The sequence below is a fragment of the Panthera pardus genome, unplaced genomic scaffold, assembly GCF_024362965.1.
Source record: "Panthera pardus isolate Hobbes unplaced genomic scaffold, ASM2436296v1 HiC_scaffold_24, whole genome shotgun sequence".
NCBI lineage: Eukaryota > Metazoa > Chordata > Mammalia > Carnivora > Felidae > Panthera > Panthera pardus.
The window spans coordinates 88,794,154-89,082,511 of NW_026526810.1; the positions used below are offsets into that span (position 1 = coordinate 88,794,154).

The 288,358-nt window shown below is 36.0% G+C and overlaps 2 long non-coding RNA genes across 2 annotated transcripts; one reads left to right on the top strand and one right to left on the bottom strand.

The window, feature by feature from the left end:
• The first annotated feature begins 90,958 nt into the window (after nt 1–90,958).
• LOC109268524 (uncharacterized) lies at nt 90,959–217,593 on the top strand. Its single transcript, XR_002080691.2, has 3 exons — nt 90,959–91,160; nt 162,646–162,696; nt 216,151–217,593. It is a non-coding gene; the product is annotated as an uncharacterized LOC109268524 (long non-coding RNA).
• On the bottom strand, nt 174,597–190,137 carry LOC109268522 (uncharacterized). Its single transcript, XR_002080690.2, has 3 exons — nt 190,063–190,137; nt 178,740–178,788; nt 174,597–174,652 (listed from the first exon to the last, which is right to left on the bottom strand). It is a non-coding gene; the product is annotated as an uncharacterized LOC109268522 (long non-coding RNA).
• Nucleotides 217,594–288,358: the final 70,765 nt, after the last annotated feature.

Here is a 288,358-nt window from a genome sequence, read left to right on the forward strand (position 1 = left end):
CCTCTCTGCCTCTCCTGGAATTCTAGCTTTTATGACATTTTTGCCAAGCTACCCCTCTATCCTTTAGTCATTCATCCTAATAGTCCACAGCAGCACAGAGTCCACATCACAAGGTACAGCCTTTCTGCTTCTGTAAATGAGTTCAACCACTTCAAAAGCCACTCCCTTTGTTCCTTGATTTCTCTTTGAGCTCCTAGCAACCACCATTGTGCCAGAGTCTAAATTTAGATGCATTTCATGCATCTCTCTGAATCTCCAAATTATACTCCATCAGTGCACAACTGAGATTAAACCTTGGGCTCTTCGGTCCGTATAAAGCTAACTACTGCACACATATTTCTTTTTGCATGGAAGCCTTACCAAAAGTAGGTGCACAGGAACAAAAAGGCAAGGCTGAGATCTGTTACAAATGGTGGAGCTACCAGGTCAGTCATTTGTTACTTTCTGAACGTCCCTCTTTCTTCTCTCTGTCATTATGAATTCCTCACAGTAAATTCCACACTTCATTTCTCAGTGCCTCTCGTGCAAATAATAATTTCTAATTAGGTTGGCTCATGCAACCTGGTAATTTAAGTCAGGTAAACTCTCTTTAGGAAGTTAAGAAGGAGGCAATGGGTCTACACAGGGTGGTTGAAGAAGCACTCCTCAGCATTTAAATCTATAAAAGGATTATGCCAGCATATGATAGGCTTTACCTCCCTTATCGGAATTTTCAGTCCCATTAGAAGAGAGAGACAGGGATGCAATGTGACGCGGAGTTAAAACCTGAGGGAATTGGTATGTTATAAACCAATCAAGGCATAAAATGCAGATGATGTAAAGAATGTGTTTCCAAACACTGGCTGGAATTCTGAGGAAGACTACACCAGTGGTGCTCATTGTTATTCTAACTCCCCTTTTAAGAGTTATATACTAAAAAGGATTCTGCAAAGCCATTACCTTCATGTTTTTACATCCCGATCAACTTTTAGAATCTAAAATCTCTGTCAGGAATTTCTCCTGTTTTTAAAGATATTCAAGGAACAAACTGTTAGGCCTTTAGTAGGAATTAGTCCCAGCCTTTCCACATTTAGAGAAATAGAAAACTCAGAGGTCATTTCTTCGATCATCTAATTTGACAAAGACATGAAGCAAAGGTTAAGAATAAATTTTCTGGAAACCTGACAGGAGAGCCCTTAAAAATCAGCAACTACAACAGTAAAACACCTCCTTACCCAGTAGCAAGTACACATTTTGTTCTTGTTAGTTGCTCTGCAAATTCAAAATGTGTAGCACATAGTAAACCCCCAGTAAACGTGCTCATAAAATAAATAAATAAATAAATAAATAAATAAGAATTAAATGCATATTGGTCACTAAGGCAGCCAGAGGTACATTACAAATGCACACAACCCGTGCTTCACTACCCATCTCTTAGCTGACTCAACTGATTTTTTTCTTTCAGGTTGGCATCTGACCCAGTGATTGCTCCTACCTTCAATGTCATCACTTTCATAAGATGTACGTTCACAATGTAATGGCCAAAATGATTGTTTTCATAATTTTCATATTCAAAAACTAGTAACCCTGGACTCTGAGCATTCTTGGGTTTAACATTTATAGTTTTGGCTACTGGAAAGTGTTTCCTAAGCTCATGACTTGGAAATGGTCATTATTTCTGGAGCATTGGTTTAACCCTGAGCTTTACGATCCTGGCAGGCAGAAACTGGTGAGGTACTAAGTGTAGCTGGTGCCGTCTGACATCTTCATCTCAACAGATCTTTGCTTATCATGGTGGGATCCTAAGTCTTTATATTTGCAAGAACTCTCTGAAATTGTGATCTTTGAAACTGAGGGTTGGGTGAGGGCTTTTGTCCAAGGGATCTCCGATGAACAAATGAAGGAGAAAAATCAATTCTGTAAGGGAAGCCTAGGGAAAGCTTTATAGTGGGGAAGATTGTTCATTTGTGTGTCCAAAGATCAGTAGATCGTATCCAGGGGTACTTGATGAGGGAGAGATACTTAAGGGTCTGTGAAACTAGTATATGCAGACATGGAGGCACAAAACATCCCCATGGATGACATAGAAGTAGCTCAATATGGCTGAAGCATAGGGCATATGTAGGACATGTTCCTGGAGGATGTGCTTCATTTGGTAGGTCGTGAGGGGCTCATTTGTTGAGCTTCAGATTCAGAAATAACAGGATTGGATGAGGTTTTAATGTGTGTCATGTGATCAAAAACTGCATACATATAAGAATGCTTTTTATATTCTGTTTTTAAAGGAATTTTTCCATTTTGGGTCTCTCTGGAAGTTGACCCTAAAGAAAGCTTTGAGTAAAACAATTTTTTCTTAAAAAAATGTTTACACATTTATCTTTTTTAGGTAACCCCTATAGTATTGTGACAGTAATACAGATGAATTTATCAGGCTAGTTGTCTTTTTGCATGCCTGTAGGCTAATCCCACTGGGATCCCTGAGAGCCAGTGTCAAGTATACATTTAGGAGTTTCCCATCCTCCCCAAACCCATCTGCTCTGGCTTCCTGAGCAGTTGACAAAGCAGGTATTCTTGGTAAAAAAAAAAAAAACAACAACAACAACAACAACAAAAAAACCTCCAATGCAACTCAATGTGGGTTTAGGTAGATGTCCCTCAGGTGACAAGGGCAAAAGTGTGTATGCCAGGGCACCAATGTCATCTACTATCAGAAGTATTCCAGGGATACATTGACAGTGAGAAAATACTGCTTATATTTGTACAAATCCATCACCACAACTAGAAAACTATTTTAAGATATATAGGAGAGGGGCATCAGGTTCAAATATCATGTTTCTCTACATACTCCTCTGCATTGTTGAACTCATAGAGTTTTTTTTTAACTTATTTCAATTTTATTTGATTCTCCTATAACCTCTGGACATAGGTAAAGATGATGAAATTATTCTCGTGTTAGAGATGAAGAGATGGAGTTCAGAGGAATTAAAGATTTTGTGATTTAGCTATAGTAGAAGCCAAGTATTCTTCCTGCTGTTTTTTATTCTCCATTTAACTACCATAAAAGGAACATTTAGTTTGTCCATATCTATCTCAATGATGATTCATTTAAAAATTAAAATCATTTTTACTGTAATGTTGAAACAATTTGTTAGAAGGCAGTGGAGGGTTAGTAAAGTATCCTTCAGAGAAGGCACTCTAAGAGGGAAAATGAAGCAAGCTAGTGCATACTGCTTACAGAGTTTAATTCAGGCTAACTTACTGACGGAGAGATCAGGTGGACAAGTGATCTGGGGGCTATGCAGCTATTCTCCACCCCTATTCTCTGCCAAGTCCAGACCTTAATCCTCAATTCTTACAGAGCAACGGCATGGCGAGGTCACAGGGTGGGTTATCTAAAGTGGCACCATCTGTATACCAGAAGATCTCTACTAGTCTTCTACAGTGGGGCCTGTGTGTGCCACTTTAGGGAACAGTGGAAGAAGCCTTACCTCATTGCGGTCAGGGCTTACATTAAACCTCCATGGGGCCTGGAATACGTAGCCTCAAAGGAGTTCGTTGAGCAGGCATGAACAAGATGAAGGGTCAAAGATAGGATCAACCTTGTCAGCACTCTTACACAATTCATATATTTGCCACTTATTTTTCTATTACATAAGAAGATACAGTGTCTCCTTTTCTGACCAGGGCTGTAAAAAGTTATGGGCCATACATAAGGAACAGAGAGAATATGTGAAGGTGGGAGTTGGGAAGGTTGAATGGTAATTGGCAGGTCACCAACTTGAGAGAGGAGTCATGTTGCAGGACAGAAAGGTATTACAAAACCAAAGTTGAGTTTCAATTTTTACTCTGTGTGCTGAAGGGTTACTAAGTAGATCAGGGTAGATTATAACCAGACACTCAGAAATATTAAAAAGATCAGTTTAAATAATCAATGGGTCAGAAACTCGGCAGGCAAACTGAAACAAGAAGATGAATTACAAAGATTAGATGAGGTGATCAAAGATTTGGAGCATGAAAAATGAGTCTAAATATACCAAAAATGTATGACAACCTCGGAGGTCAGCCATTTAGATAATTGGTCTGGGAAGCAGGAAATGGGAAGATGTGGTAGGAAGGACAGAACTTGGACAGTTCATTGGCTGTAAAACAATAGAATTTAAGTTCCTAATGTTTCATGACCTTTGGGAAACTCTTAAAAAATGTTCCTGCTTCAGAGGAACCAATTCCATGAATTAGCATTTGGGAAGAAACTGTTCCATTAATGGTCTAAAACATTCTGTATATTTTTTCACTGAAAGTAGGTCATACACAGGCGTGCTTTATTTTACTGTGCTTCCTTCTATTGTAATTTACAGAGACTGTATTTTTTTTTAAATATTTCTTTTAATGTTTATTTATTTTTGAGAGAGACAGAGACAGAATGTGAGTGGGTTAGGGGCAGAGAGAAAAGGAGACACAGAATCAGAAGCAGGGTCCAGGCTCCGAGATGTTGGCACAGAGCCTGATGCAGGGCTTGAACTCACGAGGCATGAGATCATGACTTGAGCCAAAGTCAGATGTTCGACAGACTGAGACACCCAGGTGCCCCGAGACTATACTTTTTACACATGGGAAGTTTGTGGCAACCGTGCACTCAGCAAATCTATTGGTGCCATTTTCCCAAAATTTGCTGATCTGTGTCTCTGTGTCATATTTTGGTAATTCTTGTGATATTTCCAGATTTTTCATTATTACTATATTTGTTGTGGTGATCTGTAATCAGTGATCTTTGATGTTAGCTTTGAAATTGTTTTGGCGTGCCACAAACTATGCCCATATGGCAAACTTAATCAATAAATGTTTATAACAAATGTTGTTCCACCAACTGACAATTCCCTCATCACTCTCCTTGTTCTCGGGCCTCCCTATGCCTGAGAAACAACAATATTGAAATTAGGTCAATTAATAACCCTACAATGACCTCAAGAGTCACATGTTTCTCACTTTCAATCAAAAGATAAAAATGATTAAACTTAATGAGTAAGGCATGTTAGAAGCAGAGCCGGACTGGGACGCCTGGGTGGTTAAGCGTCGGTTAAGCGTCCGACTTCGGCTCAGGTCATGATCTCACAGTTCGTGGGTTCGAGCCCTGCGTCGGGCTCTGTGCTGACAGCTGAGAGCCTGGAGCCTGTTTCAGATTCTGTCTCCCTCTTTCTCTCTGCCCCTCCCCTGTTCACGGTCTGTCTCTGTCTCAAGAATAAATAAACATTAAAAAAAAAAAAAGAAGAAGAAGCAGAGCCAGACTAAAAGCTAAGACTCTTGTGCCAAACAATGAATCAAGATGTGGATGCAAAGGAAATTAAAAGTTCTATTCTGTGAACACACAAATGATAAGAAGGCAAGGCAGCCTTATTGCTAATATGAGAAAGTTTTAGTGGTCTGGATAGAAGATCCCACCAGCTACAACATTCCCTTGAGCTGAAGCCTAATCTGCAGTAAGGCCTTACCTCTCTTCAATTCTATGAAGGTTGAGAGAGGTGGGGAAACTGCAGAAGAAAAGTTTGCAGTTAGCAGAGGTTGGTTCATGAGATTTAAAGAAAGAAGCCATCTTTGTAACATAAAAATGCAAGTGCTGCTGTCAAAGGTGTGTAAGTTATCCAGAAGATGTAGCTCAGGTAATTAATGAAGATGGCTACACTCAACAATAGATTTTCAATGTAGTTGGAACAGCCTTCTATTGGAATAAGGTGCTATTAAGCACTTCATAGATAGAGAAAAGAAATCAATGCATGGCTTCAAATCTTCAAAGGACAGGCGGACTCTCTTGTTATGGGCTAATGCAGCTGATGACTTTCATTTGAACCCAATACTCATTACCTATTCCAAAAATCTGAGGGCCCTTAAGAATTATGCTAAATCTATTTTGTTTGTACTCTATAAATGGAACAAGAAAGCCTGGATGACAGCACATCTATTTATAACACAGTTTGCTGAGTGTTTTAAGCCCACTTTTGAGATCTACTACTCAGAAAAAAGATTCCTTTCAAAATATAACTGCTCATTGACAATGCCCCTGGTCACTCAAGAGCTCTGATGGAGACTTACAATGAGATTGTTTTCATGCCTGCTAAGAAAATCCATTCTGCAGCCCAAGGATCAAGGAGTCCTTTAGACTTTCAACTCTTATTATTTAAGAGATGCATTTCATAAGGCTATAGCTACCATAAATAGTGATTGCTCTGATGGTTCTGGGCAAAGCAAATTAAAAGCTTTCCAGAAAGGCTTACCATTTTACATACCATTAACAACATCTGTGATTCGTGGGAAGAGGTCAAAATATCAACACTAACAGGAGTTTAGGAGAAGTCGACACGTGAGTCAACACTCACGGATGACTATGAGGGGTTCAAGACTTCACAGGAGGAGATCACTTCAGAGGTGGTGGAAACAGTGGGAGAACTAGAGTTAAAAGTGGAATCTGAGATAGGACTGAACTGCTGTGATCGCAGGATAAAACTTGAGTGGAAGAAGAGTTGCTTGTTATAGATAAGCAAAGAAAGTGGTTTCTTGTGATGGAATCTACTCCTGGTGAGATGCCGTGAAGACTGTAGAAATGCCAGTGAAGGATTTAGAATATGACATAAATTCAGTTGATAAAGCAGTGGCAGCATTTGAGAAGATTCACTCTAATTTTGAAAGTTCTACTGTGGGTAAAATGTTATCACACAGCATCCCATGTTACAGAGAAATCCTTGGTGAAAGAAGGAAATTAATTAATGCAGCAAACTCATTGCCATTTCATTTTGAGAAATTGCCACAGTCTCCCCAACCTTCAGCAACCACCACCCTGATCAGTCAGCAGCCATCAGCATCAAGGCAAGACCCTCTACCAGCAAAGAGATTATAACTCAGTGAAAGTTCAGATGATGGTTAGCCTGTTTGAGCAATAAAGTAATTTTTAATTAAGGTATGCCCATTGTTTTCTTAGACACAATGCTATTGCAGACTTAATCGATGACAGTATAGTGTAGATGTAACTTTTATATGCACTGGGAAACCAATAAGTTTTTTTGACTTGCTTTATTGCAAAATCCACTTCCTTATAGTAGTCTGGAACCAAGCCTGCAATATCTCTAAGGTGTGCCTATATAGAGAAATAGGCTTAAAGTAATCATTGGTAGCTGTAAACACGCAATGCACTTTTAATGAGGAGAGAAGATACTGGCAGTGTTTTTCAGAGCTATTATGAGCAAAACCACTCCGGGAAGACCTGAGCTCCAAGTGGCTTTTATCAATAGCATCCCCAGACAGTTGCAAGTCTTGCGAGGCAGGTGTTACTAACTCGTTCTGTCCATTCTGAATACTGTAGGACTATTGTCTGCAACATGCTTCTGAGTCACTTCAGCTCAGATAGACCTACAGTTTTCACGGTGGAAGAGAGGGATCTTTAACTCAGAACTTAAAATGAGAACAAAAGATTTACTCAAAACCTGTTTAACCTACCTGAAAAATGAATTACTCATAATTCCTGTAACAGTTAGGTTACACATGCATAAACAATAATAAATTATAAAGGACACACAGTTTGATTCTGATGATAGTCTGCAAACCTGCCTACATCTGAGAATTGGTGAAAGCCTTAGGCAGCTTGTGGTAAATGTTCCCGTCTCTTTCTTGGTCTAGTTTGACTGTCAACACTAGCTTTCTTTGGACTGGCTCTTGGTTATTCACTCATTCTTTTTGTTTGTTTGTTTGTTTGTTTGTTTGTTTTTGAGAGAGAGAGAGAGAAGGAGCATGAGCTGGGGAGAGGTAGAGAATCTGAAGCAAGCTCCAGGCTTGGAGCTATCAGCTGAGGGCCCTGATGCAGAACTCGAACTCACCAACTGTGAGATCATGACCTGAGCCAAAGTCGGACGCTTAACCGACTGAGCCACTCAGGCCGCCCCCCCCATCACTAATCCTTTCTCTGTATCCCATAAACTCTGTGCCATCTGTGTTAGAATACTCATGTCATTTTGAATTTTGAGTTTTCAAACAAATTGCAGAGAGCTCTTGGTGACTATACGTAAATTGCTCAAAGATCAATATTAGGTATCTTTTCAGCCTCTATGTCTGGCCTGCCTTTTCTCTCTTGCTTCAGTTAGCTTGGTTTCACTGTTCCCTTCCCTTCTTCCTTTGTTCCTTCCTGCTGACCCTGGGGGTGGGGGTGGGGGCTGAGAGACCAGAAGGTGCACAGAAGGAAAGTTACTACCTGCTGTATTTTTAAGTTACTGGATTCTTTGTTTCTAATAAACTTTCAGGATGATTTACCTCCTACAAAAATGCATTCAGTATATACGTATAAAACACGTGTTCTTCAATGTATGTTGCAAAAAGTGTGTGTCTCAGAGTTGCATAGGAGTTGGAAAAGGAGAAAAAGGCCTTAAGTTTTAGCACACAACTAGCACTTTCTGATTAGATACGATCTGATAACTTCCTCCCTTGCTCATAAAGCATTGTAATCTAAGGGATCATATAGAAATTTCCATCCAATTAGCTCATGACTATGTTTGGCCCAATTTGTGTAGGTCTCTGACCATAAGTTGGAAGACACGGAACTACACACTCGGTTGATTGCCAGATTCCTCCTGGTTAAAAAGATGTCTCACATAGAAAGAAAACAAACAAACAAAAAACAACAACCAAAAAACCCCCCTCCTTACTAGGCAAAAGTCGAAACTGAGTTTAGTTCCAAATCAGCAAAGCAGTTCTTCTTTAGTTAGACAAGCTATTGTTTGAAAAGACAAACCTAAATGTACAGCTAAATGAAAGATTTTGTATTCATCAGGTGGCAAATTTCAGGTTTAGGGCTTAATGGTGTTAAACTACTGAAACTGAATAGGGTCACTGGACAGGAAAAATGCTTTTAGAAGCTGTAGTCCTTGATTAAGAGGTGACAATGTAGTACTTCCATCACACTGGAAATTTTTATGCTGTTTTTCAGCATAAAGTATTTAACATATTTGTTAACTCTAAAATAAACATGAATTGTTATACTGACTTTAAATTCGATTTCAAGTTACATGCTAAAGAGTAGGTGGCTCCGGATTTCTCTCCAGAGCCCTGGGAATATACCTCAGGAAGCTGAGTTCACTTTCTTAGTGATCTCTCTTTCGAAGATTATTTAGCCCCAGTCCACATCTCCTCTTTCCTTTCCCCAGGCCAAACTCGGTATAATGTCTTCTCCTAGGTTCCCCTGTCATGGACATGACACAAAAATAAATGACCTGTTCTTCCCTCCTTCACTTCTATTTCCTTGCCTAGATTTGTTGATCTTTGCTCCATTAGCTCACTCTCCTGTGGAGAGCGGTGGCAGAGTTAAAAGTAGTGAAAGGCGGGAATTTGGCTACAGAAGCCTCTCTTTCTTGTGTCTGGAAGTGCATTGGAGACTGACGGTCTAAGTCAAAGCTCTGTAATGATTTGATGTTGAATAACAAATTGGAAAGTGGTCAAAGGACAAAAAAAAATCTAGAGTAAATAGATATGAGTTTATTTTGAAGGTATCAAACCATGAATGCATACTAGAACCAAAGTTAAAAGGTTAAGCTATGATATGAATAAGAAGGTCATTCGAGGAAACTTGATCTTCCTTTCAAATGCAGCTAAAGGAACAACTGACAATAAAAGAAAATGTGGTAAAGAGGCAGCTGAGAGACACAGCTGAACCGGTCTCTCAAAAAGCCTTCAAGTAGCTCCGATGCCTTCCCGATGTCTCGAAAATACATCTGAAAGGAAAAATTTTGCATCCTAGTATCTTGACATAAATATCTTTAAATAATTCTAAGATTCATATTAAATGGTTCATCATTTAATACCTAAAGATAACAGAATGGTAATGAGATTGAAAGGGTTATAAACACATACTGTATTTTATTAAATGGTGTATGGACCATTTAATGTGCTATTGAATTCCCTTTGCTAGTATTGACTTTTGCTGGTATTTTGGTGCGGTGCTTGCCTGGGGCAGGGGCAAGGCATTTGAAGTGAAACTGATCCTCTCATTCTTCCAATGTGTCCTCTTTTGTTCCTCCAGATCCTTTTTTTCTGCCCTTCTCTACCCTGCTATCCACAGAGGTGGACCTATTTGGACTCATCAGATGTCTTCAATAGCCTCTGTCTTGTGGCCAGATTCTTGAATGTAGAGCACAGGGAGGAGTCTCCTGGGAGAGAGAAAACAGAAGCCAGGGCCCTTAATTCCCTACCCCATTCTTTCCCTCTGAGGAGTCACCACTGGCCAGCTGTTTCCTATAACAAAAGATCTCCACTCCTGCCAGCCTGCCTCTATAGGTCCCTTTTTACATACTGTTCTGATCATACTCTTCCTCCCTTTACTCATTAAGAGTAGTAACAGAAAGAACCTTTATACCAGTTCCCAGGTAAGGCATTATCCCTTAGAATTTCCCTATACCTGCCCACATGTTTTTAAATGTAGTTTTATTGAGATATAATCGATATACAAAGAAGTGCACATATTTAATGTATACAATTTGATGAGTTTGGACATGTGCATACAGCCATGATACCATCACCACAATCAAGGTAATAGGCATAACCACCTTTCAGAATTTCCCTTTTATTTTGTAAGTACACTTAACATGAAATCTACCTTAGCAAATTTTGAAGTGCACAAAACCATATTGTTAACTCCAAGTACTCTGTTGTGCAGCAGACCTCTAGAACTTATTAATCAGTATAACTGAGACTTTATGTACATTGAATAATTACTCATTTTCCCCATCTCCCAGCCCCTGGAAACCACTATTGTACTCTTTGCCTCTATGAGTTCCATTGTTTTAGATACCTCCTATTTATCTTTCTGTGACTGGTTTATTCATTTAGCAAAACCTGTGTTTTTATACACTAACAATAAAACATCAGAAAGGAATTATTTATAATAGCCAAGGTACGGAAACAACCCGTGCCCAGTGACAGATGAATGGATTAAAAAAATGTGATAAATGAACCTGGCTAAATGAAAACAGCCACACTTTAAAAGTATTTTGTTATACTCTTCTTAAAATATCCAACTTAAACCTGCCATCTCTTTCCTGCCAGAACCCTGAGAGATACAGCAGATATCAGGCAGGCAAAGTGAGTAGAAGCACTCCCAATATTTTAACTTATTAGCTATGTAAATTAGGCAAATGGCATAGCTTCTTTGAGGCTCACTTTTTAAATGTGTTAATGAAGATAAGCATTCGTATTTTTACTAGGCAGAATAAATGACCCTTAAAGATATTTACTTCCTGGAGCGCCTGGATGGCTCAGTTGGTTAAACCTCTGAAATCAGCTCAGGTCATGATGTCACAGCTCCTGAGTTCCAGCCCCACATCAGGCTCTGTGCTGACAGCTCAGAGCCTGGAGCCTGCTTCAGATTCTGTGTCTCCTCTCTCTGCCCCTCCCCTGCTTGTGTTCTCTACCTCTCTCTCTCTCTCTCTCTCTCTCTCTCTCTCTCTCTCTCTCTCTCTCTCTCTCTCTCTCCCCCCCCCCAAAAAAAATAAACATTTTAAAAACAGAAATTTACCTCCTAATCCCCCCAAACCTTTGAATTGTTATGTTCTATGGTAAGAGTGAATTAAAGTTTCAGTTGGGATTAAAGATGCAATCAACTGTACTTAAGGAGATTAACCTGGATGATCCAGGTGAATCCAATGTAAGTACAAGCATACTTAAATGTGGGTTAGTATCGATGTGACCAGGTGTGAGAAGGACTTGAGTTTCCGTTTTTAGCTTTGAGGTCGGAGGAAGGAGCCACAAGCCAAAAAATGCGAACAGCAAGGGAACAGATTTTCCTCAGATCTTCCAAAAGGAGCACAGCCCTGCCAATACGTGATTTTTAGCCCCATGAGACCCATTCTGGACTTGCGACCTCCAGAAATGTAAGCTAATGAATTTTTGTTGTTTTAATCTGTAATGTTGTTTTAAGTTTTTGTAATTTGTGGTAGTTTGTTGTGGTGGCAATAGAAAAGTACTATTGTGTGGGTTTGTCTTGAGAATTGGATAAAATAATGTAAAACCTAATGTTTCAAAGCTGAATGCTGGAGTTAGATATCTCTGTTTTGAGCTTCTCCCAAAATAGGAGCACCCAACATCAGCGACCCATTGCTCAAAAGGCTCAAGACAAGAGTTTTGATTGGAAAGAAATCCGAGCTTTATGCAAGAAGCCACCACCTGGGGATAAGGCAGATTCTTGTCCAAAAGCCCCCTCTGAGGCTTCTGCCTGGTTCAGAGGGTTTTAAGAGAGTTTAGGGTAGTTAATCAGTGAGGAGTGTGCAGTGGTCTGTAACATTTCTTCATCACATGTAGACTGTACGGTGCCAGCTAAGGACATTATCTCCACGCTTGGGGTTGCATGAGGGGGTCCATGTTTTGTTTCGTGATGTGCAGGAACACTCTGTTCTATCTGCAAAGGAGGGCAAGGTCCTCAGATACACAGAGGAGGTTAGTAAAATCACTTGTGTGACCTAAAAGAAAAGAAGAAATCTTTTGCTCAAGAAATTGCGAGGCTAATCAAAAAACTGAGGCAGCCACAAACAGACTTGTTGGCCTCTGTGGCCTGGGAGAGGTTTGGTTCCTCAATCCTCGAGGTGAGTGTTCTCTCTGCTACGGACCAAGGCACTTAGGTCAGCAAGATAGGAGGGTGTTAACTTGAAGCAAGTTAACCTTTCAGGCCAGTTGGACTCCTGTTACAGTAACTGTTACTTTGGTTCAATTATTTAACATATCTCAGTGTCTTCATCTACATGTAGGGAGATAATGACTGGAAATACAAAATTTTTGCCAGTTTATTCTTCACACTTCTTTATACTTGGTAACCTCCCTAGATGGCCAGAATTATGTACATTTTCTCTAGAACTTATGATGTAATTCATAAGGAAAGAATCTTGATAATCAGAAGGGGAGAATTAAGGGAAGCCCGGAAGAGAATTTATGCCAGAGGGGTAATGTTGAAAAGTGAATAACGTTAGAGTCAGACAATATTGCCTCCACTCCTGAAGAGTTTAGAAATGGTCCACTGTCATATGTTGGGGTTTTGGGTGGGTGGGAAGGGGTAAGCAGAGATGCAGGAGTAGCAAAGGCTCCTGTTAACCCATACTGGCCAGCTACATAGAGCTGGGGGAACACTACCAGCTGTAGCAGGCCTTCCTTCAGCATTCTGTGTAGACCGTGATTCAACAATGCAGAAGAAATGAGCTGTCTGCTGCTTTGGATTCTGTGGGATAAAAACCTCCCATTACAAATGACTGCACATGATGATCTAGGAGAATGACCAACTTATTGACTATAGTCTGTACAGAAACTTACATAGATGGTGTGGACAATGCTTCCTCACTGCCAATCTCACTGACTCAAGATAAGCCCCTCGTTACCCAAACAGAGTAAGGTGTCTCTGACCTCTGAAGAAATGGGTTTTGAAGCTAATAGAAAACCCCCAGCTCCTGCCTTACTATTGAACAATTAAATAGCACGAGCCTATACTCGATAACCCCCTCACCATGTGAATGGAGAGTTAATTCAAATTTCAGAGGATTGAAGGAAGTAATGCTAAGACCCTGATAACAACAAACAATATAATTTTCCATTAACACTATAGTTTCATGGCATTAATAAGACTTAAATGTATTCTTACTTTTTTTTTCTTATAATAAAAACACAAAATACAGAATACAATAGGTTCCAAAGAATGTACTCGTTCCCAGCCACGTGGTTTCCCCTCCAGGAGGCAACCACTTTCATAGATTCTTGGATTCTATCAAACTATTACATATACTTATAAATATTTACTATCATTTCCTCAAAAATGACCACATGTCAAGCAGTTTTTGCCCTTGGCTTTTCCACGTAACTATATATGCCAGAGTATTTTCCACATCAGTAAAATTTGGTACTACTGAACCAAAATTATGAAAGTGATTTGTAGACTATAAAGTGTTTACAGTGTGTATTAGTTTTCATTAAGTCAGTATTTACTTGGAAACTAAACCAGTTCTGAAAAGGATTTTTATTTCTAGCAGAACTGATTGCTACCCCAGATTAACACTTTGTTTCAACTTTAGGCTGATGAAGATATGCTCCAAAGCATAGTTTGTGTAGTTTGACAGAAAAAAGGTTGTGTGGTTTTGAACAGTTCTCTCTATACTGGTGCTTTTTAATTCAGAAATATCCCCTTCATTGTAGAGTTGGCAACAGGTGAAAGTAGACAAAACCTGTTGTGTGTGTATCCTTGTGGTAACCGGCCCTCTTTAAAGTATGTACAGAAGACCATGTCCCTTCAAACACATTCTTTTTTTAACATTTGTTTGTTTATTGTGAGAGAGAGAGAGTGAGAGAGCACTCACACAAGCAGGGAAGGGGCGGGGCGGGGCGGGGGGGCACCGGTGGTTGTGGGCAGAGGATCTGAAGCAGGCTCTGAGCTGTCAGCACAGAACCTGATGCGGGGCTCAAACTCACAAACCATACGATCATGACTTGAGCCAAAGTCAGACACTTAACTGCCTGAGCCACCCAGGCACTCCTCAAATGGACTCTTTAATTGCCAAGCAATGAATATAGACTAGAGGACCTATTTTCATCTGTGGCCAGAGATGGATGTGCAGTCAGCGTTTGGGTTTATAAATGCAGCCTTCCACAGTAAGCAGGGTGAGCAGACATGTGGGAGGTCTAACCAGCTGCTGCAAACGTGGGCCCTTAGGGCCTGATTACAGAGGCTGGATGGACTGGCCTACTGCATGCGGGTCCAACTCCTGCTTGGCTCCCTGTGCTGAAGTCACTATCTTTTAGGCTGGAATCCAAGTTTGACATCATTTATCTACATGAACAGGTGCTCCCATAAAATGAACCACATAAAAAGCAAATGCTATGGCAGAGCTCAATGATTTCCCACTTGATGTTTTTCTAGAGGGTATGTTTGGAGGCAGACAGGGTTTCTCTACAGTCTCAAGAAGCTGAACCGAGAAAATATAGAGATCAACATTTTCCAGTGAAAAATAACTGAAAGTTCTAGAAGGCTCTATTTTAAATAAGTTCTTTAAAAACCTACCAATTCCTCAAATTCCTTTAATATGATTTCTCCTAGATTTCATGGTGTCAGAATTTGTATTAGCATATGGCTTATATTTGGTACAATGTTAGAACAAAAGAACAATTGGTGGAATGTATTTTAAAAAGCAAATGGGAAGCAACCTATTTAATTCCACTCAAATGTTTTTGGAGCTCTCGTCATTGCCAAAGTACTGAGGTCACTACTGAAGATAAAATATCTCTGGAAAAAGTTCAGGAAACTGAACTGTGTCTTTGAAAAGAGATAAAATTATAGAATTTACCTAATAGTATAAAATGATAGTAATTTATAGGTCTGACCATCAGGACATCAGGTCTTCAACTTACACTTGTTTTAAAATGTCCTTCGGGGAGCGCCTGGATGGCTTAGTCGGTTAAGCGTCCGATTTCGGCTCAGGTCATGATCTCACCATTCGTAAGTTTGAGCCTTGCATCAGGCCCTGTGCTGACAGTTCAGAGCCTGGAGCCTGCTTCAGATTCTTTGTCTCTCTTTGTGTGTGTGCCTCCCCTGTTCACGTGCTCTGTCTCTCTCTCTCTCAAAAATAAACATTAAAAATAAATAAATAAAATGTCTCTCTGGATTGAAATTTTAGAAGGGAGAGATCACTTTAAAGTGAGATTGCTTTAAACCTCTGTTAGAAATACCTGCTGAATTTCTGAGGACTGAATAATATGAGGACCTATCCAATCTGAATAAACATCAATTTTCTAAGGCATATTCTGTTCATCTTATTACATCAACTCAAAAGGCTAAATCCCCTCAAACTCTAAGAGGACAATGCAAGATTTGAGGGGTAGGGGACTCTTAGAATATCAGTATGATATTTTTATATCCTTTCTTCATTATATGTTATCACAAAATTAAAATATTACTGCTTAGCAGGGGAAAAACAAAAAAGAATTGACCAATCTCTTAGAAAGATATCCCAGAATTTTCTTATTTTGAAAAGTGTAGTTTTTAGATTAAAGAAAAAATATAAGATGAAACGTAAAAAAATATCTCCACAACATTCACACAAATTGTCACTGTGCAAGTGAACTGTAGGCTATAAATGTTGGCTTTATTTTGAATTTTGTATTTGAGTTTTGATGTTTTGAGAAGTCTATTCTTAGCTATATGAAACATCATGTGGTTGGATTCTACTTTTTATCTGCTAATTAGAGTAAAAGAATCTGATTTTTTTAAAAAGAGATTTTATATAAATTGAACATCTAGAGTCAACCACCTCCCTCTCAGAATTGTTCAATAGATATTAGGATCACAAGTTTAAAAATTGCAAATCTTATCTTGCTCCAATATTTTTATCTTAAGATAGAGATACACATCCCCTTACAATTCATCTTTTCTCTTGAAGGAGTGTTAGCTAAATCTCTATGACCATTTATCCCTACTTAAGAAAAAGACAAATTAAAGTTGTCCTATACTGCACAGTTAAAGTTAGTTTACAGTAGAAATAGTTCTGATGAAACACAAAACAATTATTTGCACAATGTTAAATATCTTCTGCTAGTAAATATGCTTACAATGAGGGTAAATGAAACTCAGAAATGCACAGTCTTAATGGAACTACTGTTTTAGTGATCTGTTAATATTAGCATTTTCATCTTATGAATTCCCGACGGTCTTCTTTAATCAGCCTTAACTGGGACATTCTATTTTATATGTCATGTTATTCCATTCATAAAATGTGGTTATGGGAGGATAGAACTTCTGGAAAAGGTAAGGTGTAGTTTAATGTCTGCTTTCTGGAAGCTGAAAATAGATTCTGCTTTAAAGATTTACCCAAGAGAGCAGACTGTTTCCATTCTCTTTGTGAATTCTTCCCGATAGTCTATATTTTTTTTTTTTATTTGGGGAAAAACTGGCAAGTCTTGTGTTTATTTTTATGTCCAAGCAAGAAGCTCAGTTAGTGGTCTCATATGGGTACAGGTAAAGGCGACTTAATATGCTTGGGTGCCAAGTGATAGGGTTGATCGGGAGGCATTGTCACCAGGAAGGGAAAAGTCATATATTCAGTAAATATATTTTCATCATAGCCACCCTTTGATGGACTAAAAGAGCAATGACATTGATTTACATGGGAGACCTCTCTCTGGTATACTATGATCTCCATGTGGTCACAGAACTGAAACTTTATAGTTTATATATCGAACTACATTTGTTTCTTTTTCCAAGTCTGCAGTGCTTCCATGGGAACATGAAATTTATTAAAATTGTGATTATTAATATGAACAAAACAAAACAAAGAACATCTTCAAAATTAAAATTCAAGAGAAATTGAATCCCATAACAAAGTATTCATTTATATTCAAAGAATGCTAATAATCTTCAGTCTTTGTACATGAGATCTAAAATTCAATCAGTAAATCACCTTAACAACAGAATCCAAAAATGAAAAAAAGCAAAGTACATTTTTTCCAAGATAACCACTTGCTGCTATTGATCAAAGCTTGATCTGGGTTTATAAGCTATTGACAAGCTACAGATGGGATTTTATAGATTTGTCAATGTAAATGCATCATCACCAAATGTTTCAGTAATGTTTTCTGTTAGCTATCACTCTTGGGTGTAACATGAGCAAACACAATGACTGTTCTTTTTTCTGTTGTGCTAATCATGCTCCAAAGAATGAACAGCTTTAGGCAAGGAGGTGATTCATGTCTTTATTTGCCATTCAAATGCAATTCATTTGCTAGTATGAATTGCATAGGTACTTCCTACCCTGCTGCTTACTTAAATCCAGCTTTGTTACTACCCATGTTCAGTGTGATTTCAGATTTGTGGATTTTAAGGCATTATTTCAGATACAAAGGTGTCAAAAATCAAATGATGCCAGAAAATATTACTTCTAATTGTTATTGTTGCAATGGACTTAATAAACCGTGTGGAAGAATCTTATTTATAGTTCATTACCCCTTCTGAATTTAGGGACTCAATGTTAAGGACATCTGTGAGCCTCAGAGCTGCAGAAAAATCTGGGGTGTTTGAGGTCAGAGAGATCTTCCATGCATGCAGGTGTCAACACAGAGAAAAGGCAGGAGCATCTTTCTCTTCCTGTGTAATTAAATTTTGCTATTGTTTTCCTGGAGTAAGCCATACAAATATTTCCAGGTGAATTAGAATACAGCACATTGTAAATGGAGACTCTAAGGGGCACCTGGTGGCTCAGTCAGTTAAGCATCCAACTCTTGATTTCACCTCAGGCCATGATTTCAGGGTTGTGAGATCCAGCCCTGCATCGGACTCTATGCTGACTGTGGAGCCTGCTTGGGATTCATTCTCTCTCCCTCTACCACTTGTGTGTACCCCCTCCTCCTCTCTCTCTCAAACAAACAAACAAACAAACAAACAAAAAAACAGGTTTAATTAATTACAAAATGGAAACCCACCATTTGCGAATCTGTCATTGTATTTGATGTTCCTCCTTTTCAAGGCTCTTATATTCTATCTTTCTTGAAAGGCCCACACTCAGTCCTCTCCCTTAGACTGCAGTGCTGGTTACTCTGGAAGATAACTATGGATGTCTTTAGCTCTAATGACTCCCCAAAGTGAATTCCAAATATACACATAATCCACACTTTAAGACCTATCACCCCAGACATAATTCCCACATCTGGTTAAAATTCATCCTGTTTTCATATGCTAGGGGTTATAACAGATTTATATACATGATTATCTGTAACCATATTAAAATCTGAGCCTCCTTTAAAAAGTTAGACACTTAATTAGGCTGTTAAGTATCCTTATATGGTAGGAACATTATCCCAGAATTGGGAGGATAAAGTCCTAAATGTAACCTTCCCACTAGAGTCCTTCAGCACAGCTGGACCTGTTTCCTTTCCATCAGATTTACTCTCTGTCAGATGGAGACATTGTCTAAGACGTTCTTTTAAGCCCCACCTGCCAACCCCAGAACAATTTTTGCTGCGGATTTATTTGGCCAAGGAAAATACACTAACTACGTATGGCCCAATTTTGAAATAATGCTTAGAAGGTGAAGTGCATATGCATGTGAGTTTTAATTCTTAAGATCATTATAGCCATGGGAAATAGAGCCTAATTGAGAGAACTTCTTTTTCTGCCACATCACAAAAGGAAAAGAAAGTTTTAGAAAAATTTCATGAGGTTTCCATTGCATTAATCAACTAATTTGTTCATGTGTTCATTTAAATATCAGACCTCACTATTGGCGTACTGCTCTAGCATTCCAAGAAGGTTTTGGGCTCCAGGGCAGGAGCTACCTTTTGGACTGCTAAATATCTAAGTGACTAAAATACTGTTTGTATATTACCATCCTTTGAGACTCTTAAACTGTGGAATTTCTACAATGTTTTCAGAATTGTTGTAAAATACCAGGGGCAGGTTTCAGATTGAGAAAGCACGTCAACTGTGGGTAACTTAATCAAATCCCATGGTGTGGTAGAGTTTTCTTCCTTATAACATTCCTTGACTAATTGATACTAAATGTAGATTTTATTTATTGTTTAATGTAATGTAGTTTAAAACATTTAAAGAAGATACAATATTTATCAATTTTTTTCACTTAAAAAACAACAGAAATTAAAAAGGTCAACACATTCTCCTTGACAACTGGTCATTTTGCAATATTAAATGTCAGTTCAACCGTGGGGATTCTAACTTCCCAGAACTTACATGAAGAGATTACGGAGAATAAAAATCACTTTGATTTCTCTTGTCCAATATGTGTAACACTATTTTCCAGGTCAATTATTATTAATTTTTGAGGGGCATTTAAAAATAGACCTGGATATAGCAACTAAATTTCTATAGTTGACTATACAACTCATTGAAATGAAAGAAACCAAGAAAGTTGTTAAAATAGGCCTCAAGCATCTTCTTCATGAGCATAAGTAAAATTATTGTTAATGTCATTTGAATATAGTTTATAAAAGCAGGCTGACGTTCAAAACCTGTGGTTTTGAGTGGCTTTTGTGATGTTGCCTTTAAAGCTCAATACTCTCTATATATTTTTCTTGACTCTCTATTATCATCTGAGAAAGCCATTTTCTCAGAGGGTGGAGGGGAGAGGGCCTCACCAGCATTCCCTTTCTGTAACTTTTCTGTCTGCAGTGTTCACCTCCTCATTTCCAGGATATATCTACATTCCTGGCTGTGCAGTCTACATGAATACTGGTTTGTCACTTCCCTGCAAGCAGAATACAGAAGTGTCATGTACCCATGCTTGGTAATCGCTACCATCAGGATGCACAGATTAAGCCTTTAAATAGTAGAAGAAGAAGAGAAAGAAGAAGGAGGGGAAGAAGGGGGAGGAGGAGAAGGAGGAGAATGTATGCAGTTGCAGTGGTCTCTCTTGCTTTGGCACTCTGCGTAAATATTATTTATCATTTGAGAGGTGACCTGTTGTGGTAACACCATGAACAGTCAGGACAGGCCTTTTATACTGTTCTGACAGTTCCTGGGCTTAGGGCATGGGCTAAAGTAAAGTCTAATCAGAGTCTCGTCATTCATCTTGCAGTTGCACAGCCAAGGGCACTTAGCGGGAAAACCATGGGGGCCATCCCATCTCCTTTCCTCAAGGATGGGATTGTGAGAAGCAGAAGGGATCTTGCCAACCACTATAGGGTTGTGAGCTTCATCAAGTTAAGAGGATTACTCAGAACTGAACTGAATCAGAGTCCAAACATCTACCTATAATCCATGAGCTAAGTGTTCAAGTTTCCAAAGCAAAGATAAAACACAGGCTGGGTCCAAGATTTAAGCAGTTAAGGATTTAGGTTTAGAAAATCCAGAAGGTAGTCCCAAATAAGTGAAGTTCAAACAGGAATAGAAAACCTATCCTGGGGGGTTCCAGCAAGCAGGATATAACATGGCCTGATAAACTAGAATCATTTTTAGGCTAAAAATGTCTAGTTCCCTCGTATTTAAATTCTCTTCATGAAGTCATGAACAGGGCTGCACAAAATGAAGGCCTGAATATGCTGGTAGGGAATAAAAGTGACAGACTTAATGTTAGACTTGGCCCAGTTATTTACCATAGCATACTTTTTTTTTTTTTTTACTGACAGGTAGAGGGTGCTCAGCAACCATTAGCAGGTTTGAAACAGTTTTGTCTCTGAAACCAATTCTGACTTTAAACAGGATATAAAAAGAAACACAACTTAAGGCTTAAAATTCAGTCCTTCAACCCACAAGCCAAACTATTGCTATATTTAATGCTATATATTGAACTTCTGATTGATTTAGCAGACCTGATCCTATTCCATGTTGTGTCTAGCTTCTGGATCACTATGCTCTTCCCAGTGACCAATCTCGTCTTCGTTTTTGACCAGTATCTCAGCCTCTTTGCAACCAAGGCCTTGTCTAAATTAGAGACCAAGGCTATCTCTAAATGTCAGTGCAGTGGCCAGGGAATTATTGAAAAACACTTAAAGAGGCAGGCATTGTGTTGAAGTAGATATATGTAATAGCATTTGACATCCTATTTCCCACATGAGGAATGTCAATGCCAGTGCGTTACTTTGGTTTATGTTTGGATGTTGTGTATGGTCTATCAGTCTGGAGTTTTTCCCAGCATCTGTACCAACTTCAATGACGATGTTTAGTTCCACTTCACGGCTTTTCCAACTGGCCACATACCATGATGGTGGATGAGGACGTTTCATTCATGTAAAATATAACATTATGCTGCCATTCTATTTATTTCCCCTTTAAATGAATTTAAGGATGGCCTCCTTTCAAATAACTGCAAAAGACCAATATCTGTATTGCCTAATGAATAATAGAATGTATTACAGTGCTATTCATAAATTTTCCAATGTTCATTCAAATGTTTATTGGGAAACCAGTTGTATAATAACAGGGATAAATGGATGCCTGGGTAGCCCATTTGGTTAAGCACCCTACCCTTGATTTCAGCTCAGGCCATGACTTCATGGTTCATGGGTTGGAACCCTGAGTCAGGCTCTGCACTGACAGCTGTTAAAAAACAAAATCACGGGGATGAAAAGGTGAACATTCCCTGTTCTTAAGCAATTGACATTATTGTGAAAGAGGCTTAAATAATTATGTTGCAATATGACAAGTGCTTATAAAGGTGGTATAAAAAGCTAAAGAGGGTGGTACTAAGAGACGTTAATAATTTTGCTGTTTTTGCTCAGTTGCATTTTTTTTTTATTTGGGTTATCCAATGAATTAAAGAATCCTGGTATGATGTTATACAAATTTCTTTATAAATCTAAAACTGTTTCCTTGCCATGTATTTAAAGGTCATTCAGATTTTCCAAAATTACATGCCAGCTTGTTGCTATGCTTATGATATCCCAGTAATCTTCTCAGTTTTAAATATACTTTTGTCAAATATGATTTCCATGCTTTCTGATATTTTTGAAACTATAGTCAACTCCAACATCCTCAGCTTTGTTATGAGTGAATGAAATATTTATAGAAAACAATATGATGAACTTGTGCATATTTTAGTCACTCTGCTCCATTTTAAGCAATATTTTTCTGACATACTGAAAGAGATTTATCAGCATAGTGCATTCTGAATCAAGTTGATACAGCAGTTTTACCCTAACCTTTTCAAAATTGCCTTCTTAAAAAAGTTTTCTTGTACTTCAGGAGATAGGCAGCTGTGTGAAGTCATCCTGGGAGCAGACTGAAAGCCCCATCCTAAGCAAAGCGCCTGGTGACCTGAGTTAATTGGATACTCATCCTGAGATCTCTGTATAGTGAAATGTGTTAATTGCATTGCCTTATCACAACATAATGATGCAATTAACTTGGATCACCAGGATGGACTGTTTGTTAGCATACATCTTATTTCAAAGATATCAATACCCACAAAGAACGGCACGTGTTCTGTCTAGGAAGCTTTGACGTATAATTGTTGAAATGTGCTTTTTAGTGGATATGCAACCTCTAGTGACCACAATCTTTGGGGGGGAGGGGGGTTTCTCAGCATGGAGGGAAAAGAAAGGAAAATGAAAAATTTAACCAATTTACATACTTCTTTCTTGCTCAGCAAAATTACATCTAGTGATCCTAGTTCAGCAAGCATTTTCTTCTTCCTTTTGGCTTGCTTGGCTTCAGGTTCCTGTACAACTTACCTTTTTTGCAGGTTATCAGTATCTCAGTAATTAGCTAGAGGGATATATATGTGTATTGTCCATTGCCATTTGGGACAACATGGATGGACCTAAAGGGTTTCAATTTTTTTTTAGTAGAAACAATAGAGAAAATTAACAGCAATATCCAGTATTTGTATAGGTAGTAAATTTGCCATAATTCCAGAATCCTGTGTATCACCTCTCTGTGGGATAATAAAACACAGGTAGAAAAGCCCATCTTGGACTTGTTTTTTCATGTAGACAAAAGCACCTGCATATACCTTGCAAATATTGAAAAACTTGGGGCGCCTGGGTGGCTCAGTCGGTTAAGCGACCGACTTCGGCTCAGGTCATGATCTCACGGCTCATGAGTTCGAGCCCCGCGTCGGGCTCTGTGCTGACAGCTCAGAGCCTGGAGCCTGTTTCAGATTCTGTGTCTCCCTCTCTCTCTCTGATCCTCCCCCGTTCATGCTCTGTCTCTCTCTGTCTCAAAAGTAAATAAACATTAAAAAAAAATTAAAAAAGAAAAACTTAGCGCTAGAAGTAATGCTAAGGATAGTAATGACATATTTGAAGTTGGCATCTCTTTGCTCCAGATGTGGAGAATGATTCGGTATTCGTATGTTCTCTCTCCCCACTCCTCTCCGCCCCCACTCTGCTTCCCAGGCTAGACAGTTCAAGCAAGTGCATTATGCATTTTCTCTTCTTGCTGTGATTTATTTTAATATAAGGTTGATAACTGAAAGTGGGAACCTCTTCAATCTATTTTGCACAGTGTACATCAGTGCATAGTCTTGGATGACTAAAGTGTCTCAGGAACTGCTCCATAGCTAAGCCTTGCCAGATACATGCAAATATCCAGGTGTAACATAGGCACTTGCTATCTCTTTTTATCAGTTATAAATTCCTATATCCTTCACTTTCAGATAGCTGAAATTCAGTTTTTAGGAACAGTTTTTGCAATTTATCTTGTCAACTTTTCGTTTTTGATTTAAAAAAAAAATTAATTGTTCTTGTTCCTTATAATTTCTTGTTGCTTTTCCCAGTCTGATTCTTGTGTTATGTCATTCTGGGAAGGCATATGTTAGATTAGTGCTTCCATTTCATCCTTGTCTGTACTCTTAACATGGACCTGCATTGGTTTATGCCTGGTGGTAGAATAAAAGACCCCCTTTGAAAGTAGAGAAGCTCATTTTCTAAGATTCTGAAAGCCATTATTAAATTTTATTCTGAAAATAATTAAAAGTCAATAAGGAAGGGAAATAGTTTTCCTCACTATCATACTTAGTCACAAGGTGTATATAATTTTATGCTGAGTTGTATTTGTCTCTGGCCATGAGTATTTAACATAATAAAATACTGTTTTTTTCAGTAGTGATTGAAGGACTATTTCATTAGCAATCAGAACTGTAATGGTGGGTGTAATTAATAAACAACTTGAGTCAAGATATCATTAGGTGATTTTTGGAATAAAGTTAATCAATTATGGTGAATGTTTAATATTTTTCTCAATACAACAGAGGTATTGTTTCATACAAAGAAATGCACGGAAGAGCCTATTTCTGTGTTAAAAACTCCAAGGAGAGGGGTGCCTGGGTGGCTCAGTCGGTTAAGCGTCCGACCTCAGCTCAGGTCATGACCTCACAGTTTGTGAGCTTGAGCTCTGCATCTGGCTCTGTGCTGACAGCTTAGAGCCTGGAGCCTGCTTCAAATTCTGTGTCTCCTTCTCTCTCTGCTCCTCCCCGCTCATGCTCTGTCTCTCTCTCCTTCAAAAATAAATAAAAACATTAAAACAAAATTTAAAAACTCCAGGGAGAAAAGGTGGATGCTACACGGGGTTCTGCCAATTCTTTGTCTGGTTTTATAGCAGGTGGAGACCCAAGCCAATGAGAGGTAAATTATTAATGCTTTTGACCTATAAAACATGGGTACTGTCCATATTACTATCACATGATAAATCTTTTGTCTTTTTCAGTTATGGTTAATTAACAATGTGAGGATTTTGATTTCTTGGGATCTCAGACTAACACTAAGATCAAGAGGTTTTTAAACAATCAGACTTAGAGAATCTTTACTATGTACTTTATAGACACATATAGCTTCCGATGTATTTTGTATAGATGTATATACATATATGTATGTGTGTGTATATATACATATAATATATAGATCATTTGTATGATCTTAGGACTGAGGAGTAAGCTGAATGACTAAAAGTGAATGGCATTATGATCTATAGGACATGTTGGACTGAAAAAAAAATGAGTGTGTGTGTGTGTGTGTGTACTCACAAGGTCTCATAGTGGATAAGTAGGCTGAATGACTGAATATATATGCCCCCTTGCCAATATACAAGCTTTTCAGAGTTATTTCCCTGCAACTTTGGCACCAATTAACCACTTATACTTAAGGAACAGCTTCCTCATACGTATGCTCAGTTATCATAAAACACAAGGAATAGACATGTTACACGGAAAGCATATTTGGCTGTGCATATTAATGTCACAGCTTCAATCAATACAAGTTAATAGGTGTTCTACTAAGTAAGCATTATGTTTAATTTGTGAAGAGTTTATTTTGGGGCAGTTATATTAGCTCCTACTTTGACTTTTTTTCTTTTCAATCTATGTTCTTTTATAAGTAAATATCTTCTTTTAGGTTCATAATCCCCTTTTCTTCATTTTGTCTAGTACAAAATATTAACCTAAGTTAATAATGTATTATGATACAAGAATTATATATTAATATCATAATCAGATTTTTAAAAATTATTTTGTTGGGTGCTAAACAAAAATATAAGAAATAGCATAAAAAACGTATTATATGCTAAAATTCATAGCCTGGCTCATGAGATCATTGATCATACATGTTCTTGGTACAGAAGCCTGTGTTTATCATTGGTGGATATTTATCAGAATAGTCTCCTTATCCACATGAATATTTTTCAACATATCTGGTGTGTAACTAAATAAAAAGCTGATAATCAAGTTGCCATCTTTTGGCCTTCTCTTGGCCTGGGGTGGATTTCTTGTTTCTTATTGTAGTTCTGGTTCCTTTAAATTTATTTTGATATATTAACCTTCTTATATCTTTTATTTCAAAATATTTATTTTAAAATGTGTTTTGTTTTTTTTTTTTGCCTCCTTGGGAAGACAATATCATCTTTAGTATATCCTTTTTTGTTTGAAAGCTATTGGTAAAAGAATTCTTCAAATTTTTCTTTGCTCCCTAGGAACTCTGAATATCTACTATTCTTCAAGGCATGGCATATTTTTTTTTTTACTTCAAATGAGTTCCTGAAGAAGGTGGAGTGCTTGCTGAAAGATGATGGATACATGTTGTATTAATTCCACTTTTATAATACCTCTCATCCATCCCCTCCATTCCATTTCCAGTGCTTATTTTCCAAAGTATCACACAAACTATGATAGGTCTTCCAAATTCTTCTCTCATTCCTTTCTTACATTCTTATATAATATCTGAAAGCACATGTTTAAGATTTCACCAAATTAAAAAAAAATGCTTGCAGGTTAAAATCAAAACTCATAAATGTCAAATTGAATATCCTTTATTATTGGGACCTGGCTTGTTTTTGCAAAATTAATTGCAATTACTTATTTTATTCTAACCATTTTAACTGCACTAGAAAGTGTGGATTCTTTGAGCTTTTCTGCATTGGTTTAAACAGAATCATTTCTGTGGAATGGCCTCTTTAACACTCTCATTCATAAATTTTCCTGTCCATCAAGCTTCAATCCAAGTGTATCCTTAGCACATAGAGAGCCTTTTAACCATAACTCTTAACCAGGTACAGCTTTCCCACTTGTATTATAATTATGTACATGTACATTCTTCTTAAGCAATGAGCCCTGTAGAGGCAGAATATGCACGTGAATCATCTTTGTATATTCTTAGTATGGTGCTTTGCACTTAAAGAGCCGTTAATTACTTGATGGATAAAAATGAATTGGTGATTTAGGTGATGCTATAATGTTCCATCGTGGTCCATACCTGGAGTGGCCCTCATAGGTTAGAAACAAAATCCACAGGAAGATCAGGCTTTAGTAGTCCAGGAAAGTTTACCATAGGAAAGGATGTTAATAAGTTCCTCAGTTAGGTCTTCAAGGAGGTCACAGTCTAGTTGGAAAGACTAGGTAAAGTATGGTACAGGAACAAATAATACAGTATAGTAGGGCCCAGTAAGAGGTATAGAACACAAATGCTACACAAATACGGAGTGGGGGAAGAGGCAACATTCCTGGGGATGGATGATCAGTTAAGAATTCTCAAAAAGTTGACTGTTGAGTCCTGTACAATTGCTGGAATTTTAATAGACACAGAAGAAGTGGGAATTACCTTCAGAATTGAGTTCTTGGTTAATAATGCCTTCAATGAAGGAAAAATTAAAAAAAAAAACCATAATACGTAGCAGATAGGTGTCCTCTTCCATGGATTTCTAGACTTTGTTCCAGAAATAGGCATCATTCGAGATCATCGATGGATTTGAATAAGAATCAAACCAATTTTGTTTGCATCCCTCTGCTTAAATGCCTTTCAAGGATCTAGAAGTTTCATGTAAGGAGAAATGTTCACTTCTTTTGAGCAAAAAATCAAATTTCTAGAATTGGAATTTATGTGACACCTCTATTCTTTCTACAAACAATTCAAAATAGGTATCTTTGTAGGAAAGCCAGTACCAACAACTGCTCTTAGCAGCAATAGGCTATTGCCCCTTTACCCAATGGACCCTGGAAGTTATGTTGGCAATTCATTGCCTTTATCACTGGCCCATACCTACATCAGTTCAGACTTGTCCTATTTTTAAAACATTGGCAGTATATAAATTCTATTTTTTTAATTAATTAATTTATTTATTTTTGAGAGAGAGCGCACACGAGCTTAAGTGGGGGATGAACAGAGAGAGGAGAGCAGAGGATCTGAAGCAGACTCTGTGCTGACGGCACAGACCCCAATGTGGGACTTGAACTCACAAACCATGAGATCATGACCTGAGCTGAAGTCAGATGCTCAGCCGTCAGACACTCAACTGACTGAGCCACCCAGGTGCCCCAAATTCTAAATGATATTAATAACACAGCACAGGAAAAATCGATTGCTTTTATAACACTTAACATTTTCAGCAAGTTTCTGGTCCTCAAGACCAGTATTAAATGTGTGCTAAGTGTTAAATAGTGAAGTTTCTGTGATTTGATTAATTGACACCCTAAAGACATGACCTATTCACCTGCTAAGAAGCTAACTATGCAAAGGTTAGAAGGTGTGAGCAGAATTATAATTATCTGGCATTAGGCCAAAAAAGAGTTCGCTATCTAACTTAATGGTATATTTGGTACTTTAACAAGGGATCAAGGTTTGCAGACTTTCTTTTATTAATTTTGGTATGTTTCATACACTCTATAGTTCCTCTAATAATAGTAAAATTATTACATTGAAAAGTCATGATCTTGATCTTGCTGTCTTGTCTCTTTCCAAATTTCCATAGGGTGCAGATTTTCACAATTTCATTTACACTTAAATTTTTACCTCCTATATCATTCCTCCTTTTTGTATTTTTTCTTTTTTTAAAAACTTAAAGGGTCTTCCTACACGTCCAAATACTAACAACCTTACAGGTCCCAGTACAAATTCCACTCATCCATAAACACTTTAGTGTTCCAGTTGGTTGGAAGTAGTCTTTCCCCTTCCAGAAATTACTACACTTGATCTTTCCTCTTAGGTTCCTGTGCTTGTGTATGCTTATCACTTAGCAGCATTCCTGAGTTATATAATTGCATTCTAAAACATGATAGTCAAATATAAAACTTTAGTTTTGATGAATGTTCTATGACTATGTAACATGTTAACATGGGGGAAGTTGGGTGAAGGGTGGTATATGGGAACTTTCTGTACCATATTTGCAACTCTGAGTTAAATTTTTAAAATCTTCACAGACCACAGGATTAGTCATTTTACTTGAACAGAATATTTGAGGTCAGCCAAATGATGGTGTTACATAATTACAGATTTGCAAAAATGTACAAACAGGAAGATAAATTATAGATCTCAGACTACAGACTTTGTCAGTTTTCCCTGAAGCACTAAAATATAAGTGGGGTTGACAAAAGATGCAAAACATTCCGGAAGAGAGAGATTCCTCATTTCAACATTTTTGTCAATTCACTGCTTTCTTGAGATCATTTGCTGACCAATAGTCCTTTCACAAGTACTTTTTTTTTTTTCAGATCAAATTTAGGCCAATGAAATCATTCTTGAAAGAAATATTTATGAATACATTGTCAAGGAGGGCAAAACGGGAAATTTTGTTTAAATGAAACTGCATAGCCTTGTCTTAACTTCTCCTTGAAATAAGTGCCTGTTTAAAAGCAAATGAGAATTTTTTAAAGGAATAATTAATTCAAAGAACCTGAAAAAAAAATTTACAAATCCACATATAGTGACAAAAAAAAATCTGACATCTGCAGTCAATCCATTCATTAAAATAAGACAATCTGTGCAGCCCATTTCCGTAACTCTTTTGCAGACTGCCTTAACTTTTCATTCTCATAAAATTGGAGATGGGCTGTTTGTTTTATTGGTAATTGCAGCAGCAGCAGAATGGTCCTATACTTGCCAGTCCACAAACTCCATAGATGTTTATCCACTCACGGCAGTGCCAGCCTGCTGCATTATTTCAGCAAGTGACGTTCTTCAATGAAAAAACAGCAGCTGCTCACTCAAAATAAACTTGTTTTGTTTATGCTGTCAGCAGAAAGCTGTTTTAAAAAATCATTAGATGCATCATGCTGTTGCAGTATGTTAAATTGTGAAGCATAAAGAAACGTTTCTGAAAGATAAGCACCATGTTACTTCCATGCCTTCAACACAGAGTGTTTCTTTTTCTGAAATACTCAAATACAGGGAAGATTGGCAATCTTACATGTTTAGACACAGTGTTGATGATGCCAAGATGATAGGTTGAAATCCCTTGCAGATTAGTGAACTTTACACAAAGGAAAACATGTGGAAGACACTACAAGAAGGGTGGGGACCTGGCACTGAGGATGGCTCTGCCAACCACAATCTGTATGACCTTGGAAATGTCTCTTGATTAGTCCGAGCTGTACCATTTTCATCAGTCTGATGGTCTCTTAAGAACATTATACTTTATCATGCCATGTTTTCATTGTTACCGTTTTTCATCCCTTGTAAGAGTATGCATGACTGATAAAAATTTATTATAACCACAAGTCAATTATGCAAGACAGTGTTCTACTAAAGCAATCAATGAAGATATTTTTGTATTAAAATAACACCTCTATTTCATTTCTCAACTTAAAATATTTGGAAGTAGATGTTTGAATTTCTTTTTCCACCTGTGGACTTTGGTAAAATAAATTACAGGGCAACTATAAGATAAATTGCTATGCCATTAGTGTGATTTTCACTTAGAAAATCGATTGCATTTGTTAGAGCATCAAAGAACATTATTACTTTCAAAGAAAACAAGTAGAAAAGTAGGTTATATGTAGCTTGCTCCATTTCCGTAAAACAAAAGTATGTACATGTGTAGACACACATACACAAAGCCGTAGAGTTAGCTATTATCAAACTATTTTAAAGTGGTTTCCTCTGGAAGAGGCATTAATATAGGAGATCTCCATTTTCATGTTTCATATTTTTATAATTGAAGGTTTATAGTTAACATAAATGACTAAAATACATTAAAATATTTAATGAAAATATGATACTTATTTTTGAGATACAATTTTAAGTGTAAGTCTTTTATGAATTTTGAAAAATGTATTTGTGCCACTATCCTCTTAATGTGTCTTACAGCCTTTTGTAGTCAATTTTCCCACACCAACCCTTGACCCCAGACCATCACTGATCTTATTTTTATTTTATTAGTTTTAAAGTTTATTTATTTATTTATTTATGTATTTATTGACAGAGAGAGAGAGAGAGAGAAATTGAAATTGAAATTGAATCAGGGACGGGCAGAGAGAGGGAGAAAGAATCCCAAGCTAGCTCAGCACTGTCAGCACAGAGCCCGACATGGTTCTCAAACTCCCAAACCATGAGATAATGACCTGAGCTGAAAGGGTTGGTCACTTAACCGACTAAGCCCCTCAGGCACTCCCGTTTTTCCATTCCTCTCTTGATGGAAATTTATGTTATTTCCATTTTTTCCTATTATGAATAATGCTACGTTAAACATTCATGTACAAGTTGTTTTACAGGCAAACCCTTTCTTTCTCTTGGGTATATACCTTACGCTAGAATTACTGAGTCATAGGGTAAAAATACGTTTAATTTTATAAGAAACTGCCAACTAGTTTTCCAAAGTGGCTGTACCATTTTGCACCATCACCAGAAATGGCTGAGAGCTTTAATTGGTCCTCATACCTGTCAGCACTTGGTATTGTCAGCTTTTTAAATGTTAGCTATTTTTATGGGTACCTACTAGCATTTCTTTAGAGTTTTAATTTTATTTCCCTGGTGATGAAAGGTACTTGCCACCTTTTCACATGTTAGTCACATCTTCTTTCGCGAATTGTCTTTTCAAATTTTTTGTCCATTTAAAAAATAATGGGTTTTCTGTCTTCTCATTATTGAGTTGTAAACCCTCTTACAAATACATTTTCAGTCATTTGTGCTGCAAACATTTTCTCTATGCCTGTGACTTGCGTTTTTATTTTCCCAATGGTATGGTGAAAAGCTAAATGTTTTACTTCTCATGAACTCCAAATTGTCGTTTTTTTTTAAGGTTGGTGCTTTTCGTGCTCTAGATAGCTTTGCCAACCTAAAGGTTATAAAGATTATCTCCTATATTCCTGTATTTTCTTCTAGAATTTTTTTAATTTTAGCTTTTCTGTTTAGGTCTTCTTATTTTCATAATCGGAAAATACAGGACAATCTTTGTAGTGAAATCATGGTACTTTTAACATAAAAAGGTAAACTTTTACAAACTACTTTCAAATTGATCTCTCCATAGTGTTTACAAAAGGTCTGACTTATAAAAAGATACGGGTCTAAAGGAGGAAAGCTGCATTTTCTATTATATCCTTAGCCTACCTGCAGAGCAGAGATTTTTTTTTTGCCTCATCTTTTCTTACTAAAACATCCTTCAGTGTAATCAGTTGTCTTCAGTTGGCAGTTCTCAACACAATCACTTAGAAATAGAAATATTTCTAATTTTCTACTATGTGTCCCACAATTTGCTATGCTAGAAATGATACATTATTTCTGTAGGACTTAATCCGCACCATGGAAAAGTGGGGTCAAACAAACCTAAACAAAGAAATCATTACAATACATGATACGATGGAAGCACTAGGAAAAAAAAAAAAGGTCGTTGCTGACACTGATTGGGCTTATAAACCATAGTTTGGGGTGATGGGGGCCTCCAGGGATGAGTTTCAGCATCCAAGTCGTGATTGGTACCAGATGTGCTATGTATTCCTGGGCAAGTTAAGCGATGGAGAAAAATGGTTTGAGAAGAGAAAATAATTGTACTTAGGATGTTTGCAGTTTGTTTTTTTCCTCCAGCTTTGGTTGGTAGATAGGTTGTTATGGGTACTAAATCAGTCTACCTATACCCCAGTGGTTCTGATATTTTTTTATGTTTCTGAGTCTCACACAGACAAATGGATCCATTATAGACTGTCTACTAGCAATAAGGAACCCGTAAATGAATGCACAGCTCCTGTTTGAGTTTCCTTTTCCCTTAGGGTTATATTTACCTACCTCCACTTTCATTTTAACTCAAGTCTCATGGTCCAGGTAAAGAATGGTGTTCATTGCCAGTGATTTTTGTGTTTGCCTGCTGCCATTCCTTATGTAGCTGGTCGTCTTAATAGGGTCAGCATATGGTTGGTAACTCTGCTTTTCCCAGGATGTAGATTCTACAATTAAAGAAGACACATGCAAAAATAAAACTTTGGAAATCTTTTATTAACCAATGATTTGAGTTTTATTCATTTAAAAAAGTATTTAGCACTTCCTGTATCCCAAGAAATATGCTCAGTGCTGTAGTTAAATTGAATAAGACAGACACAGCTGCTGTCTTATACAGCTGACAATGAAGTGAGAATGGATGACATTGAACATTAATTAGAGGTATGATAAGTAGTGTAAGGACAAGTGCCATGCTCTAGCATATATGACACCGGGCTGAAGAAGTGACGTTTTGGTTGACACTTGAGTGGGCAATAGAGCAGGAACAGAATTCCACGAAGATGAAAGCCTCGCAAAACAGCTCTGAGGTAGAGATGTGCACAGAGTATTTCAAGAGCTGAAAAAGAGCAATATGGTTGCAATACAGAGAGGAAGGAGGATACCAGCAGCCAAAGAGGCTGAAAAGAAAATTAGTGCCAGATCTCCATAGGTCTTGAAGCAGACTACCCAGTTAAGATGACATGGGACTTAGAGGAGACATTATAAAACCTTACCTCCACTGCCTTCAATAAAAAAGGAATATTTTTGTGTTACATAACATGAAGTCATAAAGTAAAGCAGCTTTGAGGTTGGTTAATTCAATAACTCATTATCTAATTATTTCTATTTTTTACGGTGCAACTTACTAAGTTTATTTATGTAGCACGGGGACAGGACCCGTGGGCAGAAAGAGCTGCACTTTTGTTGTGTGAAGCTGGTGGTTACATGCTTAGTGCTCAAGGAAGAGGGGTTGTGCAGGGAGTTTTAGATCATAAATGTTGAGTGACCTACTCAGAATTGCAGTAGCTCCCCCTCATGTTTGTAAGATGCACATCCTCGCATACCAATATCCAGAGCTGTAAACATAATATATTTTTTTGTATCTTAAAAAAAAAAAACATTTTCATAAACACTCAGGAAATTTCTCTTTTGTTGACCAGAATGGGTCACAGGATCTTTGGTTTTCTACACCATTCACTGGTAAGGGGAATATGACCACCATAGCTAGTCACGTGAGAATTACATGGGGGTGGAGGGAGGTGGATAAATGGAGGCACTGAATGTATACAATTCTTTACACTTGTTTGTCAGTGAGGAGAGAGATCAAATGGTCAATAGTATGGAATTGAGCTCCTTCTGGTCATTAAGACCAATCATAGTGTTCCCAAATTTTTGGCAGCGGTTTAAAATGTGGGTGCTACTAGTCTGCTAGGAGGGGACAATGATTATTGGGTGGGCCACCAGCAGTACCCAGGTTAATGACTTTGAACCTTATCAAAAGAGAGTTGGGAAGCAATTGGAAGGTCCTAAGTGGGGGGGGGGGGGGAATGTAATACAGTTTTTGTTAAAACTATAATTTTCTTCAATATGGAAAATGAGAATTTTTCATAAATTTTAATAATTAAAGGTATAATTATCCAACACGAAAAAAGGAACAAGAAATGATGAAGGGAAAACACTTTTGAGGATATTATAGTAATGTACCTGGGATGACTTGGAGTAGTTAGGATAGAGAAATAATGGCTACAGTCTAAACATCCTTAATAACGAACATCTTAAACTGATAACCACAACTGGCACATGAAAGAAAGGGAAAGGTCAAGCTGGACACTGAGAATTCTGATTTGAACAACTGACGAGAGAGAAGTGCTATTCATGGAGATGGAAACACTGTCGGGTAGCAGAGTGGTGGGGTTTGGGTATACTGAATTTGAGATGTCAATAAGATGTTTAAAAGGAGATACTTGGTCAATATAGGTATGGAGCTGAAGGGAGCGGCTGAAGTCTGGATATAATTTTGTTGGTATTTAGTGTAAAATTGATATCAGACATGGGTGAATGAGGTTGGCTAAGAAAATATAGAATGAGAAGAACAGAGTGCTTAATCTAATCCTGAAAGACATCAAGCACAGAAAGAGTTTCTGACAAAGGTGATGTGAGAATGGCTCTGAGAAGTTGGAGAAAAACCAGTGGAATGTTACATCATAAAAGGAAGCCATTTCTCCACAAAGAAGGAGTAGACACCTGTATCAAATGCCTCTGATAATTCTGGTAAGGTGAGGACAGAAGTGCAACCATTACATTTAGTCCTATAGAGCGGTGCAATTTGGGGCGCCTGGTGGCTTAGTTGATTAAGCATCCAACTCTTGCTATCAGCTCAGGCTCCATGCTGAGTGTGAAGCCTGCTTGGGATTCTTCTCTCCCTCCCTCTCTGTGCTCCTCCCTGCCCCCACACATGCATATGTCATCTCTCTCTCTCTCTCTCTCTCTCTCTCTCTCTCAAAATAAAGAAACATTAAAAAAAATAAAAAATAAAATGGTGGAATTTGTATAGTTTTGGTAGAATGGTGTTACAGTTCCAACCAGAGTAAATAGAGTAGTTGATGGCAAGTAGGAAAAGGGATTCCGAGAAAGAAGAGTATTGGGCAGAACAAAAGTTGTCTTTGCCTTTAAATTTTCATGCTTGTCACAGTACATATTTTATACCAAGGAAAAGGGTTTTCTTAGTCTTTAAATTTTTATGCTCGAAATGGTGGGGTGTTAATCCCCAAAAGAGAGAAGAACATGCAAAAATGAGATGAAAATGGGGCATCTGTTGTGAATCATAGACAATATGTTAAATATAACTTTTTCTTTCATAAATTATTTAGGCCAGAAAGGCAGTTGTTTGGCAAAACTTACTGTAACCTGCTGCACAATTTTGGGGCAAATAATATCACGTAACAGAGAAAATTTCACCATTGTAGTACTTCTTTAGAAGCTCTAGCCTGCTCTGATTTCTAAATTAATATTCTTCCAAGATGATTAAGGAGACTGTTTCAACCATCAGAAAGTACATCTGATAACACCGCACAATAGACTATGGCATTGGACTAGATTACCGAAGTGTGGACTATGAATGGAAGAGAACAGAGGTGAAAGCATCATCGTTAATCAAGGTGCTTTGTAGATGACTGGTTATTGGACACACAATTTATATGCTTCTTCATTCAGTTCCATATGAGAAAATATATCCATTGCTTGATAGGTTGAATTAGCACACCAGGAATAAGACAGACTGTGCCCTATATTGAGAACTAATTCTAGTAAAACTATTTGTGAATTTAAGGGTGATTGAAAATGTGTTTCTAAAGTGCATATGTTGCCTGGGAAAGTATTAGGTGTTCCTCTTCTTTACTAAAGGTAATCTAAATGGAAAAACCTGTTCTATAAGGGATTGTTAAATGAAAATCCCTTTAAATGGAATATATTAGGTGGATTGACCTTGCTTATGGAACTAATAATTTTAAATATTCCAGCGATCTGAGTTGAATGAAATCCATCATTTATTTACCTTTGTTCTCCCCTTATCCCCTCACTGACCAAGTCGATGAATGGTATACTTTGAGACCTACCAAATAACCCTAATGACCCAGGCCTATACAAATTCTCATGATTCTCATATTTTTAAATATCATCTGGAAAGATTACCCTAAAATGTTTATCCTGAATGGGTTCCATCCTTGCTCTTTCTTTGTAGAGTAACAATTTAAAACTTCCTTTTTCACTAATGTGTAGTAATTTCTGTGCTTTGAACATTTGGATGTGTGTTAAGAATGTATTCTATGTTGTCTATCAAGTGAAAATGGTAATGCATTTATTGAGTGCTCCAGTCAAAATTAGCCCAATATTAAATGCAGGATCTAGTCAGCAGTTTCATCTTTTGATGGATCATGTTGTCAAGGCTTTCAGTGAGTTGACAATTTCTACTTGTAAGCAGTTTTTGAGGAAAGAAGACTGTATAAGACCTTAAATAAGTAATCATCAAATTACCTTGTATATACTGTTGAGAATGAATTATAATAAAGCCACACAATTTAAAGTACAGGTCTCCAGTTGAGTCTATCTCAACATAAATGAAAAACGTCATTTAAATGATTTCATGTTTAGATGTATTTTCCACAGAATATTCTTAAATGTTCTTAAAAAATGGTTAATGATCCTTAAACTCTCTTGAAGGAAAAAAAAATAAGAAACCTTGTTTCATGATTATATTAATATATTTATCTAGTCAGCCATTGAATATCTATTAAGTGGCTATACACAAACTCCTGTTTTTCATCCAACCTCTTTGTTTTATCCTATTTCACTTGGCCTTTTAGGCAGCCCTTTCTATCATCTTTCTTACTGTTGATTTTCCTTAGAATATGTCTAGGGCCTCTGTTTTCATGCACCTCTCCAGAGGTGATAGTACCTACTTTCCTTTTCTTGTAGAGAAGAAGTAACATAACGCAGCAGGTAAGTCTTGAGTTTGGAGTGATCTGTAACTGGGAAATGGGGCTATGACTAGGAATTTGAACTTGATTTTATGAGTAACAGAAGGATCTTTAGCACAGAAGTGAGCCGAGGAAAATACTATAACAAATGTAGGAGTGATGGTGACAATGCCTGTGCCCAACCACAAATGTCCTGACAAATGCTTATCCTGTTCTACTCAAGGTGTGAGATCCAGCCTTTATAAGGGAACTAGTCAAGGGAAGATCGGCAAGGAATCTCAAATTTTAACTTAGCTAAATTATGAAAGAGCTTTTCATCCTGGCCTCACATTAAATCAATTTCAGTGATAGAAACTTTGGGTTAATCAGCTCCAGCCTTAATTATCTAGGAAAGGAATGATCTTCTTCTAAATGCAGAAGGTAGGACGATAGGAAGGTAGGATTCAGGGGAGGATGAATAAGCTTATTGATGCATAGTGATTGTCCTTGTAGCTATCTTGTGAATGAATTACACTTTGCCCTCCTCCCACCTTCCTGTTCAAGGGCAGTTTTTGACCAAGAAGCAGACTCATAAGATCTCAAAATAGTAGAGATTTATTGGAGAGCTGTTGCTATCGCTGGCTTTCCTTTTCCTTTTTTGTAACTGTACCTTGATTTCTTGGAGAACTATTTCCCTGCATTTCAAATGGTTATAGTGGAATTAACTTCCAAGATGCCAGTTCTCTCTTGGCCAAGAGGTGGGCAGGGTACCTAAGTTCAGCCAATCAGACTCTGCGTAAAACTTGGATGTTTTTTGAAGTGATACGAGGTGAAGAAATGGTTGCATATAGTTCATTTCAATAATGGGGACCTGAAAAGACTCTCTATGTCCCTTCTCCCTATAATGTCCCCACTGCCTTGGCTCCTGAATTTCCCAAGTTTTGGTTTTTCAGGTTTTCTTTTAGTTCTATAAGTTACCTCATTCATATACTGCCATAAAATTATCTAGGTTACAAATTCTAAGATTTGTTTTTCATTGTTGGCAATCAAATATCACTAATTTTTGTTAGATATTTTTCAAAACCTTAAATCAATACATCTCAAATCTTTTAATAAGGCATCAATTTGTTTTCAAAAGAACACTTCTTTCTTAGTAAATGCATATGGATTTTCACATGAAGACACTGTGGATCATGGAGTAACAAAACTCAGATGTTTGGACCTTGAAGGGCACTTTGATATGGTACTTATGAGTACAACTCCCTAGGTATATTGTTGATATTAAAATCCTGACTCCATCATTAGCAGCAATGTATATAAATAAATACCGTGGATAATTTTCTCATCATCTAAGTGCTTCCATTTGTTCAACTATGAAATGGGAGAAGATAATTTATGTGATGTGCTTACAACAATGCAGAACACATGGTAAAAAAAAAAATACACATTCACTCCCTACTCAAGCTACCTTGCTACTTTATGCCAAAACTCAACTTTGAGCTTCTTGTAAGCAGAGACCTTATTTTAGTCATCTTTATATTCCTACTTCTAAGCCTAGTTGGTGCTTTTTTCCCCCAGTGGCTACACTGTAATGACACATTTGGGGATTGTTTTTATATGTGTTGTAGTTGTATTAATAGTCACACAGAAACCTGACATCAGCTATAACTTTACTGAGAACTTAATTATAAGAGTTCAAGCTTATTATCCTTTTCCTACAAGGTACTCTGGCTTTACATGGTTATAAACATATGTAATTTTTCATTGTTTGTTTCCTTCCTGGCTAATTGTTTAGAATACCTCTAAATAATTAAGATTCTATAAATGCTTCTCAACCTTGGCTGCATATTAGAATCACCTGGAGGGCTTTCACAAGCACTTATTCCAGTTTACCCCAGATTAATAAAATTAGACTCTTTGGGGCTAGTACCTGGATATCAGCATTTCCCCCAAGGCCCCAGGTAGTTCTAATGTGCATCCAGAACTGAATCCCTGCCTCTCGAACTCATTTAGACCTTCCGAGTAAGATACTGGTAGGTCTGAAAAGTTTTGGAGGCCTTTTTTTTCAAGTGTAAATAATTTTAGAATTAAGGAATTTTGTATATTGGCTGAGTTGTCTGACAGACTATGGTTTGCTAACATTAAAGAACAGGGTAACAGAGCTCAAGAAAAAGGCTGTTTATTCTTTGTCCTCCTTCTTCCCTTCATCACCAGAGTATAAGCAGCTATATTGTTTCATTGAGAGAAGATGGAATTATGGGGAAGCTGCTTGAGAATTTACCCTATTTTTTGAGTTTATTCTGTATATGTGAATACCTCAGTCTGTTAAGAGTCCAAGATCTGTACATTATCAGATTATATTTTATAGACTACATAGCATGTAAAAGTACAGATTAGAAAGAAATCATTTGGATAATAAAATTTTTAATTTATATTAAGACCCTTGGGGGCATGACTTTTGGTTGGGAACAGAGAGGTAATTTGTGTGTGTGTGTGTGTGTGTGTGTGTACATATATATAATTTGTCATCATTTTTTCTTGTAATACATTAAGTTTAAAGCCTTAACCACTTCTCAGACATTTATCAACAGTTATAATTTCACCTCCAATTTTCTCTTTCCTCTGGTAAACACAGGCCGTTCCATATATGCCATGGTTTCATGAACATTCAGTATGCTCACTGTCCCACTTAATCATAGATGACCTCAAACAAAAGTCAATTATGTGTCAATACTGTTCTAAGTGCTTACTATGTGCTAAATCATTTCATTATCACAGCAACTCTATAAGGGAGTAGCTATTTTTATTTTACAGGTGAGAAAACTGAGGCACAGATATGTTAAGACATATTCAGAAATCTGCTGGAGGTCTCCATTACAATTCTGGCAATTCCGGGTCTGCTTTTCCAGTCACTACACTGTGATGATTTATATACTATGTGAATAAGTAAAAATTCAATTCTATTGAATCTGTAAAAATGCAGCCGAGCTACTACTCCATTGGAAAGTGTGGGCAAGGAAAGGGAAGTGTTTCTGAAATTAATTTAAAAATAACTTTTCAGTTTTCGGTCTGCTATATGAGGTAAGAATTTGTATAGGTCTTTGTGCTGTGAGGTCTTACACAAATTTTAATCCTCTAGCAAATGGTTAAAACTACTGACAAGTTCCATTTTGATCTTGCTTGTGTGTGCCATCATTGAAAGGCAATGCTTTGAGAAGTGACATCTAAAGTAAAAGTCCCGAGTGTTCATCACACCTATAGGTTAATCTTTTCTTTAATGCTTTGGGTACTCCCAGGCAATGAGGCAGGATGAATATATCAATCCCAGCACATCTGAAGTAACAGGCAGGGGAAGTCTGTGCTCAGTGATGCCATGTGGCAGGAGAGAAGCTAAACCTACTAGAATGTGCACTACTGAATTTTGGCAGCTGGCCAATGTTTAACATCGCCAAGAGAAGTGCAATTTTATTTCAATCATCTATTCTTATGTCAAGGCCAAGAGCAGCATTTCTAACAGCTTGTACTTCCCCATCAGTTACAACAATATGCACTCTACAACTCTTAGGGCAGGGAGCTTGAATTTGCATATTGGTAAAGCAGCAAAATATACTCTTTTAATTTTTGGAAGGTGGGATAGAGGGATAATCATGGAAGCAAGGACCAGACATTTCCAACCCTTTCAGTTCGAAAACATACTAGTCGAGGCAAATAACATTTGAATTGTGTTGTCAAAACACTGGAAAACAATGGAGTATTTTGGAATCTACAGCTTAGAGAAAGAGAAAAGTCACAGAATTTCTTTTTTTGCTTTCCTTTCTTTGCTTTCCTTTGCTTTCCTTTCTTTTCTTTCCTTTCTTTCTTTCCTTTCTTTCACAATGACATTTGGGTCCATCCTACACTCCTGAAGATTGGAATACAGATTTGCCATGCATTCAACTGAAATATTTAAGGTATAATTTTAAGTAAAAATAGAGTCTGAAACTACCAAATCTACAACTTTGATGGGACTAATTTAAGTATGTGTACAATCATCTGAGAGTTCTCTCAATGAATTGTCTAGACTAAAATAGCTATTTGTACTTGGGTAACATGCAGCCATAATTAAGGGTGACAAAGAGCAGCTCCATCACAACTTGAGGATTGTAAAATCCTCAAGGGAATGAAGTAAAATAAAAATATATTGACCTTTTATTTTGATTTCATCGTATCTTTTGCACAATCTCCCCTTTTTATTCCACTCCAATATTCTGTATGTCCCACACACCGTTCAATATTTCATCCAAAGTCAGCTTGATCTTCCTGTTCCACATTCTCCCCTCTCTACTGGAAACTTCTTCACAAACTGTAGCAAAGCAATGTCCTCTCTCATTTTATCTCTTTTGAATTTAGTGAATTTTACTATAATTCAGGGGTATACATACTTTTAAAAACTTTAATAACAATACTTCAGCTTACCAAAGGTTTTTCTGGGCGACTCCAATTTGAATGATATCTAATTTATTTACATTTCTGTCTTAAAATCTATCTTGACCTGTGGCTACAGAAAACCATGGACTGTTAGTCCTGACACAAGCCATGAATGTCAGCAGTTAAGTATTCTCTTTGCTGTTGGAATCTTCTCTGTAGTATTCCAGACAAATGGTTTTCCAGGTTTGCCTGGATGCCTGCAAGGCGAGAAGTGTACCACCTCACAAAGACAGTTACATTACTTAATATTGCTCATTATATTGTACATATACATGCTTTAAATTAATTATTGTCAGTTGGTCCCCATTTGCTTCTATGATTAAAGTTTAAAACCTCATCCACCTTACAAGTTCTCAGATATATACAAACACACTTTAATTTTTTCCCTTTTCTGGAATAGGCATGGCATTTTCCATATATGCCATGGTTTCATTAAAATTCAACATAATCACTCTCCTCATTAGTCTCTCCTGAATATGCTCCAGTTTTTCCACCTATGTCATAGACATGGAAATGTCCGACTCGGACCCTTCTTCAAACTGCTGCCCAGGTGGGGTAAGTGAGGGCGGAAAGCAGCCTTCAGCTGTTAGTCCTCAGGGATCAGAGTCAGCTGAAAAGCCAAACTGTCACAAGGCCACTACTTCCCAGGGCAGCCTGCATTCTTTCTGAGGGAGACAGTTGTTTAAAAGCCCAGCCATGTCTGTCCAAAGGTTGATGACTGATGGGCAATATTAGGTCCATAGTTATTCAGTTGGCCTGAACTTTGTTTCACTTCTTCCTCTGTCCAGTACTGCTTCTTCTGGTCCCCCTCTCTTCCTGCCTTTCAACATATATAATAAACATCATATACTTAAATTTGGTTTAATTGTCTGCTTCCAGAGCACCTAATCTAAGACCCTATTTCTTTCTGTTTATAATGTTCTTTGCCCAGACTAGTTCAGAATCTATTTTAAACCAAGTGCAGACCTTCCATTTACTTACATTGAATGTGATTTTAAAAATATTGTACCACCAAACATTGAATCCCAGCTTGTAGGATTATTTTGAATATATTTTTACTCTCCTATGTGTTTGTTTCACCCAGGTTTGTGTCCTCATAGCATATGATGACTACCATTTCCAAGTGGTTTTGTTAAATGTCAACTAAGGCATTTGTGAAGATAGAGTCCTATCTCCAAGACTAAATCAACACAGACCAATTAGTGTTCATGGGTTATAGTTCATTACCCAGTTAAGAACTGGTTTCATTTGGTTTTCATAGTACTAGGGTAACATAAAGAACTTACCATACTTACGTAGTTTTTAACTATGATACAAAATGTATGTAGAAAGGTGCATGCAGAAAACTGAAGTCTAAGATTAATGTATAGTCACACTCCTCTGTCACCATGCTGATGATGAACTAGAATACCAGCAGCTCAGAAGCTCTTCAGGCTACTAGCTTCACCTCCTTCCCTAAAAGTAACTGTTTTCTTAGCTTTAACATCATAGATAAATTTTCATGTTATTTTAGTACTTTTACATAAGTTAGATGTCATAGTTGATGGTCTTGTGTGTGTCTGGCATCATTCACTAAATAGGTTTGTGAGATTTATAAATACTGTGTATAGCAGTACTATATTGATTTTTGTTGCTATATATTATCCCATTTTATGATAATAGCTCAATTGTTGCTTTTATTGTAGGTGGACAAATTTGATTATTTCAAAAATGTTACCTTGAGTATTTTTATACTTTTACACACTTACTATGTTGTCTGTATACCTAAAAATGCAACTGATGGCTCATGGGATATACCCGTGTTTGGACACATACTGCCGGTTTTTCAAGCTGTATCAGTTTGCACTTCTACCCACCGTGTATGAAAGTTCCAGTTGTTCCATGTCCTTACCAGCACTGGTATTGTTACTGTTTTCATTTTAGCCATTCTGGTGGTGAGAAAGTAGTTGCATATTTAACTATCTCATTTACTCTGACTGAGAAGTAGTGAAATAGAGCACTAGGGTATTGACCATTTGGATGTCCTCTTCTATGAAGTGCTTATAAATATCTTTTATCATGTTTTTGGTCTGTTTTTCCCTATTGATTATCAGTAAACTGTATATAGCTTGGATACAAGTAGTGTGTTGACCATATGTCTTTAAAAAAATCTTCCCCATTGTGTGGCCTACTTTGTAACTTTGGTACTGTCTAAAAATAGACTTTTTAAAAAGTTTATTTATTTTGAGAGAGAGAGAGAGAGAGAGATATCAGGGTGGGGGGCGGGGGAGGGGAGAGAACCACAACTAGCCTCCGCCCTGTCAGCATGGAGCCCAACACTGGGCTCCATCTAGCAAACCATGAGATCAAGTCCTGAGCCGAAATCAAGAGTCAGATGCTTAACCAACTGAGCCACCCAGGTGCCCCTAAAAATAGACTTTTTAAAATATGTAGTCCAAATACCAACATTTTTTATAGTACTATTTCTTATATCCTGATCAGAAATCTTAGCTTGTCCCCAAGATCTTCAAGATATTCACATATATTATTTCCTAGAAACCTTACTGTTTTGTTGTTTAGATTGTTCATTGTTTAGACATGCAATCACCTTGAAACTGACTTTGCTGTAAGGTTTAAGGTAAGGGAGGAATGTTCTTTTTATTACATAGATACCAAATTTATTTAAGATAGTTTTAATGTCAATATCAACTTCTAGTTGCTAAGGATTTTCTTTTTCTTAATGAGAAATAGTTATTGAATTTTATCAACTGCTTTTTCTGTTTTTAATGAGATCATAGTTTTTCTCCTCTATTTTGTTAATGTGAATTCCATTGCTTTTTGTCTGTTTTGTTTTTTAATGCTAAGCTTCCTGCCCAAGACTGGAATTAACTTAATTTTTTAATGTTGTATTCACATTCCTGAGAGATTTTCATCTGTATTCTTTTTTTCTTGCAATATTCCTTCCAGATTTTGGTATAAGAGTTGTGCTGGTTTCACAGTTATGACTATTACTATCTGCCTGTTCACCTGAAAGAGTTCATATACCATTGTTTTGTTTCTACTATAAAATGTGAGTGAACACTCAATATTAAAGCTCTCTGGGGCCTAGAGTTTTCTTGGTGGTAAATATTTTATTTACAAGCTCAATTAGTCTAATAACGAGAGGGCCACTGACATTTTTCTATTTTTGTGAGTTTGCGAAGTTGTGTTTTCAAGGAATTTTTTCCATTTTATCTAATTTTTCCAGTATATTGGCATATAATTTTTATAATATCCATTTTTAAATTGATTACAACTAGGGGCTCCTGGGTGGTTCAGTCAGTTAAGCATCCGACTTCAGCTCAGGTCACGATCTCACAGTCTGTGAGTTCGAGCCCCACATCAGGTTTCTGTGCTGACAGCTCGGAGCCTGGAGCCTGCTTCAGATTCTGTGTCTCCCTCTCTCTGCCTCTCCCCTGCTCATGCTCTGTCTCTTGCTGTCTCAAAAATAAATAAAAACATTAAAAAAATTTTAAATGATACCACCTTACCCGTCAGAATGGCTAGCCTTAACAACTCAGGCAACAACAGATGTTGGCGAGTATGCGGAGAAGGAGGATCTCTTTTGCATTGTTGGTGGGGATGCAAGCTGGTGCAGCCACTCTGGAAAACAGTATGGAGGTTCCTCAAAGAACTAAATATAGAACTACCCTACGACCTAGCAATTGTACTGCTAGGCATTTATTCAAGGGATACAGGTGTGCTGTTTTGAAGGGACACATGAACCCCCATGTTTATAGCAGCACTAATGAACAATAGCCAAAGTATGGAAAGAGCCCAGATGTCCATTGATGGATGAATGGATAGAGGAGATGTGGTGTATACACACAATGGAGTATTACTTGGCAATCAAAATGAATGAAATCTTGCCATTTGCAACTATGTGGATGGAACTGGAGGGTATTATGCTAAATGAAATTAGAGAAAGACAAAAATCATATGACTTCACTCATATGAGGACTTGAAGAGACAAAACAGATGAACATAAGGGAAGGGAAACAAAAATAATATAAAAACAGGAAGGGGACAAAACAGAAGAGACCCATAAATATGGAGAACAAACTGAGGGTTACTGGAGGGGTTGTGGCAGGAGGGGATGGGCTAATTGGGGAAGGGGCACTAAGGAATCTATTCCTGAAATCATTGTTGCATATAGGCTAACTAATTTGGATGTAAATTTTTAAAAAATAAAATTAAAAAAATTAAAATTATTACATCTATAGCAACTGTAGTGACCCTCCTTTTTTTCTTTCTTGATGTTACTGCTTTAGCTTTTTCTTTTTTTCTTAGCCTGTGTTGCTAAGATTGATCAATTTATTTAGTGTTTTCAAAGAGCTAACTCTTGGTTTCCTTAGTTTTTCATTTCATATTTTTCTTAATTGACTGATGTCCTTATCTTTAGGATATTCATTTTTATACTTTCTTGGGTTTCAATTTACTATTTTTCCAGAACCTAGAAAAACTAGTAGCTAGAATTTTGCTTCTTGATATGGAAATTTATCCCATTGCTTTTTAAAATTATTCTTTTTAATATACACATTTTTTAAGTACTCAGGAGAGAATTTATTTTGGCAACCCTTGCCCACAAAACTCTAGAATCTTACAGGCAGTTCTTGTTTGCCAGAAACTACCTTCCTTTTTTTTCCTTAAGTTTTTATTTAAAATCCAGTTAGTTTACAGTGTAATATTAGTTTCAGGCACACAATACAGTGATTCAACACTTGCATACACCATCAGGAGCTCATCACAGCAAGTGCACTCCCTAATCCCTTTCACCTATTTAACCCATCCCCTGACTCTACTTGCTTTAAGCCTATATTTCACTTTAAGATCTGGTATAGTTATATTTCACAATTATGGCATGTTTTAATTTTAATTTCATGCAGTTCAAAAGCTTTAATTTCCATTTTGATTTCTTCTCTAATACGAGCTTTTTAGAACCATGTTTAAATTCCATATATTTTGAGATTTTCTATCTTTATTGTTTTCTTTTTTAGTTTAACTCCTCTGTGGTCAGAGAACATTCTCTAAATGTTTGAAATTTTTGAGATTTATTGAGGACTATCTTGTATCCAAGCTTATGGTCCATGTTCATAATTAAGTCATGTTTTCTTGAAAAATATGTATTCTGCAGTTACTGGATATAAAGCTTAAATACTATGTCAATTTGATGAATAGTGTTTTTTTTTAAGTTTATTTTGAGAAAGAGTGAGAGAGCACATGAGCACTAACGAGCACAAAGGAGGAGCAGAGAGAGAGAGAGACAGAGAGAGAGAGAGAGAGAGAGAGAGAGAGAGAGAGAGAGAGAATCCCAAGCAGGCTCCTTGCTGTTAGTGCAGAGCCCAGTGTCTTGAGCTCCATCTCACAAATTGAGAGATCATGACCTGAGCTGAAATCAAGAGTCAAGCAGTTAACTGACTGAGCCACCTAGGTGCATCAGTTAATAGTGTTGATCAAATATTCTATATTATTTTTTTATTTTATGTCTTCATACTGCTGTTACATCCACTGGTTTTACATCAACTACTGAACAAGGAGTAGTGAAATCTCTAACCAGAATTGTGAATTTCTCTATTTCTTTTTTGATTCTGTTACATTTTGCTTCATATATTTTGAAGCTGTGTTATTTGATACATGCAGACTTGGAATTATTGTCTTCTTGATGAAGTGACCCTTCAGATATAGTTCTCATTAGGTAAGCCTGAGTGGACTCTGGACTCTGTATTCTGTTCCATTGATCTATGTGTGTATTTTTGTGCCTGTACCACACTGTTTTCATTACGACAGCTCTGCAGTATATACCGAAATCTGGGGTTGTGATACCTCCAGCTTTCTTATTTCTCAAGATTAATTTAACTACTGATATATTTGGGTTAAATCTATTGTCGGTGTATTTGTTTTCCTTTGTCCCATCTGTTAACCCTCCAAAATTCCTGCTTTGTTTCTTATTGTTCCTGGGAATAGAATTCTGTGTTGGCAAAAATTTGCATCTTTTCATAAAGAGATCTACCATAGGTGTTCTTTTTCCTTTGTATGTAATGGATCTTTTATCTTTGGCTGTATGTATAATTTTCTCCTTGCCGTTGATTTTTACGGTTTTGTTCTGATGCATTTTCTTTGATTTTATCTTCCTGTATTTGCTGAGTTACTTGAATATATTGTTTGTCTTTTAAAGTGAAATTTTGAAAATTATTGACAACTATTACTTAAAATATTTCGACTCCATATTTTCCATTCCTTTCTTTTTAACCCTTCCAATTATATATATATGTAAGATCATTTCACTACCTTCAAATTCTCTTACATAGGTTCTGTTCTTTTAGTTTTTACCTTAGTGTTTGCTAGTGTTGCTTTTTGTTTGATCTGCTGTTCATTCATCTAATGGATTGTTTCATGCTATTTTTTAGTTTTGTAAAATATATTTTATAATGTTTATATATTCTCATTATCTGACATTGTCTATTTTTAAATTTTATTTCCCGTATAGTTAACATGCAGTTATATATTAGTTTCAAGTGTACAATATAGTGATTCAACAATTCTATGCATTACCCAGTGTCCATCATGATAAGCGCGTTCTTTTAATCCCCTTCACCTTTTTACCTCTCTCCTGCCCACCTGCCCTCTGGTAACCATCAATTCTTCATAGGGAAGGGTTTGTTTTGGGGAGACACCTAAGTGATTCAGTCAGTTAAGTGTCCAACTCTTGATTTGTCTCAGGTCATGATCTCATGGTTCATGAGATGGAGCCCCGCGTTGGGCTCCAGGCTGACAGCATGGAACCTGCTTGGGATTCTTTGTCCTATCTCTCTGTCCCTCCCCCTGCTAGTGTTCTCTCTTTCTCTCTTTCAAAATTAAATTAGACATTTAAAAGAGTCTATTTTTGGGTATGTCTCTTTTATTTTTGTCCATTCATTTTGTTTCTTACATTGCACATAAGAGTGACATCATACGGTATTTGTCATTCTCTGACATATTTTGCTTAGCATTACACTCTTTAGCTCCATCCATGTTGTTGAAATGACAAGATTTCATTCTTCTTTATGGCTGAGCAATATTCCATTAAATGTATATATACCACATCTTCTTTATCCATTTATCTATCAGTGGACACTTGGGCTGCTTCCATAATTTGGCTATTATAAATAATGCTGCAATAAACCTAGGGGCATATATATCTTTTTGAATTCTTTTGTATCCTTTGGGTAAATACCCAGTAGTTTCTGGATCATATAGGTCTATTTTAAATTTTTTGAGAAAACTCCATACTGTTTTCACAGCGGCTGCACCAGTTTGCATTCCCACCAACAGTGCATAGGATTTCTTTTTCTCCACATCCTCACCAATACTTGTTCCTTGTATTTTTTTTTTATTTTAGCTATAGTGACAGATATGAGGTAATATCTCATTGTGGTTTTGATTTGCATTTCCCTGATGATGACTGATGTCAAGGTTCTTTTAACGTGTCTGTTGGCCATCTGTAGGTCTTTGGAGAAATCTCCATGTGTTCTGCACATTTTAATTTGGATTATTTGTTTTTTGGTGTTGAATTCAATGAATTCTTTACATATTTTGGATACTAACCCTTTATCATATATGTCATTAGAAAATGTCTTCTACCATTCTAAAGGTTGTCTTTTAGTTTTGTTGATAGTTTCCTTCATTGTGCAGAAGTTTTTATTTTGGTGTAGTCCTAATTGTTTTTGCTTTTCTTTCCCTTGCCTCAGGAGACATATCTAGAAATAAAATGCTATGGCCAATGTCACAGAAATTAGTACCTATGATCTCTTCTAGGAATTTTATGGATTCAAGTCTCACGTTTAGGTCTTTAATGATTTTGAGGCTTTTTGGCTATGGTGTAAGAAAATGGTCCCATTTCATTCTTTTGCACGTAACTATACAGTTTCCCCAAACCATTTGTTGAAGAGATTGTCTTTTTTCCATTGTATATTCACTCTTCCTTTGTCAAAGATTAATTGACCATAGAAACATGGTTGTTTCAAAGTTGGATTCTGTTCCATTGATCTATGTGTTTATTTTTGTGCTAGTACCATGTTGTTTTGATTACCACAGCTTTATAGTATAGCTTGAAATCTAGGATTGTGATACCTCCAGTTTTGTTCTTTTTCAGTATTTCTTTGCTATTTGGGGTCTTTTGTGGATCTATACAAATTTTAACATAATTTTTTTTTAGTTTTGTGAAAAAGATTATTGTTTTAATAGAGATTGCATTAAATCTGTAGATTGCTTTGGGTAGTATGGACATTTTAACAGTATTTGTTTTCCCAATCCATGAACATAGAATATCTTTCCATTTCTTTGTCTCATCTTCAATTTCTTTCATCAGTGTTTTATAGTTTTTGGAGTACAGGTCTTTCAGCTCCCTGGTTAAATGTATTACTTGGTATTTTATTTTTGTTGCAATTGTAAATGGGATTGTTTTCTTATTTTCTCTTCCTGTTGCTTCTTTATTAGTGTATAGAAATGCAACAATTTCTGTGTATTGATTTTGTAATCTGCTACCTTACTGAATTATCAGCTCTAATAGCTTTTTTGATGGGGTCATTAGGATTTTCTATATATAGTGTCATCTCATCTGCAAATAGTAAAAGTTTTACTTCTTCCTTACCAATTTGGATGCCTTTTATTTCTTTTTATTATCTGATTGCTGTGGCTAGGACTTCCAGTACTATGTTGAATAAAAGTACTGAATAGGGGTGCCTGGATGGCTCAGTCTTCGGCTCAGGTCATGATCTCACAGTTTGTGAGTTTAAACCCTGCTTCGGGCTCTGTGCTGACAGCTCAGAACCTGGAGCCTGCTTCAGATTCTGTGTCACCCTCTCTCTCTGCCCCTCCCTCACTAGTACTCTGTTTCTCTCTCAAAAATAAATAAAAACATTAAAAAAAATAAAAATAATAAAAAATAAAAAGTACCGAGTGTATATACTTGTTTTGTTCCTGACTTTAGGGGAAGAGCTCTCAGTTTTCCCCATTAAGGATGATGTAGCTATGGGTTTTTCATATATGATACTTAATAAGTTGGAGTAAGTTCCCATTAAACCCACTTTATTGAGAGTTTTTATATGAATGAATGTTGTACTTTGTCAAATGCCTTGTCTACATCTATTAAAATGATCATATGGTCTTTATCCTCTCTCTTATTGATGTGGTGCATTACATTTATTTATTTGTGATTATGGAACCACCCTTACATCCTAGGAAATAATGACACTTGGTTGTAGTAAATTATTTTTTTTTGCAGTATTGTTGAATTTGTTTTGTTAGTATTTTGTTGAGGATTTTTGAATTTAGTTCATCAGAAAGATTGACCTGTAGTTCGTTCGCTCTCTCTCTCTCTCTCTTTTGTAATACCTTTCTCTGGTTTTGGTATATGGGTAATGCTGGCCTTATAGAATGAATTTGGAAGCTTTTCTTCCTCTTGTAGTTTTTGGAATAGTTCAAGAAGAATAGTTATTAACTCTTCTTTAAATGTTCATTAGAATTCACCTCTGAAGCCATCTGGTCTTAGATTTTTGTTTATTGGGAGGTTTGTTTGTTTGTTTGTTTTTAATGAATTCAATTTCATTGCTGGTAATTCCTCTGTTCAAATTTTCTATTTCTTCCTGATTGACTTGTGGAAAGTGAATATGTTTCCAGGAATTTATCCATTTCTTCTAGGCTGTCTTATTTGTTGTCCTATGATTTTTTTATGATCTCTTACAGAGATTGTACATCTTTTTAATTTCTTTTCCCATTTCCTTTATTATCTTTAATATATTGTTAATGGTGTTCTTTCAAGTCCTTGTTCTGTAGTCCTAAGATATGAATAACCATTGGGTTTGATTATATGGTATACTTTTTTTCCTTTGGATTATCTATCACAGTTCATGAATCTTCTCATGTCTCCTAATGGATAGTATGATATTATACCAAATACCCATAGAGATAGAAGTTGATACCAATTATTCCTAGAACATTTTTTCTTTTATACAGATACTGTGAAAGGCTAATACTTCAGTCTAATCAGATGTTCAGCTAGGTTGTGACTGAGTTGCAACTTCAGTTAGTTTCAGCCCACCTTTAAAATCTTGTAACTGAGAATTATTATGTGCCTTTGGAGACTCTCCTTCTCATGGCAACTAGATTTCTTAAGCATTGTATGGCTGCAGAAGAATATTCTATTTTTATGCCCTGTACTGCAACCTTTCCTGTTTTTGGTTGAATCTGATCATTCTCTTTGTCTACCTTTTTGAAATTTCAGCCCTACTGGGTGTTTTGAAGTTGACACTTTATCCTCACATTTCAAATAATTAAAAATGCAAAGTGTGTTGAGAAACAGAGACCTGTTATACATTTGTTGTAACCTCTTTTCCTAACATCATTTTGTTCCTTTATGGGAAATCTCATTCTACATCTCTGAACCAGCTCTCTAGTCTCTCATGCCTCTTTGGCACTCAACAAATATCCTGTGGGGGAAAACTGATGCTATTACTTACCAGTGATTCTCTAGATTCTAATCCATTATGGCAGCCTACTTAGTCATAAATTCTGTTGTGTTCTATTTCTCCTTTTGCCTAAGTCAAGCCTGATAATCAATGGTTGCCCAGGGTTGGCAAAAAAGGAAGGAACTGACTACTGGTCTCATCTTCCCTCTCTGGGATTTACACTTATTCAGTTATCTTAATTTATATATAATATACTTGTGTCTTTAATTTTATTTTTAAGTTTATCTTACCGACAGTTGTTGCAGTGAAAGCAGTGGCTTGTTGCTTCTTGTAAACATAACTGCCATCAATTACAGTGGTTCTGAAAAGTGCTAGCCCTTCATTCTAGGCACTTGCCACAGTACAACTTTTGACTTGGGGAACAAGATGTAACGTCTTATTTTGCAGGTAGAACACAAAGGAGTTATCCTATGTTTTTGAAGGCTATTTCTCTGGATATACATTTCTGAATTAATAGTTTGGATTTTTTTAGCATTTTGAATATTTTATTCCAATTTTTTCTGAATACCATTGTGTGTGCTAAAGCCAACTGTGGATGTGATATTTCTCCTCTGAAAGTAATGTCTTTTCCCTGTCATTTCCTTTAAAATGTTTTCTTTGCCTTTGTTTTTCTACGTTTTTATTATGATGTACCTGGATAGAATCTTCTTTCTGCGTATCCTGTTTGATATTGAGGACTTTCTTGCATTGTAAGTAGTTGTTTAGAGAATCTCAAGCCCACTCTTCTATTTGGTGCTTTGCCAGGGAGACTCATAAGATTCAACCTATATAGGTGTAGTCATGAAAAAGATTTATTACACTGGCACAGTAAGAATGAATAGAAATCAGGAAGAGGAAAATGCACATAAGGCAGAGTTTGGAGAAACTCAGACACGTGTTTTCTATGTTCTGCTCTCTCTCACCTCCAGCCCAGGAAGTGTCACACTGCATACTCCTTTCTTTAGCAGTGAAAATGCAGCAGTATGCATGCAATATTTCTGTCCAGGGAAGCCTGGCTGAAATTCAGATTTCGAACTTTCTGTTAGGGACTGGGGACATAGGCACTCTCTGACCACCAAAATCTGAGATTTCCAGAAGGAAAGCAGGTGTTCACCATCAATCACATTGTTTGTATATTCTAAGCAGGCAGACATAGCAGGAACATTAGAGAGCGTTTCAAAAGCCAAATTCCCAGACACCAGCCATGTAACAGGCCTGCAAGCAGGCTCTTCAAAAGATCAGGTCTGCCGTATTAACACTCTCCTATATGGCATCCTCTGTCACTTGTAGAAGATTCCCAGCCATTATAACTTCAAATATTGCTTCCTCTATTCTCTCTCTGTTCTCTCTCTCATACTCAAATTCCATTTAGTTAGAACACTTTGCCATATTCCATATGTCTCATGTTCTTTTCTCTATTTTTCATCATTTTTGTTCTCCATGCTCTAATCCAGTTTTATTCCTGATTCCTCTTTTATTCTTATTTCAACTATGTCTAATTCTGCTTTTGCTAAGATGAGCATCTATTGAGTTTTTAATTTTAGCTATCTTTATTTTAAATTTTACAATTCCTATTTCTTATTTTGTAGTTAATTTTGTGCTGAATTTTTCCTTTTGCCATATAGTTTTTCAATATATTAATCACAGATATTTTAAATCCATGTCTGATAACTCTTATATTTGAATTTTTTGTTAGACTGTTTATTGTTTTCTTGGCTTGTTGTAATGTGATCTTCACTCCTTTTATAACTGACAAGTTTTGACTGAATGTTAGATAGTGCATATAAAAATTTAGGGATGGTTTGAGAATTTACTTCTATTTCTTTTTTTTTAATTTTTTAATGTTTATTTTTGAAAGAGAAAGAGACAAAGCATGAATGGGGGAGAGGCAGAGAGAAAAGAGACACAGAATCTGAAGCAGACTCCAGGCTCTGAGCTGTCTGCACAGAGCCTGACTCTCAGGGCTTGAACCCACGAACTTTGAGATCATTACCTGAGCTGAAGTCATACGCTTAACCCACTGAGCCACCCAAACATGCCAAGGATTTACTTCTATTTCTGACAGGCCTATGAGCAGGGCAAGATTACTGTAATCCCCAAATATACTTATTTGAATCTGGGCTTCATACTTGGTACAGGTGGATCTATTTCTGGATTACTTTTATTCTTCAGGGGTGGTCCTTCAAATGTTCAACATGAAACCTGTGGTGTTTACAAGGGTCTCTCTTCCTTTGGGAGTCCAGATAGCATTCTTTTCCTCCAAGACTCATCATGCTGCCACAAGCTATGCTCAGCCTCTCAATCACTCAGCTATTATTTTGTGTTCATTTTCTTAGTCCCTTAGCTTCTGCTTTAAAATTGGCAAATGACTTAAAGGGAGAAGTTACACTGCCTATGTTGACTTTTGTCTATGGCTTAATTTTTTTTTCTGGAATTTGGCCACGGGGTCCTCGCTACCTTACATCTCTCCCTCCCCCTCCCCCCCCATACATAGAGACACACACACTAATAATGACCTATCTTAAGAAAATGATTAATGGTGTTCACTCAAAATAATATAGAAGAAACTTGATTAATGCTAGACAGTGTTCTCTTGCATGATTAATTGAAGTCCAAATGTATTTCTCTCTCCTACATCCACATTTTTCTCATGTTCCCTCACCTAGGAATACCTTTTTCACTCTTCTGAAAATGAAAACCCACAAGATTCAACTAATACATCAGTGTTTCCAGAACATTTTACACACATTGTTTCCCTTCTAATTTCTGTTAGAATTCACTTCCTGAACCATGTACTTATTTTCTCATCACACAACTCCTTTTGTGTACTTTCAAATGATGTGTATATAACTTATTTACAATCATATTATTATATTATTTTGTAGACAAAGATCAATATGCCTTCCTATTTCAACCCCATTTATTTACTTTAACCTTGCCCATAACTTTTCTCATGGTGGTTTTCTTCTCTCTCCTTTACTTTATGGCTGTACCTGAGACGCCAAGTCCTATAAATTGGGCCTCTGAAGGAGAGCTAACCCTGAGTGCTGATACCACTGTAGAAGTGCCTCAACAGGAAGGAGTGGGTTGACTGGAATTGAGAGAACAAGTCTAGTTTTACACAGATTTTCATGGTTTTCATTGAAGAATGGCCACAAACCAAAAAGTTCTCCAGTTTTATCTGGGTAAGCACTGGACTATAGTGGCTTTGTGGACTAGTTTACTTCTTTGTAACACTTATTAAAGGAACTTATGCCTATAGGGAATGTTCAATATACATTTGTTGTTGAATTAGTGAGCTGCTTTTCAGTTGTCTAATTGAATACGTACATTCATTTCTCATTAAGTTTATGAAATCAGATGGTCAGAGATATTTACTATTTGAATGTCAGCCTTAATAGAATACCCAATATACCAAGCCCCCTGCACCATCCCTTGTTATGCTGAGGAGAATTATGTGTTAGCAGAAAAAGTAAAGTACACAGTCAAAAAGTTTTTGAAACACTACACATCCATTTGAATATTTCCAATACATGTAAACATAATATAGTCTTGGGTTTATTAAGACATACAAAAATTTTTTTTCAGAATATTTGCTATTGGATAACTTTTCTTTTTCCTGGAAGCCTATCAATATCTCACAGAACACTAATACTCGAAGGAGCACATTTTGAGATAGTTGGCATAGGGTAATATCTGTCTCTTGGTCTACTGTCAATTCTCTTTTGTACACTATTTTTTTCCCCTTTCCAATTACTTGGCTTTAACACTCTAGAAGCTTTATGCTTAAAGTGCATAAAATGCCTGAATCCCTCTGGCTTACTGAATATTTCCAAGGAGGTTCTTACTATGGTTGGATACAAATTCTGGTGTCTAAATCTCTTTCCTTCATCACAACTATATCATTTTCTTATGGCTGCTGAAATAAATTACCACACACTTCATGGCTTAAACAATACACATTTATTTCCTTGCAGTTCTAAGTGTTGGAAGTCTGAATTGACCAAACTACTGGTCTAAAATCAAGGTGCCTGCAGGGCTGCATTTCTTTCTGGAGGCTCTAGAGAAGTGTGGTAGGCAGAGTAATGGTCCTTCAAATGTCTACATACCCATCCCTGGAACTTGTGAATATGCCATGTTACTGGGCAAAGGTAACTGAAATTGAAGATTATTTGGTTGGCCTAATGGCCCATAAGAGTGAAGCAGGAAGCAGAAGAGTCAGTGTCTAATTGATGCACATGAGAAAGACAATGAGCGTTGTTGGTTTTGAAGATGGAAGAAGGCCGCAAGCCATGAAATGCTGGCAGCCTATAGAAGCCGGAAAGGGCAAGAAAACAGATTCTTCCTTAGAACCATCAGGAGGAATGAAGCCCTTCGGCACCTTGTGAGATCTATTTCTGCCTCCTACCACAACCATTATATCAAAATATAAAACTACTAACTTTGGTATTTGAAAACAAACCAATCACATGTTGATTTCCATAAATGTGCTTGGTCCATAGAATTCTTGTCCTTCAGTGATTCTTGATTTTCAGACATTGAGTATTTCCTGGATGCTGTAGCCTCAGTAGTTTGAAATTCTGATTTAAAATAAAAAGGAGAAGGACTCTGTGATCATAATCAGCTAAATAGGTTAAGTTCATTTTTAAACTATACACATACCTCTATATAAAATTTTGTACAACTCTCCTTTGCATTAAATCTTAGACTTCATTGTATGTTGAGTATAAAAGTTAATTCACACATCACATAGGAATAACATTTTAGTAACCAATTTATTGTGGGAGCAGTTGTTAAGAAAGAAAATTAAGTCGTTTTGCTTTTAATCGACTGACCTTATCGTCTTAGTTTATCATTTGTCACTAGCGCAAGAAACACAATATTTTAATATACAGGATATTCAGTATGTACTTTGGCTTTTGAATACACAAAAAGGATTTAATTCGGCTTTTTATTTCATTTGCATAGCTTTTAAAAAATCACAAAGACAGTAGAGCATATTTTTCCTCTCTGAGGCCAAAATTGTAGTGAAGTGTTGACAGCGCCTCTGTAGCTTTAGGCTTTGACAAGAGTTTTGGCTATAGCAAAACCAAAGGGGTTTAAGCTTCAGAGAAGAAGAGAGGTGAAGCCAGCTGCTTGCTGACGGAGATGTTCCTGAGCATACATGAGTCACTTCTCAGCCTTCTAAGAACAACTGCGTCAATGGGTCCCACTTGCCACCAGCCTTATAAATCCCAGGAAAGCAAGTATTACGTGTGATTTAGTATATAATATTTAACCAGGGCTGTTACTAAGATTACCTAAGATAACTCAGCAGGAACTATTTAGATTGCCATTCTAATATACAAGAATAGATTATTTTGGTTAACAAGAACGTAAGCTATAATAGAGCCCTCAGGTAGGAATTAAGATAGTAGATGTAGAAATAATGAACTCAGCTGGTCTGTGTCATTGGGCAAGTCACCTCACCTCTGTGCATACTTTCTAACCCATGCAAAATGGAGGACCTTGACTAGATTATTCCTAAAGTCTCTGCTAGTTCTTCTATCCCATTGTTCTTATGATTAAAAAAAAAAAAATCAGGAGTGCATGGGTAGCTCAGTTGGTTAATTGTCTGATTCTTGATTTCAGCCTAGGACATGATCTCACCAATTTGCTGACAGCACAGGGCCTGCTTGGGATTCTGTCTCTTCCTCTCTCTCTCTCTGCCCTCCCAGTGCTCTCTCTCAAAATAAAGAAGCTTTAAAAAAAAAAGAAATTTCCCAAACTCCTAAGAATTACATATATCTCTCTCTTTACTAGATTAAGTGTTATGAAATGGACTGCTTTGTATTTTAATTTAATCATTCATAAATGTTGGTTGTATATCCCTGGCTAGAATATAAACTTTTTCAGTAGAGGTATTATATCTTACATATCCTTGTATTCACTATAGCAATAAGGAAGATATTTAGAAAAAAATTTAATACCCATTAAAATGAAATAAACTAATTCCATTATCTCTTCTCTATGACTCTTTTTTATATTTAAGAGTTATTTTAAGGTAGGTTTTAGGGGCGCCTGGATGACTCAGTTGGTTAAGTGTCCTGTGGTAGGGTCCCCTTCCTAAAGAGTGGGAAAAAAAACAAACAAAAAACAAAAAACAAACAAACAAACAAACAAAAAAACCTCAAGGCAACTTGGCTATACACGTATCTGACAATCCCTCATGACCTTGTAACATGAGACCACTTAATTAGACTGCATGTTTGTCTTTTACCATATATGAGAGACAAAGAAATACAAAGTGTATAAAAAATTATGCCATGTGATATCCGGGGCTCAGTTCTTTGGGTACGAACCCAACTGAGCCCTGCCGGTAGGAATAAAGTTGCTCCCTGGAAAGAAAAGCCTCCGTGTGACGACTCTCTGTGTGAGAATCCTGCTGAGGTCTCACTCCAGATTTCGGCTCAGGTCATGATCTCACAGTTTGTGAGTTTGAACCCTGCATTGGGCTCCTCACTGCCAATGTGGAACCTGCTTGGGATTCTTTCTCCGGGCATCTGGGTGGTTCAGTTGGTTGAGCTTCCAACTTCTCTCTTCCTCTTTTTCTCCCCTCGCCCCCTTCAAAGTAAATAAATAAACTTAAATGGTAGGTTTTAAAAGTTATAATGTTAAATGTTGTCTATGTAGCTTGCTTTTCAGAAATCTAGAAACATCCATCTTCTTCATTGCCTACAGTTAGCTAATAAGCTTAACAAAAACTTAGTCATGATATTTCATAATGCTCCTGACAATTAATAGGAACCATAAACTACCAGTTTCCCCTTACTTGTCTTTTACTGTAAGTGCTGTTGGACCTGGGAACATTGGAGATGTGAGGACAATCTCAAGGGATTAGAGAGTAAGTCAGTCGAATGTGGATGCCAGAGATGTGTGCTACTCCATCTGGAACATCAGTGAATGCTGTAGCCCTGAGGAGAAGAGGTCAGAGAAGATAGAAAAGAATTGTCAAGCTGTGGCAAAGGAGTTGCAGGTAACCAGCCATATTAAGGATTTGGGTCAGGATGAATGAGCAGATGCTGAAGTGCCCAAGAACGTGGCACTTTTTTAGAAAATAAATTGGTCATGGAAGACTGTTTGTAACTGCTGTATCCTACAAAGCCAATTCCACTCAAAAGGCAGCTCTAGTATTTGCTGCCTAATTTAATTAATAGAAAAATGGGGTTGGGGGGAACCGAAAATATTCAGCCTACCAGACTATAAATACCTTGAGAAAACAGGAATCTAAAAATGAATAAAACTTAATGACATAAGAGAAAAAAAAACATCTATGATAACTTTTTCTTTAGTGGGGAAGGATGAGACTCGAATATATCCCCATCACCCTTCCAATAAACCTGAACACAGAGTCTGGATAATAAGGATAGCTGTGATAAGATTTCTTACTTGCTTAAGTAACACTAAGAGGAAATAGACCATATATGTAGACATATTTTCTATCAGAAGGTGCTATAGAACAATTTAAGAAAGATTAAAAACCCTACGTCACAGCTAAAATCAAGGAAGTCATCCCCACGTTCTATTTGAGGTTGTTCAAAGCTAATAATAGAAGAAAATCTTCAGATGAAATGAGAATTGCTCCTGAAATATTTCAAAGGAAACAAACCATCAAGACAACACCCGAATTCATTATGCAAATTTTTGAAAGGTCAAGTATTTTCAGGAAGGAAAATTAGAGCATAAAATGCCCTGTGTTTTAAAAAATCACCCCTCTCACCTCCTTGCCAACAAATCCACAGAATGCTGCATATATTTCCCCCCTATTTTCTGAACTTGGGTAAAGAGAATTCCCTGTTAGCAATGAAAAATGAAACTCCTAAATATGTACAGTTTTTTTTTTTTATACTTACTAAATCAGCTGTTACTGTATTTTCTAGTTGTTTTTTTAAACCCGATCTTGGACTGCCCACTTTGGTATCAAATCAAACACATACTTATCAAGTAACAATTAGTTAAAAGACTATATTGAGATAAAATAAATGTAAAATATTGAAAGGTCAAGGTTGCAGTTAACGCTATCCATATTTTTAAATGTTTGCTTATTTTTGAGAGAGACAGACAGAATGCAAGCAGGGGAGGAGCAGAGAGAGAGCAAGACACAGAATCCAAAGTAGGCTCAGAGCTGTCTGCACAGAGCCAGACTTGAGCCTTGGACTCACAAACCAGGAGATCCTGACCTGAGCCGAAGTCAGATGCTTAACTGAATGAGCCACCCAGGCACCCAAATGCTATATTTTTTATGCCTATTTAAACTTACTGTTTTGGGGGCAACTGGGTGGCTTAGTTAAGTGTCTGGCTCTTGATCTTAGCTCAGGTCATGATCTCACTGTCCGTGAGATTGAGCCCCCCATAGGGCTCTGTGCTGACAGCAAAGAGCCTGCTTGGGATTCTCTACATGCCCCCCCCCACCCCACCCCCACCCCCGTCTCTGTACCTACCCCACTTGCACATTGTTCTCTCTCTCTCCTCCTCTCAACATAATAAGTAATTTTTAAAAATAAATACATAAATTTATCGTTTTAGATACATATTTTAATGGCACTAGTATAAAAAATACTACCATATATATGACTCAATATTTTTTACAGTACATTTTTTACAATTCAGATTCAATATATTCTTTTATGTTTACATTAATATTTTTATATTGTCATTTTCTGTCATATTAGAAAAGTAAACAAGTTTATCCCTTTTCAGCATTTATTTAAATATATACGTAAGTTAAATATAGACATTTGAGCAGTCTCATAATTTAAGCAGCCTGAAATATCTAATACATTAGAATTAACGTTGGGGCGCCTGGGTGGCTCAGTTGGTTAAGCGTCCAACTTCAGCTCAGGTCACGATCTCGCGGTCCGTGAGTTCGAGCCCCGCGTTGGGCTCTGGGCTGATGGCTCAGAGCCTGGAGCCTGCTTCTGATTCTGTGTCTCCCTCTCTCTCTGCCCCTCCCCCGTTCATGCTCTGTCTCTCTCTGTCTCAAAAATAAATAAACGTTAAAAAAAAATTAAAAAAAAAAAGAATTAACGTTTATTATTCTAACACTGGAGATAAAAATGATTCTAAATCTATCACTATGGATGCAGTCAGTAAAGTGTTTGTAAATCTAAAATAACATTTTCTTGGGAATCCTTTGTAATGATTATACAGTGACCTATTATGTAAATTAGTCTTTTCTCTAAATATTTAAATATTTGTAGAATAAATTAACACATTAATGAATGGATCTATTTTCAAAGCCTCACACACGCACACACGTACATGTGCACTCATTCTTTTACCGCCTAAGACTGGACACTCAGTTGTAGTTAAATAATGAAGGAAATTCATGAAGCCTTGCTAATCTTTCACAATCACTTATGCAAATGTCTGCATATGTAAAATTATTTTAGTATTTATCATACTTACATTCTGAAATATAGGTGATAAATTAGAAAATGACTTTTTTAGTAGAAAAATGTTACCATACTAATGCACTAATATTTAAGTCATAAATATCTAACTCCTAAATCAGCCATGCCGAAGGACATTTCAGAAAAAAAATTAATCTGGAGAGTAACGTGATTTTTCTGTCCTCTTTCCCATTCCTTCTTCCACCTTTCTGCTATTCTTCCTTTCATACTATTGCAATTTATTTTCAAGAATAAAAGCCTCCACATAACCAGAAAGAGTAAGACCTAAACAAATTGTTGCAGCCTATTATTTGGGGTTAATTGACATGTGAACACCATGGAATTACTGGTCCGGTGAGCAGCTTTAATAAAGAAATGGACTCTGAACTCTACATAAATGCAATGGTCTCGTCACAGTCCTAGAAGGGTGGCCTAGATTCTCTATTAGATTGTCGGTTACAATTACGAGGAACATTTTGTCTGATTCCTTTGTCATCTTCAATTCTTCTTAGGCTCAACTGACTTTAAAGTAGGACAAAATTGAGAGAATGAGGAAGCAGGAACACTATGAGATTCTAAGCATAAGAAAAAATGAATAGTCTGAGGCAGATAATGATGATGTTTGCGATTAGTACTTGTTATGAATTTTATTTGGATAAAAATGCTATTTTATTAGTTGTCCCAGCACTGCCCAGTGGGGAGTGAGGGTCACATTTTCAGCTATCTGCAGTCACAATCAGTGTGTTGTGAAGCAGGGTCACATCACTAGAAATCGTCATTACAAAAATTATGTATCTTCTTTATACAGCGCCTGTGTTCTTTAATGGATGTGTTACATTTGATGGTTGTTTTTAAATGAACTGCTTTACCACTGGCACAGATGAGAATGTAACGAATACCTAATTTTCATTTATTATTCGGTAAATGCTGATTGAATTAATTTTCTTTAATCATTTGTTCTGAAAATTCTATTTCTCTAGACTTTCTGACAAGTGCCCAGTGACTTTCAGGTAAACACTTTATTTCAGAGCTTTCCATATAAAAGAATATTTTGTAAACTACCAAGTGCATATTAACTTCCTAAATGTTATCTTGTTATTTTGGAATTATGTATATTAGATTCTTTTTTGGCAAGGCTACACGCTTGTAACTGAGCACAGGAGCTTAATGAAAAGTCTTCCTTATGACTAGTTATGTATTTCCTGACAAACATGAAGAAGCTTTAGTGCAGTAAATGCAAAAGACTGGCAACTGTTATGAAGTTATAAAACAATTTATTGGGGTATATAAAAGCCATACTAGCAACCACAATGTACTCCTGATACTAACTTAAATACTGAAGGGTATGATTAGCTACAATTGTACCTTCTGGTATTATTTTCTGAGCATAAGCTATGTAAATTCAGCATGCTACCATTGGTTAAACTAGTAAAATATAGAAATGCACTCAGGAGTTTGCATACTATTAACTGTATTGTGTAATTAAAAATGTTACTTTAACAGCAAATTTTAATATTTAAGCTACTTTACATTATTGGAAGTCACAAAAATAGACATTCATTTACTCTTTTACTAAGAATCTGTGTTAGTTTCTTTAAAAAAAAGTGGGGAGGAGCGTCTGGGTGACTCAGTTAAGCAGTAGACTTCGGCTCAGGTCATGATCTCACAGTTTGTGGGTTCGAGCCCCTGATCGGGCTCTCTGCTGGCAGCTCAGAGCCTGGAGCCTGCTTCCAATTCTGTGTCTCCCTCCCTCTTTATCCCTCCCCCGCGTGTATTCTATCTCTCTCAAAAATAAACAAACATTAAAAAAAAGATATTAAAAGGAATCTGTGTTAGTTTCTTATTGCTATGGTAACAAATTATCACGACCTTAGTGGCTTAGAACAACACATACTTGTTATTTTAGGGAGTTGCAGGTCAGAAGTCTGAACTGGGTCTTAAGCACTGAGATCAAGTTATGGACAGAACTGCGTTCCTTCTGGAGGCAGAGGAGAATCGGTTTCCTTGCTTTTCCTAGATTCTAGAGGCCATCTACATTCCTTCTCTCTTGGCGTTCTTCCTTTTTCAAAGCATCACTACAGCCACTGCTTCTGTCATCACATCTCTTCTCTAACTCTGAACCTCCTGCCTTCCTCTTGTGTTATTGAATACCTACTGTAAGCCAGACCCTATGCTATGTGCTGGGCGTATAATGATGAAGAAGACTTCTGTCATGTCAATGCAGCTTACATTTTGGTTGCAGAGACAGAATATAAAGTGTAAGAGTGAACACATTATCCACTGCACTTCGATGTCATTTTCTATGACTTACCTGAGCTTCTTGAATTGTGATGAAGATATTTTAAACTGGCAAATTTATCTCTGCAATTTTTGTTTCAACGGTTTGTTTGGAGTATCTTCGTTCCTTTTCAGCAAATGTGCAATCTTTCTCATTTCTTCCCCTCTCTTTCTTTCTTAGAAGGTGACTGGGGTAGAAGATGGGGATTCCTGACCTTTCAGAGGTAGAAAAGGATCCAGCTGTTACCACTACCTCCTCACAAGTCTTTGTTGTGATGAGCTGATCTGGTCTAGTTCTTGGGTCTACTTAAGTGACTTTAAGATGAGGCTACGGAATTTCTCTTTGGCTCTCTGGAGGAATTTCAGAGCTCAGTGGTTCTCCCTGACTGATTCAACCAATCATCTTTGTCTCTTAGGATGCTACGTACTTTGCAGCCTATTGTGGCTGCCCAGACATCCTACGTGTGGACCCTGACGAGGCTGTCTACCTTGAAGCTACTTTCACTGGGGTTACTCACTTGTGTGTATTATGGTTCCAAAAAGCATGTTGCCATTCTGTATTATCTCTGGGACATGGGGTAACTTCTGGGTCCCTTTTGGAAGGTGAGGGAGTTTCTCCAAGTCTCTCCTTCTCCCTTACCTTTTTCTTTTCTCCTTGCTCTCTAATCATGCTTTTTTTGGCCACCATTGATCTTCTCAGGTTGCTATAAGACCATCTAGCTTGACAGTCTTGTCTCAAAGTCCTATTATGAAGGTGAGACAAAAATGCCCTCTGTTTTTGGCTTTTTTTTCCCAACCTATCTGAAATTTTCTTGCTCTTTATGCCAATATGCTTTGGGAAAAGGAATACTAATACACTCCTCATGCCTTTCCTGCCCTCTCCTTACCTCCTCTTCCCTACATGGGTTAGATAGAATCTTTTTTAGCTTCTAATATTATCATGTCCACAGTGGCTAGCTTTTGAAACATTGACAGAAAAAAACAATTTAGAATATTTTCCTTTCATTAATTTAATGGCTAGTTTTTCATTATGAATTTAAAAAGAAATAATCTTTATGGTTGCATATTAAAATATGAGCCCTATGTTCTTAGTAGTATCAGTTTCCTCCCTGACTCCATCCATTGATTTGATTAGTGGCAAAATACAGGGCAAAAAAGATTTTTAGGATTTGAAAATACTTTGTAATTACCACAGATTTTCCTGATTATTATATTGTATGTAATATTTACAGGCTATGAGTTAATAAGGGAATGATATAAGGAATTATAAAAGGTTACTTATTTTATATTAGGCAGCCAAAGAATACTTTTCTGAAAAGTGACATCGAGCTGAGACTAAAAAGAAGGAAATGAGCTGCCACTTGAGCATGAGGGGAAGTGTGTTTTAATAAGAAAAGTATGCAGACAATGAATATGCTGTGCGTCCAAAAAAAAAAAAAAATAGAATGAAGACTAGCGTGACAAGAATTGTAATGAGTGGGAAGATATATGGTTCAAGGTAGAGTTGGACAGATAGGTGAGATCAAGATCTTAAAAGTCATGGAAGTTTGAATTAGATTTCAAGTATAAAAGTCATTTGAAAGTTTTAGGCTGAGTCGTGACATCCTTTCTGTGTTTTAAGTTTGTTACTATATGGAGAAGCACTGCCTAACAGAATTGGATTATGAGCCACAAATGTAAACCACATGTGTAATTTAAAATTTTCAAGTAGCTCCATTAAAAAAGTAAATAAGGAGGGGCACTTGGGTGGCTCAGTCAGTTAAGCATCTGACTTCACCTCAGGTCATGGTCTTGTGTTGGGGTTTGTGGGTTTTAGGCCTGCGTCAGGCTCTATGAGCTCAGAGCCTGAAGCCTGCTTCAGATTCTGTGTCTCCCTCCCTCTCTCTCTGCCCCTCCCCTGCTCGCACTCTGTCTCTGCCTCTCTCTCTAAAAAATAAACATTCATATTTTTTTTAATTTTTAAAAATAAATTAAAATTTTAAAAATAAATTATTTAATGCACACTCTATCTAAAACATCACTTTACCACATAACCATATAAGGTTATTCATTAAAATATTTTATATTCTTATACTAAGTATTCAAAAATCGTATGTGATTTTACACAGGTAAGCCATGTTTCAAGTGTTCCATAGCCACCTGTGGCTATTGTCTATCATAGTGGGAAGAACAGATATAGAGCTGGAGCAGGGAAACTTGTTATGGTTAGCATAATCTAAGTAAGAGGTGACTGGGCGGGGCAAGATGGTGGCAGCAGAGATGCAGGTGAAATGAGAAGACTCGTGGGGAGTCAGGCAAAGATGTGCATCAAGGAGGATTCATTGGAGAACTGCTGGTATTTTAGTTTAAATAACTGAATAGCTGGTTTTATCATTTACTAAAATAGGGTCTGGGTGGTTTTGAAGGAAGACTAAAAGCATAAAAGAGAATTAATTTCTCTAGTTTTGGAAGATAAATGAATGGAAGAAATTAAGACTAGTACGAAAATCTCTGGGTTTCTAAACTGTATTTCAGTTATAATTTTTCCATTTTTCTTTTACAACTCACCCAAAAGAAACATGAAAAGTGGAAAATTAAATTGTAAAAAATCCATCTTTGACAAACCAGAAGATACTTGATATCTTCAACCAAAGCCAGTAAATGTCAAACAAAGATATGAAAACAAGAGAGAGGAGACCTGGGTTTTCAATCATGCTTGTGATTGCTCAGGAAATCAATACTTACAGTGCCATCTAGAATTGTGCAGTTCAAAATTTGTGTAATCATTTTAATAGCCCTGCTTACAGACTTTAAGAACTCTCAGAATACACTTCTCTGAAGTTATAGTATACACTGGGGTACAAAACCAATGATGATTTATTTGCTGTATTTGGAAAGGGGGTGTGTAGACTTGTGGTAACTTCCTTGGACCCAGTGTGGTTTCAAAATGAAGCAGGAGACACAAGAATGAACAATATATTACAAAAGACCAGCCACCTGGTGGTAATTTACAGTAGGCCACCTGTTTATTAGGGAAACATTAGCATTCTGAATACTCCTATGTTGTTGATTCTGGCTGGGTAGAATTCATGCTATCCTGTCTCTGAAAGAAATTTCTGTCTACCTGGAACATGTCCTTGGCTGACTCTGCCACCAGAACACAGAAACTAAGAAAGCAAACAAAAATCTTTGATCCATCCTTCAAGAATGAGTAGTCAGAACAAAGATAGTACAGGAGAAATGAGAAAATGAAAAAGCAAAGACCTATTAATAACACTCATCAATAAAATATTTCAAAAAGGATTGAGAGATAGGATCTTTATGATACATTTTTATTAAATCAAAAAATTTAAAAGTCCAAAGTTGAGAGCAGAAATAAGAGCTCAGGAAAATTACAACCGGACAACAGAAAATGAAGCAACGTATGAACAGAAGTCAGAAGAGAAATGGGAAAGAAAACTTAAACTATAATAGCCAAGGCAGCCAGTTTGGAATTAGCCCCACTGAACAGGATAATATTGTAAAAAACACATTAAGTGACAAGGATATCAGAATTGAGAAAAGCAAGAAAAGTTTCTCCTTGGCTAAAATAAAGTTGCTAGCTAAGGAGAAAATTGTGGACATTTAAGACAAAGTAGATTGGATACATGCAATTGGTATCTTTGAAGATATGAAAAATAGAATAGTAAAAATATTAAAATTAATTTGTTTAGACATTGTAGAAATAAAAGCCAGTTCTCCATGTGGAAAGGGTATAACGTGCCAGGCAAAATTGATATATAATATTTAACAATGAGACCTATCTTAAAATTACGAGATTTCAAACATAAAGCACAAATTGTTGGGGAAAAAAAAAAGATACTTAAATATAAGTATAAAGACATCAGTTTTCCTCATAGTCTTCTATCACAATGTTTGGTACTAGAGGAATTTGTATATTGTATATACAAATTGTATATTCAGCTGAAAAGTTGTTAAAGGGTAAAGGAATATGAACATGTAAGAACTCATGGATTTAAGTTTCTCTGATCCTTTCTTGGGAAAAAAATACATATGTATGTATATGAGTATATATACATACATATACATACATATACATACATATACATATATACATATATATATAGTTACAAATGTCATTCTAGAAAGCATTATTGGAGAACCTATGTCTAAAGAAATAACAATGAGCATGATTTCCGTTTAAATGTATACTAATATAATTATATGTGAAGATGAACATTCTAAAGACAAATGTACATGTTTCAAATCCTGATAATATAAGAATGATAAAAACAACAAAAGTTGGAGGAAAAAGTGCTAGAATGGATTAAAAGTGGTGAAGTATGCTTATCTCCTCATCTTTTATTGCTAGTCATTAGAAGAATTAATTAAAATCCAAGAGAAAACAATAGACATATAAAAAGTTAAAAGGAAACACTAAGAAATTATATAATCAGCTAAAATTGATTATAAATTAGTAGGAAAATGAATGCAAAAATGTTTTTTATGTATAGTGTATTATATATAGCTATATATATAATATATTATATATATAATATAATATATATCTATATCTATATATAGATATATATATCTATATATATACATACATATATATACATACATATATATACATATATATACACATAGATATATATATATCTATATTATGTATAGATAGTGAATTTATGGTCTTAAATGTAATCACTAGACAAAAATATAATCTTTACAAATTTTCAGACATCAAACTAATATAAACCATGTAGTGAAATACTTACAAAATGAAAATTCTGGAGAAACAAGAAAAAATATAAAATATCAGAACTGAGAATATATATATCTGCCATGCCCATAAATGTAAATAGGATACAAATCACCTATTTTAAGACTTTCAGATTTGATCACAAAGTTTATACCCAGCTAAAAATGGTAAACAAGGGAAATAAGTATAGCAAACTAGAAAGGAAGAAATTCAAAATACCAGTAAAGGGAGAAAACAAGGTTATTTTACTTAGGATTATGTTTATTTAAGATTGTGTAAATGAGGTAAAGGAAGGGCTTTCATAATCAATACTGGTATGTCAACATGAAGATCTAATTTATGGAATTTATGGATCAGCATTCACAAAATTAAAATGGCAGGAAATAGAATGTGAAATGAACTAACATATCTTTGTTAAAATGCACAGAGTCATTTGAACTTGTGTAACTGTTGAATTCTGTGCCTGAATACAGACATTGGTCCTATTCAAGTGTTCGTGGAAGATCCCCAAAATGACTCATATTAGGATATAATGTTAGGACAGAGCCATATACGATATATAGCCCATGTACCAAATCTGGTGTGCTGCCTGATTTTGTAAATTAAGTTTTACTGGAATACAGGCATGCTCATTCTTTCATGTATTGCGTATGCCTGGCTTTCTGTTCCAATGGTAAAGCTGAACAGTTGAGATGGAGACTGAGTATGGACCACGAACTTGAAAATATTTGCTATCTTGCCTGCTATACAAAAAATTTGCTGATCCCTAAATTAGTTTATCAACATAAATGGTTACAAAGTACAAAGAGTATAAATAGATATATATCAATATCTATATATCTGTATCACTGATCACCATATACTAACCATAGAAATGAAAAAGATATTAGAAAATAGCCACCACAGGATGCCTGCATGGCTCCATATGTTTAGAGACAGACTTCTGATTTCAGCTCAGGACATAATCTCATGGTTCGTGGGTTCAGAACCCACGTAGGGGCTCTGCACTGACAGCATGGAACCTGCTTGGGATTCTCTATCTCCCTCTCTCTCTCTGCTCCTCACTTGCTGATGGGCTCTCTCTCTGTTTCTCTCTCTCTCTCTCTCTCTCTCTCTCAAAAATAAATAAACCTTAAAAAAAAAAATTATATTTCTCTTCTCATTCTCTCTCATGGCAATCCTTTAAGTGTAGGCAGTGGACAACTGAGATCACTGACACTTTCAAGGAACTGCAAGATCAAATTATTTTAATAATAATATTAAAATAACCTTTGCCTTTCACTGTTGATATTTGCAGTGATGATGAAAAAGCAATGGTGGGTGAAACTGATGGTACCTAGTAGAAATCAAGACAGTGACACAAAACTTGTCATTGTATTCTTCACTATCCTGAACTTGTAGCAAACAAAATGCTGTTTAATTTAAGATTATCCTTGATAGAGCAGTAAAAAATTTTATCTTAGTAACTCTTCAACTTTTGATTATGTTTGTAAAGTATCTTAAATGATAATGATAAATGTGCATAGAATACTTCTGCTTACAAAGTATAGTATTTTTCTTGGGGAAAAGAACATGTGTGAATATTTGGGTTGTGAGTTGAACTAGCCACTTTTTAAGTGAAACACTATTTTCACTTGAATGAATAACTGATAAATTAAGATTATTCAGACTTGGGTATTTGGCAGACATTTTTACAAAAATAAACAAAGTGTGTCTTAAACTTCAGAGAAAAAATTGACATTTGTTGACAATGAAAAAATGTGGGTTTCAAGTGAAAATTAGGAGTTGAGACAACCTGTATCCTCCACTATGGAATCTTCAGCTTCCCAGTACTTAAATATCTTTTGATAAATTTGTAATAATAGTATTGAACATAGATTTTTTTATACAGTATGATGAATCAATTTCTCAAATGACCATAACATAATGTTAAATAATCATAATTAGGTGAATGTATCCACTTAAAGTACAAACTGAGTGGATTTAATATGAAAAGAAGAAAAGTTTATTGATATAGTTTCAGATTCTACACTACAGCTAATCTTTAGAAAACTACCACTAGATGAGTTTTGATGTAATATTAAAGAAGACCAGTCACAAGGATCTTAAAAGACTATTAAAATAGTCTTCTGTGTGAGACATGCTCTCCTCATACATTTCAATCACAACATTATATCACACCACACAGACTACTGTATGCTAGATACAGTCTTAGTTACAGTCTTAGAACACAACATTCAACCAGACTGATGAGACACTTGCTCTCATTGAACATACATAATTATTTCTTGCTGTTTCTCTGGACCCTGGGACAAATAAGTATTCAATGATTACTGATTTAACTTTGCAAATAGTTCTGTTCTGATTTTACATTATCAGCTAATTTTGCTGATTTCTCTTTCACTATTTTCTACCCTTCTCTTTCGAAGTATGTATTTTTAGGGTACTGTTTTTATTCCCTCTGTACTTTCTTTCTTAGTATTTGTTCAACTTAAATATATTTACCTGTCACCAAATGCTCTTGACTCTTAAATATATGTTGGCCACGACCTTCAATTTCTAATTTTCTACTCCACTCCTTTGCATGAAAATAGCAATAACCATCCAAAACCAACATGTCACAAAACAATTCAATTCTCTATCTCCACTTCTTCATGGCAAAGACTTCTATAAAGACCATCTTGGTCAGTTAGCCAATTATATCACATCAGCAAAACGTGATCATATTTTTTTTCCACATTGAAACTGAATAACACAGTCTGGTGTGTGTGTGTATGTGTATAATTTCACTACTGTTCTCATATGTATTATTTCATTATTATGCTTTAATGTCTAGCATGCTTTTATTTTGAGAACATTTTATTGAGATGAAATTCATATATACTAAATAAAACAAAAATATCTTAATGTAAAAAATTCAGTAACATTTACTACATTTACAGTGTTTTACAACTATTACTTGTATTTAGTTTCAAAATATTTCTGTCGTCCTCCAGCCCATGACAACCACTACCACTAATCTTTCTATTGGTATAGATCTACCTAATCTGGATATTTCACATAAACATGAAATGGATTCATTGACTTACCATAATGTTTTTGAGATTTATGAATGTTGTAGCATATATTCATATTTCATATTTATTTTAAAGTAACCCCTCTGATAAAAATCCAAGACACATGATGAAATTTTAGAAACCTCAGTCACGATGTAGAAATCATTAAGCTAGCTCAGAATTTAGAGATAAAGTTATACACTTAGAATAAAAATAGTAAAGCAGCACCAGGGTGTCTCAGTCAGGTAAGTGTCCGACTTCAGCTTAGGTCATTATCTCACAGTTCACGAGTTTGAGCCCCACAGATCCTCCATCTCCCTTTCTTTCTGCCCTTCGTTCATGCTCTCTCTCTCAAAAATAAACATTTTATTTTTTTTTAAGTTTATTTATTTTGAGAGAGCATGAACAATGGACGGGCAGAGAGAGAGAGAGAGGGAGAGGGAGAATCCCATGCAGACTCTGCACTGACAGCACAGAGCCCAATGTGAGGCTTGAACTAAAAAACCATGAGATCATAACCTGAGCTGAAACCAAGAGTGGGTCATTTAGCTGAATGAGCCACCAAGGCACCCCAGAAATAAACGTTTAAAATTTTTTTACGGGTGCCTGGGTGGCTCAGTTGGCTAAGCATTCAACTTCAGCACAGGTCTTTCAGTTTGTGGGTTCAAGCCCTGGGTCAGGCTCTGTGCTGACAGCTCAGAGCCTGGAGCCTGCTTCCGATTCTGTGTCTCCCTCCCTCTCTCTCTCTCTCTCTCTCTCTCTCTCTCTCTCTGCGCCCCTCCCCTGATCGTGTTCTGTCTCTCTCTGTCTCTCTCTCTCTCTCAAAAATAAACATTACAAAAATTAAAAATTTTTTAAAGAATAAAACTAGTAAAAAGTGAGTACAAAATGGATAACTTAGCTATCATCAGAAACACCTTAAGAGAAAATATCTTGGTGAGTGCTGTCATTAGAAACTTGAGTGATATTATATACAATCAAAAGAATCAAAATGCATACCTGGCCTAAGGAAAGATGGAATTCATTCACTTGTGTTGTAATCTTATTTTCAGAAATAACGATGTGGTAATCACTAGTAGATATAATGAATTTGTAAGCATTTAGTTAACACAGTCGAAATGAAAAAGAAAATGTATCTGGAAGACACAGATATTTAATTCACAAGGGAAATCTATTTTGTTGTGAGGCAGAGATAGTTCATCAGGCTTCTCTTTAGATGGGATGAAATATCTCTCAAGACAATCTAATTCTCTTTGTTTTTATTCTGTGCTTATCAGGAGCCTTTGAGGTTATTTACTTAGAAGTTTTAGACAGATAAGTACTCCCATGGATAATGGACATGAGTACCTCCTTTTGGAAATAAACACACTGGTGTTTTGGTATACAAGGAATCTGTTTAGCATTAATTAGTCTATAACACCTAGCACAGTACCTGACACAAAACATACTCAATAAATGTAATTTGAATGAACTAGTAAGGGAACACTCATCTTTAATACTTTGTGCTTTGGGATGTTTAATCATTTCATTACTGGGTAGAAAAAGAATAAGTTAGTTAATTAATCTGCCTAAGATAATAAAATAAAGAGACAATTTGCTTGTGAAGTTAGAATTATTAATAGAGATTTTAATATAGTAAATATCCAGTAGAAATCAGGATAATTTTGTCAAATGCTATTATCTAGAAATAGGATATACAGGAATATTGTTCACCAGACACACTAGTTTCTTAAGAATGACTCAGACTCTCAAGGTACACAAGAACTCTCAAGATTCCACTCTGGAAAATACTTTCCATTTGGAGAAATTGCTGATATAATTAACTCTGAAAAGCATGAGATCCCCATGGGCTTCCTTTTTGGTAAGAAATTTCAAGGACAATTGCAAGAGCCAGTTTTTAATAAGATGGAGTTATATTGTTGATTAGTTTGTTTTTTTCAAAGTTACATTTTTGTAATTCTTTATTTGAAGATATTTCTGCTATATTACAGCAATGTTGCACCTTGCTCAAAATTCAGCAGATTTTGCTCTCCAAAGATCCCAAGCTGTCTTAGTATATTATTCCTACTATTGAATCTTCCTATTGTGGTGAATCTATTCTAAATGAGTATACATTTAAAGTCTTTTTTCCTTTTATCTTTGTAGTAATTTTCAAAAGAGAATACTATTATATTAAGAGTTTATGAAAATACTTTTCTGACTGTATTGCCTGGTGAGAGTTATGACAGCTTTCAAAATCATTTTATATGGGCATCTTAGTCAATCACCATGAATGCTGCTTGTAGTGAATCCAAAGAGATTGTGTGTGGGGGGGGGGAGAACAGGGGGGATGGTTAGACAGCATTTTCTATTGTGCAAAGTACCTGACTGCATCCTCCAAATTCCAACAAATGTTCCAAAGTGCAACTACAAACAAGGTTGACAACTATATCTTGATTCATTCTCATGCTTTATTTTCTAAAAGAATCTTTGTATATTTTGTGGACATCTGCGGCATTAAGGAGTACCTTCCACAAAGGAGGCTAACAAATATCCCATCATTATCTCAGAAAGAGTTAAGTTAAAGCTGGCCAAAAGTAAGAAGTCTTTTTATTATTTTTGTTAATGTAAAAGGATTTTTTTTCAAAAATGTGAAAATTTTAGGGCCACCATGTACTTTCTTATAAGAAAGAAATTTTCTAAGAAATTTCTCCTAAATTACATATGCAATCTCTCATTGAATTTAGTTGGTTACTTCTTCTGGGTATAATTAGATGCATAATTTCCATGTTCACCTAGTGCAATTAAGTGGGAAGATTTCCCCTTGTCCCTGCTTAGAGAGGATGGCACAGATTGATGTATTACAGAGGGCTGGATTGGTTTCTAAAACAGAAATGTTCACATTGAAATTTGAATCACCTTGAAGTGATTGATGAATCGAGAAACTCTTTAAGACTGGGGACCGCCGTATATCTTCATATCTCTTCACTCTCCATGTTTAGATAAATTTCTCTTTATGTTTACATGAGAGTTATCGATACTTATAATCAAAATATGCCTATAATCAAACCAAAACTACTGAGCACAATTCCATTTATCTAGTCAAAAAACTTTTATATATTATCTATTATAATCCAAATCCTGCTGGAGGCGCGCGCGCGCACACACACAAACACAAGTACCCTGCCTCCTGCTCCTAATCTTGCAATGCAGATACATAAGAGTTGATATCATAGAGGGACAAACCTGGGGAGTCCTCAGAGAAGAGGAACTGTTTGAGACGGCACTTGAGAGAAAGTAAACACTTCCAGGAAGACCAAAGAATTAGAACTAGTTCAGTAGTTCAGGGCTGCGTGTGTGTTGTGTGTTTGGGGGGAAAGCAGAAGAAGCTTAAAAAAACAATAGCATTAAAAATCTGAAAGCCTTTGAAAGGATCAGTAGTGCAGTGTTCACATTTTAGGGTGAGAAAAGAGTCCAAGTAAAAGAGGGGACAGGAGTACATGATAGCTTTATAGGCTGTGTCAAGGACTTGGGACTTTTACCTTTTAGAAGATGAGTAAGCACTGCAGAGTTTTAAGTAGGGAATTTCTGTGTTTAAGAAATGTCATTTCCGGGGCGCCTGGGTGGCTCAGTCGGTTAAGTGGCCGACTTCGGCTCAGGTCATGATCCCGCGGTCCGTGAGTTCGAGCCCCGCGTCGGGCTCTGTGCTGACAGCTCAGAGCCTGGAGCCTGTTTCAGATTCTGTGGCTCCCTCTCTCTGACCCTCCCCCGTTCATGCTCTGTCTCTCTCTGTCTCAAAAATAAATAAACGTTAAAAAAAAATTAAAAAAAAAAAAAAAGAAATGTCATTCCCTAGGCATGTGAAGGATGAATTATGTAGAAACCCAAGAAGCAGAGAGATTAGTTAGGAAGCTGCTGATATTATCCAGGCAAGAGATGATAAATTAAGTATGGGAGTAGCATGGATGGAAGGGGAAGATACAATCAGGATGATGGGTCTAGCTCAAAGCTAAGAACATAATAAATGCAAAATGCTTTTTTGCCCTAAGGAGCTTATAAGTTACTTATGTATTTAATTGTCGGGATACAGGGGTGAAAACTGATAAAAATAATTACAAAATGACTAAATGTGTTATAAACACACAGTGTGATAAAAAATGTACACTGTTTAGTAATTTGAATACTTCAAAAACTAGTAAATCTATACGCTGAAGCTATGGCCGCACAGCTACAAAGATATTTCTATAATTCTCTAGCCTCCCCATTAGTCTGAACTTTCTCCAATGTCATTCTACTATAGAAATAGAAAATATCTTCTTCTTGATAAAATAATAACTTAGGATAATACCAAGGAGGAAGTGGCCATTAAAGGGTGGATATGTTTTATAGGGAAAGTAGGAGATTTGTAGTGGAGGGCTAGCATAAGCACAGGTACCGAGGTAGGAACTGATACGGTGTATGCAAGAGGCAAGAGGAGAAGGATTTAATTGAAGCAGAAGAAAATCACAAGGACGAGAAAATACACTTACATTACTGTCCTGTAAAACATCCGTGTATGAGTGAACCTGCACAGTTTAAACCCATGTCGTTCAAGGGTCAACCGTACGTGTTGTTTTCAAATCTTTTTCCATATATATGTGTTCTAAATATTCTCTCTTGGTCGAGGGCTTGCCTACTTTTTCTCTTAATTACTTGTTTTATTAAAAAAAAGTTTTAAATTTTGAAGATGTCTGATTAAAAAAAAAATATGTCTAATGCTGTCTAAGCCTGTCTAAAAAAATCTTTTGCCTAGATCACACGGATATCCTTCAACTTTATTCCGTATACTTTATATTTTTGACTTTACGTTGAGGTATGTGATCATGTTCAAATAATTTTTCTGTGTGTTGTGAGGTTTCAGTCCATTTACGTTTAATGCAATCATTAGAATGTTTAGATTTATGACTATCATTTGATAAGCTGTTTGTATTTTCTTTATTGCCTTTTGGCTTAGTCATATATATGTTATTATGTTTTAATTTCTCTATTGGATTTTTAGCTGTAGCTCTGAATTATTTTAATGGTTTTTATGATTATCACTGTATGCATACTTAATTTGTCATCTACATTGTTGAATATAACCTATAAGAAGACCTTGAATGGTATAGTTCCATTTATCTTCATCTTTTGTCCTATTGTCCTATGTATCACATTTACATGAATTATAAAACCTACAATAAACTTTAATTTTTATTGAAATTTGTTATTTTAACAAAATGAAGAGAAGAAAAAACATTTTTTGTTTAGCTGCATGTAGCACATACCAGGTTTTTTCATTCCTTCCTATAAACCCAGTTTTATCCTACTTTTCATTTTGAAGGGTTTTTTGTTTGTTTTGTTTTGATTTTAGGATATAGAATTCTGAGTATATTTTTTTCTTTCAGCACTTGTTTTATTGTCTATAGTCTCTATTATTATTGTGTTCATTTATACCATTATCTGCTTTCTCTAGTTATGGTAGTGATTTTCTCTTTATCTTTAGTTTTTAGCAGTTTAATTATGGTTTGCTTAGCTGTTCTTTCATTCAGTTTGTTTTACTTGAGGCTCATGACATTTTTGGATCTGCAAGTATATATTTAAAAAATGTTTTCAGGAAATTTTCTGCTAGTAATATGTTAAAATATTTTTCTGCCCCAATCTCTCACTTCATCTTATGACTATAATTCCTTGTATGCTCATTTTCTTGAAGTTGTCCTTCAAGTAATTGAGGCTCTCTTCTTTCTATCCCATGACTTTTCTTTCTGTTCTTCAGACTAGATAATTTCTACCAGTCTCTTAAGTTTATTGCCCCATCCAGCTGATGTCCAGTACATCCAGAAAACTTTAATTTTATTTTTTCTACTTCTCATTTCACAGTTCTCATTTGATTCATTTTCATAGTTTACCTTTTCTGAGATTCTCAATCTCTTTTTGCATTATGTCCATATTTTCCTTTAATTATGGAATGTATTTTAAATAGCTGTTTTAATAGGCTTGTCTGATAATTCTAACAGAAGTCATTTCAGGGTTGGTCTTTATGAACTGCTTTTTCTCCTGATTATGTGTGACATTGCCTGGTGGCTTTTTGTTTGCTTTGTTTCTGTTTTTGTTTTTGTTTTTTATGCTTAAATTTTAAAAACTTCAGGGGTGCCTGGGTGGCTCATTTGGTTGAGCATCTATCTGACTGATGGATTCAGCTCAGGTCATGATTTCACGGTTCATGGGTTCAAGCCCCCCTGCTTAGAATTCTCTCTCTCTTTCTCTCTCTCTCAGCCCCTCCTCTGCTTGTGATGTCTCTGTTTCTCTCAATAAATAAACAAAACTTAAAAAGCTAAAAATAAATTCATTTAAGTGAATAAAAATTAAAAATAAAAAAATATAAAATTGCATTGTGGACGTTATAGATGATATACTATAATGATGATTGGATTTTGTTCTACCAGGCAGATAGCTTGGCCAGACTCAAACACTTTCTCTCAGTAGAGAGCAATCAGAGTATCTACTTCTGTCCCTAAGGCTACCATCTGCCTCCTTTCTTGGATACTCTCCTATATATGTAGTTAAGAGGTAAATCCAGGATCTGGTACATTTATACAGATTACCATGCATCTCCCTCTGTCTTTCTCAGCTCTGGAGTTTCCGGGGCACTTTTTACCTATTCTGGCACATTGAAATTCTAACTTCTAATTCTTTATTTCTCAAGATAGTATGACAGGGGATTTCTGCCTGAGTCCTAGCATACATAATCTCCTTTTGGTGCATATTGGGGCATGCTTCCAGACAAAAGGACACATAAATGCGAATATCACCAAGTGTAGTTTGCCTCTTTAAAAATTGCCTCCTCTCTAATCCCTACCTATCTCTGATCATTATACAGTACTTTAAATGCAGTCATCTCTGCTCTAACAAAACATGTGTTCCTAAAAAATAATTATGACATGCAAAATACTGTAACAAAAACCATATGATTTATAGAGAAAAAATGGTGTTAGAGATAGAACACTCAAAAACTTCATCTTGCCATTTAAAAAAAAAAAGGAGGGGCGCCTGGGTGGCTTGGTCGGTTAAGCGTCCGACTTCGGCTCAGGTCATGATCTCACGGTCCGTGAGTTCGAGCTCCGCATCCGGCTCTGTGCTGACAGTTCAGAGCCTGGAGCCTGTTTCAGATTCTGTGTCTCCCTCTCTCTCTGACCCTTCCCCGTTCATGCTCTGTCTCTCTCTGTCTCAAAAATAAATAAGCGTTAAAAAAATTAAAAAAAAAAAAAAAAGGAACATTGGTAAAAATGGTATCCCAGTTCTACATATGCTAAATGGTTAAGAAACACATAAATACTAAAATACATGTAGCATCTTACCATGTAAAAGACTTGAAATTTATAGAAGTGGGTGTTGGAAAGACTGCTTCTTAAGAATTCTGAGGTTATCTGAAATGTGACTGAGGTTATCTGAAAGTCGTTAACACCTGACATACATGAGTGTAGTTCATAATACACATGATGAAGTAAGGTAGCTAGTAATTGTGACGGGTATATGTGTGTGTGTCTGCATTTTAGGTGTTCTTACGTATCCATGCAGTTTGCTGCCTTTCTGTAATATGTAAAATTTCAGAGATGAAATTAAACACAAGCAAACATGAAATTTTAATTGTTTTCAAATTATGTCTTCATATATCAGTGGCTTTGGAACAAATTTAGTTTCCAGATAAGCATTCTATCGGAAGTGACTGCCGTTATTTTTTTAGATTTAGACAAAATTTACAATTGTTATTTATAGGAGAATTAGTCTAAAGCTATTTGTTATTACTGAAAGCAGAACCTTCTTTTTTTTCTTTTTCATTTTCAACATTATGTGTACTTTTTTTGGTGTCTGATATCTTTCACTTAGCATCATTTTTAAGATTTGTTGATGCTGTTAACATGTAGAAGTATTTTATTTCTTATTGCTGTATAGTATTTCATTTTATAAATATATCACAATTTAGTTTCCATTATACTGTTGATGGACATTTTCTTTATAGTTTTTTGTTATTTTGACTTAGGCTGCTGTGAAGAGTTGTTTGGTTATATTTTGGTCTGTGTTAAGAGTTTTGGGGTACTAGTGTGTATGTACATATACCTGTTTTAGATACTGAAAAATAGTTTGCCAAATGAATTGTAACAATTTACATTCTTAGGAGCCTTGAATAAGAGGTCTAGTTGCTCTACATTATTACTAGTACTTATTATTTTTACTCCTTTAAATTTGAGCTATTTTAGTTGAGGTATAAACTCAACTATCTCATTATGGTTTTAATTTGCATTGTTCTAATGACTAGTGAAGTTGAGAACGTTTCATAGGCTTGTTGACCATTTGACCTGACTTGTAAAATGCCTGTATATTTTTTTGTCCGTGTTCTAAATTCAGGTGGCCATTTTCTTACTGGTTTATAGGAGTTCTGTATATGTCCTACATCAAAGCCATTTGTCAGATTCTGTAAATTTCATGTGCATTCAGTATTTGGCTTGCTGTTTTGCTTTCTTAAAGCTGTCTTTCAGTGTTTTATGTTATTTATATCATGTATTTTAATTCTCCCTGTAATCTAAAACACGCAAGACTATAATTATAATTGATCAATATTTACTCATATATTTATGCTTTGTTCTAATCTTATTCTTTCTTGTATTTTAATGCTTCCATGAGGAATCATTTCTTCAACAACTGCTTAAATAACTCTCTTGAAAATGTCTTTTATATTATGTCTCCTGGCAACCAGGTTTTATACTGTCTCTGTTTTTCTGTTTTTCTAGAAATGTATTGTTTGTCTATACATTGAAGAATAGTATTGTAAGTACATAATTTTAGTTTATCCCATGATCATAGCATTCATTCCAGTGTTGTTTAGCATTTATAAATACGTCTGTCTAGAAACGTAAATGATAGGGACTATACTATTCTAAGGTGGAGGATAAGGAGAGATCATTGTGCCCTAATCCTTATTTTTAAGCATTGAATTTAAGGTATAGGATATGAAATAACTCAAGTAAGCAAAATCTAAGTAAAAATAATAGTTGGTTTCATATCCAGTCTTCCTGATATTTAGCAATGTTTCTTACGCTTTATATATGTCCATAAATATTTATTCACGGAGTTCATTTTTTTTCCTGTGGGCCTAACCCATGCTAGTACTATGCTAACCAATGGACAAATTATAGTTAGTGAGGTCATTAGTCTCTTGGAGCTTGCATTCCATGAATGGAAAAGACAAAGAAAAGTAAACAATAGAATAAATGGGTATGTGAGATAATTTTCAGATAGTAGCAAGTACTTCAGAACAAACAAAACAGGCTAATAGAAAGTAACTTTAGGAAGAGGTGGCAATTTAAAATATTATAATTAGGGCAGCCTCTGAGCTGAGACTTGAATGAATCTTGCAAAAATACAGGGGGAGCAAACTGGAGGGAGAGGGAATAAGAAAATGAAACAAGAAATGCACAACCCTGAGGCTGACACCAGCTTGACTCACTTATTGAACCTTGTGTGGAGCAAAGTAAATGATTTGTAGAAGGGTGAAAGATAAAGTTGGAAGACCATGCAAAGCATAGAACAATTAAGTTATTTTAGGCTCTTAAGTAGTTACTACAGGGTTTAAGTAGTAACGTTACAAGATCTGATTTGGACTTTAAACAAAAATCAAAAATACCTTTTCTTTTGAACTTCTTGATGTTTTTCTTGGTACATCCTATTGTGAATTCTAGGCATTCTTTAATATGCCTTATGCCTCTACCAATTTCCTTAAATTTCTTATTTCCCTATTCCTATTTAATAGTCTTATGTATTCTGGAGACAAGTCTTTCCCTCTTGAAAGCTGAGGAAAATTACCAAATTTTATTAAATATAATTTAATTGATTTTTGTCTTTCCTGATATTTATATATTTAATACATTTTCTTATTTGTATTTTAGAAACATGCATTCATGATGTATTTCAGATTTAAGATGGTTAAAATACACACATAGCCTCCCAATGTGACAAGTTTGAAGGGGAAGCATTTGTGCTCACGTGTAAATAAATTCTAGTATGTATGTTTAAAATTACCGTTTCCTATAATAACTTTTATTTCTTTGTTACTGTTTGTTGTTTTTTACTAACTTAAGTTTATGAACAACCTATAAGACAGGTTCATTCACAGTAGATACACATATGTAGTACACATTAATAATATGGACATAGAGTTCATATTTGTGCCTCTGTTTGTGTCAAACTAAATGTGTCTTCCTCTGTAGTTGGGGGAAGCAGGAAGTGTCAAAACCTGGCTCAGTAAGAAATTGAATGGCTGAGGGCAATTCTCCGTAAATTAAAGACTTGAAGTAGTCCAGAATGGTTACAATGATGCTTTACACAGAAGCACTTTATAGAATTTTCCCCTAATCTAGAAACCAAAGCACATATGTTCCTACCTTTGTGTGTATGAGGGAGGGGAGAGTCGTTTTAAAACATCATTGTAATGACTTTTTAGGAAGAATTATTTTTACTAAGGGTAAATGAAATAATGGTAGTTAAAAATTCATTGAATAACTGCTACTGACTCAGAGAATCCCTAAATTTCAGTGTAGTAAGTTTTGGTAACTTCATATTTCAGGTCAAATATCCAGTCTTTAAATTAATTCATTGTATCCTTTAAAGTCATTCAGTTGTTTTTTTTTTTAATGGAAGAGCAAAATGTCAGTAACTTTAGACAATAGTTATCAAATGATTATAACTTATCAAATCAAAAAGGCTTCCAGCAATTCTTGTAGGTATAAAGAAAAAGCAGTCTCTAAATGAAATTGCAGCTTGAAATCCATGCTAGTTTTTACCTCAAATCTACATATGCCCTGAATTAAGATTCCTTAAAATAATTATTATATCAAACTTAATACTAGGAAATGTGCCTGGTGAGTAGAAATTTTGGAGGAAGCAATGCACTATGCAAGTACCCATTTAGATTTTCTTTCTGACCTATGTGAAAAAAAAAAATCTATAGAAGTTAAAGACCTAAAATTATATAGCATTACTAATGCTAAAGAAAGGAAAAAATGTGAAAGAGGTGCAAGTTTTTCAAGGAAGCCCATGGAGGAATTTACTTAGTTCCCAAGGTCACTGTAGTAAATAGGAAAAAGGTACAGTCCACTTCTAATTACAAGGAGTCTCTGGGGAAATAGATAAATGCAATCCAAATCTTCAATTCAGGCATTAGTTTCACCTGTTGGCCACAAATGCCTTTGCCAACAGGAATTTGATGTGACAGTTGTTTTTCAATCCATTTAATGTCCTCACCTTATCTCTTGTGGAAATGGTAGCAAAAGAACTAGAAGAAACCTAAATAATCACAACAAATTAGATAACCGAGCCTGCATTCTTCCTTTAGCTGCTCAGTGATGTAGAAACAAGTACAAGACAAGCAAATAGTTGCGAAAAGTCACACTGCTGATGGGAGTTTCAGGACTGCCATCCAGTGTCTTTAGAATTTCTAAGATAATATTTTCTTTCCTCTAGTGTATATTGCTATTGGGATTAACTAGTAAAACTCGGATAGCATATAGGTTTCTCTGTGAGAACATGGAGTATATTCTAATGGAAAAGACTAACAAAAACAAATGCACGTGTATGTGTGTGTATCTTTATATTTGACCTCAAGAAAGAAGAGTTTCACTGCACTTGGGGAAGAGAAATAAGTAGCGACAACTCAAGGAAGAGCCTGATGGATTGTGTTACAGAAGACTCGACAGAAGAGGAAAAGGCAATTGCAGGATGAAATCACTACTCTGGTAGGCAGAAAGAAATTAAGCTATTAAATTCAGTCTCATCAGGACAGATTACTGCTCACTGCTTGAGAAGAGAGAGAAAGAATAACACAAACAGAAGAGACGATAGAATTTTTAAAACCTCATTTGAAAAGACTGAAAACAGCTACTTTAAGCATCTATTTATTTTTAAGAAAATGCTGAAATGATAGTCCCAAACTGGGAAAACCAGATTTCTTTTTAACAGAAGTATTTGAGCCTGACACAGTTGCAGGATAATCAGGTCCAGTTATTCTAGGTTTTGAGAATACCACAATTTAAGGTTGTTTGTTTGTTTGTTTGTTTTTTACCTTTTTAAGTTTACAAAATGTAGACTATGTTGATATGGTGATAATGCATACAGGTATTTAGCCTGCAACTTCAAACTTTTTCTCTATGTCACTATTCAGTTAATTGTATTGATATAAGCTTCTGTAATGTCACCTGAGAGGTCAACGTGTCTAGGACTCTGATTTTTTAAATACAACTTGCAAATTTTGTTCTGAATACTGAAAATATATTTTATTCAGGGTCATTTACTAAATGGTTAGTTGGAATTTTTGGTTAAGAAATACCTAGGTCAACATTTTTAGTAATATTACTGTTTTGCAACTCATTTTTATGAGTCTTGGAAATAAGTTTTACCTTCATTATTTGGTTATGTTAAAACTAACTTGTATATTTCTACTTTATTTATCGTCCTTTTTATATTATTTGAAATGTATGCAGAAAGAGCATCCTAACTTAAATTAGAAGCATATACAAAATCAGCAAACTACAGTTGCTTCTGAAAAACTATTAGCATAATGCAACTAATTAGATGTAACAATAAAATATGACAAGAAATAATTTGAGAAAGTAATTTTGTTATTTTAAAGGGAGAAATTTTGAATGTTAGAAATGTATAGAGTTTAGTTATTACTTATCTTAAGCATTGAGAAAATAAAAAGCAATGAATATTTTATAGTTAGAAAAGTGAAGTAAATTCTTACATATATATAAAATCCATGGGTATATTTACACTTTCCAAAAAGTCAGACGGCTTGTATTTTCCAGGGTCATTGTAATTAGCAAGAAAAAAAAACCTTATTTTTATATAAAGAACTTTTTAGCCTGTCCATTATGATTATTTAAAATATTTTTAATTCAGCTCATAATGAGCCTTTTACCATTGTTTATTGTTATTAATAATAATATTGTAAAGATATATCTGCCCAATATACATATGATTTTAAAAATAAAAAAAAATGTGGAGCGCCTGAGTGGCTCAGTTAGTTAAGTGTCCAACTTCTCCTCAGGTCATGATCTCACAGATCATGAGTTTGAACTCTGTGTCAGGCTCTGTGCTGACAGCCCAGAGCCTGCTTCAGATTCTGTGTCTCCCTCTCTCTCTGCCCTTTCCCTGCTCATGCTATGTCTCTCAAAAATAAATAAACATTAAAAAAATTTTTTAAGAAAAAATAAATTAAATTAAATTAAATTAAATTAAAAAATGTAAAGAAAATACATCTTATTCTCTCTTTGTATAGAGACTCAATCCTGCTTGATATTTTAGTTAACAATTTAGTTTTGCCACTTAGTGCAGGAGTTAGAAGGAGTTGCATTTATAATCGAGATGTACAAATGCATTTTCAAGCTAAATTAATATCAACTAAAATGATTATTGAAATGATTTATTTTTTTATTAAAATGATTTTTTCTGAAACTACTTCATAGAAAATCTTATATGTGAATATGAGTTTGATATGAGATATTTTTCATCTATAGCAAAATTTCTCTGCCAAGACAAGAAAATATAACTATTAGTATGATATTTGGAAGAAATAAGCATGAAATGTTTAAATCATGTAAGAACTAATGTAAGCAAGCAGTAATTATCAAATTATTACTGTTGTTCAAAATAATTTTAAGGCAACCAAGAGTGAATTTGATGTGTCACAATAGTAAAATGTTAAAAATTTTTTCTTGTATTACTCAGTCACTCAACGCTCTTAAAGATGCACAGTTTGCTAGGCACTGCACTGGATGTTTAAAAAGAATAAATGCCGGGGCGCCTGGGTGGCTCGGTCGGTTAAGCGTCCGACTTCGGCTCAGGTCATGATCTCACGGTCTGTGGGTTCGAGCCCCGCGTCGGGCTCTGTGCTGACAGCTCAGAGCCTGGAGCCTGTTTCAGATTCTGTGTCTCCCTCTCTCTGTGACCCTCCCCCGTTCATGCTCTGTCTCTCTCTGTCTCAAAAATAAATAAACGTTAAAAAAAAAAAAAAAAAAAAAAAAAAAAAAGAATAAATGCCTAAGGTGCAGACATTGTTGAGAATTTACTCATAATCCAGTGGGAACGATTATTGAGTGTAAACATGCTTATAATTTAATAAAAGATTTAAAAGAAACACTAGATACAAATGTATGGCTTGGATTTCAATGTACATGTCAGGTTTCACATTTAGGTCTTTAATTTATTTTGTGTTTATTTTTGTGTATGGTATAAGAGAGTGGTCCAGTATCATTCTGTTGCATGTTGCTGTCCAACTTTCCCAACACTATTTGTTGAAGAGACATTATTTTTCCCATTGGATATTCTTTCTTGTCTTGTGGGTTCATTTCTGGGTTTTCTATTCATTCTATTGTTTTACGTGTCTATTTTTGTGCCAGTACCATATTGTTTTGATTACTACAGCTTTGTAATATAAGTTGAAGTCTGGAATTGTGATGCCTCCTTCTTTGCTTTTCTTTTTCAAGGTTGCTTTGGCTATTCGAGGTCTTTTGTAGTTCCACACAAATTTTAGAATTTTTTGTTCTACCTTGTGAAAAATGCTGGTGGTATTTCGATAGAGACTGCATTAAATATGTAGATTGCTTTGGGTAGTATGGACATTTGAATAATATCTGTTCTGTTAATCCATGAGCATTGAATGTCTTTTCATTTCTTTGTGTCATCTCCAATTTCTTTCATCAGTATTCTACAGTTTTCAGAGTACTGGTAGTTCATCTCATTGGTTAGGTTTACTTCTGGGTATCTTATGGTTTTTGCTGCAATTGTAAATGGGATTGATTCCTTAAATTCTCTTTCTGCTGCTTGATTATCGATGTATAGAAATGCAACATACTTCAGTACGTTGATTTTGTATCCTGCATCTTTACTGAATTCATTTATCAGTTCTAGTAGTAGTAGTTTTGAGTGGAATCTTTCAGATTTTCTATATAGAGCATGATGTTATCTGCAAAATAGTTAAAGTTTTTATTCTTCCTTGCTGATTTTGTATGCATTTCATTTCTTTTTGTTGTCTGCATTTTATTTCTTTTTGTTGTGTGACTAGACCTTCCAGTACTATGTTCAATAAAAATGGTGAGAGTTCACATGCCTGTCTTCTTCCTGACCATAGAGGAAAACTTCTCAGTTGTCTTCCCCATTGAGCATATTAGCTGTGCATTTTCATACATGGCTTTTATTATGTTGAGCTATGTTCCCTCTAAATCTACTTTGTTGAGGGTTTTTATCATGAATGGATGTTATACTTTGTCAAATGCTTTTTCTGCATCTATTGAAATGATCATATGGTTCTTACCCTTCATTTTATTAATGTGATGCATCATGTTGATTTACAAATATTGAGCCACCCTGGCAATCCAGGAGTAAATCCCACTTAATCATGGTGAATGATTTTTAATGTATTGTTAGATTTGGTTTGCTATTATTTTATTGAGAAGTTTTGCATCCATGATCTTCAGGGGTATTGTGAATTTGGAAGTTTTCCTTCCTTTTCTATTTTATGGAGTAAAATTCTTCAAATGTTTGGTAGAATTCATCTGGGAAGCCATCTGGCCCAGGACTCTTGTTTGTTGGGAATTCTTTGATTATTGATTCAATTTCTTTGCTGGCAATCAGTCTGTTCAAGTTTTCTATTTCTTCCTGTTTCAGTTTTTGTAATTTATGTTTCTAGGAATTTATCCATTTCTTCTAGGTTGTCCAATTTGTTGGCATATAGTTTTTCAAAATATTCTAATTGTTTGTATTCTGTGTTGTTGGTTGTCATTTCTCCTCTTTCATTTGTGATTTTATTTATTTGGGTCCATTCTCTTTTCTTTTTATAGTCTGGCTAGAGGTTTATCCATTTTACTCATTTTTTTTTTTTTCAAAGAACCAGCTCCTGGTTTCATTTATTTGTTCTATTGGTTTTTAGTTTCTATATCATTTGTTTCTGTTCTATTATTTATTATTTCCTTCCTCTGTTGGCTTTAGGCTTAGTTTATTATTCTTTTTCTAGCTCCTTTAGGTGTAAGATTAGGTTGCTTATTTGAGATTTTTCTTACCTCTTGATATAGGCCTGTACTTCTGTATACTTCCCTCTTAGAACTACTTTTGCTGAATCCCCAAAGTTGTGGACCATTGTGTTTTCATTTTCATTGGTTTCTATGTATTCTTTTAATTTTTTCTTTGATTTCCTGGTCAACCCATTCATTGTTTAATAGTATGTTGCTTGATCGCCATGTATTTGTGGTCTTTGCAATTTTTTTCTTGTGGTTGATTTCTAGTTTCATAGAATTGTGATCAGAAAAGATGTATGGTATGATTTTAATCTTTTTGTATTTGTTGAGGCCTGTTTTGTAGTCTTATATCTGATTTATTCTGGAGGATCTTCCCTGTGCATCTGAAAAGAATGTGTATTCTGCTGTTTTAGGGTAGAATGTTCTGATTATATCTGTTAAGTCCATCTGGTCCAGTGTGCCATTCAAAGCCATTGTTTTCTTATTGATTTTCTGCTTAGATTATCTGTATCTGTATCTGTAATTGTGTTAAAGTCCACTACTATTGTCCATTGCTATAATTGTGTTAAAGTCCCCTATACTATTACTGTATTATTATCAGAGTCCCTTTATTTTTGTTGTTAATATTTTTGTATATTTTGATTCTTTCAAGTTGGGTAATAAATATTTACAACTGTTATATCTTCTTGTTCAATTATCCTCTTCGTTATTACATAGTGTCTTTCTTTGTCTCTTGTTACATTCTTTCTTTTGAGGTCTAGTTTGTCCAAAATAAGTACTGCTATTCTGGCTTTCTTTTTCTATCCATTTGCATGATGTTCCTTCATCTCTTCGTTTTCAATCTGCAGGTGTCTTTAGGTCTAAAATGAGTCTCTTCCAGTCAGCATATAGATGGATCTTGTCTTTTTATCAATTCTGACACCCTGTGTGTTTTGCTTGGAGCATGTAGTCCATTTACATTCAAAGTAATTACTGATATATATGAATTTATTGTCATTTTATTACTTGTTTGTGGTTGTTTCTGGAAATTTTCTCCAATAATTTCTTTCTCTTTTATGTTTTGCTGATTTTTCTTTAGTAATCTATTTGGATTTTTTTCTCTTTTGCATGTTTATTAGTGGTTTTTGATATATGGTTACCATATACTTGATATATGGTTTGTATGTAACCTCTTTTTCAAATAGCAGTCTATTAAGTTGATGATCATTCAAGTTTGAACCCATTTTTCACTCTTCTCCACATTTTAGGTATATGTTATCATATTTCATGTCCTTTTTTGTGTGTGAGTTCCTTGACTTGTTTTTACAGAAATATTCATTTTTACTGCTTTTGTGTTTCTTGCCTTTAAACTCTCACTTTTTGTCTCTCCACTTAAACATAACCCTTTAATATTAATTGCAGGGCTGGTTTAGTGGTCACAAAGTCCTTTTGTTTTTGTCTAGGAAACACTTTATCTCTCCTATTCTGAATGATAGCCTTGCTGGAAAGAGTATTCTTGACTGCAGATTTTTCCTATTCTGCATTTTGAATGTTTCATGCCACTCCTTTCTGGCTTGCCACATTTCTGTTGAGAAATCTCTAGCTAGCCTGTGGGTTTTCCCTTGTAAATTAAAGACTGACTTTGTCTTGCTGCTTTTAAGAATTTCTCTTTATCTTTTTTTTTGCCAATTTTATTATAATTTATCTTGGTGTTAGCCTGCTTTCATTGATTTTAATGGAAGTTCTTTGTGCCTTCTGGATCTGGATATCTGTTTCTTTCTCCAGATTAGGGAATTCAGCTAGTACTTCTTCAAAAACTTTTCTGCCCCTTTTTCTCTCTCTTCTTCTGGGACTCCTATAATATGAATATTATTATGCTTGATGGAGTCACTCAGTTCCCTAAGTGTATTCTCATTTTGCATAATTATTCTTTCATTCTTTTGTTCAGCTTCATTGCTTTCCATTACTTTGTCTTCTAGGTCATTAATTGCTCTGCTTCTTCCAGCCTGCTATTCTTTGCATCCGGCCTGTTTCTAACTTCATATATTGTACTCTTCATCTCTGATTTTTTTTTTAACTTTATCTCTATGGTAAGAGTTTCACTGATGTCTTCTATTCTTTCCTCACGCCAAGTGAGTATCCTTATGGTTGTTGCTTTAAGTTCTCAATCAGGCATGTTACTTACATTTGTTTTGCTTAGATCTCTGGTTGTGGCCCTATCTCGTTCTTTTATTTGGGATAAATTCCTCTGTCTGAGCATTTTATCTCAGTCTCTGCCTTCTTCTGTGTTAGAAAAGCCAGTTATGTCTCCTGCTCCTGAAAGTAATGGCCTTATGAAAAAGTGATTCTATAGTGTCCAGGGCCTGGAGCTTCAGGGAGTGTCTCTGATGTGTGTTCCATGCACTCTGCTGTTGTGTTCTGGCTGTCTATCCTTCAGGTCAGTTATCTGCAGAGGTTCTCCTTGTCTGCTGTGGGCATATTTGGTCCCTAGCATGAATGTGGTGAGTTTTAGAGTGTGCTCTGGTCTGTTTGTGAAATGAGACCTGTCACCACCTCCATCAGAACTGAGGCCCTGCAAATCTCTCTGGTTGGGAGACATTGTGTGGATAGGGATTTTTGTTTGTCTTCTGGGGCATGGGCCCACTACACTGGCACTAAGGCAAGAATGGCTGAGAAAGTCCAATTTCACCAGAGCAGAGATGGTGGGGCTTGTTGTAAGCAAGTCAGGCAGCCAGTGTTAGCACTATACTGCTTCCTGTAGGTGACTCTGTTTATGCTGAGGGGGCAGGGAGGGAAATGGCACCCCAGCTCCTTTGTTCCTGAGAGATGTGTCTCTGTGAATGTTGCCTCTCAGGACAGGCTCTCAAAAAAGAAATACTTTCCCCACCGTGTGCCCAAGGCACCCTTCAGATGTCTGTTTCCATGTTGTCTTCCCCCAGGTTGTTTCATTGTTTTCCTGCCTTTATGCTAAGAGCAACACAATCCCCTCTGGGCTCTATCCCAGCCAAGGCTGCTGATCTTTAAGCAGCAGCTTAAAGCTTAAAAAACTCCAGGAGTTAAGCCTTGCTAGTTGTGAGAACTCCAAAAAAATCAGCCCCTCTCATTTTCCAAGGCAGTGTCTTTGGGGAAACATTCTCCATGTGTGTTCCCCTGTGTGTTCCTTTCTCTCTCTCTCTTTCTCTCTCTCTCTTTCTCTCTCTCTCTCTCTTTCTTTCTCTCATTCCCTCTCCCTCTCTGCCCCCACCCTACTTCTCTGAAACCATGGCTCCCTCTCTTCCACAACAGCTATGGACAAGACCCAGAAAGAGCTGCACTGAGATTGTGGAGGTAAATTGATTATATACTTGGGGGTTGGGGAGGCAAAGACCAGGGGAAATTTCCAAAAGGATTTTCACATGCTAAAGAGAATTCACAGGGTCCTGGAGTCCTAGCTATTATTAAGCTAATGTTGTTTTTACCTCTGGCCACACATTAACATTAAGATAGTTGGGAGTTCCTGGAGGAGTGTCATCCTCTGCTTGTCTCAAGTATTTGTCAGTGGGCTGCACGTTGTAAGAAAATTTAATTTTATCTACATTTCTTACTGCCTTTGTTTCCCACATTACCATTATTTGGTTTGATGAAAGGAAAAGAGAGAGAATTAAAATGGCTTTAGTGGAAAATAGTCTTATTTTCAAAAAGGGGAGACACATATAGTAATTATTGGTGATTAAATAGATCTAGGGAACAAAAAATAGTCATCTGTGTGAAGTGACTAGTACTTCTAACTGATTTTTATAAAGCATCAGTTTATAAAGCATATAAAGCATCAGTTTATATTTCCAAGCCAAGAACTCACTTTAGTCCCTTTGTTTCAAAAAGTCCTAGTATCTTCATTATTGATGTATGTCTTTACTTTCCCTCATTTCCTTAGGTAACTTACTTTCGATAGCTGAATATGGAAGTGAAACCAAAGAGATTATTAATAACTATATTCAGTCCAAAGTGATTAATGGGGTAAGAAATAGAGAACTAGAAAGTAAGAGAAATGCAAATCTGAAAAAGAATACTGGAAAGGAGCTTTACATTCAGTATATTTATAAAGATGTCATAGCGAGGATCAAAATTGTTTGGGAGAAAAGTTAAGGTCAGTGGGAGGGGCATTCCTCTTCGGGCAGCACAGTAGAGTGAAAAGCACAAAACCAGGGTAGCTTGCTGACTGATTGAATCCTCACAACTCTACTACATAGTTGTTGCATGATTATTTAGCTTTTTGTTGGTTTATTTGTTTGTTTTGAGACAGAGAAAAAGAAGGAGAGGGGCAGAGAGGGAAAGAGAGAGAAAATCCCAAGCAGGCTCTAGACTGTCAGCATAGAGGCAGACATGGGGCTCAAACTCCCAAACCATAAGACCTTCACCTGAGCTGAAGTTGCACACTCAACTGACTGAGTCACCAGGCACCCCTGATTATTTAACTTTTAAAATGCCACGATTTTTATTTTAAATTAGGTTGCTATTGTCTAATCCACAAGGTTGTTTTGAGTAATAATGAAAGAATATTTGTATAACATTTATTAAATAGTTTTCACTCTAACAAATATTAACCTTCTTTCACTAAAATGTCAGGGTGATATAATTAAAAATGCCTTACTTTCCATTAACATCAAGACATGTACTCTTAAAAGGAACTTTTGTGATATTTATATTCCATGAAATTTTCCCTCTATTATAACGAAACACATTTCTGTCTGTATTGAATTAAGTGCCTTTATTGAAGTAAATAAAGTTATTTGAAGTCAGGACTGTATCAGAATCTGAGGGGTTTGGTGTGATAAACATGAATGAAAACATGATCTTTACAATCAGAAGAGTGTATTCAAATCCTGCTCTATCATTTTCCACCTGAGCAGGAGCTTGTCGTAATGGCCTAGTAGTATTATTGATGTGTAACCTGGAGGAATGTTAGATTTCTACTATAAAAGAAAAATTGCTTTAAGTTCTGTAGTTATGGCACAAGAGGTATGGCACGTGAGTGCAGGGTAGTACCTCATCAACAGTGATTTGCTTTATGAAGTTTACTTATTATTGCAATACAGGCTAGAAAATTTATTGACGTAACTTCTAGCCTAAAAGTCCATCTCATAAATAGTCTGACCGTGAAAAGTTGTCTTCTTGGAATATTTTATAGTTTTTGCTAATATGGACAAAGTGACTTAGAAACATTGTTGCTGAAATAGCAACAGAGATTTGAATAGGTATAACCTGACAGAGAAGGTTTGTGTTCTTTCCTCTCTCCTAACCAGAAAATAGAGTTTTGCTGTTACTTGATGCCTTTTTCTTCATAGGAAGAGCTAAACTTATTTGGTATGTTAGATCCAGAATGAGAGGAAGGGAACTTTCCAATAGACCTCTGCTTGCAAGTAGCACTTAAGCTAATTTATCCTTCCATGGCAATTCCTCTGATATCTCTGACTCTTCATGCCTTGCCAAGTTGCCGGTAGACACCTGCTGGCCGAAACAGGGATACTTTGCAATATCAGCCTGTGGAGAAGAGCGTATCAATTCTGCCTACCACAGGTTTAATTTGCTTTTATTTCATCCTGGTTCCTACAACCTTGACCCTATTTCTTATGTTGCATTTCCCATGTACTAAAAAAACAAAGTCAACACGAGAAGAAAACATTCAGGAACTGCTGAAAAGCACACTATAACATACCATCCTAAACTTAAGGACTGTTCTAGTGGTGATGAAACTTGAAAAATGGAAACAGCATGACTTTCTTCTCAGAAGATGTATGGCTCAGCACAAAATAAAGCTCCACTCTCAGGCTCTGTGGTGAGATGGAAATAGTAAACATGCCTCAGAGAAGCTCTAGGTATTGGCCACTTAGCAAGGTTGTTAACTAATGATTTAAAAACATTGCTACCATTTTGAAATAGAAGTGGTTCATACAAAATTTTTATAAGTGTGATTTGTAAATATAACTTGATCAGTGACTTACACTATAAACTTTATCCTCTTGAAATGTACTGTTTCTTCAGTTTTATAGGTGTAAGTTAAAAAAATCGGAATATAAGTGTTTTTAAGTGGAATGGCGCTATGACTTCACTTTATTGGCACCTGAACTCTGTTCAATATGAGGGGATCTGAGTTAACTATAGTGATCGGCAAGAGGAAGTGATGAAAGTCCACTTGCTTCCATTCAAAATCTCTCTTTGGCCAACGTTCATTACTTACTTAACTAGATTATTTGTCAGCACATTATATTACCAAAAAGAGGAATATTGCAATGAAAATTTTCTACACCTCAAAAAAAAAAGGTTGTTAAACTAAATAATGCTTTCTTTCTCTAAACCATATCTGTAAAAACAAAACAGGAAGGAAAAAACTTTATCCTTTGTTTGAAACAAAAAAACAAAATCCCCCAAAAATCTCATCCTACCTTTTGACGGGTTAATATTTCATAGGACTTTCAAAGAGGAATATGGAGCATGTAGTTTGATGAAATAGAACCGACAAGAATTAGTCACGTCTAACCTCTGAGGCGTGAAGCACAGTGATAGTCTGAGAGACTAAAGAAAACTGCTCTTTTCTATTCTGCTCAAATAGTATGGTGCTAAAATCCAAGACCTAGAGTTAGGGTGTTTGGATGGAAATTTCAACTACGCCACTTACTAGTGCCGTCCTCTTGGACAACTTTCTTAAATTCTTTGTGCCTTGTCTTTTTCATCCATAAAATGGGGGTGTTGAAAGGAATAAATCAGTTAAAAAACGAAAAGGACTACGGACAGTGCTTGTCACACACTTCTCCATTCTCACTACTACTGCTATTACTTTCTTGAACAAACTAATTCCAAGGGACAGTCAGGGTCATCCTGGGGACTGTGTCAAAGAAACAGTATGTAGAAACAGAATACATCAAGTTCAGTATAGTGTGGTAAGGGAGCTATCAAGATCTTGGGCTTCTGGTTTGCTTGTTAGATTAGCAGACTGTTTACGTGAAATGTTGGCTTTTGCACCTCACTTTCAATGTTAAATGAAAACATTCTTGCCAAATAAGTACACGATAAAGAATGTTATTTTTGTTAGCAGCTAGGTCAGGGGATGATGTTTCTTTTAACTGTTCGTCCTTAGACAGACTGATACAAGCTTTTCCAACTCAAAATATTTGGTCCTTAAAAAAATCTCATTTAGCATAATGAACTTGATATTCTGTTGAAATAACAAGGCCCAAAACATATACAATTTTTTTGAAATGGGAAACAGAAACTTAACTGTATTTGCTGCCATTATGTGTTCCTTCAAATTATTTAAACGTTCATATTTTACATTTGATATATCACAGAAGCACATAGCACTTGTCTCTAGAAGTCAAAACTCCAAATAGCCTAGGCTTACATGGTGAGAAACAACCAATGTGAAGAAGATTAAAAGATACAATTTCCTTTAGCATAAACAAGGACTTATTTTTACCTTACGGATAGTATTTTCTTTGACTTGAAGGAGCATAGTGATTCAGTGTTAAATAGGACAACATCTAAAAAATTTTAGTCATTTATACTGCAAAAAGATGTTGTGTAATGTGTTGAGCTTAGAGTTATTTAGAGTTAATTAGATGTAAAGATAAGGCATAATGAAAATTAAAGTAAGATGATAACATCCTCCATCTTTACCTAGAATGGAATACCAAAAAGGAGGAGCATGTTAGGTAACATAGTAGATCACTGGACGCTTTAAAATAATTCATGTGGCGGGGTGGGGGAGGCGCTTGGGTGGCTCAGTCAGTTAAGTGTTGGACTTCGGCTCAGGTCATGATCTCACAGTTCACAGTTTGAGCCCCCATTGGGCTCTGTGCTGACAGCTCAGAGCTGGAGACTACTTCAGATTCTGTCTCCCTCTCTCTCTGCACCTCTCCTCCCTCCCTCTCTCTCTCTCAAAAATGAATAAGCATTAAAAAAATTTAAATAAAAAATAAAATAATCCATGTTGGTTGGATTGTGGGTTAAAACATCACAGAAGAAAATAATTCGTGGAGATAAAAGAGATACTTAAATTTGTGATCTAAAGACCAGGGAGCTTCCGTAAAATAATTCTGTATCTTTTATAGCGATAGTTGCAGGATCTGATCCTGTGGGTGGACAAATTACTTTGTAGGTTGAATTAAACTGACTGTGTCTTTCATGTGGAAGTTAGGATGTTGTTTGAGAAATGGGATTTCAAGTAATGGAACCTGGAAAATGTCAGTGCATTTCAATGATTCAAACAGTCAAAGCACATTAAGACTATCTTGCCACAGAAGTTGCTGCTTCTTTCTTATGAAGCTGGTCTTGCTTTTCTTTAAGGCCCTATCGTTATCTTACCTTGTGGTGCACCTTGCCAAGTGATATGATGGTGTATCACTTACTTTATTACCATATTACCTTTAACTATACAAATACCACCCTAGAAAAATAAGAATAAATCATCATCATCTAGATTTGGAAGACTTTTTATTGCAAATGAAATCTAGGAATGGATTTCTAGAGGAAGGGATATATGTTTAAATTGAATGAAATTTCATGGATGAGGGTAGACTTGGAGGAAAGCCTTGATTCCAACTATAGCTCAAGAAGATGGGAATAAGCCCAATTTTTTTTTTTTTTTTTTTTTTTAGTTTTTCTTGTTTGGTTGGTTTTTGGCTAGTTCCTGGAAACATGAACTCAATTTACTTGTGCTAAGTGAAATTGAAATGGCAGAAATTCCAAGGTAACCTATAAAGGGAGGAACCAAAATACTTAAAAGATAGGAAAGTTGTGAAGAATTTGTTATATGAAATCCTTTGACCACTTTCTACCTATATCCCAAGAAGGCTGGGAAGATCCACTTTCTTCAACAAAATATTTAAAAGCACCATATTCTGTGAATCATGCATTCATTTGAAAATTGGGATGTGAAAATGTGTCCTTGACCCTATATTAAAACACACACACACACACACACACACACACACACACACACACTAAAATGAGGTTTGTTAAAAAGAGAAATAAGTTTATACCTTTGACCAATAGACATGCCTTAAAAAAATTACTGGAAAAATTGTATTCATTCTCCTGTCACTGGGAGATAAGAAATCCTTTTAAAATATGAATATGGACTCACAACTGAACATGATTAAATTTTGCATTTTCTTGTTTTTATCTTTCATTATTGAAGCTGTTTCAGAGGAAAAAGAACCTGTATCTGTAGGGCATTTTGGTGCTTATGCATATTTTATCAGTAAGACAAAAGTTTGTGTTGGCATATTTGCTTGGTACAAATAAACTGCAGCACAGAAAAGATAAGACAATTTTAGAATCAGCTAATAAATGAAAATCTTAATTCTGTTTCTATATAACACTTTTTAAATGCTTTACACTAAATATAAACCAAAGTCACTAAGTATTAAAGAATATAATGATAAACTTAAAAACTTTCAGTTGGTTAATTTTGAGGCATAACTTGTACACAATACAATTAACCAATTTTAAGCATATAATTTGATGTATTTTGACAGATTTACATGGTCACATAGCTATCACCAAAATCATGAAATCAAAAAGTTTCTATCACCCCCAAAAATTGCTTCAAACCATGATGCATTCAATCTCCTTCATTATGATGCTTTGGACACTGGCAACTACTTATCTGTTTTCTATCACTATGATTTTTCTAGACTTTCATATCAAAGTATTATATAATGTTTGTGCTTACATTTTTTCACTTATGGTAATTTTTTAACTCATAATATCTGTTCTACTAGTTTTCTGCTCAAGCAAATATACATGTCTAGTCTTCTGAGGATTTTTTGTGTATATCAGTAATTTTGCTAAACTAATCCCTAAAGTTTCATGTTTCTTGATGCTAATATAAATTTCATGTTTTAAATTTCAGTTTTATATTGTCTATTGCTAATATACAGAAATGGAATCGGTATATATTGTCCTTTATCCTGTGATTTTTACTAAATCAACCTCCTAGTTATTGTAGCTTTCTGTATATTTGTTAGGTTTTTTTTTATATAGACAATCACATTATCTGATAATAAATATAGTTTTATTTTTTCCTTTCAATCCATATTTCTTTTCCTGTATTTCTTGCTTTCCTTTCTTTGAATTTTATATTTATGCCTTAGTCACTGACCTACAACTCTAGTAATATGTGGTGAAGCAGACACCTGGTCCAGTTCTCCACCTTAGTAGAAAAAATACTCAGTTTTATGATTTCAACTACAGGAGATTTATAGATGTTATCTGTCAATGTGAGAACGGTTCCTTATATTCCTAGCTTGTTGAGAGTCTTTCTTTCTTTTTTTTTTTTTTTTTTTTTTGACACAGGTGATTGTGGGAATTTATTGAAAACTTTTTCTAAATTTATTAGATGATCACTGGCTTTTCTTTTTAATCTGTTGATAAGAGAAATTACATTGTTTGGTTTTTAAATGTTAAACCAAACTTGCACCTTGTATCTCTGATATAAACCATATTTGATCATGAAATATTAAACATTTTATTTATTATTTGATTTAATTTGCCAAAATTTTTTAAAGGCTCTTGCCTTCATGAATTTAATATTTTTAGTGTCTGTGATTTTGGTGCCCAGGTAAAGCTAGCCTCGTAAAATATATAAAGAAGTATGACCTCTTTTTCTGTTATCTGGAAGAGTTTGTAGAAAGTGAGCCAGTGAAGCCATCTGGGCCCAGAATTTTCTCAGTGAGTATGTTTTTAACTATGGCTTGTATTTATTTAACCCATATAGACCATTTATGATATCTATTTCTTCTTAAATGAGGTTTAGTGTCATATAACATTCAGAAATGTTGTTTTCATTTCATCTAAAGTTGTCAAATTTGGTACAAAATTGTTCACAATAGTCACCTAGTAGAGTTTTAATGTCTATTGAATCTGTAGTGATGTCCTTTTCTCTCATTTCTTGTATTGATAATTTGTGTCTTCCTCTCTTTTTCCACAGTCTGGCTAAAGGTTCATTAATTTCATCATCTTTATAAAGAGCCAAATTTGGTGTTTATCCATTTTTTTTCTATTGTTTTGTACTATACTGTTCATTATTTATTATATCCTTCCTTATGCTTATTTGGAATTAATTTGATATTCTTTCTCCAGTTTATTAAGCTTAAGTTTTAGAAGCTTAGCAACTTTTCACAATTTTTCTTCTTCCCTAATTAGAAGTTTTTAGTGTTACAAAATTTTCTTTAAATACTGCCTTGGATGTATCCCATAATTTTTAAAGTTTTATTTTCATTTTAGTCAAAAATACTTACCATTTCCATTTTGATTATTTCAGTACCCATGGATTACTTAGAAGTATGTGATTTAATTTAAATGTATTTGGACATTTTTTACGTATTCTGTTAATAATTCCTAATTCTTACTAGAGAAAATATTATTTCAATCCTTTTTTACTTTATTTTTATGGCCTAAAATATGGTCTATTTTGATCAGTGTGCACTTGAAAAAATGTGTATTCAGTGTTTTTATAACTCTCTAAGTTTTTATTTTAATTCCAGTTAGTTAGCATATGCTGTTATATTAGTTTCCGGTGTACATTATAGTGATTCAACACTTCCATATAGCCCCTGTGATCATCGTGACAAGTGCACCCCCTTCATCCCCATTACCTGTTTATCCCATCCCCCCAGGTCCCTCTCCTCTGAGGGTCCCTATCAGTTCTCCATAATTAGGAATCTGTTTCTTGGTTTGCCTCTCTCTCTCTCTTTTTCCCTTTGCTTGTTCGTTTCTTAAATTCTACATATGAGTGATATCATATGGAATTTGTCTTTCTCTGACTGACTTATCTCATTTAACATTCTATTCTATAGCTCCATCCATGTCTTTGCAAATGGCAAGATTTCATTCTTTTTTTGTGGCTGAATAATATTCTATTGTACATATACACCACATCTTCTTTATCCAATCATTTATTGATGGACACGTGGGCTGTCTCCATATCTTGGCTATTGTAAATAATGCTGTCATAAAGATAGTGATGCATGTATTCCTTCGAATTAGTGTTTTGTATTTCTTGGGTATATACCCAATAGTATGATGGGTAAATCATAGGGCAGTTCTGTTTTTAACTTTTTGAGGAACCTCCATAAAATTTTCCACAGTGGCTACCAGTTTGTATTCCCATCAAATGTGTACCAAGGTTTCTTTTTTTCAACCTCACCAACACCTCTTCTTTCTTGTGTTGTTGATGTTAGCCTTTCTGGCAGGAATGAGGTAACATCTCATAGTTTTGATTTGCATTTCCCTGATTAGTGATGCTGAACATCTTTTCATGTGTTTGTTGGCCATCTCTATGTCTTCTTCAGAGAAATGTCTGCTGATGTTTTCTGATCATTTATACATTGGGTTACTTTCTTTTTGGGTGTTGATTTATAAATTCTTTGTATTTTTGGATACTAACCCTTTATCATATATGTCATTTGCAAATATCTTCTCCCATTTAGTAGGTTGCTTTTTGGTTTTGTTGACTATTTCCTTAGCTGTGCAGAAGGTTTTTACTTTGGTGTAGGGCCAATAGTTTATTTTTGCTTTTGTTTTTCTTGCCTTAGGAGATGTACCTAGAAAAATGTTGCTATAGCTGATATCAGAGACACACTACCTGTGCTGTCTAGTATTTTTTATGTTTTCAGGTCTCACGTTTAGGTCTTTAATCCATTTTTAGTTTATCTGTGTATGGTGTAAGAAAGTGGTCCACTTTCATTCTTTTGCATGTTGCTGTCCAGTTTTCTCAACACCATTTGTTGAAGAGACTGTCTTTTTCCCATCGTGTTTTCATTCCTCCTTTGTTGAAGATTAATTGACCATGTAATGGTCATTTATGGATTTTCTAGTCTATTCTATTGATCTATATGTCTATTTTTGAGCCTATACCATATTGTTTTGATCACTATGTCTTTGTAATATAACTTGGAGTTTAGAATTGAGATACTTCCAGCTTTGTTTTTCTTTTTCAAGGCTGCTTTGACTATTCAGGGTCTAATGTGGTTTCACACAAATTTTAGGATTGTTTGTTCTAACTCTATGAAAAATGATGGTGTTTGATAGGGATTGAATTAAATGTGTAGATTGCTTTGGGTAGTATAGACATTTTAACAATATTTGTTCTTCCAATCCATGAGCATGGAATATCTTTCCATTTCTTTGTGTCCTTTTCAATTCCTTTCATCAGTGTTCTACAGTTTTCAGAATACAGGTATTTCACCTCATTGGTTAGGTTTATTCCTAGGCATCTTATTCCTTTTGGTGCAATTATAAATGTAATTGTTTTCTTAATTTCACGTTCTTCTGCTTCATTATTGGCGTGAGAAACGCAACAGATTTCTGTACATTGATTTTGTATCCTGTGACTTGACTGAATTAGTTTATCAGTTCTAGCAGCTTTTTGATAGTCTTTTGGGTTTTCTATATAGAGTATCATGTCATCTGGAAATAAAGAAAGTTGTACTTATTCCTTTCTGATTTGGATGCATTTTATTTCTTTTTGTTGTCTGATTGCTGTGGCTAGAACTTCTAGTACTATACTGAATAAAAGTGATAAGAGTGGACGTCTTCTTGTTCCTCACCTTAGGGGTAAAGGTCTCAATTGTTCTCCATTAAGGATGATTCTAGCTATGGGTTTTTCAAACATGGCCTTTGGTGCATGAGATATGTTCCTTCTAAACCTACTTTGTTTTTATCATGAATGGATGTTGTGCTTTGTCAAATGCTTTGTCTGCAACAATTGAAATGATCATATGTTTGTTATCCTTTATCTTATTAATGTGATGTATCATATTGATCAACTTGTGAATACTGAATCACCACAATCCAGGAATAAATCCCACTTGATCATGGTGAATGATTTTTTAACATATTGTTGGATTTGGTTTGCTATTATTTTATTGAGAATTTTTGCATCCATGTTCTTCAGGGATATTGGCCTGTAGTTCTCCTTTTTAGTGGTGTCTTTATCTGGTTTTGGTACCATGGTAATACTGGCCTCATAGAATGAATTTGGAAGTTTTCCTTTCTTTTCTACTTTTGGAATAGTTTGAACAAAATAGGTACTAAAAGAATAGGTATTAACTCTTTTTAAATGTTTGATAGAATTCTCCTATGAAACCATCTGGTCCTGGACTTTTGATTGTTGGAAAGTTTTTGATTACTGACTCAATTTCTTTGCCAGTAATTGGTCTGTTCAAATTTTCTATGTCTGTCTGATTCAGTTTGGGGAGATTAAATGTTTCTAGGAATTTATCTATTTCCTCCAGGTTGTCCAATTTGTTGACATATATTTTTTCAGAATATTCTCTTATAATTGTATGTAGTTCTGTGGTGTTGATTATTACTTCTCTCTCATTTGGATTTTATTCGAGTCCTTTCTCTTTTTTCTTGGTAAGTCTGCTAAAGGTTTACCAATTTTATTGATTTTTTTTTTCAAAGAAAACTCCTGGATTCTTTGACCTATGTTTGTTTGTTTGTTTGTTTGTTTGTTTGTTTTTTAGTTTTTATATCATTTATTTCTGCTCTAATCTTTATTATTTCCTTTCTTCTTCTGGTTTCAGGGTTTATTTGCTCTTTTTCTAGCTCCTTGAAGTGTAAGGTTAAGTTGAGATATTTTTTCCCTCCTTGAGGTAGACTTGTATTGCTGTAAACTTACCTCTAAGAGATGCTTTTGCTGTATTTTGGACCATTGTGTTTTCATTTCATTTGTTTCCATGTATGTTTTTAATTTCTTCTTTGGTTTCCTGGTTGACCCATTCATTGTTATAGCATGTTGCTTAACTTCTGTGGTCTTTCTAAAATTTTTCTTCTGGTTGACTTCTAGTTTCAGAGCATTGTGGTGAGAAAAGATGCATGATTTTATTGAGGTCGATTTGTGACCTAGTCTGTGTACTATTCTGTAGAATATCCCGTATGCTTTTGAAAAGAATGTGTATTCTGCTGTTTTAGGATGAAATGTTCTGAATATATCTGTGAAGTCCATCTGGTGCAGTGTGACATTCATTGTTATTCTTTCCTTGTTGATTTTCTTTTTTTTTTTTCTTAAAGTTTATTTATTTTGAGAGAGAGAGAGAGCATGCAAGTGAGTGGGAGAAGGGCAGAGAAAAAGGGAAAGAGAAAATCTCAAGCAGGCTCCATGCTATCAGTGCAGAGTCCACCACGGGGCTTGAACTATGAACTGCAAGATCATGACCTGAGCTGAAACCAAGAGTTGGACGCTCAACCGACTGATCCAACAGGTGCCCCTCTTCATTGATTTTCTGTTTAGATTATATGTCCATTGACTTAAGTACAGTGATAAATTGCCTTACCATGAATGTATTACTGTCCACTAGTTCCTTTATGTTTGTTATTAATTGTTTTATTTTTTGAGTGCTCCTATGTTGGTTGCATAATATTTTTAACTGTTGTATCTTCTTGTGGATTGTCCCTTTCATTATTATATAGTGTTCTTCTTTGTCTCTTGTTACAATCTTTATTTGGAAGTCTAGTTTGTCTGAAAAAGTATTGCCACTCTTTCTTTTGACCCATTTGCATGGTAAATGTTTCTCTATCCCCTCACTTTCAATCTGTAGGTGTCTTTAGGTCCAAAATGAGTTTCTTCTAGGCAGTATATAGATGGGTCTTATTTTTTTATCCATTTTGTCACCTTATGTCTTTTGATTGGAGTGTTCAGTTCATTTACATTCAAATTAATTATTGGTAGATCTGTATTTGTTGTCATTTTGTTATTTTGTGGTTGTTTCTTAAGATTTTGTCTGATCCATCCTTTTTCTCTTTCAAGCTTTGTTGATTTTTTTAGTAATATATTTGGACTTATTTATCTTTCTTCTTTGCATATTTTTTAGTGGTTTTTGATACATGGTTTACATTAGGTTTGTATATAACCTCTTCTACATATAGCAGTCTATATTAAGTTGATGGTCATTTAAGTGCGCACCCATTCTTTCCTCTTCTCCTCCCCACATTTTAGGTACATGTTGTTATATTTTACATTCTTCTATTTTGTGAGTTCCTTGACTGTTTTTTTACAGAAAGATTCATTTTTTTGCTTTTGTGTGTCCTGCCTTTATACTGTCATTTTTGGTGTGTCATTTCCACTCAGAGTCCTCTTTAATATTTCTTTCAGGGCTAGATTAGTGGTCATGAACTCCTTTTTGTTTATCTGGGAAACTCTTTATCTCTCTTTCTATTCTGAATGGTAGCCTTGCTGTTAAGAGTATTCTTGGCTGCATATTTTTCCCATTCAGTGCTTTAAATATATCATGCCATATCTTCTGACTTGGAAAGCTTCTGCTGAAAAATCTCCTGCTAGCCTTATGGTTTCTCCTTGGAAGTTAATGTCTTCTTCTACCTTGTAGCTTTTAAATTTTTTTATTTATCACTATATTTTGCCCATTTACTAAAAATATGTCTTGATGTGGATCTGCTTTTGCCGATTTTGATGAGAATTCTCTGTGCTTGCTGGATCTGGATATCTGTTTCCTTCCTCAGATTAGGGAAGTTTTCAACTATTTCTTCAAATAAATGTTCTCCCCCTCTTTCTCTCTCTTCTTCTTAGAAACTCTTATAATATGATTGTTACTATATTTGATGGAGTCACCCAGTTCCCTAGGTCTATTGTTGTTTTGCATAATTCTTCTTTCTTAGTTTTTTTCAGTTTCATCACTTTCCATTACTTTGTCATTTAGGTCACTATTTGTTCCTCTACTTCTTCCATCCTGTTGTTCCTTCTGTCAAGTGCGTTACCCATTTCATTTATTGAGCCTTTATCTCTGTTATGTGATTCCTTTTCTCTGTGTTAAAGGTTTCACTCAAGTCTTCCACTCCATTCTTAAGTCCAGTAAGTATCCTTATGATCATTACTTTAAATTCTCTATCAGTCATGTTACTTATATCTGCATCACTTAAATCTCTGGCCATGGCCTTGTCCTGTTCTTTAATTTGGGGTAAATTTCTCTGTCTTCTCATTTTTTCTAAGTCTTTCTGTCTGTTTTTCTGTGTTAGGAAAGTCAACTCTGTCTCCTCTTCTTAAGAGTAATGACCTTATGAAGAAGAGGTCCTGTAGAATGTGGTGTCCCCTGATCCCGTGTCTGGCACTTCCAAGAGTGTCCCCAATGCATGCTGCATGTGCTTTGCTATTGGGTACTGGCTGGTTTATCCTTAAGGCCAGTCATCTGCAGAGGCTCTCCCTTCCTGTTGTGGGCAATGTTTGGTTCCTGGCCTGAATGTGGTGCATTTTAACTAGGCATGCTCTGGTCTGCTTGTAAAATGAGACCTGTTGTCACCACTGCCAGACCAAGGCTCCACAAAACTCCCTCATGAGGGCCATGGTGTAAGCAAGGGTTTGGACTCATCTTCTAGGGGGAGGGGTGCGCCTCATGGGAACTGAGGCAAGTGTGACTGGGAAGGGTGGTTCTAGCAGAGCCTGTGGGACAGGCCTTAGGGTAAGCAGTTTAAGTAGTGAATATAAGTGCTGTGCTGGTTCTCACAGGTGGATCTGTGCTTATGCTGAGGGGTGGGGAAGGGAAATAGTGCTGGCCAGTTCCTTTGATTCTGGAGGGGGCTCTCTGTGAATGCTCTCTCTGAGATGTGCTCTGAGATGAGTGAATAACCTCCCCACTGTGTGTCCTGGGCACTCATCAGGTTGCTGTTTCCACACTGTATGTCCATGAGTTGTTTGCCTGCTTCCTCTCCAAGAAGTTCACAGTGCCCTCAGGGCTCTATCCCAGCCAAGCCTGTTGACCTTTAAAACTCCAGGCTTTAAGCCCTGCTGGTTGAAATTCAGCCCCTCTTGCTTCATTAGCCAATTGCTATGGGGACTTGTTTTCCCTGTGTGCTCCCTGTGTGCTAGTCTGTCTCTCATCCTTTTCCACATCTCTGGCTCCCTCCCCACTGCAGTGACTATAATCTGTTTCTCTCCCAAAGTCTGCACAGTTTTTAGATGGAGTGTTCTGTGAGGTTCAGTTTGGTCAGTTTGATGTTTTCCTTCTCTAGTCTTACTGCTTTCTGCTTACTTGTTCTGTCAATCATTGAGAGAGACAGATGTATAATCACTAAAACTGATCACAGTTGTGCATTTTTGCCTTCATATATTTTAAGAAAATGTTAATATTAATAATTTACAGATAATAGAAATTTAATACCAAATTTATTAATTTTAAATTATTGTTATAATATTGATAATTCACAAACTTTCCATCAAAACTTTGTGATTTCCCCTTATAATGATTAAATTCAGAGACATTCAAATAGAATATTGTACAAAATCTTGAAATTTGCTAGAGCTATGTTCTAGAGTATTCATATTTTTCTCATTTCAAATAGCCCAGTATTGAATAATTTTTATATTTTATTTACAATACCATATGCATGATAAATTTAAGTTATCCTTTCATTATTTTATGAGTAATTCTTCCAAATGGAAATATGGGAGGAGACCAGATAATGTTAGGCCATATAGGCTACAGTGAAGATATGGAGTTTTACTCTAAATATAATAGGAAGCCATTATTCTGTTGGGAGTGAAGAAGTGATAGGCTTTAGAAAAAACCCTTGAAGCTGCTATGTGGAGAACAAGCTAAGGGTGAAAACAAAGTCCTTTGTACTAGTATAGTAGTGTAGAAGCAGTGAAAGGAGTGTAAAGTGGTTGTAGGTACCACATAATTTCAAAGGCATTTCTAAGAGATTCTGCAGATGCATTGAAGAGAGTACAAGATTAAAAAAAAAAAAAGTTAAGGCATGTGGGTGGCTCAGTCAGCTAAGCATCTGACTCTAGGTTTTGGCTCAGGTCATGAGCTCACTGTTCATGGGTTCCAGCTCCACACTGTGCTCTGCGCTGTCAGTGCTTGGGATTCTTTCTCCCTCTCTCTGCCCCTTGCCTGCTCCCCTACTCTCTCTCTCTCTCAAAATAAATAAATAAACTTAAAAAAAGAAAAAAAGTTAATGATGACTTTTTAGTAAACATCAAAGACATAAAAATAGGCATTGAACTTGTGAGATTCTTCTTTGTGGATTAGAGATAGATTTTTGAAATCATCTACATAAAGATTTTGTGTGTTGGGGGGGAGAATTCCTGGGACAATGAGATACTCTAGATATTCAATAAATTGATCTGAGGAGATAGTGGAAAGCTTAAAATTTAAATATTAGTAAAGAGGTAGATTTATTAAAAGAGACTAAGAAGGAAAGGCCAGTGAGATGAGGCAGAAAAGAAGATAATGTCACAGAAAAATATGTGAAAAATATTTTTATAAAAAAAGAGAACTATCTTTTGTGTTAAATGATGCTAACATGTCAAGTATGATAGGTACTGAGAATTAGCCCTGTTTTTGTGGACAAGGACATCTTTGGTACTATATTAAGAGTCGGCTCAGCAGTAGATGTATTCAAAATCTGATTACGTTGGAAAGTGTGGAGACAGGATTATAAAGAGCTCTTCAAAAAAATTTCTCTAAAGATCTCTGGTTGGATTTCAATTGAACAACTGGGTTAAGAACCTTCATCTTGGTGAATACTATCGCTAGGAGAGAGCAACAAAGCCAGGTTGAGATAGAAGTATTGTAATTCTACTAGTCTCACCTAGTTGATCATTCCCATGCTTCTTGATAGCAGGATTTTGTGTAGAGGATTGAAATATTTGCCTCAGCGAAAGTGCAAGTTGTTAACATGCCATTGACATTTGAACTTGTGAGTGGTTAGAAACCTCATTTTTTTAATTTAAAGTTTATTTATTTTGAGAGAGAGAGACAGAGGAAGAGAGAGAGAGAACAAGCAGGGGAGGGGCAGAGAGAGAAGGGCACAGAGGATCTGCAGCCAGCTCTGTGCAGACAGCACAGAGCCTGATGCAGGGCTCAAACTCCTGAACTGTGACATCACAATCTGAGCCAAAATCAGAAGTTTAACCGACTGAGTCACCCAGGTGCCCCAGAAACCTCATTTTTTAAAACCACAAGACCACTGGGGATCACTTTTAATCAGTAGTGCCAACGAAACTCTGGAAATTGCAAACAAGTTCTGCATAACATGGTGTCTATGTGCAATGACCCATTAAGGCTACTTAACTTTGTTTCACACACAGTAAGGAAAAGACATAAAGTAAGTCTGGCAGTGTTACTTCCTCTTCTATTTTTTGGAAGAATTTGAGGAAATCTGGTATTAATTCTTCTTTAAGTGTTTGATAGAATTTACCAGTGAAGTCATCAAGTTCTGGACTTCTTTCTTGGAAATTTTTGACTATTGATTCAATCTTATTACTAGTAATTGGTCTGTTCAGATTTTCTCTTTCTTCATGATTTAGTCTGGGTAGGTGCATATTTCTAGGAATTTATCTATAATTAATTCTTAATTCCTGATGACAATGTGAATTGTTAAAGCCACTTTGAAAAGCAATCTGTCACTGTTGATTAAATTGAAGAATGCATGTGCTCTTCGAGAAGCGATTCCTCAGGGAATCTCACCATAGAAATACAACCACCATCAGTTTACCATTTTTGTCCAAGGATGATTTTTGTAGTACTGTTTTAAGAAAATACCCATCAGCAGAAGAAATTATGATTAAATTAGAGAACACCCACATCATAAAACATTATGCAGCCATTAAAGAAATAATTCAGAGTGTGCTCACTTTGCACCTATCCTAAAAGGAATAATTCAGAGCTATATTAGTTGACTTGGAAGAATTTCTACAAGATATTTAATATTATCCCATTATTATAAAATAAAATATGTGTTAGGCATATGTGTGTAAAACTATATAAAATACATGAACATGGAGATATATGAAAGGGTATAATTAAGTTTAATGTTGGTTGACTTGAGGCGTGCCTGGGTGGCTCAGTCAGCTGAGCGTCTGACTTTGGCTCAGGTCATGATCTCGCGGTCTGTGAGTTTGAGCCCAGTGTTGGGCTCCGTGCTGACAGCTGCTGTTTCAGAGTCTGTGTCTCCCTCTCTCTGCCCCTCCCCTGCTCATGCTCTGTCTCTCTCTCTCTCTCTGTCAAAAATAAATAAATGTAAAAAAAATTAATGTTGGTTGACTGGATAAAAAATAGGCTGGATTGTTGTGAAATGGGAGATACATCTTAAGAATACATAGAAGGCCCTATATAATTAGTGAATAATTGATTAATGATAATATCCTAAGAATATTAATATGATCCATGTCATGTCTGTAAGAGTGATTTCTAATAGTTATCCTCTTTTAAAAGCTACCCTCTAAAAATATATATGTTTATTGAATGCCTACATACTCTAGATACTCTTCTAGGTGCTGGAGAACAGTAGAGAATAAGACAGCTCAGGGGTTTTTTTTAGTACGGCATACCGCAAGGTTCTGTTCTTTATCTTCAGTTGATCAACATGTTTAATAAGGTAAGGTTGAGAATGATCGCCAAACATACAGGATGGTGATTTTAATTGATAGAATCACGATTCATAAATGTCTCAATGGGTTTTATAAACTTTCTACTAAAAGATTAAACTTGGGGTGCCTGGCTGTCTCAGAGGAGCATGTGACCCTTGATCTCAGGGTTGTGAGTTCAAGCCCCAAGCTGGGTATATAAATTACTAAAAAAGTAAATAAATAAATAAACCTTAATTAAAAAATTATAAGTAGATTAACTTAATATTAACAATAAGGGGGGGCGCCTGGGTGGCTCAGTCGGTTAAGCGGCCGACTTCAGCCGGGGTCACGATCTTGCAGTCCCTGAGTTCGAGCCCTGCGTCGGGCTCTGGGCTGATGGCTCAGAGCCTGGAGCCTGCTTCCGGTTCTGTGTCTCCCTCTCTCTCTGCCCCTCCCCCATTCATGCTCTGTCTCTCTCTGTCTCAAAAAAAAAAAAAAAAAAAAAAGTTAATAAAAAAAAATATATTAACAATAAGGCCATTTTTTTTCCTCTTTGGTCAGAAACATCTACTACTCAAAGGATGGAAGAGTGGTGGTTTACTCATAGTACAAACAAGCTATTTAAAAGTTTTAGAATACTAGAATCTCAATGTTCCATGGGATGATAATATGGGATGACTTTCAGGAGAATGAAAAAAAATAAAATAAAATAAAATAAAATAAAATTGTCTTAACAGAATTTCAGTGTGTAGTAAAATATAGTATATACCAGAGATTTGCATTTATATCATATACTGTATTGTAAGTAGACTAAACTCCAGTTGTGATAATTAAGTCTCTATGCAAAACTATATTAGTAATGGAAAGGGAACAGAGTATCCTGCAAGAGAAACTCTAAGTGGTGAACAGAATCAAAAGGAACTTTATTGAGGAGTAGTTGGGATGTTTAATCTGAAGAAAACCTTCACATATTTGAAGTTTTCTCAGATGGGTGAGATATACATTAATTCTTTTTAATCCCCAATTGATAACATTATAAGGAATCATATTTGATGTTAAAAGATGAACAAATTGTTCACAATACCCAAAAAGAGATTAAATGCCTTAGTAGATAGTATTTTATCATGAGGGGTGTTCAAGTAGAATCAGAATGCCACACAGGTGGCATAGATGGAATCATCAATGTGTTATAGAGTGGAGAGCATCAGTTGATTCGTGAATCAGAATCCAATTCTGAGAATCTCTTAATAAATGAACTTCTTCTGATGAGTCTTACAGTGGATCAAGGCTATTTTTCTGAAAATTCTTCTGCTGTGAAATGATTTGTGGATCTGGCTTAAGTTTGAGAGTAGTAGTGAAAAAAAGCCTTAATTAGAAGACCAATACTCTGCAAAACAAATATATATTTTTTAATTCCATATTCAACTCAATTTTTCTTCTCTATCCTTTAATTACTTTTCAGGTTTAAATTTTATTCTGATGGGTCTATAGGAATACAAATTTCCTAAGTATATTCTATACAGAGATCTAATAAAAATAGAAATTAGCTCTCAATTTCAAGTTTTACTCATTTTTTAAAATAAAAATATATAGCCCCAGTAAAAAGTACGTGTGCCTCAACAGATGCATGCATATAAATGGTATGTATGTAGTATTTCCATTACTAGACTAGTTATTTACCTGCCTCCTGATTTCAACTCATACTAAATTATAACTCTTTTTATTATATAGCACTTAACGGCTTTGTTAAATTTAAAAAAGGACTGATTCTCTTGTGAATTTGTGGTTTATCACTTGACAGAATTTTAATTTTCTATTCAAATCTCCTTCATAACACAAAATGTGAAGCTTCAATTTCTTTTTTATTTAAATTTTTTTTTTAATGTTGTTATTTATATTTGAAGGAGAGAGAGAGAGACAGCATGAGTGGGGGAGGAGCAGAGAGAGAGGGAGACACAGAATTCGAAGCAGGCTCCAGGCTCTGAGCTGTTAGCACAGAGCCCGATGTGGGGCTTGAACCCACGAACTGTGAGATCATGACCTGAGCCAAAATTGGAGGCTCAACTGACTGAGTCACCCAGGTGCCCCTTAAACTTCAATTTCTGAAATCATGTGATTTATTTGTTGATCAAATATTGCAGTGAATTTTTTTCTAATAGTTGATAAATAGAATGATAAATAGAACAGTAGATAAATAGAATGTGATAAAAAGAATGTTTTTCTAATAATTGATAAATAGAATAGAATAAATAGAATGATAAAGACTTATGGATATTAGTTGATATATGTACAAGTTCTTTACAAAATGCAAATAGTGTGGGAGATTGAAATATACAAGACATAAAATCTTTTTAAAGTTTTATCCATCAGAAATAGAAATGAAATATTACGTGTAAACAAATTCCTAGTATTTCCCTCAAAGTCATGACATGTAGGAATATCTAGCACCACACTGTTATTCATCATTGTACAAAAAGTGTGAAAGCATTTCAACATATGAGATAAAAGAAATGGGGCATACATAACAAAATGGAAGAGACAATATTATAATTATCTCTGGGTGACAGAAATGTCTTTCTGAAAAGCAAGTCCAAGAAAATAAACATGAGCACTATTAAAATATTGGAATTAAAAGATAAGTTCAATCAAGTTGCTGGATACTGTTGAGCAATCAGGTGTGGAGATTGTGAATTAGGCAAATGAGTCTAATTTAAAGCAACAATCAAGTCTTTGCTCAGTGCAACAGTGCAAACAATAGGCAAAATGAGGTGCTAGCTCCCCAGAGTTCCATTTTCCGCCACAAAATGACACTGTGTGAAGATCAGATGGATGCAGCTCAGGGGAATTATCTTGCTACAAAGGAGTCTGAACAAGGGACCCCTGCCTCTTATACACTCATGGGTCAAGGGGGAAGAGAGACAGGAAAGGGCTGAGTGTGAAATGGTGCTGAGTCAAAATGGAAAACAGTACCTCAGCTGAGGCTCCCAGGAAAGAGGACTTGGCAGGACACCCAGGAAGTGCCTCAGCCAAGGTCCCAAAAAGGATGACACTGAATGAGGTGCCTGGGCTAGGAATGTAGCTGTGTATGTGAAGATGGTTGGACTAGAGAGTAAGGGGCCGAGTCCTTGATTGGACTCTGTGCAGAAAACTGTAATGTACTGGCTTTACCCCAGGTCTGTTGTGGGGAGGGCAGCTACCCTTTATGAAACGTGCCAGACTTGTAACTGCCTCCCACCGGGTCTGAATGGTCACATACAGGATTTGGGTCCTGAAAGAAGGACCTTCAGATAAAAGTTAAACAAACGTATATAGATAGATGTAGATATATCTATCTCCTCATATTAGCAGAAATTAGCTTAACAAGTACTATAAAAGTTTATTTCATTTTAATGCTCAATTACTGAAAATAAACTTAACCAGAAATGTGCAGTATCCAACTAAAGAACACTAATTTTTTGGAGAACGTAGGGTAAGACCTAAATGATTAGGAAACGTGTAAAACTCCCAGATGGGAAGATACCTAACACTATAAAACTATTATTTTCCCTAAATTTAATCCATAATATATAGGAAATTACATTCAAAATCCCAATGGATGCTCTTGGAACCTGATGAATTAATTACGAATTCTTCTGAACGAGTACAGTGCATTGGAAAAGCCCTGAGCTTGTTTCCTCAGTAAAAGAAAATGTTTTAGCACCTTAATACAGACCTGATATTTTTGATGTTTGGGATTTCGTTTTTTATGAGGAAGTCATGGGAAAGCATTCAAGAGCCAAGCCACCTGGAAAGAAAAATTAAAGGAGTGTATGATCATAACAAGAAGAGAAAGAGATGAGAAACTAGTCCTCAGGAAATGTGTAGGAGAGTATGACATCATTGGGGTGGTGGTAGCTTTTGTTAAACTTCAGACTTTCAGAAAGACTTATCTTTACAGAAGAAACTTTTATCATTTGGTTATGTTCAATTTTCTGTCAAGCTACTATGCAATATAAAAGTAAGTTATTTTAGAATTTATTTTATGTTCTGAAGTGTTTCAAATGTGCTAAAAAGTAGATAAATGTTAACAACAACATCAGGAAGATTGGATAGCTTTTTCCCTTTCTTGATTCACATTTTAACCTAAAAATAAACTTTTCTTACCTAAGCACATGTGCATGTGTTTTCCTTTCTAAGAAGATAGCACTTGAATGGACATTTCAATTATATTAAGGCCATGTATTTTTAACTGTGAGATTTTATACTTACAGGTTACTGATGTTTTGATTTTTTTTTCCAACCCTGTGTCTTAGGGGATATAAAATGAGGATATTTAATCTGATCTCTTAAAGGAACCAATAACTAATGTCATGAGACCATATTTCTAAAAGCAAATCTTAACACATATAAGAGAAAGGATAAATATTAGCCTTCCAGGACTAACCTATAGTAGCAGTGGTCAGAGAGGAAATACATATAAAAAAGGAAAAAAACATCATGCTAATATTATTCAAAGATGATTACCAGTCTGAATACCTTATTGTAGGTATTTCCTTCTCTTTTACTCTGTACACACATAGATTTTTATTTTTATTTTTTTCAACAAAATGAGATCATATCATATATGCTGTTTCGTAACCTTCTTGCTTTCTAAGTCATGGTTTCTATTTCTTCTTGAAAATTTTTGACTTAATATTTTAATAGTTTGTTGAAACCAATAACTTATTAAGCACATTTACATCTTATTGCCATGCCACTCAAGCCCCTTCTATCGAGCAGTCTGACACAGTCTCTTTTTTATTGTTTACATAGAAAGAATTTAAAAAGTAAAATTAATTAAAAGTATTACATACATATAAATGTACCAATGAAGACATAAGCATAGTGAAGAGAAAGCACAATCATGGAAGGAGTTAATGAGCTGCTACTTAAGATACAGTGCTCACAGCGTCCTTTCTAAGAAGATAGCACTTGAATGGACATTTCAATTATATTAAGGCCATGTATTTTTAACCGTGAGATTTTATACTTACAGGTTACTGATGTTTTGATTTTTTTTTTCCAACCCTGTGTCTTAGGGGATATAAAATGAGGACATTTAATCTGATCTCTTAAAGGAACCAATAACTAATGTCATGAGACCATATTTCTAAAAACAAATCTTAACACAAAGGGTAAATATTAGCCTTCCAGGACTAACCTATAGTAGCAGTGGTCAGATTATCATTGATTTACTTTATGAGAGCTCATTTCATTACTTTAAACAAGCTGCTTGTATCATTTTATGATTTAAGAATTAAAAGATACCATGTAAGTGTTTTTCTATTGTAAGAACTTTAAAATGTGGATTTTGAAGAGTATTTTAAAAATATAAAAAGTGCAGTTTTAAATCACAGCTTTTCTATGTATAATGCCTTAATATTTTTGGAAGCCAAAAACCAAGTGTTCTTTTGCTTTATACAACTTACTCATAGAACTGGCTTGACACCTTGGAGTTAAAATGAGCCGGTAGTTTCATTCTCAATATCTGGTTGCCTTTAGCATCTTGTCCTAAAGAAATTGGATCAACTGCAATAAGATAAATTTTTTCTAAGAAGCATTTCAAGACCTTTCCTTGGTCCTAACTGTTTTGACATCTATTTTCACTGGGAAAAGAAATGGAAGTCAGCTCCCAGCCACTAGCATTAGAGGCTGGGTTAACATTTCCTGCAGGCTATAAAGTCCTGTTTCCATAGAAATAAAGTTTGGATTGTTGAAAATGGAAGACAGATTTTTAAGCCAGTGTGTGCTTCTACTAGTGAAAAATTGTGCAGACATATTTTCATGCTTGTAAGACAGGAGTGGTTGAATAATTTGATATGATGAGCTTTCCAATGTGATCTGAAAGTCTATGGGGGAGAAATAAAACTTCCATAAATTTTGAGTAGAGAAGTATGGGAATATTTAGTCTACTAACAATGACATAAGAGGACCATAATGCTTCCTAAGAGGCTAGAAACATCAAAGCTTTCTGTTTATTGCATTTTGAAAGCTTTAACATACTTAGTCTGCAATTCATGACTTAGTCATTCCAGAGATCACAGAAAACTGGTATTCTTAAACCTTGGATTTACTAATTAGAACTAAGAGTAGAAACATTTTCATCCCTTCTAAGATTGAAGTCAAACATTGAATATCTACAATGCTTATTTAATTGCATAATTTGACAGGTTGAAATCAGAGAACGCAAGTGGAAATAATATCTATAAAGTTTAGTTTGGGAGACTTAATGTTGTCTTTTCTTTCATATGTCCCAGTGTTTTAAAATAGAATCTCACTGGGGAGCCTGGATGGCTCAGTCAGTCAACTCAGGTCATGATCCCTTCATCTGTGAGTTCAAGCCCCATGTCAGGCTCTGTGCTGACAGCTCAGAGCCCGGAGCCTTGAGCCTGCTTCAGATTCTGTGTCTCCCTCTCTCTCTGCCCCACCCCTGTTTGCTCTCCTTCTCTCTGTCTCTCAAAAATGAATAAACATTAAATTTTTTTTAAAAAATAGAATCTCATTGAAGTTTGTCATTAGAGGATAAGATTAGACATTTTAATAGCCATTGTAGTATTGAAGAATGGGAGAGGAAAGTTATAAATATCAAATGTTCAGATGACTAGTATGAACATCAGAGAAATAGTGACTATAATCTTAAGACTTAGTTTTGACTATATACCCTGCATTAAATTATTTCTCTGAGATACAAAATTATATATTTATCCATGGTTCTTCTTTGCTTCATTTAATAAGAGTGGGGGAATTACTGGTTAGTTTCTTCCCAGAAGTTTTAACAAAGAAAACATATTGGGTTTATCTTTGCATTAATATATACTTCTTCTCTTAAACAGTGGCCCAACTACTGTACTATATTTACTGACAGCCCACATTTATTGTACTCTGAAAACATATCTGTCATTCAGTCATGAATATAAGTGACATTTTCATTAACATTTGAGACTATGGAACACAGGTCAGAAATCACTCTGTCAAAATAATGCAAAATTACAACATAAAAGTTACCTGGTTAAATTTTCTAGCCTTACATTCTAAACTTGATTTAAGTATTTACAACTCCTATTGTATGTTTGTTTAAAATAAACAAAATACAACTTACCTGAAGTTCCAAATGTTAGGTCTCAAGACTTCTCAGTAATTATAATTTCCTAAGAGGATATTTTAAGCAGTTGAGGTGAGCTAATATTAATAGAGGGAAAATCCATAACCATAACGTATCAACAAGACATGATGTGTAGGATTCCTTTGGTTATCCTACTACTAAGGTGTTGATGACAATATGATTTCCTATTTTGCTTCACAGTGCTACATCAATCCAAAATTATTAGACTTTCAGGAAGGTTGAGGGACATTGTAAGTCTGTAACTCTAGGATCTAGAAGTACTTAGTTATAGAGAAACATAGGTGAGTGGTTTACAGTTGGAACACACACACACACACACACACACACACACACACACACGTGTCTCTTGTAATCGCTGTGGGAAATACTGAAAGGTATTTCTCTACCCTCTTTTCTTCACTAAAGTGCTTCTGGGTCTTTTTCAAATAATTGGTGCATATCAAGCTCACACACTCTGCTAAAGTGGTAGATGATAAACAATGCCAAACAATATCTTGGAGAGAGATATCTAAGATCCAGGAGGAGAAATGGAAATATGTTCTTAAGTGACATTTCTCCTCATCATACCTTATTAGATGAGTCTTAATGACACAAAGCTCTAAATGAATTAATCTCTGCTTAGGTCATTCAAATTGTCTCCTGCTATTATTCTGTGGGCATCCTAAGGATTCCCATTTTTATTCCCATTTTTATTCATTCAACAAATACATATGCGCATATTGAAAACCATATATTCAGGATACAGTATTGAACAACGTAAAGTCCCTGTTCTAATGACATTTCTTTCCTAGTGTTGGGGGTGAGGTGGGGGGTCAAGATGCCAATTAACATATAAATAACGAAATAAGATAATTTCAAGTAGTGATAAATACTAATAAGAAAATAAGTATAGAATGATTAAATAATGAATTACGGATTTATGGCATTAGTTATGAACAGTGAGGAACAGACACTGGATATGGGCCTTCAGGAGATGACCTATGAATAAAAACTGAATGACGAAAAATAGCCTTGGGGTGTACAGAGGAGAATCAATGGAAAGAGGATGAAAACAGAGAAAAAGTCCTGAGATTGAAATGTTGCTACATACAAGAGGGAAAAAAAAAGGTTCAGATGGCCCAAATATAGGTGGGTCTGGAAGTTTAGAAGGGGACATGTCATGTATATAGGTATATGGTCCATGGATGTCAGTGTCAGCATTCTCTGAGAGCTCATTCTTGGTCCCCACCCCAGACCTACCAAATTAGAATCTATAAGACTGATCCCAGGGACCTGTTTTACCAAGTATTCCAGGTGATTTTTACGCATCCTAAAGTTTGAATTAGCACCTGTATATGTACAACTCTAGAAGTGATTATTTAGGTGCTGATATTGACTTTGAAATCTAATCTAATTGAAATGAGAAGTATTTGAGGAAGAGTTACAGCAAGAGAATTGCGTGGCTTAAAAAAATGCTCTGGTTTCTGTAAAGAAGGAAGACTGAAAGGAGAGAGATAATTTTGCAAGCAATGATAGTATGGTAATTGAGAAATGATTTTGGCTTAGACTAGGTTGGATTTAGTGATGTTAAAACAATATTACCTTTTCCTGAAAATATTAGAGGATGAGTTGGATGTTGGGTATGGAAAAGGAATATTTAAGCAGTTTTACTTGAATTATTTACTGAGATGGAAATAATTGGAAGATGAACAGGGTTGGTAAGGAAAAAAGCAGATAATCAAGACTTCGGTGATGGATCTGTTAAGTTTAAAGTGACTAATATAATATCTAGGATGTATGAAGAATTCTTATAGCTGAATAACAAGAACCCAGCAACCAAACTGATTTTTAAAAGGGAAAAAGATCTGGGGGCCTGGGTGTCTCAGTTGGTTAAGTGTCTGACTTCGGCTCAGGTCATGATCTCAGGCTTTGTGAGTTCAAGCCCCACATCAGATTCTGTGCAGACAGCTCAGAGCTCTCTGCCCCTCCCCTGCTTGTATATTCATTCATTCTCTCTCTCTCTCTCTCTCTCTCAAACATAAACAAACATTAAACTTTTTTTAAAGGGCAAAAGATCTGAGTAGACATTTCAGATGCATGGCAGAGACACACAGGAAAAGATGCTCCAAATCATTAGTCATTAACTAAATATAAATATAAGCCAAAATGATATGTCACTACTTACCCATTAAAAAAAGACTAGAAATTCTTCTCAGAGTGGCAATGCTAAGTTTTGGTGAGAATATGAAGCACATGCAACTTTCATATAACTTTGGTGTGAATGCAACACTTCTAAAGGAAGATGAACTTGTCTTCAAAAGAAAAAAAGGTGAGAATGACCTCAGACTTGTGAAAAAGAAGAATTTGAAATACTTATTTTAATATTGCGAATCAAAATTATTTAAACATAAAAACTTACTATATTTAAATGAACTACTGGGACCTCATCAAAATAAAAAGCTTCTGCACAGTGAAGGAAACAATCAGCAAAACTAAAAGGCAACCAACAGAATGGGAGAAGATATTTGCAAATGACATATCAGATAAAGGGTTAGTATCCAAAATCTACAAAGAACTTATCAAACTCAATACCCAAAAAACAAATAATCCAGTGAAGAAATGGGCAAAGACATGAAGAGACACTTCTCCAAAGAAGACATCCCGATGGCCAACTGACACATGAAAAAATGCTCAACATCACTCATCATCAGGGAAATACAAATCAAAACCACAATGAGATACCACCTTACACCTGTCAGAATGGCTAACATTAACAACTCAAGCAACAACAGATGTTGGTAAGGATGCGGAGAAAGAGGATCTCTTTTGCATTGCTGGTGGGAATGCAAGCTGGTGCAGCCACTCTGGAAAACAGTATGGAGTTTCCTCAAAAAACTAAAACTAGAACTACCCTACAACCCAGCAATTGCACTACTAGGCATTTATCCAAGGGACACAGGTGTGCTGTTTCGAAGGGACACATGGACCCCCATGTTTAAATCAGCACTATCGACAATAGCCAAAGTATGGAAAGAGCCCAAATGTCCATCGATGAATGAATGGATAAAGAAGATATGGTATAGGTGTGTGTGTGTGTGTATATATATATATATGTATATATACATACATATATATATGTATGTATGTATATACATACATATATATGTATATATGTATATACACACACACACACACACACACACATACATACATACAATGGAGTATTACTCGGCAATCAAAAAGAATGAAATCTTGTAATTTGCAACTATGGGGATGGAACTGGAGGGTATTATGCTAAGTGAAAATTAGTCAGAGAAAGACAAAAACCATATGACTTCACTCATATGAGGACTTTAAGAGACAAAACAGATGAACATAAGGGAAGGGAAACAAAAATAATATAGAAACAGGGAGGGGGACAAAACAGAAGAGACTCATAAATATGGAGAACCAAGTGAGGGTTACTAGAGGGGTTGTGGGAGGGGGGAATGAGCTAAATGGGAAGGGACACTAAGGAATCTACTCCTGAAGTCACTGTTGCACTATATGCTAACTAACTTGGATGTAAATTTTAAAAAATAAAAGATAAAATTAAAAAAATTATTATATTTAGCCAAACAGCAAATTGAAAGTTGTGTCCATCAAATATAAAGACCTATTTTTTTAAACACACAGGGATTCAACAAATCTAGTATGCACAATCCTTCTCTGGAAAAGAAAATTACTATTTGTAGTTAAGCAAAACAACAATGAAAAGAGTTCCAGAAAAGGGAAAGTAGGGGGATCTAAGGCTTACTTAGATCAACAGTGAGCTGAAACCCTATGGTGACAGACATACTATAGGCTAGAGTGAAATAAGCCCAAATTATGTAAGTGAGAAGGAATCTGTGAGAGAACTCAAATGAAAAAAATGAACAGCATCATCAGAAGCCTGTGCTACATTAGTATGGAGGTTCCATACATAAAGGGGTGAAGTAAAGCCAATGCTTTCTTTCCATTATGATTAAGAGAAAATGAACAAGCCTGGGACCTAAAAACCAGAAAAATCAGTTATGTGGCATTATTAGTGGCATGGAACTTTGTTTCTTAATATAATAGGTAAATTGAAAAATAATTTAAAGAATAATCATTATATGTTGTCCTTCCTACGATTTCCTTCTTCCATTTCCTAGTGATGTCTGTAAGCAGCATGTATTAATGACATAAAGTAATACCTTCTATTTTATGTGTCTAATCACAGTCCAATCACTTAATTCCATAGGACATAATATATAACAACATTTTATTTGTTTATTTTTTAAATAATCTCTACTTCCAACATGGGTCTCGAATTTATGACCCCAAGATTAAGAGTCTCATGCTCTTCCAGCTGAACTGGCCAGGCACCCCAAGATCAACATTTTAAATTGTTGAATTAATCCATACAGAAAACTAGAAAGTCAATGATTCATCTAAAACAGAAAGCAAATGAAATAAAATAAAATAAAATAAAATAATGAATGCAAATGCTGTAATAGCAATAACATGGGGTGAAAATGGTATTAGGGCTCAGCCAGGAAAGCAGTAGGACATACATGTATATGTATGTACATATATTATGTACATATTATGTATAATAAGGGACTGACTAAGCAAGCCAGAAGTTCAGAGGACAGGCAGGCAGAAAGGGAAGATTATAAATAGTTGGAACCCCGTGGGCATGAGCTGATGTTTGTAGTCTCTTTAGTGCATGCTACTAAGACAAAGCCTTATTTATATGTATCATAAGGTAAGCAACGCTGTATCATTGCATTATCTTTGCCATATTCTATTGATTAGAAAAGAAGCATGTTTGTGAGAGAGTTTTTGAAAGTTTGAAAACACCCCGTTAAATGACAAGTCATTTGAAATAGGATTCTTGTTACTCCATAAAGACAGTTCTTTGTTTTGGAATCACTGGACTACATCTTTGTAGTTTAAAGCAGAGAGAGATGGTTAAGTGATGGAAACTACCAAGACGATTACTAACACTGAAAAATAAGCACCATAAAAATGTAGGAATCTAATTTCGCTATTGGAACAGCTCCTTAGCAGCTATTCACTCCTAATCAGCCTCAAGTTGTAATGAACAGAATAATAAGCACCATTAGAATAATTCACTATTCATCAAGAATAATAAACCACTTAGAATAACAAGGCTAAAATAATAAGCCAATGTTTAAATCACGGGAAAGGAATGGGGGGGAAGAAAAGGAGATTCTCAGAGGAGTTGAGATTATTGCTGCTGTGAGCTGCTGAGCTCCCTTAATGTACTGAATTCTGTAATGACTTACTCAGCTTCCCACCCCTGCCTCATGCTCAATATCACTCCGTGTGGTTTGTAGACCCCCTATATCAGACACCTAGAGAGACAGAGAAAGATTTCCCAGGCTTTAATGAGGCTAATTCTTATTTATAAATCTGTCTACTATTCTACTTCCATGCAATTTGCTTCCACTGTTCTTCCCACCCAAAATGGGCTTGATTTCTAACTTCCCCTGTTAAAAATCTGTCCATCTTTTAAGATTCAGATCAATACCTATTTCTTTCTTTACCCTTCTTGAATTCAATTCCCCACCTATTTAACCACTCTGGCCAAAGTATAAGTACAATTCAGAGAATCTTAGCAGCAAGATAAATTAAAGATTACTTAGTCCAATTCTTGTTTTACAGATAAGGAATATAGAAGAGAAAATCTTAAGATTTTTCACTTAAAGGAACATCTTTCTAGCCAAACAAGTAATATCAAAGTTCACTTAACAAAGGAACTAAATAGATGTAGTAAGTGAGGAACTTAGCTTACTATTACAAACATAGAATAAGATAGATAAAAGATAGAATTAAAAGATAGTGAAATAAATCAGAGAAAGATAAATACCATACAATTTCTCTTATATATGCAGTCTAAACAACAACAAAAACAAACCAAGATCATAGATACAGAGAACAGATTCATAGTTGCCAGAGGCAGGGAGGAGGGCATAGGAGAAATGGGTGAACTCAATTTGCTTACTTTTCTTCTTAGTTTAAATTTTGTATTCATTTCATTTAAAAACTGGATGTCACTTTCAATAAGAGGTAAACATATAAAATATAATTATATTTGGTTATCTTTACTGCTCCTTCCTTCCTTCCTCTTCACTTCTTTCTTTATTTCCTTAAGAATACTATGTGGTAGTATGTATCATAAATGTAATCAGAGGGAAGGGTATAGACCCCCCAGGAATAGAAGCAGAGCATCTAGCCAGCCAACACTTTGGGAACAGTAGGAGTTTGAGGGACAGTGACTATGAAACAGAGTGTCCTTTGGATTACCCACTAGGTTCAACTTCTTGGACAACTATTTTGCCCAAAGATAAAAGCTCTATGGGAGAAAATAAGCGAAATCTGTCTGGGCTGAGGTATTCACAGCGAAGGGAATTTGAACTGGACCTAGACAGATCAGTAGGAATTTGAGGAAAAGGTAAAGATAGGAAATCTTATATAGAAGCAACATTTTCAAGTGCAAGGTAGAGAAGTTCTATATAAATTCAGTGTGGTTGAACTCTTGGATGCATAGTACACAATGGCAGGAAATAAGATGGCATCCAATCAAGAACGATATCGAGTTGAAGAGTTTGGCCTTTATTTTGTAGGCAATGCAGAACCCTTAAACACTTTCAAAGAAGAAATGAATGAGTCTAGAATAAAGGCATTTTTGTTAGCGAGGTAGTTTTTCCAATTCCCTAGCAAGAAAATATTGGAAAAAAATAGTACTGGTACTGTCTCCTAATTATTTAAAAAATATTTAATTTATTTTTACTGTCCTTTCAGTTATGTGCTAAGTACTGGGCATATAATGCTGTAATGGCTTCTGTCATCTTGTGGGGACATGCAAATGATCAGGTAATGCGTGTTGGTGTCGAGTGCAGCTTTGCGTAAAATGCTGACATGTAGGAGGGAAATTGAACTTGGTCTTGTAGGGCTCTGGAAAGTTTTTTAAGGATGTTTCATCCACCCTGAAATGTGAGGGTTGGCATCACTTGTCATTACTTACTTAATTATCTATGCGGAGTTTTTATCTGATAGGGCACATTTAATCACTCTCAACAACCTCTCTCTTTTTAAATGTTTTCACATCCCAAATATATAAGACTCTTCAGTGCTTGTTATAGATAAACATATGGACAGTCAGTCTTTATGGTTAAGATAACACTGCTTGCTCTTATAAAACACATAATTAGGACCTCCTAGAGAACATTATCTTAATGAGGTTTGTCCCCATCTGAGTCGGGTACATCTTGTACCTAGTTTTCTCTCTCTTGAGTGGCACCATGCCTGTCTATCCACAATTTTGTAGAAAAGGAAAGACCTTGTCTAAAAGAAAAACAAAGGTGTCTCTCCTCTACTCTCAGTGCTGTAACTCCACTTTACTTCTGCCATCCTGGCCACCAAATGTGCTTGGGGTTCCTCATACTACCTAATTCTGTGATACCAGCAAGGTGTCCTACAGTTGAACTCAATTCTGACACTATGTATCTGGAGATAGCATCAGATCACACAGGGTAACCGGTCATTCCTACAGACTGTCTCCCCCTCCATCCACTTCAGACACCAATCACGAGTCCAGGTTGGCACCTGTACATCTGAGCAACAGGCTATAAATCAGAGGTTCCTGTGGGGTGGCTAGGTGGCTCAGTTGGTTGACTGTCCCAGCCTGGTTGGGATTCTATTTTAGCCCCATCCCCCTGTCACACACGCCTCTCTCTCCCTCTCTCTCTAAAAATAACCAATAAACTTCAAATAAAATGAATAAACAATAAATCAGAAATTCCCACAACACCCTCCTTAAACTTACTCGTTTGCTAGAGCAGCTCCTAGAACTCAGGAAAACATTTTACTTACTAGATTACGGATTTATTATAAAAGGATAGAACTCAAGCCTTCAGTTTTAAGGTGAAGAACTTCTTAGGATCTAATGTACAACATGGTGACTATAGTTTACAATACTGCATTGTATACTTGACATTTGCTAAGACAGTAGGTCTTAAGTATTCTCGACACACACATACAGAAGTAATAATTACATGAGGTGATGGATATGTTAATTAACCCGATGGTAGTAATCATGTCACGGAGGATATACATATCAAATCATGGTGTACACTTTATATGCAACTGTTATATGTCAATTATACCTCAATAAATCTAGAGAGATAAAAAAATAATTACAGAAAATGTATATTATTCAAGGAAGCTAGATGGAGGAGACTCATAGGACAAAGATGTGTGGGAAGGGGCACAGGACTTCCAAGTTCCCTCCACATATTCTACCCTCCCAGTACCTCCCTGTGTTCACCAACCAGGAAGCTCTCTAAGCCATAGTTCAGGGTTATGTATGAAGCTGTCATTATGTATGCATGATTGATTGAATCATTGGCTCCTGGTGACTGACTGAACCTCCAGCCTCTCCCCTCCTAAGAGTTCTGGGAGTGGGAAGAAAATTCCACCCGTCAGTTACAGTTGGCTTCCCTGGCAACTAGCTCTCCATCTTAGGAGCTTTCCAAAAGTCCCCTGATTAACATAACTGGGTGTAGATGAAAGGGGCTTGTCATGAGTAACAAAAGACACCTTTATTGCTCTCCTCACTTAGGAAATTCTAAGGCTATCAGGAGCTCTGTGCCAGGAGCAGATGAAGACCAGATATATACGTCTACTTATAAATGACAGTATCAAGCTGCTTTTTGCCCTCTCTCCCTAGGAAAGTTACTAAAAGACTATTATTCTGTCTATCGTTTCCCCTTACAGAATTCATTGGATTTTAACAAACAAGACCCTGTTTCATATTTAATTTACAGACTCAAGCTTTCTTTGCCCTAACAGCTGGAATAGTGAAGCCTCAGTAAGAGTAGGTAAATTGTAATACTTCTCTACCCAAGAAATCTTGCTGAAATTATTTCTACCCCCAGAGCAATCTTTCTTCAATCTGCAATTAAGCATGACACAAAGGAGAAAGCTCAGATTCACGTCACATGAGCCGCAAATGCTCGAAATCTCCGGAATCAAGGATAGCAACTTTTCAGTTTCTGTGACTTTGAGTCCAGACCATGTACCTAACACAGCCGCTGCAGTGGCCGGAAGCCCAGGAGCCCACGTGGAGTTGTAATCTGTGTTGGTGTCAGAGACCTATAGGAGGAGGTGAGGAGACTCAGGTCACGTTAGTCATCCGTGATGGTGAAGAGAAAAACAGATTGATTTGTTTCAGTACCACACAGAATTAACTTCCGAGGGTTCAGATGAAGAGACTTTATGGAAAAGTTTGTGTACAGAAGTACAGGCAAGAGCAAAGGATGTTGAGATATTACCATGCCTGACGCTGAAAAAGCAAGGGAGGAAATAGTGTTGGCAGAAGTCATTGAGGACTGGCTGTCTGGGAGGAGCTACAGCCCTGAAGGTTTGCAGCTACTGCCCAGACTTGGGCGGAAGCTAGGAAGAAGCGCCCAGGTTCCTCTCTCATACTGCCCTCAACTCTCTTGCTGACATCTCTATGATCACTGAGTTCATCTGGAAGCTAGCCCAGGAGAGAAGCCAGAGAGGACAATTTGCCTGGTCCCTCTCCCAGCAGCCTGGACAGAGAAATGGGAGGTTGTTACTCATTCTTTCTCATACTACAGTTTTCCAAGATGATGCCATGCATGCCTTGGTGTCTGGATCATTTCTACAAATGACCAGATAAGTCCTCTCCTCAGAACTGTAGACCTATATGTGGTAGAAGCAGGGAATTGTATATTTTATATTACATTTGTAACAGTTCATGTCTCTTTTTTTTTTTTTTGACAGTTGTTTAAAACTGTCAACAAAAATAATTCTCAGAAAAACAAGTTTCTTTTCCTGACCAGTACAGAAAAACAGACCCTAATCTGTGTCATAAAAATAGTTACAATTGGGGGCACCTGGGTGGCTCAGTTGGTTAAGTCTCAGGCTTTGGCTTAGGTCATGATCTCATGGTTCATAGGTTCGAGCCCCAAGTCAGGCTCGGTGCTGACAGCTCAGAACCTGGAGCCTGCTTCAGATTCTGGGCCTCCCTTTCTCTCTGACCCTCCCCAACTCATGCTCTCTATCTCTCTCAAAAATAAATAAACATTAAAAAAATTTTAAAAACAGTTACAATAAAGTTATAAATTGAGATTATTCAATTCTACATCAATAGATTAAGCTATATGCTGTGTTCAATATAACGAGGTGTGTAAATTGTGTAACTATATTTCATTTTCTGTTAATTTTGCCCTTGCAAATATTATTGGTTGAAGGGGAATCTTTTTAGACACCTAGACAAGAGAAATCATTCTATCCTATACAGCACAACAGTAACTTTTAAAAGTCTGTTTTTCTTATCAGTTTGCTTGATAAGATCTTGCCCAAGAAATAATATTTAAAGAGATGTCTATGTTTTTCTGAATGTATAAGCTTTTGCATTTTTTTTCCAAAAAAGTTAAAATCTTGTTCTTTTCCTTTTGGGCATAAGTGCATAACATATAAATTAGGAATATGCTCTATGCCCTCTTTTAAAAAAGAGATTAAGAATGTTTTTCTCATTTAGATCATCAGTTTCTTTCATCCATAAGAAAAGAAATCTTGCCATTCAGAACAATATGGATGGACCCTGAGGGCATTACACTAAGTGAAATAAGTCACAGAAAGACAAAGACCATATGATCTCACTTACATGTGGAGTCTTAAAAAAAACAAAAACAAAACCTAAACTCTCAAGTACAGAACAGAATGGTGGTTGTCTGAGGTAGGGGGTTGAGGTAGACAAAATGGGTAAAACATTTCCAAATTTGATAAGGGATTAATATCCAAAATATATAAATAACTCATACAAATTAATAACAAAACAAACAAAAATCCCGTTAAAAATAGAATAAACATTTTCCCAAAAGACATACACAGATGACCAACAGGCATATGTAAAGATGTTCAACACCACTAATTATCAGGGAAATACAAAGTGAAACTACAATGAGGTATCTCACCTCAAATCGCTTAGAATGGCTAGTATCAAAAAGGCAAGAAATAGCAAATGTTGACGGGGATACAGAGAAAAGACCATCCTTGTGTACTCTTGGGAATTCAAATTGGTGCAGTCACTATAGACAAGTGTGATGGCTCCTGAAAAAAAATTAAAAATAGAAGAGTCCTTATGTTTATTGCAGCATTATTCACAATTATTCAAGACATGGAAATAACCTAAGTATCCATCAATGGATAAAGAAAATATGACATGTGTATACATACACACCATGCACAATGGAATGTCATGGAGGCATAAAACAGAAGAAAATCTTGCTTTTGGAACAACATGGATGAAGCTTGACAGCATTATGCTAAATGAAATAAGTCAGAGAAAAAGGAATACCATAATATCTTATATATAGAATCTGAAAAACAGTATAAAAAACCTGAACTCATAGATACAGAGAACAGATTAGATTGGTTGTGTCAGAGGCAAAAGGCAGGTGGTGAGAGAAATGGATTAAAGGTGGTCAAAAGGCACAAACTTCCAGTTGTAAAATAAGTCATGAAGATACAATGTAAAGCATGTGACTATAGTTAGTAATACCGTACTGTATACTTAAAGGTTGCTAAGAGAATAAATCTTAAAAGTTCACATCACAAGAAAAAATTTAGGGGTGCCTGGGTGGCTCAGTCCGTTGAGCATCCAACTCTTGATTTTGACTCAGATCATGATCTCACAATCATGAGATCAAGGACCACATCTGGCTCCATGTTGAGTGTGGAGTTTGCCTGGGGCTCTCTCTCCCCCTCTCTCTCTCTCTGCTCCTTCCTACCTCATGTGCACACATTCTCTCTCAAAGTAAATAAGTGTTTAAAAATTTTTTAACCATGTGTGATGATGGATGTTAACTAGACTTACTGTAATAATCATTCTGCAATATATAGTATGTTGTAGCCCTGAAATGAATATAAAATTCTATGTCAATTATACCTCAATTTTAAGAAATCAGCAGTTTCTAGTTTTCACCTGACCACTTTACTTGAAAATCTTAATCATAACTTACATGTAACATGTTCCAAAAGTGAATCTATCTTCTTCTCTAAATATTTTTTAAAGTTTATTTATTTTTGAGACAGAGAGAGGCAGAGCATGAGTGGAGGAGGGGAGAGAGAGAGAGATAGAGACACAGAATCCGAAGCAGGCTCCAGGCTCTGAGCTGTCAGCACAGAGCCTGACACGGGGCTCAAACTCACAAGCTGTGTGATCATGACCTGAGCTGAAGTCAGACACCCAACTGACTGAGCCATCCAGGTGCCCCTTCTCTAAATGTTTTTTTAAATATTTTTCTATTGCTCTTGAAATTGAAAACAAAACTACTTACATGGCATATGAGGCTCTATGTTAATACTCACACCTTATCTTGTTGTGGTCACAAACTTGTGTAAATTTCTCCAGCAATGTTTGTATATGTTCATTGTTTAAGCGTACCATATTTCCTATAGCTTCAGGAATTAGCTTTGCAAAAGCTGTTCCATTAGTCTCCTTTTCTCTGCCCTGTATGCATTGCCTTAGTTAACTTGGACTCTTGCTTCAGATCTCTGCTCAAAGTTCAATCTCTCATTATCTCTCTAAAACTTGTATTACAAATCAAATACTTCTCTGTTTTCTTTTATCGCAATTGTCAGTTTTAATTATTTGTCTGATAATTTTTTTTCTCTAAACTATAATCTCCGTGAAGGATTCTGATTCCATGGGTCCAAAATAAACTTATGTCAGGAATTTTTAAAACGTGATCCTGCTAAACAGTATAATTTATTTAATTGCAACTCAACTCAGGTGAATGAATGAGAAGTTTTTCCTCTATAAATACACTCATCATCCTAGCTATAAAGTATATTGATCATTGGATTCTTCTATTAGCTTTGATGAGCAAATGAATTAAAATAAGCAGATAGGGGGCACCTGGGTGGCTCAGTCAACGAAGCGTCCAATGCTTGGTTTCTGCTCAGGTCATGATCTTATGGTTTGTGAGTTCAAGCTCCGCATTGGGCTTTGCACTGACAGTGTGGAGCCTGCTTGAGATATTTTCTCTCTCTCTCTCTCCCTCTCTCTCTCTCCCTCTCCCTCTCTCTCTCTCCCTCTCTCTCCCTCTCCCTCTCCCCTTTCCTCCCTCCCTCTCTCTCTCCCTCTGCCCCTCTCCCACCCACCCTCTCTCTCTCTCTCTCAAAATAAATAAGCTTAAAAAATTAAAAGAAAAGAAAATAGGTTAGATGGGCCATTATAAGGCAACATTTTGTTTCTATATAACCACCATGTAGTCAATCATACAGTGAGAGCTTGTATAAAGTATTCAATTAAACTATGGACAAAATCTTTACCTAAGTGAAACAAAGATTTATAAACTTTAGAAACTCATAAATCAATAAATTTTGGAATTGAGAGTCATTTTATAGATGTGTAGCCTGACTTTCACCTTATGAATAAGGAAAATGAGATATGTGAGTAAATGCTTTGCCCAAAGTCTCCCACCTGTTTAATAATAGATGTCTAGATCTAAGACTTTTAATCCCTAGTCCTTTGTTCTTTTTAGATATTTTATCTAAAATTTTATTTGTACCAGGGGCGCCTGGGTGGCTCAGTCGGTTAAGCGTCCGACTTCGGCTCAGGTCATGATCTTGCGGTTTGTGAGTTTGAGCCCCACGTTGGGCTCTGTGCTGACAGCTCGGAGCCTGGAGCCTGCTTTGGATTCTGTGTCTCCCTCTCTTTCTGTCCCTCCCCCACTTGTGCTCTGTCTCCTTCTGTCTCTCAAAATTGAATAAATGTAAAAACAAATTAAAATTTTATTTGTACCAGAAAGCATGGATACTTAACCTTAATTTACTTCACCAGTTCCTGAAGTCATGATGATTGCCATCCTTATGCTAGGGTTTAGGTTTAATCATCTGACATGTAAAATGGTATCTAGAAACTGTCAAATATGTCTTAATTTCAAGCCTATTAAACTATTTTATAAAAAGCAGTTGATCTATGATTTTTAGCATACCATTAGAATAGATTTTTAAAACTGTAAATCTAGTAGTTAATAAGGGGAAAAAATCGCGAGTTTCCAGTCTTCAAGTACTAGAGAACTATTTCTTAATGTTTATTTATTTATTTTGAGAGAGAGCTAGCACGAAAGGGGCATAGAAGAGAGAGAATCCCAAGCTGACAGCACAGAGCCCTATGTGGGGCTCTATCTCACAGCCTGGGAGATAGTGACATGAACCGAAATCAACAGTCAGAGGCCTAACTGACTGAGCCACCCTGGCTTCCCCCCTCCCTTAAATGTTTATTTATTTATTTGAGAGAGAGCAAACAGGGGAGGGGCAGAGAAAGAAGTGAACTCTTGAAAGAACTGAGCATCAATCACACTTAGCCGATAACTATGCAGGATATTAGACAAGAGACATACAGAATGGGTGTGGGTGAGAGAAGAGTATAGAAAGAATAAATGAGGTCAAGATATCTTGATGTTAAAAGCATATTACCTTTATGATTTTGATAATAAAGTTACTAGAACAACAACTTCTTGCAGTTAGTTTGCTTTATCTTGTATAATCAAGTGGATCAGCAGCTTATATCTAGAGTTTTCTCTCTAAACTTGTATTCTTTTCATGTATGATTTTAAAATAGATGGCAGGGTATCTGAAAAACTAGAAATAGACTGGAAATTCTGGAATGAAAATTAAATAATAGCTTTAAAGTATTTTGATATACTCTTTTTATATTTACTTAGTCTTTTATACCTCTCATAAAATGGAACACTAAATGCAATGGCGATGGCATTCTTCAGCTACAGAGAAATAAGTCTCGTGATTGGATTAATATGCTGCACCAGAGTTTATTTGGTGATAATGAAAACAGTAGGCTTGAAGTTGTTGAGTTATACCACACAGTGATTAAAGAGATATTGGTACCCATAAAGAAAGAAAACAAGCATATTTTCTGCTTGCTATAGGTAAAAAACCAATAACAGGTGATTCACGGCAAACAGATCTCTTTCTCTAAGCCTTGTTAGATACTCAGTAATTCACAACTGTATTTTTTGAGTAACAGGCAACAAGACTAAAACAGCAAGTGCTTCATTTATTTTCTAGCCTGAGTCGAAACTAAGCAGCTCCATGCTGGCACAGCTTTGTGGAGAAACCGGTAACTTTTATTGCTTTCTAAGCAGTTTGAAACTCCCTATGGACTACTGGGTTTTTGACATAGAAATAGAAAGGACTCATCAACTAGGCTGGAGCGTTGTCTGCATTTAATAAATCAAATAAGCATTTTAGAGTTTTCTTGAGAAATACATAAAATGCTTGGCATTTCCAAAATACGCTATAATTGCACTTCAAGAAAAGCCCTATAATGTTTTCTGGAATATTCCATACACAGACGTACCTCGTTTTATCGCACTTTGCTTTATTGCACTCCACAGATATTGTGGTTTGTACAAATTGATGGTTTGTGGCTACCTTGCATCAGGCAAGTCTATCTGTGCCATTTTCCCAATAGTATTTGCTTACCTTGTCTCCATTACATTTTGGTAACTCCCACAATTTCAAACTTTTTCATTACTATATTTGTTATGGTGATCTGTGATCTGAGATTATGCCTCAGTAAAACTCTGATGATGGTTAGCATTTGTTCGCAATAAAGTACTTTTTAATTAAGGTATATATATATATACATACATATATATATTTAGACATAATGTTATTGCACACTTAATAGACTCCAGTACAGTGTAAACATAACTTTTATATGTACCGGGAAACCTTATTATTCATTTGACTCACTTCATTGTAATATTTGCTTTACTGTGGTGGTCTGGAACCAAACCCACGATATTTTTCAGGTATGCCTATACTCCCTACAGGCAATCTTATAGGCTGACCCTTTCTGTGCTTGTGTGTTCTGTATTTATTTACATATGTGTGTGTGTATGTATGTGTGTGTGTATATATATACACACACACATACATACACACACACATATATATGCATATACATGTATACATATATATACACGTATACATATATATGTGTGTGTGTATATACATATATATATATATATGTATATACACACACACTATACACACACACACACACACACACACACACACACATATACACACTAGCTCACACAAGCTTTGGAGTTTGATTCCATGTGGTAATGACAGGTGTTCATAGATGCCTTTTGCCACCTGTAATACCTGTATATATGTTGGATATCTGATTTCCGGTGCTGTTTGAGCTGCCCAGAGGCATGTGGGGATTTGAGGTTCGGTGAAATCATGGACAGTATCTTCTAACCCTGCTAGATACAGATTTCCTGATTCAAATTGGAGCTTCATCATTTCTATCTGTGTGATCCTGGGCAAGCTATTGAAATTTCTTTACCTCTGTTTCTTCAGCCTCCAGGTTAAACAGATATGCACCTAGGAGAGAGAGAATAATGTGACTATATGAAAGTCTTTGGTAGTAGTTGACTGAAAATATTTTGTATGAAATACACACATTATAAAATTTTCAGAGAGAGAAATGTCTCAAAAATACCAGAAACTACACATTTTTCATGTCAAGTTGGGATTGTATCTCTGAACAGAGAGCAGTTGAGTGTTTAATCTAGAAAATCTCAAGATAGCATTTTCTGAACATCTCCCATAATATTGCCCAGGATTCTTTCATCAAAGTCTAGAGTGACCACAAGGAAGAAGCAATTACCATGTATCCTGGGATGCTAAGGGCTGACAGTCTTACTTTTATCTCTAAAAATGTACGTTAGTTAATATCATGTCTACTGATGACTGCTCTTTCCTTCTTCTAGAGTTCAGAATCAGCCTCTGTTCAAGTAGATAAGGCTTAGTAGTGCAGTAAAACTCACCTTCTTGACCATGCTCCAATTCTCTTATTAAATTCTTTTCTCTTTTTCTACTTCCTTGTTCCCACCTCACTGACAACCAGCTTGTCATGTACAGTTGTGCAGTTTGGACACCACACAAAGGGACCTGCCGGAGGGAGCAGCTAAAGACTGAAATTTAACCTGAATTCCTCTTAGCAAGCAGTGTTCCCAGGAGAAGGGGACATGTTTTTTTTCTAAATTACACAATTAAATAGAGTAGTAATAGCTTATGAGACAACTTAAATATCTTTTTACATTGTAGTGGGAAGGAATGACTAATAAATAAGATTTCAAAATGAAAATTAAAAACAAATCCTAAAGTCCCAAAGGATAAAAGTGGGTCAATTTGTATATACCTATGTATATGTATTACACACACACCCCCCCACACACACACACACATCATATTTTCCATTCTATAGAATTAGAGACAGTCAACTTATATTGTTCCATTTTTCTCATAAAGAACCAAGTGAGACCTACAGAAAGACTAACACTGACAGGCTGATTTTAGCTAAAACCCAATCTCTTGGGGCCTCTGCAAAATATTCTTATGCATGCATGTCTAGTATTTGATGGACACTAGCAATGCTTTTGCAAAATTTCCTGTCAGCCCTATGTAGATGCTATAATGAAAGTAAAATATTTAAATCTTTAGCCATAGATGAACTCTCTTCCTGAATTAAGTGATGGGAATCCCATAAAGATACTTCACACATCCATAAAAAAATGAAAATTAGGCTCATGCCATTTGATATTCTGAAACGTGGTGTTTGGCCTGCAGACAAGATCCTTTTAATTCAAGCCATGAAACCTCTTGCATGGAATCAAAGACTAATAGCTGAAATTTCTTATCTTTGGCTGCATTTTTTAGATCTTTTTGGAGCAGTGGTGGGAAGCATTTCAAGACTAATAGCTCTAGCAAGTGGGATTCATCATTCCTCTCTCTCTCTCCTTGGTTTACAGAGCACTTACCTCTAGCTGCAAGTAGAAAAGGGAATTTTAGCCATAAAACAATGACAGCCAGACTCTAGCGCTGAGATTCCTGACAATTTAATAAAGATTTTCTCCTTGTGTATTCTTGCCGCTTTTGTGGTTCATGACTGCAGAAAGCATGCTGTGACCCTGATGAAGGAAACGTACCGGCCAAAATAATGTAACTCTTTCCCCTTCACCTCATAAGCACTGATTGTGGTGTAATGCGTTCAAAGCAGCGACTGGCCTTTTAGCTTGGACACTTTCCTTTTTTATGCTTTGTAATAGAGGTGTGGCAGGAGTTATTTTTGACGTTGGTGTCTGCCATCTAACATGGCACTGTAAGACCTAAAAGATATCAAAGACTAAGTTACTGATTATGGTGCAATGTTACATGCTGAATGTTCGGATGATTTACACTTATCCACGCACCTTTCAAAAGTGAGACAACTAAATAGGTAATGCATCAAAATCTTTCCTTGTAAAGAAAAGTTACCTTTGAAAAATGAGAGGAGAATCTGTTCATAAATCATTCCCATCAAACTATTCATTACGTTATTGTGCAAATCTTTATATTCTTCTCCATTTGCAAAGTTAATCACAGATTGTGCTGCCAGGATAGCATGAATATGCATTTCATGGATACAAACAGAAATATTTTCACTTATCTTGGCATATTCCTGGAAATTGAAAAATTTTTAAAAATGTCTAGAATGTTTTTTATGCATATGCCAGAGGAAGATAACGGATGCTTTTGAAGAATCTTTCACAAGCATGCTGTTTCATAAAGTGCACACATTGTTTTATTTTTCTAGAAGCATGATACTTCTTTCCAGTTGGAATTGTAGATTTCTTAGGAAAACTCAAAAGACACTTGAAATTGCCAAATAATTGGGATTGTTGTTTTTCCTTATTTCATGGGGGAAATGCTTTATATTAAAAAAATACTTCAAAATTAGTATTTATATTTATTTTAAAACATTGTAATATTAATGGAACTGTGAAGCAAATGACAGTGTTCACTTAAAAACAGATCTTTTATTAATAGCTGTTGAGCAACCCGTTTATCCTCACAAATCTGCTCTGATCCTTTAAAAAATGTTGAGTTGTGGAGCGCCTGGATGGCTCAGTTGGTTAAGCGTCCAACTTTGGCTCAGGTCATGATCTCATGGTTTGTGAGTTGAAGCCCTGCATTGGGCTCTGACAGCTCAGAGCCTGGAATCTGCTTCCAATTCAGTGTCTCCCTGTCTCTCTGCCCTTCCCCTGCTTGTGTTCTGTCTCTCTCATAAATAAATAAACATTAAAAGAATTAAAAATATTCAGTTGTGAGTAAATATGAAACTGATTATAAAGATATATGGTACCAAAAAATGGGAAATAAAGTTATCAGAGTAGCTAAGGTCCATAGCAGTATATAATATATATTGAATATATTCCATTGCTATCAATTATGTACAGTGTTCTCTTATTGACAGATTTTGTGTAAAACTTCCTTTCCTCTCTGTAAATTGTAAAAAATCTGTGAGTCTATACTATAGACTCTAAACTATAAAGTTTTCACATTTTATGGAAGACATTTCTGACAGTTATTAGATGAGTGAATTTTAAACAAAGTTTCTGAGGCGTAAGCAATTCCACTATACAAAGAATATTACATAAAAATCCCTATCATGCCCTGATATAGATGGAATGAATGACCTGTGAACTTTCTTCCAAATAGAGTACCTGAAAATTCTATAACTGAACTAGAATATTCTGACTATTTATTTTCAAGGCTTCCATGAACACAATTTAGGATTAAAATGCTAAAATTTCAGGGTGCCTGGGTGGCTCAGTCGGTTGAATGTCCAACTTTGGCTCAGGTCATGATCTCCCGGTTGGTGGGTTCAAGCTCCGTATCAGGCTCTGTGCTGACAGCTCAGAGCCTGGAGCCTGTTTCGGATTCTGTGTCAGCCCCTCCCATGCTCATGCTCTGTTTCTTTCTATCTCTCAATAATAAATAAACGTTGAAAAGAAAAAATTTAAATGCTAAAATTTCAATCAAACTTTTAGAAGGGAAAACTAAAATGTTAATGCTTACTTGAATATCTAAATTTAACAAGAATCAAATGCAAGCTTAGTTAATCATAAATAGGCTGTGTCTCCCACACATACACAGCATGAATAAAAACATCAAGTCTTATGATATAATGAATCCAGATAAACTTTACGTGCCAATTAGATTCAATTTTTGTTGAACAAATAACTAGTGAGTGCGCTCACTGTGTTCTTAGAAGATTGAAAGTTTCAGGAGAAGAACAAAGCAAAAAACAAACTTTAAAGAAATTTTATTTATTATGATGGAAGTCTATAGGGGATATTTCTGAATGTATGCAGACATGTATGGTCATCAAGAACCGTCAGAATCCGTATTGGCGGTCCCAGAAATCATGATTTATTTGCCTGTGATATCTAAGGTATTGAGTTTCAAGGATATTGGCACCTTGAAATATAGTAGAATAAATGTGTCGTCCACTTTCCAGTGAAGAGTTTAGACTAGCTTATACCTTGGTTCAGAAGCTGTCATGCGGTGTGTGATCATTTTATGCCTTGACTAACCACTGGGTGCCCGATTAAACATTATTTCTGGGTATGTTTGTGAGGGAGTTCTAGAATGAAATTAGCATTTGCATCAGTGGACTCAGTATAAAGTACACTACCCTCCACAGTGTTGGCAAATCGTACCCAATCCAGTGAGGGCCTAAATATATAACAAAAGGTATAGGAAGGAGGAATTTGCCCCCTCCCACCTTTTTACTGCCTTACTAATTGAACTGGGACATCTGACTTCAACTTCTTCAGCTCTTAAACTGAGATTTACACCGGTGGCCTCCCTGATTCTCAGATCTTCAGATTCAGACTGAATTAGACCAGTGGCTTTCCTGGATGTCCTCCTGCTCATAGTAAATAGATTCCTCATAACAAAGCTCACTCTCTCTCATATAAAGTATCTTCCTACTGGTTATGTTTCTCTGGAGAACACTGACTAATAATACACAATGTTGACGCTGTAACTTATCAGTTGAAACTGGGCCAAAATTCCATGCACATTACCTTCTAAAAAGCCCTTGTTGGGATCCCACCTAAATGAATGCACCTGTAAGGTATCGCAGCTGATAGACACCGTGTTTCCTAATGTATTTAGCTGCTTGTTCTGGTAGAAACTAAGTGGAATACCATATAAATTTTCCCTGAGAGGTCTGTAAGTGAGACTGTTCAGGACCTAGTCTAGGGGCTCAATACATATTTGTTAAATGGACCAACACTTTTTACTTCCCTCTCCAAGTGAGGCTCACAAAAGAATTTTGCTAATGAGATATGGGAGTACAAATTTCAAGGGAACAGGGTGATAATTACAACATTAGCTACATCCTTGTCCTTGTCCTTGTATATAAACATTTATTTAATTTTGATGTGTGATTTCCTACCCCCTTGCCTCCTTCCCTCCCCTTTTCCCTTCTTCCTTCCTTATACTGCTGAAAGATACTTCTTTCTTCTCCTCCTCCTTTCATTCTATCCTTTCTTTGGATGGGTAGACCCTTCATGGCTGGTTTTCTGCACAGAATAATAGTAAGATAAATTAATTTCAAATATAAATTCTTGTTCACTGTCTTTCCATTCTTAAAAATGGCGTGAAGTCCATCACTTCCAGGATTTTTCTTCCAGAAACATTTCTGTTTAAAACCCTCACATAAATTGCAATATAAGTATATAATATATTCTCTACTTGGGGAGGTCACTTCTTCCCTATCCATCTTAGAGAACTATTTTGACAAACAAAATAAAATATTTGTGCTAGTGCCTTGCAAACTGAAAGTACTGTGCTCTTAGCTAGTGTAATTATGTTGTGATTATTTCTTTATAGCATAAGTTGTATTTATACATGTAAATGTATATATATATATATATGTATATATACATGTATATATATATAATGTTTGCCCTTCAGGCAAACATTAAAAATAATAAAGACTCATTGTATTGGTTATTTGCTACACTTAACACTATTTGGGGGTGATTGTTTTTCTTTACTAGTTTCCTTGGATACTAGTTTATGGATCACTTGCATTAAGGTGTGAAAACACAGTTGCAGGAAGCCTGGGTGGCTCAGTTGGTTAAACATCCAACTTATGCTCAGGTCATGATCTCATGGCTCATGGGTTTGAGCTCTGCATTGTGCTCTGTGCTGACAGCTCAGAGCCTGGAGTCTGCTTGAATTGTGTCTCCCTCTCCCCCTGCCACATGCTGTCTTTCTCTTTCGAAAATAAATACACATTAAAAAAATGAAAAAATAAAGAGTTGCCAGGGTTTGACTTAGAACTTTGATTGACATGTGTTACTTACAGCATGAGGACCACACCCTGTGTATGAAACAAACACATACCTCAGGTTGGTTTCAATGTAAAAATGACTTAGGATCAAGAGTACTATAAATGATGTGCAAACAGCAAAGACTAATTAAATTTCTCCAGAATACCTATCCTGTGATTTAAATAAATGGGAGCTCTTACTGCTTAACTCGAAGTTTAGCTGGTTCAGGAACATTCATGTCTTCCGTCTCTGAAATAGCAAAGGTCTCTGAGAGAATACAACATACAGGGGCTTGTTTCTTGGCTTTGTTGTGTGTTCTTTGTGATGTGGAAAACGTTTGGAGTTTCAAGCGCACAGAAAGAATCCTTGAGCTGTCTTTGGGGCAAAAATGTGGTTTTGTTAAAGCTTGGACACAGGACCTGTGGGCAGAAAGAGCTACACAGGGGTTGTGAGGAGTGACTGATTATATACTTGGGAGTTGAGGGAGGTAAAGGCAAGGGGAAGTTTCCAAAAGGATTTTCATATACCAAAGAGACTCACAGGATACTGGAGGCCTAGCTATCGTCAAGCTAAAGTTGTTTTCCCTCTAGCAAAGCATTAAGACAGCTACGAGTTCCTAGAGAAATGTTATAATCTGACTGCCTCAAGTATTTGTTAATGGATTGCAGGTTATAAGGACATTTAATTTTATCCACCATTTCCTTTTGCCTTTATTTTTCATATCTCCTGGATGAACTGATCAAATCTGGAATTGCACCTGAGTTCTTCAACTCAAAGAATAGTTATCTAAACATTGCCAGTCAAGTAATCAAGGAGGGGACTATTTGTAGATATGAAGGAGCACAGTAAATGATTTTAAGAAATACCGTTTAAAATTAAGTTCTTTAAAAGCAGATTTAGTTTTTACAATAGAAATTTATAGGGAACACGAGCTTGAAGCACAATTCTCCTTGAAGAAAGAAAGGCTCACTATGGCAGCCTCTGCCGGCTGGTGAAAGGAGATTGTTAAATCTGGGGGGGGGGGGGGGGGTTTATGAACCATTGGTAAAATAGTTTGTAGCATGATTATTATCCATGAAAACAGCATTTACACCATAGAATCTGGCAAACCCTACCAGTCATGACTTCTTCTTTCTTTGTTTTTTGGTGGGGGAATAGGATTGTTTTCCTTTTTTGCTTCCAGAAAGCTGGTCATTAAACATGTGCAAGCATACTACTGGGCTTAAGTCGCCTCTTCAGTAATAGTTTCTTTCATGAAAACTGAAAGTAATTTCTGTATACAACCAATAGATATTAATAAATACTCGACATAGCGAACTGTCCTTGATCTCATTCTACCTTTGTATTTATATAAATAAAAGGGATAGGATGACTTCTTTCATAAAACTACTTTAGTGAAAGGAAAAGGTCTGCTTTCAGGGTCTGGGCAAGACAGGGGAGACACTCCTGCTTTGTTTTTGTTTTTTTTTTTAATGTTTATTTTTGAGAGAGTGCAAGTGGGAGAGGGGCAGGGAGAGGGGGACAGAGGATCTGAAGTGGTCTCTGTGCTGACAGGCAGACAGCAGTGAGCCCAATGTGGAGCTTGAACTCAAGAACCGTGAGGTCATGATCTGAGCCAAAGTCAATTGCCCAACCAAGCCACCCATGTGTCCCTAAAAGCTCCTGCTTTGAAAGCTGTATCTTTTTGCTGTTCACTGAGAGGAACATTTGCCTACTGAATTACATGGCTTATATCCTCCATTTTTTTACTTTCAAGGACATTTTGTTATCCTTATTTCCTGTTGCTCCTGATTTTCCAGTTCAATTGATTATGTTCTTAGCAATATGTTGCAACAGAGACAATATGACAAACTCCTGGCCCCAAAGAAACTCACAGTGTAGTGGAGGTAAATGCAATCACAATTAACTTACATGTAGGTATGCATCGGCCATATTCTAAAAAACAGAGTTAAGGTTGTTTAAAAGGACAATACATACTCTGCAATTGTAATACAATGAAAGTACTATAAGGCAGATAATTTTGTTATTATTGCTAACATAGTAGGATTAACTCTAATATTAAATTTCAGAAAAGGGCATGATTATCTGGTTCTGTTCTAGGACCCTATAACAGCTCAAGGTCTACTTTCTTCAAGCAACTATTGCCCCCAAGTGCTCTACCATTAACATGTGATTTTTATTCACTGGCATAAGATAGTTGCTTGACATCCATGTCTTTTTTTTTTAATGTGTATTTAGTTATTTTGAGAGAGAGAAAGAGTGGTCGAGCAGGGAAGGGGCAGAGAGAGGGAGAGAGAGAGAATCCCAGCCAGTTTCCATGCTGTCAGTGCAGAGCCCAGTGTGGGTCTTGAACCCACAAACTGTGAGATCATGACCTGAGCTGAAATCAAGAGCCAGACCTCAACAGACTCAGCCACCCAGGCACCTCATGTCCTTATTCTCCTCAGCATGAAGGGAAAAAAAATCTCTGTGATTGGTTTATAATGTCCTCAAATTTTACCCATGTAATTGTATTTTTCAGAATTTCCATTTTTTGAAGACTGAATGGTATTCCATCATATGTATATACATCCTTCAATGGACATTTAGGTTGTTTCCACATATTGGCTATTGTAAATAGTGCTGCAATGAACATGGGATTGCAGGGGCGCCTGGGTGGCTCAGTCAGTTAAATGTTTGACTTCAGCTCAGGTCATGATCTCACGGTTCATGGGTTTGAGCCCCACACCAGACTCTGTGCTGAATGCTTGCTCAGAGCCTGGAGACTGCTTCAGATTCTGTGTGCCCTCACTCTGCCCCTCCTCCATTCATGCTCTGTCTCATTCTGTCTCTCAAAAATAAATAAATGTAAATTAAAAAAAAGAAAAAAAAAGAAAATGGGATTGCAGGTATCTCTTCTAGATTCAGACATTAATTCTTCTGGGTAAACAACCAGAAGTGGGATTACTGGATCATATGGTAATTCTATTTTTAATTTATCGAGGAAACAAAATACCATTTTCCCTAGTGGCTACCCCATTTTGCATTCCCACCAACAGTGTGCAAGAGTTCCACTTGCTCCACATCTTTGAGCATTTGTTGTCTTTTAGGTTTTTTTCCCCAATTTTATTGACTTACTCTCTTAACAATTTTCCTGTATATCCTACAGCAATGGTAGCTGCAGTCATCACGTTGTACATTACATCCCTAGTGCTTATTTATCTTATAACTGGAAGTTTGTACCTTTGCCCACCTTCCTCCAATTCCTCTACCCCAGGCCCCTCCTCTGCCAACCACAAATCTGATCTCTTTTTCTATGAGTTTGTTTTTGTTTTTAGGTTCAACATATAAGTGAGATCATACAATATTTTTCACTATCTATCTTATTTCACTTAGCATAATGACTTTTTCCATTGATTTTGTCAAAAATGGCAGGACTTCGTCACTTCTTTCTGTATATATGTACCACAACTTCTTTATCCGTCCATCCACCAGTGGACACTTAAGTTGTTTCCATGTCTTGGCTATTATAAATAAAGCTCCTATGAAGAGGAGGTAGCAGATTATCAAGTTAGTGTTTTGGGATTTTGTGAGAGGGGATATTCCCAGTAGTAGAACTGCTGGATCATATGGCAGATCTATTTTTTAATTTTTCGAGAATCCTCCATACTATTTTCCATAGTGGCTGTACCAGTTTACAATCCCAACAGTATACAAGCTTTCTTTTTCTTCACAACCTTGCCAGCAATTGTTATCTCTTGTCTTTTTCAGGTTTTTTTTTTATTGAAGTATAACTAACATAAAGTGTTAATTTCTGGTGTACAATATGATTCAACAATTCCATACATTGCTCAATGCTCATAACTATAACTGTACTCTTTTCTTTTTGATGTTTATTTATTTATGAGAGAGAGAGAGGGAGAGAGAGAGAGAGAGAGCAAGCAGGGGAGAAGCAGAGAGAGAGGGAGACACAGAATCTGAAGCAGGCTCCAGGCTCTGAGCTGTCAGCACAGAGCCTGACATGGGGATCGAACCCACAATGGTGAAATCCTGACCTGAGCGGAAGTCAGATGCTTAATCCACTGAGCCACCCAGACGCCCCTGTCTGTACTCTTTTTTTTTTTTTTTTACGTAGAACCAGAGCAATTGTTTATTTTTTTTTCAATATATGAAGTTTATTGTCAAATTGGTTTCCATACAACACCCAGTGCTCATCCCAAAAGGTGCCCTCCTCAATACCCATCACCCACCCTCCCCACCCTCCCACCCCCCCATCAACTGACAGTTTGTTCTCAGTTTTCAAGAGTCTCTTATGCTTTGGATCTCTCCCACACTAACCTCCTTTCCCCCCCCCCCCTTCCCCTCCCCCATGGGTTTCTGTTAAGTTTGTCAGGATCCACCTAAGAGTGAAACCATATGGTGTCTGTCTTTCTCTGTGTGGTTTATTTCACTTAGCATAACACTCTCCAGTTCCATCCATGTTGCTACAAAGGGCCATATTTCATTCTTTCTCATTGCCACGTAGTACTCCATTGTGTATATAAACCACAATTTCTTTATCCATTCATCAGTTGATGGACATTTAGGCTCTTTCCATAATTTGGCTATTGTTGAGAGTGCTGCTATAAACATTGGGGTACAAGTGCCCTTCTGCATCCGTACTCCTGTATCCCTTGGGTAAATTCCTAGCAGTGCTATTTCTGGGTCATAGGGTAGGTCTATTTTTAATTTTTTGAGGAACCTCCACACTGTTTTCCAGAGTGGCTGTACCAATTTGCATTCCCACCAACAGTGCAAGAGGGTTCCCGTTTCTCCACATCCTCTCCAGCATCTATAGTCTCCTGATTTGTTCCTTTTGGCCACTCTGACTGGCGTGAGGTGATATCTGAGTGTGGTTTTGATTTGTATTTCCCTGATAAGGAGCGACGTTGAGCATATTTTCATGTGCCTGTTGGCCATCTGGATGTCTTCTTTTCAGAAGTGTCTATTCATGTTTTCTGCCTGTATTTTGGGTGTGGATTTGGTGAGCTCTTTATAGATTTTGGATACGAGCCCTTTGTCCGATATGTCATTTGCAAATATCTTTTCCCATTCCGTTGGTTGCCTTTTAGTTTTGTTGGTTGTTTCCTTTGCTGTGCAGAAGCTTTTTATCTTCATGAGGTCCCAATAGTTCATTTTTGCTTTTAATTCCCTTGCCTTTGGGGATATGTCAAGTAAGAAATTGCTACGGCTGAGGTCAGAGAGGTCTTTTCCTGCTTTCTCCTCTAAGGTTTTGATGGTTTCCTGTCTCACATTCAGGTCCTTTATCCATTTTGAGTTTATTTTGTGAATGGTGTGAGAAAGTGGTCTAATTTCAACCTTCTGCATGTTGCTGTCCAGTTCTCCCAGCACCATTTGTTAAAGAGACTGTCTTTTTTCCATTGGATGTTCTTTCCTGCTTTGTCAAACATGAGTTGGCCATACGTTTGTGGGTCTAGTTCTGGGGTTTCTATTCTATTCCATTGGTCTATGTGTCTGTTTTTGTGCCAATACCATGCTGTCTTGATGATGACAGCTTTGTAGTAGAGGCTAAAGTCTGGGATTGTGATGTCTCCTGCTTTGGTCTTCTTCTTCAAAATTACTTTGGCTATTCGGGGCCTTTTGTGGTTCCATATGAATTTTAGGATTGCTTGTTCTAGTTTCGAGAAGAATGCTGGTGCAATTTTGATTGGGATTGCATTGAATGTGTAGATAGCTTTGGGTAGTATTGACATTTTGACAATATTTATTCTTCCAATCCATGAGCAGGGAATGTCTTTCCATTTCTTTATATCTTCTTCAATTACCTTCATAAGCTTTCTATAGTTTTCAGCATACAGATCTTTTACATCTTTGGTTAGATTTATTCCTAGGTATTTTATGCTTCTTGGTGCAATTGTGAATGGGATCAGTTTCTTCATTTGTCTTTCTGTTGCTTCATTGTTAGTGTATAAGAATGCAACTGATTTCTGTACATTGATTTTGTATCCTGCAACTTTGCTGAATTCATGTATCAGTTCTAGCAGACTTTTGGTGGAGTCTATCGGATTTTCCATGTATAATATCATGTCATCTGCAAAAAGCGAAAGCTTGACTTCATCTTTGCCAATTTTGATGCCTTTGATTTCCATTTGTTGTCTGATTGCTGATGCTAGAACTTCCAGCACTATGTTAAACAACAGCGGTGAGAGTGGGCATCCCTGTCGTGTTCCTGATCTCAGGGAAAAATGCTCTCCGTTTTTCCCCGTTGAGGATGATGTTAGCTGTGGGCTTTTCATAAATGGCTTTTATGATCTTTAAGTATGTTCCTTCTATCCCGACTTTCTCAAGGGTTTTTATTAAGAAATGGTGCTGGATTTTGTCAAAGGCCTTTTCTGCATCGATTGACAGGATCATATGGTTCTTCCCTTTTTTTTTGTTAATGTGATGTATCACGTTGATTGATTTGCGAATGTTGAACCAGCCCTGCATCCCAGGAATGAATCCCACTTGATCATGGTGAATAATTCTTTTTATATGCCGTTGAATTTGATTTGCTAGTATCTTATTGAGAATTTTTGCATCCATATTCATCAGGGATATTGGCCTGTACTTCTCTTTTTTTACTGGGTCTCTGTCTGGTTTAGGAATCAAAGTAATACTGGCTTCATAGAATGAGTCTGGAAGTTTTCCTTCCCTTTCTATTTTTTGGAATAGCTTGAGAAGGATAGGTATTATCTCTGCTTTAAACGCCTGGTAGAAGTCCCTTGGGAAGCCATCTGGCCCTGGACTCTTATTTTTTGGGAGATTTTTGATAACCGATTCAATTTCTTCGCTGGTTATGGGTCTGTTCAAGCTTTCTATTTCCTCCTGATTGAGTTTTGGAAGCGTGTGGGTGTTTAGGAATTTGTCCATTTCTTCCAGGTTGTCCAGTTTGTTTGCATATAATTTTTCATAGTATTCCCTGATAATTGTTTGTATCTCTGAGGGATTGGTTGTAATAATTCCATTTTCATTCATGATTTGATCTATTTGGGTCATCTCCCTTTTCTTTTTGAGAAGCCTGGCTAGAGGTTTGTCAATTTTGTTTATTCTTTCAAAAAACCAACTCTTGGTTTTGTTGATCTGCTCTACAGTTTTTTTAGATTCTATATTGTTTATTTCTGCTCTGATCTTTATTATTTCTCTTCTTCTGGTGGGTTTAGGCTGTCTTTGCTGTTCTGCTTCTATTTCCTTTAGGTGTGCTGTTAGATTTTGTATTTGGGATTTTTCTTGTTTCTTGACCTAGGCCTGGATTGCAATGTATATTCCTCTCAGGACTGCCTTTGCTGCGTCCCAAAGCATTTGGATTGTTGTATTTTCATTTTCGTTTGTTTCCATATATGTTTTAATTTCTTCTCTAATTGCCTGGTTGATCCACTCCTTCTTTAGTAGGGTGTTCTTTAACCTCCATGCTTTTGGAGGTTTTCCAGACTTTTTCCTGTGGTTGATTTCAAACTTCATAGCATTGTGGTCTGAAAGTATGCATGTTATGATCTCAATTCTTGTATACTTATGAAGGGCTGTTTTGTGACCCAGTATGTGATCTATCTTGGAGAATGTTCCATGTGTATTTGAGAAGAAAGTATATTCTGTTGCTTTGGGATGCAGAGTTCTAAATATATCTGTCAAGTCCATCTGATCCAGTGTATCATTCAGGGCCCTTGTTTCTTTATTGACCGTGTGTCCAGATTATCTACCCACTGCTTTAAGTGGAGTATTAAAGTCCCCTGCAATGACCACATTCTTATCAATAAGGTTGCTTATGTTTGTGAGTAATTGTTTTATATATTTGGGGGTTCTTGTATTTGGCGCATAGACATTTATAATTGTTAGCTCTTCCTGATGGATAGACCCTGTAATTATTATATAATGCCCTTCTTCATGTCTTGTTACAGCCTTTAATTTAAAGTCAAGTTTGTCTGATATAAGTATGGCTACTCCAGCTTTCTTTTGACTTCCAGTAGCATGATAGATAGTTCTCCATCCCCTCACTTTCAACCTGAAGGTGTCCTCAGGTCTAAAGTGAGTCTCTTGTAGACAGCAAATAGATGGGTCTTGTTTTTTTATCCATTCTGATACCCTATGTCTTTCGGTTGGAGCCTTTTAGTTCATTTACATTCAGTGTTATTATAGAAAGATATTGGTTTAGAGTCATTTTGATGTCTGTACGTTTCATGCTTGTAGCGATGTCTCTGGTACTTTGTCTCACAGGATCCCCCTTAGGATCTCTGGTAGGGCTGGTTTAGTGGTGATGAATTCCTTCAGTTTTTGTTTGGGAAGACCTTTATCTCTCCTTCTATTCTAAATGACAGACTTGCTGGACAAAGGATTCTCGGCTGCATATTTTTTTCTGTTCAGCACATTGAAGATCTCCTGCCATTCCTTTCTGGGCTGCCAAGTTTCAGTAGAGAGATCCGTCACAAGTCTTATCGGTCTCCCTTTATATGTTAGGGCACGTTTATCCCTCGCTGCTTTCAGAATTTTTTCTCTTTCCTTGTATTTTGCCAGTTTTACTATGATAGGTCGTGCAGAAGATCGATTCAAGTTACGTCTGAAGGGAGTTCTCTGTGCCTCTTGGATTTCAATGCCTTTTTCCTTCCCCAGATCTGGGAAGTTCTCAGCTATTATTTCTTCAAGTACACCTTCAGCACCTTTCCTTCTCTCTTCCTCCTCTGGAATACCAATTATGCATAGATTATTTCTCTTTAGTGCATCACTTAGTTCTCTAATTTTCCCCTCATACTCCTGGATTTTTTAATCTTTTTCTCAGCTTCTTTTTCCATAATTTTATCTTCTAGTTCTTCACCTATTCTCTCCTCTGCCTCTTCAATCCGAGCCACGGTTGTCTCCATTTTATTTTGCAGCTCATTGATAGCATTTTTTTAGCTCCTCCTGGCTGTTCCTTAGTCCCCTGATCTCTGTAGCAAGAGATTCTCTTCTGTCCTTTATACTGTTTTCAAGCCCAGCGATTAATTTTATGACTATTATTCTGAATTCACTTTCTGTTATATTGTTTAAATCCTTTTTGATCAGTTTGTTAGCTGTTGTTATTTCCTGGAGATTCTTTTGAGGGGAATTCTTCCATTTCGTCATTTTGGATAGTCCCTGGAATGGTGCAGAACTGCAGGGCACTTCCCCTGTGCTGTCTTGAAAAACCTGCGTTGGTGGACGGGCCGCAGTCAGACCTGATGTCTGCTCCCAGCCCACCGCTGGGGCCAAAGTCAGACTGGTGTGTGCCTTCTCTTCCCCTCTCCTGAGGGTGGGATTCACTGGGGTGGCATGGCCCATCTGGGCTACTTGCACACTGCCAGGCTTGTGGTGCTGGGGATCTGGCGTATTAGCTGGGGTGGATTGGCAAGGTGCACAGGGGCGGAAGGGGCAGGCTCAGGCTCGCTTTTCCTTCGGAGATCCTCTTCGGGAGGGGCCTTGCGGCACCAGGAGGGAGTCAGACCCACCGAGGGAGGGATCCACAGATGCACAGCGTTGGGTGTTTGCGCGGTGCAAAAAAGTTCCCTGGCAAGAACCGGTTCCCTTTGGGATTTTGGCTGGGGGGTGGGCGAGGGAGATGGCACTGGCGAGCACGTTTGTTCCCAGCCAAGCTGAGCTCTGTCGTCCAGGGCTCAACAACTCTCCCTCCCGTTGTCCTCCAGCCCTCCCGTTCTCCAAGCAGAGCTGTTAGCTTATAACCTTCCAGATGTCAAGTCCCGCTCACTGCAAACACACTCCATCTGGCCCCTCAGCTTTTGCAAGCCAGACTCCGGGGCTATGCTTGGCCGGTGGGCCGCCCCTCTGCCCTGGCTCCCTCCCGCCAGTCTGTGTAGCGTGCACCGCCTCGCTGCCCTTCCTACCCTCTTCCAATGGCCTCTCATCTGCTCTTGGCCCCAGAGACTCCATTCTCCTAGTCGTCTGGCGGTTTTCTGGGTTATTTAGGCAGGTGTAGGTGATCTAATCTAAGTGATCAGCAGGATGCGCTTGAGCCCAGGGTCCTCCTACGCCGCCATCTTCCCAGGATTCCCCTAGCTGTACTCTTAATCCTTTTTATTTCACCCTTCTCTTCCCCCCCCTTTTTGCAACTACCAGTTTCCTGTATATGAGTTTGTTTTTTGTCTTTTTTTCCCTTTGTTTATTCATTTCTTTCTTAATTGTCTACATATGAGTGAAATCATATGGTATGTTTTTTTCTGACTTATTTCACTTAGCACTATGCCCTCTAGGCCTACCCATGGTGTTTCAAATGGCAAGATCTTATTCTCTTTTATGGCTTAGTAATATTCCATTGTATGTATATACACCACATCTTTATTTATTCACCTATGGATGGACATTTGGGTTGCTTCCGTAGCTTGGCTATTGTAAATAATGTCGAAATAATCAGGGTGTGTATATTTTTCAAATTAGTATTTTTCAGGGGCACCTCGGTGACTCAGTCAGTTGAGTGTTCAAATCTTGATTTCAGTTCAGGTCATGATCCCAGGATTACAGGATCGAGCCCCACATCAGGCTCTATGTTGAAATTGAAGCCTACTTAAGATTCTCTCTCTTTCCCTCTGCTCCTCTCCCCCACTGCTCACTTGCTCTCTCTCTTAGATAAAAAATAATAGCGTTTTTCATTTTCTTTGGGTAAAAACCCAGTAGTGGAATTAGTGGATCATTTATTAGTGTATAGAAACGCAACAGATTTCTATCTGTTAATTTTGTACTCTATGACTTTACTGAATTCACTTATCAATTCTTATAGTATTATTGGTGGAGTCTTGAGAGTTTTCTATATGTAGTATCATGTCATCTGCAAACACTTAAACCTTTACTGCTTACTAATTTGAATGCCTTTTATTTCCTTTTCTTATCTGATTGCTGCAGCTAAGACTACCGGCAATATTTTGAATGATAGTAGTGGGAGTGGACATTCTTGTCTTGTTCCTGATCTTGGAGGATAACTTTTCAGTCTTTTCCCATTGAGGATGATGTTAGCTGTGAGTTTTGCATAGGTGGCCTTTATTATGTGGAGGTATATTCCCTCTAAACCTACTTTGTTGGGAGTTTTTATTAAGAATGCATGTTGCACTTTGTCAAATGCTTTTTCTGCAACTGTTGAGATAATCATACATCTTGTATCCATAAGTTGTCTTTTTTTTTTTTATTATTCATAGGTTGTCCTTTTTACTTTGTTGATAGTTTGCTGTGCAAAAGCTCTTCTGTTTGGTGTAGTCCTACTTGTTTATGTTTTATGTTTCTTGTGCTTTAGATGTCATATTCAAAAAGCCATTTGTCAATATTCATGTCAACCAACATTTTTCCTGTTTTCTTCTAGGAGTTTCATGGTTTCAAGTTTTACATTTAAGTCATTAGTGCATTTTGAGTTAATTTTTGTGAGTGGTGTAAGATAGGGGCCTAGTTTCATTCTTTTACATGTAATATCCAATTTTCCCAGCACCATTTATTAAAGAAACTGTCTTTTCTCCATTGACTGTTCCCTCGTCAAATATTAGTTGATATATATATCTTTGGTTTATTTCTGGGCTCTCAGTTCTGTTTGATCTCTTTGTTGTTAAACTACAACCATATTATTTTGATTTTTTATAGTATACTATATACTTTATAGTATAACTTAAATATCAAGAAGTGTAATGACTCCTGCTCTGCTCTTTCTCAGGATTGTTTTGGCTATTCAAGGTCTTTTGTGGTTCCATATACATTTTAGGATTTGTTTTTTTCTAGTTCTATGAATTCCATTGGAATCTTGATACGGGTTGCATTGAATCTATAAATGGCTTTGGTAATATTGACATTTTAACAATATTAATTTGTCCAATTCATGAACATGGGTTACCATTTGATTTCTTTCATCAGTGTATCATAGTTTTCAGAGTAAATATCTTTCACCTTTTTGGTTAAGTTTGTTTTTAGGTATTTTGTTGTTTTTGACGCTATTGTAAATGGGATCTTTTTTTTTTCTTTTTCATATAATTTGTTGGTGTATCAAAACACTACTGATTATGTATGTTAATTTTGTGTCGTGCAACTTTAATGAATTTGTTGATTAGATCTAATGTGTTTTGGTGAAGTTTTTATAATTTTCTATTTATAAAATCATGTCATTTGCAAATACAGAACATTGTACTTCTTTCTTTCTAATTCTGATTTTATTTTTAATTTATTTTTCTTGCTGATTGCTCTAGCTAGGACTTCCAATACTACGTTGAATAGAAATGGCAAGAGTAGTGATTACCTTTGTCATATTCCTGATCTTAGGGAAAAAGCTTTCAACTTTTCACCATTGTGTATAATAGCTGTGGGCTTGTCATATGTTGAGGTACATTCTTTCTGTACCTAATTTGTTAAGAGTTTTTATCATGAACGGATGTTGAATTTTGGCAAATGCTTCCTCTGTGTCAATTAACATGATCATATGATTTTTTTCTTTTATTCTGTTGTAATACAGCATATTGATTTGTCTGTGTGAAACCATCCTTGAATTCCAAATTCCAAATATAAATCCCACTTGAGCATGGCACATGATCCTTTTTAAAAACCTGCTAAATTTGGTTTGCCTTTGTGGCTTTTTTTTTTTTTTTTTTTGAGAATTCATCAGGGATATTGGCTTGTAGTTTTCCTATTGAGTCCTTTTCTAGCTTGGGTATCAGGATAATGCTAGCCTTATAAAATAAGTTGAGATCATTCCCCCTTTTTTGAATATTTGGACAAGTTTGAGAAGGATTAACATTAATTCTTTAAATGTTTGGTAAAATTCACCAGTGAAGTCATTTGGTCCTTGATTTTTGTTGTTGTTGTTGTTGCTGGGTGATTTTTCATTACTTATTTAATCTCCATACTAGTTGTGTGTCTGTTCAGACTCCATTTCTTCACAATTTAAAATTGGTAGGTTTTGTGTTTCTAGGAATTTATCCATTTCACTTAGGTTATTCAGATTTTTTGGCATATAATTGTTCATAGCAGTCTCTTATGACTCTTTTATTTCTGTAGCATCATTTATAATGTCTATATTTTCACTTCTGATTTATTTTAATTCCTTCTTTTTTACCTAGTCTTTTTGAGAGTTGGTCAATTTTGTTTATATTTTGAAAAAAAACAACTCAATCCATTTTTTTTTCCTTTTTGGAAGGTTTCTTTTCATTTATTTTTGCTCTAATCCTTATTTCCTTCCTTCTGATAATTTTGAGTTTAGTTTGTTTTTCCAGTTCCTTGAGGTATAATGCTGTTTGAGATCTTCTTCTTTAGTGTAGGTCTTTATCACTATGAAATTTATCCTTAGTACTGCTTTTACTGTATACCATAAGTTTTGGTAAGCTTTGTTTTTTTTTCATGTTTCTTAAGGCACTTTGCCATTTCCTTTTTGATTTTCTCTTTGACCCAACAGTCACTCCAGAGTGTGTATATTTTATTTTTTATTTGTATATTTTATTTGTATTTGTATATTTAATTTTCATTCCTTTTTTGATTTCTAGTTTAATTCCATATAGTCAGAACAAATACATGGTATCATTTCAGTTTTCTTAAACATTTTAAACTTGTTTCTTTGACCTAACTTGTGATCTACCCTGGAGAAAGAGCTGTGTGTGCTTGAATAGAATGGATTCTGTTCTTACGGGATGAACTGTTCTATATTTGTCTGTTAGGTCTATTTGGTCTACAGTATTATTTAAGCCCTCTTTTTCCTTATTGATAATCTCTCTGGATTTTCTGTCCGTTATTGAAGGAGGTTATTGAAATTTTATTATTTCATTGCTATCTATTTCTTCCTTAATTGCTGTCAATGTTTGCCTTATATATTTAGGTGCTCTCATATTGGGTGCATATAGGTTTATAATTGTTATATCTTCCTGATAAATTGACTCTTTTATCATTATATAATGTCCTTTGGGTCTCTGGTGACAGTTTTGATCTGAAGTCTGTTTTGTCTGATATGTGATGTGAGTATAGCTGCTGCTGTTCTCTTTTGCTTACCATTTGTATGGAGTATTTTTTTTTCCATCTCTTCAATTTCAGCCCATTTTCTTAAGTCTAGAGTTCTTATAGATGGTAGAGTTAGGTCTTTTTTTTTTTAATCCATTCAGCCCCCCAGTGCCTTCATGGACTGGTCTCATAAAGGAGAATATTCTTACCAATCAGCCCAGCATGAGATTCTAGAGGCCTCTACCAACTCTTTCCCTTCCAAGGGAGAAGTAGACAACTTTTGTCTATTCATTCTGTGCTGAGCCAGGGGGCAAGGTCAATGGAACCTACCATCCCAAACTGTTGCTTTTCTTATCCCTGGGCAGGTAGTCTTTGCCAGAACTGTAGGAGCTCCAAATATGGCAACTCAGAAGCCAAAGCTCTTAAAAGCCTCCTCAGAAATGTTGGGGCAATAGACATGTGAACCAATCTCTCCCTCCCTTGGTGAAACTGAAAGTTAGGGAGTCTCTTCCTGATTATACATCATCATTCCAGGAAAGGGTCTCTGGCAGGAAGGTGTCCCAAATCTCCCTACTAGCTTTTGTGAGTGTGGTTTTGCATACTCCCAGGAAATAAGAGCCTTTCAATTTTCTAATTGCTCACAAAGGAAACTTGTCCATTAATTCTTGAATCATTGTGTTTTTCAGGGAATTCTTCCTACCCCACAATGTTTCTGACATTACTTCCTGTACACTCTCAAAATATGGTAAAATGTTGGTAAATTTCCACTGAAGGATAGAATTCCTGAAGTTTTAAGTTAAAAGTGATTATTAACATTAAGGACATATCTATAATTATTTTGAAGAGTCAGTTGTACAAAAGATAGTGGAATAGGAGACTAGAATTTGTTATGATGGGTATCATACTGACTTAAAGTAAGCAACTTTCATATTTTTATAAGGCTATTTTATGATAAGGAATAATCTACAAGATAAAGGAAGGAATAAATTAAAACAAGGTACAATGAGATATGATTGTTTTCCAGGCTTAAGCATTGGTTCTTGTGGCTTCATATATAAGCAGAACTACTTGTATGAAGGCTAACACCTTCATTTTTTTTCTGTCTCCAAAGAAAACAAAACAAAACCAAAACCCTTTCTCTGTGTCTCTGTAGAAAACAGTCTCAAAGGACCTTATATAAAGACCTGATGTGACCTATCCTGTTTCACAGAAATCAGGTCCTTTAGACACAAAGTATAAAATGTATTTGGATGATCAGGACAGTAAGTTCTTTCTGGGGGAAGAAAATTAAATATTTCTACAAGTTGTTATGGTGACTCTAATGGGTCCTCATTGATAGGTGTGAGGAGTTTGGTAGGAGATCGACTGGAGAAAAAAAAATGTTGTCTGAGGCTTTCTGAAGATTACTGAGACAGGTCAGTAGTCTGTGTTTATACTGCTGCCTCAAGAACTGGGAGCCTATCAGGATATTTAGAACAACAAATGCTTGTGGAAGCTACACTGCTTCATTATTCCATTTCTCAATCAGATCTCAAGAGGTTTTCTTTCCCTCATTCACTCTAGTAGATGTTTTATTGTCTTTAGTCTAGGCTGTGGGCAAAATTGTGGTGGTTGTCCTAAAGGCCAGAGGGCTTGCTGACTTTGTCATAACTTCTTCTAGGTCTTAATATATATTTGGCTCACAGAAGACACCCCCCAAAAGGTTGCACCACCCCTCTCTTCCAATAAACGTTTCTATTTGAATTAAATTATTTGAATATTGTTTACCAATGTTAAATCACCATTCCAAAGATTCATTTAAGGCTTCCAATTTTCCCCCAATTTTAAAAATATTCAATCTGTTCATATATTCACAAAACCATTTATGCCACAGAAAAAGGAATGCTCTAATAATTTTTTAAAGTTTCTTTATTTTGAGAGAGAGAGAACAAGCAGGGGAGTGGCAGAGAGAGGAAAAGAGAGAATCCAAGGCAGGCTCCACACTGTCAGCACAGAGCCCAATGCAGAGCTTGAACTCATGACCCTGGGATCATGACCTGAGCTGAAATTAAAAGTCAGACGCTCAACTGACTGAGCCACCCAGGCACCCCACTCTAATAATTATTCTCACCTGCCTTGAGCTGGTATATGAAGGTGGTGAAAAGAGAAGTAATTTCCCAATGAATATGTATTATGGCAGGTTCAGGAAAACATATTTTTAGCACCTTGATAATATACAAAATGGCCATACATTTGCATGAGCGTTTTGCAAAGAGAGGAATTTAAAGAATGCAAGCACAAGGAAGTGAATGAAATTTCAAACAAATAAGGAATTTTAAAAACAAAAAACACATTTGGTAATAGAATGAGCCTTAGCAATTTACTATGAAACTTGAACGTTTTTTAATTGAATAAAGGTGGTTTTAGAAGCTTACTGAGAACGTTTTAGTTTGTAAAACTCAACTCATATTTAACTCAACAATTCACATGACCAAATTATAAGAAGGGTAGAAATGACTGCTGCTGGCCCTTCCCCACCAATGAGGAAGTTCTTTCCCAGCTCAATTCAGAAAACCCTTTACCCTATTTTCACCAGAATTCCACCCCAGCCATGCTTCTAAAGCTTTATGTGCATAAAAGTAACCTGGGAATTTTGATGAAATGAAAATTCTGATTACGAAGATTAGGTAAATATGAAGTAGAGTCTGAGATTGTACATTTCTAATGAGCCCTCAAATGAGGCTGATGCTGCTTATATTCAGAATTAAAACAAACAAACAAAAAACACACTGATGCCTGTTTCCTACAGCCAGAGTTTGTGATCTAGTCTATAGAAAGAGGGCCTGGACATTTGGAGTTTTAAATTTCCCCAGGGCAAAGTTTTAGAAGCACCATTTTAGAGCAAGACATGTTTAAATTTCCTCATCAGAAAGCTTGTTAAAATACCTGTTGCCAAGCCCTACCCAGACTCACTAGAGCTGAATCTCCAGGAGAAAGGCCTGGAAAGCAATATATTTAACAGTGATTGCTTCACATTAGAAAAGATTGGTAAACAGCATCCTGGACCAGTCATGGAGGCCAAGTATGTGATGTATAGTATTGGCCTAATGGGTCATGATCTGTTTTTACACCAATCACTCTGTCCTAGGAGGAAGCATCATATCGTGTAATTCTTTACACCTTTGTGGAGGATTGTTAAAAAAGAGAATCGGTTCTTCAAAGCAATGGAAGAGAGTGAATAGTCACTCTGAGACTTATTGTGAGTTAGGGAGGCTGCCTCTTAGTTTGTGCCTATTAGAGTTAACCTACCAATGCAGGATTTTTCATGTATGTGTATTTGCTATTTTTGTAAGCATATGTTATATGTGATATTTAAATTTTGGGGTTTTTTTCTCTTTTAAATATATACTTAGTGATATTTAAATTTTGTGTATTCTCATTTTCTGTCTTCTTTTGGCCTGCAAATTGTCTGTAGAGGGGTTTTCAATCAAGTCACTTTTCAAGAATCTAGTGATGTTGATGCTGATTCAAGTGTGTGCATATATAATATAGAAATGTGGTTTCTTAGCAAATATCCTGTAAGATTTTCAATTAAAACAATACAAGTAAGAGACACTGCTGAAACTAAAAGTTATTACTGTGTTCGTGTTGAGAAACAGGCTCTGTTCTTTTTTTTTTTTTTTTAATGTTTATTTATTTTTGAGAGAGAGAGACAGAGCATGAACAGGGGAGGGTCAGAGAGAGAGAGGGAGACACAGAATCTGAAACAGGCTCCAGGCTCTGAGCTGTCAGCACAAAGCCCGACGCGGGGCTCAAACTCACGGACCGCGAGATCGTGACCTGAGCCGAAGTCGGCCGCTTAACCGACTGAGCCACCCAGGCGCCCCAAAACAGGCTCTGTTCTAAAGCACAAAATATCTCTTCACCACCAAGATAAGTAGACTTGTCCCATAGGTATTGAAAATATTGGGTGGATTGTACAAACACCATTCTTTCGCCACTGATTGTTTAAAAGGTGCAGAAGTGTGAGACTCGGTTTCAAGGCAACACTAGTTTTGTGGAAATCCCTCTTTTGCTCTAATTATGTTTTTTTTTTCCTACATTAGACGGCATATGAAGGATATTCTGTTAGCATAAAATGTGATTGGTATGACATTTTGAGTGCTTTAGTTACAAGATGAGGAGAGTTAGTTGCCATTTGGTATTTCTACCTTTCTTTCAAAGCACTGTCCACTCAGGAGCAGTCCTGGTGGTAGGGCAGAAAACCAAAACAAAACCGGGAGACATACAAGGAAATACTGTCTCCACCCTCCTCCTTCCCCGCCCCGCCCCCCAACCATACCCTTGATATTTTGTTTCACTTCCCTCCATCTGAGCATATATCAACTCTCCTGAGGATACAGGAAGAACAGCTTATTTTTCCCTGTGGGTCACATGGAAAGGTACTTTGTTCACAGCTGTACACTAATGTTTAAATAGTGGGTGGCAAGTAACAGGAGTTCAATAAATACTTCTTCAATGAACAAATTTGTTCATTCAATTTCCTTAGCTGACCTGAATTAATCTTGTGGGGAAAGGGGTTGTGGAATATTTTTTCATATGTCATTTTATCCATCCATCTCATTTGCCACTTTCTTCAATCATCCTCCCTTATATCTAAGACAGCCAGGTTGCTTAAAATAATTCTCTGCCTTCCCCTAACCCCTCCCTTCTTGATTTGAGTTTGAAAACTTTTCTTTTCCTTGTTAGTTCTGTTTTTCCTTCTGCTTAAACGTATGTGGTAAACAAAATGTCTCAATATTGGATCCAGATCTCTTTGTGATGTGGTACATTCATATTGTAGGGAGGAGATGTCTTGTAAAATTCCCTAGGCAAAGTATAAAATGCAGTCTTTGACAAGAACAAATATGAATAAAATATGCAGTCTCTGAATACTTTCTAAAAGCTTTTATAATTTTTAGACATATTGGTTATCCAATTTTACAAGAAATCTCCCTGTATGTTTAATCCACTGATACAGACTATAATTGCATTCTAAAATACTGACACTGTGCTAATTTTTCCATATACCCCACAGAAAAATTTCCAAAAACTTGAATAAAAAATTTTGGAGAATATCTTCAATTGTAGAAAGCTTAAGTGGTTGAGTATACCACAATGTTGTAACCCTACTATATGTAATGGGTATTCTCTCAAGCACTTTGTACATTTAACAATTCATGGTATAGCTGTCAAGTTAAGGTCTCCATCGTGAGAGAATCCATCCTAGCTAATTCAAGCAGGATTCATTAAATCATATTATCCCACAGAATCTCTGAGGAGACCAAGGATTTAATTTTGACATGTAATTCAAATTATACCCCCAGGTCAGTCTAGAGGATACAGGCGTGGCATTCACTCTGCGAGTGCTGCCCTTGGAAACAAACATTTCTTGCCATCCTCACACCGTGATTCTTCAGGGAACTTCTTTCCTCAAGTCATTCTTTTCAAAATCAAAGTTGCACACAAATGTATCTTGTTGGAAAAGCCCAGGTCACATGCCCACAGTCACTTGCAAGAAAAGCTGGGTAAGTGAGATTTCTGTCTTTCTAGAAAGGTGACCCATATCATGTAAAGTCCCACAGCGAGAAAGACTGTCTAAAAGAATATGGGAAGACAGGAATGTCCATTACAGCAAATGTTAGAACCACCATGTTACAGATGAAGAACTAAGGCTCAGTGACTTTCTCAAAATTCCACAGCAAAAACTGACTTCAAACTCAGTTCTACCTGGTTCCAAAGCCTGAAGCCTTTGTGCTTTTTGCAGCAATGTCTTCTGTATGCAGCATTTTATCACGATGATTTTTTAAAATCAGATAAAATTGACATATAACATTGTATTAGTTTTAAGTGTATAATATTCATCACCATAGTTATGAGCTGTTTTTTTCCTCTTGTAATGAGAACTTTTAAGATCTACTCTTCTAGTAACTTTGAAATATATGACACAATATTGTTAACTACAGTTATTATGCTTACATTACATCCTCAGGACTAATTTATAGTGTAACGGGAAGTTTATACCTTTGGACTACCTTCACCTATTTCACCCAACCCCACCTCTGGTAACCACCAATCTGTTTTCTATATCTATGAGCTCTGTTTTGTTTTGTTTTCGATTCTACATATATGTGAGAACATACAGTATCTGTCTTACTCTGTCTGGCTTATTTTATTTAGCATAATGTGCTCAAGTCTATCCATGTTATGGCACCTTGCAGGATAATCTTCCATTGTATCCATATACCACACTAAATTTTCTTTATTCACTTATCTTTTGATGAACACAGCCTGTTTCCATTTCTTGGCTATTGTAAATAATGCTCAATAAACATGGAGGTGCAGAGGTGTTTCCGAGATAGTGATTTATTTTCAGATAAACACCCAGTAGTAGAATTGCTAGTTCATATGGTAGTTATATATATATATATAACTTTCTTTTGAGGAATCTCCATACTGTTTTCTGAAGTAGCTATATCAATTTATATTCTCTCAAACAGCGCACAAGAGCTCACTTTTCTGTCTATCCTTACCAACACTTGTTCTTTCTTGTCTTTTTGATAATATGCAATCTAATGGGTATGAGGTCAGCTCTCATTGTTTTGGTTTTCATTTCCCTGATGATTAGTGACATTGGACACATTTCATGGAGCTGTTGGTTGTTTGTATGTCATCTTTGGAAAAATGTTTATTCACATCCTCTGCCCATTTTTTAATTGTTTTTGTTCTACTGAGGTGTAGAAGTCCTTTAGATATTTTGTGTATTAACCCCTTATCACATATGTGGTTTGCAAATATTTTGCCCCTTTTGGTAGGTTACTTTTTCATATTGTAGAGGGTTTCTTCTGCTAAATGGAAGCTTTTTAGTTGGATGCAGCCCCACTTGTTCATTTTTGCATTTGTTGCCTTTGCTTTTCATGTCAAATCCAAGAAATCTTTGCAAGGGCCAACCCTAACCCTAACCCTGAGGAGGGAGAGAGAGAAACTGGGGAAGAGGGAGAGAGACATTGACTTTTAAAAATTGGCTCAGTGATCAGGGAGGCTGGCAAGTCCAAATCTGCAGGAGGTTGGAGACTCAGGGAAGAGCAAATGTTATAGTTCAAGTCCAAAGGCCTTCAGGCTGAAAAGACAGGGAAAGCCTATGTTGCAGTTTGTCTGAAGACCATCTGCTATCAGAGTTCCCTCTTGTTCAGAGAAGTTCAGTTTTCTGTTCTAGTCAGGACCTCAACTGATTGAATAAAGCAGATCATCCTTCATAATGTGGGCCTCATCCAAAGTCCACTTACTTAACACCCTCAAAGAAACATCCAGAGCACATATCTGGGCACCATGACTCAGTCAAGTTAACTTAAAATGAATGATCACAATGTGTCACAGATGTTATGATGTGCTTCTCTACATCCTATTGACACAGAAATTTCAAAACAATTAGCTAGCATTAGTTAGGATTAACTGTGAGATACACACACACACACACACACCCCTACCTCATTCTTTTGTGTTTGGAATTTCATTTTACCAAATTTGGAGGTGTGAAAAAAAATTACTATATTTAGGAAAGTTGGCTTTATCTGGTCTCAAGTACTTATTGATGATAAATAATTAGAAGTGGCTGTCATTGGAAGCTAAGTTGGAACATAAATACAAAATATTATTGGTTAATTTTCTTTGAATGTGCTTATACTATTTCTGAGATACTTCTATAATACTGAATACACTTTAAAACTATACTTATGCATCATAGGGAAAATAAAAGAAATTTCTAGATGAATACCCAACAAGTAATAGTATTAATTACAAATTTTCCCTATATATATGTATCCTCAGTATCTGTTTCTTAATTCAAATCAACACAAATGTACGTTATAATCTAAATTGGCTGGATATACATATATACCTTTTAAAATTAATTTTGAAGTCATAAACTTTTGAAACTATAAAAGATAAAATAATTTTCATTAGCACATATTTAAAAGTGTTCTTCTTAAAACTAGTGTGTTTTATTCTAACTCATAAAGTGGATTTTAATGATCTACAAAGCAAAACATTTGCCAGATGTGAATGAAAACAGGCAAAGATTGTTCCCCTGCTCACTCCATTTCCATCAGAGCTAAATGGGATTTTGAGATTTCTCATTTATAAAATGAGTTTATAGAATGAGGTAAACATGATTTTTAAAATATATTTTTCTTAAAATTTTTTTAATGTTTATTTATTTTTGAGAGAGAGAGAGAGAGCTCGCAAGTGGGGAAGGGGCAGAGAGAGAGGGAGACACAGAATCCAAAGCAGGCTCCAGGCTCTGAGCTGTCAGCACAGAGCCCAACGAGGGGCTGGAACTCATGCTATGAGATCAAGACCTGAGCCAAAGTCAGATCCTTAACCAGTTGAGCCACCCAGGTGCCCCTAAAATATATTTTTCTAAGTGTGAAAAGAAGTCATTGCAATAAGCCTATTTCTTTAATAGTTATTGTGTCTGTTATAGTAACCATATATTAGACTTTCAAAATAATTATTTCTGCTTTTCATTTTTTTTCCTAGACCTCACTGGAAAAAGGGCCTTTTAGAAGTTTGAGAAAGTCATTAGATTTTCCTAAAATATTACACACACACCCCAAAAAGAAAGAAAACTTCATTGAATCAAGAGGAAAAATACTATATTTAGAATTTAAAAAATAATAGAATGCATTTTTTATTTTTTAGAAGAAAAAATTATTCATCTAGAACACCCCAGAAGAAAATATTTTTAGTAGACTAGATTTGTTAATATAGAGAGTTAAATACTGAATGCCTTAGTTATTCTTTTCTCCCCCCCCCCCCCCCACTTTTTTTTTAATGTAGGAAGTCTGGGTGGGAAGAATCTACCTTCTCACTACTATTACCCAATGGAAAATTTAGAACCCTTTTCATTTAATGGGGCATGAACAGAGCAAGTAATTATATACTTGGTTTTTGCCTATCATTAAAATCTCTGTCAAATGTGAAAAGCACAGAAGAGTCAATTTATGGCTATGATTATCTATACATAGATGCAATTGACAGGCCTACATATAGAATAAATTATAAAATTTTAGAGCGCAATTAGATTCAAAGTACTCCTTCACCAAAATACATAATGTAGTATTCTAAGCATATAATTATGAGATTGAGGTAAATTTACAATATTGGCATTTGGATAAAAGTCCTTCATTGCAGAGAGAAATTCCAAGTGCCAACAAACTCAGTATTTTACTGTTGATTTCAATGTGTATGTCTGATGCTTTACATTTATACTGTGTTTAACCATCTCCTTTTCTTTGCTGTCAACTTACTTTAAAAAAAAAAAAAGTTATAAAGAAAAAAAATTCCCTCCCAAATCATGGGATCTCTTTTCAAAAGTTGTTCTACAAGTCAAGTAAGAAAGATAAACATTTTTTAGTGATATAAAACAGATAAATATCGTTAGAACCAAGGTGGTTTTCCAACTGAATACACAAGCTGGTAATATTTCCAGTAACATATCTGAGAACTATCAAGAGAGGAAAACAAAACAGAGCAACAAGAACAATAAAAAGACAACAAGAACGCTCCTCTTTGCATGAATTGTACCTGCCTTACTTAGCATAGTTGGTAAGATATCCACATTTTTAGGTTTTCTATGAATGCTGGTGTACATTCTTCTGCAACAAAGAAACTTTGATCTTGGAATAATTCAAACGAGGAAGGGGGAAGTGTGTTGGAAGTAAATAGTCTCCCTAAATAAACTTTGTGTATTATGTAGAAGAAACTGCCTTTGGAGCTAAGTAGCTGGAATATCCCACTTCTCATCATGGTCATTTTGACTACTGTTGATTTGTTTTGCATCCCTGTAGCCACTTTTATTCCACTACCTGAATGATACAATTAAAATGACTCATCTGTGTGTTTCTTAAATAGATGATGCTGATTGTATTTTGAATTTAGTGATGAAATTTCATTATGTACCATTACTTGAAATGTTGGTAAAAAGTTATGTTTATAGAGGCTAGTTGGGTGTTTTGGAAAAAAAGAAAAATTTGATATAAGTAATTGTGTTAGTTGAGGCTGCTGTAACAAGTAACCACAGATTGGGTGAGTTGAACAACAAAAATTTATTTCTCACAGTTCTGTGGACTGGGAAGTCCAAGATCAGGGCTCTGGCAGATCTGGTATCAGGTGAGTACATTCTGCCTGGTTTGTAGACAGCCCTGGTATCATTGTACCTTCTCATCAAAAAGTGAGAGAGAGTATGTGCTAGCGTTAGTCACATCACCCTCTTATAAGGACACTAATCCCATTCATGGAGGTTCTACATCATGACCTAATTCCCTCCCATAGCCCCCACGTCCTATTACAATTATATAGGGGGTTAGGATTTAAACATAGGAATTTGGGGAGATGAAAACATTCAGTCCACAGTAGATAATTATACTAATGGGTGACTAAGATTTATTAAAACTGATTGTAAATACTAACTAAACTCTAAAAAGGTACTGCCCATAGTAGAGCAAATATATTTCCTATAATACTCAGAAAGTACAGTTTGTTGCGGGGCGCCTGGGTGGCTCAGCTGGTTGAGCAACCGACTTCAGCTCAGGTCATGATCCCCCAGTTCGTGGGTTCAAGCCCCACATCAGGCTCTGTGCTGACAGCTCAGAGCCTGGAGCCTGCTTCAGATTCTGTGTTTCCCTGTCTCCCTGCCCCTCCTCCCTCAAAAATAAATAAACATTAAAAAACATTTAAAAAGGGGTGCCTGGGTGGCTCAGTCAGTTGAACATCTGACCAGCTCAGGTCATGATCTCATGGTTAGTGGGTTTGAATCCAGCATCGGGCTCTGTGCTGACAATTCAGATCCTGCTGGAGCCTGCTTTGGATTCTATGTCTCCCTCTCTCTCTCTGCCCCACCCCTGCTGTGCTCTGTCTCTCTCTGTCTCCGAAAAATGAATAAATATTTAAAAACATTTTTTTAAATTTAAAAACAAAGTACAATTTGTCTTAGTTGTTTTATTCTGGGGTGCCTGTGTGTCTCAGTTGGTTAAGCATCCAGCTCTCAGTTTCAACTCAGGTCACGATCTCACAGTTGGTGGGTTTGAGCACCACATCAGGCTCTGTACTGACAGTGAGAGCCTGATTGGGACTTCTCTCTCCCTTTCCCTAGCTTGCTCTCTATCTCAAAAATAAGTTTAAAAAATTTTAAATTGTTTTATCCTATTTTATGTTACATATACTATATATTATGTAATTATTACATACAATAAATATACATTCGATTTTTAGGTTAAAATAAAAGTTTACATTATATACCTTTATGTACTTATTACTTTAGGATTCTCTGTCTTGACTGGGTTTTAATTTTTTTTTTAACATTTCTTCATTTTCGAAAGGCAGAGAGAGAGAGACAGAGTGAGAATGGGGGAGGGGCAGAGAGAGGGAGACACAGAAACAGAAGCAGGCTCCAGGTTCTGAACTGTCAGCACAGAGCTGGATGCGGGGCTCGAACTCACAGACTGTGAGATCATGACCTGAGCCGAAGTCAGCCACTCAACCAACTAAGCCACCCAGGCGCCCCTTGACTGGGTTTTAAATGAACTGGCAAATAGAATTTATATTTTCTCTCTCTACTTTCACTTCATCACTAAGTAAATATATAAATAATGCCTTCATGTGTGGAGAAGGTACCTTACTGAAGATAGCTAGAAACATGTTTAAAGCGATGTGTTCTTGTCATTTTTTTTGCTTTTCTAAATTCTCACAGGCATAGTTAATTTTTAAGTTTCTCATCAAATGTGTAGTAGAACAACAACTAAAAATAATTATTGTTTGACCACATTAGTATATTCTGGCCCTATTAATTAACTGGACATTATATTTCACTTTTCAATGTCAATTCAAAAACAATAATAAAAATAAACAGGTTTTGGCTTCTCCATTTGGCTTAGAAATGAATTTGCCATTTTCTCAAATAGCATTAGCAGTAGGCCTTAAATAAAAGTCATTTCTAGGTAAGTGCTTGTCTCTTACAAGTCACTTAAGAATTAGATACAACACATTTGTCAGTTAAACAAAACCTTTGTGTACATCCCCCCTGAAGTCAGCAATGGAAATACTTCATCATGATCAGGAGCCAGAGTGTAAGAGGAACACAAAAACGCTGGGCTAAACCTGCCCCAAGGAAGGAAAGTTTTGTTTTGTTTCTGAATTCTCACAGAGGGGACTGATGAGTTAGCCCCTGGAAGAGGCAGTGATTCCATTATTTCTCGGACACTGGAAACCTACTTGGCTGCTTGTAATTAGAATAATCTTGCTGCTATGATTATTTGTCAGTGAAAGACAGGCCCTGTGGATTCATCTGTGCGCCCTGCTACAACATACTGCTCATGCACCCTGGTGATAACGTCTTTGAAAAGTGTCTTTCTCATTGCAAAATTCTAGAGGGAAAAGCAGTAGTTTATATTTCATTTATTCATCTACGCTTTTGTATTGAAGTTCTTTTTTAGAACTTGGATTAATGGCTTGAAAACTGCATCTCAGCATTTGTCCTCATGTCATTGGATTGTCTAGAGGGACACCTTTTAAGTAGGGCTACATTTTACTGACACACTTGCAAGATCTAATTTTCCGTTTTTCCTACATTGGGAGTAGATCAGATGAGAAGATTACTTTTCCAGTTTTTCTGAGCTTTTCAAAACCTAGACTCTTTGTGTGTTTTTTGGTTCTTATTGTTTTGCTGTGTACAATTCTGATCTTTACTTGAAGCTCTCAGCTCCCAATTGTGTATTTTTTAATGTACTCATACCAACAGAAAAATAATCATACTGAAGTGGCAAAAATTCTGCAAGTATTGTATGACAGAATATATTTCTCTAAAAAGGAAAATCAACAGGGACACCTGGGTGGCTCAGTTGGTTAAGCATCCAACTTCTGCTCAGGTCATGATCTCGCAGTCTGTGAGTTCGAGCCCCGCGTCGGGCTCTGTGCTGACAGCTCAGAGCCTGGAGCCTGCTTCAGATTCTGTGTCTCCCTCTCTGTGGCCCTCCCCTGCTCGTGCTCTCTTTTCTCTCAAAGAATAAATAAACATTAAAAAAAAGGAAAATCAATATTTAAGTGGGAATATGTGTGTCAATGATGCTTTGTCTGATGATATGCTCCACCCGGACCTGGGTTAAATTATTTGTCCCTCAGAAGGCCACTTTTTTTCCTGCTTCTTTTACCTCTCTGATTTTTATTTACACCTGTGTTTGTCCTTCAAACTTTCAAAAATGTGTACTGTATGACTCCTAATCTCCTGATACTCCAACTGACCAGATCTATGAAGAAAGATTAAAAATAGCATATATACCCACTTGCACGCAGAGCCATTGGGAAGATGTTGCTTGCACATTGTGCATTTATCTTTGTTTCTGTGAGGAAGGCTCTTTGTCAGAGCTCATTTGCTTCATGCCTAGAACAACAGCATCGGCACCTCAATATTCTTTCCAAATTAGCCCAGCTCTAAGCAGAGAACATAACTTGCTGAGTGTGCAGAAATTCCGTCAAATACTTAACTCCACTCAACAGTGCTAACATTTTTGAAATTCAGTTACCTTGGTCCCTGGGAATAGGGGACCTATTATGATCCAGTAAGGAATAACATCTTTATCTTGACTTTGTAGACCTTTTCATTATTGTTTTATTTTTTAATGACTTAATATTGTGTAAGATGGTCTACTCTAAATCAGTCTTCAGCTGATGATGTTTTAGGACACTATTGGTTCTCTAATTGGTTTCTTTAAGGTTGTTGGGGACTTACCTTTCCATATATAAAGCATCCAAACAATTTGGTTCTGGTTTTCGAAAGGTATTGATTAGAAAACAGTGACCAGACAGACCTTTTGTTTTTCAATAATCCTGTGTCAACAGTAATTCTGTTGAAGATGTTTGGTATTTTTTCCTCCCCTTCAGAGTTATATATTCAGTAGACTGGGGGTTCAGTATTCTTGAGAAGAGACAGCTAGCTCGAAGAAACATGCTGAATTCATTTATCCAGCATATGTTTACTGAGTATCTTCTAATCTGTATTATTTGCTGTGAAAATACTGAAAAGACATTGGAGAACAGATTGGGTTATTACCTTTATGAGATTAGAGTCCAGTGGAGGATGTAGACATTAATATTTGCAATGTCTGAGGGCACCTGTGTGGCTCAGTCGATTGAGCATCTTTCTCTTGGTTTCGGCTCAGGTCGTGATCTCATAGTTCATGAGTTCAAGCACCATATTGTACTCTGCACTTAGAGTGCAGAGCCTGCTTGGGATTCTCTCCCTCTCTTTCTGTCCTTCCCCCCCCCCCACTCCCTCCAACCCTCAGCTGTGTGCTTTTTCTCAAAATAAATAAACTTAAAAAGAAATTTTCAATTACTTTTGATGAACTAAATTATTTCCATGGAGGTGGGAGTGCTGACTAGTCCCAGGCCTGGAAAGATTTCCTAAGGAATTAGGAGAAGAAGGAATTTACAGTTAGTGTGGGGAGAGGACCATTCTAGGCCTAGGGAACAGCATATGTAAAGGTTCTGATATGGGAAGAACGTGGCCTCTCATGAAGGGGAAGGAAAAGATGATAAAATCCAAAAGTTACTAAAAGAAGTATTTTTTTCTCTGATTCCAATACCGACTTGTAAGAATTATACAGAAAAAGAAATCCTGAAAGAGATAAACTTATTAATATTCATAAACTGAATTACAGAAACCAAATCCATTTGTGAGAGCCTTATAAATTTTGATTTAGTTCAAGTTCTGCATCAACTCGATTTAGTAAACTGTTTTTCAACACTGTTTCTTTGACTTTCCTACTTGTTAAAGGGCATTTCAGTTCCCACCCTCAGCAATCTGAACTTGTTACTCTTAATAGCTTGTCATACAGTTCAATCTACAGCAAACTAAAAGCTAAATCAATCTTATCTATTTGTCAAAGAATTTACCACCAAAATAAGGTGGGAAGTTCTGTATCCATATCCTTTTATGTTCTATTTCTTTTCCTTTCATCATCTTCTAGTAAATATTTTCACTTACCAACACTGCCTTTGGTTTTCACCTGAGGTTTCTACTGTTAACCTTTACTTTGCCTAGTCTGCTGCTGCTTTCTATCTTAGCTTCTCAGATCATTCTGGAGGGAAAAATCTTTCCAAGTTGTTTCATTGTCCCTGCTGCTTAGCACAGTCCCTGGGACATGTTAGATATTTAATAAATACACTCTTAATTTTTTTTTTAGAAAGGTCATTGAAAACTCTCCCTTCCTATTTTCTTTTGGGAGGGTTATCTAAAGGGGACTCCATAAAGGCAGAGATGGTTTTGTTTTCGTGTCTGGTTTATACCTACTCCTTAGAATGGTATCTAGCACATAATAGGCATTCTATAAATATTCATTGAATTAATGATTTAATAAATATTCGTATTTTCTAAAGCATTGTATATGAATTCAAAAAACTTGAATACTGATGGTAGTGTAATAGAATTATGTCAAACAATATTTTAAGGCAAAAGTTAACATGACATGAAATTTACTTCCAAATACTTGCCTGTTATTTAGCAAACTATGGGCAGTGTAATTTTTCTACTACTGGTACATATACCTGATATAGTGGAGGTTACTGTTAGGCAATTAAAATATACCTGAATAAGTAACATTTCAATTCAAGATTATACTGCTAGGGGATCCTAAGTAACTACATTTACTGATGTTGTTGGCTATGGTCCAAATGCGAAATATCAGGGTTATTAAATGTACCTGTTGGCATTTGATCTGCTAATTACTGTGTAAAGAAAACGTCCTTGACATTTCAAGAGTTATTTCCAATCATTGCAGTTACAGTGTGCTATATACTGCTTTTCCTTGCAAAAAAAAAAAGGGGGGGGGGAATCCTATAAAGCTATAATAGCAGATATTGAATAAATATTGTCATTAGAATAGAATAGCTTCTTACAGAATAACAGCCATACTGGTAAAAAGGCAGCCCAAGAATCCCTATGGTATGAGAATCACTATTACTTATGCACTCTTGGAGGTACTGCACTCGGAGTGACCACTACAGTGTGTGGTGTGTGAGTGAGTGATTACTAAGAAGGTCTAGGCTGCTTGGTTTAAGCCTTTGTCTACGAACCAGTGAGGCACGAATGATTCCTTGCAGAAACCATACTCTGGTATCTTAATTTTCTGCCTCCGGTTTTAGCTGGTACCAAATATGTTCTCCAGTACAAGTTGAGACAAAAGCCTGACAATCAAAAGGAATAAATTTCTAGCTTTAGAAATTAAACATATGTCAATACTCTTGCGATCTCATTCAATTGCAAATATAAAGAGGTTTTGTATTCTGATTCAAATAAAAAAGACTATAAAAATTAAGACAATTGGAACAGTTTGAGCAGATTTTGATGATATTAAGAAATTGTTTCCTTTATAGAAGTGCGATAATGACATCAGTGTGTTTTTAAAATGACCTATTTATGAATAAAATGATATGATATTTGGGATTGGCTTCACAATGATCCAGCATGGGGAGTAGGTATAGGTATGAATGAAACAAGCTTGGTTTTGAGTAGTAGTCATTAAAACTAGGTGTTGGGTCCCTGATGTTCAATACAATATTCTCTTGTGTATAGGTTTTATTTATCTATAATTTAAAACAAAACCTAGAAGCAAGATTCTCCTACAAATGGAAGAGAAGACTGAATAAGGAGGAAAGGATGTTCCTTACCATAAAGGCAAAGAGAAATGAAATTAGCCTACATGGAGCTGTCTCTTCCCAGTCTATGTTGCATATAGCAGTAACAGAACTACCCCTTTTAAGCAAATATTTTCCTATTTCTTCTGTATTTTACTCAACTATATTTTTAGTTAATGGAAGGAAGCTACTTTCTCTTAAAAAGTTTTTGTATCCTCTACAATAAGCAGAAGCTGATACTTTACTAATAATTTTTAACTAGAAAAAGTAAAATGGAAATTTCTATTAAAGTAACTACAGTATCTAAATTAAGATTAAAGACAATGTAAGTGTATGAATAACTCAGGAAGGATTTTAAACAGAATAGGAATCTCAAAGAGAAGGATAGTTGGTCAAAGGAAGAAATGTAAACAGAGTAAATTAAGTGGAGGGAACTTAGACATGATGACAAAATACAATTGGGGAAATGGAAAAAGTATTTGGGGCCACTGGTGGCTCAGTTAGGTGTCGGACTTCAGCTCAGGTCATGATCTCATGGTTTGTGGGTTCAAGCCCCGGATCAGACTCTGTGCTCACAGCTTGGAGCCTGGAGGCTGCTTCAGATTCTGTGTCTCCCTCTCTCTCTCTGCCCCTCCCCCATGCATGCTCTCTTGCAAAAATAAATATTAAAAAAAATCAAAAAGAAAAATTATTTAATCCCTACTATGTGTCAGGCACTATTTAAAGAAGTAGGTCTAAAGCAGCAAATAACATACAATTTCTGACTTCATGGAAATGTCTTTTCCCACCTTTATTGAGGTTTTATTGCCAAAGTTGTAAGATATTTAAAGACTATAACTTGATTATTTGATATATGTACGTGTGGTGAAGGGATTCCCCCCATCATGTTAGTTAACACATCCATCACCTCACATATTTACCTTTTTCATTCCTTTCGTAACTATACTCACCAAGTTATACATTAGATCCTGACTTTATACATCTTGTAACTGAAAGTTTACACTCTTTTACCCTATTTCCTCCATCCCCTGACAACTACTTTTTTACTGTTTTTAGTTTGTTTGTTTTTTTAACATTTATTTTTGAGAGAGAGAGAGGGAGAGAGAGCACGCACAGAGAAAGGGAGACACAGAATCTGAAGCAGGGTCCAGGCTCCAAGCTGTCAGCACAGAGCCCGCCATGGGGCTTGAACCCACAAACCATGAGATCATGACCTGAGCCGAAGTCAGATGCCCAACCGACTGAGCCACCCAGGCACCCCCCTTTTTACTGTTTTTAGAAGTTTGGGTTTTCTTTTTAATATTCCTCATATAAATGATACCATTCAGTATATGTCTTTTTCTGTCTGGCTTATGTCACTTAGCATAATGCCCTCTAATTTCATCCATGTTTGCTTACAAATGACAGGATTTCCTTTTTTTTTTTTTTTTTATGTGTGTGTATTTATTTTTCAGAGACAGAGCACAAGTGGGGGAGGTGCAGTGAGGTGGGGGGGATGGGATCCAAAGCGTGCCCAACACTGACTCCATGCTGACAGCAGTGAACCCCATGTGGGGCTCGAACTCAGGAACCATGATATCATGACCTGAGCCGAAGTTGGCCACTCTACCAACTGAGCCACCCAGGTGCCGTGATTTCCTTATTTTTTTTAAGGCTGAATAATATTCCTGTGTGTGTGTGTCCCATTTTTCTTAATTCATTGATCCAGTGATGAACACTTAGGTTGTTTCTATATGTTGGTTATTGTGAATGATGCTGCATTGAACATGGAAGTACAGATACCTCTTATAATGGCTTCATTTCCTTTGACATACACACAGAAGGGGCACTGCTGTATCCTACGGTGGCTCTATTATTTAATTTCTTGAGGAACACCCATACTACTTTCCATAGTGGCTGTACCAGTTTACATTCCAACCAAAGGTGTACAGACTTCCCCTTTTTCCATATCTTCTCCAGCATTTGTTATCTTTTGTCTTTTTGATGAAGGCCATCCTAACAGGTGTGAGGTAATACTTCACTGTGATTTTGATTTCCATTTCCCCAATGATGAGTAATGTTGAACATCTTTTCATGCATCTGTTGGCCATTTGAGTGTCTTCTGTGGGAAATTGTCTATTCAGGCCCTTTGCTATTTTTTTAATAGGGTTGCTTTGGCTTATTCCTAATAAGTTGTATTAGTTTCTTGTATTTTTAAATATTAACCCCTTGTTGGATATGTGGTTTGAAAATATTTTCTCCCATTCCATAGGTTGCCTTTTCATTTCGTTAATGGTTTCCTTTGCTGAAGTGTTTTAGTGTGATGGTATCACACTTATTTATTTTGCTTTTGCTGTGGCAGCCCAGTTTTCTTAACACCGTTTATTGAAGAGATTTTTTGTTTCCATTGTATATTCTTTGTTCATTGGCTGAAAACCAATTGACCATATGTGTATGGGCTTATTTCTGGGCTATTTTGTTCCATTTGTATAAGTGTGTTTATGCCAATAACACCCTATTCGATTACTGTGGCTTTGTAATATAGTTTAAAAATCAGGAAGTTTAATGCATCCAGATTTGTTCTTTCTCAAGATTGTTTCCCTATCAAGTGTCACAAAATCAAAAAGTTTAAGAGTGAGGGGGCTCACTTTTCTTAGAATATGGTGCATTTGCCCTTTGCTACATGCTAACATGCACAAGTGGTTGGTCCCTCTTTATTCCATCTGAGCCTTGGGTGAGGGAGGCAAGAAAAACAAAGCCATGGAAGGCCACACAAGCAAAACCTTAATTTTCAATAGTGGTAGTTCTACTTAGTGTTTCATTACTGGTGGAAGCACTGCTCTGAAACCTGGCTGGTTTACTGCATCATATTTCTGTTTGTTTACCTGTGATATGGGTGACCATCCAGCCTCTGATTGTATGAATCTATACAATTTCACAATCCCCTGTGTCATGCCTGCTCAGGTAATCATTTGGTTTGTCTCTTACCCCTCATTTTGCAACGCACAGATAAGCCCTCTGTTCAAACAAAGTGGTGATAATGACCAACTCAGCAAATTACTAGGTAACTTGTACCACAGTTGAGTTTTCCTCTGAAGACAAACCTCCTACTGGGAAGCATACAGCAGTAAATATAAAGTGGGTACAAAGTAGTTCTTTGTGGAAATAACTTATGCTTTCTTCTGGTTTGGCTGATGTAGAGATAATGTGTGAAATCAACATGTAGCATCAGATAACCTAGTTGCTTCTCTTTGGTATATAACCTGGTATATTTCTGTAGTGCCTAAGGTAATTGGTTAATTAGAGAGAAAGATGATGGGGATAATGATGAATGAGGAGGAGGAGATGATGATTTTTGAGACTAGGTAGAACTTGACTGTACCTCAGAGTTAACTGAGGAGCTTTAAAAAATCTTGATGCCCAGAAACTACCCCATATCAATTACATTAGAATTTCCGTGAGTGGATCTCAGGCCACTTTTGTGCAGTCAAGTTTGTAAACAAATAACACAGGGGGTGCCTGGGTGGCTCAGTCGGTTAAGCATCTGACTTTGGCTCAGGTCATGATCTCAAAGTTTGTGAGTTCGAGCCTCCTGTCAGTCTCTGTGGTGAGAGCTCAGAGGGTAGAGCCTTCGGATTCTATGTCACCCTCTCTCTCTGCCCTACCCCAGCTTGCGCTTAGTCTCTCACTCTCTCAAAAATAAATAAAACATTAAAAAATATTTTTAAAAAAGAAAATAAATGACATAGAGTAAACAACCTATCCATTAACTGAAGTTTCTACCTCAAATAAAGTTTTAGTAGTGTATCTGGATCCACAAAATACTGTGCTTGTTATTTGTTCTTTTACCACCACTTAGGGTCTGTATGAAATTGGCCAATTTCTCTCTCCATTCTGAGTAACAATTTCCCAGCCTAGAAGCTTGAAGTGATGCCGTTTCTCTGAGGGTGGCTCTGGGTGCTAAATGAGTTAATGTGCATGTAGTACATATCACATTATCAAGAACATACTAATCACTACTGAATACAGGCTAACGATTTAACTTCTATGTATATAGAAAAGTTTTGCATCTTGGGAATATTGAGGAAGTAGACAAACCATTTTTGGTATTCTCTGGTGAAGATGATAATCCAGTTTGAGAAATACCATTACAGATAATTCTTCCAGACTTTGAAATGAGGTAGTCCTAGATTTAAACTGACCTATTCATTTACTCGCTTTTTGTTGGAAAAGTTAAACTTCCTGAGCATTCAGTTAGTTCATTTATAAACTGGGGAGAAGGCTTGTTTCTCACAACAATCCTGAAAAATAAATGCACATCCATGACATGGTGTATGGCATGTAGCAAGTTCTCATAACATGTTGGTTAGCATTATTTTATAATATTACTGTTTGTATACTTTTAGAATTCTTTTGTGGCAAGACAGTTAATGAAGATAGTGTGAGAGGTACAGAAAGAGGATTTGGCAAAAGGATAATAGGAGTACAAGAAAAGGAAGGTAATAAAAGTTGTGGCTTTTGCCTTTATTTCTTGATGCTTAACATTTTGATATTCCTATAATTTTAGTAAGTAAAGATGGTTTGAACTGAGATTAACCAGTGTGACAAAAAGTAATATTTAACACCATTATTGCTAGTGAGAAATATACACCATTTAAGAGATTATCCACTCCATAATAACAGTGGGCATGTAACCTTGGAATGCTGAATTTGTAAAAACTGACAGGTATGGTGATATTAAAAAGTGTTCCTGGTAGATATAGATATCTATGAGTACAACTGACCCTTGAACAATACAGTATTAGGGGCACTGGCTCCTGCACAGTCAACATTCCCCATAAACTTTTTGATTCCCCCAAAACTTAACTAACCATAGCCTACTGTTAACTGGAAGGAAGCCTTATTGACATAAATAATTGATTAACATATATTTTGTATGTTACACGTATCATAAACTTCATTCTAGAGAAAACAAAATGCTATTAAAATCATAAAGAAAATGCATTTACAATACTATATTGATACTATAAGTTTATGTAATTTGTTTACAAGATGAATCGTCTGTCAGCTGCATCAATATTTTCCTAGATGATAGAAAACACTGTAGATATTGAGTATTACTAACACTAAACATCAAAAATGGAAAGATCTTGTGAAAAAGAAATCTTTATTTATAGATATAATGATTCATTCACTGCTAACAAAAAAGTAGCAATATTAATGCTTTATGACAGCTTAGTGTAATTGATATGATTTCTTCATGGTAACCTACCTTGTACTAAAAATGATGATGAAAATTTTGTGGCACACAGTATTATAGTCATATTTATAGAACAAGAAAAAATGGTAATCTGTTTTTTTGAAAACCACTTACCTGTGATGATAGACTGATACAGTTTCTTCAGGTGGTATGGGGTGGGGGCATACTATATGGTAACATAATTCTTCAAACGAAGTCCTAAAGCAATAAGAAAACACAATATTAATTTTAGTTATTAAATATAAGTCAATTTACGTTTATGTAAGGATTGGCTAACCACATCCATACAGATCTTTCACATGATGTTCTACACGGTGAATACTTAGGCAATGAGGATGATAACACAAAAATGTCTCCTACAGTTCTTGCCATACACTAATTCAATTTTTAATTAAAAACACACACACACACCAGATAATTATTATGCCATACAGTTCATAAACTTATTTGCTTTTCACTAAGTGCAAGTGGGTCATCCTAAAGGTCTTCATCCTCATCATCTTCACATTAAATAGGCTGAGGAGAAAGATGGGGTTGGTCTTACGGTCTCAGAGTGGTAGAAGGGGAGGGAGGAGAGGCGGGCATACTCAATGTAACTTCATGGAAAGATATCAAAATTTATGGCTTTGTAGCTTGTTCATTTCTCAAGAAATATTTATATAGGGCACCAAACCGTCTTCTACTGTTTGCTTTAGTTTCAGCGCCCATATCCTAGAAGGGTCCACATCATAAAATAAGTCAAAAACAGTCTTAAATCAGGAACACTTCTGCCATAGGGTCCAACGTCGATGTGTTGTGTGGCACTGCTTCGTCTACATCTTCATCATCATCTGGCACTGGATTCGGAAGAACTCACCTCCATCAAGTCGTCTTCTGTTAATTAGCTCTTGAATTTCTCTAAGTTCCAGATCTTGAAACTCTTCACCCCCACGTTTTTTGTTTTGTTTTGTTTTTACCATATCCGCAATCTCTTTTAGGATTTCGTTGGTTGGCTCTGTCATACATCCCGTGAAGTTGTGCGCACCATTATCAAGACACCATTTTCTCCAGCAGGATTAGGCTCAGACTTGATGGTTTTCCATAACAGCATCTTCAGTGGCATTCCTTCAATCCTTCCTGACTTGCATGATGTTCTATCAGGGTTCTCTTCCATAACATTTACAATCCTTTCCATAGAGTACCATGTGTAATGAGCCTTAAAGGTTCTTATGACCCACTGATCTAGGGACTGAATTATACATGTTGTGCTTGGGAGTAAGAAAACCATTTCAACAACTTCCTAATCTGGGGGTGTGGGGAGTCACAAAGAACATACGTTAGTAAGGAAGAGAAGAAAGCACTAGGATTTAAAGCAGGAAGGGATAAGCTGACTACTGTTTTGTACAAATGCAGTTAGGTTATGATCAGGACTGCCCTTATCTATAAAGCTGCTAATCCCTGAGCCTTAAAAGGAAAAGATAAATACCAACTGCCGTTTTGGGGGTTGCACAACAAGAAGTCCTAGACAAGAACACCTTTTCTTGATTGGTTCTCGGGATGCTTTGTCCCTGAGGTCAAGAAGTACCTTGAAGTGAAGGACTGCATTTTAAAGTTCTTTTGCTGTTGGACAATGTCTCTGGCTACCCAGATCCCCATGAGTCCAACGTGACTTTCATCTGCCATAAAAATCTGTTGAGGCAGATATCCTTTCTCCTCAATGATTTTCTTAATGGTGTCTAGAAACTTGTCTGCTGTCTCTTGGTTGACAGACGCGCTTCCCCTTTATCTTGACATTTTTAAAGCCAAACCTCTTGATCTGAAATTAAACCACTCTTTGCTGGCACTAAATTCTCCAGCTTTGGATCCTTCACCTTCCTTTTGCTTTAAATTGCCATATGATGACTTCACTTTTTCTTGAATCCTGTTGCTGTCTATAGGAATGCCTTTCTTGTAGCAATCCTGTACCCACATAAAAGCTATATTTTCAATACAAGATAAAAAGGCATTTTGTAAAAAGTGCAAAGTTTTTGCTCTTGCTGGTGTACCTGCAGCAATGGCTTTATGAATTCCTTTTTTTATTTTTTTTAACAATGGTCCTTACAGCGAATTCATTTATCCTGAAATGGTGGCCAACCTCAGAAGGAGACCTCAATCTATGGTACATATCAAGCATTTCGACTTTTTCTTGTAATGTCATGACTTTTCTCTGTTTCTTGGGAGTGCTTCAAGAATCACTATTGGCACTTTGTATGGTTCCCATGGCGTTATTCAAGGTTTATAGTTTTGCACGGAACACAATGAAAAATACATGAGAATCATGAGATCCCTTTTTACTGCGGTATGCAATTTACTAAAGAGATAACTGCTCGTGCGGAGATAATTAGTGTCACAGGGCATTTTGAGTGGATCCTTGCAATACTTGAGCTCACCCAATAGCACCAGGAGGTGGCTGTGAAATTATTACAGTAATACAGTATATACTATAGTTAATTTTATGCAGTTATGATTTAATGCTCATCTTACATTTCTCTTGACCGTGAATGGTGCCATGTTATGGTCTGTGTGTTTCTTTAAGTTTAGATAAATTTTAAAATTTGATCATATATTTGGCTATATTTATTAAAATTATTTTTCAATGTTTATTTATTTTTGAGTGACAGAGAGACAGAGCGTGAGTAGGGAAGGGCAGCGAGAGAGGGAGACACAGAATTCAAAGCAGGCTCCAGGCTCTGAGCCATCAGCACAGAGCCTGAGGCAGGGCTTGAACCCACGACCCGTGAGATCATGGCCTGAGCTGAAGCCCGATGCCCAACCACTGAGCCACCCAAGCACCCCATAGATGTTTTTAACATAAAAAGTTTAATTAAACTATTAAGAACTTCTATAATTTTAATTCAGAAGTTGATATCTTCTGGGCATTATAATTTTATTATATTAAGGGCTATTTACAAATATTTTTTGCCTAGGGGCACCTGGGTGGCTCAGTTGGTTGAGCATCCGACTTCAGCTCAGTTCATGATCTCACAGTTTGTGGGTTTGAGCCCCACATCAGGCTCTGTGCTGATGGCTCAGAGCCTGGAGCCTACTTCGGATTCTGTGTCTCCCTCTCTCTGCTCTTCCCCTGCTCACATGCTGTCTCTCTCTCAAAAATAAATAAAGAATAAAAAAAATGTTTTAAAAAGCAAATATTTTTTACCTTTAGAAATAACAGATTTGCTGAATTTGCTAACTATTGCATAATGCATTATTTCTAAATAAAATAACTCCTCATTTTTGGAAATTGCATCTTGATTTGTCACAGATTGAGTAAAATAGTTCCTATCACTATAAAAGGAAACAAGAATTCTATATTCTAAAAAATTTCTATTAATTGTTCTTAAGCAATAAACTAACAAGGTGGATAAATTTGTTACAGACCAGGCTTGAGATCTCTTTTCTGTGAAAAGCAGGACAAAACTCCAAAAGAAGGGCTGAGGCACCAGATTTCCCAACTAAAAATAACCTAAGGTTGGTGACTTTACTGTACCCCTCTCTTATTTACTCCATTTTATTCTTTTTTAATCTTCTTTTTTAAGACTTTTTTAATGTTTATTTTTGAGAGAGAGAAAGCACAAGCTGAGAGGGGCAGAGAGAGAGAGACAGAGAGAGAGAGGAGAGAATCCCAACTAGGCTTCATGCTGTCAGCAGGGAGTCCAAAGTGGGATTTGAACTCATGAACCATGAGATCATGACCTGACCTGAGGGTGGACGCTTAACCAACTGAGCCATCAAGGTGCCCCTTTAATCTTCTTATTTTGACATAGTTTCAGGCTGAATCAAGAGGTGAAAAAACAGTATAAAGAATTCCCTATCATCTTTATCCAAATTCCTCAAATGTTAACACTTTACCACATTTGCTTTTGCTTCTCTCCTCTCTCCATTTCTCTGCTGTTGAGGAAATATAATTACAAAGAAAATCTCTCAACCCAGAAAACCTTTCCACAAAGGTAGAAGAGAAAGTTTTATTGAATAAGTATTAATCCCAAAAAATTCCAGATGCTTTTCATAGGCAGTCTGCTAAGACATTGCTTAGACAGAAAGAAATATTGTCCTTTTATATTGCTAAGCAGGTACAAGAACTTTGCAGCCCAGAGCAAGGGACCCACTCCAGTTAGACTCGTACCCTTCCACAGAAAATGGGACATCTCTTTCCCTAGATGATTATATTTCAGAGATGGTTCCTAGGTCTTTAAAAAAGATTATTCCTGGAGCTGAAAGCTGACAAGAGGCTTATTTAGCTTCTAAAATTTAGCTTCTATTTACTTACCTTTTAAAGATATTGAGAATACACTTACAAGTTGTCTAAAGTACATGCTCTATGAAAAGAGAGAAGGAAAGTCACTTATTTTCAATAGGAATAATCTTCTTTTTAATTTGTATTTGCCTTTACAACACACACATATATGCTTAAAATTTTTATTCTATACCTTTTGAGAGTAAGTTCAGACATCTATATTTACTAACTTGCTTAATCCCACAATACACAGAAAACAGTTTGTGAACTGCTAACCTATACAACTGAAAAAGCATACCTACTCACTGGAGTTCAGTATTTGTGTCTATAAATATTCAAAAGTTAATTTTTTTTCTTCCCCTCCCTTCAATGAGGACTCATGTGAAACATGGTTCAGTTCATTTGTTTTTGTGGTTTTAGGATTTTTACCTAATCGGGTTGATTTTTAAAAATTATGTTTGAGTGCATGAGACAATAACATGGTTCCAAAGTCAGAACTGCATCAAGGTTATGTTTAGAGAAGTGTCTTTACCCCCTCCCCACATTTCTTCCTTTCCACTTTGTTCTTTCCTTATAAGTCACCAATCTTCCTAGGCTCATTTTATTCTTCATGAATTCCTTTCCACAAAAATGTGCATCTATCTATTTATTTTCCTATTTCCTCTTATTTTTTACAAAATAATAGTATACTAAAAATACTCTTTCTTACTTTGCTTTTTCACCTGACACTTGGTTTCTCCTGGACATCATTCTATATTGGTTCATAGAACCTTCCTCATTTTTTTTAAAGAAATGTAGTACTTCCCTGTGTGAATATACCAGTTTTCTCATCCATTATCCAAATAAAGTCATATAAGAAATTACGTTTTCCAAAACAATTCTGGAATGAGTGATTGTGCATGTATATTTTTGTACTGTTGGGGATATAGATCTTCCAAAGAGAAACTCTTATTGTATACATGTAGATTTCTATGCAATCTCTGCATCTAACACGGGGCTCCAACTCAACTCTGATATCAAGAGTAGCATGCTCTACCTACTAAGCCAGCCAGCCACCCCTTGTTGGGTATATCTTTAGGTTAAATTCCTGGAAGTGGGTTGCTGGACAAAAAAGATTGTAAAAATTTGATTTTTCACCAGCAGTGTAGGAGAGTGCTTGTTTTCTTAAAAAAATTTTTAAGGTTTATTTAATTTTGAGAGAGAGAGTGAGCATGAACCGGGGAGGGGCAGAGAGAGAGGGAGATACAGAATCTGAATCAGGCTCCCTGCTGTCAGCACAGAGTCTGATGCAGGGCTTGAACCCACAAAACTTGAGATCATGACCTGAGTCACAGTCGGATGCTCAACTGGGCCACCAGGTGCCCAGAGGAGTGCTTGTTTTCAGATAGTCTGCTCTCGCAGGTCTGATCAGTAAAAGGAAAACTTGACTTAGAATAATCTCAAGTTTTACTTCTGGATGTTAAAGGAATTCAAATATTTTCAAACATTAAATGCCTAAAATACAATTTGATATTTAAGGAATGAAAGGTTTAAAAACTTTACCAATATTAACTTATTTTCTACTTTAAAAAGTCAAACCACATGCCTGCTGTTTTGCTCTACTACGCTCCAGTAGGATAGTATCTCATTTCTTATATACTGCCAAGTCTTTGGGTTTACTAATGATTTATTTTCCTTTGTGAATATTTGTTTTTTACTGTTTATTTTTGAGAGAGAGAGAACGAACATGAGTGGGGGAGGGGCAGAGAGAGAGACAGATACAGAATCCGAAGCAGGCTCCAGGCTCTGACCTGTCAGCCCAGAGCCGGAGGTGGGGCTTGAACTCACAAACTGCGAGATCATGACCTGAGCCAAAGTTGGAAGCTTAACCAACTGAGCCACCCAAGTAACACTTTGTGAATATTTGTATTCCTTATTAAAAATTTTGCCTGGATATCCATTTTTAGTCCCATAGAATGCTATTACACTCTTGTTGGGGAAAGCTGCCACTTGTTTTTTGATGTATTCTTTAAATGGTAAATATTATACTGGTCCTTTTCTGTTTGTCACCTACATACATGCTTGTCTAAATTTCTTAAACTACATTTTGAAAAAATAATCACTAAGGTTTTTTTTTATTTTTTTAATTTACATCCAACTTAGCATCGTCATCAATGATGATTTCAGGAGTAGATTCCTTAATGCCCCTTATACATTTAGCCCATCCCCCCTCCCACAACCCCACCAGTAACCCTCTGTGTGTTCTCCATATTTAAGAGTCTCATGTTTTTGTCCCTCTCCCTGTTTTTGTATGACTTTTGCTTCCCTTCCCTTATGTTCATCTGTTTTGTATCTTCAAGTCCTCATATGAGTGAAGTCATATGATATTTGTCTTTCTCTAATTTTGCTTAATATAATACCCTCTCGTTCCATCCATGTAGTTGTGAATGAAATCTTGCCATTCTTTTTGATTACTGAGTAATACACATTGTATATATATATATATATATATATATATATATATATATATATACACACACATACACACCACATCTTCTCTATCCATTCATCCATCGATGGACATTTGGGCACTTTCCATACTTCAGCTATTGTTGATAGTGCTGCTGTAAACACTGGAGTGCATGTGCCCCTTCGAAACAACATACCTGCATCCCTTGGATAAATACCTAGTAGTGCAATTGCTGGGTTGTAGGGTAGTTCTATTTTTAATTTTTTGAGGAACCTCTGTACTGTTTCCTAGAGTGGCTGCACCAGTTTGCATCCCCACCAGCACTGCAAAAGAGATCCTCTTTCTCTGCATCCTTGCCAACATCTGTTGTTGCTTGAGTTGTTAATGTTAGCCATTCTGACAGATGTGAGGTGCTATCTCATTGTGGTTTTGATTTGTATTTCCCTAATGATGAGTGATGTTGAACATTTTTTCATGTGTCAATTGGCCATCTGGATGTCTTCTTTGGAGAAGTGTCTATTCATGTCTTTTGCCCATTTCCTCACTGGATTATTTGTTTTTTGGGTGTTGAGTTTGATAAGTTTTTTATAGATTTTGGATACTAACCCTTTATCTGATATGTCATTTGCAAATATCTTCAGTCATTCCATCAGTTGTGTTTTATGTTTTGTTGATTGTTTCCTTTGCTGTGCAGAAGCTTTTTATTTTGATGAGGTCCCAATAGTTCATTTTTGCTTTTGTTTCCCTTGCCTCTGGAGACGAGTAAGAAGTTGCTGCGGCCAAGGTCAAAGAGGTTTTTGCCTGCCTTCCCCTTGAGGATTTTGATGGTTTCCAGTCTTGCATTTAGGTCTTTCATCTGTTCTGAGTTTATTTTGTGTATGGTGTAAGAAAGTGGTCCAGGTTCATTTTTCTGCATGTCACTGTCCAGTTTTCCCAGCACCACTTGCTGAAGAGATTGTCTTTATTCTATTGGATAGTCTTTCCTGCTTTGTCAAAGATTAGTTGGTCATACGTTTGTGGGTCCATTTCTGGGGTCTCTGTTCCATTGATCTGAGTGTCTGTTTTTGTGCCAGTACCATTCTGTCTTGATGATTACAGCTTTGTGATACAGCTTGAAGTCCGGGACTGTGATGCCTCCAGCTTTGGTTTTCTTTTTCAAGATTGCTTTGGCTATTTGGGGTCTTTTCTGGTTCCATACAAATTTTAGAATTGTTTGTTCTAGCTGAAAAGAATGCTGGTGTTATTTTGATAGGTATTGCATTGAATATGTAGACTGCTTTGGGTAGTATTGACATTTTAACAATATTTGTTCTACCTTGTTGGGAAAAGCTGCCACTTGTTTTTTGAAGCAATATTTGTGCTTCTTCAATTTCTTTCATAAGCTTTCTATAGTTTTCAGTGTATAGATTTTCAATTCTTTGGTTAGATTTATTCCTAGGTATTTTATGGTTGGTGCATAATCACTAAGTTTTAATACTTCATTGCTAAGTATTTGGCTAATTTTCTTATGTTCATGATCTCATTTAAATCCTCACTGTAATTCTATAAAGTAGTTTATTTTTAAACATATAAAGTATGTTTATTTCTCTAAGATCAGAAAAATTAAAATACACAATTAGTAAGAGTCAGAGCTGAGATTCCAAATAGGTTCTTGCTGACCCGGGAATGAGGGATTAACCACTATTCTATTATGCAGTCTTGTAAACCAGGGTTGTTGACTGAGTAAACTCCAAGTTAGCTGAGGGTGAACCTTTGTTTAAAAATCACATTTTCAAGGGCAGTAAGCTCTTCAGGGATTAAAAAGTCAGTAACCATCCTCCCCCCAAAAAAAGTTAGTAAACCCCAATCTTGCATTTTTGAGTGACAGGGTAAACCAAATTTATAGGAAGTGAAAGTCGAACTAAGAAAAATTCAAAAAATTCCCCAATTCAAAGGTTTTCAACATAACATTGGGGGAAACAGGACTCTTTTCTTCTTTCTATGCTATGTACATGTTAACCAATTGTAATATGTATCTAAATTAGGCTTCATATTTATAGACATGGGATAAAATATTCTAAACCAAGTATTACAAGAGTAAAATTATAAACCTTAGGAATAATTTTATCAGCAAATAAATGGCTCCTGTGTGACAATAACATCACACTGAAATAAATATGCCTCTGAATCCTCTTCCATGACTGATTCTGTTATTCTTCAATGGAGCTGAACTCAGAGTGGGCTATTTTAATCTTTCACATGGCTGCCTTCCCAGGCATGTCAAGTACTCTCAAATTTTAGATTCATCAGTCCAAATCTCTTTGCAGTAGTTATTCATTTTAGGCCTTATAAGCTAACAGAGATGTGCCTGTCACAAAATATGAATAGAAGTTCCTTTTCCTTTCTTTTTATCTACCTTTTTTACCCTCTTGTTGCAGCTGTTATTTCTGGAACCTTGATGCATTCAGGATATCAATTGCACTGATTCACCTCCTACATAAGCTGGTTTCATGCATGAAAAAGCAAAAGCCTTAAAATATTGTAAGTGGAATGAACTTACAGCAAGTATTAAATGTTTTCATTATAGATAAGGTATATATACCTGTCTTGAATCTCAAAAAAAAATCCTAAACTTTTTTTCTCATCTTTAATACAAATTACTCATGAAACATGATAAGCAGGAGAAAAATGCAATCTCACTTCGACAGAATAAATTAAATAGTGAATATTTTTACAGTGGATTTTACACCCATATAGGTCACCACAAGCCACCTCTTTGGGGCATTTAATTTTTCATTCTCATTGTTTTTAAGCCTCTTTATGTAGAAAATGATAACCTTGAAAATCCTGTAATAAGAGACACATTACTGACACTTATGCAGGAAAATTCAGAGACTATTCACTCTCAAGTATAGTTGAAAATCTGTGTTATCTAAACACTTCATACCATAAAATTTACATGACTGAGAATCAAGTAACTTTGAATTTAAATTTTCTTAATATCATTTATTAAAAATCTACTTAGTATGAGGAATAGCTGCATAATGATTTTTATATGCACTATATACAGATGTATTTTATGTAGTCATTATTTTAGAAACATGAAAATTTCCCTTTGAAATTTTCTACCCTATTTTGTCCTAGGTAAGCAGAACATACACATTTCTGATTTCTCCCCCATAATTAAAAAACTGATGGGCAGATTTCTGTGAGGTTATGGCTTAGTGAATAAGACAATCATATGGGAAATAACAAGTTAGAAGAAAATAAAAATTAAATAGAATACCAAATGGAACATGAGGTAGTCAACTAATTTTATCAACTCAGGTCTCTTTTACCTTTAGGCATCTGTTCCCTTTGAATTCCTATAGTTGTATGTAATACTTCCTTCAGATTATTTTGTCAACCTCATACAATGTCAACTTGTGACAAAGAAAAATAGGATTAATGCCAACTCCCCACCCCATAGGCCCAAGTCAGTACTAAATATTAGGCATTATGAAATGCATCTTCAGTTCCTTTTGGAAAGCAATTTCACTTAGTCCATTTTCACTAAAGTTTCAAGTTTATTATTTATTTTGAGAGAGAATCCTAAGCAGGCTCCATGCTGCCAGCACAAAGCCCAATGCAGGGCTTGAAACCACGAAGCCACAAGATCATGACCTGAGCCAAAACCAATGATCAGATGCTTAACCAACTGAGCCCCCATGTGCCCCAATATCCATGATGGTTTTAAATATTTGATTTTAGTTCTTTGGAGCTCATATTTATCAAGATTTTATAGATGCTGCACACATGAGTACATTAATATTCATAGGGATTTTTACAAATGCTAAAGAGGATAGAAATTTTCTCAAATAGGCAACAAAAATATAATTGACGGATGGTTGATTGCTTCTAAACTATTGTATGTCTTTAATCCTTAGGATTGGGACAGAAGGGATGAAAATACAGTCCCAAGTGATTATCTTAATTGGGTTTCTCTAGTAGAAATCTTCTGGATTTCTGACTCCTTTCCTTTTACTTCTTCAAGACTGACTTAAGAATTTGGAGTAGAATTTTGTTTTATGGAGCCTCATTGCTTAAGAGGGGGAGCCTTAGATCTACTTAGTGCTCTTTTGTGTTTTCTCTCATCTCTATTTTGAACTAGTGGTTGGAGTGGTGGGTGTTCATGTGATTGGTTCCACCTGAGTGTCAGGGATACTTGGGCAAATGCTGAACTGCAACTGGTTCTACCTGAATGTTAGGTACACTCTACGCCTCCAACGATTTCCGACAATCTAAGTTTTTGCCCCACCTCTACCTAGGCTACCAAACCTCCCAGATAGATATTCAGAGTCTCCAAAATGGGACATATGGAGCCTTGTGGCTTCCTTACCTATGGTGCAGAGATGAAGAGTAATTCAGGCTCCTTTGCATAAGTGTTGACTATCAATCATTGCATGCCATTCTGGTAATAGCCCAATGATTAAGGCATCTCCTAAAGCAAGTGTGCCACAGGTAGAATATTGTCACTCCATGTTTTAATACTAACTTGGATGATTAGGATATTTCTAAGGTATCCCCACCAACTCTGGATTCAAATCCTGCAGAAACTGGCATCCTACCCATTGAATGTCCTTCCTCTTTTCTCTCCTATTGACTTCTCCCTACAACCCACTAGAAACTGGAGGTTCAAGTTTTAGGTTTTTTTAATTCCTCAGCATTATTTCCTTCTTTTATCTAATGCAGAAAACTTAGTTTTCATGAACAAAGAGATGTCCTTTCAATACTTGGAAGAATTCAAACTATAATTTTTTAGTATTCATTCATGATCTAGTAAATGAAAGCTAAGGAAAATCCTTTCTTTCTCCACTAATCTCAGATTTCAAGATGAGCTTTTACTGCAAAATTGTGCTTTAAATATCAAAACTGAATATTTACTTTTTTCCCTTAAGTATTCTTCACTTCAGCCTTTAACATTCAATCAACTGACCCCAAGGCAGAAAATTTAATTACATAAAATGTCAAAGGAGAAAAGCACATTGACATAGTTTAGAACTGTTAGAAATGGATGAGACCAATATTTCTCAGGATTACATTTCTCAGGATTACAAAAATCATGTATCATAGCTTCATAATAGAGAAATCTCTTGTCAAATCCAGAAATGGGATTTTACAAAAGTATCATGGAATCGATAGCAGTCAGAATAAATCTCTGTCCCAGTGTCATTCAGACAATAAAAAACAACCAACTAATTGCCCATGCTTTGGAAGTTTACAGGAGAAATTTAATATTTCCTCTGGTTATGACCATTAACCAATTCCAGTGACAACCATACCCAGAATGTGGTTACTACTCAAAAACATTTGTTGTATGAATCAACTAAAACATTTCTTTATCCCTGAGAGAACTATTGTTTGAAAATCTTAAATATCTAATGGAACCACATGTCCCTGTTACACAGGACTCTACCAGGTCGGCTACAACAATTGTTTTGGTAGTAATGGCAACTGCCCCTCAAAACAACACCAATGTGTTGATAGTCTTCAATGATTTAATCCTTTATATCCTTATGGGTGTAAGCTTGTCAAAAAATCTAAACTCCATCAATTTCATCACAGCTAATAAATAATGACACTTCTATAGATAATATTCAAGTCATCTCTCATCTTTGGTGATCAAAGAATAGCTGTAATTGAAATTTACTCTTACCTAATTTTTGTTTTCCATTATAATTAACCCATTTTGAGAGTTTAAGAGATGATTCATTACTGAGTTATCTGTTCATAAATGATGAAGTTTTATTGAAAATAGGTTTCTTTTCCTAGGGATAGTCACATATTCCTACTCTAAGAACTATCCATTCACTGGAAAATATTAGCTAAAACTACATCTGATTGTTATTTTGTGTATCATAATCAAATCTACACAAAGAACTATACTTGGGAATTACGAACATACTTACCATACTCTATTAAAGTCCTCAACTTTCTGAAGGATTATAAATAAAAAGGCCTTATCAAAAGTCAGTATTAAATTTGCAAGACTATTTTAATGTGTTATAGAAAGCTAATGGTTTAAGGGGGCTTCTAGTCTAATTTAATTCAAAGTTTCAGGTACAAGGGGTGATATATTTAACTCAGCCTATTGTAAAGAATTTTCAAAATACTTAAGCTACTTCAAATACTAATGCTACTTAGCATTCATACTGAAAATTTTGTGCATATCATCAGGGATATCTTGAGGCCAATATCATAGGAGAATGATGAATAAGGCTTTTGAGTTCACTTATTCAATGTGCCACACTGTAGTTAACACAAATAGTAATGTTGATTTAAGATATGTCTATTCAGAATTTACTGCAGGCTTATTATATACAAATAAGAATACATTATAGATGATGTTATTTTTTACATCCTCATGTTAATTTTACCCTAAAATGTTTAATATTTCCTGGGCAACAGAGGTATTTGACTTTAATTAAGATTAGGGGTTTTAGATTGTAAAAGTATAAAAAGATCCAGAGGGAAAATAAGGTAGTACAGCATTGCTATTTTGGAGACTATTTCTTTGCAAACATGTAATATCAAATTAACAGATTTTTTTATCTATACTTTTTGAAAATCAGAACCATCCTACAGTAGTTGATAAAGGCTTAACTGACCTCTCTCTATTGACAGATAGACACACACACACCCCCTGTGAGGCTGGCTTCATCTCTATGCAAGATTGTACAGGTGGAGAGTGGCTTATCTAGATAGACACTGAACCTAGGATTTTTGGCTCCAAATTCTTAAAACCATCACCCTCTTCTACCTAGATCATCTTCAGTTTTGTTGTTTCTATCTCCACAACCAGGAAATAAATACAAATCTCATGCAATTATGTCAGCCCTTTCCTAATATATACTGATATATTTTATGTTATTTGTCATGGTTTGTAGATTTTAATAGCTACTTGTACATATGAATCTCTCCTAGCAAACAATACTCTATACATGTGGCACATACCAGGTGTTATGGATGACACAAAGAAGGAACAGGCACAAGCTTTATATAAATGATACACAAACGTATTTTCTGAACGAACTGATCATTTACTGAATATCTTAGCACACTTTTTCTCAATGTGTTAAATGGGTTCATGGCTATTTTTTGAGACAAGCTCCTGTTCCATCCCAATTATTCCTTTAGTATAAACCTGGACACAAGGAGGTTGAGTACATATGAAGCCTGTATCCTAGTGAGGCTTATTTACTTTCATGAAAGGCTATCAGCACTTTTCTATGCTCAGTTGTACATCAAACCCATGGGTACCCTTCCCTGGCAACATAGCAAAACTGCACTTCATATTCTTGACACAAAATATAGCCTTGATCTTTCTGATAATCATTTTTTCTTAAAGTTTGATTACACGAAATGAGGGGCGCCTGGTGATTTAGTCAGTTAAGCATCCGACTTTGGCTCAGGTCATGATCTCACGGTCTGTGGGTTCAAGGCCCACATCAGGCTCTGTGCTGACAGCTCAGAACCTGGAGCCTGCTTCACATTCTGTGTCTCCCCCTCCCTCTGCCCCTCCCCTGCTCATGCTCTGTCTCTCAATAATAAGTAAACGTTAAAAAAAATTTTTTTTAAAGAAAGAAATGATACATATGCCAGACACAGATACATTCTTTTCTTGCCCCTTATTAAGAGAATTTTGCTTTTTCTATGGTTCAGCCATACATTTTGTTTACAGTCGCCACCATCTCAAACTTTCTTGCTTCTAGCAGTAGGCATGTGACTTAGTTCAAGTGACTGAAATGTAAGAGGAATTATAAGATATAACAGGTGGGTCTCTTGAAAATTTTTTTCAAAAGGACAGAATAAGACTGCATCTTTCTTCATTCTTCTTCCTGCTTAAAATAGGATACATTGAAGGTACAGGAAAAATTTTGTGACTGAATGGGCTAAAGGCACATGCTAAAGATTTCACAGCAACAAGATAGAATGCCTGGGTCCTCCATGATGCTGAGGAACTTCTGTGTCTTTTCTCCCTCACACTTAGTTACAGGAGTAGTACCCCTCATCTAAGCTCATGATGTTAAGTGTTCCACACTTCCAGCTGAATAGAATTCTAACTCACACAATATTCATGAAAGACTGCTTAAAGCCATGTTTAAGGCAACCTGTGGTCCATAGAATACCTTTAAATAAAGTACTGGGATCTGCAAGTTAATAAGGACCTAATGTGACTTAACCATAGAAACTCCAAAATTAAGGGATATGCATTTTGTTAGATTTTATCCTTAGATCAAACTAGATAATCAGAAAGCTGCTTAGATAGATAACATTGTTTTCTTGCCTTGTAAAATTTTACTCACTGATTTGCTTTCTTTGTTTATGCCACCAGGAAGTACAATACTTAATACATAATCACTTCTAATGACTATGGACTCCGGGACTTGATGAGATCTATTTTATATACTAATCCTAACTCTATACTATCATCTTAACTTTATACCATCATCTTAATTTTATTTCTGGTCATATTTTCTCAGTTTTTATATTGGTCTACTATTATATAGGCTTATACACAGTTTCGTTTATAGAGTAAGGCTGGTTATACAGAACAAAGTATCCTCTATACCACAGGCCATCCCGAACAAGTGAGCAGGAGTCTTTATTACTTCCAGCAGTGGACTGGTGTTTGGATGGCAAAACTATTCTCTGTAATAGCCCCACAAATTTCACAAATAATAGCATTCTTTCCCTTTCTGGTCTATCGATAGTGAAGTACACAATTTCTAATAATTTGTTAAAGAAATGGTCTTTGTTTTTGAGCACTCCCTCTCCATGTTAAAGACCTCAACACTATCTCAGAAAAAGTGTTCATTTCACTCCACATACAGTATCCTAATAATTATGTATGCAGCTTAGGAAATCCAAACCAACAATTACTTTTACCTTTAAGCGAGCTTTCTGAATTGCTTCAACAACAGTCTCCAAATGTTTCAGGCATTTTTCCATGACTGAACTAAAAATAATCAAGCCATCAATACATGTTATTGCAAAGGATCTCATTCTAGGCCACAAATAATCCATCATTTACTTGAAACTAACAATATTATTTTTTAAACACCCTTGAATTATTTCACCAGACTTTTCCAGAATATACCAGTTTATGGTCAGAATGTGAAATAAGCTTTGTGCAAAATGATTTTTATCTACTTTTTTACTCAATAGGAAAATTCCACAATTAATATAATCCTCCATTAAATTAATAACAATAAATTGACACTTTAAAGATAAACAGCAAAATATCTTTTTTTCTCCAGAAACTCCTTAACATACAAAAGCAAATATATTTGTTATTAATAATTTTAAAAGCAATATTTTAAAATAAAATCAAAATTCATGAATAATTATGGATAGGTAAGTGGTTACTATTCTCCTTTTTTTTAAATTCAGTACCAGTTTCCAGAATATTCCATTATTGAAAAATGAGAAAATATCAGGGAACCACAGATATTTAGAGAGAATATTCCATGAAAATGGCAGTGGCAAATCTTAAACAATTCTCAAATTTCAAGAGTTTAATCTTTTTTTCACACCCCAAGTATTTTATTAGTTTTAGTACTACTTTTACAAGTTAAAAAAACAAAAACAAAAACAAACAGCCCCTAAGTTCTATTAGCTTGTGTCTTCTCAGCATAGAAATTCTAATAGAAGAAGATTAGGTTTGAAAACAGCATTTATTTTCCTATAATCAGTTAAGGCCACCTGAGCATCCATTACTGTCACTATTGCCTCTGCACATTAGAACAGAACACCCAGGATTTTTTACACACCTGTGCATCCCAAAGTGAGCAGAGAGGACCTCAATGTGGGCAGTGGATCCAAGGGAATGGGTGAACCTGTCCTACCCCGGTTTAACACAATCAGGAAAAGGGGAATGGAGAGGGTAAAAAACTGGATGGATGCCATTGGAAGGTAGAGAATTTGCAGAGGTCCAGCCTGCCTGACAGGGGAATCCAGCATGCCATCAGTGAGAAATAAAGACAAGTTTTGAGGCAAGGGAGACAGAACTTGCCAAGTCAGCATTGAGCTTTTGGTAGCATAAAAGGCTACCTCTCCAACAGAGGAGATGGAAAGCAAAAAGTGACAAGTGACTACCTAGTTGCCCCAGTTGATTGAGTCACAGGTTAAGGGATCCATTTCTCTCCAGCAGCACCTGAATTGCTAAGGAAAGATCTCTGGGAGGAAAGTGAAAGAGGCAGACAAGTTTATCAAAGGGCACTGAATGAACATAGGTCCTGATGTTTGTTTCAAGATTCCAGCAGGAGATCTCTCATGAACCTCTGGGAGTGCCTCACTTGAATATCCCCCTACTGGGCCAGTGGGCACCCCCAAAAGCCCCAGATGCTAAGTACACATCTTTCCCACCTCTGCAACTAGCTCTTGCAGCAGGAGAAATCACAAACTTGAGTAATAGTCACCTTCTAGTATGCAAAAGAAAGGATTCTAATTGCCAAACTGTTGAATTATAAGAGACAAAGTAAACATAAATCCTTACCCAAGGAAGGTCTTTGCTACTCTACATGTGAATCGTTAGACATCATGAAAAATCAAGGAAATAGGTGTCACAAAAAAAGAAAATAATTCTCCAATAACTTAACTCAAAGGCATAGAATATTGCAATCTAACTAATAAAGAATTCAAAATAGCTGTTTAAATTACCAAAAAACTCAGAAACAATACTGGTAAAGTCCTCCTTCTGTTGATTAAAGAGACTTAAATTCTTAAAAAGAACCAAACAGAATTCTGGAGCTGGAGAATACATTGGCAGCATTGGTAACAGGGCAGACCAGATAGAAAAAAGAATATGTGACTTCAAGGATAGAAATACAAAAATAATTCAGTTCAGAGAAGAGAACAGTTTTAAAAAAAAAACTGTTCATTTAGAAAGCTATCAAATTCATTTAGGAAGTCAAATGCAAGAATCATCAGTGTACTAGAAGAAGAGAGGGAGAAGGGAGCAGAGAGTTTAAAGAAATAACAGCCAAGCATTTCTTAAACCTTGGGAAGGAACTGTACATAAAGTCCACAAAGTTAATACAACACCCTATTATTATAATGCAAAAAGACCTTCTCCAAGACCTAGTAAAATAAAGCTGTCAAAAATAAAGAAACTTAAAGGCAGTCAGAGGAAAAAGGAAATCTACAAAGGAACCCCCATTAGGCTATTAGCAGATTTCTCAACAGAAACTCTATAGGCCAGAAGATAATGGAATGGCATATTCAAAGTATTGAAAAATAAAAATTGCCAGCCAAGAATGCTTTATCTGTCAAAGTTATCCTTCAAGTACAAAGAAATAAGGCTATCCTAGACAAAAGCTGAGGGAGTTCACCACTATTATAACTGCCTTGCAAGAAATGATAAAAGGAATTCTTCATGCTGAAATTAAAAGATGTCAGTCAGGCAAAATGTGGACATAATGCGAGTGTCTATCTATAGATGAATGGATAAAGTAGTATGTATATATGAAGAAATATTACTCAAGCATAAAAAAAAGACTGAAATCTTGCCATTTGCAATGACATGGAGGAATCTAGAGGATATAATGCTAAGTAAAGTAAATCAGAAAAATGTGGAACTTAAGAAGCCAAACAAATGAACAAACTAAAAATGAAACAAACCAAAAAACAGACTTTTAGATACATAGAACTAATTGGTGGCTACCAGAGGGGAGGTAGTTGGGTGCATGCGTGGAAATAGGTGAAGAGTATTAAGAGTACACTTATCAGGATACCTGGGATAGAGCTCAGTCAGTTAGGTGTCCGACTTCAACTCAGGTCATGATTTCACAGTTGGTGAGTTCAAGGTCCAAGTCGAGCTCTGTGCTGACAGTTCAAAACCTGCTTCCAATTTTGTGTCTCCCTCTCTCTGCCTCTGCCCCCACTCTCACTCTTTCTCTCAAAAATAAATAAAAACATTTTAAAAACTACACTTATCATGATGAGCACTAAGTAATGTATAGAATTGTTGAATCACCATATTGTACTCCTGAAACTAATGTAATGCTTTACCTTAATTATATTGGAATTAAAGAAAAAAGATGCTAATCAGGGACACGGAAACATATGGAAGCATACAACATTCTGGTAAAAGTGAAAAATAGAATTAGGAAACTGGAACTTTACTAGAATGGTGTGTTAACAAATTATAGTATAAAGGTTAAAGGGAAAGAGCATTAAAAATGACTATAGCTACTATAATTTGTTAATGAATTCACAGCATAAAAAGAGGTAAATTGTGACATCAAAGTTGACATAAAAGTTGAGGAGCAAAAGGGCAGAGATTTTATTGGCAAATGAAGATAAGTTGCTATCAGCATATAATGGACTTTTTTTCTATGAGATCTTTTATGTAAGCCTCATGGCAACTGTAAAGCAAAAACCTAGAGTAGTTCGGGAGACATAAAAAAAGTATTCTTATGGAAAACCACCAACTTACAAAGATAGTTAGAAACAGAGGGAAAGGAAACATTGGAGATACAAACAACCAGGAAGCAAATGACAAGAAGGTGGCAGAAAGTCCTTAGATATCAATAATCACTTTAGATGTAAATGGAAAGTAAAATGGTTGTTACTAGAGGATAGGGGTTAGGCGGATAGGACACATGTTGTTGAAAGTACAAACTTTCAACAAATAGTAAATAAATCCTAGAGATCCAGTGTGCAGTATAGTAAATATAGACAACAATATTGTATTATAATCATCAAACTTGCTAAGAGACTAGAGCTTACTGATTCTTACCACTAAGATGAAAAGATAATTATGTAATGTAATAGAGGTGCTAATTTTCTCTACAATAGCAATCATAACAATCTATAAATGTATCAGATTAACATGTTGTACACTTTAAATTTATATACTGTTGTATGTCAAATATATTTCAGTAATAAAGTTCTTGGTCTTACGTGAATTAAAAAAAAAACATTTAGCTCTGATTTTGCATGTGTAAATTTCATTTTTTAATTTTTAACAAAGTCTAAGTAAAAGTTATTCACACAACATTACCATCCAACAGACTTTGTATACAGAATTTTACATTTTTTCCTTCCTTTAAATTTTAGCATGAGTAGTCAACAGATAACTAATACTTATTTCTAATGTTGCAAAATCTTTAGGGTGTAAATTTACAACATGGCCTCAGAATTATTAGATATTTAGAAGTACAACTATTTCAAGCTAATAATTTTTTATATATATAAGAACTCCAAGAATAGTAATTTCTAATGACACATCAAGTCTTTTTTCCTCCTTTAGGTAAGGAATGAGAACAGAATCATTGTGTCATGTTATCCACTTCAATATCTTCCTCCTACACATTAAAATGTCTCAGTAGTACTCTGGGTAAATACATTATCGCTTATGATTAGAAACCATTAATTAAATTTGATAATTAATTTTTGGGGTTTGTGTGTGTGGATTAAAAGGTTGCTGACAATTGATTATTTCTCTAAGTAATTGGTGATGTAGTTTGGTTTAAGTTGCCCATTTTCCTATTTTTTTCTATTGGTGCCATCTGTTCTCTTTCACTTATTTTTCCTTTATTCTACCTTCTAGTATTACTTATTAATCCATATAGTCTTTTATATTCCACTCTATCTTTTCTATTGGCTTTACAGCAATACTTTAAAAATAATTTTTGGGGCGCCTGGTGGCTCAGTCAGTTGAGCGTCCGACTTCAGCTCAGGTCACGATCTCGCGGTCAGTGAGTTCGAGCGCCGCGTCGGGCTCTGGGCTGATGGCTCGGAGCCTGGAGCCTGCTTCCGATTCTGTGTCTCCTTCTCTCTCTGCCCCTCCCCCGTTCATGCTCTGTCTCTCTCTGTCTCAAAAATAAATAAACGTAAAAAAAAATGTTTAAAAAAAATAAAAATAATTTTTAATTGGTAACTCTAGAGATTTTATCATATATCCTTACTATAGTCCAATTTGAGTTACTATTTTACCATTTAACACATAGAAAGGTACCTTGCGATAGTATATTCCTATTTTTTTACCCACTGCCCTTCATGCCATTGGTGTCCTACTTTTTACTTTTCACAGTCAGACCAGGAAAAAAAGTGAAGATAGCTTAAGGGACTAATGAGACATCAAGCAGACCAACATTTGCATTATAGGAGTCCTAGAAGGAGAACAGAGTCAGAAAGGGGCAGAAAATTTATTTAATGAAATAGTAGCTAAGAACTCCCTTAATGTAAAGAAAGAAACAAACATCCAGATCCAAGAAGCCCAGAGAGTTCCATAAAAAGTTGAACCAAATTAGGGGCGCCTGGGTGGCTCAGTCGGTTAAGCGTCCAACTTCGGCTCAGGTCACGATCTCGCGGTCCATGAGTTCGAGCCCCACGTCAGGCTCTGGGCTGATGGCTCAGAGCCTGGAGCCTGTCTCCGATTCTGTGTCTCCCTCTCTTTCTGCCCCTCCCCCGTTCATGCTCTGTCTCTCTCTGTCTCAAAAATAAATAAACGTTAAAAAAAAAAAAATTATAAAGAAAAAAAAAAGTTGAACCAAATTAGACCCACACCAAGACACATTATAATTAAAAAGTCAAAAATTAAAGAGGTAATCTTAAAAACAGCAAGGGAAAAACTATTTTTTAGCAGAAAATTTGTGGGCAGGAAGGACTGGCATGATTTATTTAAAATGCTGAAAGAAAAAACACCGCCAACCAAGAACAGTCTACTCAGCAAAGTTGTCCTTCAGAATTGAAGGAGAGAGAACAGGTTTTCCAGACAAGCAGAAGCTAAAGGAGTTGCTCACTGGAATGGCTTTAAAAGAAATGACAAAGAGACTTCTAAAAGCAGATATGAAAGGGCACTAATTAGTAACAGGAAAACATATGACAGTACAGTAAAACCTTAGATTGCATTTAACTTGTTCTGTAAGTGTTCTGCAAGACTAGCAAATACTTCTAATAAATTTTAACTTGATAAACAAGCAATTTCTTGCAATACGAGTAGTACATGATGCTGAACATCACATGATCACCACTGAACCAATGGTTCTTCTCTCTCTCTCTCTCTCTCTGGGATTGTAGGTGATCATCTCCCATACTCAAATGTTTGGTCTCAGGTCATGATGTTTGGCAGAAATCAATGATTTTTCAGAACATCGGAAGGCGCCCACAACTGGCACTAGTGTATTTTTTGTCACTTCAAAGCACCTATGGATGGTCTTTTGCTTTTCCATGCAAGAGTAAGCTTAGGAATGCTTTGTTTCATTCTTGGTCAGGCTGCCTCTGCTGCCTTATTGCCAGTGACATTAAATATAGTATATGAATAAAGTTTGTTAGTATATATTGTAGCCAACATCTATGCAAGTGTATATAATGGCCCCTATGCAGAAAAAAACTGAAAAGAAAGGTGGTAAGGAGAGGATTATAGTGGAAGGTAAGAAGGAAATCATTGAGAAGTACGAAAGAGTATGTGAGTAGCCAAAATTGAGAGTTTTTATAAGAATTCTGTATGTACATCTCTTCTGCAGAGAGGAGAAGAGAAAGGCAGAAGAATCCCTCACTTCAAATGAGATTAGGGAGATGTGTAAAATGTGCACAACAGTGAAAAATTTTATAGAAAAGCACCACCCGAATAAGGCTGTAGCAGTGTGAATGATGAATCTGTTAAACAACAATGCAGTGTCACATTTCCACGAAGTCCTCAAAAGAAAGCGAAAGCAAGTATCATTGGATAGGCTCCTTGTTAAAGTTGCACAAAAAGAAAAAGATTCCATTGAGCCAATAGGTAGCATTGATTCTATTAATGATAATGAAAGTTGTCCTACACAATACACCTCCCTCATCTCTCTCACCAGCCACAAAAGTTTTCAAAGATAAGCGCAAATTAACTTGTATTTTTTTCTTTATATTTTCTTTATTATTATATATATTATTTATTAATATTAATATTAATATAATATTAACTTTATTAATATTTCTTTATTATTTATATATTTCTTTATTATTTACAATATTGGAATCATTTTTATATGAGTATTTTTGGGTTGTGGAACGAATCATGTTTCCACTATTTCTTATGAGAGAATTCACTTTGATATACAAGTGCTTTGGATTAAAAGAACATTCCCAGAATGAATTATGCTCATAAACCAAAGTTTTACTATATAATCTTATGGGTAACAGGAAATATATAATAAAATTTGGAATAATGTAATGTTGTAAAGGTAGTGGTTAGTCACTTATAAAGCTAACATAAAGGGTAGACAATCAAAGTAGTAAAAATAAGTAAACTACAATAATTTGTTAAGGGCTACATGATATGAAAGCTATAAGCTATAACATCAATGACATAAATTTTGGGTGTAAGTGGTTAAAAAAAGTAGAACTTTAGAATATATTCAAACTTAAGGTGTTATCAACTTAAAATGGACTATTATAAATATGTTGTTCTGTGTAACCCTTGTGGTCACCACAAAGCAAAAACCTATAGTATCCACACAAAAGAATATAAGCAGAACTCTAAAGAAAGTCATCAAATCACAAGAGGGTAAGAGAAAATTAACAGAAGGCCTACAGAACAGAACATCATTAACAAAATGTCAATAAGTACGTACCTATCAAAAACCACATTAAATGTAAATGGACTAAATTCTTCAATAAAAAGACATAGTGGTTGAATGGATTTAAGAAAAGAAAGACTCATATGCTGCCTAAATAGACTCACTTCAGATGTAAGGAATTATATAGGCTGAAAACGAAGGGATGGAAAAAAGATATTCAATGTAAATGTAAACCAACAGAAAGCTTTGGTAGCTATACTTATATCAGAAAAAAAAAAAAAAAACCTTAAGACAAAAAAATGCAATGAGAGACCAAGGTAATTATATAATAATAAAGGGGTCAATCCAACAAGAGGTTATAATATTTGTAAGTATTTATGTACCTAATATAGGAGAACTTAAATATATAAAACAAATATTAACAGACCTAAAGGGAGACATAGGCAGCAATACAATAATAGATAACTTCAATACCCAACTTTTACCAATGAAGAGATCATTGAGACAAAAAATCAGTAAGAAAACATTGGCTTTAAAGAACACTTTAGACCAGATGGTCTTAACAGATATATATAGAACATTCCATCCAAAAGCAATACAATACACATTCTTCTCAAGTGAACATGGAAAATTCTCCAGGATAAACCAGATATTAATCTGCCAAGCAAGTCTTAACCAATTTGAGATTGAAATTATATTAAGGATCTTTCCTGACCACATGTTTTAAAAATATAAATTAATTACAAGGAGAATATTGGAAAATTTTAAATGTTAAAATTTAAAATGTTAAATGTTAAATTTTAAAATGTTAAAAACAACATGCTACTGAACAGCCAATGAGTCAAAGAATCAAAAGAGATATTAAAAAACTATCTTGAGCAAAATAAAATGGAAAAAACAAAACCATGGGATATAGCACAAGAAGTTCTAATGGGTAAGTTCATTGCAATAAATGGCTATATCAGAAAACAAGAAAAATCTTAAATGTATAACCTTACTTTATACCTCAAGTAACTAGAAAAGAACAAAATTAACAGAAGGAAAGAAATAAAGAACAGCATGGAAATAAGGAAATAGAGACTGCAAAAACAATAGAAAAGATCAATGAAACTAAGAGCTGGTTTTTTTTTACATATAGACAAAATAGGCAAACCTTTACTTAAGACTTACCAAGAAAAAAAAAAAAAAAACATTACAGCAGAAACAACAGATACACAAATGATCATGAGACTACTATCTATTGTATACTAGTAAATTGGACAACTTAGAAGAAATGGATAAATTCCTAGTAAAATACAACCTACCAAGACAACGAGGAAGAAAAAATATATATAAATTGAGGGGCGCCTGGGTGGCTCAGTCAGTTAAGCATCTGACTTCAGTTCAGGTCATGAGATCACAGTCGATGAGTTCAAGCCCCATGTCAGGCTCTGTGTTGACAGATCAGAGCCTAGAGCCTGCTTCAGATTCTGTTTCTCCCTCCCTTACTGCCACTCCCCTGCTCATGCTCTGTCTCTGTCTCTCAAAAAATAAATAAATGTTAAAAAAAAATTTTAAGAAAATATAAATTGATTACTAGTATGGAGATTGAATTGGTAATCAAAAACCTACTAACAAAGAAAAATGTAGGACCAGATGGCTTCACTGGTAAATTCTACCAAACATTTAAAGAAGAATTAATAACAATGCATCTCAAACCCTTTCAAAAAATAGAACATTTCTGAACTCATTTTATAAATAGAACATTTTTTAAGTGACACTGTTTAGAATCAACATTCATGTTTTTTTTTAATTTTTTATTGTTTTTTTTTACTTTATTTTGAGAGAGAGAGAGAGGGAAAGAAATAATCCCAAGCAGGCTCTGCATCATCAGAGCAGACCCCAATGTGGGCTCAAATTCACAAACTGTAAGATCATGACCTGAGCTAAAATCAAGAGTCAGATGCTTAACCAACTGAGCTCCCCAGGCACTCCAGAAGAGAACATTTCTGAGCCAGCATTACCCTGATACCAAAACCAGACAAGGACACTACAAGTAAAGAAAATTATAGGTCAATATCCTTTATGACCACTGGTACAGAAATCCTCAAGAAAATATGAGTAAACTGATTTCAACAGAACATTAAAAGGATAATACACCATTATCAGTTGTATTTATTCCAGGAATGGAAAGGTGTTTTTATATTTGAAAATCAATGTGATGCACTATATTAAAAAAAATGAAGGATAAAATATTATCATCTGAACAGATACACAAGAACATTTGACAAAACTCTACATCCATAAAAACTATCAACAAAGTACAGGGAGTACACACTTCAACTTAATAAGGGCCGTAGAAGACAAACCCATAACTAATAATATACTCAATGGTGAAAGGCTAAAAGCTATTTCCTTGAGGTCAGAAATAAGGATGCCCACATTTGCCACTTTTATTCAACTTATTGTCAGAAGTCCTAGCTAGAGTAATTAGGCAAAAAAGAGAAAAATCATCCAAATAACAAAGGAGAAAGTACAACTGTAACTATGTGCAGATGACATGATGTTATATATAGAAAACCCTAAAGACTCCACCAAAAACCTGTTAGAACTAATAACAATCAGCAAAGTTACTGGATAGAAAATCAACATACAGAAGCCAGTTGGTTTCTATATACTATAATGATCTATCAGAAAGATAAATTAAGAAAATCCCATTTAGGGGCATGTGGGTGGCTCAATCGGTCAAGCATCCACCTTCAGCTCAGGTCATGATCTTGAGATTTCTGGGTTCAAGCCCCACATCAGGCTCTGTGTTGACAGCTCAGAGCCTACAGCTGCTTCAAATTCTGTCTCCCTCTCTCTCTGCCCCTCCCCTGCTCACGCTCCCTTTCTCTCTCTCAAAAATAAAACATCAAAAATTTTTAAAAAATAAAATAATACCATTTACACTTGCAACAAAAAGAATAGCTAGAAATAAATTTAACCAAGGAGGTGAAAGACATGTACATGGAAAACTATAAGAAACTGATGATAGAAATTGAAGACACAAATAAGTGGAAAGATTTTCCATGCTTGTATATTGGAAGAATTAGTATTGTTAAAATGTCCATCCTACCCAAAGCAATCTACAGGTTTAATGCAATTCCTACCAAATTCCAATGGCATTTTTCACAGAAATTGAAAAATCCAGGAAGGAAAAAGATATAACAGATGCAAAGACCATGAAGAGCTTGGCATGTTTAAGTAAGAAAAAAAAAGTCCCAGTACCCACTCGCAGTATCTTGGTTATGCTTTTTCTGGAACCCAGAAAAAGAAGAGATTGGTAGAATACAACAGGTGGAAGGTAGATTACGTAGAGTCTTATAGGCCAAGGCAAAAGTTTGGTTTTGATCCTAAATATAGTAAGTCATTACAGGTTTCTTTCATTTTATGTTTTTGTTTTAGCAGAGAGCTATGATCTTATTTCAGCTTTTAAAAGATAATTTTAGGGGCACCTGAGTGTCTGAGTCAGTTAATCTTCTGACTCTTGATCTCAGCTCAGGTCATGATCTCACAATTGGTGAGCCTGCCTGGGATTCATTCTCTCCCTCCCTCCCTTCCTCTCTCCCTCTGCTCTTTCTCCACCGTCTCTCTCAAAATAAACAAATAAAGCATTTTTTAAAAGAGATAATTTTAGGTTCAGCCTACAAAGAATGTTTTGTAAGAAAACAAGCATGGGGATAGAGATACCAGAGTTCAGTTTACAGACAATATGGATTTGGACTAGCATAATGACAGTGAAGATGGAAAGAAGTGAGCCAATTTAAGACACAGTTTAGAGATAGAACAATCATGATCTATTAGTAAATTAAATATGGGCACAAAGCCAATAGAAATAAAGAAAAATCCAGGGTGTTTGACTTGGAAGATAAGTCCTAGAACATTACAGTGCATTACAATATAGTTGTCAAGATGCTACATTTCTTTCCACTAATTATATCATGCAGACATTTTCCTGACAGTGCAGAGACAATAAAATACAATGTAAAGGAGCAATTAATTATGAGTCAGAAGACTTTGGTAGCGTACTTGCTGTACAAGACTTTCTCTCAAACCAAAAGTTATAAAAATAACTCTAAAATGATTCTGAGAATTAAATGAGATACCATCGGCAAAAAAAATCAGTATAATGCCTAGCACATATTATTTATTCAGTGTGTTACTTAAATCTGAATATAGACACATATTCAGAAAAAATTCATATTTTATTTTTTTTAAGTTTATTTATTTTGAGATTAATAAAGAGGGGGAGACAGAGAATCCCAAGCAGACTCCACACTATCAGCACATAGCCCAGTGAGGCTCTCAAACCCACAAAATATGAGATCATGACCTGACCTTAAACCAAGAGGCTGACACTCAACCAACTGAGCCACCCAGCGCCCCATCTTTTTTATTAAAGGGTTCTTCAGATATTAATCTTGTCAAGTTTAACATCAATCAAATTTATTTATGCTTAAAGACAATGACTTGTAGTTATTACCAGTATATTTTCTAAAATATGTCACAAACTAAACTATCAAAAGAGGGTATAAGGAAGGCATTGAATAACATGATATGAGTTGTTGTTTTTTTTAGGAGTAAACTCCATCTCAAGTCTTCCTTATGCTTTATACAAGACAAATCTCTCTGAACTGAGGTTTTCATAATGGTAGCAGATGAGCAGAAATTGAATAGATGGTCTTTTGAGCCATATTTATGTCAAAACTCTAGGAGAGAATATGCTACATTTCTTCCTGATAATAGTTAATCAGATGATGGGATTATATACAGAAAAATCCTTTGTCAATTCTAAAGTATTAATTCCTTTTGCAAATATTTATTGAGCATTTGCTATGTCCCTTGCCAACCATCTACATCTTAGAGCTAACAGTCTAGTTGTAGGTAAATAATCAGTAATCGAATTAATGAATCAAAAAATAAAACACATGTAATATTTGGATTAATGAATGAATCAAAAAAACACAAGACAATTATTAAGGGCCAAAGAGGAAATAAACCAGAAGATGTAAGAAATGGACAGTAACTAGGACTGAGTGGGTTACTTAAGACAACGTAGGCCCTACTAAGGAAATATCATTGCAACTGGAACTTGATAGATAAAAGTAACTCACCCTTGTTGCAATAAAATGGTAGAGTTCCAAAGATACATAAAAATAAATACAAATGCCTAAACTAACAAGACCCTAGATTGTTGGAGGAAAATAAGTATTTTAAAATGGACAGAGAAAATAAACTCAAAATGGATGAAAGACCTAAATGTAAGACAGGAAGTCTTCAAAATCCTTGAGGAGAAAGCACACAAAAACCTCTTTGACCTTGGCCGCAGCAACTTCTTACTCAACACATCTCTAGAGGCAACGGAAACAAAAGCAAAAATGTACTATTGGGACCTCATCAAAATAAAAAGCTTATGCACAGTGAAAGAAACAATCAGCAAAACTAAAAGGCAACTGATGGAATGGGAGAAGATACTTGCAAAGACATATCAGATAAATGGTTAGTATCCAAAAAACAAATAATCCAGTAAAGAAATGGGCAAACGACATGAATAGACACTTCTACAAAGATGACATACAGATGGCCTACTGATACATGAAGAAATGTTCAACATCACTCATCATCAGGGAAATAACAGATCAAACCACAATGAGATGCCACCTCACACCTGTCAGAATGGCTAACATTCACAACTCAGGCAACAACAGGTGTTGGTGAGGATGCGGAGAAAGAGGATCTCTTTCACACTGCTGGTAGGAATGCAAGCTGGTGCAGCCACTCTGGAAAACAGTATGCAGGTTCCTCAAAAAATTAAAAATAGAACTATCCTATGATGCAGCAATTGCACTACTAGGTATTTATCCAAGGGATACAGGTATGCTGTTTCGAAGGGGCACATGCATCCCAATGTTTATAGCAGAATGGCAAGATTTCATTCACAACTACATGGATGGAACTAGAGGGTATTATGCTAAGCAAAATTAGAGAAAAACAAATATATGACTTCATTCATTGAGGACTTTAAGATACAAAACAGATGAACATAAGGGAAGGGATGCAAAATTCATATAAAACCAGGGAGAGGGACAAAACCTTAAGAGACTCTTAAATATGGAGAACACACAGAGTTACGGGAGGGGTTTTGAAGGAGGGATGGGCTAAATGTGTAAGGGGCATTAAAGAATCTACTCCTGAAATCAAGTTAGTTAGCATATAGTGCAACAATGGATGTAAATTAAAGAAATAAATTTAAAAAATAAAAATAAAATGGACAGAGAAGAAGAAACAGGGTAGAGAATAATATAAGAATGGTAAGATGGCAGGCAGAGGCCACATTACTTATGACTGCATAGGCTATGGAAAGTCATTTAGATATTTTTAAAGCATGACAGAAAATGATTGGAATATTTTAAACAATAGCACTACATATTTTGAAATAACCAATTGGTACAAATGCAAGATTAGAGACAAATAGATCATTTGCAAGGCTGGCAATCATGGACATACTAATCAGAGAAGATGAGAAACAATAAAAATTGGGAAACGTATTGAAATTAAAGTAGACAGGATTGATGGATTAGATGTACAGAAGTCAATAGTGACTCATATGTATATATATATGCATCATATATATGATGTATATATGTATATGTATATATGTGTGTGTATATATATATGTATACATATGTATATATATGTGTGTATATATATATATGTATATATATGTATATAGGAACTGGATCAATGATGGCATCATTTACTGAGATGTAGAAGATTGGGACAGGAGCAAGATGAAAACAAAGTTCTGTCTTAGACAAAGTTTAGAATGCCTACTACATATATGTATGGACTTATTGAAAAGAAAATAGTCATGTGTTATTCTTAAGTTCAGAGATTGGGACTGGATGTATCAACTTGATAGTCATGAGCATAGATGGTATTAAAGTCATAGGACTATATCAGGTCATGTAAGGAGGTATGGACACAAAAATTCTGAGAATTTCTAGGTTGAGAAACAAAAATTGGCCACTGAATTTATCAAAATGGAAGACATTAGAGATTTTTATAAAAGAAATGTTAGTAGATTGATGGGCAAAGAGTTTAACTGAAGTCGATTGAAAAGAGAAAAGTAGAAGCAGTGTCTAGAATACATGTTTGAAAAAGAGAAGAGAAATGGGGGAAGGGAGCTAGAGGAATATGTGAAGACTGGCATTTATTTTTAAGAAGATACTACAATTTTTATGTTGATGGGAATTTTTAGATAGAAGAGGTATAATTGATTATGAGAAGAACTACACTGTAACTACAGAAGCAAAATCCTTGAGTAGACCACAGGCAATGGATGTAATGACCAAGAGGAGAAAATTGCCTCCATGGGCACAGAGAGTTTCACTGATTTCAACAGGAAAGAAGGGAAGGTACAAGGGTACAGGTAGTACGTTACTACAGGTAGTAAGTAAATATCTCCATCTCAACCTCTTCTCTCTACAAGAGTTAGCTGTGTTTAGTGTATGCTGTGTAATCCTGTTGACTTGATTTAAATTGCAGCTCAGTGTGACTAAGAAAAACTCTGATCTGTGCCTCAGTATCTTCATCCATAAAATGAGGACAATAATAGTACCTACCTCAAAGTTTTAAGACCCACAGCTGACAGGAAATGACAAATATGTTACTCTTGTAGTTGTCATTACTAATAGTATGGCATTTGCTATCTTACTATAGCCAGCATTCTAGATTGCCACTTGGGTGTCTAGATATCTACCTACCAGGCACCTCAAGCACGGTATGTCTATAACTAGCTAAATATGTAATATCCTAACCTTGTTCATGCAAATCCAAAGGAAGAGAATTCCTGAACCAGATCCTAGGTTATATTTGTCTGTATTTATTTACTTTTTCTTTTGTCTTTTAAAATTTGAAATACTATTTTTTAAGTTCTGTAAGTTAACGTGTTGTAAAAACATAAAGCAACATCAATTTAGAAAACATTTAGATTGTTCCCTTTTCCCCTTCCATATTCATTTTAAATATCCTAATTATCTTCCTGATGTATTTTTAGTTTTTAACAAAATTATATTTGTTTCATTTTTTTGGCATGGAAGTCAACTTATAAAGGATAAACCTAAATTAAAATCGGTCAATTTCAAATTATTGTAATTGATTTTATTAGAAATGTTAAAAAATATTTGGTAGAAAATGTTTTAAGTTTTCTTTTTGCTGTCAGAACATAAAATGATTTTCATTTTCCTTCTCTTCAATGAAATATAATTAAAATGGTAATATTCTCAACTGAGGGGGGGAAAACATTCAATTAAAAAACAATCTGCTTTATTAAGTTAGAATTTAATTTCAGGTTTCATTAAATGCAGCTGCATTAAAACACACTTCAGCATTTATATCTGTTTTCAAGATATGTACAGAAATACTTCAGACTGTCAAGGATGTCACATTGTCTTAGTAAAGGCACAAGTAGTCTTAGGAAATGAAATGTTACCACCAAAATTGTAAAATATAATAATCCCTATCAGCAATTAATGATCTGTAACCAAAATGGATATATGAAAGAATTAAACCTTGTAATGAAATATTCCTTAGGGAGAATATTAGGAAAATGTACTTAGAGGTTATTAAAGTCAGTATTTAATTAGGTAGTTACTGTTGCACATAAATTTTATCTCCTTTAAAAAACTTCTGGAGAGGTAGTTTCCCTGTATTTGATAGTTTTCAATCAAAAAAGCAAATAGAATCAAAGGGTTTATACATAATAAATGTGCTATACATTGAATTGTGCATTACACAGAATCCTAAAATAAAGTTTTCATTAATTACTGAGTATTGTGCTGAGTCTTGGAAAAATAGAAAGTGCTTCAAATATATTTAATCCAGAAATATTTCATATATTTACAACACTAGAAAGTAGAAAAAATGTAGTCTCTCACCTTATCATTGACATAAATCCCATTTTATATGATAAGCTTTTAAGGAAACCAAATAAAAACAATTTAAAAATACTTATAAATCTAAGGATATTACACATATATTTTCTAATGCCCTTTGCACTGCATGTCAAAAAGGACCATGTCTTTCACAAAACAAGATTAGGGAAACAAATATACTAGGTTCACCTATATGAAACTCCCAATCTTTGATCACTTTTTATTTGCAAAAATATGTTTTATGATTCAACTTGATATAGTATAAGAGGGTAGGAAAGATATTAATCGGTTTTACATGTTAGAGATACCTACAAGAAGTTAATTTTCCAGTTGTGGTTAAGAGTAGGTATAATATAGAGAACAAACTGAAGGTTGCTGTGGGGCAGAGGGGTTAGATGGGTCAGGGGCATTAAGGAGGGCACTCTCTGGGATGAACACTAGATGCCATAAGTAAGAGATGAATCACTGGGTTCTACTCCTAAAGCCAAGACTACACTGTATTTTAGATAAATTGAACTTAAATTTTAAAAAATACTAAATTTTGTAAATAATTCAAGTTTTAAATAGCTCCACAAGTATCTAACTTTTAACTTCATTAATTCACTTTTAGGTAATCATGTGTAAAAAAGAAGAATAAATAATTTTTTTATTAAGATGAACATGAACATTCAATTTTGATATAAGAAACAATAATTTATAACCACTTAAATTTTGTGTCTATTTTAAAGGGCATTTATTTTTTCCCCCTGCTTTCACCTAATCACATTCTCAGAACTTTCCAAAATCTATGTGCCACCTTAGAAGCTTCACATTAAATGTCAGAACATCTACTGTCTACCACATTGGCTTTTTAATACAAGCTTGATATTATCTAATTAGTGAGAACTTTTTCTTCTGGGAAATGAAATTGTGTGAAAGCTCAGTGATTAAAAAACTGCTGCCTAATAGGTCCTCTGTCTCAAGGAACTTGTTAAGGGAGCCATTACTCCAGTGGTGGATTTTCTCTTGTAACTTTCCCCAGTGCCCATCGATGATCTTGGGAAATCAGAGGAAACTCTGTACAGTGAGACCAGAAATTGTGGTTCAACAAGAATCAGTGAAAGGTCAGCATCTTCAGTCTGATCTTTTAGATTTGCATACATTAAATACAAAATTCAATACTCCACAGATTCAATACTTAAGGCTAAGCAGAAAGAAGAATGTTGGGGAGTATTTAACAATGCTACCTCCACAGCTTGCCTATATATTCTTAAGTAGCTTCAGTGGCAGGTCTTACCTGTTCTTATCACACACAGGAAAAATCCTTGACACCAAATTCATAAGAAACATTCTAGTTCACTAATGGTAGAGTTGGTTTTTATTCACTAAGATTCAATCAGAAAAATCTGACAGTAATTCTGTAATTAATAGATGCCTGACATTAAGCATCCGTTATCATCTCAAAGGCAAAGTTGGGCCTCTTCACAAGTAGATAATGTTTTCCTGCTTATAAAATGTTTTTATCTTTGATTTCATTTTACCATTAGTAACATCTAAAATATATAATATCCCATTTTACTGTTGGGGAAAAGTAAACCTAAGTGGATTAGGTTTGCCCAAGTTGATACAGCAAGTAGCAGAAATAAAACTAAAATTCTTGGGATGCCTGGGTGGCTCAGTCGGTTAAATGTCAGACTGCAGCTCAGGACATGATCTCCTGGTTCCTTAGTTCGAGCTCCCTGCTGACAGCTCAGAGTCTGACAGTCGGATTCTGTGTCTCCATCTCCCTCTGCCCCTCCCCTACTTGGGCTCTGCCATTCTCTCTCTCTCTCTCAAAAATAAACACTAAAAAAATTTTTTTAAAGTTCTTACTACATACATATGTCTCTTTTATAACATGGGATTTTTTTTTACATACAATGCTATATTGGTTTCGAGTGCACAATTCTAGTAGTGACTGACAATTCTATACATCACTCAATGCTCACAATAGGTGTAGTCATCATCTGTCACCGTACATTATTACAATATTACAGACTGTATTCCCTGTGCTATACTTGTCATCTCCATGACTTATTTGTAACTAGAAGTTTGTACTGTGCCTATTTCACTATTTTATTATGGAAAATTTTTAATAGACTATGCTAAACATATTACAGGATATACAAAACACTAAAGTTTGAACATTTACATTTTGCTGCCCTTGATTCCCTGCTTTGGAGACCTAGCCACAGTCAATTCCTGTCATTATGTGACATTGTATTGCTTACAATCATGGTCACTGAACGATCAATGACACCCTTGAATTCAATATCAGTCTAGAGGCTCTTAACTCTTTTTAAGTCCTAAGAGAGGAACTAGGAGAAGACTCTGAATGAAACAAACCAAACAAAATCGATAAAACAAACCAAAAACAAGACCAAAACTGAAAAATACCTCACACAAATAACCAAATGAAAAAAGATAACTGTTTAAGAAATTTGGTTTTTGCATAGGTATTCTATCACTAGTTATATATATATATACACACACACACACATGTATATATATATATTGCATTCTTTTATGCTATTCTAATTAATGAATTTGGAGAAAAAAAAAGATAATACACCAAATTTATTTTTTTCTTTACATGGCTCTTGTCATAGGCTCTAAGTCTAAAATTCTCTTTTGGCCAGCAAAAGAGCAGGATGCAGAGATGGCTAATGTCCAGGAAAAGACAAGAGTCCCAAATAAGGGTCCTTGCCCTGTTTTTATTAGGATCAGAAGGCTTACAAACATGGCGATGGACGTGCACAAAGAGACAATCTGTGAACATTAACTTGTGGATGTGAGGGACACGGGGTCTTGAAGATATTTGGGGTTAGGGGTTTGGGTTAATACAAAACAAAACCCTGAGGGTAGGAACCAAGATGGCAGAACAGCACAGAAGTTTTTTGTGTCACGTGTCCATGAAATACAGCCAGACCAACACTAAACCATCCTGCACACCTAGAAAACTGATTGGAGGATTAACACAACAATCTGCACAACGTGAACCACAGAATTCAGCAGGTGTGTGGCACAGAGAGGTGAATTTGGGGAGTGAGAAGCCACAGAAGGTAGGAAACCCCTTTTGCAGGCAGAGAGAGGATGTAGACTGGAGGCGGGAGGGATAATATGAGGAAAAGCACCCCTCACCAAAAGCAGCTGAAGAGAAAGTGGAAAACTGGAAACAGCCGCAGTGACTGAACTAAAAAGGGAGAAAGGAGAGGGTTTAAATTCCATTAAGACTGTAAACAAGGGGAGCACAAAGGCTGCAATTCCACAGCTCGATACCTGGAAGTGCTTTGGTGGGAAGGGTGAATCCCCAGGAGCAGAGTGGGGTCAGGGAGGTTCTCAGGCCACACAGGGAAAAGGGGTTCCACTGCTGGAAGGACATTTGGTAGAGACTGTTGAAGCCACCTGGTCCAGCAGACCCCAGAAGGCGGCCACATTCACTGGTGCTGGGGCATTGTCATTAAGGGGGAAGCCTGGTGCCAGATGTGTGTTGTGATTTTCAATAATCCCTGAAAAAGCTGCTGATACACTGTCTTGCGAACTTTTTCTGGGGCAGGCTGGCACCTGGCCACAGTCTTGGGGCATCGGTAGCAGAAGGGTGCAGTGGGCGTTCCTGGGTGCAGCTGATTTTCGCCCATTGCTCACTTGGCCATTGCTAGGTGAAACCCTCGCACAGAAGGGCAGAACGGGTCAAGGCCGCAGTCCTTCAGGAGTAACGGGCCAGGGAAAGCAGCCGCATCTGGGACAAAACTCAGGAGAGAGGTACTGCCTGGGGCCTGGTCACGGAGAGTGAAAAAGTGGGGAGTGGATGAGAGCTGAAGACAGAGGATAGGTGCACGACTGCTGATCCAGGAGAACAGACTGGGTAGCTGGTGGCGCCATTTTCACCACTCCTGTGCATGCGCATACACACCTACAAGTACAACACTCCACTGCAGTTGGCTAGAAGCGCCATCTAGTGGAGAGCGGAGCTGTTACACTGAGCCCCGCCCAACTGTGCCAACTTCATTCTCTAAGAACACAAGGTTCATGGCTGGCTTAGTTTATAGACTGTAAAGCACTACATAGACTGACTTCTAGGGGAAAATGAAGCAATTTCAGTCCTACTTCAATCTGTTAGCAAGTTCATGTATTCAATTTTCTTTCTTTATTTTTCTTTTTTTTTCTTTTTCTCTTTTACACTTTTCTTTTTCTTGAATACAGAAAGAAAAAATTCATTTTTATTTTCAATTTTTATTAAAAATATTTTCTTTAACTTTTATTACTATATTTTTTACTTTTGTGTAAATTTTTTCAAATTCTATTTTACTTCCATCATTTTGGTCTATTTTAGTGTATTCACCTTTTCAAATTTTCAAACAATTTCCTTTTTTCTTTTTTTTCTTTTTCATTTATTTTTTCTTGAATGCAGAAAGAGAAAAACTTCATTTTTACTTTCAATTTATATTAAAAATATTTTTATTTATATTTTTTACTATATTTTTTGCTTTTATGTAAATTTTTTCAATTTATTTTACTTCCATCATTTTAGTCTACTACAGTGTATTCACTTTTTCAAATTTTCAAATGATATCTTTTTATTTTTCTTTGTTTATTTTCTTTTTTCTAAATACAGAAAAAAATTCATATTTATTTTTAATTTTAATAAAAATATTTTTCTTTAATTTTTTCTACTATACTGTTTACTTTTGTGTAAATGTTTTCAAATTCTATTTTACCCCATCATCTAATTTTAGTTTACTTCAGTGTATTCATTTTTTCAAATTCTCAAACGATTTCCTTTTTCTTCCTCCGCCCCCCTTTTTTTCTCTAATCTGTCAAACCACTTTCAACACCCAGACCAAAACACACCTAGGATCTAGCATCATCTATTTTATTTCTGTGTGTGTTTGCAATTTTTAATTTTAATATTTTTAAATTTCAATTCTACCTCATTAATTCCTTTTCTCCCTTCAAAATGACAAAATGAAGGAATTCACCCCAAAAGAAAAAGCACGAAGAAATGACAGCCAGGGATTTACCCAACACAGATAGAAGTAAGATATCTGAACCAGAATTTAAAATCACAATAATAAGAATACTAGCTAGAGTTGAAAATAGATTAGAATCCCTTTCTGCAGAGATGAAAGTAAAAATAGCCAGAATGAAATTAAAAATGCTATAACTGAGCTGCAATCATGGAAGGATGAAGCAGCGGCAAGGATGGATGAGGCAGAACACAGAAGCAGCGATACAGAGGACAAACTTATGGAGAATAATGAAGCAGAAAAAATGAGGGAGATTAAGGCAAAAGAGCACGATTTAACAACTAGAGACATCAGGCTAATTAGAGGTATCAGGGGTGCCTGGGTGGCTCAGTAGGTTAAGTGACCAACTTTGGCTCAGGTCATGATCTCATGGTTTGTGAGTTCAAGCCCCGAGTGGGGCTCTGTGCTGACAGCTCATAACCTGGAGCCTGCTTCTGATTTTGTGTCTCCCTCTGTCTCTGCCCCTCCCCTCTTCACTCTCTGTCTCTCAATAATAAATAACGTTAAAAACAAAAAAGAATTAGAGAAATCAGAAATCCTTTTTAACTCATTAAAAAGGAACATCAGAATCATAGGGGTCCCAGAGGAGGAAGAGGGAGAAATAGGGGTAGAAGTGTTATGTGAGCAAATCATAGTAGAAAACTTTCCTAACCTGGGGAAAGACACAGACATCAAAATCCAGGAAGCACAGAGAACCCACATTAGATTCAACAGAAACCGACCATCAACAAGGCATATCATAGTCAAATTCACAAAATACTCAGGTAAGGAGAGAATCATGAAAGCAGCAAGGGAAAAAAAGTCCCTAACCTACAAGGGAAGACAGATCAGGTTTGCAGCAGACCTATTCACAGAAACTTGGCAGGCCAGAAATGAGTGGCAGGATATATTCAGTGTGCTGAATCAGAAAAATATGCAGCCAAGAATTCTTTATCCAGCAAGGCTGTCATTCAAAATAGAATGAGAGATAAAAAGTTTCTCAAACAATAAAGGAGTTTGTGACCACTAAACCAGCCCTGCAAGAAATTTTAAAGGGGACTCTCTGAGGGGAGAAAAGATGAATATATATATATATATATACATACATATATATATATATATATATATATATATGTAGATGAATATATATATATGTATATATATATATATATACATATATATATATATACATATCAAAAGTAACAAAGATTAGAAAGGACCAGAGAACACCACCAAAAACTCCAACTCTCTAAGCATCATAGTGGCAATAAATTCATATCTTTCAGTACTCTAAACGTCAGCGGACTCAATGCTCCAATCAAGACATAGGGTAACAGAATGGATAAGAAACAAGAACCATCTATATGCTGTTTATAGGAGACCCACTTTGGACCTAAAGACACCTTCAGGTTGAAAATAAGGGGATGGAGAACCATCTATCATGCTAATGGTCAACAAAAGAAAGCCAGAGTCGCCATGCTTATATCAGACAATCTAGACTTTAAAATAAAGACTGTATCAAGAGATGCAGAAGGGCGTTATATCATAATCAAGGGGTCTATAGACCAAGAAGACCTAACGATTGTAAACATTTATGTGCCAAATGTGGAGGCACCCAAATATATAAATCGATTAATCACAAACATAAAGAAACTCACTGATAGTAATACCATGATAGTAGGAGACTTCAACACCCCGCTTACAAAGCAAAATCCTGACCCCAGGCAGTGGGGTGGAAGGTTGTTTACAGCAGGCATGAGGCACCACCTCTGTTTATCTTAGCTAGCCTAGGGGATGAGACCAGTAGGATGTATGACCTCAGAGTTAACAAGGCACCTTTTCTTTTGTTAATCATCTCAGCTCTGGGCTGCTTCACCTGCAGCACAGCAGTCTATAGCTCAATTTACCTCTTTACCTAGCTTGGTCCTACCTTCCTGTGAAAGCAGCTTTCTGCTATAGTACTAAATTGGGGGGTGCTTCTACCCTGAATACCTAATCTTGTTTATTTCACATACCTGTGTTCTATATTGGGTCCTTTACCCCACCCTCTCTATACTGGGACTTCTGCCCCGCTTTCTCTATACTTATTTACCTAATCTTGTTTACCCAAATTTGGGTGTGAGCATCCTATGGCTTTGTAATTCTTTATGCCTTGTTAACCCATTGGTGTAAGCCCAGGGAGTTTCTAAGCTTATTCCCCATAGGTTGTCTCCTACCAGTATAAGAGTGAATAATTCCCTAAGAAAAATATATAAAAGTTAAAAAAAAAAATACCTTGGAGATTTTGTGTTTTTATATACTTTTGCATTGCGTTCTTACGTAGGATATGTAGAAAACTAAGCCCAGAAACATTAAATTTTTGATTATTTCTTTACAAGAGTTGTTAAGTACTTACTATTCTATATAAGGATGTTTTGAGAAAACTATTACCATTGATGACTTTGTAATATCACTAAATACATTTTGTTTGTTTTTATAGCAATATAGTGGTAGCGTTAGGAATTCAACACTCTTTTACATCATCTTTGCCTAGGAGAAAAAAAACAGATGTTAATTGCCATCAAACTGTTGGTGATTGTGTGTGTGTATGTAATACTATTACCAAATAAAGATTTTAGTCCATGCATGGAATAAATAAAAGGAAGAAACTGGCCAGGTATGATGTGTAGGGTCAATTAATTTAGTTTTCCTAACTATGAACACATTTGTAGACAATTCCAATAATATTAAAACTTTCTATGTCAGAAAAAGTGCAGTGCTAAAGATGTAAAAGTTGATCCTCCTGAAGCAATGTACAATTTAGCCTTCATTGGGAAGACAAGAATATTGTTGTGCAGTGGACTGGAGGGAACTTGAATTAGCTCAGTCAATTAAGTCATGATTAATTTATGTTAGATCCTGCTCCCCTGAGTCTATAAAAGCCAAGACTTTAGTTAACTGGCAGTATTTAGTTTAATAAAACTAAAGTCTTTAAAAATGAATTCTGGAGAGAGAAAAAAAAATCTACTGACACAATCAATAGACAGCAAGATTCCCATTTTAATTTGTGTCAATGGAAGTTAAAATAAATTTAGAAACTAATAAGAACAGGGTTGCTCCGTTCAAATGGATAACCAAATTTCCCAGATAGTTATTAGCATGGCTTATACAGCAGCTCTGGGTGGACGTGTGACAAATCTTAAATATGCACAAGAGCAAAGGCTTTCTTTGCGGCAATTGCTGCCACTAGTGATAGTTCATGTTCTCTCCGGATCTAACAAGAAACATTCAGTTGCTAGTATCTTCGGTCAAAAATGATTCTGCAGGGGCTGCAAGTAGATTTTCATTATTCTAATTACCCATCTGAACATAATGCATGAGCCTAATGTGCCTTTGTGTATTTAGGGTATATTGAAAGAGAGTATATGTGGTTATAGACCTAGCTGGGTTCCTGAGCCACAGAGAAAAGAGTAGAGGCTTATTCAATCTATTCAAGGAAAAAACCAAAAATGAATCTTAAGACAAATGTCTGAGCTCCATTCACACAGCAGCTCAGAGAGTCTAAATATTGTGTGAAAATTTTATTGAAGACAGGATTAACAACTCTAGGAATATCTTCTTGGCCCATGAAGAAAAATTATGTAACTGATTGGACTCATCTCATTTTTCTGAAACATTTGAACAAACCCTACCTCAGTAATCTGAGTTCTAGAAAAGTCATGAATAATGTCATCATAGGGGACTGACGCTGAGAGAGCAATTATTGTATGTGATGCAATGAATGTTTTCTACAAGTTCAAATATTATGCTCCCTACACCACCATGTATGGATATTGCTAGACCTAATACCAAAGCAGTTGAGAACTTTGGATCTGGAGTCTAACTGCCTCAGTTTCAGTTCCAATTCTGTCATCTACTAGTAGTGCAGTCTTAAACAATTTATTTATCCTCTTTGACCTCAATTTTTTCATTTAATACTGATTCAAGTGTCCACTATATAGGTTGTCATGAGGATGAAATAAAATATGTATATAACATCCTGAGCACTTTGCCTGACATGCAGTAGAAACTCATGAAATGTATCTCTATTATTTGTTGTTTAATGTCAGTTACCAACTTACTTACAGAGTATAAGTGGTGATATCTGGGGGGCCTTTATCAGTTTCTGGCTAGAACACACAGTTCCATGGTTCTAAGCCCTTTGTTTTATGCTCAGAAAGAAAAAAGAGCAGAATGGGATGAATTAGAACCATTTGTGTACCTACGGTTATTTTCCATCATTTTTAATATGTCAACATAACTCTCTTATATGTATTATAATATAAATTTTAAAATCACAGTATGTCATGCAAAATGTCAAAATCATAACATTTAATTTGCTTTTTACTTATTTATATTTCTATTTATGTAAGTATAAATGTAAATATATTTATACTTGTTGATTTTTAACAGAGGAAAGAATCATACTTGAGCTCTTTTTCCTCAAACTTAACAGGTTTTCTGCATTCCTAGGAATTCTGGCTAAGGACATCACGTCAGATATGAAGTAACTGTTCAAAAAATGACAATGAGAAAGACAAACCCGCCATGATTGTAAATGCCTAAGTGCTCACATTATCCTTCATGAACCACACGCTTCAAGTAGTGATCAAGCACAGACAGCCGTCCTTCTCAAAGGCAATGTGGCATAAAGTAAGGAGTCCCATCTTTGTGACATGCCATATTTCACTGCCAGCAGGAGAGAATTTTTTGTTGTTGCCAAAGTCAGTCAGTAGATAATGATCTAGTATCTCAAATGTGTCATTTTTCAGAAGCAACTATCATAGTTTCTATTGGTCTGGCAAATCAACAATGCCTTGTTCACATTGAAACATTAACTGTACAATGGAAAGAACGTGTTGTTGACAACAATGCCACTTGTATTAGGATCTTGAAAACAAAACCCAAAGAGAAAGGTATGATAAGTGTTCTGTTCTCTGCAGTGGAGATGATGATGCCCTTGTGTAATGATAGACTGATGTCTCTAAGAGGAAAATAACAAAAATGAACTGCTTTCTAGGTCTGACAAAGGATAGATCACTAGAAATAAATTTTAAGAATTGGTTAGGAAAAAAAAAACTGTGGAGACCTCGTATATCTGCACAAAAGTCAGGTGCCCTTTTGAAAATTGGGGAAAATGGTAAAAAACAATTACTGTCCCATGTGCCTAATTGTTACCTCAAACCCTCATTTTCTTATAAAGAAATATCTGTGCATTGTCAACAACTTGTAAAATACAGATGGACAAAAAAAGATCATTAAATAATCTGTTATCCCACTGCCTACTTTTGCACCAGCATATCACATTTTCTGCAAAGAAACTACTGTGAGATTTCTAAATTGTGAATCTACTCAGAGCTCCCTAATGGCTCCTGGACACACCTAAAATGAAGTTTAAATTTCCTTGCCAACACAGCCCAGGACAACCTGGTCTCAGGCATTCTCTCTTCTTCCTAAATTTTCCACCATTCTCCCGCTAGCTCCTTTTGCTCTAGCCAAGAATTGAATGGAGATTTATCAAACATGTCAAGCACATTCCTAGCATGGAACATTTTTGGCTGCTTCTTGACTGGAATATTCTTCACCCAGATACAGCCTTTGCTGTGCACATCACTCAGAATTCTGCCCAAACATCATCCCTTCAGGGGCCCTCCCTGACAACCCACCCAAAGCAACACCCCTCCCATGACACCCTGTCCTTCACCCTGTTACTTTGTAACCACTGCACCACTTACCAACTTTGTATTGCTGTTCACTTGTTGATATCCATGTTGTATAAATCCACTAACATGTAAGCTGCTTGAGGATAGGAACTTGATGTTTTGTACATCAGATGCATCCCCAGTGCTGATCAAGTTCTATACCTATTGTGTGCCTCAAACAATATTTATTGAATAAATGAATACCCAAGGTTAACGTTTTGGTTACTAAAGTAAAAAATAATGTGTTGGGGTGCTTATCTGTGCCAGTGGTTCTTCTATATGCTTTATGTGTATAAACTTAATTAATCCTCCCAACAATTGAATGAGAAAGGTATTATTTCTCTCCCCTCTTATGAATGAGGAAATGGAGGCACGGGATGTTGAATAACTTGCCCAAGATGGAGTTAGGAAATGATGGGACTAGAATATGAACCCAAGCAGCCTGGCCTTAGAGCCAAACTCTCAATCACTAGTTCTCCCTCTCACACTCATACACTCACATGCACAATATGCACACACAGTCATACTGAACAGAGTGTATGGGATATACTTTCCCACATAATTAAATATCCTCTGGCAATATCAATTTTATGCCTGTGCCATATTCCACTCTGGGGATTTGCCAGAGGGATTTTTAAACCATTATCATAAGATAAATATTTACAGCTATTTTTCTTCACTACTGTTATAATTAATGTTATTTTCTATAAATCAAATTATCAGATTAAAAAGATGCATGGTCTCCGGGCTTTAAACAAATTTATATTAGCAAGTGGTTCCCCCAAAAAATTAACTTTATATCCATTTATATTACCCTTATAAACCTGAGCAATATATATATTAAATTTTAATTATTTTGATAAAAATTTTGTATTTGAATTTTAATTATTTGTATGTTTTGAAACCCTTTTCTAGTTTGTAATTGCATTGAAATTTATATGTTGTTTTATGTCAAAAAGGAATTTCATTTATATAATTATGTGTGTGCGCACATGTTTTGTTCAGAGAGAAAGAGACTGCAAAAGCAGAAGAGATGATCAGAGGGAGGGAGGGAGGGGGAGAGAGAGAGAGAGAGAGAGAATATCTCAAGCAGAGCACAGAGCCTGCTGTGAGTCTGGATCTCATGACCACAGGATAATGACCTGAGCGCAAATCAAGAGTCAGACGCTCAACTGAATTAGCCAACCAGGCCCTCCTTTTTGTGTGTGTATCTTTTATTCTGTGGTTCCCAATTAGTTTTTTACATTATTGAACAAACAGCCTAATGCATACCATATTCAACCTACTTTTAATCTTTGGTTTTGTTTACATGCTTTTATTCTAAAATGGAAAGCAGGTTTGCAAGCACTCTGTTTTGGCAAATGTTTACCTTTGATACGAAGCCAGTCATTGGGCACACTTGGTATTTCCCCTAAAAATGAAGAATTAGTTAAAAGAAAGCAAATAAAAAGAGACTAACATTTCACCCAACTATTGACTTCCTCTCCCGTCTCTCTGGGACTACCAGAGAGAACCAACGATGTAGATAATGATATGTGTGCAATAGAGGAAAAATGCCAGATCATTTCAAGATTTTATATTTTATCTTCACCTAGCTGGTTACTGAGTAATTTATTACAAAACTGTGCCAAGTCAAAAAAGAGGCATTTAATTTTTCACAGTGGAATAGTGAGCTCAGAATTAACTTCGTGCTAGGGGCTATGCTAAGCAATTGATGATTTGTATGTGTGTGTGTGTGTGTGTGTGTGTGTGTGTGTGTGTGTGTACACACACACACATATAGCATATTCACATGTATTTTTTATATATCACACATATCTTACATATACATCACATATTATGTATATAATTTCATGTCAATTACAAACATATTGATGCATAGAGGCACCTGGGTGACTCAATGGATTAAGTGTCTGACTTTTGATTTTGGCTCAGGTCATGATCTCGCCTCGTGTCAGCCTCTTTGCTAACAGTGAGGAGCCTGCTTAGGATTCTCTTTGTCTCCCCATCTCTCTCTGCCCCTCTCCTTCTCTCTCTCTCAAAATAAATAAATAAACTTTTTTAAGAAAGAAAAAAACAAATATATTGATGGATAGATCATCCAGTGGAAAAACTATTCTTTCTCATCTAATTCAATGGAGGTTTTCTATATAAATGCTCCCACTTCTGGAGAACATTTTGATAAGAGGAATACACAAATATTTTTTTAGTGCCTTTCACCAGTGCCCAATGGTAAATAAGAGAAAGAATTTGGGAGAAGAAATTCAATTGAATTATTCTGAGCACTGAGCTTTGAATAATTGTAAGAGTTGCAGAACTCTTTGTATCCACAGTGATATAAAGAAGTCACCAAGACATGAATCAATACAACACTGACTGTCATGGGTCATTGGAGCAGCCTGGAGAAAGAGACAGAATCAGATGACAAAAGAAGAGGACATTTAAAACAGAACAAGAAAACAGTCTTTTGAGAGGCTGTCTTGAAAAAAGGTATCTCCAGTTTCTAGAGAAAAGGGATAAAGTCAAACTTGAACAACTATCAAAAATAGGTGACTAGACTGCACTGTAGATAAACATTTTTAAAATAACCTTTTGGTAAAATATAGGCCATTTTTTCCAAAGAGTAATTTAACTCTTCTCAATAAATAATGATACTTGATTAAGTCTCATGTTAAAAGAACCCCTTTAGATGCTGAAACTATATCTAATCAGCACTAGAATAAATCCCATTGGTTTCAAGTTGGCTAGTAGAGCAGAGTTCCAGCACTTTTAAAATGTCACTATTACCCTTTCCCAAGCCACCATCATCTCTGACTTGGAACACTGCAAAGGTTTTCTAGTGGGCTTCCCTGAGTCCACACTTAGTGCCCCTCTACACTTTACTCCCTGTACAACAGGCAAAGTTCAAGTAGGGTTGCCTTATATCGAAGAGTGTCATGCTACTATTTGTACCAGTGCCTTTGTGATGAAATCAATGATTCAGGCAACTTCAAAGGAAAGAATTCATTATTTTTATAACAAATTGGAGATATAACCACTATCCCTCTCCATGTCTGTCCATAGACTCTGAACACAAAGTTCAGATACCTTCTGCTTCTGTGAGCAAAGCATCTTTTCCTGTGTCTCAGTAAGATATTACTCCAGTAAGATGGGGCGCCTGGGTGGCTCAGTCGGTTGAGCGTCTGACTTCGCTCGGGTCACGATCTCACAGTCCGTGAGTTCAAGCCCCGCATCAGGCTCTGTGCTGACAGCTCAGAGCCTGGAGCCTGCTCAGATTCTGTGTCTCCCTCTCTCTCTGGCCCTCCCCCCGTTCATGCTCTGTCTCTCTCTGTCTCAAAAATAAATAAATGTTTAAAAAAAAATTAAAAAAAAAAAAAAGACATTGTTCCAGTAAGAGATTATTACTCCAACCAGTAATAATCATTTGATTTCAGGTTACAATTCATAAACTTGGTTTTCCTTATCTCCCTGACCAGTCCTTAATTTCTATTGATGATTTCTGCTCTTCTTCCCAATTTTGGAGTAGTTGTGCCCATTCTATACTCTTCTATTCTAAAATTATACCAGAGCTGAACTCACCCAGTCCCATGGCTTTATATAGCATTTGTACACTAACAAACTAGAAAAGTAGATCTGGAATTCATCTCTTGCTTGAGTGACTATTTCATAAATGCAGCCACATTCAGCATATCCTTTGTAATGTCCAATGGATAACTCAAAATTAGTAAGTCCAAAACAGAACTCTTGAATTTTTCCTCTGGTCCCTAAAGTGTGCATTTCAGAAACTGGGCAGCAAAATCCACTTTGCGGTTCTGCTCTAAAACTGTGAAATCATTCTTAAGTCTTGTCTTTCTCTCATCTACTAACCCACTGCCATATCTATCAGCACATTTTATCTCCACAATCAAAACATATAAAAATAAAATTCAGAACCCAATCACTTCTCACATCTGCTACCACATTGGTCCAAACACCAGCTTCTCTTTTGTGGACTAGTGCAACAATAGCCTGACTGGTTTTACTGTTTTCACCCTTGCTCCAAAAATGCTCGGTGTTTCATTCCGCACCTACAGTGGTGTGTTTAAAATGCAAATCTGATCATTTCACTCTCCTGCTCAAAGTTACCCCAATTGTATTTAGAGTGAAATCCATCTTTCTTACTATTTTCTTCATGCCCTGTCCCCATGCTCTGATCCCTGACCTTAATCTTATAACTCTTCAAGTCTTCTGCTCTAGTCTTACTGTCGTCTTTGTGGTATCACCAAGTCAGGAACAATCTCAACTCCCAGCCTTTTCCCTTTGGTCGCCATGACTCAAAGCCTTTTTCCCAAATCCCACCACATTCGCACATATACACAAATGTTCACAGGACCTCCTTTTAGTACATTCAGGCTCTGCTCATCTGTCACCCTCTCAGAGAGGTCTTCACTCAACGTTCACACCACTGTTCACACACATCTCCCATTATCGTAGATCTTCTTGTGATATTTTATTCACCTTCCTAGTCTATCACATCAGTAGCTGTTCATTTGCATATTCTCTGTCCTCCTCACTAGAACATAAACTTTATGAGGTCAGGCATATCACTGGTTTAGTTCCTCTATATGCAAATTGTCTATACCCCCAGTGGCTAGAATGGTACCCAGAACATAGAAATTCTTCTACAAGTATTTTGAATTAATTATTATATTAGCTAGCATTCAAAGTTGTCACCTAACATTGCTTTGTTTTGCAATAGACACGGAACTATTAAAATATATGGCAAAACTAATGCAAAAATTATCAAAATGACTTTTTAAAAATTAGTAGATATAAATGTACAGAAATACCACCAATATCTGGGTATTAATTCTATATCCTGTCACTCTACTGAATTTGTTTCTTCTAGTAGTTTTGTGGTAGAGTCTTCAGGATTTTCTACATATAGTACTATGTAGTCTATAAATAGTGACAGTTTGGCCATAGCACCATTTTTCTAGATAGGTCTCCTAGGACAAGAGAAACAAAAACAAAAATAAACTATGGAACTCCATCAGAATAAAAAGCTTCTGCACAGCAAAGTAAACCACCAACAAAACAAAACAAAAAAATGAAAATCCATTTTTCTTACTATTTTCTTCATGCCCTGGCCCCATGCTCTGAATGGGAGAAGAGATTTGCAAATGATATGTGCAATAAGGAGATAATATATAAAATATATAAAGAACTTATACAACTCAACACCAAAAAAAAAAATCTTATTTAAAAATGGGCAGAGGACCTGAGTAGAAATTTTTCCAAAGCCATACAGATGGCCAACAGACACATGAAAAGATGCCCAATATTACTAATTATCACAGAAATGCAAATCAATACCACAATGACATATCACCTTATGCCAGTTAGAATGGCTAAAATCAAAATGACAGGAAATAACAAGGGTTGGAAAGAACGTAGAAAAAAAGAACTCTCATGCACTGTTAGTGGGAATGTAAATTGGTAGAGCCACTGTGGAAAACACTATGGAGGTTCCTCAAAAAATTAATAGAAATACCATATAATCCAATAATACCACTATGGGGTATTTACCCAAAGAAACTGAAAATACTAATTTGAAAATATATATTCACCCCTATTACAGCCATATCTTGGCTAGGCAAGATTTGATTTTGTCTAGTCATTTACAATGGCTTTTGTAAATCTAAATGTCCATCAATAGATGAATGGATACAGAAAATGTAGTATATATACACAATGAAATTACACATCATAAAAAAGGATGAGATTATGCCATTTGAGAAACACAGATGGACCTAGGAGTAATATGCTAAGTGAAATTAGTTAAACTGAAAAAGACAAATACTATATGATTCCACTCAGAAGTGGAATCTCTAAAAAATGAATAAACAAACAAAAAGCAGAATCAGACCTATAAATACAGACAACAAACTGATGGTTGCTAGAGGGGAGAGGGTGAAGGGTTGGACAAAAATAGATGAAGGGGAAAGGGATGTGTAAGTTTCAAGTTATGGAATGAGTAAGTCATGGGACTGGAAGACACAGCATAAGGAACACACTTAATGATATTGTAATAGCAATGTAATGGGACAGATGGTAGTTACACTTCTGGTGACATTAGCAGAACATATAAACTTGTCAAATCACCTAGTTGTACCCTAAAACTAATGTTACCTTATATATCAATTATCATAAATAATAATAAATGGAAAAAAAATAGTAGATGTAAAAGGAGAGATCTGACCCTTGTATTTCCCGTAAACAAATCCACTGAAAAAGGGGGGATGAAGTCATTAATCCAAAATTTTAAACAGATAACATAATTTGTTAATCCATTACCACCATTACACACAAAATATTTTTGTGTATAAAAAGTTATCACTTCCTCTGTAGATTATTGAATAAAGACTACTTCCTCTTGCACTGTTGGTAGGAATGCCAACTGGTGCAGCCGCTCTGGAAAACAGTGTGGAGTTTCCTCAAAAAATTAAAACTAGAACTACCCTATGACCAGCAATAGCACTGCTAGGAATTTACCCAAGGGATACAGGAGTGCTGATGCATAGGGGGACTTGTACCCCGATGTTTATAGCAGCACTTTAAACAATAGCCAAATTATGGAAAGAACGTAAATGTCCATCAACTGATGAATGGATAAAGAAGATATGGTTTATATATACAATGGAATACTACTTGACAAAGAGCAAGAATGAAATCTGGCCATTTGCAGCAACGTGGATGGATAATAAGCCAGGCAGAGAAAGACAGATACCATATGTTTTCACTTGTACGTGTATCCTGAGAAACTTAAAGAGGACCATGGGGGAGGGACAGGGGGAAAAAAAGTTACAGAGAGGGAGGGAGGCAAACCATAAGAAACTCTTAAATACAGAGGACAAACTGAGGGTTGATGTGGGGTGGGGGAGAGGGGGAACTGGGTGATGGACATTGAAGAGGGTACGTGTTGGGATGAGCACTGGGTGTTGTATGGAAACCAATTTGACAATAAATTTAAAAAAAAAAAGACTCCATTCAATACGTGATTGCTTAAATTATATTCTAAATTCTGTTTTTTCTGTATTGTTTTGTCTCCCCTTTTTTTTTACTTTATAGTACACCGTGTTGATTAATGACATATCTTGGGCATATGCCTAAAATTCTTTAGATCTATACTAGTTTATGTTATAGATTTGATTGTGAGAACTCTCCTTCCCCTAGACCAACTCTAAAACAGATTTAAAAATTTTAAATATATAAAATAAAAAAGATTTTCTTAGTACAAATGACTTTTTAAAAAAATTCTAAAATTCCATTTAAACTCAATATTTATTGACAATAAAAATGTTCTTTTAAATTATGCTTTTTTTAAGGTTTAAGAATACTCAAGGATTTAAAAAATAATTTCAATAGCCTAAATTAATGGTTCAGCTTGTTTCTCCTCCAGACTTATATGTAATTGTTTTTTTTTTTCTATTCATTAAGGGAAAGTCACCAGTTTCAAAGATCATAATGTTTGTAATTGATCACATATATTTTTTTAGAATTCTTTATTCCAATTTCAAGTTGCCTGGATGTTTTAGCTAGATAATCTTTTTTTCTTTATGCATGAGTTATCAGCACTACATTATTTTTAATTCAAAGATTTTCTGATTTTTTTTTTTGGTAACATATCTCTAAAATTTACCTGAATTTGCTTGTTCTGTGAATTCCTGAGATACATTGTATATATGGCTAGAGACTAAAGATGTGGCAAATGCTCTCCTTCTTCCCATGCTGGAGCCTCTATCATAACACAGAGCCAATCTAAATGGTATTTAAAAGTTTATGCCCAAGGGAAGTGTTCTCTATTAACTATAAATGTATACAATTAAACCTAAAGCACAGTCACAGTGTTTTAATCAGGAAAGCTCAGAGTCATTTCTGTCCTGTGGGGTAATAAATGAAGGCAAAAGCAATTCAACATGCTTTCTGATGTGTTAAGTGATATATGGGCTCTCTTGAGTCACCAAATTGAAAGGGCCACATGCTTAGTTAATCAACACTACACTGCCATATTGGGGGAGAGGTGATAAATTTCACAGATGGTACATTCACAGGGGTCAGGGTAAAATAGACTTGATCAACCACCTCAGTAATTAAAAGGATGTGTTTAAATGCCTATTATCAAATGCTTTACTATAAGAGAGAATTAATTTTTTATTCTCAGTCATTCACCATAAGTGAATTTAATAATACTATCAACCACAATGGTCAAAGCTGGCCATTGACTAATATGTACTGACTAATATGTTGACAGTTAGGGTAGAAAATCAGGTCCTGGGAGACCAGTTAATGCACTTCTTTTGAGAATTTTCAGGGCTGATTAGAACAAAACCACATCCAGAGAACCATTAAGACTACACTCAGAAGATAAATTGCTGTTCCTGTAGGCTTTTCTCCTTCAAGGATAAAGCCATGTACTCTCTGCCTAGAAACATTGTTTCTCTTGCACACAATCTCAGTGCAAAAAAACAAAAGCAATTTTTAGACAAAACTTAGTCACCTTCCATTTAAACAGTGTATGCCACAACTTATGTTTGTATATGTGTTAGAATGGGCAAGTGATATTTCTAGAATTAAAAGTTTGGTGCCTGTTTTCTGATAAAATATTTTGTGTTCTGAAATTCCAGTAATTGTTTACATTTTTTGAAGCATCGAAGTTGAATTAAATAGCATATATGGATTTTTCCTATCAAGGGAGAGAACAGGGTTTCCTAAGTCTTTCCAATTCAACAAATTTAAATTTTTCCTCTATTTCCACCATCTTTTCAGACCTACAGTTGTAATATTGCTATTGGTTTGGTTGGTGGTGGTTTAGTTGGAAAAGAATGGGGTCTTGGAAGATGGCAATTTCCCTCATTTCCATAAATCTTTAGGAACAGAAAAGAAAGCCCTGTATCTCTTCCTCCCCTTTCTGCATCCTTATTATTGGCCCGAAAAATCTGCTCGGAAGTAAACCTAAGGTGAGGCTCCTGGGTGGCTCAGTAAGTTAAACATCCAACTTGATTTCAGCTCAGGTCATGATCTCAGTTTGTGGGTTTGAGCCCTACATATGGCTCCATGCTGTGTGGAATCTGGTAGTGATTCTCTCTCTCCCTCTCTCTGCCCCTCCTCCACTCATGCTCTCTCTCTCTCTCTCTCAAAATAAATAAACAAACTTTATTAAAAAATAAAAGTAAGCACAAGGAAAGGAAAGAAAGAGCTATCTCCTTTATATCCCATGCCACGTTATGGTCATCCCATCTTATTCTAAAGCTGTGCTTGATTAACCACCATTTAGGTTGAACTTCAAGTCTGAGAATGGTATTAGAAACAAGGGCTACACTTTACTGATGTTCACAAAGTAAATTATTCCTGCGGCAAATTAGTTTGAAAATGTTATTTTAAATATACCCATCTACTGGTCTTACCTGGCCTCTTTTCTGTCACTGTCTCACATGAGTAAGCCAATACCTTTGAGCCTCAGTTGGCTCAACAGTAAAACGAAAATTAAAATTATCCCCATTTCATCTCCTTACACATGCAATTCTTAATGATAATTAACAATAAATTAATGTTCCATGTAAAAAATACATAGAGGAGTGAATACCAAGTATTAAGAAACCTCCTCTCCACCCCCACCATTCTCTCCAGAAAACCCAATGCCTCTGAATTATCTTGTTAAATGCCACGTATTCTAAAACACACACACACACACACACACACACGAAAAGAAAAAAGAAAAAGAAAGCCATGGTTGAGTCAAAACTGAATCACAGACAATGGAAAAATATGTAGCATAAGAAATCTTGGAGTAATATTCTAGGATGGTGAAAATATAAAGAAACATATGTAGTATGATTGCACATGCACTGTTCTACACCTTGGTCTTTGCTTTTTTTAATTTTATACTTTATGCTATACAATAATCCTATTCCAATATCTAAATATCTGACACAGCTATATAATACTTCATCGTGTGAATGTGTCAAAGTATATTTAACTACCTGTTGATGGATATCAGGGTAGTTTTAGATTTTGATAAATATTAAGACCTTCCATAAAGATGTTAATCTATGCGTTTCTGCAAGACCACCCTTAGTGCTGGGCACCCATCCTAAGCCACACTTTAGGAGCTCCTCTGGTCCTGTTCCAACCTGGGCCTTGTGAAGAATGGGAGAAAACCCTAGAATTAAGGGATGTCCACCCTGAATTTATGTACTTTACTCTAGATGATAATCTGAATGCCTGAGACTGGAGAATAGTGTGTCTGAATTGCCCTGACCCTGCTTCCAAGACTGAAAGGCTATCTTCCCTGGATCTGGTCTTCTCAGGGTGGACTGCAAGTGCACACTCTAGATTTAAGGGGTGGCCAACCGGGGTTGTGAGCAGATGCGTGGGGATGGATGGAACTTGAGTGCACAGACTAAATTGTCCACACACATGCTGTGAGGCCCCTCCTGGTGAATGATTGCACTGGGACATGAACGGGGGCAGACTGAAAGCTGGAAACTTCCATTTGTATTCTTGTCTTGGGACCTGTAAATGTAAAAGCTCATCTGCTTGTACTAACTGGATCTAACAGGTTTTGTTTACTGAACCCTTGCCATCACTTAGTGTTATATTTTTCTTTTTTGATCTAAGAGCTTCAAAAATCATGTTTTATTTTTATTTAAATTTGCATTTATTTAATGGTTCATATTTTCACACATTGATTGGCACGTCAATTTTTTTCCAATATACTGACTGTTTTATTGTTTATTTTAACAATTGACATACAATAGGTTCCAGTTCAAGATGGTACCATATGAGAATCCTGATCTCCATTCCTCCCACAGACACACTGAATCTATAGCTATAAATGGAATGATTTCCTCTGGAAAAAAAAAACCCAAAAGCTAGCTGAGCAACTCCTGTACATTGGGCAAACAAGAAAAAAAGAAGCCTATATCAAAGTGGGTAGGAGAGACTGAAACACAACCCCCAGAATGGCAACTCATAATCAACAGGAAACTCACAAACCTGCGCTCCTCTCTGAGGAACAATTGTTTAAACCCACATCTGGCACACCAACTTTTTTTTAATGTTTTTTTTTATATTTTTTAAAATGTTTATTATTTATTTTTGAGAGAGCATGAGTGGGGGAGGGGCAGAGAGAGAGGGAGACACAGAATCCAAAGCAGACCTGAGGCTCTGAGCTGTTCAGCACACAGCCTGATGTACAGCTCGAACCCACTAACCTTGAGATCATGACCTGAGCCGAAGTCAGAAGCGTAACTGAATGAGCCACCAGGTGCCCCCTGGGACCCCAACTTTTAAGACCTGCACCTGAGAGATGAGTCTCAGGTCATCTAGCTTTGGGAGCCTATAGGGCTGGCATCCATGAGTTCCATAAGGCTGTAATGAACTGAGAAATGGTTCCTAGAAGGCTCATACATATGGACTCACCTACCACAGAGCTCACCATAGAAGCAGCTGACTTGCAAAGTGCCCAGAATTTCTGAGAAAGAATCTTATTTAATCATTTGAAAAATATGGCCTAAGTGGCAGGCATCTTATTTACACTGAATACTCTCCTAGGAGTCTTCTGAAGTACTCTCCAAAGATGGGGGCCAACAGGTTCCATCTAGTAGTCTTCTTCTGCCTTCTTCCAGTTCACTGGTATCCCCTATAAAGGAGCTTGTACACTCATCTGGCTGGAAAAAATCTGAATTTTTTCCACTACCACCCAAGGGACTACTCTAGGTCACCTGGCTCTGGTCGCCAATTCGAGTTATGCTTGCAGGCCTCACAGGACTGTAACGGAGAGAGCTTTTCACTAGCTACCATCTCCAGAGTACAACAGAGGCTAAGGAGGTCTTTCTGTGAAAGAGGCCTGTTAACTTATCTTCAGAATGATAGCTTGAGGGACAGTCTTCTAAATTTTAAATTTTTTTTTAATTTTTAACTTTTTAATGTTTATTTATTTTTGAGACAGAGACAGAGTGGGGGAGGAGCAGAGAGAGGCAGACACAGAATCCAAAGCAGGCTTCAGGCTCCAAGCCACCAGCACAGAGTCCAACATGGGACTCGGACTCACAGAACGTGAGATCATGACCTGAGCCAAAGTCAGACGTTCAACCACCCAGGTGCCCTATCAGTCTTATAATTATACATGATCTAAGAGCTGTCATTCTTTCCAGAGACCTTGAAGAGTGGGCAATATCTTCACACACCCCCTCTGCCATGATCCAAAGTCCCAATATCTTCCGAAAGGGAAGTTATATACACATATTTGGTTCCCTGGTTTTGTAGCTACTGCAGAGAATACCCATTGACTGCCTGGCTCTGGTGGCCAATGGAGCTTAACAAATGGGACTGTAACAAATGGGGACACAGTACTTGACAGGCTACCACGCCCAAGGCACACAGCACAGACAGCAGACTGAAACATACCCCCAGTCCTCCTGTGAAAGAAGTCTGTTTGGTTATCCTGGAGCTTTGGCCACAAGGGCAAGCTTCTAGTTTGGCATACATTTAAGAGCCTACTGAGGTACTCTCTGGGGACAAAGGACAGTGGATGACCTCTTCACTCTCTCCCTTTGCCTCATTCCAGACTGCTGGTCACTCTCAGAGAGAAGCTTGTACACTCATATGCCCCCCACCCCCGATTTTTGCAGCTGCTGCCCAGGAAACACTTCAAGATCACCTAGTTCTGGTGGCCAACAGAGCTTACATTCATGGTCCCATCAGACTGTCTATATTTGCATTCTTTAAATGCTGCTGCCTAAGGGTTTGGTTTTCAGTCAGCCTGAATCTGGGTGCTGACTGAGATCCTCCTCTTTGGAACATTGAAAGGTCTTGGCATACCCTGAACTATTGGGGGCCACTGAAAATAAGGTAGGCTGCTCAGACAATCACAAAGGTCTGAGAGATAACCAAGAGCTAGAGCAAGGTTGAACAATAAGCTTAAACTTCTACACAAGGACACTCCTTCAAGACTGAAATCATACCAACCATCTCTTCAACCACAGTGGTATGAAACTAGAAATCAATTACAAGAATAAAACTGGAAATTTCACAAACGTGTGCAGGTTAAACAATATGCCATTAAACAAACAATGTGTCAGAGAAGAACTCAAAACAGAATCAAAAAATACCTTGGAACAAATGAATATGAAAATACAACATACCAAACTTATGGGATTTGTGAAAACAGTACTATGAAGGAAGTTTATAGTGATAAGTGCCTATAACAAGAAACAGAAATATCTCAAATAAACAATCTAACTTTATACTTCAAAGAACTAGAGAAAGAAGAACAAAAAAAGCCCTAAGTTAGTAGAAGGAAGGAAATAACAAAAATCAGAATGGACATAACTAAAATAGAGACTAAAAAGAAAAGATCAAAGAAACTAAGAGGTAGTTTTCTGAAAATAAAGTTGACACCCTTTTAGCTAGACTCACCAAAAAAAGTAAGAGGACTCAGTATCAGAAATTAAAGTAGAGTTACAACTGATACCACAGAAATATAAAGAATCATAAGACACTATTATGGTTGCTTTTTGGCCTTTTGACTAAGGTCAAGTAAAGACACTTGAACAAATATACACTAACAAATTGGACAACCTTCAGAAAATGGATAAGTTCCTAGAAACCTACAACCCACTAAGAATAAATCATAAAGAAATAGAAAATATGAACACACTGATTACCAGTGAAGTGATTGAATCAGTAATCTCAACAAAGTCTAAACCCAGATTCCTCACTGTTGAATTCTACCAAATATTTAAAGAAAAGTTGATACCAATTTTTCTCTTCCAAAGAAAAAGAAAAAAAAAAGGAAAATAAAAGAAGAAAACACTTCCAAATTCATGTATGGGGCCAGCATTACCCTATACCAAAACAATTCTCAAGGACATCCCCCCCAAAAAAAAAAATACAGACCAATATTTCTGATGGACATAGATGTAAAACTCTTCAATGAAATATTAGCAAACTGAAATCAGCAGCTCATCAAAAAGGATAACACACCATGATCAGGTAAGATTTATTCCAGGATACAAGGGTTGTTCAACATCCACAAATCAATCAACATGATACACCACAGTAAAAAAAAAAAAAAAAAGGAAAGATAAAAGTCATATGATCATCTTAATAAATGCATAAAAAGCATTTGACAAAATTCAACATCCATTATTAAAAAAAATTCTCAACAATTTGATTATAGAGGGAGCATACCTCAATCAAATAAAAGTCAGATATGACAAGCTCACAGCTAACATCATACTCAACGGTGAAAAGCTGAACACTCCTCTAAAATCATTAACAAGATAAGGATGCCCACTCTTGCCATTTTATCCAGCATATTATTGGAAGTCACTAGTAAGAAAGTATCCAAAATAATAATAAGAAGAAAACAATACCATTTACAATTAAATAAAAAAGAGTAAAATAGCTAGGAATAAATTTAACTAAGGAGGCAAAAGACCTGCACACTGAAAATTATAAGACACCGATGAAAGAAATTGAAGAAGACACAAATAAGTGTAAAGATATTCTATGCTCATGAATTAGAACCATTAATATAACTAAAATGTCCACAAAACCTGAAGTCATCTACAGATTCAGTGCAATCCCTAATACAATCCAAATGATGTTTTTCACAGAAATAAAACAAATAATCCTAAAATTTGTATGGAACCACAGAGGACAAAATAGCCAAAGCTATCTTGAGAAAAAAGGACAAAGGAGGCATCACACTTCCTAATTACAAACTGTATTACAAAGCAACAGTAACCAAACACTATTGTATTTCCATAAACTCAGACACATAGATCAGTGGAATAGAAAGACCAGATATAAACCACACACATATAGAGTCAATTAATTCATAATAAAGGAGGCAAGAATATACAATGAGGGCAGTCTCTTCAACAAATGGTGTTGGGAAAACTGGACAGCCCCACGAAAAAGAATGAAACTGGACCACTTTCTTACACCATACACAAAAATTAACTAAAAATGTATTTAAGATTTGAACATAAGACCTAAAACCATAATACTCCTAGAAGACAACACAGGCAGTAAGCCCCTTGACTTTGGTTGATGATATTTTTGACACCAAAAACAAAAACAACAAAAGCAAAAACAAACGAGACTACTTTAAACTTAAAAATTTCAAATTTAAAAGCTTCTGCACAGCAAAGGAAACCATCAACAAAATGAAAAGGCAGCCTACCAAATAGAAGAAAATATTTGCCAATCATGTATCTGATAAAGTTAATATCCAAAACATCTAAAGAACTCAAACCAAAGAAGCTAAAGACAAACCAATTAAAAAATGAGAAGATCTGAACTGATGTTTTTTTTCTTCTACCTATGATCTTACTTATATGTGGAGTCTATAACAAAACAAAAAACTCATAGATACAAAGAACAGATGTGGTTGCCGGTGGGGGGCAGGGGGGTGTGTGGAGGACAAGTGAAATGGGTGAAGGTGTCAAAAGGTACAAACATAAAATACCTAAGGAGATGTAATGCACAGCATGGTGACTATAGTTAATAATGCTGTATTTTATATTTGAAAGTTTATGAGTAAATCTTAAAAGTTCTTATCACAAGAAAAAATAAATTTGCAACTATGTGTGGCAATGAATGTTAGCTAGATTTATTATGGTGATCATTTCGCTGTATATACAAATATTGAATCATTACGTTGTACACCTGAAACTAATAGGCTGTATGTCAATTATCTCTCAATTAAAAAAATCAAATTAAGTCATTAATCTGTTCTCCTATACAACTTATTTGAGAATATTATATAAATGTTTTATTTTTTATGTTGGACATAACTCAGTATTCATTATTTTTATTAAATACCATAGCCTTTTACCTTTCTATTGGCATGTTTCATTTACATGTATGTGATAATAAATAGATCTGATCTTTAGTCTACATACTATGTTTTATTGTCAGCTTTAATTATTCATTTTATTGTCACCCATCTCTTGGCAATGTCTGTATCTTCTTTTTTTTCTCCTTCTGGTAGTTGACACTACTTAAAACCTATTCTTAATTTTCAACTATGAATTTACCTTCATAACTTTAATATACTTAAAACTCAATTTTCTAAGTTATAAGGTTTAGAAAGTATCCATTGTTTCCACAGTATAAAACATTAGACACACTTCCACTTTCTTTAACAACTCTTCTCCTAGTTTATTACCTTAATATTTTCATCTTTGAGTTCCTATTCTGATTTATAAACATGATATGCCTACAAGGTTTTACTCTTTATTCTATATTTATATGAATTCAAAGTACACAGGCAGCTCTTGATATTATAGCTTCCTCATTTCATAGTGTTGCTATTTTACCTTTTCAGTTGTGTGATAGATGACAAAATCGGCCCCAGCACTTCTCAACTTCTCCCACAAGAGGGGAGTTGATGTCTTAAGCCCTTAGCACATGCTTTGACCAGTAGAATGCTGCACAGTGATGCCATGAGGCTTATAAGCCAAAACCTCAGGAGGCCTTGCAATTTCAGTTCTTATGGTACTTTTGTTTTGGGGATATTGTCCTCTCCACCTGCAGAAAAGTCTGGGGTAGTCATGTAGATGATGAAAGGCATGTCATCAGTTTACCTTTGTTGCCCTACCCAACAGCCTACCAACCATCAGACACTAGAATGAGGCCATGCTGGGTTATCCAACTGCAGGAGACATGCAGCTAAAAGCAGATATAGGAGAACCCAGAGAGATGGATCAAGTTGTCTAGATCAGAAAAACTGCTCAGCCTACTCATAGGATCATGAGCTAAATAAAGGGTTATGGATTTAAGCCACTAAATTTCAGGGTCATTTGTTTCATAGCAAAAACTAACTGATACAAGTTGGTTGGTGGAATTCATAACTAAGATTCTTCCCCCATAGTCTCTCATGGGTAGTATATTCTGAGTCCTTTCTTATTTAAGAATGGTTTCTTATTACCTTTATTCTTGCATAAAAAGCTACTTATTAAACTTTTGCATCAATTTTTTAACTTAAAATTCTGCAGACATGCTCCACCATCTCCTGACATTGCAAGAATCTGAGTGTAGCCTAATTTTTCCCACTTGAAGGTAATTTCTTTTTCCAATGGATGACTATAATACTCTATTCAATCTTGAATATTAATATTATACCATAGTACTCCTCAGGATTGATAATTCCACTTTTTCTTGCAACATGGTGTTCAGTTTACATTTGTAAACTCAGCTCTTTTATAGAAAGTTAATGCTTTTTTGTATTCATTTCAGTCGAATACAAAGACAACAATTAGGCAAATATCAGATCTCCACTCTAGTCTCTATGGCTAATTGTTCTCACAGTTTTGTCTATGGAATTTCCTCAAACATATCCTTACTTCCACATTGTCTAGCAGTGAGACAATGAGCTGAAAAGATTTTACACATAATGTAATTTAATTTTATACAGTCTGAACTAATAAAGAGATATAGCTAAGGCATGCTAGCTGTGTCTCAATTTCTTCACCTATAGAACAGAGATAATAGTAGCAGTAACTAATGGAAGTCTTCCAAATATTCAATGAGCCTGTAAGAATAAGGCCCTCAGAAGAGTTCCTGGTATGTAGTAAGTCAATATTAGCTTTGATTAGCATTATAAATTATTGCTGGCTGTTTTTTCATCATGGATTCTACTTATTGCTTTTAATATGGCTCTCATTTTTGTAATGGCATTCTTGCTATCTTTAATTTCTTTCCTTAACCTACCTGCCTTACTTTTTAATTGCTCCTATTTTTCTATTCTCTTTAGACTCTTTTTCATTCTTTGGTATGGATTTTCTTTTTTTCTTTCCTCAGAGTCCCTGTTCTCTTATATTTCCATATACTTTTTAGAATAAAATTCTACTTTTCTAATGTAGACTAAATTATCCAATGGGCACTACTGTAACCCATTCCAATTTGGTGATCCGCTTGCTCTGAAGAGAGAAATTCCAAAACAGAAGGTAAGCAGCAACCAAGGAATTCAGAATTTATGTATTGCTCTAAAACGACAAACCTAGCTTTGGCTTCCCCTCCCTTCTCCGGCCCACGTCATCTCTATTGCACGTTTTTGTGTTAGAAGTATAGGTTTCATGAGGCAGTGTTCTTATTTTGGACCCGACGCTGCTGGTGCCTCATATCCCTCCACCTCTGATTTCAGCGGTGGCTCTAGCCGACAGTTCTGCGTGGGCTGTTTTACCTCATACCACCTGCACCAATCTGCAGTGAGAACTGTGTGTTGTACTGTTTTCAGTCTCAACTCCTTCCCAGGTGCTTCAGGAACCTGCTTATCGCTCCCAAGTGCTGCTAGGAAATGGGGGGGGGGGGGGGGTAGTTAGGACCCCTGAGGCAACCTTCAAATAACAAGAGATGGGATCCTGTAGAAAATTGTTCTGCTTATGGTCCTTCAAGCAGGGAATTCTGAGAGCCATTCTGTACACTTCTCAGAGGTCCCAGTGGAATCTAATGTGCATTACTCACCATGGCAGCTTTGATGACCCATGTGCACACCAGCTTTCCCTCCATCCTCATCTGTCTCTCCAGCCTTGTCCCTCCTTCTTTTATCCTCAACTTTTGCTTCTGGAATCACTGTCTGAAGAGTCTCTGTACCAGAGTCTTTGTGTCAGGCTCTGCTCTGAAGAAACCCAAACTAAGACACACTTTTGTACAATCTCTCTTTAAGCCCTTTACCTCCTATTTCTCTGGAATATGGTATTTAACCCCAAGTAGTCCCTAAACTTTCTGGTAGCCTATTAATGGCCCAAGTTTTTGTGATTTAGATGAGAGTATTATTCCTTTGGCAAATGAGGATCAAATAAATTCAAATTTTCAGATAAAGAGGCATCCTGATCGAGATTTAGAGTTAGATATGATCTTGGCTCATGAAACAGGGGATTTTCTCCTCTTTCCTTTGTTGTTTTCATTCACCTAAGAGGATTTTGGTGAGCAGATTTAAGCAAATGGTAAAACCCTAAAGATAAGAAATCATTTTACCTGTTATCATAGAACTTCCAAAATAATGTGATTCTGGCCCTGTTTCCTCTGCAAAATAAAGAGACTGCTATTAAAACTAAATTCTCTTTGAGATTTATAATTCTGTGTTTGGTGCTAAACCATAGTGCCACAGTGTATCCTTTAGGAAAGGCAAAAGATATCGTCCTTTGTCCATAAAGTTCAGAACGCTTTAGTAATTCAAGCAGAAGTAGATGGTCTAAATTAGGTAAACATAGGAGAAGGAAATTTACCTATTGTTTCTCATTGTCTTGAACTCTATAATCAGGGAAAAGGTTGTATGAATAGCAATATCTACAATAGGAATAAACCACACTTAATTAGTTTCAAACTTCATTTTCATTTAAGTAGAATTATAAACAAATACAGCTAGCTGCAAATTTATCTACTTTCCTTTGAAAATGAATTACTGATATTTGCATACTGTTTAAAAAGTATAATAGGAAGAAATGCTACAATAACAATACAATAAATAATTTTGCAATATGCTTTGCTTTCCTAAGTCACTAAAATTCTGTTTTAAGTATTACCATCATGGGATGTTGAAATATTTAAAAATCTTAATTTAAAAAATAAATTATTCTACTTGGTTTACCCAATGAGAATTTACTTATATAATGTTTAAATATATATAAGGCCATTATAATTCTAAATGACTCAGTGATATGATACCATCCATGGAACCTAGTTATTTTTTAAGTTTATTTATTTATTTTGAGAGAAGGGGGGGAGAGAGAGAGAGAGAATCCCAAGCAGCCTCCGTGCTGTCAGCGCAGAGCCCAATGCAGGGCTCCATTTCACAAACCCTGAGATCATGACCTGAGCCAAAACCAACAGTCGGACATCAACCAACTGAACCACCCAGGTGCTCCCCTAGTTATTTAAAACTAGATGTAAAACCGTATGTTTTCAAGCATTTAGTTGTACAGTGATGGCATTTTTTTAATGCCTTCTGTCTTCCACACACAGCTAGACAGGAGGAAGGTGAGAGGAGACCCTGACCACGTAGAACTGACGTCCAGAGAGATTACCATGTGAACAGGCAATCCTAACACAGAATGAGCACTGCCATGGTCAGAGAAAAAGAGCTATCGCAACACCCAGGACTGCTCTCTAATCCAGACTTACATGTTAAGAATGATTTCTCAAAAGAAATCCTTATCTAATTACCTAATAATTGAAATAAAGAGCTTTTCTATTACAAAGCTGCTTCCCAAAAAGAGATCAAAAGAAACTACCTGAAAAATCCCATGCAATTTAGAATTAGTTATTTTGCATTTTCACATCTTTAGATATATAGAGAGAATGTTTTCAATATAAATGTGTCTTTGAACAGATTTCTTCTGAAAGTGATTTATTGGCTATGACTAGTTCTCTGTAAGCATCCTAGAAGAACAAAGTTTTGATAGTTAAAATTATTCAGGAGAAAATAACCAAACACTTTCATTAAATACATTTTGATAAAGACAAACTACTGTTGCTAATCCTAATTAAAGCTCTCCACAGTCGTCCAAAAAACAAAGAAGAGAAAATAATGATCTTAAAGAGAGACACTGTGATTGCTTTAATGCATTATTCTGGGCTTTTTAGAAGATAAATGTTATATGAAGATAAATAAATATTGGGGGAAAAAAGCTTTATCCTACTTAACTATACTAATATTTAATATTTATTGAACATTAACAATATGTAGGAAATAGTTTAAAATTTCAAGTTAGTCATGGTCTCTGGCAAAAGATAGTTATTTTATTCCTAATTGCATTTGGGTCCCAGCCATAACTCTTATAACACCATGCATTCTCTGATACAGATCTAAATGTTAATTGTTATAGAATTGCTAAATCCTTCACAGATGACCTTAAACAAAGCAATTGTTAAGTGTTCGTGACCCCTAAACATTAAGCATAGTGACAGAAAAAATTATTAGTATAAAATTATTTAAATATATAGAAAATTTAATGTAATCTATTAAAAAACTAACAGCAAGCTTAACTGTTACAAATTGATACGCAAATATCAATTTCATTTCTATATAGCAAGCAATTGAAATTTGAAAAAATTTTTTAATGTTTACTTTTTTGAGAGAGAGAAGCACAAGTGGGGTAGAGACAGAGACACACAGAGAAACAGAGAAACAGAGACACAGAATCTGAAGCAGGTTTCAGGCTCTGAGCTGTCAGGAGCTCGAACTCACAAGCTTTAAGATCATGACCTGAGCCAAAGTTGGACACTTAACCAACTGACCCACCCAGGTGCCCCAAAAGTTGAAATTTTATTTTATTTTATTTTATTATTTTTTTTAATTTTTTTAACATTTATTTTTGAGACAGAGAGAGACAGAGCATGAACGGGGGAGGGGCAGAGAGAGAGGGAGACACAGAATCGGAAGCAGGCTCCAGGTTCTGAGCCATCAGCCCAGAGCCCGACAGGGGGCTCGAACTCACGGACCGTGAGATCGTGACCTGAGCTGAAGTCGGACGCTTAACCGACTGAGCCACCCAGGCGCCCCAAAAGTTGAAATTTTATTAAAAAATACCACTTACAATGATCACAAATATATTACACATTCAGGTAGATATCTGACAAAATACTGTAAGATCTAAACACTACAAAATATTGCTGAGAAAAATTTAAAAGACAAAATAGAGAAAAAAAAAATAAGAGGAGGGATATACCATGTTCAAGAGTCAGAAGACTTAATATGGTTAATATGGTGATTCTCTCAAATTAATCTATAGATTTAACACCATTTCAGTCCAAATCCCAGTGGGGTTTTTGATAGAAATTGACTAATTTTAAAGTCTTCATGAAATAGCCCAAAGACCTTAGAAAATAACAAAGTTGAAGAACATCACTTGATTTCAAGCCTTCTTATAAATCTAGAATAATCAAGCAATGTGATATTGTTATAAAGATAAAAAAAATAACTCAAACAGAATGGAAAGTTCAGAAATATACCCACATATATATGGACAACTGACTTTCAATAAATTTGAAAGACAATTCATTATAACATAGTCTTTAAACAAACAGTGCTAGAAAAATTGGATGTCCATATACCAAAAATAGACTTCAATTTATACTTCACATTTTATAGCAAAATTAACGTAAAATAGGTCATGAATAAAAATGTGAAGGCAAGAACTATTTAAAAAAAATAGAAGAAAATATAGGAGAAAACTATTTGTGACCTTGGGATGAGCAAAGTTTTCCTAGATACAGCACCAGAAGTGTAATCCATAAAAGAAAAACTGATAAATTGGACTTCATTAAAATTAAAATGTGACCTCTTTGAAAGATACTGTTAAGAAAGTGAAAAGACAGATGTCAATGTGAGAAAACATTTGCAAATCATATATCTGAAAAAGGAATTGTACCTAGATATACAAGATCTTTAAAATTGTACCCTTTTTTAAAATTAAAAAAAAAATTTTAAACGTTTATTTATTTTTTGAGAGACAGAGCATGAGCAGGGGAGAGGCAGAGAGAGGGAGGGAGACACAGAATCTGAAGCAGGCTCCAGGCTCTGAGCTGTCAGCACAGAGCCCGATGCAGGGCTCCAACCCACGAGCTGTGAGATCATGACCTGATCTGAAGTCGGACGCTCAACTGACTGAGCCACCCAGGCGCCCCTAAAATTGTACCCTTTAAACATGCACAGTCTATTGTGTGTCAGCTATACCTCAAGAAAACTGTCTTAACACTTACTGAAATATTTCTACTCCATTAGGTAAACTGCATTTTGTAATGTCACCTTCTGCTTTTCTAGTATGGACTGTTCCCATTATTTCTGGAATAAAATGGAAAGCAGCTCGCAAAATTCACTCTAAGCAGTTTTCAGGCAGTCTTCTGGAATCTGAGAAACCTTTGAAAACAGGAATGAAAATGTGTGTTGTCTTTTCATGAGTCCCTTTAGAGGATCACATACCCTCAAATGAACAAGTTAGTGTAATAAGACCTGGTTTTTAACCAAGTTAAAACAGTTTACCTTAACTCAGTTTCTTTTCTCAATTTTACCCATCATTCCCTTAGATAGAAATAATTTCCACATATTCAGCCTTTCTTATCAATATTAGATTTTTTTTTAATGCTTATTTATTTTGAGAGAGAGAGATAGAGCACAAGCAGGGGAAGGGGAAGAGAGAGAGGGAGAGAGAGAATTCCAAGCAGGCTCCATGCTGTCATCACAGAACCTGATGCAGGGCTTGAACTCCTGAACTGTGAGATCATGACCTGAGCCCAAATCAAGAGTCAGATGCTCAACTGACTGAGCCACCCAGGGGCCCCTCTTATCAATACTAGATTTTACTTTTTAAAAAAATATGTTTATGTCTGAGAGACAGAAAGAGACAGACTGCAAGTGGGAGAGGGGCAGGGAGAGAGGGCGACACGGAATCTGAAGCAGGCTCCTGGCGCTGAGCTGTCAGCACAAAGCCCAATGCAGGGCTCGAACCCATGAGCTGCAAGATCTTGACCTGCGTCAAAGGCAGATGCTTAACTGACTGAGTCACCCAGGCACGCCAATACTAGATTTTATTTATATTTTTTAATATTAATTTATTTTGGGGAGAGCGCAAGAAGGGGAGGGCCCGAGAGGGGGACAGAGGATCTGAAATGGGCTCTGCACTGACAGGCTGGCAGCAGTGAGCCTGATGTGGGGCTTAAACTCATGAACCACGAGATCATGACCGGAGCTGAAATTAGACACTCAACTAACTAAGCCACCCAGGTGCCCCCAAAACTAGATTTTAAAGAGCAGTTTTTCCTAGACTATTTGGGCAATGAACAGAAAATTTCACTACTAAATGTATAAATGTCCCTTTTATCAATAAGGACATTATAAAACATCAAATAAAGACTATATACTTCTAATCCATCACCTCATCTAAACTCTTGCACCAGCAAATATGAAATAACATAATTGTGCGCTAAAAACTCTCCTTTAGAATACCATGAGAAATATTAATGTGTCCACTGAGCATCAGGGAATTACAGAACAAACATAAATGCATTTAAATCATGGATACATTCGTAAATCTAATAAACCAAGCAAGAAATCATGCAACAAGATTGAGAGTCAAATTGGCCTTAAGTATCCATTGGTAGAAATATTTATAGAAAGATAAAGTTCCAATGTGGATATAAGGTATGGTGACTTGAGGACAAATACTTATTAAACCTATTCTTAGATATAACTTGATGGGAATGCAAAGTGATGCAGCCACTGTGGAAAACAGTATGGAGGCTCCTTAAAAATTAAAAAAATGAAACTATCCTACAATCCAGTAATCTCATTACTAAGTATCTACCAAAGAAAATACAAAAACACTAATTCAATTGGATACATGCTCCCTTAATGTTTACAGCAGCATTATTGACAATAGCCAAACTATGAAAGCAGGCCAAGTGTCCATCAACTGATGAATAAAGATGTAGTATATAAATTTAATGAAATATTATTCATCATGAAAAAGAATGAAATTTCCCTTTTGCAACAACATGGATGAAGCTATAGAGTATAATGCTAGTGGAGTAAGTCAGTCAGAGAAAGACAAATGTCGTATGATTTCACTCATGTGGAATTTAAGAAACAAAACAAATGAGCAAAGGTGTGGAGTGCCTGGGGTGGCTCAGTTGGTTAGCCTTCTGACTCTTGATTTCAACTCAGGTCATGATCCCAGGATCATAAGATCAAGCCCCACGTCTGGCTCTGTGCGAACAGCACTGAACCTGCTTGGGATTTTCTCTCTCTTTTCTTTCTCTGCCCCTCCCCCTGCTCGCTCTCTCTCTCCCTCTCAAAAATAAATAAACATTTTTAAAAAGGAGTGAAGAGGAAAAAAAGAGAGAGACCAACTAAGAAACAGACTCCTAACTATAGTGAATTGATAGTTACCAAAGGGGAGGTGAGTGGGAGGGTGGGTGAATAGGTAATGGGGATTAAGGAGCACATTTGTCATAATGAGCACTGGGTAAGTTATGGAATTGTTGAATCATTGTATCGTGCATCTCAAACTGATATAACACTGTATATTAACTATACTGAAATTAAAATTAAAAAAGTAATTGAAAAAAAAAACCTATTCTTAAATATAGGGAGAGAGCATGTGCTTTTGTACAAGATGAAGGTCACTGAGTCATTTTACATGCCAAACATGACACTTAAACTCAATGCATTTACCCAACATGACTTGCAATACATTTGCAGTATCAGTATTATCACCCAGCTTCTTTACACAGAAATGAGAGTCAGAAAAAAGGATCAGGAAAGGGAAGTTTGAGGAGTCTGATTATCTGAATGTAATTTAACTTTAATTTAAAATAAAAATACCAATAGGATCTATGCCTCAAATCAAGAAACATACATGAAAATAGACTTGTGCTTTTAATTTTTCAAAGCATATAAGATTTTATTTTCTTGCAATTTTAGGATCCTATAGGACCATTCTTTATGAAATGTATCAAGACATTGTCTAATCTATTTAAAGTGTCAAGCATTTTCAGCACCAGGCCAGAGGGTTGATGTCATCTCAAGAAAAGCCATAATAACTCAAGTACAATTTTTATGTGATACACTCAAAGAAATTACTATAATGAATGAGACATCACCATAAGTACTAGGGGGCATTTTCAAATGAATAATGGCTTAACATGAGCACATAATTAAATCCCAGGCCAAGTGAGTAAAAAATAATTTAACAGCATTGTTAATATATAGTTAGTTGATTTGTTCATTCCATTTATCATAGTCCACATTGTAAAAGTAAATAAATAAGTCTAATGCAATGTCAGCCTTAAGATAAGCATAGCTTCAGGGTGTCTAAGTGGCTCAGTCAGTTGGTTAAGCATCTGACTCTTGATTTCTACTCTGGTTGTGATCTCAAAGCCCTAGGTCAGGCTCCCTGCCGGGAATGGAGCCTGCTTGGGATTCTGTCTCTCCCTCTCCCTCTGCCCCTCCCCTGCTGGCAATCGCACACTCTCCCCGCCTCCCCTCTCCAAAAAACAGCCACTCTGATCACCTTCAGCTCACATCTTTTTCCAGGGAGACAATGACCCCAAGACATTTAAATTATCCTGTTGGTTAACACAAAAGCAAGCTACTTTGCATGAAAAAGGCATTGAACTAAAAAGCACAGTTGTAGATATAAGCACAGACAAGTCTGAGTTTTGTGAACCTGTTTTTCTTTATGTAAAATGAGAATGATCATGGAGAGGAGGTAAAAATATAAAATCTAAAATTCTGCATTCATATGGTGCTCAGGAAATACCAACCAAGAGAACTGAAATGAGGAGAAAAGGACTTATAAAAAAGATATTGTGGAAATCAAAACTTCAAAATTACAATAAATCTTACAATATTTTCTCTATACACCATTTCGAGCTCTTGTTCCAAATTACCTACCTAATAAAATGTATTAGATTATAAATTATTAGGATCTAAAGGACTGCTAATGATATTTTTAAATCAAGATCTGATTCTTCAAGTTTCTGTCTTAACTCTTCCATAATATTTCTACTGTGTACAGAAGGACTAAATGTCTTTGGCCAAAGTCCTTACCACATTTGTAGCCTTCCTCTTCTAGCTGTGTTTCTCCCTTTCCCCAGCCCTCCTGACTCAACTCTTTGGGAACACTCTGTTACTGTTCCCCAAGGAAACCGTACATTTTCCTGATTTCTTCTCTTCCTCATTACACAAGTTCTTATCTTTCCACGCAGCTGTAATGTTGCCTCCGTTGTGAAGGCTTCCCGGATCCTTGCCTAGAGAGTTGGTTGTTCCCTCTTTGTTTATGGTATAGTGAAAAGAACAGAGAATCCAGAGTCCAGCATTAATTGCAAACTTCCAGCTTCCAGCACTGATCATCTGATTCTGAGTAATCTGCCAAATCCCTCTCATCTTGGTTTCAACTCTTTAAGTACTTTAGTTCAGTAATTGCCTTATCATGTAACATGAGGGCCACATTCCCAAATGTACATAAATCATGTTTACCAGAACCAAGCACATACTAGATTCTTAAAGAACGAGAGCTATTAGTAGTAGTATTCCATACTGCTCTGAGAGTGCACTATTATTTAACTTACGTCTATCCCCCATACTAGACCATCACACAAAGGCATCATATTTCATCCTCTTTGAATTCTTAACAGGTAACATAGCTCCTAGCAGAGAGTGAGCACTTACTGAAGAATGCATGCATGGAAAGATGGATGAATATAAATCATAGAGCACAACACTTTATTTTATAGTTGAAGAAATTGAGGCCTAAACTATTTAGATGACTTGCGGCAAGCCACACTTGTGGCTAAGGAAAGAAAGGAAGTGATAGAACAAAGGTAACGACGATTGAGTAATCAGGATCTTTCCTACTTGGGAACTGCATTTCCTCCAGTCAATGCTTTTTGGATGAGGTTGCACATTAGGTAGTCCTACTTTCCTCCAGCATCCACAAGTCATGTGACCCAAGCTGACAAATCAGAGTATTTCACTTCACCTCTGGGTTACTGTGATTGGTTCAGGGGTGCAACTGCAGCTCAGGCAAGGCTATGAGAGTTCTTTAAAAGTCACTATTCTCTAGATTTATGCTGTTCTCAAACCAAACTGAGCTAAAAGAGAGTAGACAAAGACAGGGGAAGAAACTTAATGTTGACATCATTGGAAACTGTGTCAGGCTGTAGTTGAAGCTCATTGTACTTCCACTGTCTCCTCTGTACGAGTTGAGTTTCTAGCATTTGCAACGGTAAGGATCTCAATACAATTTGTTTCCTAATTTCTAGACCCCTGTTTTTCCTTTACACTCTGATGTCTGCTAAACAACTACCGCATGATGTAAAGTGCTGGAAAACAAGCAGCAGTGTGCTAAGCCAGTTGTTTCGTTTCTAACGCCAAGTCCAATGCATTGAACGCCCGTATCCACCAGTTAATAGACTGCCCCAAACGTGATTAAGATGATACTGCTAAAACTTGATATTCACAAGTATTACCCCTTACCATTTATCGATATCACTTTTAATTAATAAATTGTAAGATTTGCCCGTTAGTTTTACTTCATGGACAATGCTTACACAAAGCATTTAACCCTCAGCTAGCAACAACTTTGTCATATTTAAAAACACGGGTCTTTGATACAGTGCTGTCAACACAGTCCTCTCTCTATCACTTGCCTTTGTAGAAACATTTCATTAACACAGAGCAAGTTTCAAATGAGAAATATAAACTGGGTTTTCCATGTGCAGAATACATTAAACTAGTGTATTTTTTTGAAGAAATTTTTAAAAGCCAAAATCTAAAACGGTTTTATAAACCTTTCATACATAGATCCATTTTTTTCTTCAAACATATTTATCAGGAGTGACAGAAATAAATACAGCAATTTTAAATCTTTGACCTAAACATAGTTTAAACCCCACTGATTGACAGAGCAGGCTGGAATGTAATAAATGTCCTTTATAAACAAGGGTAAGGTAGGTGCATGCACTGGGCTATTATGGTTGAAATTTAAAACAAACTATCACTAAGTCACTTATAGTCTACTATTTTATTGTTACACTAATCTTTTAATCATTTTGTTAAACTATCTTCACAATTTAATAGAAATGTTCTTTCAAGTGAAAAAATAATAGAATCCAATGTGTTAAAATAACATATCAAAGATCGGAACACTTAGAGGCTAATTTCCCCAGAAGAACTTTCCAAAGTTTCATCTTCATCAATTATCCTTTCAAAATGGGGTTAAGATTTGAAAAATTTTAATAAAGTATTTATCGTGATAAATATTTGAAAAATATTATGTAACACCAGGTTAAACTAATTATTTATCTTTATAAAACAACCTTGTTCTAAATATCCTGTACTAGAGAAAATACTTTTACTTCCTCACAGTCATTATTCTTGAGTAATTTTAACTGAGAAACAGACACTCATGTTCTTTTTAAATAGCTCCGCCTTTCTTAATTTACTCTAAAAAATGTATGGTTGGAATTTTTAAATCATTAAAATATAATCATAAAATAGATATCAAAGTATTTAAAGCATTAATTCGTCTATTTCTTCCCCAAAGTCCTCTTTGATCCCATCACCTTTATTCAGCATTTAGTATGTTAGGATGGACTTGTCAGAACAAAATCAAAAACCAAATGAGTCAAATTATCAGCTTTTAATTTAGTATCCCCAAATCCAGGTATGAAACAAATAAAACAAGAAGAATACTTGCTATATAGGTTGTTCCCATTCAAGGGGATATGCAAATTTCCTGTAAAGTGTTGGGAAGGAAAGCCATAGAGTTGGAATGTTAAAGAGAATTTCTAAAAAAGGAAATATATATCCTGATCCTCTCTTGGGTCAAACAACTGGTGTGGGGGTTGGAGAAATGGAGAGGCAAAAATGATAAAATAATCTCAAATAAATATGGAATTTTGAGAGCAAAGAGGACAATTTCTATTTTCCCTAATAAGGCTCCAACTTCAGGAGTTTTTCCAGCCTTATAGAAAAGCCCTCTGGCCAGAGGCTAAAGAACAATGAATTAGAAATGCCTGCAGAAAGATTCTAGGTACCTCATCCTGAGGTCAGCTTCAGAGACCCCAAGGGCTCAGCTCAGAAAGGCAAGTGATGTGGACAGAGGGATACAGCAACAGATACCAGCATGGACCAGAGAACAGATAGAACTGAGAATATGCAACAAAGGCTTAGTGTGGAAGGCCAGAATAGATGATGGTGCAGCAATGGGTATCTGACTGGGATGATTGCAACTGAGTACCTGGTATTATTTCCTGACTTCTCTCCCCTCCAGGACCTTGACATTATGTGGTCTTATTAGAACTCTTACACAACCTTAAAGGAAAAAGGATATTTTAGTTAGCTATTGCTGTGTAGCAAATTACCACAAACTTAGGAGACTTAAAATAATACCTATTAGTTATAGTTCTGAGGGTCAAAAGTCTAGAGTGGCCACACTGAGTGGTCTGCTCAGGGTAACACAAGGCTGAAATTAAGGTGTCTGCCAGGCTGAGTTCTCATCTAGAGGCTCAGGAAAAATCTGCTTCTTAACTCATTAAGATTGTTGACAGAATCAGTTCTTTGTGTCTATGGGACTAAGGTCCTTGTTCCTGGCCAGCTATCCAGCCAAGGGCTGTTCTCAGCTTCTAGAAGCCAAACAGGGCACTCTGAGCTCCTAGAGACTGCCTGCATTCCTTTCCATGAGGCTCCTTCTGTCTTCGATGCAATCCATCTTGCCCACATCAAATCCTTCTCGAGCTTCCAACCTGTGACTTTTCGGTCTCCAATCTCTAATCCCACATCTAAAGGGTCCATGCCATTAGGCCAGATTCACCGGATAATCTCCCTTTTTTAAAGTCAACTAATTTGGGACCTTAATTATATCTTCAAAATTCATTCACAGCAGTACCTAGATTCATGCTTGATTAAGTGAAACCATATGAACTCCAGAGGGCAGGAATTATGGGGTAGAATTCTGCCTACCACAGAGGAGAGGAGATAATTAGCCTAGGATCTCTAGAACTGATTTAGAAAACCCCGAGAGTATCTGTGTGGAATGAAGATGATGGAACACAGGTCAGGATAAAAATTAATCGATATTGAAATTTTTCTTTAAAAAAATGGTTTTATATTACACATGCCAGAGTTTGTAACCCATGGAATCTGTACCTATTCAAATAGAGAAGAGTATCACTAGCAAATAGTACTTAAGGTCATGTGTAAACTTAGCATCATGACAGAAAATGATGAGACAAAACTCCTTTAAAATTTTATGCACATCCTCATGTTAGCAGAGCAAACATAGGTACTTGAAATTATAATATTTGATCATCAGTCTTCCAGCCTTTCCTATCTTTAGCTAATTCTATTCCCTGACCCATTCTGGCATTATTTACATCTTAAAATTTCTTTCACCTAAATCTGCAGCTATCCAATTATATCTATTTTCTTTAGATCATGCCCAAGACTATTGAGTAGCAGGCTGGGACATCAAGAAATGTCCAAGTACATAAATCAGAGTTAGAACAGGGTTAGGAGGTGCCATAGGTGGCTCAGTCAGTTAAATATCCAACTTCAGCTCAGGTCATCATCTCACAGTTGGTGGGTTTGAGCCCTGCATCAGGCTCTGGGCTGACAGGTCAGAGTCTGGAGCCTGCTTCAGAATCTGTGTCTCCCTCTCTCTCTCCCCTTCCCCCACTCATATTCTTATTCTCATTCTTTCTCTCTCTCTTTCTGTCTCTCTGTCTCTTTCTCATGAATATTTAAAAAAAAATAATAGGGTTAAAGTATTATTTTTATCTCCCTAACCAACTTTTTACCACCTGGGTGATTAAACCCAGGTGAGACCCAGGTCTCAGGGTTAGAAGTACACCTAGAGAACATTCAAAGCAGCAGCAGGGTCCTTAACATTCTTCAAAAGCTAAGGAGGGATAAGAAAGACTACAAGTTGCTTTGAAGAGTACTCTTGAATTCCACTTCCTGTAAGAGTACTCTGATCCTTATAGACCAAAAGGGTTTCATGGTGAAATTGCTACTTGAAAGAACCCTCTATTTTGACAGATAGCTGAGAGTCACGGTTTTCTGAGAATTACAGTCCCCACCCCCTGCCCTGTGAAAATAAAGCAGAAAGACATTGAAGACCGCTATACTGACACTACTTTCCTCCAAAACACAAATACACAGTTAATTTGCACTAGAGTAGGACTTTAAACATTAAAGTGTTAGTTACAAATATAATCTGTCTGGTATAGGGCTATTGCTTTTATCTTACAAACCAGAGAGTAAATCAGATTTTCAGTCAGGGCTTTACTTGGCTATAGTTATGCTCAACTATTATTGGTAATTACTTTGGCTCTATCCATAGTGCCAAGAGCTCTTCCCATGAACCAGAATAAATAACTAGTCTCCTTTAGGAATAAAAGAGGGACTGAATAAATTGAAGACACTCTTCAATCAGCATCAGGAGCACCAAGCAGCTTCTAAATTTATTCCATTCACACTTGGTTTTTAAAGAAGACTGAGCTATTTATTTCTGTCCTATGGGCAAACTCAGAAGTATAATGGACAAAATGTCAGAGAAAATGAAGAAAAATGATGGTATTCCCCAACAGAATAAATACATCTTTGCAAAAATCAAGTTACCAGAGTTTCTCTAAGCCCCAAGTGATCAGCCGCTGTGAGACATAAAACTGAGCTGAAAGCACTGGGCAAAGGACTTGAGTAAATGAGGACTTATATTTGTAATGAAGTAGCATTGGTAACGACTGATCATCTTTCAAGAGCTGAGGCTCTAGTTCTCAAATCCCTAGATGCTACCTCAATTTTCCTAAAGGTATTTGTATCTTTGGAGCACATTCCCCTCAGGGATCTCAGAGACTCATTGGTAGTGCATGTTTTGAGCTCTAATCTAGGGAGACAAACAGCCTTGTCCATATGCATATGGAGGAACATTTGGGATTTCTGAACCACTACTTCGACATCTGCCAGAAAATGGGGTATTATTAGAAGATGCTGCCTCACATTTAATAATTCAAGCGCAGCCAGTTTTTTTTTAATGTTTTACATTAATCACTTAACAATGGATGAATATTGACTGTCCTGAGTAATATTTACCAGATCCTGCCAAATAGACCTCTTTGTTGTCCCCAAATTTATCTTAGACATTCCCTGCTCAAGGTCTCTGCTCACCATTTCTCCATAAAACCTGTAATTGTCCTCCCAATGCAGCTGAAAATCTGCTTTCAATGAAGCTTTCCCTTAAAATCTAAGACCGAACGATTCCCCTCTTTTCTCTAATTCTAATAGCAGTTTTTATCTGCACTATTCAGATTGATGAGTTCCCGATTTCCCCATGAAGACTTTCTTGTTAAGTCCCTGCAATAGGTTGAATAATGGCCACTCAAAGATGTCAAGTTTTAATCCCTGGAACTTGTAAATATTATGTTATTTAGATAAAGGGTCTTTGCAGAAGTAGTGAAGTAAAGAATTTTGAGATGAGATCGCCCTGGATTATCCAGGAGGGCTCTAAATGCCTTCACAAGTGTCTATAAAAGAGAAGCAAAGAGAGATAGCACATTCAGAAAAGAAGGCAATGTGAAGACAGAGACAGAGATTGAAGAGATAGGGCTAGAAACCAAGGAATACCAACAGCTATCAGACACTAGAAGAGGCAAGGAATCAGTTCTTCTCTAGATTCAGTGGAGGGATCACATCCCTGCTGACCATGATTTCAGACTTCTGACTCCAAGAATTATGAGAAAATCTATTTCTGTTGCTTTAAGTCACTAGTTTTGACTAGTTACAGCAGCCAGAGGAAATTAATATAGTCCACCAAATAATTCTGATAATTGATCATTGCTCCTCACAGAGGGAGTATAATGCTGCATATAGCTGACCTTTGCCCTTTTTAGTCAACACTTGGGCTTTTGTAACTCCATATTTACATCTGGCTGGACAGGTTAAAATTTTGTATCCCCCCAATTTTAAGAAAAATGTAGGGGCGCCTGGGTGGCTCAGTCAGTTGGGCGTCCGACTTCGGCTCAGGTCACGATCTCGTGGTCCGTGAGTTCGAGCCCCGCTTCGGGCTCTGGGCCGATGGCTCAGAGCCTGGAGCCTGCTTCTGATTCTGTGTCTCCCTCTCTCTCTGCCCCTCCCCCGTTCATGCTCTGTCTCTCTCTGTCTTAAAAATAAATAAAACGTTAAAAAAAATTTTTTTAATAAAAATTAAAAAAAAGAAAAATATAATCCTCTCTTTGCAAGGTTATTCTGATTCTGTTATTCCCCAGTAAAATAGTGGTTTAGTTCATGAATTTTTGAAATAAGACACATGAGTTCCAATCTCAGCCCTGACACTTTCTAGCTTTTTTAGATTAGGCAATTCATTTAACCTCTTTAGGCTTCCATTTTCTTATTTATGAAAATTTGATACCTTATAGGATTTCTGAGTGGATGAAATAATTCATATAAAGCACAGTGAGTGGCACATTATAAATGATTAGTAAATGGAAGGTATTTTCATTTTGTGTTTCCTATAGTTTATTCTTCAACCAATATTTAGCAAAGGCCCCTTATGAGCTAGGCTGTCTACTAGAATCTAAGATTACAAATCTAAAGAAAGAGATTCCCTCAAAGAATTAAAAGTAGAATTATCATATGACCCAGCAATTAAACCTCTGAAAATATACCCAAAGGAAATAAAAACACTAACTTGAAAAAGTGATTTGCACCACCATTTTCATTGCTGTATTACTGACAATAGCCAAGACAAGTGTGCATTGACTGATGGATGGATGAATTAGTAGTGATATGTGTGAGTGTGTATACACACACAATGGATTATTATTTAGCTATTAAAAACAAGGAAATCCTATAATTTGTGGCAATATAGGTGGATCTTGAGGACATTATGCCAAGTGAAATAAGTCAGAGGAAGACAAATGTTGTATGATCTCCCTTATATGTGGAATCTAAACAAAAACAAAAGCAAAAAAGCAGAAAAAGAGATCAGATTTGGGGTTACCAGGGGTAATTTTATCCTCTAAACATAACCTAAGTGTAATTCTAAATGTCTACCAGTTTAGTTCTCCCAGAGGCCCGTGTTGCTCATAGACTAGCTACTTCCCCTGATTAGTTCCTAATCTTCCTCGGACACTATGTACACCATGAGGCAGAGGCAGAGGCAGAGGCAAGGCTGAGAAGGTTGAACTGGTTCTGACAATTGTGTTGAGCATTCACACGACATTGATTTATGTGATCTTAAAATGGCCACCGAACACTCTATTTGATCCTTTCTAAAAAGTTTTTCATCAAAATAATAAATTACTGAGCTTTCCTGTAGATATTTACAAATAATGTGTGTCACTCTATCTGAGAAAAGGGAAAGTATCCAGGGAGAGAAGTAAAGCTAAAATACACAACAGTCCAGGATCACCAAATTTCTTCATAGTTCATTTCATGCCATAGTCCCAGAATGGAGAAAAGTCCTATAGTGGCAACCTTGCATTCTTCAATTTGGCGACCTACTGCTGAACAGGATCATAATTCTGCAGGAGCTCAGCCATGGTTGAGGATTGGGCTGAGGACTGGGTTACAAAGGTTAATTAAAGAACCCAAAGGATTCAGAAGACAATTAGAATTCAGCACAAAGCATCAGCACTACCTTGGGCTTTATGAGGTATTTTCTCCAGCAAGGCTTTGCTAAATGGGGAGCTATTTTTATGTCACTATAAATTACATTTAATTGTAGGCCTTGTTGCATAATTTACCGCATCTTTGTCTTCTTAGAATTTCTAACTTAGCCTTACTTTTGAGAACATGTTTTTCTTTGTACTTTTTCCTTACACTAGCTGTGTATGTCCATTCCTTTCCCAGTGCAGTCCCAGATTGTCGAAGTACTGGAGGTTTTGTTTTTTGGTCCAGAGTTCTAGGGTCCTCACTGAAAGTTAGCTTCAACATACACTTGCCTTGCTTCCAAACCAAGGTTTGTTCATGGGATAGTCAGTATATTCTGCATTAGGGAAACCCACAGTCTTTTAGAATGAGTTTTAATTTTTGAAAACCTGCTATTATCTTTTAAAATACTCTCTGGTCTTCACTACAGCTCCCTTTTGTGCAAGAGAGAGTAAGTATAAGGCAGGCTTCTCCTGAACTCCTTCAATAGAGTTAATTATTAAAAGTGCTAGAAGAAAGGCTCCTGGGTGGCTCAGTTGGTTAAGCGTCTGACTTCAGCTCAGGTCATGATCTCATGGTTCATGAGTTTGAGCCCCACATCGGCATCTGTGCTGACAGCTCAGAACCTGGAGCCTGCTTCAGATTCTGTGTCTCCTTCTCTCTCTTCCCCTCCCCTGCTCACGCTCTGTCTCTCTCAAAAATAAACATTTAAAAAAGTCTTAAAAAGTGCTACAATAAACTCATGAGAGCAACTTCATGTCAACAGTTTTATGGCATGAATCAAAGCTACAGTATCAATGTTAGCACCAGAAGACATTAAATCTTACCAAAACACCATACAAATAAAAATTTATATTTGGTGTTAAATAGGTAATATCATTAAGTATGTTTTAAGGTGTTCTTAATAACCTGAATAAGATAAAAATAATATAGCTCAAAAAGAAATACAAACATGCTAAACACATTTAAGTTACACATTGAAGTTATCACTATATGATAACTTATCTATATGATAGCCTAACTTATGTGGCCTCAATTAGGCCATAGACCTCTTAACCATGTTATATTTAGCATCAGGGTTAGCAGGGGACCAAAATGCCAGTTTCATCCTTTTTTGTATCTTTTGGCCTATAGGGAAAATACAGTTCATATTAGAAATTTCAGCAAAGGGATAAACTAAAATGTTTTCATTCCATTAAAGGACATTATGGCACTCTAAAAAGCAGAACATATAAATCAACAAAAAAAGGGACTGATACCAAAATGGAGTCAAGGGCAAACTTTTTGTGTTGAAATATTTGGACTTACAGAAAGTTACAAAAATAGTACAAGGACTTGTCATACATCTTATCAAAGCCCTCAAATGTTAATATTTCAACTCATTTACTTCTCTCCCTACTTCCCTACCCCCTTCTGTCTCTCTGTATGTGTTTACACACCTTTACTTTTTCTGAACCATTGGAAAATACATTGAAGATACAATGTGTCTTACCCTTGAATGATTCAGTATTTTTATTAAAATAAGGGTATTGATTGATATAATCATAGTTGCAATTACCAAGCAGGAAATGAACTACAATCTAATCTAGAAACTGTACTCAAATTTTGCCACTATCTCACTTAGGTCCCTTATAGCAAAACAAACTTTTTTTCCCTGATTCAGGATCTAATTCAGCATCAAATGTTCCATTTAGTTGTTGTATTTCTTTAGGCCAAGTCTAGCAGCTTCCTCAGTCTTTGTAAGACTTTCAGGACCTTGACATTTTTCAAGAGTATAGGTCAGTTATTTTGTATGCTATCTCAGTTTGAATTTCCATGATGTTCCTTCATGATTAGATGCAGTTTATGCCTTTGGGGAAGGATTATCACCAAGTGTGTGTTTTCTTCTCAGTATATCCTATCAGGAGATACATGAATAAATATATTTATCTTATTGCTGGTAATGTTAACTTCAAGTATTTGGTTAAGATAGAGTCATCAGATTTCTCCACTTTATTCATTTTTCCTTTGTAATTATAGTACCTTGTAGAAGATATGTTTTTATTTATTTATTTTGACAGAGAGAGAGAGAGAGAGAGCGCAAGCAAGTGAGCACAAGCCAAGGAGGAACAGAGACAGAGGGAGAAAGAGAATCCAAAGCAGGTGGGTCTCAAACCCATGAACCGCTAGATTATGACCCGAGCTGAAATCAAGTGTCAGTCGCTTAACAGACTGAGCCACCCATCCACTCCCCCTTGTAGAAGGTATTTTGAGGCTATATAATCATCCTATTTCTTGTCACACATTCACCTGTTAGTTTTATAATCCACTAATGATTCTGCCTAAAACAGTCATTACTAGCAATTGCCCAAAGGTGATTTTTCTTATTCCTTTATTGTTGCTGGGTCAGAAAGTAAAATGTGCTTTAAAAAATAGCAGCAAATATTTGGGGCGCCTGGGTGGCTCAGTTGGTTAAGTGTTTGAGTTAACCTGAGTTGGGCTCAGGTCATGATCTCACGGTTTGTGGGTTTGAGCCCCACATCAGGATCTGTGATGACAATTCAGAGCCTGGAGCCTCCTTTGGATTCTGTGTCTCCCTCACTCTCTGCCCCTTCCCTGCTCACACTCTCTCTCTTTCAAAAGTAAACAAACATTAAAAAAACATTATTTTAATTAAAAAAATAGTGGAAAATATCAATAAACATAAGAGCTTGCTTCAAAGGGCTCTTCCTGATCTGGGCTAATTTAATGATAGCAAATGATTATAACCTGTAGGAAAAAGATAAGACTCCATAGATGATAGCCTTATATAGACAGTTAAATAAAAACTCTTAGAGTAGAAGGCAAGGCACTCTCCAGATACTTTAGAATGAAGGATAAAAATCTTAAATGAATACAATGAAAGAAAACCTCACCTATAATAAAGAAATACAAATTGAAGTAATGACATGCTACCCCATCCATTTATGTCAAGAAGGTTTCAACAATTAATGAAATTGGTAGTATCAACTGCTGATAAGAGAGTGGAAAACATGAGGTCTCAGATACAGTACTGATTTGGGCGTGTACATTGGTAAAACCTTTCTGGATAGGAGTTCACAGTATGCATCAATACTTAAATGAATGGAACACCCTGACCCAGCAATTCCACTTGAAATCATGGAACAACTGAGTAAGTAAAATGTGTCTATAATCAATCTGATTATCTGTCAATAGAATTAGATTGTTACATAACTGAAAACGGGATGATTTAGCTCTACTGATTTGGAAAGATTTAACATACTGCTATGTGAAAAATTCAGATTTAAAAATACATGTAAGTGTGATTATTCCATTGTTTTCATGCATATATATGTACACTTGTATGCATATATTCATAAACACACACGTAGTATCCTAGTCTGATCATCTGTTAAAGGGAGATAACATGGGAACTACTTCACAGATCACAGAGCTTATAAGAGGATAAATGATTATTTTAATCTGAGCATAGTGTCTGACACATGGGCTCAGTAAAAGTTAACTATTATTGTAACTATATTGACTATTATTGTTCCTTGAACAATTTATTACGGTTCTTATTTTCCTAAACTAGAACACAGTTTTGGGAACCATATTGTAATTTGTCTCCTTCTGTTAATCACGAACCCCAATTAGGCAACTTATACCAGATGTAAAATTGACCTTTAAAATCTTTGATGAACCAACTGAAAGACAGAAATTGAATTCTCACCCTTGCTTTGAAGAACATTATCAATATGGACCATTTTATCCTTTCTAAGGAATAAATAGGACAGAAATAAAACGGGATAGCACAGAGATACAGAAAAGAGTAATTTAAAAGTTGCTTAATGAACACCTTAGTCATCTGGTCCAAGAACTACTAATATTTAATATTTCCATATACAAAATTTTCCAAAAATAACTACTTATGGATATTTTTATTAATAAAACATACCCTTAAAAGCTGTATCAAAATACACTAATTATACTATTACTATTCCTTTATTTTACTTGTTTTAACATTGTGATTGCCATAAATCAACTGCAATCATCTCAACGAAATTCTGTAGACACAGCATAAATCAAAGAACGTATTTGATTCATCCTAAAACTTAATTAGAAAAGTGTATCTTGTGACCTTTCTGTGGGTGAGTGTTGAATATTTTCTTAACAAATGTCCCTAGGCAAGAAATAATTATGATAAAATGTGAGAAATATACATTAAGGTACATAGCAATGAGGTTATTTATCAACTAATAAGGTATCTCACTGTTTGATATCATGCAAATTTTTATCATTATGGAAATTTAATTTGCACCTTTGATTTCTTTGTGTTTTCCTTTAACCCAGTTCAGCTGTTAGGAGTTACCTTTTATCACAGTAATTGTAGCTCTGATTTATTCCTCTTTTTTAGGCCGACAAAATAGTCATGAAGGTATCTGCCATTAAATGACACAGGAGTTGAAGGTTTCCTTAGTACTCAAAGGCAATTTAATTGTGCTTACAATTGCGGTCACAGGAATTTGCGGGCACTTGGCTTGGTACTCAGCATGGGTGCATTCTAAAAAGTAGTAGCAACCACTCTAACATTCTAATTCTTCATTCTAATCGTCTCACCATTCTTCCCGTTTAGTGGCACAGGTAAATTATCACTTTATTCAAATCGTAAAACCAAGAACCAGCAGATCTGTTAATCAGAGTTTAATTTAGGATCTAGGCCAGATATTTATTAGGGTGATTCCCTGAACTGGCCTGTGGTTTCAGTGGCACAGTTCACATTCATTCATTTTCTGACAGGAGCTTTTGAACAACATCGCTTTTATACCTCCTACCTCCCTACTGAGATGCCACAGTTCTTAAATTAAATTAAAATAATCCTACAACTAAGTGCCAAAACGTGATGACCTAGTAAAAGGATATAAAAAGTTTGGGACGGTGTCTTATAATTAAAAAAAAAAAATACAGTTGGATAAGATGAGCCTTGAAAATCCTTACTTTTGGCAAGCCTCAAGGCCATAGACTATGGTCACCTCTCAAACTGGAACCCTGGCTTAGAGGCCAGCCTTAGAGCATTCTGGTCATCCCAGCCACCTGTGTCTGACCACATATTCTACTGCAAATGTCATTCTGAATCTGATTAGATCACACAGATCAGGAAATCTCATTCATGTCCAAAAGTTGTCCATCTAATCTTTGGGGGACATATAAATTAAAGCAGGTGAGTTCAATTCAATAAATATTTACAAAATGATTAGATGCTAAGCCAGTTTTAAGTATTGCAGAAAATATAATCAAAGCATAGTTTGCAATCCCAAGGAATCTTCAATCTAACAGCGTGGTTGGCACACACAAAAACTAGGTACCGGGCAAAAGTGCTAAATTCTGTAAAAGGGCACAAAGTAGAATAAGAAGCCAGCAAAGGAAAGTGATTCTACTAAGGATATCAGTAGCAGAGTCCTTGATATTTTTCTCAGGTTAGTCCAGTGTAAAAGAGTACTGGCCTCCTACAGGCATGGCCAAATGATTCTACAGAAGTGACACTTGTAAAGTCCGTACAAGGTTAAGATGAAAAACAGAGATCTTATTCTCTATCCTGTGCACACTGTGCTTCATGTCTCCCTGAATCTTTTCATGAGAAAATATTCAAAATCATGCATCAGTAGCCAATTAGAAGATTTATAGAAGTTTAGTTTAACTGGCTTCCCTTAGTAATTATGTAATGATTTCATTACCATTTACTCTATCCACAGAAACACTTACTGTTCAAAAGAACCCACGCATCTGATAATTTCAAGTGAAAGCTATGTTTCGGATTATTAGTGTATGCCTTGTAACTTACAAAGAGGGAAACAGCTACTCAAAGAGTTTAAGTGACTCTTCCATCGTCACAAGTAGCTAAGATGGGCAGTGCCAGCAACTGATATTTTGTGTGTCTATAGACAAAGACTTTTATATTTTGTTGATCACTGTGTCAAATACTCGAGTACCCATTTTGTCTCAAAGTCCAGCCAGTAATTATTTAAGCATACATCTTTATGCACTTGAACACTGTAAGTATTCTAGTTTAGAGCTCTTTTAAAGATTTGTGGTATGGAAACCAATTTGACAATAAATTATATTTAAAAAAAAATAAAAGAAAAAGGAAAAAAAAAAGATTTGTGGTTCTTGCTTAAAGGACTTTATTGCACATGAGCACTCTGTATAATCTAGCTTCCAGATACATCAGGATCTAAACAGTGATTGCTCACTCCCTTTCCATTTCAAAGCGGAGACATTAAGGGAACATTCAGAAGCTCTTCAGAATGTGGTTCTATTGTTTAACTGATCATCAGGCCTTGATTTTATCATCCTCAACAACCCAGGAAACACGGAATAGATAACCATGTCTACCTACTGCCTCGCTCCAAAAGGCATTCTTCATGAGAATAATCCCAGAAATGAGGAACATTTATAAAAGGCTTTAAGGCAAGCAAGCTGTCAAAAGGAAAGAATTGTTAGATTTCTCCAAATTCAAAAGAATGAATGATAAGCATACAGTTAATATAAAACAGGAGAGAACCGTCTGTGTTGCTTTGCGATAGTGCACTGAGAAAAAAATAATACTAATGTGATGGCAGTCTTTTCCCAGTAGTTTTCTCAGCAATATTTTTATAACACCACCAAGTAATAAGGCCATGTAATGTATCTGGAGTGCTGGGAGAGACTGAAGACTTTCACAGGGTGGTTGATTCCTTAAGAAAATATAGAAAACTTAAATAGGAGCACAAATTAAATATCTCAGACAGATGAAGATAGCATAAGCAAAGGTATGCAAGTCTGCCTTGAATTGAAATATTTTGTATTACCATTTTCATGAGTTTAATCACATCTCTTTTTTAACTGTGCCTAAAATATAGCATATCTATCCTTAGCAGATTAGTTAATATTTCTCACTGGAGTTTATTCTATATGTCCTTTGTCGTATAATGATACCCTGTTGACAAATATATAATAAATATGACATCCCAGACAAGTTGACCTTATATTTGCACATAAACTTTCTGACCATCTCATGGTCATATTACGCCCCTCCAAAAAAAAATTCCTACGTTACATACAGAAGTGACTAAACATAGTAGTAGTAAAAAGGAAAACAGTGTTGGAAAAAAAACCACTCTGCTTGACAAAATCATAACTACTTTGAGATATGCCTTAAGCCAGTGGTTTCAGATTACACAGTATGGTGCAATATGGTCCAATACAATAAAATTGGGAAGGAGATCTAATATCTAAAGCATCTGATAAAATATTAAGTGGCAAAGTTATATTCTCAATCTGTTTCTCAAGTATGCTGTGAGGATCGACCTCTTAAAAAACTGGGATAGCATTTGACATAGTAATGTTGAATTAAATTGAATTGGACATTGTTCAATCCCACAATATAGCAAGGAGTCATCTCTAGGGAGATTTTGACAGCATGAACAATCGGCAGCGAAGTGGGGAGAATGTTATCTTCTTTTCAAAGATCTTCGGAGGGAGGAAAAGAGCCACTAAACAACACATTGAAAAAGAAAAGCTAATATAATTTCTAATTCTCTGCAACACCATAACAAATACTAATTTGTGTTTCCAAATAATATCACCAGAGGTTTTATGCAACTTATAGTAAACAGAATTAGAAAAGCCAAGAATTGGATTTTATAACATTCCTCACTCCCAAGTTTATGCTACATTCACTAGGAAATATCTTAGCCTAATAGAACACCATGTAAAATATGAAGACTGCAGGGACACCTGGGTGGCTCACTTGGTTAAGCATTTGACTATTGATTTTGGCTCAGGTCATGAGTTCAAAGCTCGTGAGTTCCAGCCCTGTGTCGGGCTCTGCACTGACAGCACAGAGCCTGCTTGGGATTCTCTCTCTTCCCCTCTCTTTCTACCCCTCTCCCCAAAATAAATAAATTTTTCAAAAAATACTTTAAACAATAAATAAAATATGAAGACTGCAGGGGAGACAGGGTAGCTTAGTCAGTTACAACACTTGATTTGGGCTCAGGTCACGATCTCCCGGTTCATGGGATCAAGCCCTGCATTGGGCTCTGCACTCAGCATAGAGCCTTCTTAGGATTCTGTCTCTCCCTCTCTCTCTCTGCTCCTTCTGCTTACACAAGGGCTCTCTCTTAAATAAACGTTAAAAAAACAAATAAATATATAAATAAATAAAATATGAAGACTGTAAAATGGGAAAGTGAATTTCAATTGTCATTTGATTATTTCAAGGCTGTATTTTCACACTGCAGGCCAAACCCCAATAATAACCTTTCCCTAGAGTTTACAAAACTAGATGTATGATAGAAAATTCTTTTTGAAATGCTGAACAAAACAAAATATGTAGAAAATCCCATTCATTATTTACCTATCAGAGAATAACAAACATAGATTATTTCTCAACTAATTCCTACACAGTCACTAAGAGATGTGACCATTTAGCAATCGATTTACATTTAATAATGATCTACATTTAATAAAAATTACCTATGTAAATTAAGTAACATGCTATCATCTTTATTTATGGGGAAATTGTTGACACTGTGAATCACTACCAAAAAAAATAAAAAATAGAAATAAAAATAATTTTTTAACGCCCTTATCTTCTACATAACATTTAATGAACACATGACAACCTGGCTTTATAAAGTAATATTAGCTACATGGGCATTTTTCAGCTTTAGAAGAGAAGTGGAATAATGCAAAGAAACAAGATGAAACATTGAAAGAATAATGTGTTTACATCAACAAAAGCATTTTAAATCAGCAATCTTTAATTCATAAAACCACAGACATTGAAGCATAATTCATAGTTCAATAAAAATAAACCAAAGCATTCTGAAAATGTAGAAGTATTTTGAAGTAATAGACCTTAATTTGTATGATAAATAAGGAAAGTAATTACTCTTTTGCCACAGAAATGCATTGTAATTCACTGGTCTTGTAAATTTGAATTGAAATTTCTAAAAGGCATATTGAGTTAGTGCTGCTACATGATACCCATCAGATTAACTATTTTTAGTTTTATTTGTTTTTGGCATCACTTATATGTAGCCTGTTGTTCCTTTGCTAAAATTAAAGTCATCTTTAATTTTATTTGTAATTTAATTGATTATGTAATCTCTTTAGGCGAGTGATTGTGTCTGTTTTATTTAATGGCATCTCCCCTGCTCCTCAAATAGTGTCTGGTGCATAGAAGGCACTCAGTAAATATTAGCTAAATTAATGAATTCATTTAAAAGTTGGACCATGGTAAGAAAGTACGTAATAATCCACAAAGGTTAACTATGTACAGCAGAAGAAAAAACAGAATCTAGATAATGAGAATAAACCACTATCCTAGCTGGGCAAACATACGGTATGCCAAATATTAAGGAAACTCAAAAGGAAACTTCATAGTGACTTTGTAGTCTATTTGTGAACATTTATGATACCTTGATTTCTGTGTCAAAGCCAAATTTGCTTTGCATTATAATTAAGTTGGAGGTGATATTGCATAACCACTAAATGATGGTATCGATTGTGGCTAATGTAGAACTTTTCATGGTAATACAGTAAGACGCAGTCATCAACACATGGCAGAACACATACTTTGGAGCATATCACAGTCTCTTGCTCCAAAGGAAGAGTTCAATACCTTTTTCTTTAGCATCCATCGCAGTGATTCCAGAAAATGAGCTTTTTCAAAACCACATCATAATGAAAAGTTTTCCATCATTTACACATCTGAACAAAGACATGTGGACAAATACACATAGCCATTGCACAAACACACATATTCGTCACTAGCAATCCTGTAGCTGCTGCACAGATACCCTGACCATATTGTTGTCAAAACATCTTCAATGTTGCCACAGTGCCATAAAACATTTCTCTTTATAATACTGATCTGTACATACCTTAATAATATGAGAGAATGACACTGGAGACATGGCGTCTACTAGTCTTCCACTACATCTCCTAATCTAACTCTCCTTATTTAAAGAAAAACTGTCTCACATATTCATTAAATACAGGATTTAATTTAATGCTATATGGCCAGCATTGTATCAATGGCTATAGAGAGTTCAAACAAGGTTTAAGACTTGGTTCTTGCCTCTAAAAATCTTAAATTCTAACCAGAGAAATAATATTTATATACATAAAATGGCCATCTGTCAAACGTACAGAAATCACATAAATGAAAACATCATGATGGATTGATTTTTTGCTATGAAACACTTGACCAAGCATTTTCTCATTTAATTCTCAACAACTACAGTCACGTTGACTCTATAGTTACCATCCACACTTTACAGTCGAGACAAACCCAAGTTCCATGAAATTAAACATACTGGCCAAAATCATCAGTAGAATTCAATCCCCATCTGTGCCTTCAAAGATGGCACTAGGAAATACTACAACATCCCAAGACTGTGACTCAAAGCAGTCAGGAGGAGGGGCGTGCTGAGAAGGGTCAAGGCCTGATTTAAACAGGTATGGAGGGAAATTAATAAAAGACTTTGAACACTGGCCTGAGGAACTAGATTGACTAACATAGGAAATGGAGGAATAGCATACAGGTCCTAGAGAAGAAATAGGATATAAGAATGTGTTTAAAATACTATCCTAATAATTTTGTTAAGCTACATGATAGTTTTGAAAAGTTGGAAGAGATTTACGAAATCAAAGAACATGAAGAGGTATTATACTATATGTTAGCCAAAAGGAATTTAAATAAAAACTTGAAACAAAACAAAAATAAAAATAAAACACTGGAGAAAATCTCCATGGGTGTCTGGGGGGGCAGGGGAGAAGAACATGAGGAGGAGTGAATGAGACCAGAGTAATCATTGTGGAAATGGAGTAAAAGAGATAAAAATCCAAGGAATATTAGACATAAGTGAGAAGGTTTTTGCTGCCTGGCTAATTATAAATACTTTATAGGCTGTGTGTATTCCTGGGAGGCGAATAACAACAACAATCATAATTTACAGGGTTTTCATTCAGGAAAGGCATTACACCACTTTCATCATCTCTAAAGGGTAGAATTAGAATGAGCTCAGTAGCCAAGAAGATAATAATACCTTCTTGAAATCATCAGAAAAAAAGAACTTTCTAGTGGAGTCCAAATGGGACCAAATGGGACATGGGGAATTTAATTGATTTGGGTTGTGGTCTTGCAAACTTTTTTGAAATCAGTCTCATAACAATATAAATATTTACCACTACTTAAAGGTACAATTAAAATCGTTAAGAAAGTAAACTTCATGCTATATATATTAAGATTAAACAACAGAAATTTTAAAAAATTTAAGTGTAATGTATCACATATAAGTTAGTAATCACTTGTTTTTCTTTTTTCTCTGTGTTCTTCACATGATTCCTTTTATAAGGACAACAGTAATATTGGATTAAGGACCCACCATAATCCATTATAACCTCATATTATGTAATTGCATTTACAATAATTCTGTTTGCAAATATGATCACGTTCTGAGGTGCTGGAGGTTAAAACTTTAACACATATTTGGGAGGGTGTATAATTAGACTCATATGTACAAGATACTGTCTAGAGTAAAATTATTACTAGATGATGACCCCCATGATAAATGATATTTTGTCTTATTCTCCACTGAAGCCCTAGCACCTGACCCAAAAAAGTAAATTAAGGAATATGTTTTCACTCACATGTGGATTTTGAGAAACTTAACAGAAGACCATAGGGGAAGGGAAGGGGAAAAAAAAGTTACAAACAGAGATGGAGGGAAGGAGGCAAACCTTAAGAGACTCCTAAATACAGAGAGCAAACTGAGGGTGGATTTGCGGGGTGAGGAAGAGGGGAAAATGGGTGATGGGCATTGAGGAGGGCACTTGTTAGGATGAGCACTGGGTGTTGTATGTAAGTGATGAACCACGGAAATCTACACAAAAAAAAAAAGAGCACACTTTACACACTGTATATTAGCCAATTTGACAATAAATTATTTTTAAAAAAAGAAATATCTGTTAAATAAATAATTCAATGTGGCATATGAGTGCAAATTGAAATCATAAAGCTACTATATACTTTGGAAGTCTAATGTGATAGCCCCAACAACAAGCTTCAGAACTAATTTAGTCTGTGAATCACCAGCATTTCTCACCTTTTTATGTACCTGTGATGCCTGGACCTATCACAGAAAACATTTGCAGGATCTTGAGCACTCTCTTGATGCCACTTTGTGTAAAAAGATGAGCTGTGATGAGTTTCTGGAAAATAGCCTATTCTGCAGTGGAGAGTTCAGATGATACCATACAGCTACCCCAAGATGTAGTTGAAATTTTCAAGGAAAAACAACAGGATAGCCTAACAGCTATTGTGTGAGTGAACCAAAGCAAGAGCATCACAGGTAGTTGAAGAAAGGCCTTCTATGAGCCATTGATTAACATTTTTAAGCAACTTGGCACAATTGTAGGAAACAGTGATAGACAAATCAAGGTGACATCCAGCTATAAAGAAAATTCTTTAGCCACGTCTCAGAATAAACTAACAACCTACTCAAATTGCAGCCAGCAGAACAAATGACAAACGTCAGGTATGCACAGTGTAGAGGTGACAGGTAGTTCTGTACCGTCTTTTCAGGCTCATCCACACATAGAAATACTATTGTCACCATTAGTAGGTTGTCTGGAAAAGAATAGCACACTCAGAAAAGTGTATCTCAGACATTTCTGCAATGTACAAGCCTTAAAGATTTTTATTTCGACATATGCCTAACAAATTGTGGGCATTCAATCTACCAGAAGCTGATAGCTCAGTTTCTCAAAATAAGATCCACATGCTCTATAAGTTTTATGTCAGCATTTGACCCAAATAAAATTAACATGACAGAAAAAAAAATCACATTGTACTCAACCATCAGGGCAGAGTGACACAAAGAACCTAAGTTGGTGTCTTAAGAATAGTCAAGAGATGCCCATCCTGACAACCTCACTGCCTGACCTGGTACAAAGGATTTAGACTTTTGATCCTTTGCTTCTTTATGTCAGAAACAAGGGACAGTGGAACAGTCAGTGCTTCGTCCTGGTTATGTGCAGAGCTTAAGAGACTGCCCTAGATTTGTCAGTGTGTAAATCACCCCTCATGAGAAATATTCTATTATATTCTGGATACTGTGAACAGACAACAAATGCTTTTCGTATTTGCCAAGGGATTACCTGGAGATATTTTGCCCCCTCCCACAAAGTACACATTCACTAAGCACAAGAGTGGTCCAGGCGTAACTCTGTAATCCATGCACAATCTTCGTGTTTGCAAACACTTGTCTAGGACAGGTTCACATTTAAAACCTGTTTAATTTCCAAAACTGATTTCAATTTAAAGTACAAATACCAATGAGATACTTAAAAGATAAGGCTGTCCTCATATTATTTTATTCGTTAGATCGGATTTCCAGCTAAGTCTTTAACAGTGTTTTAGAGATATTTTGGTTTAGTGTTACTTGTTAGAAAAGGGTTTAAGCTAAAATGATAAGATAGTACCTTAGACAATTACACTCAGCACAAGATCACATACAAATGACAATTACTGACTAATAATTAAAATCAATCCCCAGAGAAAATCCTCAAGAATTAATGAATCATAATCTTTTTTAGCATTTTGTATTGATGTATATTTGACACAACAAAAATTGATACATACTTCAAATGCATTATCTGAAGGGTTTACATATTTATATATCATAAAACCATCACCATAATAACCAAGAATAACCATATTCTCTACTCTCCCCAAAGTTTCCTCATACTCCTTTGTAATCCCTCCCTTGTCCCTGACTCCTCCCTTTCTCAAACAATGATTTGCTTGTCAACACAGTAGATTGGCTTGCATTTTCTAGAATTTTATGTAAGTGGAATTATGCAGTATGTACTTTTTTTTTCAGTCTGCTTTTCCTCAGAAAATTTTATTGGAAATTTTCTATTTTATTGGAATATACATATGAACATATACATGTATATGCTTGTATACAAGGAACAATGGCGTATTTTTATTGTTGAGTAGTATTCCAAGGTATAGATATACCACAATTGATTCATACATTCCTATGTTGACAGACATTTTAATTATTTCCAGTTTGGGGGCTATTACAATTAAAGTCACTATGAATATTTGTGGGTAAGTATTTGTATGGACATGTGGTTTCTGTTCTATTGAATAAAACCTAAATAGAATGAATCATATGTAGGCCTATTTTTAAACTCTTGAGATTTAACCCTAAAGCCAAGCTGTTTTTCAAATTTTACATTCCTGGTGGCTATGTTTGAAAGTTTCTCTACATCCTCATCAATACTTGATATGATCAGTCTTTTCAATTTCAGCCATTCTAACAGACATCTAATGGTATCTCATTGTAGTTTATTTTGTGTGTACCTAGTGATTAATACTGAGCATATTTTCATGTGCCCAATAACCACTATAAAAGCTTATTATGTAAAGGGTATGTTCAATCCTTGCCCATTTTATATTGAGTTGTTTTTTTTTCTACTTATTGAGTTTTGAGAGCTCTTTATATATACTGCATACAAATCCTCTATTAGATATATGGATATTTGTAAATATTTTCTTCCAGTCTGTGCTTGCTTTTTCTTTCCTTTAACAATGCAGTTCAAAGAACTGAATATTTATCTCTTTATGAAATGCAGTGTGTCAATTTGTTCTTTATGGATGACTTTGGTGTCATATCTAAGAAATGTTTGTCTAATCCAAAGTGACAAAGGTTTATTCATGTGATTTTCTTTAGGAGTTCATGATTTTAGGTTTATATTTAACTTTATGATTTTTTTTTTACACTCGGATTAGCATTTTCCCAAAACCATCTGTTGAAAATACTAACCCTTTCTCCACTGTATTACCTTGCATCTTTATTAAAACTCAGTTTTCTTTCCAGTATTCCCTCTTATTGAGGTTTCTGGAAGAATTCCAATGGAATTGATATTATTCCTTCCTTAGGTGTTTGGTAGAATTCACCATACAGCCATCTCAGCCTGGAATATCCTTTATGAGCTGGGTTTTAACTACAAATGAAATTCCTTTAACAGGGCTATTCATATTATCTGTTTCTTTCGGGGTGAGCTTGGGTGGTTTCTATCATTTGTGGACATTTAAGTTACCAAATTGTTTGTAAAAACTCCTTCATGATATTTCGTCATTATTCTTTCACATCTATAGAATCTGCAGTGATATTATTTTATTGATAATCTCTATCTTCTCATTTTTCTAATCAATTTGGCTAGAGATGTGTAAATTTTACAGATCTTAAAGCATTCGATCTCATTGATTTTTCTATATTGTGCTTCTGTTTTCTATTTTATCCATTTCCACTCTGTTATTATTCCCTTTCTTCTCCTTTCATGGGTTTCATTAGCTTTTTTTTTTCTAGTTTCTTAAAAAGTAAGTGAAGTCACCGATTTAAGATCTTTCTTTTGTTCTAATACATATGTTTAGTATTATAAATGTCTCCCTAAATTCTGCCTACTCACAGATTGGTACATTTGCTCTTTAATTATCATAAAATTGAAAATACCTTCTAATTTCCTTTTTGACTTACATTTGACCCACAGGTCATTTAGAAGTTTGTTATTTTCCAAATAATTGAGGATTTTCCAGGAACCATTCTTTTATTGATGTCTAGATTAATTTCACTACAATCAAACATACGTTCTATGGTTTAAACCTTTTAAATTTATTGAGACTTATTTTATGACCCACATTATGGTCTATTTTGGTAAATGTTTCACATACACTTGAAAAGAACTTATGTTCTGCTGTTGTAAGGGGTGGTGTTCTTAAAATGCCAATTTATGTGTTGTTTGATTCCAAGTTCTTACTTATCTTTTGCTAATTGTTATAGCACTTATTGAACGGCATTGAAATATCTGACATAATCAAAGATTTGTCTCTCTTACCTTTCAGTTCGCAGTGTCTGCTTCTTTGAAGCTGTTTTGAAACTCTGTTATTAGATACAAGATTGTTTAGGATTACATGTGCTTTTCACTAAATGATCCCTTTGTTATTACGAAATGTTTTTTTTTATAATATTCTCACCTCTAAAATATAATTCTTCTGATATACAACTACTTTATTTTGCTTATTGTTTGTGTGTATATATATAAATATATGTGTGTGCAAATATATATATATACACACACACATATATATTTATATACACATACATATATTTGCACAGATACTAACATTTTAATGTTGTTCCTTTGAGATTTTCCTTTGTACATATGATCACATTTTCTTATAAAGTGAATCTAAAATTATGTACTTGTCTTTTCACTCAATATGTTTAAAGTTAAAAATACACATAGTTTTGTTTCCTGTTAACATTGTTTGATCCATCCCTTAATTTGAACTCACTTATATTTTCACTTTTAACCTATTTGGATACCCTTATTCCCATCAAAATCAAAGAATACAATTCTCATGAAATTATTTTAAACCAGAGCTGATTAACCTAAATGTCTTACGAAATATCGCTTATTAAATACTGATATTTTAAAAAACATTTAATAAGTTATATTCATGCCCTTTTTAATAACATAAATGGTTAGGCTAATATTCATGTGTAAAATAAGAAATATATGTTTGTTGTAAGTTTTGGCAAGGAGTAGGCAGATGAATCTAATATCATAATTTGACAGCATGTTATTTTCCTTTTTTTTTTTTTTTTTTTTTTACATTTACTCATTTTTGAGAGACAGAGAGAGACAGAGCACATGCGGGGGAGGGCCAGAGAGAAGGAGACACAGAATCTGAAGCAGGCTCCGGGCTCCGAGCTGCCAGCACAGAGCCCACCGCGGGGCTCGAACTCACAGAATGCGAGATCATGACCTGAGCCGAAATCGGACGCTTAACAGACTGAGCCACCCAGGTGCCCCAGCATGTTATTTTTCATTACTGTCTGTACATATGTATTTAAAATGTTAACAACTTATTTGCTAGCAGTTATCACTGCTAATAATTTAAATCAGCGTCTTTTTTCTGGAACCTAATAAGTACATATATTTGATACAGAAATTTCATTTCTACAGTTCTATTTTAGGTAATAATAATGGATATACACAAATTTTCTCAGTAATGATGTTCTTTAAAATAGTATTCAACAACCAGTAAATTAGAAATAAATTAAATTTTCAAAGTACATAATTGATTCACAAAAGTATACTAACTACATCCATAAAGCAGAATTCTATGCAGCCAAGAAACTAATAAATATTTAATGTCACAGAGAAGTATTCAGAATATACTATTAACGGAATACAAATTGCATTACCAAACAGCCTACACAGGATTTTGTTTTTTTAAATATGTGTACTAATAAAAGTTCTGAAATGAATATAAGAAATAAAGGTATATTAACATGTTAAAATTAATTATCTTGATATTAGGTTTGTGGATCCTCTTTATTTTGTTGTGTATATATATAGTATTTTTACTCCCAAAATTTTATACAATGAATATTTATTTGTTATAACCAAATAAAAATTATCATTCACTATTCATAAAATAATTAAAAACTTTCATTTTTACTGATCAAACATCAATTGGGAAAGGACTCAATGAACATCATGAGTTATGCTGGTATTTAAAAAACAAACAAACAAACAAACAAAACACAACCTTACCCTCAAGATACTAGAAATCAATCCTGACAGACTATGGTTCAGGAAAAACAAACATTTTAAACAAAGCTAAAACAGTAAAAACTGAAATCAAATTCCCTTTGTGATTAATTCACATGAGACTGCACTCAGCTGCTTTGGAAATATAAAAGATAATTCATACATTAGCTGCTAATACAAAAAAAAAACAAACTTTTCATCAAGTTATACCTTTTAGAATTTTATAATCTCTTGCTAGTTTTTGCCATGTGATATACTAAATACGATTATTGCAATAGCCATCATCCATCCTGGTTTTCTTGTACATAGTGTATTGAAATGTTAGCAGAGAGAGAGAGAGAGAGAGAAGAAAAAGAAAGAGGAGGAGGAGGAGGAGGAGGAGGAGGAGGAGGAGGAGGAGGAGGAGGAGAAGGAGGAGAAGCAAAAAGGGAGGGAGAGGGGTAGAATGGGAGTTTTATACTGTTTTTGCTAAACAATTGTGTGAATGTTTGGTGGCTGTTGTTGGGATTACATATATGAGTCAGATAATGGCTAAAAACTACAATGAATTTTGAGTCTTGGGAGGATAATATTTTATGTAATACAAATTAGCAGTCATGTACCAGATACCAGCATACAGCAATAAGTTTTGAGTTCCAAACTTGAGATTCAGAAACAGAGTGCTGCAAGTATTCTTGGAAGCAATAAGTATTTCTGAATTGGTTGTTCTAGAAATGTCTTCTAGTTGAATTATCATCTGAGCTGCAATCATGATCATTTACTCTCTGTAAAGTCAGCAGAAACCGTAGATAACAAAGGAATATCAAATAATACAGATACATTTTCCTATGGAGGAACCATACAGTGCACACTGCCATCTACACAAATAAGAATTTTTCCTCACTTGACCTTTAAACTCTGACAAAGACTCTCCCTTGACCAAATTTTAGTCAGGCCCCTCTGAACTTTCTTATCAACTAGGCCTGTCTTGGCTCCCATCCTGTCTTGAATTGCCTACCCCCATCTTAGGAAGAATCCTTCTATGTCAGTTTAGTGACAATTCCCTCACACTTGGTATCGGATCAAATTCTTACCCATTACTCTTGATGCCTAAGTCCTGAGCCTACCTTCAGGAAGAATCCCATCAAATTAGTTTAGGAAAAATTCTCCCATCTTTGATGTTACTCATTTTCTCATCCACTGACCTCCTCCACTCTGTTCATTGTCTGTAAATTCTCAGCTGTCTTTGCTCTGTTTGGAGTTGAGCCCAATTTCTTTCCCCCTTGCAATATCCCCAATGCAAGAGTCTTGAATTAAGTTTTCCTTACCATTTTAACAAATGTCAGAATGTTTTTTTTTCTTTTCAGTACTGAAAGACAATCCTGAATCCAGTCAGTAAAAATATATCTTGTATCTAGTCAGTAAAGATATATCCAGTATACACATTTTTTTAATTGTAATTCAACTTTATAAATTAAGTTCTATTTTTACTTTACCAGAAAAACTGTTCAGTTCCTCAACTGGTGTTTGTTGAAAACCTATCAATAATAACTGAAGGGTCTGAGCTCACCATATTCCCAAAATAGCAAGTTAGCTTGCCAGTTTCATTGATGCTGGCAGAAGACATGAGACTCCCGGGTCAGAAACAAAGGACTTTCATTATTTATGGCACAGCAAGCAGCAGGAACATTATCATATTTGCAGCGCAGCAGTTCCCCTTTCCCCCAAGTCCTGTGGAGGTGATACAGATGCCCTCAAATGCTTACATGCACAGTGAATTGCATTAGAAGAAACTCAGATCTTAGAGAAACTGAATCTTTTAAGTATGCGGTAATCATGCCTGCTCTTTCCTCTGGACGGAGACTATTTTTCAAGGCTGTTCACTATTCAGACATCCTTCATAAGACAGTCTAGAATAAAGACCCATTAGTGCCTCACTCACAAAATGTTTAGAAATGTGACAGACCTTGTAGAATTGTCTCCCAACACTACATTAGGCCTACCATTATAGGAATCCTGTTAAGCATGTAAGACTAAGGTAATTCACCAAAATGTTCATTTTCATATATTATTTTTTAAAAGCCTGAGATACACTTATACAAAACACTAATTTTGTTACTTAACCAAACAATGTCAGATATCAGTCCCTTTTTGATAGAAATTCTGGATATCACAAGAACTGGTTTGTGAGATGGAGAAAGATAAGACAAAGTACATTTAATGTCTTTCATCAGCTTCAATTCTGCTCTTCATCCTAAATTATTTCCCCAGAACTTTTCCCTCTATTCTTACTGCCTAAAAGGGAAAAAGAAAGCACTTACTGAGTGTCATCTTCTGTGCTGGGCATTGTAATGAGCACTCTTCTCTTAATGGTCTAACAACTCTCTCCAAACCCCCTATTCGACATATAAATCTGGATATTACGCAGAACCTTAGATTTAGCAAAACCAAAATATCATTCCTCCATCCCACAATGCAAAGCCTGTGGCTCAAGCAGATTTGAATTTTCATTAGATATTAGAGAACAACCAAAGGTTAGCCATGTATCATCTTTCTGGTTTTCCAACATTCTCACAAAGAAGAGCCAAAAATAAAAGATGGAAGGAATTCATATTCATTCATTCATTTTTTCCTCTCTCTCATCTTTATATTGTGATAAATACATCAATGGGAACTCTGAAAATCCATCTGCTTTCATTTTCTTGAGATACAAACTACTCCTGTAAAGCTTAACTTTTACATTTCAAATCGGAATAAATTTAGAGAGGCAGCCTACTGGATTGTCAAGAACATAAACTATACAGATAATAATAATCTAATAATACTGAAATAACTACTTGAAAGGAAGACTAATTGTCCAAATTCTCTACCTAATTTTATAATCAAATTTGAACAACCTCATTTGTGGTGTTAGCATCGCTTAGACTTATCCATAGCTCTCATAACACTTCTTAAACATTCAAAATATTATGTAAATTCTTTTCTCTAAATGTATGCTTTTTTTTACTTTGCCTTTAGTCAACGTACAGAGATTATTTTTGTGCAATATGTGTGATATTTAAACATTTCCTTTTGATGTTGCTGAGAATTATAACAAGGTTGGATGTCAATATCAAGTTTACAAGATTTTAACAGCTACATATGTTCATCATACTAAGGCAAAAATAAAAACCTTCATTTTCCATCCCTGGCATCATCAATAATGTTTTTAAAATATATTTTAATTACATAATTTCTGGATTCATCCTAAGGTTATAGACTGAAAGTGTACAGAACACATTGTCTTTGCCAGGAAACATCAGGAGCATGGGACATAGGCAAGGTTTGCCATGGTCTACCCTTCTCAAATGCTCTGAAACATACTACCAGAGTTTAGCTATTTCACAGGATCTAGCACCATCCTGAAAGTAGAAACACAATTTTGAGGTGGGATAAACATGAATAAAAGTATAAGAGATGCTTAATTAAGAGAGATTACAACTTATTCAAACTGTGAATAAGTTTGAGAATTCCGGGAATTTCTGAGATTTGGCTAGGTCTTAGGACATAATGGATAAGGTCCTGTGCTCTAAAGTCAGACAGCCCTGGGCTTGACTTTCAACTTCTATGCTGTTTATTGTGAGATGTTATAAAGTTACTTAATATTTTTTAGACTGCTTTCTCCTATCCAAAATGGGCATGGTAATACCTTCTACATTGTGTTACAGAAAAGATTAAAATAAGACAGAAAGCACCTACTGCAGTTTCAAGAATGTTACCTATTATAACAATGATGATGGCAATGATGAGAGAATGACATTTTCTGACCAATTTGGGGTCCAGATAACCAAAGACCATGTGTATAGAACACTAAAACAAAAAGCCTGATAATTTGATTTTCATACGTCACAAATCTATTGGCTATTTAACCACAACTTTATTTTTCACTGCATTTAGTCTTAACACGCTTTTTGTGAAAATGCATCCCAAGTCAGATTTCTTAGATTGTTTTTTGGTTTTGCTGTGTTTTTTAGAGATCAGTCACCAGAAAGCAAGGTTCATATAATCTGTAAACAACTCAAACTTTCAGGAATTTGCCCTAAGGAAATAATCAGAGACATTCACGAAGAATAATAGTCATACCAATGATTTTTAATGTTTTAAGATAATGTAAATGTATAAAATATGGGACTGGTTACTCAATTTTGGAATATACAAATATATGGAAGCATATTTAAAGTGGCCTTGTTTGAACATATTTCATGTTTGAAATATAAAAGTTTTTTTTTTTAAATAAAAATTATAAAATAATTTCAACAGACCTATTTATCCATTTTTATTCACACACATATGTACATATGTTATAAACATAAAAAAACACACACATATATGGATACACATCAGGAAGTTAGTGAGATTTTTATTTATAGCTACTATAGTGAAGAGTGACTTTTATTTTCTTCTTTATATTTGCTATATTTCTAACATAAAATAATATTACCTTTATTATCAAAAAATAACATTCTTAAGTTGACTGCTCTCCTACTGCATTCATTTGCATGTATGAAGTAAAATGTCCTGGGACACAAAAAAATATTATGTAAGTAGATCATCCTAGGCTGAAAATGTTTGATTCAGTAAACCTGTTTCTTCAGGGATGAGTCAGTGCTACATTAGGTTATAGATAAACTATTTATTTAAAAGTTAAATTACTTTATAAAACTATAAATTCTATCTACCGATAAATTGCCTGGTGAGGTTCATAATGATACATCCATAATTCTCTTCTACCCATCAAACCAATAAAGTTGCACATCTAATATAAAGGGGGAAAAGTAATAATGATACTAGTTTTGCTCTCTTCCTGAGGCAGAATTCTTAAAAGCTTAAACTAATAAAGGATAATAATAATAACAGATACTAATGAGAGTTTTTATTATTTGAATACTTGCATAGTACATAGCATTGTTTTAAGATGTCTTATTTTCAGATATTATCTTATTCATCTCCTTAACTACATGAGGCAGACATTTACTATCATTACCCCTCCACCAATAAGAACACTCGGTAGGTTAATGTTGTAGGTGACACGGCTAATAACAGCAGAGCTCGATTTTGGACCAAGGTCATTCTGATGCAAAAGCCCATTTTCCATAAACAATATTGTTTCCCTTAACCATTAACTTACTTCCCAATTATCCCTCCACTTCCAGAATATTTCTGGGCAACAAAACCCTAACATACCTATTATTTTTATATAATAATAATCTAAAGGCTTAATCAAGAATTTTGGACAAGATTATTTTCCTTCCCCACTGTATTAGTTTGCCAAAATGGCCATAACAAAGGATCACAAACTGAGTGGCTTAAACAACAGAAATTGTCTCAATATTCTGGAAACTACAAGTCTAAGACCAAGGTATCAGCAGAGCCATGCTCTCTTCAAAGGCGCTAAGGAAAGATCTGTTCCAGGCCTTTCTAGGCAATCCCTTAGCTTGTGGCAGCATTAACTCCGATATTCACAAGGTATTCTATGTGTGAGTCCCTTCCATAAGGACTCGAGTTCATGTTGGATAAAGGTCCACTCTACTTCAGTATGACCTCAGCTTTACTAATGACATCTAAAGCAGATCTATTTCCAAATAATGTTACATTCTGAGATACTAGGAGTTAGGATTTCAAAATATGAATTTTGAATGAACACAATTCATCTCACAACACTCACCGTACTATATCTCATTTCTGCTCTGCGTATTTTAGGAACATGTATTTCCATAGACTACCAAAGGGATGGATACCCCCCAACAAAAAAATTAAGAACATAGTCGTAGAATGTGACACAAAACAAACACAATTTCAAGATTAAGATCTCCATGGTTCTTAAGCAAGCCTAAAAATCACCGGCGTAGCTGTCTTCATCTCTAGTAAGTACTTCGCAGAGACATGCTTACTCTGTCCTGTACCTTTTAAGACTTATCTATGTTATCAGTCTCCTCATTCCAATATTAAAGCAAAATTTCAGTGATACCTTAAGGCACTTATGTTTCTTCATACTTAAAATGTTTGTGGTTTCGTAAAAACATGTTTGCTCATTTTTGTTTAGTAGGGACTATGGGAAAAGGTCCTATTTTACATTTTGTTTTTTTTCACAGTGCTTATTATTAGCACTCACAAGAACTAGGTGATAGAGTTTTATGAATGTTATTAAATTAATGGATTGATGGATGAATAAACATGTATTTGGAGGTGCTCCATTTGATTCCGTCTCTAAGGTCTACCAGCCTTACGTGTAGGTCTCCTGCTTGAAGGTGTGAGCCTCGTTCACCATCCCATGGAATCTGATTTTTCAAACTAAGTTTTCCATATTTAATATCATAGATTAGTTGACCATATTCAGATGATTTGTTCCACTTCTAGCCTATTAATAGAAATATTTATATTTAACCTCGTAACATTAATAGCCTCTCTTTCTGCCCCTCCCCTGCTCATGCTCTGTCTCTTTCTCTCTCTCTCTCAAAAATAATCATTAATTTTTTTTTAATTTTTAAAAAAAGAAACAGTAGTGCTTGCTAGAGTTAGTTCCCCATGGAATAAGACATTGTTGGATATACATGCCAACACATATTCTTCAGTATTCTGACATCCGTTTTGCATACAAAAATAGCCCTTTTCTAATAACAAATGTATGGCTGTGCTAAAAACCATCTGCATTTCTGGAGGGGAAAAGAGGTCTAATACACAAAGTATTAAGACCTTGTACTTTTAAAAAATTACTTCTCAGGGCACCAGCGTGGCTCAGTTGGTTAAGCTTCCAACTTTGGCTCAGGTCATGATCTCACAGTCCCTGAGTTCGAGCCGCATGTCAGGTTCTGTGCTGACAGCTCAGAGCCTGGAGCCTGCTTCAGATTCTGTGTCTCCCTCTCTCTCTTCCCCTCCACTCACGTGCCATCTCTGTCTCTCTCAAAAATAAATAAATATTTTAAAAATTGTTTTTAAATTACTTCTTGTAAAGTCCTCAATATCCATTATTCTTATAATAATGCAGTAACCTTGCCAAAGGAGTTGTGCTCTGCCCACCCCTAGAGATTTAAAGATAAACAAGGCAAACATCATCTGGGCACTTATAGTTCAGGCTGGAAAAAGGGAGATAGACTTGACAAATCCCACAAGCTTCTATGATTATTCAAGGCTGAATTATAGATTATAGCTCAAATTTATTTTTGTTCCAACCTGACCAGTTATTGTAAACTCAGAAAGTCTTAATGCTAGAGAGTGTCTTTAATTCAACAAACCAATTCAGTATATAGTCATTTTAAGGGCTAAGCACTAGACTACCCCCTGACTATACAACAGGCCCTGTCTTTGTGGAATGTTCAATCAAATGAGGCATACAGTAAACAGAGACGTAAAACACATTGGGACAAGTGTCATGACTGCAGTAACCACAAAGTGCTACAGAAGCACTTAGACTAGATGGCACCTGACCCAGGTGTTAGTGGTCCAGGAACTGCTTTCTGCGGGAAGTTACACCTGAACTGAGGACGCTAGGGCAACTGGGAGTTCACAAAGAGAAGCACAGGATGGGAAGCATGGAATGAAACAGACAAGTGAGAGGACCCAAGCAAAAGCAAGAGAGTGTTGGTTTGAAAAATAAAAATACAAATACAAATCCCAAGAAGTTTAGTGTGACTGAGGAGTTCAGATTAAAGAAAGAAGTAGAAAAAAGTGAGCCTGGGAAGATAAGCAGGTACCAGGTTATGAATAGCCTTGTGATCCACAGCGCACATTTTGAACTTTAGGGGTAAATATGAAGCCATTGAGGGATATTAGTAAAAGAAGTGCCATATGGTAAGACCAGAAAATTCTATCTCTTTCTCAGATTCTTCCTTGAGGTACTGGGGTGATGGGGAAAAAAAGCTGCTATCTTCTTCATTATCATGTTCATCTACTGGAAAATGGGCAAGAAATGGGGCAACCATGTAATGTATCATTCACAAATAGTTGTGTTAGAATAAGTATAATGTGGGGAGTAGGGTCACCCTAAATTTAAACCTCTTCTTTGACTTTTGTCTACCCCACTAGTTTTTATTCAAATCCTATTGAAAACGCAGAAATCAAATCCTGACTTTCTAATAATCAGTAAGAATGTGTTCATTTGTAAGGCCAAAGGATTACCATTCTCTTCAGAATTAATTGTATCCTCTCTGCTTTTTGGGATACAACCTCCTTTTGCTGGACTCATTTACAATTTGTATCTCATTACAATTCCTAAGTATGTTTATACTATACTTGGGTTTAAAAAGTCTTTACTTCATAGTTGTTGGTCTCAGAATTTTTCCTAAAACAATGTATCTTGGTTTTAATGGATCATTTCTCTAATGTGCAGAGAGCACTTTCAATTATTCCCATCTCTGAGCTGTTAGTCACGGAATTATCAGCCATTAGGTCGTAAAAGACAGGAACTATGCCTTCCTGGATGGAGTAAGTTACATGTCTGAGTACTTTCTAGGTGAAGGAGCCAAATTATGTTATTTTTATTGTTGTTTCTGTCAATTCTCTAACATATAAAGGTACTGTTATCACCACATTACACAAGAGGAAGATGAGAAATTGGACAATGGTAGAACTGAAATTTTTATTAGTTTCCAAATTGTCCTTGATTATTTATTATTAGCTGCCAAGTGAAGTTGCTGCTTAGCAGTGATTATTTTTTCTTAATAAAAATATTGTAACAACACATGGACATTCATTGTAAAAACTTACTTAAAAACGTTAAGCTCCCTTTCAGTTATTAAAAGTTGCTGAAGACAAATAGTGGTTTACTTATGAATTAAAATGTTACATTGACCTTGTCATGGAAGTTATCAGCAGAGAGGAGCTTTTTTGTTGCAAAGTATATTGTTAGGATACAAACTGGAAAAGTCATTGAGACTAAAACATAATTCCTAAAATTATTTTCGTTTCTAAATACAGACACTATTATTTAAGTAAAACATAGCTGATGGGTGCCTGGGTAGCTCAGTGAGTTAAACGTCTGACTTCAGCTCAGGTCTTGATCTCACAGTTCGTGAGTTCAAGCCCCATGTCAGGCTCTGTGCTGAAAGCTCAGAGCCTGAAGCCTGCTTTGGATTCTGTGCCTCCCTCTCTCTCTGCCCCTCTGCTCATGCTCGGTGTCTGTCTGTCTCTCTCTCTCTCTCAAAAATAAAAATAAACATTAAAAAGCTAAAAAAATAATAAAAAATAAGAAAACATAGCTGACACATTTTATATTTATTGATCCTCAAAATCCTTTTAAAGCTTTTTTTATTCCTCCTGAATTTCAGGATTCTAGTTATGAAATTAATTATCAATATCTATTAATGAAATTAATAATTTTGTTTCCCTTAAATTTCTTTTAAAATTCATACACTAGAAACATCCTTCATCTGGCATTAAGAACATATAAAAGATCTAGTTATGTATAATTAATTTTGGTTTATATTTTAAATGTTCTTTCTTACATTTAAATCCACTACTGTGAGTCCCTCCATTTCCTTGGAAACTTCAGTGACTTTCACTCCACTCTTTTTTCAGCCATTCAGGTCCATGCCCACAGTCTAATGTTTCGCATCCCTTGATACTGAAATAATAAATGCAAACATTTGTCTAAGTTCCATGTCTTCCTCTAGCTCTCTCTTTCAATTACTTATTTATGCTTTGTTCAACACTCAACCTGTAGAGACCCGAGTCTTGTTCTGCAGATTGTTTTATCATTTGACCATGGTTTGGGGATATTTTTCTATGTGTGTATGTGTGTGTGTATGTGTGTCTATCTGTTATCATTTTCTAGTAAGTGTGTAAGCAAAGGGAAAGGAGCATTTCCATTGGTGTAAGTTATGTATAATTAGTTATATATTTATCCAGCAGAGCTGAAGGCTCACAGCGCCATAAGGCTGAAGTCTGCACTGCAGTTGCCACATGGATGACACCTGGACCCCAGGAGTCACTGATAGACTGTCATTAGTCCTGAGCTCTTAGACTCCTTTATGCCCAGTGTGAGACTGAGTCAACCCAAGTCAGCATGTCAGCACCACTCTGACATGATCACACAAAACAAATATATCACAAGCTATCAGGAGCAAATTGCTCACCCAGTTGCCCTTTGGAAACTGGACCCAGCCACAGAGCCTCTAGACAACTCCATGGTCACAAATCCTCTCGTTTTTCTGGTCGACACCATGTGTGGAGTAGAGGAGTGGAGAAACAAGTATGAGGGTCCACACATGGTTCAGTCTGGCCTGAAGTATCTTGTCCAGATAGCATTGCCAGCCCCAACCAGTCCTAGGCACCAGACAGGTCTTAGAAAACTCCAAGGAAGGCATTCCCAAGTGTAACAACACCCTGAATCACAAAGCTTGGAGCAGCCTCACTTGCCCAGGTCAAAGGGAGGTACAGAATGCTGGTTTCAGAGAAGGAACATTCTAAGATCATCTAGAAAGGGAGATTCCAAGAGTCCAAGGCAGCTGTCACACTTCCAACCTAGCCTCAGAAATCCAACAGCATTATTTGTCTCATTTTATTGGAAACAAGAGTATGACTGTGGGCAGACCAGAAGCAAGGGAAGGAGAATTGGACTCCAGCTCTTGATGGGGGTGGTCAAGGCCACATTCCAAAAGAGCAGGCAGGATGGATGATATTGGTGCTACTACCTTTGGAAAATACACCACAACTTTAATTTTGCCTCCATAGCACAAACAGTGTTTAACTCTAACTCCTATCCACTTCTCTATATTCTCCACGAGACTATTAGATGATTGAGTGACTAAACACCAACACTTTGGTCTTCACTCTCCTTGACCCTGTTGATGGAGGTAGTATGAGGAAATGAAAACAAATGTCTGAAAATCAATTAGCAATCAAATTCTACTGACTGGTGTGCAATTAATCACATTTTAAAATGTCTAAAAAGTACATAGTAAAATTGGTTTTTGCTTTTATGAGAAAAATCAACTTCTGTGGAGAACTGGGTCAAATTCAGCCCTTTGCCATAAAGCTTTTGCATAATATTCAAAATTCTTCTATGCTTAGTTCAATGTAACACAACAAGGAGAACACAGAAGATAACCTTTGGGCAGAGAAGTGTGTATGCCAAGGATAGTATTGCCTCCCAATGCCCATGGAAGGACCGTGAATGCATCCCGAGAGTAAGGAATTGAGCTGCTTTAATAACGAAGATGAAATTAATAGCTCTAATCTGTTTATCTATTCTCATTCCAGTCTGCTCCATCTTACCATGTCTGGAAGTTTTCAGCCTCAAAAAAAAAAAGCCCAGCTCTTTATGAGTCTGTCATCTTGTGCTAATCTTCAGATGCTGAAAATCACTTTAAACCCCTTCTTGTCATTTTGGATTTGCATAAGTGTCTTGAAAGAAAAGCCTAAAAAGGCAAAGGCTGATTTAGTGTGAATGAACATGCCATAAACCATTTCAAACCTTATATCATTCATGTAAATCTTTCATGATTTAAAATTTTTCAACTTGCCAATAACAAGTATTCCAGTGTCTGGCTAGATGCAATAGCAAAGGCTGAGAAGGCACTTTCATTAAAATCTTCCCTCCTGAGACACTTGCAAGTTTGGGAGAGGGTAGAATAAAGGAACCTTCACTTCAGCCTGGAATTTGCACCCTTGGTCTAAACACATCAAGTACTAGTTGAGGGCATAAGAAAATTCTACAAGTCTTCATTAAAATACCAAAGGGAAATACGTTATTTGCCACTCAGACATGGAAATGTTTTTGCTACTTAAATTCTTCTATATCCAGATCAGTTTGGTAAACATATTTTTAATTTAGTCAAGTAATTGATTGAAAAGATGACTTATAAATTTGGAATTTAGCTTAACTAACTTGGCTTTACTGTTTTTCAAAGTGAACATGGTTCTAGACCCTCACTCACACAGTAGCTTGGAATAGAGTCAAATCTCTGACTGGTGTATCAACACTTGGCCCACAAAAAAAGCATCTGGGCTCCTAAATATCAGCTTTCATCAAACACAAGTCATCCAACCATGAATTAATCTAATTCAGACCATACCAAAGTCTTCACGTTAATTTGTGCCATAAAGAAATGGCCATTACATTTCAACTAAATTTTTAAAAACCCTAAGCTATTAGTGGCTTACAGGCAACACTCTGACTTCCCCATTATACTGACCTGACACATGTGTTGCTGCACTGTTTAAAAAGAGAAATTTCAGGGGCATCTGGGTGGCTCAGTCAGTTAAGCATCTGATTCTTGACTTCAGGTCAGGCCATCATCTCAGTGTTCCTGAGATACAGCCCCACGTCGAGCCCCACATGGACAGCACAGAGCCTGCTTGGGATATTCTCTCTCTCTCTCTCTCTCTCTCTCTCTCTGTCTGTCTCCCTCTGCCCCTCACCCCTCTCAAAACAAATAAACATGAAAAAAGAGAGAGAGAGAGACTTCATAAAATGAAATTACTAAAAAGAAAATCCACAGATATTTGGCAGATACTAAGTAAACAATCCTATATGTGTGTGTGTGTGTGTGTGTGTGTGTGTGTGTGTGTGTATGCTATTCTTAAATCTCAACTAAAAAATATAAACTCTTATCATTGAGGGTGGAGGGTAAGAATTTCATGTTTAATGCCTGTGACTCAGAACAGCATTGTAGTGTGTTTTTAGAGTTCTTATTTATGGGAGTTGTTCAGTTCCAGTCAGTGAGGAGGCCATGAACTAATGTCTTACACCTGCCTGTAGAGACTATGGCGAGCACTGGAGACACTGAGCCTAATAAGGCTGAGTCTCCCCTCCGACAATGCACAGAGCAGACCTCTACACAGTTTGTATTAAGGATTGCAAAAAGGAAAGGGCCCAAAGCAGCTCTTTCACCTGAGGAGCCACAGGGACCACCATGAGAAGCATATTGCTTGGGATGAATTGTTTCTTTCATGCTCTCCTATGTAAAAGCCACACACATACACAATGAAGACACTACGCTGACAGATGACTTGTGTTTTAAACTGAGAACCATCCTTGTGCTCTGTCCCCACTCCCAGTGCTGTGTACCATTTCCCCAGAGACATCTTGAATGCTACTATTTAAAGTGACAAAAACACGCAATATCTAACCTGAGCATCTGTAACATTTAATCAACATATCCAATCCTTTCAGTTCCTTTCTTATTGACTCTCCCACATACCTGAATTCTCCACAGCATTTGCCTCAAAACTTTTCCAGTTAATGGTGATGGTTATACAGCCTTGTGAATATACTAAAAGCAACTGAATTATATAGTCTTTAAAACGGTGAATTGTATGGTATGTGAATTATAACTTAATTTTTTAAAAAAGAAAGAGGTAGGACCCCAAGATATAGATAAGAGCCATCAACAAATAGGTCAGTGATTCCTTAGGAAGCCTAAAATCTTTCAGTGCGTATTCTATAATCTTGTCTCTAGCGTTGCTGGTACAGCAGACCCGGCAAGTGCACTAGTAGTTTGCACTTCAGCAAACCCCAGAGGTGATCCTGATGGAGGTGATGGAGGTAAATGGTCCTGATGGAAGTGCAGGACGCCTTTGGAAAATGTTAATATTTTTGCAGATATGACAAAGAATGCTCACGAATGAGAACTGGAGTGGAAAGAAAGAAGGATGGAATTCTAGTGAGGGGAGGGCATCACTTTCACTTCTGAACTAATCAGTGTTTAAGAGTTGACCAATGCTTGTTGATTAATAGGAATTCACTATCAGGGCTTGAATGTTTATATTAAGACAGTTATTAGGAGAGATTCTTTTGATTCCAAATAAGTGATATTAATGAGAAACTGTAGGCATCAGCTTAGGTTAATAGGTAGACCTATGTTGGCAGGCAGACCTTTCTTTTTTCCCCTCAAAGCACACACCACAGGTGGCTTCCTACTTTCCCATGCCTAGGGCCAGCTCTACTCTCACATATTAGCCTTTTGAGGTTCCAAAGACCCAGATCTGAAATCCCAAGTTCTGTAAAATACTGACTCTAAAACCTTTCACCAAATAACTGTGAAAGTCATTAAATGCTTACTGGACTTCAGTGTAGTCTTCTCTCCCTGAAGAAGGAATAAAATAATCTATGCAGGTTAATGCATACCAAGCCTGAAAGATTTGAAGCCCGTAACAAGACTTTCACTGAAAGCTTGGTATGACTAAGTGGGGTTATCTGAATTATGTTATGCAAATTTGTCTTAAGAGACACTTAAACGAGTAATAGAACTGCTTTCTTCTTCTTCTGCCATGTGGGTGAATTTTAATTTACTCTTCTAATATCATTACAAAAGCAATGAAGAACAATACATATTCCTGCTAATACTAATGTTAGGGCCATTAAGCTATTAATTACATATCTAGAGTATATCTAAAATGTTGCTAGCTTGCTTATGTATAATAAAGATATAAGTCTTTCTAAAATATCTAACAGTACTTAATATAAAACTAGGGCATAATTTCTAATCACCCTTAACATATTGCCCTTATAAAACACAGTCTACCATGGTTGTTTGTCCTTTGAGGTTTCAACTGTAAAGGGAAAAAAAGTAGACACAAATTTCAAGACAAACCTTAAACCTTCTAAAAGGTACTGAAATCTAACTCTGAATCTGAAAGACCAATATTTTAACATAAAACTTTGTTAATCATAAGTCAGTTGTGTTCCACTCTATTATCTTTTTTTAAGTTTATTTATTTTGAGAGATGAGAGATGAGAGATGAGAGATGAGAGAGAGAGAGAGAGAGAGAGAGAGAGAGAGAGAGAGAGAGAACGAACACACAAGCAGAGGAGGGACAGAGAGAGAGGGAAGGACAGAGAGAATCCCAAGCAGGCTCTGCACTCCCAGTGCAGAGCCCAATGTGGGGCTCAAACTCATGAACCGCAAGATCATGACCTGAGCTGAAACCAAGAGCCAAATGCTTAACAGACTGAGCCACCCAGGCACCCCTTGTTCCACCAATTTAAAAGAACTGTATGTATTTATTAAAATTCATTTGGGATGGAAATTTTAAATACTGTAATCAATTCAAACTCTTTCCTGTATATTCTTTCCTATCTCTTTCCTATATAACTTCTTCCTTGTTATTAACCAACCCACTGAATATTAATCCCACAGTTGGGAATCACGGAACTAGCACAACCTATTTTCTGTGCTCTCTTTAGCTATACTGTAGCAGTGAGCTGTGTCCATTATCACCATCTCAGATTAAGTGCTACTCCACTTAAATTCTAACATCAGCATTGTGAGCCTGGATTTGAAGTCTTGGCAATCGTGATAAAAATACCAACTCCCAGAATGCATATGATACTTGATATTCTTCAGGGCCATTTATTCCACAGCAATGACTGAGAAACTTCTAAGAGGTTCAGCATTGTACTTGGCATTATAGATACCCAGGCAGATAAGACATAAGTCCTCTCCTCAGGGAAATGGTCTAGTAAAGATTACCAATGCTTTAGCACCAAGATATACTAGTGTACTGGGCTATGATGAATATATATAATAAACATGGAAACAAGGAAGAGGGTAGTTATTCCTACCTGAATTAAAGAGGACTCCTGAAAATTTATTCCAGAAAAAACAATGCTAAATGTTAAAAATAATAAGCAATCTTTTATCCAGTGTACAAAGAGGATGTATCAATCAGGATTACACAAAGAAACAGATGGCATATTCCAAGTAAGCTAATGTGTGGGGAGTTGATTGACAAAGATCATTCATTTCTGAGTAACCTAGTTTCTACACTTAAATAACCACTTGACAGCTTTCAAGACCCAATACTACTTGTATAGTTACTAATAAACACCACCATTTAAGTATCTACCCTGGGTCAAGCACTTCACTAACAACACTTTTAGAAAAATAGGTAGGTATTCATTCATTCATTCATTCATTCAGTATAAATTCAATGAGTCCCTACCATTTGCCAGGCATTGTTTAAGCCCTGGAGATACAGCTGTGATCAAAGCAGTCACGGCCTTTTCCTTCATGGAAATTTCATGGGAGGAGGAAGACATTAACAAGTAGGTAAGATAATTTTGGCTAGTGATAAGTATAGAGAAAAAAAAATAGGCTTAATGTGGCTGTGTAATCATGTAAGGAGGCTATTTTAGGAAAGGCCTCTCCTAAGAGAAAACATTTGAGATAAACATGAGTCATGAAAAAAAAACCTGACTTGCAGGACCAGGAAGGGAGCATTCCAGATGGAGGGAGAGTTAAAAGTAAAAACTGCCAAATGAGTCTGGCATATTCAAGAAATAGGCAGAAGGCTTCAGTGCAGGACAGGAGGGAACAGGCAAAAGAGTTCTGGGGAGTAGGGATGCCATTGGATGATGTCTTAGAGGTGAGGAAAAGCCAGGTCATGTTGGGCCTTATGGGCCATGGTTTCATTTTCTCTCCTTTAGAGTAAAGATTGTCACTTGCTCTATTTGCATGGGTGGTAAGTAGCAGAGTCCATATTCAAACCATGCCTGTCTGACTTAGCCTATTTCACTAGATTAAGAGAAAAAGATTCTGTCATTTTATTGAGTTTCACCCCCTACCAAATGGGTTAGAAAGTGTAGGCTGAAATTGCTTTAAGACAGTATAAAAGTGAGAGACCATATAGGCTAGTGATTTTTGTACTGCTACACATAACACTGGTGTCACATTCTTGACACTCAAATTCGGCCATTACAAAAGCTATTTCACTATATTGATGAAATAAGAAGAGATCATGCCTAAGGAAGTTCAAATTATATTCCAAAATAAATAAGGAAATGTTCAAATGTGACATATGATCATCTAGCTCACAACAGAGCTCAATTAAATTTTCTGTGATTCAAGTTAAAAGAGATGTATTAAAACCCTAGGGTATCATTTATATAATGAGAATTTCTTCGGGTTAACCTGTTGGAATCTGGAGTCTCTAAGATGCACTCATCTGCTAGGTGAATTTCAACACTGTATGTATTTGAATTAGGTGATTGCACTGAGGAAAAAAACTGATTGCTGCATTTTCAAGCTTAGAAACATGTTGGGGGATGGATTGGGACAGGATGGGTATGGAATGAAAAGATGTAAAAGGTAGGAAATTATAGGGTATTAAGCAATTGAAACTCATCTGAGTAAAAGCAAAAGCAGTTTCAGTGCAGTGTGAATCATTAAGTCAGCACTGAATGCCACTGGTTACTATAGGAACTTGGGTAATGGAAAATGAAAACAGCTGGATTTATGACTCCCATAAATGTGTTAAACAGCTGCCTACACAGTGCCAATGAAGACTATTGAGAGTGGTAAATGGCGATACTTTTACATACAAGTGGAAAGGAAAATGAATAAATTGATAAATCTTTACCTTTTAAGACACAGATTAAATATTGTATTAATGAATGACCAAAAATAATTTTAAACCACCAGTTTATTATAAGAGTTAAAAAATCATAAAGCTTCTATGTATATTTTTTTCTCAGTTGTTGGGTTGAGTTGAATTTGGTCTCCTACAAAACAAACCAGCAAAGCTTACTGTCAGCCAGCCATGCTCCACCAAGTGCCTCAAATAACGACAGAAATCTAAGTGATACATAGTATAACATACACAGATATTGACTCACTGTGTTGTATACCTAAAACTAATGTAAAAAACATTGTGTGTCAAGTATACTATTAAAAAGTGATGGTTGCATATAATATTAATTATAACTAAGAAAAGCAAAAGTATCCATTCTAAACCACAATAAGCTACACATATTAATGTCATCTTATAACTAACAAAGGACTGTTTATCTCAAGTCTGTTATGCTCTTGATTTCCTTTCTTCTAGCCCCAGGTTCATGGCTGAATTCAGGATCTCGTTTGCTTACCCATGGGCAATTGCAAAGACCACCTAAACTGTGTTCTTCAAGCATTCTTCTCCAGTCTATCCTCCACACTTGCCATCTGGGTCATCTTTCTAAAACATCACTTCCTGCTGAAATGCAGGATCCCCAGACCTACAGGATACAAGCAAAACTGCTCACTTGGGTGTACGTGTGTTTTAGAACCTGGATCCACCTAAGATTTTTAGTTTTATCCTTTAAGGGTGAGAGGTGCACATTAGAATACCTTTGTGAAAGAAGGAGTTTTAATAATTACACTGGGAAAACAAGCACAAA